General features: G+C 40.6%; 6 protein-coding genes, 1 long non-coding RNA gene and 2 pseudogenes across 13 annotated transcripts; 5 read left to right on the top strand and 4 right to left on the bottom strand.

Moving 5' to 3' along the window:
* Positions 1-46,875: 46,875 nt before the first annotated feature.
* MGARP (mitochondria localized glutamic acid rich protein) lies at positions 46,876-59,519 on the bottom strand. Of its 2 annotated transcripts, none has more exons than XM_082611321.1 (4): positions 59,369-59,519; positions 53,737-53,840; positions 48,991-49,084; positions 46,876-47,651 (listed from the first exon to the last, which is right to left on the bottom strand). In XM_082611321.1, the coding sequence occupies exons 1-4, from the start codon at positions 59,448-59,450 to the stop codon at positions 47,209-47,211; spliced, it is 723 nt and encodes a 240-aa protein (XP_082467447.1). In that variant the 5' UTR covers positions 59,451-59,519; the 3' UTR covers positions 46,876-47,208. The 2 variants fall into 2 exon arrangements, with proteins under 2 accessions (XP_082467447.1, XP_082467448.1); XM_082611322.1 differs by having other exon boundaries at positions 46,876-47,510.
* Positions 59,520-62,493: 2,974 nt separating this feature from the next.
* On the bottom strand, positions 62,494-68,747 carry NDUFC1 (NADH:ubiquinone oxidoreductase subunit C1). Its single transcript, XM_082640787.1, has 4 exons — positions 68,654-68,747; positions 68,011-68,114; positions 66,430-66,509; positions 62,494-65,445 (listed from the first exon to the last, which is right to left on the bottom strand). The coding sequence occupies exons 1-3, from the start codon at positions 68,718-68,720 to the stop codon at positions 66,450-66,452; spliced, it is 231 nt and encodes a 76-aa protein (XP_082496913.1). The 5' UTR covers positions 68,721-68,747; the 3' UTR covers positions 62,494-65,445; positions 66,430-66,449.
* Positions 68,748-74,109: 5,362 nt separating this feature from the next.
* NAA15 (N-alpha-acetyltransferase 15, NatA auxiliary subunit) lies at positions 74,110-151,910 on the top strand. Of its 2 annotated transcripts, none has more exons than XM_082611305.1 (20): positions 74,110-74,456; positions 100,131-100,215; positions 102,710-102,814; positions 105,089-105,246; positions 110,440-110,574; positions 111,807-111,960; positions 115,365-115,484; positions 117,050-117,145; positions 117,303-117,409; positions 119,410-119,482; positions 122,140-122,309; positions 123,994-124,146; positions 124,697-124,825; positions 125,930-126,143; positions 134,356-134,549; positions 138,981-139,089; positions 141,279-141,377; positions 146,749-146,892; positions 148,021-148,118; positions 149,482-151,910. In XM_082611305.1, exons 1-20 carry the CDS (start codon positions 74,403-74,405, stop codon positions 149,680-149,682), a joined length of 2,598 nt encoding a protein of 865 aa, XP_082467431.1. In that variant the 5' UTR covers positions 74,110-74,402; the 3' UTR covers positions 149,683-151,910. The 2 variants fall into 2 exon arrangements, with proteins under 2 accessions (XP_082467431.1, XP_082467430.1); XM_082611304.1 differs by having other exon boundaries at positions 146,746-146,892.
* Positions 151,911-152,047: 137 nt separating this feature from the next.
* Positions 152,048-204,884, bottom strand: LOC309816071 (annotated as a pseudogene). Its single transcript, XR_014296142.1, has 5 exons — positions 204,813-204,884; positions 170,541-170,625; positions 169,259-169,314; positions 167,158-167,337; positions 152,048-152,642 (listed from the first exon to the last, which is right to left on the bottom strand). The product of XR_014296142.1 is annotated as an uncharacterized misc_RNA (transcript).
* On the top strand, positions 180,796-181,179 carry LOC309795319 (non-histone chromosomal protein HMG-17-like; annotated as a pseudogene). The gene has a single exon. The product of its transcript is annotated as a non-histone chromosomal protein HMG-17-like (transcript).
* LOC309798749 lies at positions 199,288-204,722 on the bottom strand. 2 transcript variants are annotated; one of them, XR_014293231.1, is made up of 3 exons: positions 204,456-204,722; positions 203,289-203,493; positions 199,288-200,487 (listed from the first exon to the last, which is right to left on the bottom strand). It is a non-coding gene; the product is annotated as an uncharacterized lncRNA (long non-coding RNA). The 2 variants fall into 2 exon arrangements; XR_014293232.1 differs by having other exon boundaries at positions 203,289-203,474; positions 204,456-204,720.
* RAB33B (RAB33B, member RAS oncogene family) lies at positions 204,814-223,383 on the top strand. Its single transcript, XM_082611323.1, has 2 exons — positions 204,814-205,666; positions 220,579-223,383. Exons 1-2 carry the CDS (start codon positions 205,418-205,420, stop codon positions 221,017-221,019), a joined length of 690 nt encoding a protein of 229 aa, XP_082467449.1. The 5' UTR covers positions 204,814-205,417; the 3' UTR covers positions 221,020-223,383.
* Positions 223,384-235,041: 11,658 nt separating this feature from the next.
* LOC309794894 (MORF4 family-associated protein 1) lies at positions 235,042-237,177 on the top strand. 2 transcript variants are annotated; one of them, XM_082606797.1, is made up of 3 exons: positions 235,042-235,128; positions 235,247-235,681; positions 236,178-237,177. In XM_082606797.1, exon 2 carries the CDS (start codon positions 235,285-235,287, stop codon positions 235,666-235,668), a length of 384 nt encoding a protein of 127 aa, XP_082462923.1. In that variant the 5' UTR covers positions 235,042-235,128; positions 235,247-235,284; the 3' UTR covers positions 235,669-235,681; positions 236,178-237,177. The 2 variants fall into 2 exon arrangements, with proteins under 2 accessions (XP_082462923.1, XP_082462922.1); XM_082606796.1 differs by lacking the exon at positions 235,042-235,128 and having other exon boundaries at positions 235,135-235,681.
* A 32,805-nt stretch (positions 237,178-269,982) lies between these two features.
* BLOC1S4 (biogenesis of lysosomal organelles complex 1 subunit 4) lies at positions 269,983-272,375 on the top strand. The gene has a single exon (XM_082603408.1). The coding sequence runs from the start codon at positions 270,951-270,953 to the stop codon at positions 271,602-271,604; it is 654 nt and encodes a 217-aa protein (XP_082459534.1). The 5' UTR covers positions 269,983-270,950; the 3' UTR covers positions 271,605-272,375.
* Positions 272,376-273,372: the final 997 nt, after the last annotated feature.

Below are 273,372 nucleotides of genomic sequence, written 5' to 3'. Positions count from 1 at the left end.
CCCTATTCTGTGCTCTCCTGTGATTCGAGGTCGGCAAAGGAGCACAGTGCACAATTCAACAAGCCCAAAAGTGGCTTATATTCCACTAGAGAATTCCAGAGCCCACTTACAAAGTCTGCATTTTTATTTGGTTGCCTGAGTGGAGAAAGAAAATTAAAACATACTGTACTATTTTTAATTAATCAACTGCGTGACATGCCTCTAAAATAATTTTCTTAGTTCATTGGCCACATACTCTCTCGTTTCTTCATGTGATGATTTTGCAATATTATTTTTATGGAGAGAATAGAAAGAATTTTCTCCTCTAGCTTATAATATTAAAATTTGGTTTTTTGGGGTTTTTTGCGGTACGCGGGCCTCTCCTGTTGTGGAGCACAGGCTCCGGAAGCGCAGGCTCAGCGGCCATGGCTCACGGGCCCAGCCGCTCTGCAGCATGTGGGATCTTCCTGGACCAGGGCACGAACCCGTGTCCCCCGCATCGGCAGGTGGACTCTCAACCACTGCGCCACCAGGGAAGCCCCTAAAATTTGGTTTTTATTACTGATACTTTAGAGAAGTTTCTATTAGCCTCATATCTTGTTATTGATAATGTCATATAAGTTTTAGGATAGTTTTCAATTTGCAGGAACTTCTATCTCGTTTCTTTCATATAGAAATAAGATTGCAGCTTATTCCAGTTTTCTTATAGAAGTAAGATTGCAGCGTATTCCAGTTTTCTTATGCAGTGACTAATCTTAGATAGTCTTTGACTTGAAAACACTAATTAATTAGTTGCTATTTGAAAACTAGTATATATAGGATGGATAAACAACAAGGTCCTACTGTATAGCACAGGGAACTATATTTCATATCCTTTGATAAACCATAATGGAAAAGAATATATATGTATAACTTAGTCACTTTGCTGTACAGCAGACATTAACACAACATTGTAAATCAAATATACTTCAATAAAAATTATTTAAAAGCCTCTTGGACCTCAAAAAAAAATTAGTTGCTGTTTGATGTTCAGTGAGTAGTGATGATGAGTCTTATATTTTCTCTATGGATGTCACTATTTAAGGTAATATCAGCCATGTATCTACATATTTTGCCAATGTATCCATATAATTCATTCCTCTCTGTCAACTCTGGTATAATCCAAAGCTTCCTCATTACTTATTTTCAAATTTATCTTTTCCTTTGAATGTTTGCTTTGGTATGATCTGAAATTATGATCTTGAATTTCTTTTTTTTTTTTTTTTTTTTTTTGCGGTACACAGGCCTCTCACTGCTGCGGCCTCTCCCGTTCCGGAGCACAGGCTCCGGATGTGCAGGCTCAGCGGCCATGGCTCACGGGCCCAGCCACTCCGCGGCACATGGGATCTTCCCAGCCCGGGGCACGAACCTGTGTCCCCTGCATCGGCAGGCGGACTCTCAACCACTGAACCACCAGGGAAGCCCTTGAATTTCTATTTTTGATGTAACCATCATCTTTATAACTTTTGTCTCGTAGTCCTTTAATTTTTATCTAAATAAAAAATATATATTCAAAAACAGACAAATTCAATACATAAATTTTAAAATGATAAAAAGGTACCCATCATATCTATTCAACTCAGGAATCTAGTTCTTATTTGTTCTCCTGAAATGTTCCAAAATGTCTTTTCAAATTACAGTTAAAATGCACATTCAAACTTTATGAACCTTTTGAATAAATATTTTACAGCCTGTTTGTATATGAGTTTCTCTTCTGAATCTTCAAAAAATATGTTTTATATCTTGTCATTGTACCCAGACTGCAAGCCTTGAACAGTTTTACAGTGGACAGACTGTCTTGTTATACGGAGAGCCTAAAGGGAAATCCAAGTTGGCAGGTGTGTTTAAATGCTCCATAAAAGGATTAGAGATAGTTCATCCGACACAGGAACCTAAAAAGGAAACATGTAACTGTTGCAAAACACTGAAGTAGTCCACAGCTTCAGGTAAGCTGAGGCAGCTTTCCCTGCCTGCAACCCTCTCCCAAGAGAAAAAACAGCCAGCAGGGGCTGGTGCAGAATCCAGGTGTGAGTGAGTAGAGAAGACAGTGATCTTAACCAACTGTGGTTGAAATGTTTTACTTCAACAGATTTTACAAAACACTTGACCATGTGAGTATGTTACTGGGGCCCATAGCAGTCAGTTTAAGTGAGAGGCCCTGAGCTTATGTTGTTAACTTGAGGCCCAGCTGCCCACCTGCCCCAAGGTTCTCTGAATCACTCAGTTCCTTTATAATACAGTCTCCTTTTCAGCTTAGGCTACATCAAGTTGTTTCCCATTTTTTGCAAACCAAAGTATCTCCTACAAGTCTCTATTCCGTTTTTCCCAGATTACTGCACTAGACCTGTAACTAGTATGCTAAATGCTATTCCCAATTCCAATTGGTTTCATGCATCCCTGCCAGATTAATCTCCCTATAGCAGAGTCCTGATGATGTCATTGCTCACAACCTCTGAGTACAGAGTCATCAACTTGGCATTGAAGGTGGTGGGGTTCAGAACACACTGCCCCAAAATACGACACCAAAATCTTCAATATGGTATTGAATATTGTAAGCCGAAGGAGTTTGATTAAATAGCAGAAGCAAGATGGTCACTCTGACTCTCTCCCACCCCTTCTTTCCTGAAACAGGCCATAAAACCCTCCTATGAGCGGTACCCTCTCTGTGTCCCTCGGAAAGGAGCATCCTTATCTCCAATGACAAAGGGACACCAAGAGGAATAATAACCAGAGGCCTTGTTAAGTTTCCCCTTGTTTCTTACAATTACCTTCCATTCCTTACCCGGTCATACTGCTCCACCACTGTCCAGTCCTCATCCCACATTGCCTAAATGCACTCGGGTCTGTTTCTTTGGGTCTTCATTTCTGTATGAAAGCTCTCGTGTACTGTAAAACTTATATTAAATAAATGTGTATACTTTTCCCCTGTTAATCTGTCTTTGTCAGTTTACTTTTCAGACCCAGCCAGGGAGCCTAAGAGGGCAGAGGAAAACTTTTCCCTCCCCTACAGAAGCCTCTGTGCAAGGACCCACGGCGACTCCCAGGCTCAAGTGCCACCGCCTCGCTCGAGGGAGTCCTCGCACCAGCCACAGCGGGCAGCTCAGGATCGCGCCCTGAACTTTCCCACCCCCCTGCCTTCGCTCAGGATGCTCCTCCTACACGAAACTCCTCTCTCGCTCAGGCTGTCAAAGTACAGATCCTTCAGGGTCTGGCTCAAATATCCTCTCCTCCATGAAGTTTTTCCTGAGTTTCCAACAAACCTCCATCCCCCAGACAAAGTGAGATTTTTGCCCCGCTTTGACTCACCATAGCTTTGGGTTCTTACCTCCTGAGTGATGCTATATTTGTCCTCAGTTTATCATCATTGTATACAGCAGCCTTACATCTTACACAGGAGTTAGGCTCCAAAGTCAGCGAGCAAGGACAAAAAATGTTATAGTGCAAAAAATCTCCCAAAATTTCCTAAGGTGCCAATTTAGAGAGCAATTACTGCTCTCCCTAGGTCAACGGCACTCTCCTTCAGCACTACAAAGCTAAAGTCAGCCATGGCTTGGCGAAATGTCCAAGCTGTGAAAGACACAGGAACTGAGCAGGACAGTTCTTTTTTTTTTTGGCTGTGCCACAAGGCTTGTGGGATCTTAGTTCCCCAAGCCAGGCCCACAGCAGTGAAAGCACTGAGGCTTAACCACTGGGCCGCCAGGCAATTCCCAGGACAGCTCTTCATCTCCCATAACACAATCCCTCCAAAGTGGGTGGCAGCTGAGAAGCGTGTGACTCCCCATTTAAATTCTTCTCTTAGTCTCAGTGCATGTGGCTGACTTCCTGTAAACTAAATGCACAGGTGATCGGATTTTGATTTCTGGTTCTACTACTTACTAGATATGTAACCATGGCCAAGTTATTCAATCACTTATTTTCTCTACCCCTCAGTTTACATCTGCAAAAAGGAACAGTAAGAAGGCCCAATTAATAAGCTTGTTGTAAGGGTTAAATTAGTGATAGTTAACCTGTAAAATAATACTATTTACCTTTTAGGCTTTCAATGAAAATTAGATGAGCTTACATATATAAAGCACTTAGAAAAGTGTCTTGGCATATGTTAGTGCTCAATAAGTATTACCTATTTTTAAAAGTTTTAAAAAAATCTTATTGAAGTACAGTTGACTTACAATGTTGTGTTTAATTTCTGCTGTACAACAAAGTGACTCAGTTTTACATATATATATATATATATATATATATATTCTTTTTCACATTCTTTTCCATTATGGTTTATCACAGGATATTGTCTATAGTTCCCTGTGCTCTACAGTAGGACCTTGTTGTTTATCCATCCTCTATATACTAGTTTGTATCTGCTAATCCCAATCTCCCAGTCCTTCCTTCCCCCACTCTCCTCCCCTTTGGCAACCGCAAGTCTGTTCTCTATAAATATTACCTGTTATTATTACTTATCTCTCTGTCTTACTTTCTTCTGCTGCTTGTAAAAGATTAGATGAGAAGCACTTACTATCGCAGAGCAAGTACTCTGTAAGGGTTAGGTATTATTATTATCATTATTATCATTTCACTACTGTGTCCGCCCTATTGCAAGTTTCTTGGGGGCAGGGACATTATCTTTCACAACTTTGTGTCCTTGCAGTGACTCAAAATAGTGCCTGGTGCACATGTCACTCAAAAGATAGTCGAAAATCAGATAATGTTTCCCCCCTCCAAATTCTCGTTACATGGATTTAATTTTTACAAGTTCATAAAGAAATAAACGAAGTGTGTATTCATGAATACCTGAATGGCTCTCCTACCCTCTGAAACGGTCTTTACCATCTTGGGCACAACGCTTCATCACAAGAACTCCCCCAGGGGGCGCTGAAGAACTTCCTGAATAAGGACTTATTCACGTACCAGAGTTGGAATGTGAATTACTTGGGGGTAAATGTTGACTTTGGCTTCTCTGAGTTTTACTGAGGACATTTGTACCATAAAAACTGATCTTTAAAGCTAGTAATTCATGATCTGTGGTTTGAAACCACCTTGGAAATGATTCCAGGACACCAAGAAATATATAATCCTAGATTTGTAACTGATTACAATTTTTTTTCTATCTTAGGTCTCCTGTTTTTTAAATAAAGATAATAATACCAACTGACCTCAAAACCTTGGTGACGAATAATAAACATGATGCTTAGGAAGTTAATGTGACGAGAGGACTAGGGTCTATTAGTTAAAAGACCCATTGTCAATATGTGTTTATGTGTAGCTGATTCACTTTGCTGTACAGCAGAAACTAACACAACATTGTAAATCAACTATATTCCAGTAAAAATTAATTTAAAAATAAAAATAAAAGACTCCATTATCAGAGATAATTCTTTCCATACGTGTACTTATTAGGAAGGTTTTTCCCTTTTTACAGCTCACATCTTTCAAAGGGACCACATGGAGAGAGAGAAGGGGAGACTCTCAGACAGCAGCATCACTGAAATCACCTTTCCAGTGAATGAGATAGATGACAGAGGTGTCAGCCAGATAGAGCTCTGTTGACCCAGGTAGGTGTCAAATACTCCTCTGTCTTAGTTTAACAAATGGGAAAACATTATTCTCCTAGCAACTGGTGTGATCTTTTCTCTTAGGAATGAGACCCACCTCTGTTGGGAAAATTCCATGGTGAGCCTGCTTGGAAGCTGAGACCTAAGTGTGAGGAAGCACTGCCCAGCCTAGAACAAGGAGAGGGATTTGTTGATTGCAGTGGAGAGGGCTTTGGGGAGGCGGAGCTGTTGAGATGACAGAAAGCTGGCTGTGCCCTGTGAGATGCATCCATCCAGCGACCTCACAAACCCTTGGCAAAGTTATTAACCTCACGCAGTACTTGGCAGATAAGGAGTTCAGTGGAAACAGTGAAGAGAGTGCACCTAACGTCCATCTTGGCCTAAGGCAGCAACACAGGGAGCCCTGAGGAAGCAAGCTTCCAGGGATTCACAGAAATCTCAAAGCTGGATCTGGACTCACACAGTCCATAAATTTATGTGGGTGCCAGCACCAACTTTTCCTAAGTCTCTGAAGGGTGGGAAGGCCCCAATCCCATCTGGTTTACATTAGTAGTAATAGTAAGATAAAGGTAGCTTATTTACAAAATTATGCATCTTTAAACAAAATGGAGGGAAAATAAGAAAAAAACATTTTTAAGTACTTTTAAGTCAAACAGTAGAGCATTTTGCCTACAAAGCCAGGCAGACCACTTTTATGAGAGCAGAAATAAATGATAAGAAGGGAACTTCCTTGCTGTGTTAACAATTTTGAGCAAAGTGTGGGAAAATACTTTAAAACAGAGATTGTTTTACTTTATTCTAACACCTATCCAGAAATCAAGGGTCCTCAAACAGAAATTTGAATTTTATCCTTTCTTATCTGAAGATTTAGTTTTTTAGAATAAAGTTAGCTTTTTTCTTATTACAAAAATAACACATGGCTATTTTTAAAGTTTTAAAACACAAGAGGATAAATACACACCTTTTAAAATTATTATTATTTTTTTTTTAAAAACCCAAACTCCTGGGACTTCCCTGGTGGCTCAGTGGTTAAGAATCCACCTGCCAACGCAGGGGACACGGGTTTGATCCCTGGTCGGGGAAGATCCCACATGCTGCGGAGCAACTAAGCCCATGCGCCACAACTACTGAGCCCACGTGCCACAACTACTGAAGCCTGTGCGCCTAGAGCCCGTGCTCCATAACAAAGACAAGTCACCGCAATGAGAAACCCGCGCACCACTACGAAGAATAGCCCCTGCTCGCCGCAGCTAGAGAAAGCCCTTATGCAACAACAAAGACCCAACGATGAAGACCCAATGCAGCCATAAATAAATAAATTTTATTAAAAAAAACAAAACCAAAACCCTAAGTCCCTCATGGTTTTCAGGGAAGTTTTTATTTGTTTATTATTTAGTTATTTGTTTGTTTGGTTTTGGCTGTGTTGGGTCTTTGTTGCTGCGTGTGGGCTTTCTCTAGTTGCGGCGAGTGGGGGCTGCTCTTCGTTGCGGTGCACGGGCTCTAGGTGCACGGGCTTCAGTAGTTGTGGCACACGGGCTCAGTAGTTGTGGCTTGCGGGCTCTAGGTGCACGGGCCTCAGTAGCTGTGGCATACGGGCTTAGTTGCTCCGTGGCATGTGGGATCTTCCTAGACCAGGGCTCAAACCCATGTCCCCTGCATTGGCAGGTGGATTCTTAACCACTGCACCACCAGGGAAGTCCACGCCTTTTTAAAATTATAAAGTAAATTGATCTCCAGCCTCCATGAAATGCAAAGATCATTCTCAGTATGGTAGGAATAGCATATGCTGAGGGTGAGTTAGAGGTGAAGGTTATAGAACTGTCATTGTAGCTTCAGGAAAAAAAAATAAAAGAAGAAAGAACTTTTCACTTTACACATTGAATTAGCTGGACTCCTAGTGGCACAAGACAAAAGCTGACTTGAGCCAGCTTAGCCAAATATTATGCATCTTTAAACAAAATGGAGGGAAAATAAGAAAAAAACATTTTTAAGTACTTTTAAGTCAAACAGTAGAGCATTTTGCCTACAAAGCCAGACAGACCACTTTTATGAGAGCAGAAATAAATGATAAGAAGGGAATGATAAGAATTATTGCATAATTTTGCAATAAGTTTATTGGCTCACATGTCAAACTGTAGGACAGGGAAGGACAACTGTATCAAAACCTCTTACTTTCAGGATGCTCCCTCTCCATCTTTCTTCTCTGCTTCTCTTGCCAGTTTCAGTTCATCCTCTCAAACCAGCTGCTGCATGAGAGATACTGTGGCCTTCAGGCTCACATCTTCACCATGTGCATGGGCCTCATAGATAAGAGAGTGGACCAATTCTTACCAATAACACGAGTGCTATTTCCAGAAGAATAGAAAAGTTTTGGAAGAAAAAACGTTTTCAGTATATCCTTTGCTGCCTTCCCTACCACATACACTAATCCACATACTCTTCTTCCCATACATACAATTCCAAAAATGTCCTTGTATAGCCGCTATGTAGCCACGCATATCCTTGTCCCAGCTCCAGGATTTTTATGTTATGTCAATTCACCATCAGGATGGATGAGGGGGCCTCGTTTCCTTATAACTTACAAATAAACAATAAACCTAAATCTCCTCAATGCACCTAAATATACAATGGGGGGGGGAATAAGATAAACATTCTTTCAAAAGGAATGTTCAAAAGAGGGAAAACTGAGAAAGCAACGCTCAGAGTACAGACCACTTCTTCCTGGACAGGGATAGCAAGTCCGTAGACTTAAAGCATTGAACCTTGGAGGGTGCTTTGTAGAGGGTACCACTAAGGCTCTGTGTGTCTACAAATATCCTAGTTGAATGGGCAGAATTGTAAGTTTATAGATAGGGTACAACTGCTGCTGTTTCCACGTGGTAACTTTCTGAGCCCAAAATTTTGCCAGGGCTGCTTGGACATTATTGAACTCAGTGGCATTTAAATTGAATGGAGAGTAGAAAAAGAAAGATGCAATATATACATATATCAAATCATTATGTAGTACACCTTAAGATTATACAATGTTATATGTCAATTATATTTCAATAAAACTGGAAAAAATAAAATTAAAAATAAATTTTAAAAAAGAAAAGAGGGCTTCCCTGGTGGCGCAGTGGTTGAGAGTCCGCCTGCCAATGCAGGGAACATGGGTTCGTGCCCCGGTCCGGGAGGATCCCACGTGCCGCGGAGCGGCTGGGCCCGTGAGCCGTGGCCGCTGGACCTGCGCGTCCAGAGCCTGTGCTCCGCGGCAGGAGAGGCCACAGCAGTGAGAGGCCCGCATACCGCAAAAAAAAAAAAAAAAGAAAAAAAGAAAAGAAAGGAGAGGGAGGGAGGGAAGAAGGACCTGCAAAAGGAAAGAAGCACTTGCTGTCTTTTACAGTAGGCATTTACACTTTATTATTTTACTGAATGCAGGATTTTAGGCAGATCTGAGTAGAGGGTAAAGAAACTCCTAAAGGGAGAGTAGGATACCCTTCTCTTTACTGAGGGAAATCTTTAGGCAAAATTTTAAAAATCTTTATTTTTATGAAGTAACAAATATAAAAACTCATTGGTAAGTATAAATATTGACAAAGAGAGCAAACCCATGAAATGGCCAGTATCTAAAGATCATCTTAGAAAAAAAGGAGACATGGTAACTTAGTAGCAAAGACAAGCAGATGCACAACCGTACAGGAAATTATTTGGTTCTAGACTGACTTTTCTGGTATTTAGGTGTAAGTTCAGTAGGTTATTTCAAGCCAGCTGAGATAACGGGAGAATATATTTAACCCAGCGATCCCGGCTGCGGAGTAACTAGGGCAGAAGAATCTGATGCGACCTGACTTCTAGGTGTGCCCAGAGTAAAGGACTGGGGTGGGAGCGGGGGGGCAACCACCAAAGTGTCCTCAGCAGACAAGCATGTTCAATAATTTCTTATTTTGCTTCACCATTCTGAGTTCAAAGAATCCATAAAAACCGTAGTCATCTGTACAGAGCAACATGAGGTAGCAAAAATTACAGAGAGATGGCTCAAAAATACAAAAGTTTTAGGAAAGTTAAGTTCATACAACTCAGAAAATATAAAAGTTAAGTTTTTCCAATAAGGGTTAATACCACATTATTCATATACAATTCGCTCCGTTCTGAACGTAAAATTGTAGATGAAATGAAAAATAGAATTAAAAAAATGTGTTTACTGGATCGTTTGAGTTATACTATTCTGAATATTCTAGTTCCATTTGTATTTAATTACTTAAGAAGAATAGAGGAACTCATATCAGTGAAAGAAATGTTGGTCTTTATAGAGAAATGTAAGATCCATAACAGCATCATCAATATAATTAAAATACTATTTCAATATTTACAAAACTAATATAAATTTTTTCCTTAACGTCTGTTTTTAGTCTAGAAAGCAGCTATTGTTCCTCAGATACCAGTCTCTTAGACTTTTCCCTTAGTGGTTTTGAGTTTGGTGTCTATGAGATTCTTAGATAGTGGGGAAATGACTCCCCAAATTTGTATTTCAAAAGTAGTTTAATAATTTTGTTGAAAATGAAAAAAATATTACTTTCACATTGAAACTTTACTTTCTTGTTCTTATATGCATAGGAGGGGGGAAATTATGTAAACATTTTTTTTTTTTAATATCTATTTATTTGCCTGCACGGGATCTTAGTTGCGGAATGCGGGATCTTTTTTTTTTTTTTTTTTTTTTGGTTGCGGCACACCAGGGATCGAACCCCACGCCCTGCATGGGAAGAGCGGAGTCTTAACCCCTGGACCACCAGGGAAGCTCCCTATGTAAATGTTCTGAGTGCAAAGGTTATTTGCTATTCTAGTAACTACGCAACAAACTATTTTAAAAGTTGAGGTAGACTGTACATTTTAAAATAGTTAAATTTTACACTGTTTATTTTACCACAATAAAAACAATTGAAAAAAAGGTAGAATTAGACTTATAGATAAGCAGCGCTTTTTTTTTTTTAAATAAAATTTTATATTTATTTATTTTTGGCTGCATTGGGTCTTCATTGCTGCGCTCGGGCTTTCTCTAGTTGCAGCGAGCAGGGGCTACTCTTTGTTGCGGTGCGCGGGCTTCTCATTGCGGTGGCTTCTCTTGCTGTGGAGCACGGGCTCTAGGTGTGCGAGCTTCAGTAGTTGCAGCACACAGGCTCAGCAGTTGTGGCTCGAGGGCTCTAGAACACAGGCTCAGTAGCTGTGCCGCACAGGCTTAGTTGCTGCGCTGCATGTGTTATCTTCCCGTACCAGGGATCAAACCTGTGTCCCGGATTCTTAACCACTGTGCCCCCAGAGAAGTCCTGGCAGTGCATCTTTTAGACACATTATTAAATTTGCCACTTCACTGATTGGTTGCTTATTTTTTCATGACCAAAAAATAATATGTTCCAGATCTGCACTATTCAATACAGTAGCCACTAGCCACATGCAGCTTTTGAGCACTTTCACTGTGGCTCGTCCAAACTGACATACGCTGTAAGTGTAAAATACTCTGGATTTCAAAGACTTATACCAAAAAAGTAAAATAGCTCAGTAATAGGTTTTTTTACTGATGACATATTGCCTTGATAATATTTTGGATATAATGAATTAAATAAAATATACTAAGACAATTAATTTCACCTGTTTCTTTTTACTTTTTTTATGTGGCTACTAAAACATTGACAATTACACTCATAACTGACACTATATTTTCGATGGTCAGTGCTGCTCTGGACAGACTTTCTTACAGCAGGAAGAGCTTAGTTAACCCTTTTCTGCACATCCTGGGGAGAGGGGGTTAAAAGACAATGTGGGCAATTTTCCCAGGAAACGAAAACCTCCAACCTAAAAATCAAGAAATTATTCCTATGATGGGATACTGGGATATTTGTCTTGAACTGTATGACTCCAAAATCTGTTCCAAAGCCATCATTTTATGAAGTTTTACTTTTTAGGTTTAACCAGAAAAGCTAAATCCTCTGACACTTCTCCCAATAATTTACCCAAAATATTTGAAAAGGAATATTCCAATGTGGACAAAAACAGTATAGTATTTTTCCTTCTAGGATAGAATTTTACAAAATTTACAGAAACACTTTGTTCACAGGTAGCATTTAGATTCAGCACGCTATCTACCTCTTTCAGTCCTCTCAAGCCACCCTCTTCTCTTCAGAGTACCACGCACAAAACCTCAAGCCCCAAGCCTTGCACCAAATCCCTGTTGCTTTCTAGCATGAAAGAGAAATCACATGAATATTCACTTCCTTCCTGACATGTAGTTGCAATTGGGTTTGGTTATGAATCCCCATCAATCAGTTGTCTCTCCATCCTTCCGCTTCGGTTTTCTCCCTCTCCCTCCTCCACGTGCGCCCCTCCTTCCCTCTCCTCTCTCTGGCTCTCTCACATTTCTGGTGAGCGTGGTGTTGGATGCTCTCTGACTTAGTGCCCTCTTCTGTTTAAAACTTTCAGTGCGCATCCAAACAATTTACCTCGTTCTCAAAGAAAACCAGCTCTGGAAGAGCTTGACATTATTGGGAACAAATCTAGTAGGTTTGTGTGCAGGTCGAAAATTTTGTAAACTGAAGCTTCTGAGAAATGCGGGGTCAACAAACAAATTCTAAAGGACTTTGTGAAAATTAGATTTGTCTCACTTTCCTTTTCCCAAACTATGTCTAATACCTTTTAAATTCCCAATATTTCTGATTTAGAGAACATCAACACTCTTTTAAAAGTCAACAAAACTGGCGGCTTCCCTGGTGGCACAGTGGTTGAGAGTCCGCCTGCCGATTCAGGGGACACGGGTTCGTGCCCAGGTCTGGGAAGATCCCACATGCCGTAGAGCGGCTGGGCCCGTAAGCCATGGCCGCTGAGACTGCGCGTCCGGAGCCTGTGCTCCGCAACGGGAGAGGCCACAACAGTGAAAGACCCGCGTACTGCAAAAAAAAAAAAATTAAAAAGTCAACAAAACCAAGTTCGCTTGCTTTCTCATTACACAGGGTATATCTATCTCACTACGCTAATGTTGACGTTTTTTTAAGTTGTTTTAACAGAAGGGAATGTTTGTTTAAATTTGTACCCTGTCCTTGATGACAGTTCCATTGCTTTCTTCTTTAGCTGCTGAAGAGGCAGAGAGGGACAGAGGATAACTTTCTCCATTCTAATCTGATTATAACTGGGTAGGAAGGGGGAAAATGCCAGTTCAGAAGCATTTGGGTGGACCTGGAGATTATACTAAGTGAAGTAAGTCAGACAAAGAAAGACAAATATCATATGATATCACTCATCTGTGGAATCTAATTGGAAAAAAAATGACACAAACGAACTTATTTTTAAAACAGAAACAGACTTACAGATATCGCAAACAAACTTATGGTTCCCAAAGGGGAACCGTCGGGGCGGGCAGTGGGGGAGGGATAAATCAGGAGCTTGGGAGGAACATACACACGCTACTATATATAAGATAGACAGCCAACAAGGACCTACTGTAGAGCACAGGGAACTCTGCTCAATATTCTCTGATAACCTATATGAGAAAAGAATCTGAAAAAGAATGAATATATATACGTATATGTATAACTGAGTCACTTTACTGTACACCTGAAATTAACACAACACTGTAAATCAACTATACTCCAATAAAATTTTTTTAGAAAAAGAAAAAAAAGCAGCATTTGGGACAGAGACACTCATAGAATGGAGAATGAGGGTAGCATCAAGGCCACATTGTGAACGGCCACTCAGGGTTCTTGCCCAGCATGACCCTCAACTTTAGCCCTGTTCCCTGTGACCCAGACTCAAATGGACAAAGCCCAGTCCCAGACTCCCAGATCTGACCTTCTGTACTGTGAGAAGTGAGGGTAAATTAGCCATCACTTTACAAAAGTTTGTAAAGTGTCCTTGACTTGACCCCAATTAAATTATACTGAGACCAGTGGAACACAGGTGTCTTAGTTATTTCTCATGTTCCCCAAACTGATAAGTTCCAGAGATATGATTCTCATGGTGAAGAGATAAATTTGCTTCCTCATGAAATTGTGATTTTTACCAAAATATAAACTTTAAGGACGCCAAAATGAATGTGAACTGGTACCTACTATGTTCATTATTTTCATAGCGTAAAGCTCTGTCCTGGGAGTTTGGGGATCTAGGTTTCCATACTCAGAGTTGCTAACTGGATTTGTGACTTATGACAAGCCACATGTACTCTCTAAGCCTTAGTTTTCTCATCTGTGAAGTGAAAATAATAATATCTACCTTATCTTCCCCAAGGTTTGCTGTTATGAGGATCGACTGAGATAACATATAAAAATGATTGTAAACTATAAAGCCAAAGGTGTTACTAACCAAATGTAAAATTAAACCATCCCTTTTGGATTTGAAAATGAAACCATTTGGGAACCCAATTTCATGTTTGACATAGTAAAAAGGGTTCTCTTTGTTATAAAACCTTAGCAGCAGTGTAACCACTATAACTGTCCCCAAGGGCTTAGAGACAGACACCGTATAAACCATCACGATCGAGATGTATAAGGAGAAAAGTTTCAGCTGCAGTGAAATCGAATGGTCCCCGGATCTGAAGGGTCTATGTAAGATTTTTTTCTAATAATGTTTAAATGTTTAAATTGTGTTAATAAATACATAATAGAAAATCTACCATCTTAACTGTTTTTAAGTGCACAGTTCAGTAGTGTTAAGTATTGATACATTCACATTGCTGTGCACAGACCTCCAGAACTTTTTCAACCAGCAAAACTGAAACTCTGTACCCATTCGACAACTTCCCCTCCCCACCAGCCCCTGACAACCACCGTTCTGCTTTGTGTTTCTGTGCGTGTGACTACTTTATATCCCTCGGGTAAGTGAAATCCTACAGTACTTGTCTTTTTGTGACTGGCTCATCTCACTTGGCATAATGTCCTCGTGGTTCATCCATGTTGTAGCCTGTGACAAGGTTTCCTTCCTTTTTAAGGCTGAATCATATTCCACTCTACGTGTATACCACATTCGGTTTATCCTTTTCACCAGCTGATGGACATTCAGGTTGCTTCCACCTCGTCTATGTAAGGTGTTTGTTATAACAGTAGGGTGCTCCGAATTAGTTCGCTTGTTTAAGATCAAAGGAACCCACACACGGATCACCTTCAACGAACGAGAAGACGTGGTGTAAGCATGTGTGGGAACTTGTGGGGACAAGAAAGGAGGGTCCCTCTGGATACTGCCTCCCCCAGCTGCTTCTGCTTCAGGAGACTGGGTCAAAGGAACTACGGGAACCAGGACTTGTGTTCACAGCAGCAACCTTAGCTAAAATGACTCACCTTCTTTTGGGGATATCTAGCATTTATAGTTACCCAAAGAGAGATTTTATTTGAGCCAGTTTGTCACACTTACGGTGGAGTATGATCCTGGGGCAGCATGCTGGCCACACGGCCGCAGAGGCAGGTCACCTCCTCATGCCTTCGGTCACTGTCTTCAGCTTGTTCTCCAGCCCTGGATGTTGTCTGCTGTGACTAGGGGAGCACGCTTAGCTTCTCCCGAAGCTCACGCCACAGGCAGAATAGCTCAGAGATGAGGCAACTGTTTAAGTCTCTGACTTGGGGATGGAGCTGCCAGTGTTTGAGTTTATGCCTCATAGAACACGTACATACATACATCCAAACTTGAGTTCCATGTCTCCTTCATTCTTCCCCTTAGCACCTTTCATTCATTCATTTCTTCATTCATTCATTCACTCATTTAATTGTACTGTCATTCAACAAAAATGCATCAAGTCCTCGGTGTCTAGTGCCTTCATCTGCCCCTCCCACCCGCCTCTCAGAGGCCCTGATGGTATCCTGTGCAGGCAGTATTCATGCTCTGGACCTATGGAGGCTTCTTCTCCACATCAAAAATTGGAGGCTTGGGTTTCCCTGGTGGCGCAGTGGTTGAGAGTCCGCCTGCCAATGCAGGGGACATGGGTTCGTGCCCCGGTCCGGGAGGATCCCACATGCCGCGGAGCGGCTGGGCCCGTGAGCCATGGCCGCTGGGCCTGCGCGTCCGGAGCCTGTGCCCCGCAACGGAAGAGACCACAACAGTGAGAGGCCCACATACCGCAAAAAAAAAAAAAAAAAAATTGGAGGCTCAATGCTTCAATCCTTCAGATCTCTTCTGTCTTAATTAATTAATTAACATATTAATTAAAGTGACAAAATGTGCGTTAACTGGTGTCAATATGGTATGCATTTCAGGTAAATTATTCACTCTTAAAATAAAGCCCTTCTGAGGACAGCACTTTCACCCAAAGGAACAGGACTTGCTCCATAATTTGTGGGTCTCGGGGCAAAACGAAAATGCAGGGCACCTTGTTCAAAATTAAGAGTTTCAAGACAGGAACAGCAGACCATCAGACCAAGCACAGGGCCCTTCTAACTGTGAGGACCCTGCAGCTGCACGGGTTGCACTCTTATGAGGCCAGCTCAGCAAAGCAGTGATGTCAAGTTGGAATGTGAAGCACCACAGCAGACCATTAGGGAAGATGGTCTGGATGGGTGATTCTCTTGCTATCTTTCAAATTATGCCACGCAGGCCAGTCTCTGTTGAAACCACTTGTAAAGCTATATTTACTGGAGTAGAGAAAAGAGAAAAGCTCTCTGAAGGTCACTAGGATGTCGGAAGAAAAAAGAGTCAAACAATGATAGAGTAATAGGTTAAATAATGTGCCCAAGGTCATATATTCAGTAGTGTTTGAGCCAAGACTACAGAGCCCTTGTTCACTCCTTTCTACCTTCCGCCTGACTCTGGCACTACAGTGTTTACAAGGCTTGGAAACACAGGGAAAACAGCAGATTTATGTGGGTTTGTTCAGATTGACATTTCGACCTATTGCTTTAAATGTACCTGAAAAGGTGTCTGAAGGTTGAAAACAACACATTGAGCATATTTTTTGAAATTGTAACTAGCATACTGTTTAAGAATAAATGTATCTTCATGAATGCAGTTGCACAACATTGTGAATGTACTTAATGCCACTGACTTGTACCCCTAAAAATGGTTAAAATGGTAAATTTTATGTGTATCTAGCACAATAAAAAATAGAATAAATTTATCCTAGACTTCCCAACTTTTCAGACACCCAGTATGTGTACTAACATTGAAAGGCACCCAATATAATTACTGAGTGAAGAATTATCCCATACTGGGGATAGGATGTATCACTTATATATAAGAATACTGAAATGGAGAGTAGAAAGGAGCCTGCAGGGGTTTTGGAGTGAGCATATATATACTTTTTAAATCATTTTTGTAAAAATATTTCTATGGGGGAAGGAAAAAAGAAGAAACAAATATATCAGAAACAGGCCTGACAGTATGGAGTGGGAGAGACAGCCTGAAGTTGCAGGTGTTGGGCTGCCTGACTGGTCACTGTTGAGCAGTATGAGATGTGTTTCTTTATTATGAGCACAGACCCATCCCCTGGGTTCAGAGGCATGCTCTGAAAATAACCTGGGGGACTTCCCTGGTGGTGCAGTAGTTAAGACTCCGTGCTCCCAATGCAGGGGGCCTGGGTTCGATCCCTGGTCCGGGAACTAGATCCCACATGCATGCCACAACTAAAGGCCAGCCTGCCACAACTAAGGAGCCCACATGCTGCAACAAAGACCTGACACAACCAAATAAATAAATAAATATTAAAAAAATAAATAAATTTAAAAAATAAAAATAACCTGGACCCCTGGGTGTAGAATGAACCTGACTGGTTACCTGGTCTAATTTCCCACCTGGATATACAACTTTCTACATCTTCTTTATCTCACCCCTTACTCAACCCCCACCCATCCTGTTACCATAGACCAATGACTGTTAGGAAGTTTTCTTGTATTTAATATGAAAGCTACCTCCTTATAACCAATAGTGATTTATTCTAGTTCTTCTCTCAAGGGCATAATAGAAAACAAAATCAATTCCATCTTCCATGTGCTAGCCCTCTATTTGCCAGCTTCCATGTCCAACCTTCCTCTTCTCTTTCTGGAGAAGTAAGCATCCTCATTCAACTTCCATGTGTTCCTACACTGTTTTAGTTGTTTTCCTATGGACACAGTTTATCTGTTTTTAAATTGTGACATCCTTTTTAAATGTGGTAATACTCTAGGTGTGGACTAAACAAAGTATGATAAACTGTACTTCTATTGTGCAACCCAAGATTATATTAACTTTTTTAGCAGTCGTATCATACTGATGGCTCTCGGTGAGTTTATCATCACCTGAAAGTTGAGGATTGCTATCCAGGTAGTTTGTTTCCCTTCAGAAAAATTACAGTTTTGACTCTAAACGCAACCTTTTTTTTTTTGTGGTACGCGGGCCTCTCACTTTTGTGGCCTCTCCCGTTGCAGAGCACAGGCACCGGACGCGCAGGCTCAGCGGCCATGGCTCATGGGCCCAGCCGCTCCGCGGCATGTGGGATCCTCCCGGACCGGGGCACGAACCCGTGTCCCCTGCATCAGCAGGCGGACTCTCAACCACTGCACCACCAGGGAAGCCCGCAACCTATTTTTTCAGCTTGATGTTTCAGTCTATCAAGCTCATATCTGCAAGAATTTAATGAACTTTGTAGGCTTCTTTCTTATTCCAAAAATTATTAATACGTATTCACTGTGATTTTTTTTGGAAAACCCATATATATAAACAAAAAGAAGAAACTAAAAATTGCTGGTTAATTTATCATGCTGACCTTATTATTCTTAATATTTTGGTATAAAAATAAATATTTATATAAATAAATCCATCTCCACTTCTTTCTATGCGTAACAATATTTCTTCCTAATAGTTGGATTGTATTCACTATTTTATAACCTTGTTTTTTCACCTAATAATATGTTTATGACTCCTTTTCCATGTTAAATATCTTTCCACAGCATATTAAAAGACTGAGTTTCATCATTTATTTATTCAATCTACCTTTATTTATTCAATCACATGAACCTGGATATTTGTTTCTAATTTTTTTCATATTATAAATAGGACTGCAAAGACTCTCCTTGAACTTACATTTTTGTGTATATTCATGATGATTTCTTTAGAGATTATTCCTAGAAGTAGAATTGTGTGAAAGATTAAGCATTTTTTTAAAAAGTTTTGGTACCTGTATTAGTTTGCTCAGGCTACCATAACAAAATACCACAGACTGGGTGGCTTAAGCAACAGAACATTCTGGAGGTCAGAGGTCCATCACCAAGGTGCCAGCAAATGTGGTTTCTGATGAGAGCTCTTCCTGGCTTTTAGATAGCTGCCTTCTCCCTGTGTCTTCACATGGCCTTTACAGTTCTGTTGTCTCTTCCTCTTCTTATAAAGACACCAGATTTATTGGATTGGACCCCACACTTATGACTTCATTTAACCTTAATTACCTCCTTATAGGCCCGTCTCCAAATACAGACACACTTGGGGGGCAGGGGGAAGGTGAGGGCTTCAACAGGAGACACAATTTCCTCCATAGCAATGCTTTTGTCTTTCAGAAAGGTTGTACAAATTTATACTCCCACTTGCAGTGCTTGAGAGTACCTACCCGGCACTCCCACCAGGAGTTTAATGTTTACAAATCTATATTATATTTTGAAAATGGACTTTGCAAACCTCCAGAGTTGGATAAATGTTCATAACTGTACAAACAGGAGGCTCAACTAAGGCACTTAGCTCAGGACACACATTTTGATATTAAATGCTTTTTAGACTCTCAGATACATTTCCTATAACACCTACAAACCTTTGTGCATCTTTGGGCCAAGAGGCACCCGGACCTCATAACTCAACAAATCTTACATGTGCATCTGCATACTTTGCTAAATCCTTGATGGAAGTAGTGCCTTAGTGCCAGGTTTAGAAAAGACGGGAATGAATTGCTGAGAAGGAACTGGAAAGTTTTCTGGTAGATGAATTAGGTGCAATATTGAAAGAATGTGAAGGGAGGGGTCATTTTGAGTCAAGGGATTGAGAAGAATTCTTTGATATTGAGTTCCATAGCCTTAGGGTACTTATTTGATCACAGCTGCTTTTCCAATCTAGTGGCAGTGAGCCTTAAGGAGCCCTTTTTTCACTGGACCAGGGAAATGATGACCCCTTTCTCTGTGTGTATCTCCTAGCCAGACAGAAATAGGCCACATATTCCCAACTTTCAGATAAGAAGAATACATTACACATTTTTGTGTATGTTGAGGTCCTATTCTAGACTGCAGACTCAACTGCTTACAAGAGAGGAGAAAGTGCAGCTGTGCTCTAGTCTCTGCTTTCTCTTCATTTCTAGGTACAGTGATTTCAGACGTCTTTGCCAACAGAGCCCAGGTGGAAATGGCAGAGCAAAAAGTACTTGGAATTTATTGGATCATTTACATTTAAGAAAAGCTTTACTGTTTTTATTTTTTATGCCCATTTTAACAAATTCAAATGCAGAAAAGTGTAAAGCACAAAGTGAAATCATCTAGTCACTTGTTACTGAGACAGCCATTGTCATAATCATAGATGTATAAAAATGATTTTATGTAAACGAGCTTCTACATGTATTCTGTGACCTATTTTGCTCAGCCATAAGCCTGAAATCTTTTCAAGTCAGTAAACATGGGGGATCACCATCATTATTAATGATTGCACAGTATTACCCTGAATATATATATATCATAATTCACGTACCAGTTTCCAATTTGTGAAGCTACTATAAGCAGTGCTGAGATAAACGTCTGTGTGCATATCTTTCACTACTTTTAGAATATTTAAATGAGCCTAATGTCTTTGGGATTAACAACACATTAAAAATTGTAAAGTCATACTTAGCAGAAATTGAAAATATGTACAGCTTCTTTATGCTCTATTTTCATCTATAGAAAGTAATTGTCTCTTTTTAAGTCTTTTGTCATTTACAGACAGTTCTGGGTGTACTCTGATTCTTTTGCAAAAATGTTCCTATAAAAGGGTTTCATCTTCAAGGAATTCATGGAAAAGACTCTGACAAGTACAGGCTTCTGGTAACTGACTATACTGCTGAACTGAATGAATAAGCATTTTCAGAACTCTAATGGAAAACCGATGAATTCATAAAAGTGCTAACAAAAGATCAAGATAAAAAAAATTAATTACATGGGACTGAGTGAACTGATGAGGATCATTATAATTTTTGTGACTTTCTGTTTGAATCATAAAAAAAAGATATACCCTCAGACACACTATTGTTAATGTATTAAAAAGTCAAAGGCAAAGAGAAAATCTTGAAAGCGGCAAAAGAAAAACAAGTCATTATGTATATGGGGGTCCCAGTAAGAAATGATATGACTTATTATCAGAAACAAGAGATTCCAGGAAGTAGTGAGACAAAATATTCAAAGTGATGAAAGTAAAAAATAAAACAAAAAACTGTCAAAAAAAATAAAATAAAACAAAATAAAATTTTAAAAAAGAAAGTAGTTGTCTCTACCCTTCTGTAGAACACAATGACCTTGAAATGCTGTCATTTTGATCACCCACCACCATCCTGTCCCCTTTATCACCTGATATTGTGTTCAGAATTTGGGGCCTATCTTGTTATTTTTGTTATTGTTTTACTTTAATTATTTTAATTGAAAAATTTCAAGCACACAGAAAAGTAAAAAAATAATTCAAAGAACACCTGTATACATCTCACCTAATTTGTTCAATTTTTAATATATTCTCTCTCTACTTTCTGTCTCTCCCTCTCTCTTTCCCTTAGAGATATTTCTCAGCTATGCATTTAAAGGAATATTTATTCTATTTTATTCAAAATTTCTAGATATTACACGGCAAGAAGTTTTTCCAGTTATCTGGTTGTCTGAACTGCCAGAAATGGAAGTCCTGTATTTATCAGTTTGTATTTTGCTTTTTTCACAGAACACTACATATTTTTTCATGGTTCCACAGAAATAATTGGCTGCAAATTTATTCTTTATAGTGATCTGAAAAATAATTTAAAATAATTGAAAATTATCCTTTTAAATCATTGTATTCAACTTTTTCTACATGTGACTTGTGTGGTAATACTGTCCTTCAATATTTTACATGTCTATTTATGCTCTCCCTATATATTTAATTTTATTTTTATAAAAAATGCTGCCCTCTGACCTACATTTTGCTTAATTTAAAAAGAAATCTAGAGTATGTTGAACAGGGAGAAAATAAACAAATGCCAGCTGCACCATGCTGTATTTCTCAGACATGGAAAGAATGCAAGAAGCATCCCAGACAGAGGAACTTGCATATGCAAAAGCCCTCTGAAAGAAAGAAGGCACATTTCCTAGGAATAGAAAGATGGCTACTATATTAGAGCATAACGAACGAAGAGTATGAGATTAGGCTGAAGAGGTGGTTGGGAGTGACCCCCAGGACCTTGAAAATGATGCTAACAATTTAACTGTATCTTTTAAGAGAAATGCTAAGCTACTAGGGGTTTTAATTACACTTGTATTTGAAAAGATGTCTCTGAATGTAGTGGGAAGAACAGTCTGGAAGCCACAAGAGTAGGTACGGGAAGACCAGTAGAGAATACGGCAATAGTCCTAGCAAGAACTAATGGCGTGGAGTGGAGTGCTGGCAGTAGTGATGGAAAGAAGTAAAAGAGGAAGAGAATAGTTAGGAAATGGATCTTGCTAAAGTGATGAGCAAAACATTTTTGAAGGTTCACTTGTCTTCTAACTGATGGAAAGTCAGCTGACAGAAATTTCCCTGCTGTGGAAGCCAAGGAGATTCCATACTTAGATCTCTTTTCAGGGAAGAACATCCTGTTCAGCTGCAAGGAATTATCCACCTCAGCTTTCTGGCTTACGCCACGGTCCTCCTGAGCAGCCCCATCCAATGACTGTGCACGGCAGGGCAGCTAAGTTTGATCATTTCTGCCCAAAGATGAGCTCCTCTAACAGGCAATCTGCTCTGGATGGTTGGCTGACACTTAATCAGATCTGTGTCGGCCTGAGGCTCTCTCTGCCCCATCCTGCTTCCTCCTCGTTTCCTTTTACAAGTGTCAGATCTGCATGATGATCTGAAGGCTCTCTCTGCCCAATCCTGTATCCTTTCCCTTTATCTTTCATAGGTTTTATTCACCAATAAATCTCCTAACTCTGTCTCATTATCTGCTTTCCTTAGGACCTACTGACGCACCTGACAAATAATGAGGTTAGGGATATCTGATTAAGGATATCTGATCAACTATGACACTATCTCCACAAAGGCCATAACTGCTAGGTGGTAATTCACTAACTGTCTGCTAAAGTTTCTTAGAGTGTTAAGCAACCAGACTCGCCCATGCTTCCAAGGAGTCCTGCATTATTTTGGAGTAGCTGTTTGGAGATGCAGAATTCAGAGAAGAGTGCAGAAGAAATGTACAAGCCTAATCTTCTCTTAGACAGAAGGAAAGACTCTAAAAAGAACTAACTTAGGGGCTTCCCTGGTGGCACAGTGGTTAAGAATCTGCCTGCCAATGCAGGGGACATGGGTTCCAGCCCCAGTCGGGGAAGATCCCATGTGCCGCGGAGCAGCTAAGCCCGTGCATCACAGCTACTGAGCCTGCGCTCTAGAGCCTGCAAGCCACAACTACTGAGAATGCATGCCACAACTACTGAAGCCCATGCGCCTAGAGCCTGTGCTGTGCAACAAGAGAAGCCACTGCAGTGAGAAGCCCGCGCACCGCAACCAAGAGTAGCCCCGGCTCGCTGAAGCTAGAGAAAGCCCATGCGCAGCAACAAAGACCCAACGCAGCCAAAAATAAATAAATAAAATAAATAAGTTTTTTAAATAAATAAATAAATAAAAAGAACTAGGCTAGGTTTGATATAGTTCACTGTGAATTGTGTAATCAATTTGTTTACCACCCATGATACTGTTTAACACTACGTATATAACCCAAACTTCGGAAAATGTAATTTTGAACTGCACCGTAAGAACCATAGGGCCAGAATTCACACCTATATAAGAGGGTGAATTTTTCTCTGACAAACTATGTTCCCACTGTTGCTCAACTTGGGGAAAAGCTGGTTCAGGCACAGAAGAAGCTGAGGACCTACAAGAAGTGAGCTGTGACGCAGAGGAGAGAAGGTCTTCCTCTTCTCTCTGAGGCTCAGCAGGGGCTGGCGGATTGCTGTGTCTGGGTTTCGGAGGCAGAGGTGCGAGATTGGAGTGATGAAGCAAGTCTTGGGGTGACAGAGCCAGCTGTCTGAGATCAATTACAGTAGCCAGGCAGGGAGCTGACCTGGCCAGAGACCCCAGGGCAGATCCGGCATTGAGCTGTAGTAGTGAGGTATTTTCTGTGTTGCACTCCTTCCTTGAGCCTCCGGTAAAACCATGACTTAAATTGTGTTATGGAAAATTAGTTAAAAGTTGGGCCCACACTAGGGAGTTCCTTGGTGGCCTAGTGGTTAGGATTCTAGGCTTTCGCTGCCATGGCCCGGGTTCAAGCCCTGGTCAGGTAACTGAGATCCCGTAAGCTGCCTGGCAAAAAAAAAAAAAAAAAAAAAAAAATTGGGGTCAACATTTGGGCAAATCTATGAAAGAAGCGCAATGCTCAGGCTGTGTGCCCCTGTGAACTTCATCCACCACGTGTGTCAGAATTGATGGGACCCAATGAATGATAGCCCTGTTTCCTGCCCAAATGTGGAACCGAGAGAGAAAGAGAGCAAGAGAGCAAAAATATCACCTCTGTTGCCACTATATATAGATTAGGTATATTGGCCAAGTGGCTTACCTAATATCTCACCCTTAAATTGAACTTACCTACCTCCTCATAGCTAGTTCTGGACAGCCACCTGGAAAGGCAGAGCAGACTGTGTACATCCTGTGAGCAGGCAAAACTCAAAGAAAAGAAGGAGGAAGAACTTGACCATGTTCAGCTTCTTCTCCCAAACTCTCCATTCAAATGCCTCACTCCTCCCCTAGGGACCAGGCAGTGAACGGGGCTGAGAAAGGCCAGGAGTGTTAGACATGAAGTCAGAGCAAAGGAGGGTTCCCATTCCCCAAAACAGTATGAAACAGTGAATGTCAAGGCTAATCATTATAAAAATCTTGATGATAACATCATAATTGATGATTTGCTAAAATGAAGGCCAGAGAAATAAGTACATAAAAATTTATGAATTATGATTGCCTTTATTTCATACTCATCGATAGAACACCCAGACACGCAGTGATAATTAAAATCATGTATCTTGGGCTTCCCTGGTGGTGCAGTGGTTGAGAGTCCGCCTGCCGATGCAGGGGACACGGGTTCGTGCCCCGGTCCGGGAGGATCCCACATGCTGCAGAGCGGCTGGGCCCGTGAGCCATGGCCGCTGAGCCTGCATGTCCGGAGCCTGTGCTCCACAGCGGGAGAGGCCACAACAGTCAGAGGCCTGCGTAGCGCAAAAAAAAAAAAAAATCATCTATCTTTAATATTTTGTCAATTTTTGGTCATAGTAAAAGACATAGCTTTAAATAGATTTACACATATTTCCATTTTATTACTCTGAAGGCGTATTTCTCAAGGTTAGAGGATGGAATAGATTATACAATTTGTCCACTTGATTGACAATCTATATTTCTGTGGACATGTGGTATGTGGGCCTCTATTTGAATTCTTGTACTACTTTCCTGACTTAGCCTCAGTAACTTGCAGCCCCTTTGCAGCAAGAAATGCAGGGAGGGAGCCTGTCCTGGTGAGTTTACCATGTGGGAGCGCTTTGGGACTGACAGGGCTGTTAGAGGAGCAGACCTATTTCCAGCCTTTGTGGCAAAACAAACAACATGTGCGACATGGAACTTGGCCAGTCGCATGTGTCAGGACCGAGGGAGTATAAGCATCTCCACACCCTACGATATCCCAGGAGTTCTCATCTAGCAGGCAGGACATGTCAACAGGCATCTCCTAGTGAGGGATGTTATTCCGAGTGAGGTGAATGGAAGTGTTGGGTGATTCTTCCAGCCTCCAGCAGGACCTCAGATAAGCTATGGGGGATGGAGGCCCAGTCTAATCACTTGGAAAGAAAAATGGCAAAGCCTAAGCATCTTACAAGTATCCAAATCCAATGTTAGTAGTCAGGAAAGATTTTACTTCCAGCAGAGGGTCCTGGTGTCTAAAGCAGACACTGCAGGAAAAGTTTCGACACACACACCCTAGGCAAACATAGCAGGTGATTAGGAAGGGTGCAGCTTAGAGGGTAGTACTAGGGTCCCAGAGCTCACCCAGGAAGTGCAGAAGTGGCAGAAATGTAGGGCTGATAACAGTAGAATTAATCTCAGACATGATCTGTGCGTGAAAACGGGCTCTAGATATATTGCCTGCTTTGATCAGGACTGTCTCCAAAACTGAGAAGTCTGTGGTTTTCTCGGTGCTGGACCCGGAAAAGCAAGGGCTGTCAAGCATCAGCAGTTGGCTATAGGGGAGCTTTTTTTTTTTTTTTTGCGGTACGCGGGCCTCTCACTGCTGTGGCCTCTCCCATTGCGAAGCACAGGCTCCAGATGCGCAGGCTCAGCAGCCATGGCTCACGGGCCCAGCCGCTCCGCGGCATGTGGGATCTTCCCGGACCGGGGCACGAACCCAAGTCCCCTGCATCGGCAGGTGGACTCTCAACCACTGCGCCACCAGGGAAGCCCCAAGGGGAGCTATTTTTGACTACACAATCTTTGAGCATCCATTGCATCCAACATGCCAATTACTCATTCCCTCAAAACATTAGTTCTGAGCAGAAACAAATAAATTCTGGTTAATATTTTTAACTTTTTTAAAAAGTATTTATTTGGCTGCATCAGATCTTACTTGCGGCATGCGGGATTTTTTGTTGCGGTGCTTGGGCTTCTCTCTAGTTGTGGCACACAGGCTCCAGAGCACGCGGGCTCAGTAGTTGCAGTGTGCAGGCTCTCTAGTTGTGGCGCATGGGCTCTAGGGTGCGTGGGCTTAGCTGCCCCACGGCATGTGGGATCTTAGTTTCCCGACCAGGGATTGAACCCTCGTGCCACGCATTGGAAGGCTAATTCTTAACCACTGGACCACCAGGGAAGTTCCCTGGTTAATATTTTTAAAATATTCTGGTTGGAGGGATAGAAGTAGGGGACTGATCTGAAGACTTCAGCGATAGTCTTCGTCATGAACTGAAAAGGCAGTACTGGAGAAGGAAGGAAGTGGGATGACTTCCTTCCTTACGAGAAGGAAAAGATGAGGAGAGGAGAAAGATGAGAAAATCACCAAGGCAAAATCATTGGGAGGAAGGGTGGGATAACAGCAGAGCACAGGGAAGGGCTGGCTTGGGCATTTATTGTGGTAGGAATGAAGGCAGAAAACATGGAATGGAGGATGCATAAGATTTATTCAACTCCTACTGTGTGCCAGGACATTCTAAGGAGTTCCATGCATCTTAATTCATGCAGTCCTCACAACAACCCCATGAGGCAGGTATGATTATCATCCTTATCCTACAGAAGAAAAAGAAACTCAGCCACTGAGAGGGTAACTTGCCCCAGGTCCCATAACTAGGAAGTGGCAGACCTGAGATTTGAACTTGGGCAGTTGGGCACCACAGTCTGAACTCTCTTTTTTTTGTGTGTGTGTGGTACGCGGGCCTCTCACTGTTGTGGCCTCTCCCATTGCGGAGCACAGGATCCGGACGCGCAGGCTCAGCGGCCATAGCTCACGGGCCCAGCCGCTCCGCGGCATGTGGGATCTTCTCGGACCGGGGCACGAACCCGTGTCCCCTGCATCAGTAGGCGGACTCTCAACCACTGCGCCACCAAGGAAGCCCTGAACTCTTGATACCATACTAAGTCCCTCCACATGGGGAGGCTGGTAGATTTAATGGCGGGAAGAACTGTGGGGAATGATAAATTATGCCTCCCAGGAAATTTGCTTTATAAAAGACCCCTAATAAACAAAAAGGAAATAACTCTCACATGAAATCCCCAAAGGTAATGCCTCTCACTTAGGAGCATTTGAAGAATCTGAGATGTGTTCTGACTAGCAACAAACACAATATCCTTTTTTCATCCTGGCCACTAGAGGGAAGAGTGGAATGTCAAAAAATTTAGGTATTTTGCAGAGGTTCTCAATGGCTGATAAATGCTGTTAGTTCTTGCCCTAACATTGGTAGTACATAAAACTTCTTTGTATTTTTTACTTGAGAGAGATCATTTTCAAATAAAACTCATTAAGTATTCATAAACATTTTTCTTCACTTTCTGAAAATAAATGTATTATGCTAAGTGAAAGAAAGTAGACACAAGAGACCGCATATTGTATGGTTCCATTTATATTAAATGTCCAGAAAAGGCAAAGCTCTAAACAGAGAGTAGATTAGTATATATTTCCCTGGGTTGGGGCTCAGAGGAACAGGGGTTGACACAAAATGTGTGTGAACCATCTTACTGAGTAATGGAAACGTTTTAAAATGCATGTATTGGGACTTCCCTGGTGGTCCAGTGGTTAAGACTCTGTGCTTCCACTGCAGGGGGCACGGGTTCGATCCCTGGTTGGGGAACTAAGATCCCACGTGCCACGAGGTGCGGCCAAAAATTAAAAAACAACAAAAAAACAAAAACCCCACAAAATGCATATATGGTGATAGTTGCACATGTAAAATAGTAAAATAATTGTATTAAGAATCATTGAATTGTACATTTGAGTGAATTATGTGATATGTAAAATATACCTCAACAAAGGGGTTGAAAAAAAAAGTAACATTTTGTAAATTAAACCCCCTCCAAAACCCTGTGCATTCAAAAAGACTGAAAATATAAGTTTACGTATGCATAGAAATATCTAGGAGGATAGCCACTGTTTAGTGATTAACACTAAGAAATTCTATTGTGGGAGAAAACTGGAAACTTTTTAATACTCTATGTTTTTCTGTATTTTGGGGGGAAATAATTGACTTAAAAATATTTTAAAACATTTTTGAGAGATAAGAAGTTACAATGGGGCTTCCCTGGTGGCACAGTGGTTGGGAATCCGCCTGCCAATGCAGGGGACATGGTTTCAATCCCTGGTCCGGGAAGATCCCCACATGCCACGGAGCAACTAAGCCTGTGCGCCACAACTACTGAGCCTGTGCTCTAGAATCCGTGAGCCACAACTATTGGGCCTACGTGGTACAACTACTGAAGCCCATGTGCCTAGAGCCCGTGCTCCACAGCAAGAGAAGCCACCGCAATGAGAAGCCCGTGCACCGCAAGAAAGAGCAGCCCCCACTCGCCGCAACTAGAGAAAGCCCGTGTGCAGCAATGAAGACCCAACGCAGCCAAAATAATAATAATAATAATAGTAATAATTTTTTAAAAAGTGAACATTAAAAAAAAGAAAAAGGGCTTCCCTGGTGATGCAGTGGTTGAGAGTCCGCCTGCCGATGCAGGGGACTTGGGTTCGTGCCCCGGTCCGGGAGGATCCCACATGCCGCGGAGCGGCTGGGCCCGTGAGCCATGGCCGCTGAGCCTGCGCATCCGGAGCCTGTGCTCTGCAACAGGAGAGGCCACAACAGTGAGAGGCCCGCGTACCGCAAAAAAAAAAAAAAAAAGTTACAATGTATAAAATGTAATGGAATTATAAGTGCCGTTTCCTTTGGATAGTGGATTATGGCTTATATTCCTGTCTTTCTATGTTTATTTTATAATTAAATATGATTATATATTACTTTTACAATAAAAAACAGGAAGAGCTTAATTTAAAATAAAAAAACAGGAAATATTCAAATAGGTTTTTAAAAAGTCACCTTTAGTAAAATGTTTATTGTATTTCATATATAATAGGAGATTCTTTAGCTCAGCAAAGGCTGGTGCTTAGTCACTTAGGTTAAGAGAGGTAACATCGGGGCTTCCCTGGTGGCGCAGTGGTTGAGAGTCTGCCTGCCGATGCAGGGGACACGGGTTCGTGCCCCGGTCTGGGAAGATCCCACATGCCGCGGAGCAAGTGGGCCCGTGAGCCAAAATTACTGAGCCTGCGCGTCTGGAGCCTGTGCTCCGCAACAAGAGAGGCCGCGATAGTGGGAGGCCCGCGCACCGCGATGAAGAGTGGCCCCCGCTCGCCACAACTAGAGAAAGCCCTCGCACAGAAACGAAGACCCAACACAGCCAAAAATAAATAAATAAATAAAGCAAAACTGTCAACAAGTAAAAATAAACACTATTAAAAAAAAAAAAAGAGAGGTAACATCTACTGGCATTTGAGCTTGGATGCTGTCTAGAGAAGCTGGAAGGTATTCCATTCTCATTTTTGTTTGCATCTACAAATTCATATAGGGATGGGAGGGAAAAAATACCTTTGTGAGATTAGAGATTGGGATGTAGATCCTCCCTTTTAAGGTTCACATTTGTTAGCCCATATTTGATGGCAAAGATGGCTGTGGGGAGTCTGGTAGGAGTCAGACACTTAAAATGACAGTGGGAGAGGAAAATCCTTGGGAGGAAATTACTATAGGGAAGGGACAATCTAGCTGATGATCCAAACTCTTCCACAGCATCTGAACCATCCGAGGTAGATGTTGACCTGCCGCACAATGTGAGCTGAGGCAGGAACTTCTCCCTTACTAAATACTACGGAATGCCTTGGGGAAAAAAATGCATGTAACCAGTCAGAAGCACTGTACTGAGAAGGCCACTCCTAAGAGTGACAGTGGAGCAAAGTGCCTGGAAGAAACACTGAATCCCAGCCATACTGGCAGATACCTATATCAGTAGCCATGGAAACAGAAAGCAGGGCACCAGAGCTAATAGACATGTACCTTAGCACATTAAGTCTCTCTAAGACTAGGATTTTTGTCCGTTTTGGTGTCTGTTTAGAACAGTGCCTGACATGTACTCAATAACTGTCAATACTTATGGAAAGATGAATGATTGAAAGAATGAATGTATGAGTGGGCACCCAGCCAGACCCTTGGCTTGTGGTGCTGTCTGGGTTTCAGCACCACAACAGCTGTCCTGGGAGGGAGGCAAGGGCCCTGGAGGGCACGGGCGAAGGGCAGGCGAGGGCTGGAAGTCAGCGATCTATGAGTCAAGGGTGATTTCACGTAACAGGAAAGCTTTTTACAAACTCTTTCTAGAAAGTCAAGAGTGAGGGTGTCCTGTCATCCCACTGGTGCCGAGGAGTGATTTAACTCTCTCCCTGCTCATGTGTGCCCTCGAAAATTGTGACTCCAGTCCAAGAGAGAGACCTTTCAGACAGGGTTCTAGACAGAGGTATGCCAAATTTCAGAAACAGAAATGATCCTTTGCGTGGTCCAGAAACACAGTTGTAACCTTGCTTAGAGTTTTGGGTTTTTTTTTTAAAGCGGAGCGGAGAGAGATGGGAAGAATGTCAGGAAATACTCTTTAAAATAATGATTAAAAAAAAAAACCTATCTCTTAAATGGGTCATATTTAGAATTTAATGGTTAGGTTACAGATGTATGTATTATTCCTCCTGAAAAATGAAAATTTAAATTCAAAACATCTAATAAAATGCCTTATTATATATTTCTCTCTTCTGAACCAAGAAAATGCCTCAGAATGTCATAACTGTCATATGTTCTATTGCCTTAAAATAAAGGGAAACTTGTCGTGATTGAAAAGTAGTACAATGCAGCCCAGATGGGTTAACTGAGACAAAGAGTAGTCAATAAAATATTTGACTACCGGCAAAAAGAGTTGCCTCTAAGTACTGGTGTTCTGATTATATAACACTCACATTAAATTTTTTTTTAAGTGCATGTGAAAGCATGGAAATGCTTTAGGCATGAAGGCAACATTAACTGTGTAAAAGGACCAGGAAGACAATGGTCCTGTCCAAACAGGTGCCCGCTCTGCGATGATCAGGGTTATATTCCTCCAGGTTAGTGTTCCCAGAAGCACTGAGACTCACCCAGCATACACTGGCATCCACCCTAAATAGAACAGTAACAGTGCCCCTACAGGAATCAAACGCAGACCCCAAACATTTTAGACTGAACGGTCACCCTTCGCCTGGAATGCCCGCTGACCCAAGTCTCCACTGGTTCATCTGGCTAACGCTACTCATCCTTCAAAGCTCAGGTGAGAAATCATCTTCGCCAGGAAGCCTTCTGTGACCATGATTCACTTCCCCACCCCTCCTATAGGCTCCCAGAGCTACGTTCACATTTCTGTGTCACAACACATTTTAGAGCCCATTTTGTCTTTCTCCCCAACTAGAATGTAAACTTCTCAGTATCCACGCACCTAGTACAATGCCAGTACCATAGTCGGCAGTTCAATAAATGTCCGTTAGTAAATGTTATTCAGAGTCTTGAAAAGCAGTGAATTGATTTGACCAAATAAAAGAGGTTACACTTAGGAAACTCTATTAACAACAAGCCTTGATCCTGCAAAGTTTTCCACTGGTCATCAAAAGAAGAAAAACTTGACAAGCACTGTGCGGTTTTCTTTCCGTTTCTTCTCTCCAAGACGACACTATGAATTCTCTATGGCTCTCTTCTTATGCTCAGAAAAATCTAAGAATGAGGATAATCACCTTTCTTTCCATTTTCAGTAAGGGTTTTTGCTATATGATGGGGAAAATGAGTGTCAAGAAGTTATAACCGGGCTTCACAGGTGGCGCCTGCCGATGCAGGGGACGCGGGTTCGTGCTCCGGTCCGGGAGGATCCCACATGCAGCGGAGCGGCTGGGGCCGTGAGCCATGGCCGCTGGACCTGCGCGTACGGAGCCTGTGCCCCGCAACGGGAGAGGCCACAGCAGTGGGAGGCCCGCGTACCGCAAAAAAAAAAAAAGGAATTATAACCAAGTATTGCTCTGGAGAATCTGGACCCTTTCTTCCTCTTCCAAGTTCAGGATGGCACATTCCCAATTCCCTGTTGACAACAAAAAATGAGAATCTAGCCTCAAATCTGCAACACCTATGGTGAAGGAGAAGAATTGCTCTTAAATTTCCATTTGACAGTGCAGAGGGGCATAACCACAGGTCTTTGATTAGTCAGCAAATCACAGAAACCTGTAACAGATCCCAGGAAGGAATCATAGGAAAGTATTCAGTCCTATAGCCCGGGCAACCTCAAAGTGAAGTTGGAAACATTTTCCGTATTAATTGTAGGACAATCAAGTGTCAGATTTTAAGGTTATTTTTTTTTTCCGTCCAGTCTCTTTTAACCAATTATAAACAACGGCAAGCATGTACTTTTCTTGGGATATTTTAGATAGGGCCTTATATAAGCAGTATTTGTTCTAAAGTCTGGTAGATCTTTCTTTATCCCCATCCCACATTTTACATTAAAAAAAAATAAAGCAGGAAATCACTTCAATAAAATGCCTGGAAGAAAATCAAAATATTTTCAAACCATTCAGAGGAAAGGAATTTTTTTAAAATTAAAACTTGCCAAAGGGGGAAAAAAATGCGAGTAACATCTAATTCTTAAAATCCCAAAGACGGGGGGAAAAAAAAAAAAACAACTATTATCCCTCTATCTGTGCCACCATAATTAGACACTCCTTTCATTTTGAGTTATTTATCGTTTGTATCTGGGCCTCCACCAGGACTCTCTCTCACCTCCTACATTACAGGAGTCCGAAGGAGGGGAAAAGGCAACTTCTTGTCTGCTTTTTTTTGGCTGTGGAGAACATTTTGGCTGTCACTTGCAGCTCTGCTTCCAAGCCTGAAGTGACTGGGGAAGTGTCTAGCTGGTTTTGTCTTTTCTTAGCGTGGGGAATGCGATAGGGAAATGCCATTTATTCGTGTTTTCTGGGTCTCCTGCAGGGAGGCAGAAAAGGCTTCTCTCTGTGACTTTTACTAAGTCCTAAGATGCTGTAAGTGGGACTCAGTCTCATCATAATTGAATGAATTCTCATCACTGTATTTCTTTTCCATGTTAAAGAAATGTAATATTCATTCTCCTTTAAAATTACAACTGAAGTCAGTGTAGTGGGTGGTTAACTTTGAGTGGAAGGTTTAAAGTACTAGAAGAGTTTGTATTCAATAACCTTATGAATCTATAAGTATTGCCTCTTCTCTCTACCTGTTTTTACATTTCTCTATATTAATTCTCACAGAGTATGAATGGGATTTGTTGCAAGTTACTGTAAACACCTTTGAAGTCCAGGTAGGTAAATATTATAAGTAAATAACAAATATACAACTACATTTCCTTAATCATCATGAACTAACTTTGAGTGAGTGTGTGTCCTGGCAGTGTTCTGTGTGCTGTGGAAGAAGGCTAATGAGATATTTTGTGTCCTCATGTAGACCGTAACCCAGAAACTCGGATAAGGAGTGATATCCTATGATATCACTTACGATAATCCACTGTAAATCAGGCATTACCTTTGTAATGTTTACCCAGTAGTTTGTGCTGCACCAACCACCTTCTCCTAAGTGAACCTTTCTTTGACTAATGGTGTGTATTTTCTTGAACTTTTACAGTTGGGAATCTAGGTTTTGTTCTTGAAGCGGAGCAGAGGTAACTAGAATACTTGGGGTACTGATTCACAAGGCTAGCCTGATTTCTATCATTCTCTACCCAGTAATTACATCTACACAGAAAATGTAGAAGGGAGTCACGTACAGAGAGGAGCATGTTTTCCAGTTTTCTTTGTGACAAGTGTATATCACTGTGTGACACTAGGCTCTAATGAATTGACAAAGATCAACTCAACAAATATACAATGCAATACATGATGATATATGATAAACATATAATGCAAGTTTATTTTCTTTGGGGAATAATACTGAAAAGAAGAACAGAAATAGATTAAAGGAAGAAAATAATTTGTTTTTAAATATACAGAATGTCCTCTGAAAAGGCCAAGAGACAGAAAGGGAATGGAAACTGTGGGAATGATTTTTTTTAAATAAGGGAACAACAGTACCTGATGGAATCATAGACCGAATCAGCAAGAAATGATGAATAATGAAGGCCATTATCTAGTAGGCTAGAGCCTACTGGTGGAAAATGATGGAGCTTGCAGTCAACACCTTTAATTTTATTTCGAAGGGCACTGTGGAATTTTTGAGGCCTAAGACAATAGATGTGGCATTTGAGAGAAGAATTTTTAAGATCAGTAAGAAAAGAGCCCACCTAGAATCAACTAGACTGGTAAATAAGGGTAACCGTTTATAGCAGAAGAGCTACAAGAAGTTCAGAGAAAGTAAATGAGACTTTTCAGTAGGACTCGAGGGCATTGTAGCATTGCAGAGTTTTGTTTGTTTGTTTTTTTCCCAAGCCAGAGAGGCCTGTGGGATCCTAGTTCCCCAACCAGGTATCAAACCCAGGCCCCGGGAAGTGAAAGAGCAGAGTCCTAACCACTGGATCGCCAGGGGATTCCCACATTATAGAGTTTTTAGATCAGATGCAGGGTCTGCCTTTAAGACCAACAGGGGTTTTCAGTCTCCTGGCAGCCATTTATTTCAGAATAGGTCCTTAGGACAGCAAAGATTCTTTCTTCCATCTGGTCTCACAGGTACTGTGATAATCCCAAATTTTTAGTGTCAGAGGAAAACTAGAAGACATTCTAGTTCAATTTTCCCATTTATCGAGCGAGGTCTAGAGAGGATATATGATTTGTTCAAGGCCACACAGTTAGTTTAGTGCCAAAGAAGAGTAAAACCCAGGCTTCTAAGTTCACAACAGTGTTATATGCCAGATGCATCCTCTTTCCATTTCAGAAGGGCCAATTAGCTAATATTCTTCTAGCTTTGAAAAGAAGGATAGAGTGCAATGTTAAGCATAAAACAGTGAGGTTTTTCTGCCTCTTACCTAACATTTTAATTTCAAGATATTTCAAACACACAGAAAAGGATGGAGAATAGTATAATACATACATAGCTACCCACCATCTCACTTTGAAATATCATAACATTTTGCCATTTTTGCTTTACATCTTTTTTAAGAAATAAAGCTGCAAAAATATAAATTTCCCTTATGTAGCTTTCCCTTACCTCATTCCTCTCCCTCCCTCCTCAGAGATAACCACTCTTCTGAAATATATATGCATATATTTATACTTTTATAATATACATAGGCATCTATAAACAATAGAATATTTTTCTTATTTTTAAGTATATGGTATCATACACTACAGACAACTTGTCTTTTCCATTCAACATTATATTTTTGAGATTTATCCATGTTGATATGTGTAGTTTTATTTCTTTCATTTTCACTGCTATATACTATTCACAGTCTTTTTCCCCCCACTGCTTTTCTGCTTATACAAATATAAATGTATAATCCTCCATTTTAAAAATTCATTATTGATTAGAAGTTGAAATAATAGATCTTAAATTTTAATGGCATTTAGTAAAAAATATTAAGAAGCTACTGAAACAAGAGATTTTGAGAACTTCAAGCACCACATTAACAATTTATTCTTTCTTTGGAAAGAAATGTTAAGATTAATATTATATTTGCATACCAGTTACCAAAAATTTAAGTGAACTCTATATATTTTTGCTCTCTTATCAACAGAAAACTGCTTTTCTAAGTTTGTTTACTAAAAATGGCAAAAAGAAAAAGAACCTTTAAAAGTTTACTTGAGGGCCTCCCTGGTGGCGCAGTGGTTGAGAGTCCGCCTGCCGATGAAGGGGACACGGGTTCGTGCCCCGGTCCTGGAAAATCCCACATGTCGCGGAGCGGCTGGGCCCGTGAGCCATGGCCGCTGAGCCTGCGCTCCGCGACGGGAGAGACCACAGCAGTGAGAGGCCCGCGTAATGCAAAAAAAAAAAAAAAGTTTACTTGAGTGAGTCATTATTACATTGGTTAAAATGTTTGCTGTAGAAAATTGTTTCTTTACTTTAAATTATACATTATGTTTGCATAGGAGGTTAATTTTGCTCAATAACTTTGTCATATTTAACCACAATCACCTGACTGATAATGTAAAACACTAAACTGTTTCTTTTTTTTCTTCTGGTCACGCTGAGTGGCTTGCGGGATCTCAGTTCCCTGACCAGGGATTGAACCCAGGCCACAACAGTGAAATCCTAACCACTAGGCCACCAGGGAACTCCTTAAACTTTCTTATTAATGTGGAATATATAATTGATATATAAAGTATATATAATAGATAAAGGTATCCCTCTTTATAACTAAGTTGTTTTCCTAGAAAGATAAATAAGGGACTCAAACAGATGAATATCCATGCAGAATCTCAATTTTCTGGGATACAATTTTACCAACAAACCATAAATTATTTTTCCATTTTCTATTGAGATTCATTTAGGTTTTTTCCTTTTTTTTCACTATTACAGTGTTTCTGTGACCATTCTGGTACATATCACCAAGAGCACATGTGAGGGTTTCCATTTCTAAAAGATATACCTAGAAGTAGAATTGTTGGGTCACAGGGTATGAGTATATTCATCTTTACTAGCTATTGTCAAATTCCTTTTTGAATTGGATCTACCAATAAACATTGAATATACAAACACATCACTTGGTGTTATTAGAGTTTTGAAATTTTTGCAAATCTGATAGGTATGCATTTTTGCATATTATTGTTTTTGTTTGCTTTTCATTGGTTACCAATAAAGCTGAGAATATTTTCATATATGTATTAGCTATTTAGCTTTTTTCATCTATGAATTTTTTAAAATTTATTTATTTATTTATTTATTTTTGGCTGTGTTGGGTCTTTGTTGCTAGCAGCGCATGGTCTTTCTCTTAGTTGTGGTGCACGGGCTTCTCACTGCGGTGGCTTCTCTTGTTGTGGAGCACAGGCTCTAGGCGCACGGGCTTCAGTAGTTGTGGCACACGGGCTTAGTTGCTCCACGGCATGTGGGATCTTCCTAGACCAGGGCTCGAACCTGTGTCCCCTGCATTGGCAGGCGGATTCTTAACCACTGCGCCACCAGGGAAGCCCCCATCTATGAATTCTCATCCTTTGTGAATTTCTACTTAGGCTGTTTCTCTTTTTGTTATTTATTGGTAAAAATTCTTGAAATAGCCTGGATTCTTGTACTCTGCCAGTTTTATATCTTGTGGTTTATCTTTTCACTTTCATCATGGTTATTTTTATTGTGTAGAGGTTTTATACTACTGTAATCAAATTTATCAATCTTTTTCTTCTGTTTTGTAATTTTGAGGTATCCTTCCCTTTTCTGAAGCCAAATATTTCCTTCCAAAAATTTTAGAATTTTTCTTCTCACTTTTAAATTGTTAATCCATTTGGAATTTTTTGCGTGTATATTGTGAGGTAAAGGGCTAATTTTATTTTATTTTTCAATAAGGATACTCAGTAGTCTCTGTACCACTTACTAAAGAGTTCATCATTTCCTCACTGATTTCAAATCGGTCATAATACTCCTTTTCATATACGTGTGGGCTTATTTCTCAGCTGCCTATTCTTTTCCATTGCTATTTGTTTATCATTCAGCTATACCAACTACTCTTTTAATTGCTATAGCTTTATAAGTCTTTATATCTAGTATAGTAAGTCCCCCCCCGAAAACTACCTTCATTTTTTAACCATACATATTTAGCCATATATTTATATTACACTGAAAGCTATGGAAACTTGACTAGACAAAACTCATCCACACAAAGATATTCCACACAGTCCAGATGATGGCCAACTGTTGGTACTGACAAGAATATGAGAACTTCTGCTTCCAATTAATGCCAAGTTATGAGGAAATTGACTTTCAGGGAGAAGCAGAAAATCTTACTGTAACCTAAATAGCCAATAGGTAAAAAAAGAGTTAAGATGATACTGGGAACCCTGCTTCATTACTGCTGCTTTCACAGATAAATCTTTTGAAGTGAGTTATCGTTGGACAAGAAATGTCTTTGCAAGGACTTATATAAGCTCTCAGATCAACTTTATTATATTGACTTGATTTTAATAAGTTTTAAGGAATAATATGAAGATATTGGGTATTTCTATTCAACTTTCCCCAGGAGAGAGACAGTCATTGTTTTATGAAGAGTCATGTTTAAATACTTGGGGAAAAAATCTCTTCAGGAACAGTGAAGCTAAAATAATGTGAGGTGACACATGTAATTGCACTGGAATCTGCCTGCAGCTACAGTTCTCATGTAAATTGATTAATGTGGTGATGCTTGTTCTAGAGCTGAAAAGGCTTCCCAGAGCACTATTGAACCAAAACCCTATGCTTGCCCTCTCTAGACTGTTAACAAAGGTATGAAGGGAAAGGGTCTGGATAGAAAACAGAGCAAGATATCTATAAATGTAATGCTTCTAAAAAAAATTAAAAATAAAATGCAAATGGGATGAAAATTCAATTCAGAATGACAAGTGGATCTGGTACTAAGAGAAGAAAATATAGGCTGATTTCTTTTTGAAAAAAACACATTTATATTTGGGAATTTCTTCAGTTGATTTTCCAAATAATCTGAGAAAATTCTGTATTTATATTAGAACTTGTCTTTTTTTTTTTTTTGCCACAGCGTGTGGCATGTGGGACTTCCTCCACCAGGGATCAAACCATGCCCCCTGCAATGGAAGTGCAGAGGCTTAACCACTGGAACACCAGGGAAGTCCAAAATTATAAGTATTTTAGTGACATTAGCAATCTGAACTTTTCTCAAGATTTACCTCTTGGAATATATTTAGGTTGAATTTTATAAAATTGCTGTTTTGGTAGGTCAAAAATGGCCAAATATCAGCAGTTTCGTAGATGTCAACTCTATACAACAGGCCATAACTCCCTGAGGATCATAATTTCCTTCAACAAACACCTATTGAGGGCCTTAATATGGCCTTTCTTCTCAGACAACCCCCATTCTATTCAGAGATTCTAAAATATAAACAAATAATTGAAAAACAGAACGATAAATGCAATAACAGAGTAAGGTGTAGAATGACACAAAGGAAGGTATGACAGCTTCAGCTCAGTCAGGTGAGGAAAAGCATTGCAGAGCAAATAATGCTTGAGCTGAGTAATTAGAAAGAAGTTGAGCCAGCTGCGGGGGTGGGAGTGTCTTTCCAGATGGAGTGAACTACATGTACAAGATCTCTGAGGCATAAAACAGGATGGCAAGTTCAAGTAATGATTCTGCTAAATCACTGAGGCTGTCGGGTCACAGGAGGTGGCTGGAAGCCACAGGAAAATAGGAGTAAGGACCAAAAATAAATAAATAAATAAGATTGAAGAGAGATTGGACAGTTGTGGTTTGTGGAGGGCCCTGAATGTCGTACCATAAAATAAGAATTTTGACTGTAAAGCAATAACAAATTCAAATGTCCTTAATCAGATATTGGTGGGCTACTGAAGAGTTTTAAACTGGGAGGTAACATGATCCACTAACTATTTTAGAAGGATAACAGTGAATTGAATGGTAGGGAGATTTGCTAAGAGACTGCAGATATGAGGAATTGAACTAAGGTAACAGTTTGGAGACAGAGAGGACTGGGAGGAGTGAGATGTGATGGTGGTAAATTCAAAATCTCAGGTCCAGAATATTTTGCTACTATTTGAGTTCTTTAAAAGAAATGTATTATTTTCCTTATTGAAAGTTCTGTACAGGGCTTCCCTGGTGGCACAGTGATTAAGAATCCGCCTGCTAATGCAGGGGACACGGGTTCGATCCCTGGTCCGGGAAGATCCCACATGTTGCGGAGCAACTAAGCACGTGCACCACAATTACTGAGCCCGCGTGACACAACTACTGAAGGCCGTGCTCCGCAACAAGAGAAGCCACCGCAGTGAGAAGCTTGTGCACCGCAACGAAGAGTAGCCCCCGCTCGCCACAATTAGAGAAAGCCCGTGTGCAGCAACGAAGACCCAACGCAGCCAGAAAGAAAGAAAGGAAGGAAGAAAGAAAGTTCTGTATAAAAATCACTGCACGAGTATTTCAATCAGTTATCATCTAAAGGTGAATTTTAAAAATCAGTTTAATTGGTCATTCTATTTGGTTTCTGATTGAGACATAATAGATATAACCACAGATCACGTAGAATCTTCCACTCCAAAGGAAGATTCTTTCCCTAGTTCTGAATGAAAGCATTTCTGACATGTGAGGAAGAATTCTCATTCTTAAAGGGGGTAAATAATGCCTACAATCTTCCCATCTTCATGCCACTTGATAAAGGAAAATACTAATTTTTTTTCCTTTTTTTTGTGGCCATGCTGCGAGCCTTGTGGGATCTTAGTTCCCCAACCAGGGATTGAACCTGTACCCTTGACACTGAAAGCGTGGAGTCCTAACCACTGGACTGCCAGGGAATTCCCCCCAAATGCTATTATTCTCATCCCATACCCCAGAAATCAATATCCATATGAAATAATCTCAGAAAATAAAGGTTAAGTTTTTATATTAGTTTAATCATTGATTGGGGCAATAAATACTTAAAATTATATATCCATGTGAAAAATTCAAATAATAATGTTTAACTTTCTAAATTCCTCCAACTAATTCTCTAAAAACTTACCCCAAAAGTTAAATAAAATAAATACTTTTTTTTCTAGAAATTTCTTTAGAGGGTTTTTTAACTGAGGGAAAACATTATATGATGTGCTTTATTATAAAGGACAGTGTTGCTTCTGGTCAACAGATGCTATCTGACAGGACAAATACTTGGCACAGAAATTACTAACACATTCAGAAACTAATCTTCCCTGAATCCAGCTTCAACTCTCAAAAGCTGGTGGTGGAATACACTGTACTTCATGATAGAAAATCCATGTTTTGAAAAACTGGACAGAGTAGTTACCTCAGATCCCTTGTTCAAGACTGCTCCAGGGACTTCCCTGGTGGCGCAGTGGTTGAGAGTCCGCCTGCCGATTCAGGGGACACAGGTTCGTGCCCCGGTCTGGGAAGATCCCACATGCTGCGGAGCGGCTGGGCCCGTGAGCCATGGCCGCTGAGCCTGCACGTCCGGAGCCTGTGCTCCACAACGGGAGAGGCCACAACAGTGAGAGACCCATGTAACGCAAAAAAAAAAAAAGACTGCTCCAAACCTTTCTTTCAACAGTTAAAGTAATATGTAAATTTCATGGGCATGTCATTGATTAGAATGTGTGTTGTGTTTCTCTAAACTTATTCTTCCTTTATATCCCTGTCTTCATCAAAGAGAAGTAATCTGCTTGTCTGATTCTGCTGCCAATTTTTATCTTTTGCAATGGGGTTCTCATTCTAGGCCTCACGCTCTATTTCTCCCATTTTGACTTTTTCCCCTAATATTTATTTATTTGTTTGTTTGTTTGTTTGTTTGTTTATGGCTGTGTCGGGTCTTCGTTGCAGCGCACAGGCTCCTCTCTATTTGTGGTGTGCAGGCTCCAGAGTGTGTGCGGGCTCAGTAGCTGTGGCACACAGGCTCTCTAGTTGTGGTGCATGGGCTCAGTAGTTGCGGCGCGCGGGCTTAGTTGCCCCACGGCATGTGGGATCTTAGCTCCCCAACCAGGGATTGAACCCACGTCCCCTACATTGTCAGGCGGATTCTTAACCACTGGACCACCAGGGAAGTCCCTTGACTTTTTTTAACATGTTTTTTATTCTATTAAAATCAGTCAGTGGTCTGATAATTCAATGCTGCTTATAGAATAGTGTTGTTGAGCTTTCATTACACTGGTTGTTAAACTCAAAAACAGTTAATAAAATATAGGTTGCTTTTAGACTTGAAAATGTTGTTTTCAATAAACATTGAATTTTAAAAAGAAAAAAAATCCTCTGGGTACAGTCACACTTGGCATTTAGTAGTTCTAAAAAACAAATTTCAGAAAAGGCAACAGTTGGTCAGGAGGTTAAGCCAGACAAATACTGAATCTGCTGGGCATAGCTAGTTCTTTTTTCATCCCAGTTAAGGAATGTGAAATGCAACACACGAAAGCTGGGCTGCACCAAATTCAAAGTTTTATTTCCTAACTATCTTAACTATACCTCTCTGCTTAAACTGCCCCAACTTCATGGCTTAATACACAACCATCTTCTTTGCTCACAATTTTGAGGATCAGCAGTTTGGTCTGTGTTCAGCTGTGTGGTTCTTATCTGGTCTTGCCTGGGTCACTCTGACAATTGCAGCCATCAGGCATGCCTGGTCTAGGACGGCCTCACTCACAGATTTGGGGCTGGTGCCAGTGGTAGGTGGGGTTTCTCTCTCCACATGGTCTCTCATCTTCACGGACTAGCCCCAGCTTTTCCACTTGATGGTCCCAAGGTTCCAAGAGAGGGAGAACTCTCATGAAGTCACTTGCTCAGCGTTCTACCAAGCAAAGTACAAGGCAAGCCTAAATTCAAGGAGGTGAAAAATAGTCCTCATCTCTTGATGGGAAGAGATACAAAGTCACACTTCACAGTAGTGTGCATACAGGGGAAGAATGTGTGGCTATTTTTTCTCCCAATCTGCTACACTAATAATAGCTCAAAATTCAGCAACAATACAGAAAAAGATTGATCAATTTGATTACATTAAAAACTAAAAATCTCATACTACAAAAACATTATAAGTAAATTAAGAAGATGAATGACAAACTTGGAAAAATATTTATAACTTACAGACAAAAAATTACTATCTCGGGACTTCCCTTGTGGCGCAGTGGTTAAGAATCCGCCTGCCAATGCAGGGAACACGGGTTCGAGCTGTGGTCCGGGAAGATCCCACATGCCGCGGAGCAACTAAGCCCGTGTGCCACAACTACTGAGCCTGCACTCTAGAGCCAGCGAGCCACAACTACTGAAGCCCGTGCGCCTAGAGCCCGTGCTCCGCAACAAGAGAAGCCACTGCAATGAGAAACCCGCACACCGCAATGAAGAGTAGCCCCCGCTCGCCGCAACTAGAGAAAGCCCGTGTGCAACAACGAAGACCCAATGCAGCCAAAAATAAATTTTAAAAAAAAAGTTTACTATCTCTATTATATAAAGAGCTTCTAAAAAATAAAAAAGGAAAGGATTGACAACACTATAGAAAATATACTAGAGATATGAACAGATAGTTTGCATAAAAAGAAATGTACATGGCCCTTAAACAAATGAAAAACTGTCCAATCTCACTCTTAATAAAGGAAATGTAAATTAAGAGTACACTGAGATATCATTTTTTTAATCTATCACATTTGACAATATACTCTAACAGGAAACAGGTACTCACATATATTGCTGTTTTGGGAATGCAAAATGGCATAGCTCTGTCTACTTAAAGGCCTAGATACAGTGACCAACCCAGTAGCAATCGACATCCTTTAATCACCCAGATTATAGTTTAAATCCTTAAATCCTTAAATACTACAGTCACATTAAAAAGCAGCAGGGTTCCTAAAAGAAATAGCTGATTCCAGGTTTGGGGTAGGATATTTACATCTTATCATACCAGAAAGCAAGGAAGCTATCCAAGACTACTAGGTTTGAGGCAGAAAGACTCAGAAAGCACACTTGAACTCTCCCATTTGTCAATGATGGGAAATTTGAGCATTAATAAGGATAATAACTGCAATTGATTAAAGCATAAAATTTATGTTTAAATCGCTGAGTTCATAATGATACTAAAAAATAATGTATTGGTCACTTACGGAGCATGCTAGGGAGCCATCACATAGTTTTGAAACCTGGAAATAAAAAGAGAGATCCAAGTATTTACTCTATCTTTCCTATATGAGCTTTACCTCAATGTAATCAAACAGTTGGTGAAAGAAGTTCCACTTTATAGAAGTAGTCCCGCTAATAAATCATGATAAAATTACAATAGCACCATTTTACAACTCCTAGTGAAATAATGGATCGATGACTTCCAACATCACAAAGAGAAAAACAATTAGTCATTGTGGGTCCCGATGGAAGTGTGAAGACCACCTATGAAGTATTCCTGTCCAAACAATAGGCCTAAATCTGATCGAACCTCTAGAGCTAAATGCCAACTTAGAGGCAGTACAAGGGAGAGGAACACGTTAAAACAAAACCAAAAAATACACATGGTGGCAATAAACAAAACCCAGACTGAAAAAAAGCTACAGATCAAATGACCCAGTTTATTAAAAACAATAAATTGCAAGGAGAAACAAAAGGGGGATGAAGGGGAACCTATAGAAAAATAGACTTAAGGACATATTGACCAATTGCAATTTGTGGACTTCAATTCTGAGCCAAAAAACAAACTGAAGGGAGGAGAAAACCCTTTATGAGGCAGTTAAGGAAATTTGATTCCTGACTAATTAGCAATACTAAATAATTATTATTACTATTATTATTATTATTATTTTACGTACAGGCAGTAGTAGTAGTAGAAGATTAAGTGGGTGGGACTACGAATACAAGATTTGCCAAGAGTTGATAATTGGTAAATCTGGGTGAGGGCACACGAAGATTCCTTACACTGTTCTCTCTACTTTTGTTTGAAATTTTCCACAATATAACATTAAAAAGAAATATGTATATATATATTTCTTTTTTTTAAGATGAGGAAGTTTGTGTTTTTGAATGACTTTGAGTGGACATTAACAATGTGGCTGAATAAGATAGCTAGAATTATGGTGATTCATCCTGTGATTATGAGGAAAGCCTACCAAGGATAAAGCCCAAACATTCTTGATAGTATTGGGTTGGCCAAAAAGTTCGTTCGGTCAATGACCATGTTGTTCAATAAAGTTCTTGGTGAAAATAAAAAATGTGTCTTTTACTTAAAACCAAATGAACTTTTTGGCCAACCCAATAGAACAGAATAATAGAAATAACCTGGTCCTTAACAACTGAGCCACAGAATAAACCAACCTGGCAGCTGCCTGACCTCTGGATAGCTGGTTAGGTAATAACCATCTCTGTTGTTTAATCTATTTTGAGTTGCTTTCTGTTATTTGCAGCAGAAAGCATCCTAACTAAAACAGTGGAGAAGAATGCATTTTTGTGTGTGTGTGTTGAGGTCGTAGAGTGGTACTGGGTAGTGTTTCTGCTCCATCTTACAGAATGTTTAGTGAAACAGCATCCCTTAATTGCAATGATTAAGTCCTTGCAGTTATTATTTCTTGCTAGCTCTCAAATTCCAGAGGCATTAAACCAGCCAGTATGTCATCTTGCACCTATATCCTACCCTAGTTTACCATGAGTGAAAATCTTAGCAACTGCACTGCTAGAGAAGGCCAGGGAATAGTAGTCCTCCACCTACCACCAGTGATGGGGTCCTCATCGCCATCCAGCTGGAGAGTGATACAATTCCAGAACCCTATTCTTAGGGTCTGCTTCCTGGGACCACATCCAGTACAATTATCTTAGGTGGAGTGCCTAGAAACAGAGCTTGAAACAGGAATTTAGAGGCAGGTGATTTATTAAAGGAGTGCTCCCAGGGGAATAGGAAGGAGGCAAGCGGGATAGAACAGGGGGAGAAAGCTAAGCAAGGATGTAATCTCAGCTGGAAACCAGCTTCGACTGGGAAGCTCTGCGTTGTCCCTCAGCGAAGGCTCCACCTTTTGTACCACCACGGTAGTCAGTCACCAACTGTGAGCTGCCTGGGGTGAGGTTGGGGGCGGGGTGTGTGTGTGACACTCAGAGCAGCTAGGATTAAATGTACTGGCCCAGGTAAAGGGATCTAGTCAGAGCATCAGTAGCATCCACTACCACTTCCCAACTTACCTGAGCTGCCAAAATCTTACTAGACCGTGCGTGATCTAGCCCACCCTTGCATAATCATTCTTTCTCTCTGAAATCATCTCCACTGCTCTCCCTCTTTTTCATTCCACTTTAGCCACACACTGGCCACCTTGCAATTTCTCAAATTCTCTAGCATATTCATGATTCAAATCCTTTACCCTTCTCAGTCCCCTCATCTGGGATGATTTTCCGCTGCTCTCCCACCAGCCCCGCCCTGCCATGTCCTCATGACTAGGTCCCTTATACATCCTTCACATTTATACTCACAAGACAGCTTCTCAGTAAGGTCTTCTCTGGCTGCCCTAACCAACACTTATAATCCCTTTACTTTCATTATTTTTCTTTTCAAATACTTATCAGTATCTAACATACTATATAATTGTCTTATTTATCTTGTTTATGATTTATATTTGTTTAGAGTATTTATATATACCCTAGAACATGAGCTGGGAAGGGTAGGAATTTTTATCTTTTTTTTTTTTTTTTTTTTAATCTCAACACTTAAAACAGTGCCTGGTAAATTACAGGTGCTCAGTTAATATTTGTTGACTATGGGAATGAATGAATGAATGAATGACCACTGGCACAAAGTGCCAGGATAAATGCTGCTTGAAGAGAACTAAACTGAAATGGAAAATACTGGCACAGCCTGCCGTGTAATATAGATGGGAGAACGGATACATATATTGCCATATGCAGAGTTCTCCCTAGATTATGTTTTCTTTGATAATATTGCAATGTTCATGTGCTGTTATATGTGGGTATATTAGTATATACTATTTATACAGATAAATATTAGTGAATAAATATAGAAGCACTAAAGATTTTCCAAATTTATTTAAATGAGTTCAAATCAAAACTCAAGAATCTAGATTTACATACATTAAAGAAAGGTAAAATTATAGCAAAATTAAAGTGAATGCAGGTTGTATAGATAGCTCAATTCCTATGATATAAAATTTAAATCCGCAGGTGAAACTCTTTAAGCTCTTTACATGTCATATTCTGATCCCAGAGAGTAGAAAACTATTCAGCATGAAAATCTCAAATCTCTTGATCCTGAAATCTATCAGCAGATACCCCAAATCCTCAAGGCACATTAACATTTTCTAGAAAAGAAGACTTTTTAAAATCTAAGGTTACTGAAACTACAAAAACACCTATCAGACCCTCTGTGGCATTTTTTGCCCAAGTGTCAATCAGCATGAGATTAGCCTTGGGCTGAGGCGGCCTCAGAACAAACACTGGCTTCTTCCTGTAAATCAGCCCCAGCAGAGGATTCTGACTCAACTGGAGAATTTTCTTCTAGTTCAGCATATTCACCACAGCTTTCGTTCTCGGTTGTACCTTTATCACTATCGATGGCAACAGCTTCATCCCGAACTGCGCTGGTAACCTCTGACGTGGTTTCAGTGCTGACCTCTGCGGTTTCTCCCGTCCCCACATCTGTCACCTCTGACCCAGTTTCAGCACCAGCGGCAGTGGTCTCCTCGGCAGCAGCCTCCACATTGTCTGGACAGGGGGAAGCCTCTTTTACGGCTGCAACTGTAGCACTGGGAAGCTCTGCAGCATCCACCACCGGAGCTTCCACTAAAGGTACTTCGGGGGTTTCTGAACTGGCTTCCTCGGCACCCACAAGGTTCTCTTTTTCACCTTTAAAATTTAGTCCATTAAGCAAAGTATTAATTTAAAGAGCATGGGAAGACGGTGAGACACTGTGCAGTCATTTAAAAAAATGAGACAGACCAATAAGTACTGATATGACATGGTCTTCAAGGTAGTCTGTTCAGTGAAAAAAAAGCAAGGAAACGAGCTATGTATACAGTATGGTACTATCTGTGTTAGGACAAAAGGAGGGTAATATAGTCCTAGAGAGTTATATTTGTAGAGACCCTCTCCTGGAGGACACAAAGAAACTGGTGTTATTGGTTGCCTCTGGGGAGGTACGAAGGGTCTGCTCTTCTGAAAACCCTTTTGAATCTGTTGAACTTAAGAAAATAATAATTTCATGTGTATTATTTATTTAAATACAAACCATGAAAATAAACAGGCAATGTGTCATGTGAAATAGCATGGAAAAGTAGCTAACTTACTAGCTGATGACTCTGAGAAGCCACTAGTCCTCCCTCAACCTCAGTTTTGTCATCTGTAAAATGGGGATATTAATAATATCTACCTCATGGAACTATTGGGAGGATTGACTGCAATAATATGTATGAAGAGGGGTTTAAAACCAAGGAAGTGCTATGGAAGTGCTGTATTTTATCACTATTACAATCAGCCATCTCATGATTATATTCAACAATGTTTACTCATGATATTCTGTTTCTTATTGTTCTCATGACTAAAAGGTTAAAACTGGTCCATGAGCAGCTGTTTTCTTTGTCCCTAAATAGTGATCACGGTATTTGATAATAATGGCCTTATAGCTGAGATGGAAAAAAGTATGGTTTAAAGCAAGCAGTTTAAGGCAAGAAATATACATTAGGGTGAAAATGTCAAATTTCTGTTCTTACAAGTTGCCATTTTATCAGTCGGATCAACCGAGGGACTCAATAGACATGACTGAATCTACTAATGTCACTGCACACAGGTGGTCTTAGCCAAAACTGAAACAAAATTAGTTTCATGACTTAAAAAAAATTAACGAGAGAAATGAAAGGTCAAGCTGCTGAGAGAGACAGATACTAAAATTATGCCTGCATGAATGGAAACCTGAGTAGGGGAAAAGTAATATTACCACACAAAGAAGTCAAAGCTGCTGGTCAGCAGTTTAAAAGCACAATGTTTTCATTTACCAAATGCCCTCATCCGAAACCTCTAACAATATTCTTTAGGCTTTGGTTGGACTTTTCCTTTCTGAATGAACTTCTACCCAGAATCATTTTGGATTAAGTTAGTAAAGAAGCCAAAAACAAATACTGTCCATTGCTAGACTAAGATAATGAAAATTAGTGCCTCAAGGAAAAAGAAAAGAGTAAATTCACTTTACCTGGAAGTGGATGTAACTCTGCTTTGGTTTTTTCTTTCAAATTCGTTATATGATCACTGTGTTTGGCTTTCTCTGATGTGATTCTCTTGTAAGTCTGAAAGTAAATGTGTGCTTAAGTTTATTTCTTGAGCTCTAAGATTCATCATGCCAAGTTTAATGCTATCTACAGTTCAAACAGGAGAAACCAATACACACCGTCTACTCTTTTATTTCCCCTCTGGAAATCTTTGTCAATAAGTAGAATGCTTTAAAAAAGGAAAAAGGGCTTCCCTGGTGGCGCAGTGGTTGAGAGTCCGCCTGCCGATGCAGGGGACACGGGTTCGTGCCCTGGTCTGGGAAGATCCCACATGCCGCGGAGCGGCTGGGCCCGTGAACCATGGCCGCTGAGCCTGGGCGTCTGGAGCCTGTGCTCCACAACGGGAGAGGCCACAGCAGTGAGAGGCCCGCGTACCGCAAAAAAAATAAAAATAAAAAATAAAAAAGGAAAGAAACAAATGTTCTAACAGAGGTCAAAGATAACTGAAAACACACAAGGTGGATAGATAAAGACCAAGAAAAAAAAATTATGCTAGAATCAAAATATTCTGACAGGCATTTATCTCAGAGTAATGGAAATTTATATGCACACAAAAACCTGTACACAAATGTTCATGGTAGCTTTATTTGTAATAGCCAAAAACTGGAATCAGTCCAGACGTCCTCCAACCGGTGAATGGTTACACAGACTGTGGTACGTCCATGACATAGGACACTACTCAGCCATAAAAGGGATGAACTATAGATACGGGAAACAATTTGGATAAATCTCCAGGTAAATTATGCTGAGTGAAAAAAGCTAATCTCAAAAGGTTACACACCTTAGGATTCCATTTATGTAACATTACTATTATTATTATTAATTTTTTTTGGTAACGTTCTTGAAATGACAAGAAATACAGAAATAGAGAACAGATTAGTAGTTGTCAGGAAGTGGCAGGAAGGGAGGGGAAAGCAGGCGGGAAGTGAGTACAATTACAAAAGAACAACACATGGGACCCTTGTGTTGATGGGACAGTCTTGTCTCTTGACTGTGGTGGTGAATACATGAATCTACACATGTGATAAAATTGCTTAGGACTAAATACATGCACTTGAGCGTATACACACACACACGCACAAGTGCATGTAAAGCTGGTGGAATCTGAATAAGGTCTATGGATCATATCCATGTCAGTTTCCTGGCTGTGATAGTTTTATAGTTAGCAAAGATGTTGTCACTGGGGGAAATGAGGCAAAAGGTATATGAGCTCTCTCTGTATTAGTTCTTATAACTGCAGGTGAAACTCAATTCTCCCACAATGAAAAGTTTTCCAAAAGTCTTCCAAAATGACCCATTTGTAGACCCCAATGAAGATTCCTTAAGTCAGCTAGGTTTAATCATTAAAAGCAGTAATATGACTGGCCCACAGGTTACTTGAGAAACAAAATTGGTAATAAAGCTATCTTAATCTTAGATACAATGTGCAGGCCTCCTTTCATTTCAAAATCAAGTAGTAATCTCTGGCCTGTATTCATATTAGACAATGATATTTAAAAAATGAAAATCTCACTAGATAATATTGCTTATATTATCTCAGCTTAAAAAACTGTTGGTAGATATTTCTCTCTTAGTGGCAGGTAGGATGACAGATTTTTAAAATTTGCATATTTATATGTAGTATTTTCTAAATTTTAATCATCATAAACCATTAACCTCATTAAAAGTTATCCTATGCAAATTACAAACCATTTTATAGTATGTTAAAATTAGACTGTGAAAATGGAAAACTCCATAAGCTCAGGGGTAGAAATGTTGCAAAAGTAGCCCTTGAACAAACCCCCAGGGTTTGGTGAATTCTGACTTGAATCATCTGGCTTTGAAACACACAGAGCAAACAGGATCAGCAGGAATGACAGTCAACATTTTTGTATAAAAGCAGGGAATATTTTCCTAGTGGGGTGGGAGCTCCTGACTTGTACACTGAGTCAGCACCCTCAGTTCTCAGTACAGTAAAGCTGAACCTGTGCCCAAGTTCATGTCCCTGAAATGGCCATCCCAGCAGCAACATCCCTAGGACATTAGTCTTATTACTCAAGGGGCTAAAACACAATTTAGCTGCTAAAGCAGAATCAGAGATATAAGAATAATTCACAACTCATGTGTAACCCAGAGGATCTAGCTTTTTCAAATCGAACATAATCAAGCACAGAGTAGAAGGAAGGTCTATTAGAAGAGAGAGTCTCAAAATTAGACTTTGAAGTTATTTCCAAATGATATTTTGTATTTATTAAATGTAAGCATCTAAAATCTACCACAACTTTTAGAAACCAGTCTGGCATTTTGTTCTTCCAAGATACCCAGACCCTCAAAAAATGGAAGTGACCTGGGCCTTTCTCAGATTTTCAGAGGCTCTGGTAGTAGATTTTACTTGGAAATGAAAAAGTGCTCTTGCCTAGGGAGCAACTGTGGATTCAATTCAGATAAACCTAATATAGAATTTATTTTAGTGCAGGACAAGGAAGGGAAGGGGAGGACTAGAATATGGGGTTTTGAGTGCCTCAGTTTCTGTATTTCCTCCTGAAAGTAGCCTAAGATTCTTGGGAATGAAGACATTCCAGATTAAAACTACATAATCTTAGAGGTGGAAAGGGACTTAGAGATCATCACCTTGTCCAATTTCCACTCCCACTGTGAGAGAACAAGGCCAGAAAGAGCTCTCAGGCGTAGCCAGTTTCTAATCAGCCTGTTAAGATTGCTTTTGCAAAGGAAGATTTAGCGGACTGCAGAGGTTCATGTCTGGCACTGGTAAACATGATTAGAGGTGTAGTGATGTCCAGATGAAATTCAGTCTTCCAGCTTCCCACATAATCACATGGCCTAGTTTAATCTGTTTTCCAGTGGCCTATATCCAACTATAGTAGCCCTGGGCAGTGAATTCAATATTAAGCAGTAGAAAGATGGTAAAAGCAAAGGAATCTGGGTATGAGTGAAAGCGGGTAGATTAGTGGAAGACAATAATATAAGTGACATATTTGAACTTTCCTGGCTTCTTGAGGCTTTCACATTTTTGAAGAGTAGAATATGTATTTTGGTTTCATTACCTACATAGTCCTATAAACTAACTGCTCCTAGTTAGGACTAAAAATCTCTTTATGAATATTTCTGTAAGGTCAAACCAAAATGTAGTGATTGTGTAGTCTTATGGTTCCTGAAGAATATATACTTATTCTACTTTTATTCATAATAAAGATTAGATTTCAGTTTAGAAAGTTTATGACAAAATGAGGAATGATTCAAATCAATAGGATTATTTATTTATTTATTTATTATTTATTTTTTTTATTTTTTGGCCACACAGTGCAGCTTACGGGATATTAGTTCCCCAACCAGGGATTGCACTGGGCCCACAGCAGTGAAAGCACTGAGTCCTAACCCCTGGACCTCCAGGGAATTCCTAGAATTATCTTATTAACTCACAAATGTTTCTTTTCTTTTTTTTTTTTAGCTCCAAAATCATACTATTAAAAGCTTTGTTTTACAGTGATTACTTGTGGGGACTGGATAAGGAAGACCAGGGAGGAAAACATTATTTTGATTTTATATATGTCTATTTTGAATTTTTAAAAAATATATAGATAAACATTACTTTTAAAAAATAAAAGTAAAGATATAAAGCTAAGGGGCTTCTCTGGTGGCACAGTGGTTGGGAGTCCGCCTGCCGATGCAGGGGACACGGGTTCGTGCCCCGGTCTGGGAGGATCCCACATGCCGCGGAGCGGCTGAGCCCGTGAGCCATGGCCGCTGAGCCTGGGCGTCCGGAGCCTGTGCTCCGCAGCGGGAGAGGCCACAACGGTGAGAGGCCCGCGTACCGCAAAACAAACAAACAAACCAACAAAAGCTAATAAAAAACTATGGAGACTAGGGGGAGAGAGGGAAGAATGAATGGTTGGAGCACAGGGTATTTTTAGGGCAATGAAACTATTCTGTGTGCTACTGTAATGGTGGATACATGTCAGTATATATTTGTTAAAACCCATATAATGTACAACACGGAGTGAACCCTCATGTAAACTACAGCCTTTAGTTAATAATAATGTATCACTATTGACCCATCAGTTGTAACAAATGTATCTCACTAAAGCAAGGTTGTTGATTTGGGAAAGGGGGGGCAGAGGGGTGAGAGGAAGTATATGGGAATTCTCTGTACTTTCTGCTTATTTTTCTGTAAACCTAAAACTGCTCCAAAAAATAAAGTCTATTAATTTTTTTTTGGCCGTGTTGTGCAGCATGGGGAATCTCTGTTCCTTGACCAGGGATGGAACTCGCACCCACTGCAGTAGAAGCGTGGAGTCTTAACCACTGGACCACCAGGGAAGTCCCATAAAGTCTATTAATTTTTAAAAAGTTTCTCTCTCAAAACAGTTCTTGTCAAATGTTAATAATAGTACCTACCTTAAAGAATTGTTGCAATAATTAAATGAGCCATGAGTCTGTCACGTCGTAAACACTCGAATGTCAGCCATTAGTACTGTTAGTATTTATAATAACATTGTTTTTAATGAAAGTCATCCATAGTTAGTGGTATTAAGTATTTTATACTTAAAATTTTTTTTCAGAATCTTGTATATTTAATTAATCCCATGTCTTGATCTTGACATTGCTTTGAGTTTTACCACAGGTTGTAAAATATATGAATTCCTGAGCACCAAGGTTATTAAAACACTTACATAATATCCACCAGCACTGACTGTGACACCTACAAGCAGATAATAGATCATATTTGATCCAGATGATCCAGGGAATTTGTTAGATGACATCCAGCGAAGAGATGCTAGGAAAACAAGTTTAAACACAGTTAGCTCCACCACGGGCAAAACTATTTTAAATGATTACATCCAAAAAAATTTTTTACCCCTCAGTGAACCTAGAATCTATTAACATCAACTGATTTTAGCTTAAAGGAATACAGTATTACAAGGTAGGGTAATAATTCCACTTGACATTTTCTTAATCTAATTTGATAATTACTTATGAAACCTGTCATCCTGATGCTTCACATTATGCTTTTCTTGGAAGGAATGCAGACGTGGGTAAGGAGAAATGACAAAGCTTTAAACAATTTTAATGTCAAACGAGATGCATGTGAGCAAAAGAAATCCATTTATTGTATATTCTACACCACAGGATTCAATGGAAAAGATTATTTTTACAAAAAATGAATTAAATACATTTGTGCTTAAAATTTATATGTTAAATAAAACATTTATGTTGAAACCCAACACATTTCTATAAATCTGTAATGCAAATGTAGACATAGAAAGAAACTTTAATTCTTCTAATATAAAACCTTTAAAGATGGGCAGATAGAAGCTTTTTAAAAATTTTTTTTAATTTATTTTTTAACATCTTTATTGGAGTATAATTGCTTTACAATGGTGTGTTGGTTTCTGCTTTATAACAAAGTGATTCAGCTATACATATACATATATCCCCATATCTCTTCCCTCTTGTGTCTCCCTCCCACCCTCCCTATCCCACCCCTCTAGGTGGTCACAAAGCACCGAGCTGATCTCCCTGTGCTATGCGGCTGCTTCCTACTAGCTATCTATTTTACATTTAGTAGTATATATAAGTCCATGCCACTGTCTACTTCGTCCCAGCTTACCCTTCCCCCTCCCCGTGTCCTCAAGTCCATTCTCTATGTCTGCATCTTTATTCCTGTCTTGCCCCTAGGTTCTTCAGAACCCCCTTTTTTTTTTTTAGATTCCATATATATGTGTTAGCATATGGTATTTGTTTTTCTCTTTCTGACTTACTTCACTCTGTATGACAGTCTCCAGGTCCATCCACCTCACTACAAATAACTCAATTTTGCTTCTTTTTATGGCTGAGTAATATTCCATTGTATATATGTGCCACATCTTCTTTATCCATTCATGTGTCTACGGACACTTAGGTTGCTTCCATGTCCTGGCTATTGTAAATAGAGCTGCAGTGAACATTGTGGTACATGACTCTTTTTGAATTATGGTTTTCTCAGGGTATATGCTCAGTAGTGGGATTGCTGGGTCGTATGGTAGTTCTATTTTTAGTGTTTTAAGGAACCTCCATACTGTTCTCCATAGTGGCTGTATCAATTTACATTCCCACCAGATATAAGCTCTTTTAAGACAAATGTTGCCATAAGGTCATATCTAAAATAAAAGGGCAATTTTGTACAAACTAATAGAAACAGAGTAAGGTACTGTATTATTCTATTTAAATATATTAACTCTATAGTGCTAGAATTTGTATATACCATATGTTATGGAATTGAAATTTTTATAATAGACTCAAAGCTAGAAGAAGCTTAAAGTTCATATAGCTCAAATTCTCTATTTTAAAGATAAAGAGGGACTTCCCTGGTGGTGCAGTGGTTAAGAGTCCACCTGCCAATGCAGGGGACACAGGTTTGATCTCTGCTCTGGGAAGATCCCACACGCCTAGGAGCAACTAAGCCCGTGTGCCACAACTACTGAGCCTGCGCTCTAGAGCCTGTGAGCCACAACTACTGGACCTTCATGCCACAACTACTGAAGGCTGCGCACCTAGAGCCTGTGTCCGCAACAAGAGAAGCCACTGCAACGAGAAGCCCACGCACCGCAACATAGAGTAGCCCCCTGCTCACTGCAACTAGAGAAAGCCAGCGCGCAGCAACGAAGACCCAACGCAGCCAAACATAAATAATAAATAAATAAATAAATTTATATTTTAAAAAAAGATTATAACTGTAGGGACTTCCCTCGCAGTCCAGTGATTAAGGCTCCGAGCTTCCAATGCAGGGGGTGCAGGTTTGGTCCCTGGCTGGGGAACTAGGATCCCACATGCCGGAGGTGCAGCCAAAAAATAAAAATAAATACATAAAACAAAATAATCTTTTAAAAAAAGAGTATAACTGTAAACACAACACACAAGGTCCCTAGCCTCAAAAAAGAGGGAAAGGGGTGGGATGGGGAGGGTGGGAGGGAGGGAGATGCATGAGGGAAGGGATGTGGGAACAGAAGTATATGTATGACTGATTCACTTTGTTATAAAGCAGAAACTAATAAAAAAAATGTTAAAAAAAAAAAGTACATTAACAGGGAGACGCAAGAGGGAAGAGATATGGGGACATATGTATATGTATAACTGATTCACTTTGTTGTAAAGCAGAAAATAACACACCACTGTAAAGCAATTATACTCCAATAAAGATGTTAAAAATAAATAAATAAATAAATAAATAAAAAGAAAAAGGAATGATAAAAAAAAAGAGGGAAAAGATGTACAGGCGAATAATTGTAGACAAATAACTGCAATGCAGTATGACAAATGCTGTAATAGATTAAAGCAGAAGCAACAACAGCATGAAAACGCAGTGAAAGAACTCAGCTAGCTGGCTCAAGGTAACTGCCACAACTGAAAAGACGTGACCTGAGCTTTGAAGGAAAGTAGGAGTTTGTCAGATAAACAAGGGGAGGGAAAATTGCCTTGGAGGAAGAAGGCAGAGCATGTGCAAAAGCATGAGACTTGTATGACTAGGAAAACTCAATGTATTTTGATGTGGCCTGACACAGAGAATAAGGGTGTAGGGACCTGGAAGAAGTTATGATTTGCAGAAAGCAAATCTCAAGACATTTGCACAAACTACGAATCTCTGTAGTAGCAAAATTGGGAAGATTTTGTATATATGTTCTTAGTTTGGATATAAATGATCATCTCTTAGAAAAAACCAATTTTTCCCTACAAATGTGCCCTGAGAGGCTATGGTAAGAGGTTATGTCTTTGACTTCTAGTGGAGCTTTTGTTGGTTTAAAAATACAGCTGTTATTAAATAGGGAATATATAGCTTTCATAGTTGGCAACCAGGCATAAATATCAAAAAGTTGTTTTAGGGCTTCCCTGGTGGCGCAGTGGTTGAGAGTCTGCCTGCCGATGCAGGGGACTCGGGTTCGTGCCCCGGTCCGGGAAGATCCCACATGCCGTAGAGCGGCTGGGCCTGTGAGCCATGGCCGCTGAGCCTGCGCGTCCAGAGCCTGTGCTCCACAACGGGAGAGGCCACAACAGTGATAGGCCCGTGTACCTCAAAAAAAAAAAAAAAAGTTTTTTTAAATAGGAAGAAATAAGAAAATTACAGAGGTTTAAGTAAAGACAAATACAATTATGGCAGAGTTATTTAAAAGAGCAATGAAATGGGAAATAAATATTTGGTAAAGATTAGACAAATTTTAGCATATTCATAAATGTGAAACAGATATTTTAATTTTTGCAGAAGACTGTCTACACGAGAAAATATTTACACTATATTAAGTGAAAAGTTATAGCAAAATAATCTTTACAGGACTATCCCAGATTATGTACATTGTGGAAGCAATGTACATAAGAAAAAAAATGCAGGAAGTGGGGGAAAAAGGTCTGGAACACCACGTACACTAAAAAGTAGATAAATAGTGGAATTCACTAAGTGGTAGGATTACAGGCGACTTCTATTTTGTCTTTCTGAGTTTTTTCGGTGATCTACTGTAAACCTAATTTATTTATTCATTAAAATTTTACATTTTTAAAAGCAAAAACCGGAAAACAAAATTTGATGAGGCATGGTTAAAATTTTATCCTTCAATAAACTGAAACACTTTCATTTTTCATCCAAGTTGGAAGTACCAATACAAGGTTAATGTCCATGACCGAAGCCAAATTTCCAGTCAATAACAGTTCTGAAAATACATAAATGAATCAATACTACAAAAAAGTAATTAGATGAAAATGAGGAAAAGACCAGTACTGCTACAACCAGTATTGCTAACTACCTGTTTAGAATTTTCAAACTTCTTTTCTTTTGCCCTAAGTTGGGGAGGAAATTATTTGAAATATGTGCAGCTACCAAAAAAGGATGTGTATGCTTGTTCGTGAGGACGGCAAGGGTTGCGTTCAGAGAGCTTGAAAGGCCACGGTCAGGGCCTTTTCCATCTCCCCACCCCCAATCACAACAGCCCTGTTATCTTCTGAACTCTCAAAGGAATGGCTTCCCCCTATTTCACCAGCGAAAAGTCTGCTCTGTCTTACTCGGCATAAAGATCAAGGAAAACGAAGACTCCTTATTTCTGTTACTGGAGGCAACTTCTTCTCAGTAGCATTTTAAGAGAAAAATAAAGCTAGTTACACATACCTTCCTTCCCTCCCACCATCACCATCACCACCGCAGGCCTAATCAAAGTGGAAACAAATTGGCCATGGAATTTTCCGCGGGAGTCTTTCTCTTTCTCCCCGACTCCAATGCAAGCCTTAGCAAGTGGGGCAAAGTGATGAGATTTAAGAACTTTCAACGAGGTTGTCTAAGAGCTGGCGCCCCAGTCAGGGACGGAAAAGAGAAGGAAGATGCGCGACGACTAGGAAAGAGCCGGCTGGGGCAGAACTGCCCGCGAGCGCAAACCTGGGCGCAGGGCCGCCGCCGGCTGGCAGGGAAAATGCTCTCCTGCTCACACTTCAGCACCTACGATGGCCCAGGCCCTAGGCTAGGCGCTTTCGTGTGTATCAATTTTTATTTAATAAGCTTCCAGCTCGTACTGCCACTTCCCCTTCAGGAAATTCGCTCCCTTTCCCCGTGCTTTAGAAAATCTACAGGTGATGGATACAGGGGGGACGCAGCCCAACAGCTGGAGGGCTCCACATCTCTCTGCAGCCCCTAAGGAAAGCATTTCGAAGCCCCTTCCTCACCGGGGATGCCACGGCCCAGGCTCGTGGCTGCCGAGTCCTGGACAGGTCTTGAGTCTATTTACTCAAGAGCATTTACCCAACTTCTACGGGGCCGTCACTGCCTTCCGCGCACCCTGCCGGGCCCGAGGACAGGGTCCATCTTCCCACCCATTCCTCTGCTTCCTCGTGAAGTTGGAGAGCGCTTTGGGCCCTGTATTAAGACAAGGAGTAAGCTTTGCCGACTTTCGCCAGGCACTTTTCTAAGCGCTGTTAACTACATATTAACTCATTAAAACTCATTAGTGTCCCCATTTTGCAGATGAGGAAACTGAAGTGAAATCACTTGCCCAAGATCAAGATTTGAACCCAGGAAATCTAGTCCGGATCCAGAAGCCGCGCTGGAAAGGCACCCTACTTCCAAAGTCTCCAAGAATTTCGAGGTGATTTCCCGGCCACCCTCCCCCCTCTTCCCCGCCCCCCACCATCCCCATCCCTATCCCCAATCTCAGGCTTCTGCTGCCGGGGTTGGCTTTGGCCCACGAAGGGCAGGCGGGAAGCGGGGCGCCCGCGCGATCTGTGCGCGAGGCACCTGTCCTCCTCAGGCTTGGACGCCGGGAGAGGCCCCCCGGGCCAGCGCCTGCGACTCACCGTCCTTCCGGAGCGGCGCGGGGCCTGGGGGCGCCCGCAGAGGCAGCGCCAGGGTCTTGGAGACCGCCCTGCGGAGGTACATCGCGCCCGGCTCCCTGCACTCCGCTGCCGCTGTAGCCCCGCGGTGCTGCGGAGCGCGGGGAGCCCTGGCGAGCCCCGCCCCGGGGAGGGGCGCTGACCCCTGCCCGCCCCGCCCCGGCCCCGGCCCCGCGGCCCCGTGGGGGACGTGCACAGGGGTTGGTCGTGCGCACCGTCCTCCCGCAACCCAATCTGCAGGCTCTGTCGCCTTCGCCTGGGCCCGAGAAGCTGATGGTGGCATCTCGGGAAAGGGATGGAGAACCGAGAAGTCGCCGTCATCTGCCTGCCCTGTACTGTTCCAGTCAGTGGGACTCCTCAGAGCAGGCTGGAAACGGCTCGGGACTCGCGTCCGGAATACGACACAGACAGGATTTATCATGCCGTGTGCAAGCTGAACCCGCTTTCTCTCACGCGCTCCGCTAGCTTTCCTAGGAGTGGAAAGGGTAGCTGGAAGTTCCCTGGAGATGGAGGAGAAGGGGTAGCCTCAGCCTCCCATGAGTGCTCTGGGTGATGTTCAGAATCCCAAGAAAACTCCTGGCTAATGGCTGAATTTCTAGGCAATTCACGATTACAATGACTTTTAAATATAAACTCCAAAAATGCTGCATATTCCTCTATGGGATGTGAAGCTAGTATTTCCAAATCAACTAAAAACACTGAATTATTAGTTTCTCCCTCCAGATTTCAATCACTTGCCTCATTGTGGTGACAAGAATCTGTCATGGTTTGAATATGGACACCAATAATTTACGCTTATAACATTTTCTAAGTGATTCATCTTTGGAAGGCACCATTTCCTACTATTATAACCCCTTAAGTATGTTTGGCACTTGACAGTTTATAAAGCACTTTCACATAATTTTCTCCTTTAATTTTTATTTCATCCCTCTGAGGAAGGCGGCAATTACTCGGTTTAGCAAACGACCAGGTGGTGGGGAGGAATTTTCAGGGACCGATGGTTATGATTTTTTTTTTTTAAAGGACATGAACATAGTCCTTCAAGTTCCAAGTTCTCCTGGCATGTTACAGGCAAACTGTTTGCTCATTTGCTAGGTGAATAACTAAACACTCCTCAGAGGTTCTCGTTCTGAACCCAATTCTAATAATATTTAATATATTCTCATTTAAGGAATACAAGCCAATGATCAGAACTAGGTTTTTGATGCTCAGTCACTAGCTATTCCTAGTGATTAAACCTTAAGAGGAAATAGGTAATCTGTGTTAATGAGAGGTCAGATTTTGACTTCCAAGCCCCAAAGAAGGGGCTAGACCCAGACCCTCCACCAAGAAGTTAGGTAGTCCTGAAAGTAACAAAATGCAGATTAGTACACTTGCTACCTTTGCCCAGCATCAAGTACACGTCCTAGAATGAACTGCTAGCAGCTAGTACAGACTGACAAAACAAATCAAATCTGTGGGGAGAGCTCCTAACCGCTTCCAATTTGGTGCAGCCCAATTTAAAATTAAAAGAGAAAACAAATCTATTTACCACTACAGCTCATTCTTTTTTGGTCTACTTAGGGCTGAATTTTGACTTAGTTGCCAGGGAGAGGAAATAGTCAAAGGCAGTAAATGCATTTTCATGAGTATCCACAGGAGTAAAATGTGGATAACTCCTTTATTCATTGTGTTGTTGTCAGCTGTAAAGCACATTAGGTATAAAACACACTCAGCTAGTTGGAGAAGGCAGTGCTAGACTCTGACTTCCAGCCTAAGCCGAAGCTTCAGGCTCCCTTACAATGTTCTGATGCCTCTCAGTGTGCACATGATAGGATCCATTATAGTCCACCATCTCATCATATGGTAAGGTCCAGCGGGGAGTTTATCATGTCCTCTAGGTTGGATGTGGCCATCCCAGCTGGCAAAGGCAAGAACTGTGAGATAAATAGTGCCACTTCTCCAGATCCCTTTTCATCTTAGCTAAAAGCTCATGCCTCTTGGATCAAAGGGAATTTGCCACCTACTCTACTGCTCCTGTAGGATATGTGGCTTTCCATTTTGATGTCAAACTCTTCCCACATTTTGATGAAACACTTCCCAAGAAAGGACATGCCTGTGGGGTGTCAAATTCACTCTGTAGCAAGCTGTTTCTCCAGAACCCTGAGAGAATTTTAACAGTAGGTCTTCGCTATACAAGACTGTTAAGGCTGAGATAGTAGTTTCCCAGCTTCAGTCACATTGTTTATAATGCTGCCCTTGAGCACATCCTTGACATTTTTCTTGGTCTTGTTGGGAAAACAAGAACTTAGGGTTAGAGTTAACTTGGTTTATCTAAGATGATCTCCACCTAACTGTGATTGTTGACAAAGACAATATTAGTTTTGAAAACATATTGTAAGAGAGGGAGCTCACGAAGCTCCCTAACCACTGGCAATATTAGTCATACTTACTCAAGGCTTAAGTTCCATATAATTAAAGGCAATTTTCAAAGACTGAGTGATTTCCTAGGCTCCACAGAAGGCTAGAAACAGCTTTGTTTTTTTTAAAATACTAAATCCCTAAGCTATAACCTGTACTTTCAACAGATCAATACGGATATAAAGTGAAACAATTTAGAAGAGTATCTAGGAAGACAAATTGGAAAGCAATTTGAGAAAGTGCTGATAAGCACGCTTTTTTTTTTTTAACATCTTTATTGGAGTATAATTGCTTTACAATGGTGTGTTAGTTTCTGCTGTATAACAAAGTGAAACAGCTATACGTATACATATGTTCCCATATCTCTTCCCTCTTGCGTCTCCCTCCCACCCTCCCTATCCCACCCCTCTAGGTGGTCACAAAGCACTGAGCTGATCTCCCTGTGCTACGTGGCTGCTTCCCACTAGCTATCTATTTTACATTTCGTATGCATGCTTTTGATGGCCTAAAATATTTCGATAAAATGAAGGAGAAAGGGCAATCAAGATGGTAAATTCTTATTCTTGGAGGTTTCTCAGTACTCTTCCCATCTATTCACTTTCTCTTCTGTAGTAAAATAAACATGACGTTCCCTACCCCTTCCATATTATTTTCCTAAGGCTACCATAACAAATTAATACAGACTTGGATGGCTTAAAACAACAAACTTTATTCTCTCACAGCTCTGGAGGTTAAAAGTCTGAAGTCAAGGTGTGAAACATGTAGGCGAGAACCCTTCCAGCTTCTGACGTTTACTGGTAATCCTTGCTTTCCACATGCATCACTCCAGTCCCTGCCTCCATCATTCCTGTCTTCTCCCTGTGTGTCTGTGTCTTTTCTCCTTAGAAACATACCAGTCACATTGGGCTAAGGGCCCACTCTACTCCAGTATACTCACTTTAACTAATTATATCTGCAAATACCCTATTTCCAAATAAGGTTACATTCTGAGATAATGGGGGCTGGGACTTCAACATATCTTTTGGGGGACCAAAATTTAACCCATAACAACTTCTTATACTTAAAACTGAGCTCCTATAGCTTGTTTTTTTTTCCTATGGCAACTTAAGAAAATAATTTAATGACTATCTCACAGATACTGAATCTGAAAAGGTCTGATTTTGATCTAATAAAAAACTTGACAGCATTTGACATATGGTTTTGTCTGTATCTTCTTTTTTATGGAAATTCTTTTACATTATCGCTAAAGGAACCATCATTTGGCCAAGATCTTCTTAGGAGTTGTGTACCAGAACAATTCTTGTTCAGTCCAGCTAAAACATCTCAGTTTAAGACACTACTGACCGTAGCCTTCTCTTTACAACGTGGGCTGGGGAAGAGAGGGTCTGTGTGCAAAGGAAATAAAGCACATAACGCAGGAAGCAGAGCCAAGAGCAAAAGTCTGGATAACATTTGAATTCCAGGCCCCAATTATTCCTGGGCTCAGGTGCATGCCTGTTATAGCAGTCTGTGAGTCACTCTGTATCCTCATAACCTTTTTTTTTAGTTTAATATAATTTGAGTTAGGTTTCAATATTCAGCTTAGAAAGCACCTTTCACCAGTGCCCCCATGTGGCACAACCCTAGGAGGTGTCACTCAGCGTAACCTGCATCTGTTCTGTCCGATACGGCAGCCCCCAGCCCCATGTGGCTATTTAATGAAAAGGAAATAAAACTAAAAAAAATGCAGTCACATTAATCACATTCCAAATGCTCAACAGCCACATGGGAGTAGTGGCTACTACATTGGCTAGCACAGGCAGAACATTTCCATCATTGCAGAAAGTTCTTTTGGACAGCCCTAGTCTTCATGAATGGCTCCCCCTGGAGTTACAGAGGCACAATCAAGATGCAAGTCCACACAGGGCAGCTTTATTTTCAAGGCCTGACATACAGTAAATCTTGCTTGTTAAAGCTGTATTTTATTTCCAACTAAGGTTATCAGTTTCCAGAATTTCAAATGTCTTAAGAGTTTTCTGTTCCCTTTAGGGATGTGAATTTTAAGTGTCTCTTTTAGGGTAAAGTTCCTTGAACTGGGAGTTGATACCTGACTTCTTGGTCCATTACCATGTGACAGTATTAGTTTCCTACTGCTGCTATAACAAACTTAATGGTTTAAAACAACACAAATTTACTATCTTACATTTTTGTAGGTGATAAATCCAACATGGGTCTCACTGGGCTAAAGTTAAGGTGTCAGCAAGGCTGTGTTCCTTTCTGGAGGCTCCAGCGTAGAATTTCTTTGACTTCTCTGTCCCTTGGCTCTTGGCCCTCTTTCATCTTCAAAGCTAGCAATGGCCGGCTGAATCTTTCTCATATCACACCACTCTGACACATACTGGTGCCTCCCTCTTCCACTTCTAAGGACCCTTGTGATTACATCAGGCCCAACCAGATAATCTAGGATAATCTCTCCATCTCAATGTCAGCTGATTAGTACATTTAATTCCATCTGCAACCTTAATTCCTCTTTGCCTAACCTAACCTAACATATATACAAATTCTGGGGAATAGGACATGGTCATCTTTAAGAGTCCATCAGTCTACTTTCCAGTGATATTGGGCAAATGACTCTTTACCTCTGGTTTCTGCATTTATAAAATTATGGAATTGGTCTATATGACCCCCTAAGGTCCTTTCCAGTTCTACCACCTAGGACTCTGAATTGACAAAAGTTCATAGTTACTGTTTTATCTGGTCTTTCACTGAATTTGGATTAAATACTTATTCTGAGATAATGTAACTCTGAGTTTATGTTCAGAAGTGACTTCCAAAGGTATTGGGCCATGAATCTCCCAGAGTGTTGGCCAGAGCCCAAAACACTAACAAAGCCATTTATAAGGCAATGAAACTTTCTATTTAACAGCAAAATGGAGATACAAATAATACACTTTTAAATGTATAGTATTAATACATTAAGTGTTTAAATTATATGTTAATGAAGTGGCATATAAATAGGTGTTAACTGATTCACAAGAAAGGGTTTTAATGAGGGATAAATGAAGTGTTTTTTGTCTCTGTTAGCTCTCACCAACTCCTTTTTTTGAATAGTCTGTTATTCATTGGATGAAAGTCATATTAGCAAAAAGAGCCAACTGTTGCCATACCGGTGTTAAAAACAGTCACCCAAATGAAAATCATTCAAACTCAAGGAAATGGAGTCAGAAGAAACTCTGGTAAGAAGAAAATAGTATTTGGGTTCTTTTGTATTTTAAATAATAGAGTAGGAGTAGTTCTATCATCCTGATCACTAAATAAATCTTCTGATTAGAAATCAGAAGTTGACAGAAGGACTAAATCCTCAGAAGTGATTTTTTTTTTAATCTATATCCTTAAAAAGTTTTCTTACCAATGTGTTCTTAATTACCACTGACCCTATTATCAGATGGTACTTTCCACATTAAAATACTTCTAGTAATTTACGTTAGAATTGACATTTTATACATTGTCACAATGTACATAAGCTGAAGAATACAGAAGTATTTTTTAATTTAATTATGTGAAACACAAATGCTGACTTGACATATGTTCACATGTAACTCTCTCAGTTTACAGCTCAACAGATTGGTGAATCCAGAGGAACTGCTATAAACACTATATACCTATAATGAAAAAAAAGAAAACTGTAGCATTAACCAGCAAAAGTAATATTAAAATTAGACCATTCTGAACAATGCACCTTAAAGCATCAGGGGAAGTCTAAAAAAACAAATCCACAAAGAATATCAACTCCTCATTTTATCTAAATTTTAGCAAAAAAAAAAAATTTTTTTTTTTTAAATCTTAACTACAGGAGTAGCAAAAGCATCTGGTTTTGATTTAAAAACCTATTTCATTTTTATCTCTTGATTGACTGAAGTAGTGAAATGGGCAAGGTGATAATAATAGAACAAAATGTACATTTGTGATTACTATTTTATTCTCCAGAACATATAAGTTATCTACTTTAATCAACCTAATCCAAGAAAGCTGAGATTTATAAGGATGATTTTCCATTTTACAAAAGGTTTAATATAGGATTCTTTAAAAATATTTTCAGAAATATGGCACACATATACATATAAAATAAACTCACTCTCTTAAATCACAGACCATGCAGTGTATTCTATCTTATTCACAGCTAGGTTTTATCAGGAATTGTCCAACTGCGTGTTAGTTGTAATGACAATCATAATAAAATCGTCATGCAGTAAGAAATTTAACAATTGAATGCCCTGTTCTCATGGAATTTTACACTCAAGTGTGGTATACGACAAACAGGTATTAAGAAATACATACACAAACAATGATAACTTGTCCTAAGTGCTATGAAGGCACTGTGTACAGCACTATTAGATTTAAGAAAATATGATTTTGGTTTCATTCTTAAGCACAACTTCCTTTGAACACAGTCAAAGTGTAATGATTAAAAATCATTATGCTAAGAGATCCTTGAGCCAAGGTATTGAAAATTCATAAATTTGTCACAGACAGGAATATAGGTGCTAAAAAGTATAAATCTAATGAAAAAAGTCAAAACACATTATTTAAAAAGAGGTCAAATTAACTTGCATAGTCTATTCAATCCTAGAAAATCACATACTTACTGTATTGGTATTTCAAAAGTTTATTCCAACCCATTTCTTCTTTTATACTCTAAAACATCTTCATTATGTTGTTTGATGAGCTAGAAGTAGGTAACAGTTAAAATTAGAAATGTAATCTTCCTGGCAACTTAAAGAGGAGAAGGAGCAGATCAACTAATGATATTTATATTTTGCAAGAGAAATAAGGATAGATTAAAAGAATTACAACTATTCTAGTTAGAAATAAAAGGCTAAGGGATACAAAAGTCCAAAAGCTATGAATGATATGTACTTGTTCACCACAATCTGACATACTATAAATTTGAGAAGGCAACCCTTAAAAGTTTAAATCCAACTTCTGCAAATAAATTACTTCACTCAGTGGGTAATTAATGGAATGGAGAGCCTTACCACAGAGGGGCTAAAGCAATAGGACAGAGCAGAACCTGGTTATTAGATGGGGTGGATGTGTACTATACTTCTCACCTCAGAAGTATGATATTGTGAGTGAACGACCAACCCACATCCCCCAACTATATATGTTTTAATTAGATGTCATGGAGGAGAGCCACTTTCTCAGAACCACTGTCTGACAGAATATGCAACTAGAACGATGGCTGATATAGGGTGACATGTTTTGCAAAGATCCAATATCAATCAGAGCACTCAGCAACAAGTTTCTTTTTAGGAAAACTTTAAGAACGTATAAAGTTACATTATAACAAACGTTATTTTGAAAGGATTAGTTACTAAGTTGTAAGTAACTTTCAACATCTCTTCCTCCTTTCCATGTCAAAGAGCTGAACCACTTTAATGAAAAAAAATCCCAAATAAGAGATCTAAGAGTTGGAGGTGGGCGGCAGTGGAGGAAATTCCAAAACAAAACATTTAAATACGAATGTAGCACAGATACTTTTAAAAAATGTATCTATGGAGAGGCAGTATTTCACAGTGGTCTACAGTGTAGCTCTGAAGTCAGGGAGAACTTGGTTTGGCAAATTAATTTCTCCAAGTGTTTCCTACATCCGTAAAAGGTCAACAATAATAGTACTACCACATAGTGTTGAAAAAATTAAACAAGTTTTTACAGGTAAAGCATTTGGCATACTGTAAACAAAGACAAAAAAAGAAAGAAAGAAAAAGGCTGCTACACACTAGGTACAATTTCCAACAATGTATTTATACAAACATTGTTAAAATCTTATATCTTGTAAGTTCAATGGGATTTAATTTGTATAGCTTGTTCATTTACGATCTGTCCCTATGGCATCTGAAAAAAGTGCCTTCATAAAATCCCAACCTGCCTCCATCTTTATTAAGAAATAAACTAAAGAATAATTAATATGTAGTAAAACTGCCATTCGCGACAAAACCAGGCGAAGGATCAATGACAGAAATTTCAGCCTCATTATACTTTCTCGATGCCTCTGAAACCTTAATATTTTTTAGTCCTTGGGATTTCCCTCCTGGAGAAATAGATTATTAGCAGTTACATAAATAACCTATGGAATGGAAGATTTGCTGCGCACCATTCAACCTCACACCGATACTTGTCCTCTCCAGCGTGCTGGAGTAGCACGATTTAAGGGAGTATATACTTACATAGATCCACAAGAAAACGGAGGTGCCCAAGGTCAGTCCAACCTTCAGCCAGTCAGGTCTGCCTTGTGGCGGTTCCCGAATGTAGAACTTTGACCGCGCTGAAGCTGAAAGGGGACAGAAAGGGTCTCTAAATCTATAACTTACCGCCCTGTAGGAATAAACCTGACATTTACATGCGTATTGTCGCTTTTAATTCCCCCTTCTACTTCCTCATTTAAACAGCCACAGAAGTAGAGGTTCAGAGAGGCCTAGTAACTCGCCCTGGGCCACCAGCAGGGGCAGACGAGGGGCGCCTTCAAAGCCTCGTACACGGGCTTTGGCGACCCCTCCGACGTCTCAGGGGTGGGCGGATAGAAGCGCCCCCGGGAGGGTCTCCTTCTCCCGCGTCTGCAGGAGGAGGGACTCAAAGTCCATTCGCTGAGACCCCGAGGGGTCGGACGGCACTGGGAGGAGGGTGGGCGGCGGTAGACGGGGATCCGAGAGTCGCGGGTGGAGGCAGGCGTGGGCTCCGGGAGGCGGGCCGGCGAAGGTCACGGCCGGACAAGCCCGGGGCGCAGCCGCCTCCTGCCCCCGCGGGGCTGGGTCCGCCCTGGGAGCCGCAGGCTGGAAGGTCGGGGCGGCCTGCTCGAGGAGGGACACTTACAGCCGCCCGGGAGCCTGGCCGGGGCCAGCAGCTTGTAGAAAGGACGCAGCAAGGCGGACGGCGCCATCTTGCCGGTTGGGCTCCGCCTCCTCCAGCCCCGCTGCTCCCGGGGGTCGGCATCCGGCCGAGCGCCCCCTGGCGGGCGGAGGCGCGGAACAGCGGGCTCTGCGGCCGTGCCGCGTGGGGGCGCTAACCCCAAGAATTGGAGTTACCGCCTGGTACTCTAGCTCTTCTGGTCTCAGCCCTCAATCTGCACAGTGGGATTACGAAGGAGATGATTACAAGGGGGAAAATAAAAGGTAGTTTAGCCGCGTCTCTGTCCTCAGAGAGTTTATTTCAGACCCCCACCCCAGGGACACTTACAGAGAGAGTTACCAAAATCTTCCTGCGTAAGTCGGGAAACTGCAAGTGAAGGGGGTTGAATAGTAGCATTTTGATCGAATTCGGTGTTTCAGGCACTGTGCCTTAATGCATCATTTGATTTACATGCACTATCATTTCACTTTCACAACGGCCGCAGGACACGCCGTGATTATCATTCTCAATTTATAGATGAAGCTCAAAAGACAAGCTCTTCCTCCAAGGTGACGTATTATATATACCTCATATTTGAAACGACCTCTTAACAGTTCCCAAAGTCTGTTTATACGCACTAGCACAGTAAAGCCCCACAACCCTGTGAGGAAAAGAGAATCCTAGTATTTCAGAAGTACCCCGACCAGTTCAAGACCACACAGCTGGGGAAGTTGGGACTCGGACTTAGCCCACCCAACAGGTTTAGACAGTCCCCTGAGGCCATAAGCTGCAGAGCAGACTCAAAGTGCCAAGTTCAAAGCGCCATTCTTGCTCACCTCTTTTTAGCTATATGATTTTTAGGCAAATTACTTAACCTCTCCATGCCTCAGTTTTATATCTGGAACAAAACACCTACGCTATAGGGTCGTTGGGAAGCTTAGAGCGTGTCTGGTAGTTGTAAACAACTTGCTTTTGGCTATCTCTTTGATACCTATTGTACTGACCAATAGGTTTTATCTTTCACATTTGAACCAGATTTTTTGTGCATTTAATTCTCGATTCAAACTGATGTCTAAAGGCCATGTAAAAATATGTGTATTTTTACATATTTTAATTAGGTTTAATCTTTTAAGCCTAATGTCATTTGGGTTCATTTTAAGGGCAAAATAACTGTTAGCAAATCTCTTTTTCTTTCTATACTTTCCTTAGCAATGATATTGAAAAAAATTGTTAACCAAAAATTATTGACCAAAAAAGTAAAATAATCGTTCTATGTTTTGTGGCTCATTTTTACATACAACTGATGGCTACATAGATTGCTAAACTGTTAGTTACTTTATAGTTTGTAACCTAGTTTGAGCCTCCTGAACTCATGCTCAAGTAAACAAACCATGCAACTAACATGCTGAGTCAGTTGTTGGTTCTCAACTTCTTGGCTTCTTGTCCACTCAGCAACCTGTCAGTAGTATATCCTTTCTACCCCATCCCTTGGAAGCTTGTCCTGACACAGGTTTTGCTAGAATCCAACAAGTTGGAACAGAAGCCACATTTAGTTAGAGCATACAAAACCATTAGGCAAATTACTAAATCTCACTACTGCCATTGGAAAAGGCTGTTTTGTTCTTTTGCCCCCTGTATCCTTTTACCAGTGTATATTTTGGGAAAGTGATGAAGTATAAGCACATTTCTCTCATCATGTTAGAGCTGATGGAATCCTACACTTGGAGTAGGCAGCTGTACATGAAACTCCATCTTGAAAAGAATCCTGATGAAGCAATTTCAGCCAGGAGCTAATAGCTGTGATATTTTGGTAGAAGTTGCTACGTGACATTCATTTAAGCATCCCCAGAAACTGAATGCTAACACCTTATTTATGACCCAGGCAAAGAGTTCCCCCTTTCTAGTTAGCAGCTAGAAAATCAAATTTTTATTTTTTATTTTATTTTTACATATACACGTATCTTCTTTTTCAAATTATTTTCCCATTTAGGTTGTAACAGAATATTTAGATGAGTTCCCTGTGCTATACAGTAGGTCCTTGTTGGTTATCTATTTTATTTTATTTATTTATTTTTTTAAAAATAAATTTTATTTTATTTATTTATTTTTGGCTGCGCTGGATCTTCCTTGCTGCGCGCAGGCTTTCTCTAGCTGCGGCGAGCAGGGGCTACTCTTCTTTGTGGTGCGCGGGCTTCTCATTGCGGTGGCTTCTCTTGTTGCAGAGCACGGACTCCAGGCATGCAGGCTTCAGTAGTTGTGGTTCACGGGCTTAGTTGCGCCGCGGCATGTGAGATCTTCCCCGACCAGGGCTCAAACCCGTGTTCCCTGCATAGGCAGGCAGATTCTTAACCACTGTGCCACCAGGGAAGCCCTGGTTATCTATTTTAAATATAGCAGTGTGTACATGTCAATCCCAAATTTCCAGTCTATCCCTCCCCCTCCCCCTTCCTCCCTGGTAACCGTAGTTAAGTTCGTTCTCTAAATCTGTGAGTCTGTTTCTGTTTTGTAAATAAGTTCATTTGTATAATTTTTTTTAATATTCCACATATAAGGCATATCATATGATATTTGTCTTTCTCTGTCTGACTTATTTCAGTTAGTATGATAATCTCCATGTCCATCCATGTTGCTGGAAAATCAAATTTTTAGTCCCAGATTTTTCCACTGGGAAACCTCTTACTCAACTCACATCTCCCGGGGAAGGGTTAAAGTAAAGCCAGAGTTGAAAACAGTATAAAAGGTAAAAGTGCTTCCTACATGTTTACTGATTTATGAAGCATGAGAACACTATACATCAAATTCAAATCTGCAGAGGGATAGCTGTATCTGCAAGTTTTTATTAAAAAAAAAAAAGCAATCACAAAACGTTAACATTTTGTAAATCTGGGTGGCAAATACATAGATTTCTTTTATGTTTGTTTCTAGAAAATGTAAATATGTAAACATATAGAAGTGTCAATAGAGAACCTCTTACATATATGAAGATGGAGGAATTTCACTCTTTGTACCCCTTTTGTAGAATTAAAGTTTGCAACGTTATTTCTTTATTTATGGTGAATTTATCACAAAAGTGATATGCAAACACATGTTGTAAGATGAATGAAATAACTACCACCACCACCATCATCATCATCACACCTAGCCTTGGATATGTTAACTCCCTGCATAGCTGTCATTCAAAGCATAAGCCATTAAATGGGATCGCTATTTGTCAAATAGTGGTGATCTATCAGAGTAGACATTTTATTGAGTTCAGGCTATCAAATCACTGACTGTGTGGTCCAACTATTTGTAGGTGCATTTTAACTAGGATGTTTGTAACTCACATAAATGTTGAATCAGACTAGTATTCACTGAGTCTTAAAGATTGTTATTTATTTGTCATTAGCCAAAAGGAACATATTTGCCAAACTATATTGCTAGCTCATCTATTCAGTTACTCAGCTTCTGGTAGAAACTACAGTTTGTTTCAAAGACCAGAAATTTTCTTCCCCCAAGGTGAAAACAGAATATTATTTACAGGAGAAATTTAGAAAAACATAGCAAATAATATTGCCAGAAGGACTTTTGGATATGAAGCTAGAGATTTGGAAACCCAAGTTAGTAGCTAAGCCAAAATTATCACCTTAAGTTAGACAATTATTCTACTTTTTAATAGTTCAGATAGTTGAAAGACCTGTTGGGGGGTGGTGAAGTTTGAAGGTTACCACTAAATAACAGCTGTTTTTATGAATTCTAAATTTGTTCTTAGTTTTTTTTTTTAAAGCTAAAGTTAAAAAACTGGCCGTATTTCGAAACTCAAAAATGGTTTCTTGTACATACAATTTTTTTTTAATTAATTTATTTTTGCTGTGTTGGGTCTTCGTTTCTGTGCGAGGGCCCTCTCCAGCTGTGGCACCAGGGAAGCCCCATACAATTTTCTTAATGAAACTTTTAAAGAGACATCACAGAATTTGAAGAAATTCCAGGATCTGACTTCTAAAATCTTACTTATGCCCCAGGCAAAATGAGAGGGCATGCAAGATAGCAGCTAGAAAACCCAAGTATTAGTCGCAGATTTTTCCACTGGGAAACATCTTACTCAACTCACACCTTCCATGGAGGATTAAAGAGCAAGCTGAGGGCTTCCCTGGTGGCGCAGTGGTTGAGAGTCCGCCTGCCGATGCAGGGGACGCGGGTTCGTCCCCCGGTCCGGGAAGATCGCACATGCCGCGGAGCGGCTAGGCCCGTGACCCATAGACGCTGAACCTGCGCGTCCGGAGCCTGTGCTCCGCAACGGGAGAGGCCACAACAGTGAGAGGCCCGCGTACCGCAAAAAAAAAAAAAAAAAAAAAAGAAAAAAAGAGCAAGCCGAAAACAGTAAAACATCTGTGTAACTATGATTAAAAAATCAAAGCTACTGCATATATTGTATAATGATTCATGATGCACAGAATGCTACTACTGATGGAATTCAGGATCTGGAGAGAGATAATCAAAAACAATCAAGGATAAAAATGGCTCATACGATGTGAAAATTTGTAGTCATCAACAGAATGCCACGTTTAAAATAGTTTTACTGTCGAGTTTTAGTGAATGGCTTGAAGCGACTCTATTAGGTATCAGTCTGACCTTGCTTACTGCAGTAGTTCTCTAGTATCCTTGCCAGATACTCTTCGGCTTCCTAAGATTTAAGGATTTCTAGTGACGGGGAGTCACAATATTAAACACTAGCTTGAAGCCAGTTCCAGGGGAGTCAGTGACCTTGAATTCTTCACAACCCAAGGTGATTCATACAGTCCTCAACACTGCATTGCATGAACTCGGCGATGAAATAAAAACACACACTTTAACCTTCAGATGTTTCTTTGGCAGTGCAAACATGGTACTTCGGATCTGGCTGACTACCTTTCCAGGGTCCTCTTAAAGTAATAAAAGTAAATCACTGATGCCCCAGCCAGGCCCATTTACTTGGTTAACTCTTTCACGCTTTTCAGACTCCGGTAAGCCCCATCCTCTCTGGATCTATTTACAAGACCCCACTGGGGTGAAACTTTCATTTCCCCTGCGCCTCTGCTGCTTAATTAGGCACTTGGTCCACGATCAAACACACCGCTTTTTGGACACCGGGATTTTAGCACTTTAGGCTCAAACTATGATTATACAGACTGGAAGAGTCTACCCAATGAATGAAAAGCCAATCTAGCAAGAAGTAGTGGAATCGCTACTTTTGATGCGGAGAGGGTCGGAACCGCAGTTAGCCACTCTTCCCTCGCTTCCCCGGCGCCTCGGAGACAAGAAAACGAAAGGATGGGCGGGGCTTGCCGCGACCCTCACGGCCTGCGCGGACCTGGGCGGGCCTCCAGGTTTCCCAGCAAGCTCCAGGACAGAGGAGGTGGGGAAAGGAGGTCATCGCGCCTGCGTGTTAGGAGGTGTGACCCGGGTGGGAAAGCTCTCCACGTCCGCCATTTTGGCTGCCTCTGTCGGTCTGTTCAGTTACCACGTGAACCGCCGACGGAGACCCGTTGGGGGGGGGCGGAGGCGGCGGCAGTGTTAAGTGAGAAGGGAAAAAAGACTACGAGGGGAAGGGGGTGTCTGGGTTGGGCGACGCGGTGACACCCGAGGCCCGGTGGCGGCGGTGGATCGGGGCAATCAAGGCTGAAGCAGCCAGGGAACGACGGCGGCGGCGGCGGCGGTCGGACAAACAGACTGACCGAGCCCGGCGGTGGCGGGAGCAGCGGGAGGAGCCGGAACGATGCCGGCCGTGAGCCTCCCGCCCAAGGAGAACGCGCTCTTCAAGCGGATCTTGGTAAGTGGGAGGCTCCGGACCAGCAGTGAGGAGGATTTAGCCGGTATACGGGCCTGTCACCCCTAACCTCGGCCCAGGGGCACCCGGCCACCGCCGCCCGGGACCCCGCCTTCGTGCTCCTAGTCAGGCCGAATGCAGTGCCTTGTCCCCTCTCGGGGTTCCCACTTGGGCCCGCGCGCCAGGGGCCACGGGCTTCCTCCTCCCGTCCCCACGCTCCGGAGGCCGTGGTTCCGGAGTAGGCCCCGTTCTCCTGGCTTCGAAGCGGCCGGTTTTCATTCGCCCTGAGCGAAGGGGGCAGAGGCCTGGCCTTCAACGGGGAAGCGGGCGACACGGGCAGGAGCGGTGGCCCGGGTGGTTTGGGAAGCCTGCCGGCAGGCCGGGGTGACACCCTTGGAAGGAACAGGTGGTGCGGATGCGGCACAGCTCATTCATTGCCCAAGCGCGGCTCTCCCTCCATCGTCCGTCCCTCCCTCTTCCTCTCCTCTTGGGAGTCACCTGTCCCCGCCCGGCTCGGGGTCACTGAATGACCTGGGAAGAGGGAAGAAAGAAAGGAGTTCAGAAGAGGAGAGGAAGGCTTCTAAACGACAGCCTCGATGGAGTCAGTAGGAATGCTGGCATCTGCAGCTTCTCGGCCTCTTTACCTCCTTTCAGGAGTAGGGGAGAGACATTTATTTCTTAGCTTCCGAGCGGGAAACATCACCCTCCTTGGGAGGTGGGGCCCATTGCGAGGGGGCGGTCCAGTAGGAAGTGGAAAGTTAAGAGCTTTCAGCGGAGAAGTTCTGGACACAGATTTTCTTGTAGACCGAAGTGTATTAACATTGACGCAAGAAATGAGCAGCAGAGAAAAGAGAATATAAGGACTTGTGAAATGGATCTTTTTGACGCTAGCTCAGGCTCGATAATTCCCTGCATTTCACGTTTGCCGTTTGCATTTTTTTTTAAATAACCGTAAATGCGATGATGTTTGGAGGGACTGTTTACCCTGTAACATCTGCCTTGTAGCTTTGGTGCTATAATTAATACTTTGTAGCACGTTTTTTGTTTGGCATCTAGTGTGTGGGTTGCCGCTTTCGTGCAGACACTTTATGAAAGGATTAACTGCATTTGCCAGACTTAAGACTTCAAATTTGGAGTGTGTGTACGAAAGTGTTAGTTCTTTCCTCTTGTAATTTAAATGTATTTCATTTGTTTGAAAAGTACAACAGCTCTGAGGATCCGTGTTTTCTAGAGAAAGGAAAGTAACCCATGTTGAACTAACTTTGATTTTACAAAAATATCCATATGCCTACAGATTTAGTCAGTTCTTGTGGAAACATACATAGGAAAGTCGCATCCAATACGGTGTTAACTCTTAGTTACCTTGAAGTCCTTATTGCCATTTTTTTTGGTTTCAAGACTAACTGGAGTGTAGGTAGGACTATAGCACCTTTTTTACCACAGCAATTTATTTACTTTTACAACTTTTAAAGGAGTAGTTGTTCTCTCCATTATGATAGCCATTAGCCACATGTGGCTCGTGTACACTTGAAATATGGCTAGTGTGATTGAGGAATTGAATTCTTAATTTTAATTAATTTAATTTAGTCTCAAGATGTCTCAAGATTAAGGAACACCCTGAGATTAAGGCTAACAGCTAGTGTAAGGGTCAGGAATGCAACTTTTTTTCGGTTGCGTTCGGTCTTCGTTGCTGCGCGCAGGTTTTCTCTAGTTGCGGCGCGCGGGCTTCCCATTGCGGTGGCTTCTCTTGTTGCGGAGAACAGGCTCTAGGCGTGCGGGGTTCAGTAGTTGTGGCACGAGGGCTCAGTAGTTGTGGCTCGCGGGCTCTATAGCGCAGACTCAGTAGTTGTGGCGCATGGGGTTAGTTGCTCCGCGGCATGTGGGATCTTCCCGGACCAGGGCTTGAACCTGTGTCCCCTGCATTGGCAGACGGGTTCTTAACCACTGCACCAGCAGGGAAGTCCTGAAACTTTTTTTTTTTTATGGCACTTACACCACACCTGCCTAGTTCTTTGTTAGGTAAAAGGAGTTGTAGTAATTGTTAGGTGGCTACACATATTGTAGGTACCTACAAATATTGTAGGTAAATTATTTCATGTTATTTATTGCTTTTGGAAAAAGTGCTGTTTCTACAGTTAATGATACTTAGGTTGGACTTAGTTGCAGATAAAATTAGGAATTGTTAACAAGTAGATTTCCACATGTGCATAGGAAGGTCAGCTGACTTTAGTTTCTATGTGACAGTAATAGTTTTGCAACCGAGTGAGGACAGCGACCTTGAAATTGGTCTTAATATACTTTTACCTGTACTGCATGTGTTTAGAATATAACAAAGAAAAAATAAAAAATGGAAACAAAAGTTTTACCTGCTCTGAAATCCCCTTTCTTCTGTATACAGTAGGTAATCAAATGTTTGAACTAGAATAAATTTGTTTAAAAGTGAATTAGAGGGACTTTCCTAGAAGTCCAGTGGTTGAGACTTCCAGTGCAGGGGGTGTGGGTTCGATCCCTGGTCAGGGGTGCTAGGATCCCACAGGCCTCGCGGCCAGGAAGCAAAGGCATAAAGCAGAGGCAGTGTTGTAGCACATTCAATAAAGACTTAAAAAAAAAAAAGGTCCACATCAAAAAAACCTTAATAAAAAAAGAAGTGAATTAGAAAATGAAATGCAATTTTGCTATAATGTAAATACACTACATTCTTATGAAACTCACAAAATACTTTTTTAAAAGGTCTGTAAAGAATCTTATGAGAAGAAAAATCCGATAATGTGGCAAATTCACTGATTTGTTTGTTTTCTTTTAGATTTCTATCCTAAATCCTTTCTGGAGTGGATATAGTATGAACGAACACAGAAGTATATGTTTTTATATAAATTGACAAAGGATATATATTTTTAAATGCTTTATTGTGTTAGAAACCTGAAATGTTTAAGACATGATTCTTTTGGGTTAAAAGTAGATTAAAAGACTTGTTTGTGCTGATTATTTCTAGAATAGAGTATTCTGGTAAAAAAAAAAAAGAACGACTACAGTTTAGTTTTCACTTGTAATAGACAACATGATATGTGCAGAGAAGCAGACAAAAGCTAATAGGGAACTGAATTTAACGTTTGATTATGCGAGTATTTCAAAGCCTTGCAGTCTTGGCCATTATTGGGGATTACACAGACTAAGTTATTTGATGGTATAGAGTTGCCATCCCAAGTGTTACTTTGAAGACTGGTTAAAGCAGTTTCCACAGAGGCAGACATGGTGCCCTGTATGATTGGTGGACAGGAGAGCTACTGGCCAACCAGCTTTAACAGAAGGGATCTCTTTGTTTAGTGTGCATTCTAATTTCCTTTAGTATTTCTGCTTCTGATAATGCATTTCTTAGAGAGCATTGATTCAAATATATTTTCTTTGTTCAAAAAAGTGCTTTTGGACATAAAAAGCTAGGTTATAGAAGGGATCATATGCAAAGGACTGTTTGTTCAGAATTTTCTCCCCCAGATAACTGCATGGTTCATTTCTTCTCTTATTTCTTTCAGAATTCTGCTCAGATGTCCTCTAAATGTTATATTGAGGTCTTCCTTGATCAGAAATCCTCTTCAGCGCAACCTTCTTATTTTCTTCCTTGCTTTATTTTTCTCATCACTTATCATCATCTGACATATGTATACAAGTAATTTAGCACATGTCTACCATAATTAAAACGGAGGTTTTATGAGGATAGGGATTTTGTTCTGTTAATTGCTATACCCCCATTAGTTAGAATAACGTACCATAATACGTATTCAAGAAATATTTTTGCATAAAATCAGTGTTAAGACAGTGAGTATAGGGCAGGAGAGAGAAATTGTAATCTTTGGATTTTGTGCTTGCATAAAGACTTTTGGAGAAGGGAGTTAGTTAAGCTGGGCCTTGGCATTGTAGAATACATTGTTATGAAGTAATTGTAGGGTATCAGGCAGAACCTGTATTACCCGGTGAGACCTTGGAAGTTTCATTTATTAATGAATCATGGTATTAGGTTTGTTTACATGGCCTTTTTCCCATCACAAAAGCATAAAAGGAAATTTTTACTGTTTCTTTTTTGGTTGTGTTAGCATTGGAGGAGATATGGTATCTGGATTAAATGAGGCTGTTTGTCATGAGGAGCCTGTTGTATCAGGTAGTAAAGCTCAATCATCTGTAGTTTCATACAGCTCTAAAACTGATTCTGACACAAAGTCAGGGGTGAGGACCAGCGTATATGATATTACGAGACAGGAATATATCATGTTAGAAGGGAGAACATTTGTAATTTAGAGTTGCTTTGTGAGTGTTTTTTAGAAAATTTAAAAATCCAATTGAATTCTTGGAATTTGGGAAAGGTATGCTGGGAAGCTGGTGTGGCAGAGCAAGCCACTTAACTAATCAGTGACCGTAGCCAACCCTCAGCATCCACATCTAAATACAACTTTGCTCTCTATTTGTAGGCAGTAGCCCTATTGAAGAGAGAAACACTTAAGATTCTTAGTGAAAAATGGTTTTAGAAATAATGTCAGTTGCCAGTGCTGATGGTAAAGAAGAACAAGTGAAGAGATTTAAAAGAGTGATGGTTGTTAGTATATATATTAGGATGTGGAGGGGAGGCAATTTTTGCTGTGACTGTATTTTTTTTCCTTAATTAATTAATTTTATTTATTTATTTTTGGCTGCGTTGGGTCTTCATTGCTGCGCGGGGGCTTTCTCTAGTTGCGACGAGCAGGAGCTACTCTCTTCATTGTGGTGCGTGGGCTTCTCTTGTTGCAGAGCACGGGCTCTAGGTGCGCAGGCTTCAGTAGTAGTGGCACGCAGGCTCAGTAGTTGTGGCTTGCAGCCTCTAGAGCGCAGGCTCCGTAGTTGTGGCCCACAGGCTTAGTTGCTCCGTGGCATGTGGGATCTTCCCAGACCAGGGCTCGAACCCGTGTCCCCTGCGTGGGCAGGTGGATTCTTAACCACTGCATCACCAGGGAAGTCCTGTGACTGTATTCCTGACTTATGGGAATTTCCCTGGAATGTCAGCTGTACATTTACACTTAAGCTGTTTTATGATGCACACTGTACAAACTTGTATTGAAGTTGTAACTTTAAAAAAAACTAGTTTAACTTGTTGCATGTGGTTTTTCCGCTTTAGGTAAGATATGAATTGTATTTTCACTACTTAATTTGGAACTAAAATAATTCCATAACATTTTAATTTAATAAAAGCAATCTTTTTGTCTATTTAAAAGTGAAATATAAATTGCAATATAGAAATAAATGATGGAGAGTTTAATGTTTTTGTTACCTGATATTCTCTATTCCACTGAGATTTTCTTTGGTAAGTATAATAGGAACACATTTTCAGTTGAGATCATTTGAAATTTCTACTAAAACCTACTGGGGAAATTATCTTATCTGAAGCCAGTGATTTTTTTTTTTTTGCGGTACGCGGGCCTCTCACTGTTGTGGCCTCTCCCGTTGCGGAGCACAGGCTCCGGACGCGCAGGCTCAGCGGCCATGGCTCATGGGCCTAGCCGCTCTGCGGCATGTGGGATCTTCCCCACCGGGGCACGAACCCGTGTCCCCTGCATCGGCAGGTGGACTGTCAACCACTGCGCCACCAGGGAAGCCCTCAGTGATAATTTTAATCTTAAAGATTGTTTGTTTTTATTATAGAGTAGATTATATGAGCATTCCTCTGTGTAATCTGTAAGAGTTGTTTTATCTGATTGTGTATAAAAGGAGAGATGAAAGTTTGCTTTTAAGAATATAGACCTAAGGGACTTCCCTGGTGGCGCAGTGGTTAAGAGTCCGCCTGCCCATGCAGGAAACACGGTTTTGATCCCTGGTCTGGGAAGATCCCACATGCCGCGGAGCAACTAAGCCTGTGAGCCACACTACTGAGCCTGCGCTCTAGAGCCCGCGAGTCACAACTACTGAGCCCACGTGCCACAACTACTGAAGCCCACGCTCCTAGAGCCCGTGCTCCGCAACAAGAGAAGCCACCACAATGAGAAGCCCGCGCACCACAAAGAAGAGTGGCCCCTGCTCACCACAATTAGAGAAAGCCTGAGCGCAGCCAAAAAAAAAAAGTATGCCCATGTGTTTAAAAAAAAAAGAATATAGACCTAGGGGGAAAAAAAAACCCTCCAGGCTGGTTGTGTACTTCCACACATGGTGGTGGTTCTGATTTAAAAAAAGAAAAATTTCCCCTTATGTTAATGGCTTTCATTTAATATGGTACCCTTTTTTTCCTGAGAGATCTCATTGAAGATTACAAGATCACCTTTGGTTATCAGTGCTTGGGAACTGAGTCAGAAACTTTAAGAAGAAGAGGGAAATGAAGTAAATTGGCATTTATTGATCATCTATTTTGAGCCATATTCTATGCCAGGCTTTTTTTCCACATTAGCTGATATAAACCTTGCATTACTCCTTTGAGGAAATTGTAATAAGTATAGGCAATACTTATGATTACATTGTCTAAAGTATATTTCTAATTGCTTTATATACAGTCAGTTGTGCTATATCAGAACATACGGGTTCCTAAAAGTCAGTGCACTATGCAAAATCAGGTAATAAAACCCACAGGGCTTGTGGGAAAAATGGAGTCGGCACAACACTTAAAAACTTCATTAATGCCAAATTAGGAACCAAGGTAAGAACCTAATAGAAATGATAGCACAGTTTGACATATGTAAAATGGCTAACCAATATGGAAATACTATAATGTAAATACTGCCTTTTACCTTGGAAAAGACCTGAAGGTTTGCTTGTAGAGGTAGGTGTCAGAAGGATTGCAGCTGGTGAGTTACTATGAAGTGATGGAAGGAAAGTTATCTTAAATCTGAGAGAAAGTTGTGACACGTCATAACCCACAAGGTGAACTGAGGGAGTTTAGATGTTTGAGGCGTGTGTCTGTGTTGTGCGTGCCTATGCGGCTCGTTTCAGCTGGGTGCAGTTTTCTGTGTTCATCTAGTATTTCTGGTGGACAAATCCCACAGAAGCAAACTTGAAATTTGAAATTTAGTATGCTCAAAATGTCAAATTATCGGGCTTCCCTGGTGGCGCAGTGGTTGAGAGTCCGCCTGCCGATGCAGGGGACACGGGTTCGTGCCCTGGTCTGGGAAGATCCCACATGCCGCGGAGCGGCTGGGCCCGTGAGCCATGGACACTGAGCCTGCGCGTCCGGAGCCTGTGCTCCGCAACGGGAGAGGCCACAACAGTGAGAGGCCCGCGTACCACAAAGAAAAAAAAAAAAAAAAAAAGTCAAATTATCAATCGTGTGGGAGCAAATATGTGTTTTCAAAACTAGTATTGTAGGGAACTGGCCATACCTGAACTTACTTAGAGGTCACACAGCCTGGGTCTGGGTAGCCCTTCCCTCGCTCTGAAGTGTATCTGTTATTATTATTTTCTTAAATTTTGGTTGCACCAGGTCTTAGTTACAGCAGGTGGGCTCCTTAGTTGCAGCTCCAGGGCTCCTTAGTTGTGGCATGTGGACTCCTTAGTTGTGGCATGCATGTGGGATCTAGTTCCCTGACCAGGGATCCACCCTGGGCCCCCTGCATTGGGAGTGCGGAGTCTTATCCACTGCGCCACCAGGGAAGTCCCCTGAAGTGTGTCTATTCTTGCATCTAGTATCTGAGATAGTGTCACATTCTTTGGCAACTTAGTTGCCGCTGCCATTAAGGAGACTTAAACTTCTTCCAACATTTTCTTTGTTAGAAGAAGCTTTGTACCCAGAGTATCAAAAGTTTCAGCCTAATTCATTCTAAAGATTTTTGTGGGGTAGCTAAGTTACACTTTTAAAGCAGGAAATAAAATATTATACGTTTCTTCAATTTGTATTTTGAAACAAGTTTGATGCTCAATGGGGGAAGCCTGGTGTGGAAAGAAAAATAGATGATGGGTTTTAATCCTGACTTTGCTTTACTTTATCTTTCATGTTTTTTAAACCTTAGTTTGTAAATTTGAATAAAGAGAGAAACAGTACTTTTCTGACCTACCTCACTGGTCTGGTAGTGAGATATGTATAAAAGTCCTTGGTAAATGGTAAAGCATATATATTAGTAAACATCTATTATAGGTGTAGTCTGTTAAGGATGTTAGCTTTTTCATTGAATTGATCTCATCTTGGTTTTATGTTATGCTTTGTATTCTGTTTAATATTATTATTTTGCTTTTGTATAGTTTTTGGTATTTAAGAAGGTTTATATTTTTGTTTTAATCAGTTTTATGTTTTATAAACTTTTATGTTTATACCTTTAAAAATTCCTGGGAATTCCCCAGAGGTCCAGTGGTTAGGATTCAGTGCTTTTACTGCCGTGGGCCCGGGTTTGATCCCTGGTCAGGGAACTAAGATGCTTCAAGCCACGTGGCGCGGCCAAAAAAAATTCCTTTAGTCCTCTTTTTTTCTTACTTAGGGTGTGGAGGGGAGGGAATTTTATGCTGTGATTGTGAATTTTATGCTATTTTATTTGTCATCTATAAAATAAATCCATTTTCTTTTTCTCCCCCCATTTTAAAAAATTATGGTGAAATATGCATAATATAAAATTTACCATCTTAGTCATTTTTTAAGTGTACAGTTCAGTGGCATTAATAAGCACATTCACATCATTGTGCAACCATCAACCCCATCCATCTCCAGAACTTTTTCATCTTCCCAAACTGAAACTCTGCACCCATTAAACAACTCCCCCATCACCACCCCTTCCCCAGCCCCTGGCACCCACCATCTGCTTTCTGTCTCTGTGGGTTTGGCTCCTCTAAGAACTGCATGGGAGTGGGATCATACAGCATGTGTCTTTATGTGATGGGCTTATTTCACTCAGCACAGTATCCTCAAGGTTCATCCATGTTGTAGCAGGTGTCAGAATTTCCTTCTTTTTTAAGGCTGAATAAAGTTCTGTTGTATTTATATACCACTTTTTGTTTATCTATTCATCTGTCAATGGACACTTGGGTTACCTCCACATTTTAGCCATTGGGAATAATGCTGCTATGAACATGGGTGTATGAATCTCTCTTCAAGACCCTGCTTTCAATGCCTTTGGGTATATACCAAGAAGCAGATTGCTGGGTCATATGGTAATTCTTGAGGCATACCATACCGTTTTCCACAGTGGTTCCCTAAAATGCACAAGGGTTCCAGTTTCTCTACATTCTTGCCAACACTACTGTTTTCTGTTTTTGTTTTTGTTTCATAATAGCCATACTAGTGACCATGAAGTAGTATCTCATCGCAATTTTGATTTTCGTTTTCCTAATGATTAGTGATGTTGAGTGTCTTTTCATGTGCTTATTGGCCATCTGTATGCTGTTTTTGGAGAAATGTCTAATTAAGTCCTATCCCATTTTTTAATTGGGTTGTTTGTTGTTGAGTTGTAAGATTTCTCTCTGTTTACGGGCTATCGATGCCTTATCAGATATATGACTTGCAGCTATTTTCTTCCACCTGTGTGTAGTCTTGCCCCCACCCAGGCCTGTTTGTTCGTTTGTTTATTTATTTATTTACTGCACCGCACTGCATGCAGTATCCTGGTCCCCCAGCCAGGGATCGAACCCATGCTCTGTGCATTGGGAGCGTGGAGTCTTAACCACTGGACCAACAGGGAAGTCCCTGTGTGTCATCTTTTGATGCACAAAATTTTTAAATTTTCATGAAGTCTACTTTTTCTTTTTTTTCTTTTGTTTTCTGTGCCTTTGGAGTCACATCTAAGAAATCACTGCCAAATTCAATGTCATGAAGCTTTTTTTTTGGCTTTGTTGGGTCTTCGTTGCTGTGCGCAGGCTTCTCATGGCGGTGGCTTCTCTTGTTGCAGAGCACGGGCTCAAGGCACGCAGGCTTCAGTAGTTATGGGTTACGGGCTCTAGAGCGCAGGCTCAGTAGTTGTGACTCACAGGCTTAGTTGGTCTGTAGCATGTGGGATCTTCCTGGATCAGGGAGCAAACCCGTGTCCCCTGCATTGGCAGTTGGTAAATCCATTTTCTTATGTGTGAGGCAGTGAATGAGCTTATTCTACTTAGTTTTTTTTCTAGTCTCTTTTCCTCTGACTTTTTAAAGTTATTTTTACTTTGTGAGAGCATGCCATTTTATGTACTATTCTACCCTCATCAATACCTTTGTTTTAGATTTAATTCTACAATTAAATATAGTTAATATTAAAGAGCAGACCTTTTTCTGAAGTTTTCCCAGTCATCTCTTGGTTGGATGAAGCTTATTGTCTAGTATAGATTCCTCAACAGTGCTTGTGGAAATCTCTTAAGGTCTTAGATGTTAAAAGTGTTTTCCTAGTGTCTTGATGTTTGAAGGGCAGCTTGGCTGGGTTTAAAATCCTTGATTCACATCTTCTTACATTTCTTGAAAATAATTGCCCCCCTGTTTTGCTTATATGTTGCTGATGCCAACCTGATTTTCTTTGTTGATGACTTGGTCTTTCTTTTCGAAGACTTGAATTTTTCTTATCTGTAAAAATTGAATTGTTTTACTGAGGTATGTCTCTGTGTTGACTATTCTGGATAAATTTTCCCTTGTGGTTTCAGATTGTAGATTGATGTTTTCTTTTGAGTCAAGAATTATAGTTTTGAATATTAGTTCTGGTCAGTTGTTTCATTCTTCAGTGATCTTTGCTTATTGGATCTTTGCATCTCTTTTATATTACGTTTCCTTCGATTCTTTTCTCTGTTACTCATTTGCTTGAGAAGTCTAATTTTCTGTCTTTTTAGATCATACATCTTGTAATTTAGTCTTCATTTCTGTGATGGATTTTGTTTTTTTCTGTTTCTTATGTTCAGTTTGTTCCTATTTTAAAACTTGTTTGCTCTTTAAAATTTTGAATATTTGATTTGAGGTGTTCTTTTATATCTTCATTTGTTATTTATTTCTAATTTGTGATGGAGTGTTAAATCTTTCCTCTGTGTTATCGCTTTGGTTTTGGTGTGTTTTCATCTGCCTCAATTTTTCACTTTTAAAAATTCTATGTAAGTAACTTGGTATGAATGCTGGGTTCTTTTTTCTGTTCAGGTTATTTGTGATGGGTTTTACTGCACCAGCAATATAGACAATTTTATTTTGGGGTGAGGCTGGATGGTTTCTTCAGTCTCTTAGTTCAAGAGTACTCTCTTTGTTGCTACAGTCAAATACAGTTTTAAAAATAAGTCCCCCTCCCACATTGTTCTGTATTGGTTTAATAAGGCCTTGATCTTCAGTGCTACCCTCTCCATCAAACCTTCAAGTGATACTTTCTCCTTCTAAGGTGTCTCCTTCTCCTCCAAAGCTATGCCTTACTAAAACTGCCACCTTTGGTCTTACAGACTTTCTGAGCCTCTACATTTTGACTCCCCAGTAGCCATTGCTCTCATCCATCATGTCTCTCAGTACTTCCTTTTGACCTCTGGCTTGGGTGAACTTGGGTGAATCCTGAATGTTACCCATTCACTCACCACGAGGACCCTGCTGTATTCTTCTTTTGGACAGTTCCCATTGGAACATGTGACTTCTGGTCTTCAGTGTTTATGCAATTACATGTAAATTAGAGTTTTTAGTTGTCTTATCTCTTTGTAATGCTCTGGGTGATTTTATTTGCTTCCTTTCTTGGCCTGTATGGTTTTTTTTTTAAATTAACTTATTTATTTATTTAGGCTAAGTTGGCTCTTTCTTGCTGCACGTGGGCTTTCTCTAGTTGAGGAGAGCGGGGACTACTCTTCGTTGCGGTGCGCGGGCTTCTCATTGCAGTGGCTTCTTGTTGCAGAGCATGGGCTCTAGGCGCGCGGGCTCAGTAGTTGTGGCACAGGGGCTTAGTCGCTCCACGGCATGTGGGATCTTCCCGGACCAGGGCTCAAACCCGTGTCCCCTGCATTGGCAGGTGGATCCTTAACCACTGCACCACCAGGGAAGCCCCAACCTGTTTTTATGAGGATTTGTGTAATGTTTAGAAATTAGGGGGCAGCCATTATCTTGTAAATAATTCATTTCTGGTTTTATGTGTTATGCTTGAAAATAATAGTGCTTGCTTTAAGATAATTTGCAGTTCAGGTTTTATATAATTGAGTAATTGGTTATACTTTTGTTGCTGTGTCCCCATGACCCCTCCATTGTTTTCTTTAAACTCTTTGGGATTATTTATCATTGAAATAATTATGAGGTTCTATTAAATAGCTGACTCTCAATCATATGTATATACCTTGAGTTTTATTGAATTTTGTCCTACCCCTAAGCAATCAGAGTTCATAGCAGAGTTCTACTCATATTAAGCAGGAATCCTGAATTTTCCTTCAATTTCCTTCTCTCAAGTGACATAATTTAATGCTGGGGGAAAAAAAAAGAAAGGTAAGAGAAGTCTGGCACGTTTTATAATGCATTAACAGGATTTTAGTATCCAGAAAGCAGATGGTGATTGTCACATTCAATTCTGTGGCTAGTAAGACCTCATCTGTAATTTTAACTTCTGGACCCAAAACTAGGAGAGATAAAGACCAACAACTCTGTAATGCTGACACACCACAAAAATATTGGTGTAAAATTACCACGGACCTTTCTTGTCTTTTGTTATGAGACTATGTACTTGTTACTTTAAATTTTTGAAGTGCCTTTGTTTTGTGAAATACAGATTTTTAAAAGATTGTTTATTTAGAAAAATAAAAATTAAGCAACCCCCTTTTTTTTCTTTCTTTCTTTTTTTTTTTGCAGTACGTGGGCCTCTCACTGCTGTGGCCCCTCCCGTTGCGGAGCACAGGCTCCCGATGCGCAGGCTCAGTGGCCATAGCTCACGGGCCCAGCCGCTCCGCGGCATGTGGGATCTTCCCGGACCGGGGCATGAACCCGTGTCCCCCTCATTGTCAGGCGGACTCTCAACCACTGCGCCACCAGGGAGGCTCAAGCAACCCCATTTTTAAAATAAATTTACTTATTTATTTTTTGGCTGCGTTGGGTCTTCGTTGCTGCGCGCTGGCTTTCTCTAGTTGCAGCAAGCTGGAGCTACTCTTTCTTGTGGTGTGAGGGCTTCTCATTGCGGTGGCTTCTATTGTTGTGGAACATGGGCTCTAGGCGTGCGGGCTCAGTAGTTGTGGCCCACGGGCTCTAGAGTGCAGGCTCAGTAGTTGTGGCGCACAGGCTTAGTTGCTCCGCGGCATGTGGGATCTTCCTGCACCAGGGATTGAACTCCTGTCCCCTGCATTGGCAGGTGGCTTCTTAACCACTGCGCCACCAGGGAAGTCCCCAACCCCATTTAAATTGTCTAATTTTTTTGAAATTTTACTAGTTTTATAAAACATACAAGTATGGGAACAACACTGTATCGACTTCAGAGGGTGGCACAAAAGGTCAAAGGACTTAAAACTTTCATATAAGGAACAGCTAAAATTACAAAGATGTTTAGCTTGAATAAGAGAAAACTGAAGTCTTAAGAGCTAGAATCACTAAACAGAAATTAGAGGGTGATAGAGTTTGGCTCAGTATAGCTAAAAACATTTCAGTAGAGCGAGCTGGCACCAACAAGAGCTGTGTGGCCACTTGCACCAGATGACGTTTACTATAGAATTAAGACAAACTTATTTTTTAAAATAGTATGAAACTAGGAGGGGGAAAAATCATTCTTAAGATTTGTTTTCATGGTTGTAATAGTTTGCCAGAAATTGTATGATATAAAAGGCTAACATATTGTCTGCAAATGGAAGCTCCAACTAAAAGAATTAAAGGAAAGGGAGGATAAAGGTAGTTTTTCAGCGTTCCTATGTTTTCTTTTCAAAAAACATTAAAAAAATTTAAAGTATAATTACCGACAGTGAAATGCACAGTTTTTGTTTGTTTTTTTTTTTTGCGGTACGCGGGCCTCTCACTGTTGTGGCCTCTCCCGTTGCGGAGCACAGGCTCCAGACGCGCAGGCTCAGCGGCCATGGCTCACAGGCCCAGCTGCTCCGTGGCATGTGGGATCTTCCCAGACCGGGGCACGAACCCGTGTCCCCTGCATCGGCAGGCGGACTCAACCACTGTGCCACCAGGGAAGCCCAATGCACAGGTTTTGAGTGTACTGTTCTATTAGTTGTCTTGAGCATACTGTTCTTTTAATTTTGACAAGTCATAAACCAGTACAGCCTATGCCCCTTTCAAGAACATTTAAGCCATCTCAGAATAGACACCTTGTTCCTCTTGATTGTATATTTTAATTCAGTTTATGCTTTCAGATTTCTCTATAATCAGTCAAACTGTGTTGGGTCTAAATATTTTAAGCCGTAACTGATACCGTAGTGCTTTATTTAAACATTTTATTGAGTGCTTACTCAGGTTCTTTATATACATTTGTATTTAAATCTCACCTTAACCCTGCAAGGTTGTTAATGTCCACATTTTGCAGGTGACACATTTGAGGCTCTAATAAGTTTAATTAAGCCAGTGATGCAAACCTGTCTAAGTGTTTTCTAAGATTTGAACTGTAGGCTCTAGAGCAGCGTTGTCCAATAGAATTTCTTGTGATGATGGGAATGTTCTGCATCTGAATTTCCATATGTTAGCCATTAGTCACATGTGGCTGTTGAACACCTGAGATGTGGGTAGTGTGACTGAGGAGCTTTACTGAAGAATTTTAAATTTTATTTAATATTAGCTAATTAAAACGTTAAATAGCTATAGCTCTGAGTCTAAAGACTGAAGTTGCTCTTTCTCCATACCTGTCTGCTCTACAGAAGTAGGACTACTAAAAGTAGTTCCAGTACACTGGCACTACTAAGTGCTAGCCAGGCTCCTAGTAAGTTAATAAATGTTTCCTGAGTTGATTTTAGCATAGCTAAGGCTCATTTTCTTTTTAACTTTTTAATTGTGAAAATTTCAAACATATGAAAACAAAGATAATAATATAATGAACCTATCTCCTTGGTTTGACAATTACCAACTTTCAGTGCATTCTTTTTCATCTATGACTCCTACCCCCTGGATTATTTTGTCAAATCCCAGGCATCGTTTCAAAATGGCTGACTTTTAAAGCTAAGTTTGGCTTTTATCATTTAGCTTGATTGGAGGCTGCATTCCTTTTAATCAGTTTTGATGGATAAAATGTTTTTTGCATTAGCTGAAGGAAAACAATAGAAAGGTATATTTAATACTAAAGAAAATTATGTAATGTTAATGCCAAATCTAAATTGTATGTATTGGGACTTCCCTGGTGGTCCAGTGGTTAAGTCTCCATTTCCACTGCAGGGGACACGTGTCCAGTCCCTGGTCAGGGAATTGATATCCTGCATGTCACCCGGTGTGGCCAAAACAAAACAACCCCACCCCCCATAAATTGTATGTATTATATTTGAATTTTATTTGTCACTATCTTCTATTGATGTAAATAGCCTAGTTTCTTTATTTGCCATGTCACAGTTCTACTATCAGTTCTGTTTTTAAAATCTTTGTAGTACTGTTGAATCTGTCCTGCTTATGTGCCATCCAATAGCTGACCTGGGGCCTGGACAATGTATCTGTTAGCTCAGTTCTCAAAGTCTGGTGTGCTGTGAATAAGACTGCATGTTTATGAACCCTGGAATTCATAAACAACTTATGGGGTTGCTTTCTCCAGTTCTGCCTCCTCTGTGATCTTCCTGATATTTTGTTTCCCTGGGCCTCTTCTCATCCTCTGTCTAGAAGGCTGGGGTTCTAGTTATTTCGCTGTGCTGTGTACTTTTGTGGTCATGCCCATATTTGGTTAGAGGTTTATCAGTTTTATTGATCTTCTCAAAGAACCAGATTTTGGTTTTACTGATTTCCTTTATTTTTCTCTTTTCTATTTCATTGCTTCTGTTCTTTTTTCTTTTGTTTCTTCTGCTTATGTTGAGTTTAATTTGCTCTTATTTTTCTACTTTCTTAAGGTGGAAGCTGATATGATAATTGGAGACCTTTTAGAATACAGGCTTTTTTCTGACTACTTTTATAATTTTCTCTTTTGTCCTTATTTTTTAGCATTTGGATTGTGATGTGCCTCATTTTTTGTTTGCTTTTTGTTTTGTTGTTTTCTTTTTTTTAGTTGATCCTGCTTGGAGTTTGTTGAGATTCTTGGTTCTTTGGGTTTAGTAGTTTCCATTTCTCTATTGATATTTCCTATTTGTTTTCTGATTATTTCATGTTTTCCTTTCAATCTTAATAGTTACTGTTTTAAAGTCTGTCTGCTACTTCTATCATTTTCTGAATCTGTTTTTGTTAATTAATTTTTTTCTGTAGGTCATGGGTCACAATTTCCTGTTTCTTCACATTTCTAATAATTTTTGTTTTTCTGTCATGTGTATTATAGACACTAGGATATTGAGTATCTGGATCTTGTTGTCCTTTGTAATAGAGTTTTGTTTTGGCAGATGGTTAATTTGCTTGTGCATCAGCTTGTTCTTGTTTTTAAGCTTTAATAAAAGTGGCTCTAGATTATTCTTATTCCCAAGGTGTGGCATTTCTATGTCTCTGATGAATCCTGGAGTGTTTAATGAAGTCTCTAACTGGATGTCTGGAACTCAGATGTCTCCCAGCCATGTATAAGCATCCATAGTTGTTCAGCTAATGCTACTTGGTAGTTGTTCTTGGCCAACTTGAGTAGAATTCTTCAGTGTACCTGATCAATTTAATACTTGACCAAAACTCTTGTACAAATTTCTGAAATTTCATCTCTGAACAGTTCTTTCTAATACCCTGCTCCATAAATTTCAGATCTTCAGGCATTTTCTATCTCAGATATCTGCTTAGGTCAGTAAGACTGACATGTTCTACTCGTGTTCCTCCTCTCTATTATGCAGTCTGGAAAATGCCTAAAGGCAAAAAAAAAAAAAGATTTTCTTGGGATTTACCTTGTTTCCCTTCTGAGAGCACAGTCCTGTGTTGGCTCTTGTCCAATGGCTGAAAATAATTATTTCATATTTACTTAACCAGTTTTATGCTTGGCAGGAGCATGAGCTGGTGTCAGTTATTCCTAGACATTTTAGAAGCAGGAGTCTCAGTGTATGGTGCCAGCATTTAGCACACAGGATTTGAACAGTTCATTCTGTTTGAATTATATCCTGTTTTGCTTTACTGTTTCTGTAGCACACTGTTAATATTTTAAAATTTAGCTGCTAATGAAAGCTAACAGTCTACAATATTCTAATATTTTTGAAACTATTATGTTTAATCTTGAATTAACATATGTTCATGTTACAGGCAAGGTGACAAACAGAATACTATGGCATTCATTCCGTACCAAGGGAACCTCTTATTTATAATTCTGAAATTTCAAGAACTCCCGAAATACAAGAATTTCAGAGATGGGATTGTAGACATGTATTTTTATTTAATTTTATGATTCTCCTGTGGAGAACTTAACATGTCTGCCCACAATGTTGTTTTATAAAGCCTGTTTTAAATGAATTGATGTGAAACCTCTGCTCAAAGTATACTGTATGTAGTATTTGCATCTCTCAACCTAAATAAAAGTAAATTCTCTAAAAATTTACTTTAAGTCTACAGGTTTGATTAAAGCAGCATTAAGTATCTTATGGTTTAAAAAAAAAGAATCTTATCATGGTAGCTTTAGTCTCATGATTCTGTAGAATGAACTTTAGTGATAGTGTTACATGGGACTTTTAAAAACGAGCAAATTATTTTTTTCATTTTGTACATTTACGCCTTTTGAATGGTTCAAAAAAGGACTCCTTATGATTTTATCTTCTGTTATACTTTAAGACTGCTTTTATAAGATTCCATTTTGATTAGACAGAAACCTGTGTTAAAGCCGAATTATACATAGATCTGGCCTTATATGTTTGGAGGAAAGAAATTGTTGAATATGATACACTACTTCCTATTTTTCTTGTAAACCCTATATGCTACTAGAGTTTATCTTTGGTCAACAGCAAAAGTTTCAAGGAAATTTTTTGGGGGTAAAGTAAATTGAATGTTTGCTGTTACTCTTTCCATTAAACTGTGAGAATACTACTCTCATTTGTTATGAGTGACCTGTTGTAGGAGTAGTGCTTTTAGGAAAAAAAGAGATTGAGGGCTGTTTCCTTAAATGCACACTGAATGGTATGCCATTCTCAATTATTTTTATGGGTCACCTTCACAGAAGATAATTGGGTTAGTGGCATTGAGTATAATTTCAGTATGGGCAGCCGCCAAATTTCATTAATTGGGAGCATAATCATTAGGAACTGAAACTTAATTACTTTTCTGAAGTTTGATAAAATAAAAAACTAAGTGCTATAGTATTATCTCATTCAAAGAAAGTGGAGTTCGGTTTTTCATTTTCCTTTGGTAAAGTTAGTTATTTGGGGGAATTAACAAATTGGTTAATCTGTGTGTGTTCATTTTTGTCACCTTATTTTTGGCATTTTTATTGCCTATTTGATTATAGTACTGAGTAAGCAAAGGAACAAAAGGTGAGATAAAAGTTGAATTTGTTGGTTAGAAGATCTGTTAAAAGATGAAAACTCTTGGCTTTAATAATATTTATGTTAATAAAATGTAATAAAATTTCTGTATGTGATGGAAAGAGCTCTTAACTGGGACTCAGAAGACCTAGACTGTTAGGCCCGCCAACACTAACTAGGAATTTTGCTACTAACTAGGTTTGTAATCTCTGGCAACAGATGCACGAGGACCCCATGCGGATATTTGGATGTCTTTCTCTGAATAGTTCCATCACTTTCAGTACCTCAGCCTCCTTGAACTTCAATCTTTGTTTCTTCAACTCTGTGGACTGTTGTGCTCTGCTTCGGATCCTTCTCCCTGTGCTATAATCTGTAAAACAGTGATATTACCAAGTGTATCATGTCCCCCCAACCCATGGTTCACAGTCCTGCACTGCCTGTTGTCCAGTGTCTAGCAACAGTTATTTTATACATTTTGTCCACTTTTGTTGTTTATGTTAGAAGGACAAGTTCAGCCTCACTCCATCATGGCTAAAACTGGAAGTTCCCTTGCTACGTTTTTACAGAAATAAATTTTTAGAAAGCAAATTGAGGGTTTTAAGAACAGTGAACTTAGGGGGCTTCCCTGGTGGCACAGTTGTTAAGAATCCGCCTGCCGAAGCAGGGGACACGGGTTCGAGCCCTGATCTGGGAAGATCCCACTTGCTGCAGAGCAACTAAGCCTGTGCCCCACAACTACTAAGCCTGCACTCTAGAGCCCGCGAGCCACAACTACTGAAGCCTGCATTCCACAACTACTGAAGCCTGCGTGCCTAGAGCCCGTGCTCTGCAACAAGAGAAGCGGCTGCAATGAGAAGCCCGCGCACCGCAAGCTCACTGTAACTAGAGAGAGCCAACGGAGACCCAATGCAGCCAAAAATAATAAATAATAAATAAATAAATTTATTTAAAAAAAAAAAAGAATAGGGTACTTAAACTGTTCTTTGTATGTATGTAGTTCCTGGAAAACAATGACAAGTTAGGAGTGTCACTTTTAATTAGCCTAGTCTTTACATCATATTAACAAATTAAGGAATAAAAACCATATGATCATCTCAGTAGATGCAGAAAAAGCTTTTGACAGAACTCAACACCCATTTATGATAAAAACTCTCCAGAAAGTGGGCATAGAGGGAACCTACCTCAACATAATGAAGGCCATATAGGACAAACTCACGGCAAACATCATACTCAGTGGTGAAAAACTGAAAGCATTTCCACTAATATCAGGAACAAGACAAGGGTGTCCACTCTCACCACTCTTATTCAACATAGTTTTGGAAATCCTAGCCACAGCAATCAGAGAAGAAAAAGAAATAAAAGAAATACAAATTGGAAGAAAAGTAAAACTGTCACTGTTTGCAGATGCCATGATGCTAGATATAGAAAATCCTAAAGATGCCACCAGAAAACTCCTAAAACCAACCAATGAATTTGGTAAGGTTGCAGGATACAAAATTAATGCACAGAAATCTCTTGCATTCCTGTACACTAACAATGAAAAATCAGAAGGAGAAATTAAGGAAACAATCCCATTTACCATAGCAACAGAAAGAATAAAATACCTAGGAATAAACCTACCTAAGGAGGTGAAAGACTTATACTTACAAAACTATACAACACTGATGAAAGAAGTCAAAGATGACATAAACAGAGAAATATACCATGTTCTTGGATTGGAAGAATCAATATTATGAAAATGACTATACCAACCAAAGCACTCTACAGATTCAATGCAATCCCTACCAAACTACCAATGACATCCTTCACAGAATTAGAACAAAAAATTTTACAATTCATATGGAAACACAAAAGATCCCGAATAGCCAAAGCAATCTAGAGAAAGAAAAATGGAACTGGAGGAATCGGGCTCCCCGACTTCAAACTATACTACAAAACTACAGTAATCAAGACAGTGTGGTACTGGCACAAAAACAGAAATATAGATCAGTGGTACAGGATAGAAAGCCCAGAGATAAACCCACACACATATGGTCACATAATTTATGACAGAGGAGGCAAGAACATACAATGGAGAAAAGACAGCCTCTTCAATAAGTGGTGCTGGGAAAACTGGACAGCTACATGTAAAAGAATGAAATTAGAACACTCCCTAACACCATACACAAAAATAAACTCCAAATGAATCAAAGAGCTAAATGTAAGACCAGACATTATAAAACTCTTAGAGGAAAACATAGGAAAAACACTCTTTGACATAAACCACAGCAAGATCTTTTGTGACCCACCTCCTAGAGTAATGGAAATAAAAACAAAAATAAACAGATGGGACCTGATTAAACTTAAAAGCTTTTGCACAGCAAAGGAAACCATAAACAAGACGAAAAGCAACCCTCAGAATGGGAGAAAGTGTTTGCAAATGAAACAACAGACAAAGGATTAATCTCCAAAATATAAAAACAGCTCATGGAGCTCAATATCAAAACAACAATTCAATTAAAAAATGGGCAGAAGACCTAAGTAGACATTTCACCAAAGAAGACATACAGATGGCGAAGACATACAGATGGCCAAGAGGCACATGAAAAGATGCTCAAAATCACTAATTATTAGAGAAGTGCAAATCAAAACTACAATAAGGTATCACCTCACACCAGTCAGAATGGCCATTATCAAAAAATCTAGAAACAATAAATGCTGGAAAGGGTGTGGTGAAAAGGGAACCCTCCTGCATTGTTGGTGGGAATGTAAATTGATAGAACCACTATGGAGAACAGTATGGAGGTTCCTTAAAAAATTAAAAATAGAACTACCATATGACCCAGCAATCCCACTACTGGGCATATACCCTGAGAAAACCGTAATTCAAAAAGAGACATGGGGCTTCCCTGGTGGCGCAGTGGTTGAGAGGCCGCCTGCCGATGCAGGGGACACGGGTTCGTCCCCTCGTCTGGGAAGATCCCACATGCCGCGGAGCGGCTAGGCCCAAGAGCCATGGCCGCTGAGTGCGCGTCCGGAGCCTGTGCTTCGCAACGGGAGAGGCCACAACAGTGAGAGGCCCGCGTACCACAAAAAAAAAAAAAAGAGAGAGAGACATGTACCAAAATGTTCGTTGCAGCTCTATTTACAATAGCCAGGAGATGGAAGCAGCATAAGTGTCCATCATCGGATGAATGGATAAAGAAGATGTGGCCCATATATACAATGGAATATTACTCAGCCATAAAAAGAAATGAAATTGAGTTATTTGTAGTGAGATGGATGGACCTAGAGTCTGTCGTACAGAATGAAGTAAGTCAGAAAGAGAAAAACAAATACCGTATGCTAACACATATATATGGAATCTAAGGAAAAGAATGTCATGAAGAACCTAGGGGTAAGACGGGAATAAAGACACAGACCTACTAGAGAATGGACTTGAGGATATGGGGAGGGGAAGGGTAAGCTGGGACAAAGTGAGAGAGTGGCATGGACATATATGCACTACCAAACATTAAAATAGATAGCTAGTGGGAAGCAGCCACATAGCACAGGGAGATCAGCTGGGTGCTTTGTGACCACCTTAGAGGGGTGGGATAGGGAGGGTGGGAGGGAGGGAGACGCAAGAGGGAAGAGATATGGGAACATATGTATATGTATAACTGATTCACTTTGTTATACAGCAGAAACTAACACACCATTGTAAAGCAATTATACTCCAATAAAGATGTTAAAAAAAAATAGACATGCACCACAGTGTTCATTGCAGCACTATTTACAATAGCCAGGACATGGAACCAACCTAAATGTCCATTGACAGATGAATGGATAAAGATGTGGCACGTGTATACAATGGAATATTACTCAGCCATAAAAAGAATGAAATTGAGTTATTTGTAGTGAGGTGGATGGACCTAGAGTCTGTCGTACAGAGTGAAGTAAGCCAGAAAAAGAAAAACAAATACCGTATGCTAACACATATATATGGAATCTAAAAAAAAAAAAAAAAAAAAAAAAAGTGGTACTGATGAACCTAGCTGCAGGACAGGAATAAAGAGGTAGGCATAGAGAATGGACTTGATGACATGGGGTGGGAGGGGGAAGCTGGGGTGAAGTGAGAGTAGCATGGACAAATATACACTACCGAATGTAAAATAGTTAGCTAGTGGGAAGCAGCAGCATGGCACAGGGAGATGAGCTCAGTGCTTTGCAGTGACCTGGAGAGGTGGGATAGGGAGGGTGGGTGGGAGGGAGGCTCAAAAGGGAGGGGATGTGGGGATATATGTATGCATATGGCTGATTCCCTTTGTTGTACAATAGAAACTAACAGTATTGTGAAGCAATTATACTCCAGTAAAGATCTATTAAAAAATAAAAAAGAATAGTGTGCTTAAACTATTCTTTGTATGTATGTAGTTCCTGGAAAACAGTGACAAGTTAGGAGTGTCACTTTTAATTAGCCTAGTCTTTATGTCATAGCTTCCTTTAATGCTTTTTACTATTATTTTAATTATTATAAGAAAAATTATTTTTAGGCTTTCTGCTAAGTAAGTAGGAACACTAAATTTAGTTGCTTAGTCGTATGTTTCTTTGGCTGCATATGGTTACGTTACTACTTCTGCTTTCCCCTCCCTCCTATCCCCCAGATCACTTTGCCTGTTGATTGTGGGAAGGGCTGAGAGGAAACTATTGCAGAGAAAGTAGGACTGATGGATCTACTAGAGAATGGAAGTGTCAGGGAAGGAAAGCACAGAGGATAATTAGGTTTTTTGCTTCATCATCTGAGTGAGGGTGAGTTGAGGGAAGGACATCTCTTGAGTTTGTGAAGACTTGGTGAATAGATTCTGGGGGAAAAATCAGTTGTGTTTTGGATAGTGTATTAGGTTTGAGATGTGAACAACAAAATAGAGATGGTGAGTACATAGTTGATTATAGGACAGCTCTGTAGTTGGCTGTAGCATTGAGTTTTAAGCAGTTGATTTCATGGTGCTGAATGTAAAATTTTACATTTTTGTTTCTCCACACTTTTCTATGATTTTATTATCATTTGCATTAACTACCCCTCCTAGATTTTGAATGTATTGTTTTAAAAATTGTGAGTAAAATTTGTTTAAACTTATGACAGTGAAATCTGGCATAGAGTACCATATCTTTAAGATGTTTTCTGTAATGAATACAGTGCTTTAAAAATAATTATTTTTATAAAAGCACATGGTGATACTTAAAAGTCAGATAGCACTAAAAGGTTTATGATGAAAAAGAATTTGTCAACTCACGCCCCCGTCCCCATCCCCTCCATACCTTCCCACACCAGAATCAAGCACCCTCAGTCCTTCTAGCCATTTTCTCTGGTATTTGCTTTTCTGTTGCTTAGTAATATAACATTATTTCTTTCTTCTTTTTAAAAATATTTATTTATTTATTTGGCTGCTCCAGGTCTTAGGTTGTGGCACGCAGGATCTTCGTTGCGGCACGCGGGATCTTTAGTTGGGGCATGCGGATTCTTAGTTGTGGCATGTGGGATCTAGTTCCTTGGCCAGGGATCAAACTTGGGCCCCCTGCATTGGGAGCATGGAGTCTTAGCCACTGGACCACCAGGGAAGTCCCTATAACAGTATTTCTTGATACATGACTTTTAGACATTTGTTGACTTCTGTTTATGGAAAATGAGGACTTGGAACTTCATCATTCACACATTTGCTCACTTGTCTTTCTCTCTTTATACTTATATCACAATATTTTGATAAACCAGTATTAAATATTTACATTTTTACATGTATTTTTTATTGTTGAGCCAAATATTACACTAAGACCACCACACTCTCTATATAAGCCTTTATTTCTCTTGGAGTTAATACCTATCTTACTTATTCAGTTGCCTGGTTTTCTATAGACCCATTGCTCCTTTTCCCCAAATGTGCCTGTATTTCTGTCAGGTGTTTATAAATAAAATTTTCCGTTTTTGTCCTTGATAGAAACCTATTCCATGGTGGCCTTTGGCATACTGTTTTATTTTGGAGTGGTTGTTCTTTAGTTCTTTTTTCTGCATTAGATTACTTATTTACTAAGTCCCATGTTATCTTTTTTGTTTGTTTTGTTTCCTTTTAATACCTTCCTAAGGAAGAGTGCAGAGAGATAAAATTTTAACTTTCTGAGAAGCTTTAAACTGTCATTTTACATATATATATATATATATATATATATATATATATGTATATATACTTGATTGACAGTTTAGCTAGGTAAGTAATTCTGAATTTTGAAGGCTGTGTGTAGTTTTATAGCTTTTAGCAATATTCCATTGTTACTTTGGAGTAAAAGTTCAGTGCTATTCTGATTACAGATCTTTTTTATGTGACTTGTTTTTTTCTCTCTGGAAGTTTTTTCTTTTTATTTTTTTGGCTGTGTTGGGTCTTCGTTGCTGCGCATGGGCTTCGTCTAGTTGCGGTGAGTGGGGGCTACTCTTCTTTGTGTTGTGCGGGCTTCTCATTGTGGTGGCTTCTCTTGTTGCGGAGCACGGGCTCTAGGTGCGCAGGCTTCAGTAGTTGTGGCACGTGGGCTCAGCAGTTGTGGCTTGCAGGCTCTAGAGCTCAGGCTCAGTAATTGTGGCACACGGGCTTAGTTGCTCCGTGGCATGTGGGATCTTCCTGGGCCAGGGCTCGAACCCTTGTCCCCTGCATTGGCAGGTGGATTCTTAACCACTGCGCCACCAGGGAAGCCCCTTTCTCTGGAAGTTTTTAAGGACCATTATTTCCAGGCTTTGCATTTTCATTATGGTGTGCCATAGTGTGGGCCTTTTTTCCCCTTTGTTAATTTGCATGCACTTGTTTCTCCCTTGTGGCTTCAGAGACTTGTTTCCTTCAGCAAAAAGAAAATGTTATTTTAAAATATAATTTCTACACCTTTTTTTTTTTCAGTTTTCACATTATTAACATTTGTTGGACCTTTTGGAGTAAGCTAATGATTTTCTTATTTTTTCCAATGTATATTTTGTCCCTTTGTCTTGCTTTTACTTTCTGTATTTGAACCTTCCTTTTTCTTTTTCTTTCTTTCTTTTTTTTTTTTTTTTTAATTTTGGCTGCACAGTGTGGCTTGCGGTATCCAGTTCCCTGAGCAGGGATTGAACCCAGGTCACTGCAGTGAAAGTGCCAAATCCTGACCACTAAGCAACCAGAGAACTCCCTGTATTTATTTTTTTAAACTGCGTTTTATTGAGATTTAGGAGAATATGGAAATAACGTGATCATTTTGTTCTATTTAACAGAATCAAAAATTTAGCACCGAATTTAAAATTGTTTGCATTTCCTGCTAAACTTAAAATTTTCTCTTTTGTTTTGACAGAGATGTTATGAACATAAACAGTACAGAAATGGATTGAAATTCTGTAAACAAATCCTCTCTAACCCCAAATTTGCTGAGCATGGAGGTAAGTGTAAATACTGTACACTTGCTTGTAAGCATAAGTAGGTAAGGCTTTGCTTACTTATCTGGTTTCACTTATTTGGGTTCTGTTAATCCCAGCTGCCTAGACTGTTTTCCAGAGAGAATGGACCTTCTTATCCTTGACTCCTGTGAGATGTTTAATACTAATACTTTGAATTTATTGTCAAGAAAATGATAACACAATCTACTTGAGTTCTGATTTATTCCTATTTCTAATATTAGCACCACAGGAAAGGCAAAAGAACCTAGTAAGACAAATATGCTAATTTAAGTTTAATAAATAAGTTTATTTAAAATGTTACAAGAAAATTTTGCTTGAGAACTTTGGTTGAGCTAGAGAAATTTTATTCCTTACAATAAGCTTATTCAGAAAGTATCCATTTGGGTCTTTGCTCATGAACCAGCACCTTCTTATTTAGCATTGTATCTTAATTAGTTTTTCAAGACAGTCATGTTCAAGACATGATTTTGAAAGTTACATAGCTTTTGCTTGTGTGAGGGTAGAAAATTGGACAGTGAGATGTTTGTAGGATAAACTTGTAAAGAAGCAAAGGAAAAATAAGCTTTCACAGGTCTGATTTGTAGTTAGGAAACATGGCTCTTTGTTAATTAATTTGATAATGTTCTCTTAGTATTGAAGAGGGAGAGAGCAATAGTTCCCTGTTAGCTATCTTTACTCTCGTGTACTTTCACTATAGTAATAAAATTGTTTAAAGATAGAAAGCAGTGAGAATAAAGTATCTAAAATTTTCTTTCTCCATTTCCTTGTTAAAAAATAGTTTTGGGGCTTCCCTAGTGGTGCAGTGGTTGGGAGTCCGCCTGCCGATGCAGGGGACACAGGTTCGTGCCCCGGTCCGGGAGGATCCCACATGCCGCGGAGCGGCTAGGCCCGTGAGCCATGGCCACTGAGCCTGCACATCGGGAGCCTGTTCTCCCCAACAGGAGAGGCCACAGCAGTGAGAGGCCCGCGTACCACAAAAAAAAAAAAAAAAAAAAAGTTTTGCTAGCCAGTTGGATATGAGGTTGTTTTATATTCATTCCAAAAGTATGCATAATGGTAATGTAACTTTAATTGTATAGTCACCATAGAGTTTCAGTACAGCAGAGTACCAACTTTCATTGTGTCTAAAATGCAATTTCCCTTCATATTTTAACATATCTGAAATCAGGTTGCATATGCAGTGTCATAATTTAATTGAAAATACTTTTTAACAGTATGTAAGTTATGATTTGTTCTAAACTTACAACCTGGGTTTTCATTAATTAAGACACTTGAAGTTGTTTCTTGCAAGAATAGATTTTACCTGTTTAACAACAAAGTGTTACTTTCTACAGTACCTTGCTAATTTGGCTACTTGCCAAATATATTTTGTTTGTTTGCTTCCTTTTCCTTTAAATTTATGCATGATTTATGATGATTTTATACACATTTTTTTCCTTCTTTTTTTTTTTGCTTCCATTTCTTTTTTTTTTTTTTTTTTTGCGGTACGCGGGCCTCTCACTGTTGTGGCCTCTCCCATTCCGGAGCACAGGCTCCGGACGCGCAGGCTCAGCGGCCATGGCTCACAGGCCCAGCTGCTCCGCGGCATGCGGGATCTTCCCGGACCGGGGCACGAACCCATGTCCCCTGCATCCGCAGGCAGACTCTCAACCACTGCGCCACCAGGGAAGCCCGCTTACATTTCTTTATCTATGTTTTACTATAAATGTTGACTTTTCCTCAGGATAATATGTTTAATCCTTATCTTTTATTCCTAGTTAATTTTTCTATAAATTTTAAATTGTAGTCCTAAAAGACAAATTAATCATAATGAATATTTTATATTCATTTGTGTTTCATAGAATATACATTGTGAAATTAGAAATATTGTTTTTCCCTTTCTGAAAATAAATATTTTCCTCAACTCTTTTTTAATCTGTGGATTGTGAATGACAGGTGTCTGACATCTTCTTTTACTTGTATATTTAATAGTAATCCCAAAGAATCGTTTTAAAATAAACTTATGAAAACCAGAAATGTAATTTATTTGTATATTTAAATAGTTGAACAGTGAATTTAACCTTTATGTAACTTGGGTTCACAGAGATAGTCTGTTTCAAGATAAAGTTTTTCATACTTTAAAGGAGTAATTTAATAAGGTCATGGAATTCCCCTGAACAGTAGGAAAATCATTTTATCTTGTTAGCATATGGATTACCAGATATTCATGCATTTTTGTATCTTTTTATCAAAAAAAAAAATCTAGGGAGGCCTACAGTATAGAAATATGTAGTTACTTCATTTGTCAATTTAACAAGTATTTTAATTCTGTAAATACCTGGACATTTTCCCAGGAATCTCCTTGAAGTTTTAAATATTCAGGATAATGTTACATTTGTTTTTGAGATTACGGTTACCGTTTCTGTTGTTGTTAGTTATCTTTAAATTCTTTTTCTTTTTTTCTTCCTTTTCTTCTTTTTCTTTTTTTTAAAAATAGAAACCCTGGCTATGAAAGGATTAACATTGAACTGTTTGGGAAAAAAGGAAGAAGCTTATGAATTGGTTCGTAGAGGTTTGAGAAATGACTTGAAGAGTCATGTGTGTATCCTTTTTGTATATTTAAGGGTTGGATTGTGGTGTCTTGAGCTAAGGCAGCAATTTGGGAGTCAGAAGTTTTAGATCTCTCTTACTGTGTAACTCCAGAGGAGATGGTTCCTTCTTCAATTGAATAATAGCAACTGCCTTCATTCAGGAAACATTTTTGTATACCTACCATGTTCTACCATTGTATCTAGTCACAGATAAATGGGACTTGCCTTTTAAAATATCTATGAAAGCTCTTCCCACACTTAAAAAAAAGGTACCTTGCAGATTTCATCATAGCATGAATTTAGAGAAGGATATACAATAAGGAGTATTAGAAGGCAGTATAGTATACTGATTGAGAGCCCAGGGTTTGGAGTATGCTTCACTTTGGTTTGATTCTCAGCTCAGCTTCTTTCTAACTGTGATCTTAGGGCTTAGTTTCCTTATGTGTTAAATGAGAACACTCATACCCACTTCACTGTGGTGGTGTAAAGATTTAACGATGCTTAACATAGTCCCTGATAATGCTGGACTGTGTGAGGTGAATTTTATTTTATTTTATTTTATTAAGGGAAGTGTGAGAGTAAGATCAAGTACAAATGTCTGAGGGAAGATAGAGAAAAAATTGTGGGTTACTGTTTTTTAAATAGTTTTAAACAAATATTTCTTTACCTATTTTGTTGGCTAACACGATGAAGTGCTGAAACACTTAGCAAATTTTCAAGTGTTAGTCTGGAATAATGCAGACTAAAAAAGATACGGATTTTGCTGTCACGGATCTTATAGTCTAGTGAAGGAAGATACTTGGTAGAAGCTTAACACTTCTGAGTATTACATAAAACGTTATAATTTGTTCAACAATTATCACTAATCCAGTAAAGCAGAAGTGAGTGAGTTGAGAGTAACCAGAAACTGAAAAGGTAAGCAAAGGATTAATTAATAAGATCTTGTAGATACCTTTTCGTCATTTTAATGTTGGTGCGGTGTTCTGTTTGTACTTGCCATGCTTTATTTAACTGGGTTCCTCTTGATGAACATGAATTTCTTTAAATTTTTAGCAATGTTAAACTCCTTGAGGATAGATTTTTAGAAGAAGAAGATTCAAGGCAGTTAAAAGGTGTTGCAGTGCTCAAGAGAGTTGATCAAGTCCTGAAATGGGGGTGCGGGGAATAGGAAGGTAGGTAATGGGTGCCAGATTATGAAGGGTATCTAGTCTTTTTTAAACTTTTTTAAAACCATGTTCCAGGCTTTTTAAAACCATGTTCCAACCAACTGAGAAGATTTGTTAACCTTTACTTTGTCATTTGCATTATGAAAATGAAGATTATTTTCCAAATAAAATTTATAGCATTATATATGTATTTTCAGTTATACATGTCACCCTAGAAATTCTGTATTTACTGACTCTGTTAAGGAGTGTAGAAGTTGTTAGATTGAAAAGTTGGAATCTGATCTGAGAAACATTACTCATTTCTGGAAAGGGAAGTAGACTTTTTTTTTTTTGATTGTGTGTGTTTTAGAAAGGTTACTCTGGCAGGTGAGAGTAAAAGCAGAGAGACTGAAGGCAGGAGGATGGGTGACTTGCAGTAATCAAGATCTAAAGTGAAAAAGACCTGTATTAGGGGAGTGGGATTATTTACATATTTTCCCCCTTTGTAGCACAGTTTTACAACCTACTGTAATTTTGCTTACTTATCTGTATCCCTTACTAGACTTTAAGTTCTTTGAATAGGAGACTGTCCATTTTGGCCACCTGCACCCAAAATTTAAGTGGTTGATTTTTAGAAACTTTATACTGCACTAAGGGTCTGTCCCAAGGACCTTGTTAGCTAAGGAAAAGAAAGTACACTTGATTTAAAACAATTACATGTCATGGATATCCATTCCCTCTTTTTCCTTTTAAAAGTAAAGATAATTCTTAATATTTATTGAGCATTTATTTTTGCGCAAGCCAGTGAATACTTTATATGTTATTCCATTTTGTCTCCAAACTGCTGCGCTTTGCTGTATAGCCTTTCTGTTTATTTATATTTTATAATTGAGGAAACATAAGATTAAATTAATTTGTTTAAGGTCACAGAGCTAATAAGGCAGGCTAGACCTGTTTTCTCTGGCTCAAAGAGCTGTGCTTTTTTCCCCCACTGTATCAAACTACCTTCTGTCTTTATATTCTCTCTGTTTTTTAAGCTTGTAATTTTATAAATAGATGTAGTTTTCTGAGTTTCATAGAGAATATTATTGGAACTTTATTTCTTGACCTGGAGGTTGTATCCTTAACTAAATCCTTTAGGTTGGCATGTTTATGGCCTTCTGCAGAGGTCAGACAAGAAATATGATGAAGCCATTAAGTGTTACAGAAATGCGCTAAAATGGGATAAAGACAATCTTCAAATCTTAAGGGACCTTTCTTTACTACAGATTCAAATGCGAGATCTTGAGGGTTACAGGGTAAGTAGAGAATTTTTTTATTCTAAGGAGGAAATATTGTTTAAATATTTAAAACTTTTTTTGAGTACTTTCTGATAACAAGTTTTCCATTAAAAAAAATTTAATTGAATCTTGCTCTCTTCTCCCAGTAGTGATTGTGTTTATGACTAGACTAATCAGATTTAAAAATTATTTTACTGTGAGACAGAGTTGGATTACTGTATAAGATTGAGTTAATCAGTTCAGTGAAAAATTAACATTTATATATATATATTTTGTTTGTTTGTTTATTCTTTTTACCTCCATAGAGACTAATATTCTGTCTTAGTAGCTACATTGTGTGTGCAGCGGGGTGGGGGCTTCCTTCCAGTTTTATTCAAATATAATTGACATACAGCACTGTATAAGTTTAAGGTGTACAGCATAATGATTTTGTTTACATCATGAAATGTTACCACAGTGTTTAGTAAGCATTCATCATCTTATATAGATACAAAGTAATAGAAAAAGGAAAAATTATATTTGTTCCTGGTGCTGAGAACTATTAGGGTTTACTTTTGTAACAGTTTCCACATATAACATACAGAAGTGTTAATTATATTAATCATATTGTACATTACACCCCTAGTACTTAATTTATCTTACAATTGGATGTGTGTGCCTTTGACCACCTTCATTTAATACCCTGTACTCCCCACCGCACTCCCATTCCCACCTCTGGTAACCACAAATCTGATTTCTTTTTCTCTGAGTTTGGTTGGTTGGTTGGAGTTTTAGAAGTTTAATTGCCCTGTGATGCACAGCATAGTGTTCTATATTTTTCTGCATTACAAATGATCACTACTGTAGCTATATTTTAACCCTTAAATCAGTCTATTAAATCAGATTTATTTAGTCCCTCTTTTTTTTTTTTCCATATAGTACCTGTTGAGTTGTCTTCTATAGATCTTACCTCAGTAGTTGGGCACTGTATTAAAAAAAAGTGTTTTTTTCCTTTGTACTATCTTTTTTTTTTGAATTTTATTTAATTTATTTTTTTTATACAGCAGGTTCTTTTTTTTTTTTTTTTTTTTTGGCGGTACGCGGGCCTCTCACTGTTGTGGCCTCTCCCATTGTGGAGCACAGGCTCCGGACGCGCAGGCTCAGCGGCCATGGCTCACGGGCCCAGCCGCTCCACGGCATGTGGGATTTTCCCGGACCGGGGCATGAACCCGTGTCCCCTGCATCGGCAGGCGGACTCTCAACCACTGCGCCACCAGGGAAGTCCAACAGCAGGTTCTTATTAGTCATCAATTTTATACACATCAGTGTCTACATGTCAATCCCAATCGCCCAATTCAGCACACCACCGTCCCCAACCCGCTGCGGCTTTCCCCCCTTGGTGTCCATACATTTGTTCTCTACACCTGTGTCTCAACCTCTGCCCTGCAAACCGGTTCATCTGTACCGTTTTTCTAGGTTCCACATACATGCGTTAATATACGATATTTGTTTCTCTCTTTCTGGCTTACTTCACTCTGTATGACAGTCTCTAGATCCATCCACGTCTCAACAAATGACTCAGCTTCGTTCCTTTTTATGTCTGAGTAATATTCCATTGTATATACGTACCACAACTTCTTTATCCATTTGTCTGTCGATGGGCATTTAGGTTGCTTCCACGACCTGGCTATTGTAAATAGTGCTGCAGTGAACATTGGGGTGCATGTGTCTTTTTGAATTATGGTTTTCTCTGGGTATAGGCCCAGTAGTGGGATTGCTGGATCATATGGTAATTCTACTTTTAGTTTTTTAAGGAACCTCCATACTGTTCTCCATAGTGGCTGTATCAGTTTACATTCCCACCAACAGCACAAGAGGGTTCCCTTTTCTCCACACCCTCTCCAGCATTTGTTGTCTGTAGATTTTCTGATGATGCCCATTCTAACTGGTGTGAGGCGATACCTCATTGTAGTTTTGATTTGCATTTCTCTAATAATTAGTGATGTTGAGCAGCTTTTCATGTGCTTCTTGGCCATCTGTATGTCTTTGGAGAATTGTCTATTTAGGTCTTCTGCCCATTTTTTGATTGGGTTGTTTGTTTCTTTAATATTGAGCTGCATGAGCTCTTTGTATATTTTGGAGATTAATCCTTTGTCCATTGATTCGTTTGCAAATATTTTCTCCCATTCTGAGGGTTGTCTTTCGTCTTGTTTATGGTTTCCTTTGCTTTGCAAAAGCTTTTAAGTTTCATTAGGTCCCATTTGTTTATTTTTGTTTTTATTTCCATTTTTCTAGGAGGTGGATCAAAAAAGATCTTGCTGTGATTTATGTCAAAGGGTGTTCTTCCTATGTTTTCCTCTAAGAGTTTTATAGTGTCTGGTCTTACATTTAGGTCTTGAATCCATTTGGAGTTTATTTTTGTGTATGGTGTTAGGGAGTGTTCTAATTTCATTCTTTTACATGTAGCTGTCCAGTTTTCCCAGCACCATTTATTGAAGAGGCTGTCTTTTCTCCATTGTATATCCTTGCCTCCTTTGTCATAGATTAGTTGACCATAGGTGTGTGGGTTTATCTCTGGGGTTTCTATCTTGTTCCATTGATCTATGTTTCTGGCTTTGTGCCAGTACAATATTGTCTTGATTACTGTAGCTTTGTAGTATAGAATGAAGTCAGGGAGTCTGATTCCTCCAGCTCTGGTTTTTCCCTCAAGACTGCTTTGGCTATTCGGGGTCTTTTGTGTCTCCATATAAACTTTAAGATTTTTTGTTCTAGTTCCATAAAAAATGCCACTGGTAATTTGATAGGGATTGCATTGAATCTGTAGATTGCTTTGGGTAGTATAGTCATTTTCACAATATTGATTCTTCCAATCCAAAAATATGTTATATCTCTCCGTCTGTTGGTATCATCTTTAATTTCTTTCATCAGTGTCTTATAGTTTTCTGCATACAGGTCTTTTGTCTCCCTAGGTAGGTTTAATCCTAGGTATTTTATTCTTTTTGTTGCAATGGTAAATGTGAGTGTTTACTTAATTTCTCTTTCAGATTTATCATCATTAGTGTATAGGAATGCAAGAGATTTCTGTGCATTAATTTTGTATCCTGCAACTTTACCAAATTCATTGATTAGCTCTACTAGTTTTCTGGTGGCATCTTTAGGATTCTCTATGTATAGTATCATGTCATCTCCGAACAGTGGCAGTTTTACTTCTTCTTTTCCAATTTGTATTCCTTTTATTTCTTTTTCTTCTCTGATTGCCGTGGCTAGGACTTCCAAAACTGTGTTGAATAAGAGTGGTGAGAGTGGACATCCTTATCTTGTTGCTGATCTTAGAGGAAATGCTTTCAGTTTTTCACCATTGAGAATGATGTTTGCTGTGGGTTTGTCATATATGCCCTTTATTATGTTGAGGTAGGTTCCCTCTATGCCCACTTTCTGCAGAGTTTTTATCATAAATGGGTGTTGAATCTTGTCAGAAGTTTTTCTGCATCTATTGAGATGATCATATGGTTTTTATTGTTCAATTTGTTAATATGGTGTATCGCATTGATTGATTGGCATATATTGAAGAATCCTTGCATCCCTGGGATAAATCCCACTTGATCGTGGTGTATGATCCTTTTAATGTGTTGTTGGATTCTGTTTGCTAGTATTTTGTTGAGGATTTTTGCATCTGTATTCATCAGTGATATCGGTCTGTAATTCTCTTTTTTTTTTTTAGTATCTTTGTCTAGTTTTGGTATCAGGGTGATGGTTGCCTCATAGAATGAGATTGGGAGTGTTCCTTCCTCTGCAATTTTTTGGAAGAGTTTGAGCAGGATGGGTGTTAGCTCTTCTCTAAATGTTTGATAGAATTCACCTGTGAAGCCATCTGGTCCTGGACTTTTGTTTGTTGGAAGATTTTTTTTTTTTTGCTGTACGTGGGCCTCTCACTGTTGTGGCCTCTCCCGTTGTGGAGCACAGGCTCCGGACGCGCAGGCTCAGTGGCCATGGCTCACAGGCCCAGCCACTCCGCGGCATGTGGGATCTTCCCGGACCAGGGCATGAACCCATGTCCCTTGCATCGGCAGGCGGAGTCTCAACTGCTGCGCCACCAGGGAGGACCTGTCAGAAGATTTTTAATCACAGTTTCAATTTCATTACTTGCGATTGGTCTGTTCATATTTTCTATTTCTTCTGGGTTCAGTCTTGGAAGGATATACCTTTCTAAGAATTTGTCCATTTCTACCAGGTTGTCCATTTTGTTGGCATAGAGTTGCTTGTAGTAGTCTCTTAGGATGCTTTGTATTTCTGCGGTGTCTGTTGTAACATCTCCTTTTCATTTCTAATTTTATTGATTTGAGTCCTGTCCCTCTTTTTCTTGATGAGTCTGGCTAATGGTTTATCAATTTTGTTTATCTTCTCAAAGAACCAGCTTTTAGTTTTATTGATCTTTGCTGTTGTTTTCTTTGTTTCTATTTCATTTATTTCTGCTCTGATCTTTATCATTTCTTTCCTTCTGTTAACTTTGGGTTTTGTTTGTTCTTCTTTCTCTAGTTCCTTTAGGTGTAAGGTTAGATTGTTTATTTGAGATTTTTCTTGTTTCTTGAGGTAGGCTTGTATTGCTATAAACTTCCCTCTTAGAACTGCTTTTGCTGCATCCCATAGGTTTGGGGTTTTTTTTTTAACATCTTTATTGAAGTGTAATTGCTTTACAGTGGTGTGTTAGCTTCTGCTGTATGACAAAGTGATCAGCTATACATATACATATATCCCCATATCTCCTCCCTCTTGAGTCTCCCTCCCACCCTCCCTATCCCACCCCTCTAGGTGGTCACAAAGCACCGAGCTGATCTCCCTGTGCTATGCAGCTGCTTCCCACTAGCTATCTATTTTACATTTGGTAGTGTATGTATGTCCATGCCACTCTCTCACTTCGTCCCAGCTTACCCTTCCCCCTCCCCATGTCCTCTTTTCTTAGAGTAAGTAGATCAGTAAGTAATAAAGGGTACCAGGTCTTAACCTTTTAAAAAATTACAAGATTATCTTGGAAGCTTCATTGTGCTTCTTAAGAAATACATTTTTGCTTCTGTAAAGCTACACAATATGGATGTTTGAAACTATTTTCTGTTATGATTTCTATCCTTGTGTTACAGGTTGCTCTGTGTTATGGGGTAAATGAACATGATCTTTTTAAGAAGCGTTTACTTTCATTGTAAAACTAAGAAGAAGTGTTTTTTTCCCCTCTTAAAGGAAACGAGATATCAATTACTTCAGCTTCGACCTGCACAGAGAGCATCGTGGATTGGTTATGCTATTGCTTACCATTTATTAGAAGATTATGAAATGGCAGCAAAGATTTTAGAGGAATTTAGGAAAACACAACAGGTAACAACCAGAAGTCATACCTAGTAAACTAGGTCTTATTCTTAATATAACTAAAAGAAAGAAGCGTATATAGCCTTACTAACTTTTCTTTTGAAATAGTTTCAAACTTACAGAAAAGTTGCAAGAAGAGTACAAAGAACTCCATATAGAAGTTCACTCACATTAACTAGTTGTTAATATTTGATACATTTACTTACAGTCTCTATATTTACTTAGCTATTTAATTTTTTTCCTGAAACATTTGAGAGTAATTGTAGATACCATGCTCTTTTACTCCTAAGTGCTTCAGTGTGGTATTTCCTAAGAATAAATTTATAGTTGTCAAATGTATAGATACTGCTGTATAGATTATTAAAAAATTAGGAAATTTAACATTGATAGACTGTTATTATCTAATCCACAATGCATATTCAAAATTTACTAATCGATCTGTTTATATCCTTTCTAGGACTTTTTTTTCCATTTCAGGATCCAGTTTAGAATCATAACTTACATTTAGTTGTCATTTCTCTTCAACCTCTTTTAATCTGGAAGTTTCAAAGGCTTTCTTTGTATTTCATGACATTGGTAGTTTTGAAGAGTCATGGCAGTGCTTTCGTAGAGCGTTCATCAATTTAGATTTATTTGATGTTTCCTCATTATTAGATATTATGCATTTTTGGCAGGAAACTACAGAAGTGATTTCAAGCCCTTCTTAGTTCACCACATTGAGTCACGTGGTGTCTGTTCCATTTGATTACTTGGTTAAGGTGGTGTCTGCCAGGTTTCTTCACTATAAACTTGTTATTTTTTTTCTCTTTGTATTTAATAAACAATTTGAGACTTTATGAATAGTCTGTTCCTCATCAAACTTTCACCACTAGTTTTAGCATTCATTGATTATGATCCTTGCCTGAATCAACTGTTCCTATGATAGTTTCAAAATGGTGATTTTTCTGTCTTATTCCTTCTAGATTTATTTGACATTCTGTTCTTAAGTAAGAGCTTTCCTTTCTCTCCTATTTATTTATTATATGTAAGGACTTAATGGATTATTTTATTCAGTGGGTTATAAGTTAATATTGACATTATTTACTTAGTTGCTCCCTAGAAAGATATTTAGAAATTTTAAAAAATGAATTTTGTTCATCATATATTATCCTTTGACTTCTTATATGTATTTGAGTGTGTGAACAATTTTCTAATATGAAAACAAAATTCTTACTGTTAATATTCCTTATATCCATATATAGACATCCCCTGATAAAGTGGATTATGAATATAGTGAACTCCTTTTATATCAGAATCAAGTTCTTCGGGAAGCAGGTCTCTATAGAGAAGCTCTGGAACATCTTTGTACCTATGAAAAGCAGATTTGTGATAAACTTGCTGTAGAAGAAACCAAAGGTAATTTTTTTAAAGAGTGTAATTTATTCTGGTATTTAATTATGACAAAGAGCAAAACTGAAAAATCTAGTTGCTACTGATAGTTGCATATAACACAACTTCTTGATTTGATGTCAAAATCTATTTCTTACTCATGCACTTTGAATAATTTGTAATGTGGGAAAATACACATTCAAACAATGGATATTGTTATAGGAAAAAAAATTGTGAACAATAAATCATTGAATGAAGTGACTCAGTACAATATTTTCTCTTTAAGTATCTTTGATCTGAAAATACTGTAGAGTTTGATTAAGACACTGGAGGCAATTGCTCAATTTTATAAGACAGGATTTTCTTCGAAACTGCTTATTGGCAAAACTGAATGTGTACAACACATTTCTTTATTGTCAGTGATATATATTGATAAATCAGTCTTTACTAAAGTGCTTATGGGACATTCCTAGGGTTCTTTATGGTTTATCTGAATATCTCTCTGAACATAGAACATGAATTGAAACCAGAGATTCGGGTTTATATGTGTGGATTAGGGTAGGAGGATGGGTAGATCCTTAAATAAAGATCTCCAGTTCTGCCGTTTATTAGAGGGTTGAGAAGAAGGAGTCTTTGTAGTTTTAAAAGTTGAGGAACTGATTATGGAAAGTGAAAGAAAAATAACAAGTAATTGAGAATATGAGTACTTCCTAAGAATTGCCATCTGAAATTGAAATATTCCTTTATCTTTGTGAGACCAGGCGACTGAAGTTTGTTGGTTTCAGATTTCTTTGGCTTCCCTTGAAGTTGAACACTAGAAGGTGTGGTATCTGTGTGCAGAGTGGGTGTAGCCACCATTTGTTTGATGAACTTCTCAGCAGAGGATAATGCTGCTGGCAAGAAAAGAATGGAAATCTAAGGCGCCTGGAGCTCATTTGTGAGCTGTAGACCCAAGACAGCCCTCTCGCACTTGAGTTGATCATCCCTTAACAGTCTGTTAGTTATAAAGGAGGAGGCTTCTGCCTTATTGGAAAGATCACGAGGTTGAAAAAACTAGTTTGAGTTCCTTCATTGGCTACTAACTAGCTAAATGATGAGGGGCAAGACTTGAGCCTCAGTTTCTTTACGGAAATATGTGACATTGTTCAAAATACTCTTAAGTACATTGTTTTGTTTTATTATTTTTATAACTTTATTAGGGAGGAAGAATGACAGCTCAAGCTGAGGACTCAGAATTGACCCATGGATTTAGCAATTTGGAAGTTACTGATGACCTTAACAAAAAAACGTTCTGAACATTTGGAAGGAGGGTAGTAAAAGCCCAAACAGATCAAGTAGATTTAAATGAGATTTAAGTAGAGGAATTGAAGATAGCATGCATAAATGATGCATACAAGTAGTTTTGCTGTATAGGAAACACCTATAGGGTAGTGGTGGATGGAATGTGTTATAGGATCAAAAGAAGATTTTTACAGCATTTGCTTATGCTCACTGGATAATGAGACAGAATATGCAGTACAGTAGAGGGTATGTGATCTAGTGGATAAGTTGAAAGGTTGGGCTTAGATAGCAAAATGAATAGTTCATCCACAGTAATGAGAGATGGTAGAGTGTATGGGCAAGTAGGTGTGTCAATGTAGTGGGTATTTGGGGGTTCTCTTCTAGTTGCTTCCATTTTCTCAGTGAAATAGGAAACAGAGCCATCAGTTCGTTCCACAAAATATGTTTTGATATCTCCAGTGAATCAGGTATTGGGGACAGGGTATATAAAAAGAATAGAAGGGAACTAAGAGTAGAATCATCAGTCGTTGGATATTCCAGTAATAAAAGGCATTGATGTTAGTTGGTGGGTAGTCAGGATAATTTAGGAATTTCCTGGCGTGGGTGAGTGGGCATAGTTAGGCAGAAAGTTTCATTGTTAATTCTTATACCATCAGTTCCTTCTACAAGGGAAAGGTGGGTAAAGATTAAGGGAAGGAAATGTGGATGGATGTAGCGTAGGGGAGAAAAGTTGCAGAATATTATTTATGTTTTTAATGAAGTAGGCTTTTGGTTAGTGTAGAGCTGACCGTTAACTTTGGTGCTGTTGACATTTTGGGACCAAGGTGTTGGAGGTGGAAGTCTCCTGTATGTTGCATAATGTTTAGCAGCATTGGTAGCTTCTACCTGTCAGATACCGTAGCACCTGCTTCCCTTACCGTGACGCCAAAAATGTCTCCAGATATTGCTAGATGTCTCATGGATGGCAAAAATGCACCTGGCTGAGAACCACTGAGGGTGTAAACATTAAAAATATGGGCTCATTTAGCTAAATTGCTTGGGTTCAAATCCTGACTCTTAACAGTTAACTATCTGAAAGACCCTTGACAAGTTTACTTATGTTCTCTGCTTTAAAATGACACCAATAATAGTAACCTATCTCATAGAGCTTTGAGAATTGAATTAAGTAATGCAAGTGAAACATTTAAAAGTCACTTTCACTCTCAGTAAGTGTTCATTTTTATTATCTGATAATAGAAAGGGTGCAAGGGTGAAGTCCTGGTTTGAAAATAATACCTTTAGTAAATGGGAGCCCATTAAGGTAGGGAAAAGGATTCCTGAGCAGTGCTTGAGGCTTGTGTGAGTTTGGAGCTCATATATTTCTAGCGAAACCAGTGCCTCAGTCCATTCATCTGCTGACTTCTTTTATGCGAAGGTGTACAGCAAGCAAGCAGTTGGGATGACCCAGGCCTTAAAATTGGTAAATGAGGGAGCCTAGGTTTTGAGATTAGTTTTCATATTTGGGGCTGCTAATGTCATTCAGGGATGAGATTGGTCATGCAACCCAGAGAGGACAGCAGTGAGCCTACAGGTTGCTGAAAGGCGTGAAGAAAAGGGAACGGTTTTCCTCTAGGGTTGGAGGGTTGGATTAGTGAGACAAGAAGAAGAAAGTCAAAATAGTTAAGCTTAAAGCAAGATGCATATTTGGTAGTTGGAAGAGAGAAAAAACAGTAGTAGGAAGAGAGACAATGTGGCCATGCTTATGGGCTGCTAGAGCACAGTTGTTTCCTAGTTGATTAGGGCATCATAAGGTTAGGGTATTGGATTGGGGCATTAATCTGGATTTTGAAATTGTCCATACGTTGTCAGGAATACTTGAGTAGTAGATGATGGCTTGGTGACTGTGTTCAGTGACCTTGAGAGAGTAGCCTGGAGTTAGAAAAATACCTGAATAAATTGAGGATGTGAAGAGGATGACATTTCTACACATGAACTTTCAGAAAGGAGGGACAATAAAGTAACATGGTAAATAGTCTTGTTGAAAGGAATTGAGAACTCAGGAGGATACCAAATCTACCCACTTCCCAATATTGAAGAGGTTTTAAGAGAAAGTTTGAGGAAAACTTAAAGTTACAATCAGAAGATACTTAATTTAATTTGTTTTTTATCAGGGGAACTTCTCTTGCAATTATGTCGTTTGGAAGATGCAGCTGATGTTTACAGAGGATTACAAGAGAGAAATCCTGAAAACTGGGCCTATTACAAAGGCTTGGAAAAGGCACTCAAGCCAGGTAGCATTGGTTAAAACTTACTAAGTTTTAATTGCTTCTTTTGTTAATATATATTGTGTTAACTCAGTGAAAATCGTAACTAGAAGAACTGGTTAAGAATTGGTTCAGGGACTTCCTTGCTGGTCCAGTGGGTAAGGCTCTGCGTTCCCAATGCAGGGGGCCCAGGTTCAATCCCTTTTCGGGGAACTAGATCCTACATGCATGCCACAGCTAAGAAGTCTGCATGCCACAACTAAACATGCCTCAACGAAGATCCCGTGTGCCTCAACTAAGACCTGGCACAGCCTAAATAAAGAAATAAATATTTTAAAAAGAGAAAGGTTAACAGGAGAAAAACTAGTTAAAAAAAAGAATTGGTTCAAAATCTGAATATAGAAGTACGTTTGTGAACTTCCGTTTAATATGGTAGACTAAGCGTTTTCTGAAACCTCTCTCCTACTACAAGTTCAAAGAAAGTTGTGAAAAGAATTTTAGAAACAAGTTTGAAAAATCTACAAATGCACAGCAGCATCAGAAACATGAAAGGGAAATGTAGAAATGGATATGTCTCCCCAAAGGAAAGACTTCTGTGATAACCTGTGGCTATAGCAGAGTGGCCTGGCAGGAGCAAGTGAATGTTGCCAAGCTGAAAGGGAAGCACTGTTTCCTATGTGGGAGGAAGGACTCAAATAAACTTGGTCCAGAGACACTCTTCTCCCCAACCATTCTCTCCCATGAATAGGACCTACTTGTGAGGACAAACCTAGAAACGTGTCATCTACAAAAAGGCAGAGTCTTTAGCCAGGATGATCTAATTTGAAGCGAAGTTTCCCACAAGACTGATAGTGAACTGTTCCTGGTACATTGATAAATGTGAGAGAAACCTTGTACAAAGAATGTCATCCTCTGTAGTAACACCAGCATTGGAAAGGTAATCATCAGTGCCAGCCATAGGGAGAGTAGAGATCATAGAGAAGCCTAAGATGAAGAGAGGCAATGAAATATGCATAGTTAAGAGAAAGTGCCTGTTAGGAATCTGGGAAATGAAAAACCTACTTCTTGATGTGGCATGAAAATCTTAATAGATTAAATATAAGGGGCCACAGCTGAGGAAAATTAGTGAAGTGAAAGATTGAACAAGGAAAGTTCTTACCTGAGAGTAAAAGAAAATATAAAAGAAATATGGAGAAATGGAAGATAGAGGATAAATCCAGAAGCTCCAAGATAAATCAAAGGAGAGGAGTTAGAGGAGAGGCTGAAGAGAACATTGGAGAAGCCGTAGGTGGAAACATAATAACTGAGCCTTTCTTGGAACTACAGTAGAGCAGGCAGATTTTGAAAGGCCACCTAAAGCAGAGCAGGATAAGGAAAACTGTATTTTATATGATTATAGGTTAAAATATGAAAATATTAGAAGTATTCTAAAATGATTGTTGATATATTTAGGTGGTTAGATTATGAATAATTTTTCCCATGTTCAAATTTTCTGTTTAATATGGTAATTTTTATATATTTTCAGAAATTTGTAATTTTCTAGAAAAATATGTTCTAATTACATATGAAAAAAATTTTTTTGGGGTTTGCAGCTAATATGTTAGAACGACTAAAAATGTATGAGGAGGCCTGGACTAAGTATCCCAGGGGATTGGTGCCAAGAAGACTGCCATTAAACTTTTTATCTGGTAAGTGAGAATAATTGTGAAGGAATGAAAATGGTGTGGTGATATACAGTATCTTTCCTTGGTTTTAAATATATGAGTATGCATGTTAAGATTTTAATGTATGCATTTTTAGAGTTGTCTGGGTACATGTAAGTCAACAGGATTTTTTTCTTCCAAGGTGAGAAGTTTAAAGAATGTTTGGATAAGTTCCTAAGGATGAACTTCAGCAAGGGTTGTCCACCAGTCTTCAATACTTTGAGGTCGCTATACAAAGATAAAGAAAAGGTAAAGCAAAATACAATGGTTCTGTTTGGTTTTGTGTTTTGACTATCATTTCTTTGCTCAGTATTTGGAATAATTGGTTCTTGGCTACCTGTGCACATAATATACACAGTGTGAATCTGCTAAGAGTCTTCCTAGCTTGCAGTTTAAATGCTTCTGTGCCTCTTATTTCCTTTTCATCCTCTGCTCTCTTTAGTTGAATAAATTACTGCTTATTTGTTCTGTCTTTTGTTTCTGATGTGTACTTTTTAGTGAGTCGGTACAGGGATGAAAAGTTGGTAAGGTATTGATTTCTTCAATATTTTCTCTAATTCCTGCTCATGGGGAAAGTCAGAAGTGATTTTTTTTTTTTTTTTTTGAACTAAGTTGAAGCTTAGTAATCTTTCTCCTTTTTATTTGGTAGAAAAAAATTCTGTCAGAAGAGTTTGTTTGCTGTCCCAGTAAGTCAGCTTACTCTTTCAGCTACGTATTACAGTATTCAAAACGCTGGTTAAAGGGTGTTTTAATCTTTTTTTCTTTGGCCGCACTGCATGGCATGGGATATCTTGGTTCCCCAACCAGGGATCGAACCCGTGCCCCCTGCAGTGGAAACGTGGATTCTTAACCACTGGACCACCAGGGAAGTCCCAAGGGTGTTTTAATCTTAATTTAGATTATTTTGTTTATAAGTACAGTGGCATCAGACATGTTGGCTGGGTTTAAAAAAAAACACCTTAAAGGTGGGACAGATTAAACGTGCCAAACATTTAAACCTAAAGCATATAAAGGGCACTTATTCTGCGAGTCTTTTGTTGAAAGGTCCAAGATATGGGCTTTATTGATGACTTTCACCTTTTTCCCCTTGATTAAATCACATTGATAGAAAATGGTATTTTACTTCTAGTTTTGGTACAGTGAGAACGTGATGCTTGTGAAGCAATCTTGATTGTAGAATCAAGATTGTTATGAGTTTTCCCTTTTTGGTTGTCTTTTTAAACCTAAATTGGTAAAAAATGTCTAATTTATCTGTGAGTCTTTCCATGGTATTTGACTTAATAGAAGCAGTTCTTTCTTTTTGTTCTCATTTCTTAAGTTTACATAATATTGAATTAAATTCTGCAATGATGATAATGAATGCAACTAATTCAAACAGGTTTGGGAAAACAAACCCCTTAGTAAGCATGTAGCTCACCTTGTGGAAGAAGAACATGGGTGCACCAGAATAACCTAGCTGTGGCCATTCAGTCCTCACAGTTTTCTGAGGTGATGGAGAGAGCTGGTGTTAACCTGTCGAATCAGTTAAGTTGAGGTCATTTAAGAGAGCTTCTGTAGTAACAAATTCATTATAGATGGATTAAGCAAAGAAGGGAATTAATAAACTAAAAGTATTCACAGATCTCTTACGAAGCCAGGAGTAAGTAGTACAGTCATGACTCAGGAGAGACCAGAACTGGGACAGCCACTCACTCTCCTGGATCTCAGAAACCCACCCCATGGTGCCATGCTTCTCTTTTACTGATGCTTTCCCCATGGTGATGAAATTGAGAGTGGATGCTGTCATATGCTTGTGGAATTTCTCTTTTTTGCACAGTATTTAATTCTTGATTCCTGAAGTGCAGATGTTAACTGTGAGTGTTATTTATGTGAATTGAGGTAAAAATGAACCAAGATAAAAAATCATCCCTAACATTACCTCTTTCTGTCCAGCCTTTTCCTGATTTCTAATTCAGCTTGATGCTTTATTTTATAGCAGGGAAAGGAGTTGCCAGTAAGTTTTTTGGAAAGTTTTGCCTTAAAACACACCTTCATAAATGTATGGTTTTAAATTTATCCATAGGTTAAGAGATTTATAAAAAGGTTTGTGTGTGTGTGTGTGTATGAGAAGGGAGAGAGAGAGAGATAGGTGGAGGGGGGAATCGGAATGTTTATTTAGCCCTCTAGTAGTAAATAACACATTTTGCACAAGCATAGTAACTATATATTTATTTTTTTTATTAAAGTGTGCTTGTGTGTTTGTACTCTAGGTGGCAATCATAGAAGAATTAGTAGTAGGTTATGAAACATCTTTAAAAAGCTGCCGGTTATTTAACCCCAGTGGTAAGTGCTCAAGTTTTATGTTTTAAAAAAAATCTTGAAAATCTTAATATGTTGCGAAATTCTTGATCAGAAGGTCAGTATTGTTCATTATTTAGTCAGTAAGCATAGTATATTTAAACTTTTTTTCCCTTTAAGATGAAGGTGCATTAATGTACACATTGTGTGAAATGTACATTGGTAAGAAGATAATAACAGTAGCTTATTGAAGAAAATTTTATGTAAAATTTAAAACACCTGCAAAACTAGATGTAATAGTATGATGACACTCCATTTACCCGCCACTCAACTTCAGTAGTTTTTACCTCATGGCCAAACTTATTTCATCTGTATTCTTACCTACTTCCCTTACTCCCGTGTTATTCTAAAACAGATCCCAAACATCACATCATTTCATCCATGAATATTTCAGTATTCTAAAGATTATAACCATAACAGCATCACCATACTTGAACATTAATACTTTCTTAATATCAAAGAAAAAAGTCCATGCTTACATTTCCAGGTATCTTGGAAATAGCATTTTTTTCTCTTTGTTTTTGAAGTTTGTTTGAATGAAGATCCAGGTGAAATCTATACTTTGAGTTTGTTTGATATGTCTCTTAACCCTTTTTTATAAATCTGTAGGTTTTCCCTCTATCTTCTCTTCTTCCTGCAATTTATTTATTAAAGAAGTTAGTTTTTTTCCTTGAGTTTTTCTGTAGTATAGATTTTGCTGAATATACCCATATGGTGTTGCTTAACATGTTATTTCTCTGTCCTCTGGATTTGTTATAAATTGGTAGTTGGATGCAGAGCTGTGCTGTCTAGTATGGTAGCCATTAGCCAAATGGGGCTATTAAAATTTTTTTAATTAAATAAAAAATTTAATTAGTTGCACTAGCCACATTTCAAGTGCTGCTCAATAGCTAGTGCAAATCTAATGCCTACCCTATTAGACAGGGCAGATCCAGAACATTTCCATCATTACAGAAACTTCTAATGGGAAGGTCTGACTGCAGGTTTGATGGGATTTGATTTGATTTTTTTTTTCCTTTTTGTTTTAAAGACAAAGGGATGAGCAAGATTATTTCAAGATGGTGGTGTGTTCTTTGATCAGGAGGCATGAAGTATTTGTTTCATATGTTAAGAACTGTTAAGAATTACAAGCTAGTGATATTCTGCTATTCATTTTTTATTATCTTAAAAAGAGATACTATCTGTCTTCTGCTTATGCAGTATTTCAGTTTGTATAGAAAAAGCAAGATAAATGCTGCTTTTTCTCCCCTGCCTAGCCTACTTTTTTGTTCTTTACCAGTTTTCAAAATAATGAATTGGTTTAGTAGCATTCTTCAAAGATGGCCAATACATGTTTTAAAGGTATTATTATGAATTCATGACTTTAAACATATTTGCAGTTTCAAATGGTTCAAACCTTCACATACTAGGATAGTAGTTGATAGCTTCCTTGCAGTTGGGTATGACAAAATATTCTAGCTCATCTTGTATACTGCCCACAGCAGACATGTAATCAGTTGTTTTTCCCAAGGAGCCCTGTTTCCTACAGTGGGAAAGCCCAGTATGGGACCTGGGGTGCTTATTGCTATTGAGTTGATCACTGTTTCTAGGTCTCAGATGAATTTAAATAGTACTTTTTAGAAGGCGTTACCATGGTTTCATTGGTTAATCATCATGATGTTCCTTTGATTATCAGCATTTTCCTACATATTTTACAAATGTGGAAGAGGTTCAATGACATGCCCAAGAATATGCAGCACTTTAGTTGCAGATCTATCAGAACGGGAGTTGGTGAGTTCCACTCCTATTGTTTGTCCACTGAGCCATCCTACTTCTACTAGGATAAAAATAAGCACTCTGTTGCTTTCTTTGAAAGCAAATGACAGTTCTTAGATTTTAGAAATTTGTCTTAAAAAATCATTTTTTAATGTGTGGGTTGTATATTTAACTTACACACTTTCTTGTGAGTATATAAAAAATAAAATTATGAACTAAAATACAGAATAAGTATTTTTACTCATCTCATTTTTTGGGTATAATTTTTATTTAACCTAAATTATGCATTGTTGCATATTCAGAATAATATTAAAATATATTAAGAATCTTATAATCACCAAAATTCAAAATAACCACATCACAAGTATATTTATGTATAGTTTGGTACATTAGCTAGAAACCCAATTAAGCAGTCATGCCTTTCTTTTTTCTTTTTCTGTTTTTACCGTCACATTAATGGAAATTTTCTCTTTATTTTTTTTTTTAACCCTCATACATAACATCCTGATCAGTATACTCATAGTTCTAGTACAACTTGTCGTGTCCTCTCCCCCCTTCCCCTCCCCTTCCCCTCCCTCCCCTCAGTTTTCTTTTTAGGTAATTTCTTATAGCTTTGATCTCATTCATCTGCCATGTTAACTATATGAAGTTATTACTATGCGAGGCATTGTGCTAGGAGCTATAATGATAGAGAGCAGAAACCGTGGTCCCTTCCAAAGATTTTATAGGGTTAGAGCTAGTTGCATAACTAGATGCATAAATCACGAGGTTTGAGCTGCTTCCCTTGTTAATAAAGATAGAGCCACTTTGCGGTGGCTAGTCTGTTACTAATATCTCTAATGACTAAGCTTCCTTTCTTTCCTCCCCCGCCCCCCCACTTTTCAAAGACGATGGGAAGGAAGAACCGCCGACCACGTTACTTTGGGTCCAGTACTACTTGGCACAGCACTATGACAGGACTGGGCAGCCGTCTGTTGCTCTGGGGTACATAAATACCGCTATTGAAAGTACACCTACGTTGATAGAACTCTTTCTTGTGAAAGCTAAAATCTATAAGGTAAAAATCTTTTCTCCTCTTTTCTTACGAGGCAGTGAGACACAAATTAAGAAAACACATGCTATAGAGTCTGAATGCGGTAAGAGAAATGGCATATTTGATAGCTCACAAAACATGGAGCAACAAGTATAGTACACTTCTCAGTCTGATTACTTTGAGACTTTGTCATAGTCATGCTCATTTGCTCACCCATCTATATCTGTTTATGTACAAACACAAGTATACATATATACATATGGTCATTCATATATATGGTTGTTCATACACATATCTGGTTATTTTCTTGGTTTTAAGTAGCAAGGCTATAGATCATAAAAAATAATTACATTTGCTGTGAAATGTTTGTTTCTATTAACATTTCAGTAAGATCATATATATCAGTATCTGGTAATCTTAAAATGAAACTGAAGATGTCTACTATGAATTCTACGTATTACCTCTTTGCCTCTTCAACTCCTGGGTCTTGCTTGAGAAAAATCATCTTAAAATAAAGTTGCCGGGCTTCCCTGGTGGCGCAGTGGTTGAGAGTCTGCCTGCCGATGCAGGGGACACGGGTTCACGCCCTGGTCCGGGAAGATCCCACATGCCGCGGAGCGGCTGGGCCTGTGAGCCATTGCTGCTGAGCCTGCGTGTCCGGAGCCTGTGCTACGCAACGGGAGAGGCCACAACAGTGAGAGGCCCGCATACCACACACACAAAAAAACAAAAGTTGCCGCTTTACTATCTTAATACAAATACAATTTAGTAATAAAAGCTCTTGGGGAAAAGATTGTAAACCAATAATTCATTTACCAAAAAATTATGAAAGTAAGTAATTTTTTTAAATTAATTAATTAATTTATTTTTGGCTGCGTTGGGTCTTCGTTGCTGTGCGTGGGCTTTCTGTATTTGCGGCAAGTGGGGGCGACTCTTCGTTGCAGTGCACAGGCTTCTCATTGTGGTGGCTTAGGCGCGCGGGCTCAGTAGTTGTGGCTCGCGGGCTCTAGAGCGCAGGCTTGGTAGTTGTGGTGCACGGGCTTAGTTGCTCTGCGGCATGTGGGATCTTCCCAGACCAGGGCTTGAACCCGTGTCCCCTGCATTGGCAGGTGGATTCTTAACCACTGCATCACCAGGAAGTCCCCCAAGTAATGTTTTAAAAGCACTTTTTTAGAGCCAAGTAAGGCTCATTAGTTTTGTGATCTTGCCAAATGGACTAGTTAGACGAAGTAGAATGAGGATCATTGTGGAATGTCCACCAGTGGTCCTAATTGTAATGTTTCCATGGTTCTTTTGGAGTAGAAATTTAACCATCCTTTTGCCTTTTATGACCTTTACATTAAATTATGTTGTTCTGGCTTAAAGATTTTGATTATTATTTATTCTCTGATTCAATGATTATTTTTGAGTATTCACTATGTGCCAGGCACTGTTGTAGTGTGTGCTCAATGAGGTTATAACAGTAGACAAAATTTTTAAAACAAATCTTTACTATCAGAGAGCTTATATTCTACATTGCCAGAAAGGTATTAGAACTTATATTTCTGTAGAATGTATGCATCTACATTGATTAGGGTTGTAAGAGACAGAGATTACTGTTTCTTTCATTTGTGTTTTCGTTATTTATGAACAGGAAACTAATTACTTGCATAGTAAAATTAGCATACTCTGACTGGTTTATTTTGCTTTTGTACCCTGTTTTTATTAGCATGCTGGGAATATTAAAGAAGCTGCGAGGTGGATGGATGAGGCCCAGGCCTTGGACACGGCAGACAGATTTATCAACTCCAAGTGTGCAAAATACATGCTAAAAGCCAATCTGATAAAAGAGGCCGAAGAAATGTGCTCAAAGTTTACAAGGGTTTGTACAGCTAGTTTTCTTGCTTGTAAATAAATAGTTCATACTTGTATACCTTGTTTGTTTTTCAAAGTTTATGTCTGATATTTTTAATATCAAGACAGGATTTTAATTAAATTGCCTTAGAAAAAACTGAAATCAATATTAGTATAAAACATCATTTTTTAAATATGGTTGTACAGTGGGTTTTTAAACTGATTTATATTGATGTATGTTCAGTTGAGATTTTTAAGGGTGAAGAGAACTAATACTTATTGAACATATGCAGTGTGTTACTGTTCTGTTTCTTATGTTACTTTCCATCCCCAATTATGTAGACCTTTTGATTAATCATTTACAAGGGTATATGAGTATATTTTTTTAGTGATTAGAAATACAATTCTAATTTCTTTCACGTATTAACTATTCCCTCTTACCCTGAGAATGGTTTAAAAAATTAGAAAATTATTTTGAAAGAACTCAAATCAATTGACCATCTTTCCTTCTTAAATCCTATGGTGGAATAATGTATTTGATAAGAAATTGTCTTTGAGTATGTGTGCTTTTCATATAGGAAGGAACATCAGCGGTTGAGAATTTAAATGAAATGCAATGCATGTGGTTCCAGACAGAATGTGCCCAGGCTTATAAGGCAATGAATAAATTTGGTGAAGCACTTAAGAAATGTCATGAGATTGAGAGAGTAAGTACCACATACATAAAAGTTTCTCATTTCATTTTGTTACACATTGAAAGTTTTGAGGAAATCCTATAGTTTTTTCTTTTCTCTCACCTTATAATGTATAGTAAGTGATTTCTAAAAACCAGTGTTCATATTTTTCAAGTTTTATAATGGAAATAATATAGACTATATTAAGCAGACTTCCCCATTGTCTACTCTTCCTGCCAGAATTCATGTAAGAAACTTAAGGGAAAGTTTGTATCTTGGCTGCGTTTTCATTGATTTCTGAATGTTTCTGCTTCATTAATACATAACGAAGCTCATTAAGCTATCCCAGAAACCTGTTTGTTGTGGGGTTGATTGGTGGTGCCTTATGCCCTGATAAATATTATTTATAAGCTTTGAAGCCTTTTCACAATCCTTCTGTAACCTATGTAATTCCTCATGTTCTGATAAATCTATCCTTTTCTAAGTCCTTTTCACTTCTGAGTCATTTCTATCACTAGTAGTTGGCTTTCATTTTTTATGATTTTCATATATAAAAATATATAATTTCATGCTTGTTCTGTTATTAAGTCGAGAACCCCAGAGCTTAGTTGAAATGTGTTAGCTTCTGGTTGCTTGACTTACTCACTGATTGATTTCTCTCCCACATACCAGCATTTCATTGCATAGGATTCAGATTTGTATTCTCAGAAAAATTACCAAATACTGCAGTATTAAAATCCTTTGCAAATTGTTCTAAATATAAAGACTGAATGTTTAACATGTAAATCTACTGTACTATTATGTATGCTAATAAATTCTGTTGGATTTGTCCTGATAGCTTTATTTAAGTATGATTAAGGAAGGAATAAATATATATATTTTAAAGCATTGTGTTTCCTTTTATTCAACAAGTAATTCAGTGCCTAATGTATGCCATTATACTAGGCTAGGTGATGGCCAATTATATTTGCTTATTTGATATGCAAAGTATTTAAATTGAATTATTGTCATTTTTAATATTTTTAAATTTTACTGATTTTTTTCATGCCTAGGAAACAAGTAATTCCAAGGCTTTCATTTTTGTAGTTTCTTTGCTATTGCTATACTTCACTGTAATAAAAAAGATAATTTTGTTAGCATTTTATAGAAATCACTGATGACCAGTTTGACTTTCATACATACTGTATGAGGAAGATTACCCTTAGATCATATGTGGACTTATTAAAACTAGAAGATGTACTTCGACAGCATCCATTTTACTTCAAGGCAGCAAGAATTGCTATAGAGATCTATTTGAAGCTTCACGACAACCCCCTTACAGATGAGAATAAAGAACATGAAGCTGATACAGGTATAATAATCAAAGAGTTCTTATTGTTTCTGTGGTGTGTATGTGTGTACTTACGTTTTTGTGTAACGTAGATTTTTCCTGAGATTTTTTTGCTGTGTTGGGTCTTTGTTGCTGCACGCAGGCTTTCTCTAGTTACGGCGGGTAGGGGATACTCTTCATTGAGGTGCGCGGGCTTCTCATTGCAGTGGCTTCTCTTATTGCAGAGCACGGGCTCTAGGCTCGTGGGCTTCATAGTTGTGGCTTGCGGGCTCTAGAGCGCAGGCTCAGTAGTTGTGGTGCACATGTGGGATCTTAGTTGCTCCGTGGCATGTGGGATCTTCCCGGACCAGGGCTTGAACCCGTGTCCCCTGCATTGGCAGGCGGATTCTTAACCACTTAGCCACCAGGGAAGTCCCTTTCCTGAGCTTTTTATTAAGCACCTTGTGGGACGATGTTATACATGCTTTAGAAAATGGTAATGACCATTTTGTGAACTTTTCTAAGCAACAAAAGAAAAATACCGTTTACTTTAGTCTTTCAAAAGTTAAGCAAGAATTTAATTTGTAACTGATCATTAGCTTTTAAGGAGTTGAGTTTCATGAACTTTACATTTAATATCTGGTTTACCCTTTACCCAATACTATAAATTGTTAAGTACAATACTATACTAATTTTATAGTAGTGTTGGAACTCCACATTAGTGTTGGCTGTTAGTATATCGAGTTATTTCTCCTTTTAGTAATAACTTATAATGAACCTACTAAAAGGTAAATATTGCTTGAACATTAAAACCCAGCTTAGAATTAAGCCAGTAAAATTGCTCAATGATTTACCATTTGACCAGTTTTAACATGCCATTTTTATAGCAAAATGTCAGGATGTGTAGGGAGAAATCTTCCTTAGTTAATTATTTGGGAAAGGATCTCAGCATAAAAGTGACCTAGGAATGTAGAAAGATAAAAATTTATTGTTCATCCAAATATTTTGTGACATTTTCATGGCAAAAATTTTACAGGAGTTGGGACATAAAAACTGTGTCAGATTTTTTTTCTTCAGTCCTGAGTTTATGCCTCTCCTTAGGTTATGGTTGGTTACTTTCTATACTTCCCCCTTCTAAAGACCTTTGGATTTTCTGTTAATTTGTTATTAAATTATATTTCCTGTTGCCTAAGAACAATTTAGAACTTTCTAAGGTCACATATAGAAACCCTTGTACAGATTTCACTTGAATCTCTATCTGTCGTTGCTTCTTCAACTGGCAAAAAGATGCCATTGAGAATCTGCAGGACAATTTATAATTGAAGCTGAGAGCAGTGATCCTCTGGCTTCTTTTGTTTACCTTCCTTTTTTAAAATAAATAAATAAACTTATTTATTTATTTATGGCTGCGTTGGGTCTTGGTTGCTGCGTGCTGGCTTTCTCTAGTTGCGGTGAGTGGGGGCTACTCTTCCTTGCAGTGCGCAGGCTTCTCATTGTGGTGGCTTCTCTTGTTGTGGAGCACGGGCGCTAGGCACATGAGCTTCAGTAGTTGTGGCATGCGGGCTCAATAGTTGTGGCTTGCAGGCTCCAGAGCGCAGGCTTAGTAGTTGTGGTGCTTGGGCTTAGTTGCTCCGCGGCACGTGGGATCTTATCGGACCAGTGCTCGAACCCGCGGATTCTTAACCACTGCGCCACCAGGGAAGTCCCTGTTTACCTTCCTGTTCACTCTTGCTGCCTTCCACCTCTTCTTCAAATTATGCAAATAATGCACAATTAACTCTTAACATACAAAGTTGAAACAACTTAGAAAAATAACTAGCAAATGTGAAAATCCCCTTTCCCTTTTCTCCTACCCACAGGCTGTCATCTTTCAAAGGGCTATCCCTATGAAATGTTCAATTTCCTTTGTGCACAATTACCATTTTCAGAGCTTTATGTGCATACATGCTCTACACACACCTTTCAGGGTAGTTCTTGTGGTGGTTTTGTTCGTTTTATTTTTGTAGCCCATAAATGGGATGATATGATTCATAGTGTTCTGAAATGTACACTTTTTCCCCTTCATTTTATAGTATTGTTCCATGTCTGGGCACAGCTAATATCATCATCAGTCATTTTAATGGTTATGTGGGAATCCATGTGGGTCCCCCCCAACCCCTTAGAGTGTTACAGTAAATGTCCTGTAGGTCATCATTATGCACATATTTTATTATGGGTTGTTAGAAGTGGAAATTGCTAGGTCAAAGAGTATGAGAAGTGTATAAAATTGCTTTCCATAAAAGGTTTTTATTGCCACCAACAGTGTACTGATATTTTACTTTATTGCTAACACTGAAAATTGTCCATCCTTTTACATTTTTGTTACTTTGGGAAGAACATCTAATTTATAATTCCTAGATTTTTTTTTTTTTTTTTTGCGGTACACGGGCCTCTCACTGTTGTGGCCTCTCCCCGTTGTAGAGCACAGTCTCCGGACGCTCAGGCCCAGCGGCCATGGCTCACGGGCCCAGCCGCTCCGCGGCATGTGGGATCCTCCCAGACCGGGGCACGAACCCGTGTCCCCTGCATCGGCAGGCGGACTCTCAACCACTGCGCCACCAGGGAAGCCCTATAATTCCTAGATTTTTAAGACTGGAACACCTGCGTATGTTTTCATGTGGCCTTTAGGTTTCTTATGTGAATTGCCTGTTCATATCTTTTGCGCATTTTATTTTGGAACTTCTTGGTTCGAAGGAGTTCTGTACATACTCAGGACTGTAATCCTTGTTTATGTGTTGCACATATTTTCTTCCTGTCACTTAGGTCTTACCTTTATTTACAGTGGGTGCCTTTCTTTATGTAAAAGCTTTAATTTTTCTGAAATCAAAGTTTTTTAGTCTTTTATGGTTTCTGGGTCTTGCTTAGAAAGGCTTTTCTCCTTCAAAATGTAAAATATATTTATAAATATCTTCTATGTTTTCTTATATTATTAGCTTTGTTATTTTTACATTTGGCTGTTTAATCATCTGGAGATAATTTTTATATGTGATGTGAGGTGGAGGGTAGCTTTTTTTATCCCCACATAAAAGACTGCTGACTCCTAAATAGTACTTATTGAATAGGTTGTCCATATTCCCCACTCTTTTAAAATGCCACTTTTATCCTGAAGTAAGCTCTGAAAAAATACTTTGGTGGGTTGTGGGCATGGTGTCTTGTTCTCACATATATTAAAACTTAATGTAAAGACACAGTAAAACTGTGTTGTATTGACATCAGTACACGGGTTTCTCTTCTTATCCATTTTTCTTTTTTTTTTTTTGCGGGACGAGGGCCTCTCACTGCTGTGGCCTCTCCCACTGTGGAGCACAGGCTCCGGATGCGCAGGCTCAGCGGCCGTGGCTCACAGGCCCAGCCGCTCTGCTGCATGTGGGATCTTCCCGGACCGAGGCACAAACCCGTGTCCCCTGCATCGGCAGGCGGACTCTCAACCACTGCGCCACCAGGGAATACCCCCATTTTTCTCTTCTTAATCAACACTATATCTTTCGATTTTTCTTCGTTTTACATGTTAATTTTTGCTTATGTAAGAACTGTAGAGTTAATTGATCTTCCAGAAAGTTTCTTTTGGAGTTTTAATTTGAATTGCATTTAACATATAGATTACTGTTTAGGGATCAGGAGATCTTAAACAACCTTGAGTCTTCGCATACTAGAATGCATGTATCTCCTATTTATTTTTTAATGTAATTGTTGTGTTATAACTTTAGCAAATTTACTCTTAGCATTATCCTTACATGTCCCCCTTTCCCATTACAGTATTCCAAATGAATATTGTTATAGTTTTTGTATGTTGGTATCCTTATTGAACGTTGATATTAGGTTTAGTAGATTTTTCAGTTGATTTAAAAAACTTTTCTATGTAGGCCGTTATATTAATCTGTAAGCAGTTTAAGTATTTTTTTTATTAGTCTCTGCTTTACAACAAAGTGAATCAGTCAAGCAGTTTAAGTATTTATACCTCTTTTTTTTCCCCATGCCTTATTGCATTGGTTAGTGTTGCTGAAATAGTGCTGATTAATAGGAACAATAGTTTGCTTGCTGCCATTTTTTTCTTTAGACACAGTGCTTCTAATGGTTCACCAAAAAGCTTGATATTTATAGCAAAGATCTGGTAGGTACCCTTTATTTGCTTGAGAAGTTATCTTTTGCTTCTCATGTTTTTACCCTTTCAGTAACTTAAGAGTCTTCATATGGCCAGATTTCTTTTTTTTTTTTGCATTCTTATGTGTATGTTAGTTTGGCTGGGTAGAGTAGTCTAGATTCAGATGGTATTTTCTGTGTATACACATATACATGCATATGTGCACATATACACAAACACAGATTTTTTTTAAAAAGATAATGCAATATTCTAGCGTAGTAGAATTTTCCTTTGGCTCCTCCTAAGCTAAAATTTTGAGTCTCTATTAAGTTCACACAAGTACTAGCTAATTTATATAAACTTGAGACAATGCCTATCCAGATAATTAGTGCTAAATTAAGTGAAACAGGATTTGGACTCTTAATGTCTATATTAATTTCCTATGTGGATTCCTTTCTCTGTCTTGGTATGGCAATTATTGTGAACTGACTTGAGTCCTCTCAAGGCAGTGAGAGGTATTACAGAATAGGGTCACAAAGTAGCCTGTGGGCCAAATCCATACTGCAGTTTGTTTTGGTACATGAAGTTTTATTGGGACCTAGCCAAGCCCATTCATTTACATACTATCTGTTGCTCTTTTTGTGCTATGACAGCTGAGTTTAGTTGCAACAGAGACCTGTGGCTTGCAAAGCGAAAAATATTTAGTATCTCGCCTGTTGAAGAAAAAGTTTGCTGACCCCTGGTGTAGCATAGTGGAAAGAGAGAGCTTAAGACTGGAGGCAAAGTGAAGTGGATTTACATCCTTGCTCTGCCTTTTACTATCACTCTGAGCCATTATTTTTCTTCTGAAAGCTCAGTTTTCTGATACATAAAATAATATTATGAGGTTGTCGAGATTGTTAAATAAAATAATGTGTGTATTGTGTCTAGTCTTGCAGTAAAGGATGCAAGTGGTAGCAATTATTTCACAAATCATTAAAAGGCCAGAATTTATGTGGCCACTCACACAGTCTTGTGTTTCTAGGATGTAATTTTTAGTTCTTGTTTGAAATTTTCTTTTCTAGTAGTAAGGAATTCTTTACCGGGAAAAAGAGAAACAGGTATATATTTGTTTTTATCTATTGCTGCATAATAAATTACCCCCAAATTTACCATCTTGAACCAACCATTTCCATAGGTCAGGAATTCAGAAGCATCTAGGTGGTTCGGGCTCAGGGTCTCTTAGGAAGTTGTAGTTAAGATATTGGCTAGAGCTGTAGTCATCTGAAGGCTTGGCTGGGGCTGGAGGATCCATTTCCCAGATGGCTTACTCGCATGGCTCTTGGCAGGAGGCCTTAATTCCTTAGTCTCTCCAGAGGGTGTCTTGAGTTCCTCAAGACATGGTAGCTGGCCACGCTAGAGAGCAAGGAGGAAGCCATAACACCTTTAATGTTCTCTTCTCTTGACATAACACACTGCCACTTCCTTTACATTTTAATTGGTCAAGTGGGTCACCAGGTACAACCTATACTTGAGTGGGAAGGAGAAATCAAAGAATTTGTGGACATATTTTTAACTGCCATGTTCTGCATTCTGGACACAAATTATTTACATTCTTAATGCAAAATATACTTGCCCCTCTCAAGGCCTCCATAAGTCTCATCCCATTACAGCATTAGCTCAAAGTCCAGATTGTTATCTTGTGAATGAGGTGCAGATGTTGATGAGGTTTTCTGAATGTGGTTCTTTAGTGTAGCTCTTCAAGTAGAGTTCTTGATAGGAAATCCTGTGAACCAGTATAAAGTGGTGAGAGAGAGGCTAGGCGCCCACTGTAGACACAAAGGGGTGGTGAGGGGGGAACAGGAGGCACATTGGAGTTACTGGTTCATGTCAATTCTCAAGTCCAGTTGGGTGCAGGTTAGCAGTTCTTTGATGAGGACTCGAGACCTAGGAATAATTCTTTATGGATCTTGGCTCTGCCCTCTGGGTTCTTGGTTCTACCTTCTGAATCCTTCTTTTTTCTTGAAAGTTAGCATTTGTCTGCAGCTAAGTAGTTTCTTAATCCGCTTCCAAAATTTGGTGGTGGAGTGTCTGAAGACCTCTTTTCATTTTATACTGTGTTCCTTTCAGTCCAAGTTTCCATGTTTCTACTGTTATAATTCTCTTTTAAACTTCATGGATCTTTTGTGAATCTCATTGAAATCCACATGCACAAGTATCTTTGTCTACTTTGAGATTTTGCTGAGAGGACAAAACTTCTAAGTTTCTTAGAAGGTCTGTTGTGTGATTCAGAGGATCTGTGGATCACACCCTTAAAATTTTTAAGAGAACCTTTGTTTGACTAGTAACTGAGGCACCATTTTTCTGAATTCTGAGTCTTAACAAAAGATTTTAAAGCCAAATTCTCTGCTCTCCCTTTTGACATGTTTTCCTGGCAGTGCCCTGCGTTTGATCTTTGCTCAGCAGCCATTTCTGGAGAGGTTGAGAATTTTCAAAACGCTCAAGTCCCTGCTCCTTCCTTTAGTTTCTTTCTCTTGCATTTTTGCTAGAAGCGGCAAGAAGAATCAGGTGCCATCTTCAAACCTCTTCTCTCCCCCACCCCCATGTTTTGGGGCCTAGAAATCCACCTAACGGGATCATCCAGTTCACTTGATGCATTTTATAAGTGTTGCTAAGCTGTCTGCCTCTATGTGATTATAAGTGTTCCTCACTTCACTTTAGCCCTCACTTGCAGCCTCTTCAAAATCTAGGTATCTATTAATAGTCTAAGGCTCTTAAGCTTACATTAATTCTCTTTTCCAAGTCTTCTCACCTTTGGCCACTCTCTGGTCCCAGAGCCACTCCCCACATTTTAGGGTTTTATTGCAGCAGCATCGCACTTCCAGGGACCAAAATATGTTGGTTGTCTATCGCTACATAACAAATTGCTTAGCAGATTTAAACAACAAACATTTATTTCCCAGAGGTACTGGGGGCCAGGAATTCAAAAGTCACTTAGCTGTATGATTGGAAAGACTTAGGGTCTCTCAGGAGGTTGAAGTCAAGATGTCAGCCAAGGCACCTGAAGGATTGGAGAATCTGCTTCCAAGATGGCACGGCTAGAGGACTGTTCTTGGCCACACGGGTCTTTACATAAGGTGGTTTGGGTTTCTTCACAACATGACAGCTGGCTTCCTCTGAGTGATCCAAGGGAAAGCAAGGAGGAATCCACAGTGCTTTTGTGTCCTAATCTTGGATGTCATGCACTTTCATTTCTAGTACATTCTATTAGTGAGAAGTGAGTCACTAAGTATAGCCCACATTTAAGGGAAAGGGAAATAGACTCCACTTTTTGAAGGGAAGAATTTGTGGGCATATTTAAAAATCACCACAGTGGTGGTATATTTTAGATTGAATTTTTTCATTTCTCATTATTAACAAGTATTTTCCAATTAAATACTGATTGTACATGTAGCTTTCAGATTTATTGCTTTAAGTCTAAACAGTACAGATTTTCTACTTTTATGGCGTGTTTATCAGTGATTTCCAGTCTTTCTTTGAAACATTCTATAGTTGTACCTCAAGGGATATTGTTAATTTTTAATGTCAAATTTTAAATTTACTGTGTAGTTATTCATTATTCCTTCAACAAATATTTGAGTGTTTTCTCTGTGTTTTGGTATGCTGCTAGGCCCTGACAATACAAAGATTACGAGTAAAACAAGGTCTCTTCCACCAAGGAACTCACGGTCTAAAAGAGAAATAGATGTATAAACAAAGTATTATGACAAGCAGAATATGTGAGGCACAGTGGCAGCACTGTTTGACGGGATTAGAGAAGGCATAACTAAGAAGGCATGGGACAGTGCCATAGAGTTATGAACCAGCTTGTCACATTCCTAGAATTGCAAGTGGTTTACTGTTGCTGGAGGAGCTCATGTGCTTTTGAGGTTTGCTATGGTTGCCACAATAGGGTTCCACCGGGTTTCATAAATTTTTTGAGGAGGTTAGTGTTCTTTAGCAAATGTGGCACTATTAAAAGGTACACATAGGCATATGAACATGTGTAACATGAAAGATTTTTGGTAGGAGTTTATATGGGAATATTACATAGTAATTGATCATTTCTAATCTGATTAACACATTGATAATTTTATTAACACTTGCTGCTTACAGCAAACATGTCTGACAAAGAGCTAAAGAAGCTACGTAATAAACAAAGAAGAGCTCAAAAGAAAGCCCAGATAGAGGAAGAGAAAAAAAATGCAGAAAAAGAAAAGCAGCAGAGAAATCAGAAAAAGAAGAAGGACGATGATGATGAGGAAATTGGAGGTCCAAAAGAAGAACTTATTCCCGAGAAGCTGGCCAAGGTACTTAAGAATAGTGTTTGGCACAATTGAGTGAAATTTCATGACCACCTATTGTCATTTTATACGGTCTTATTCAGCCAATTTGGTTATAGATTTTAGAGTAAAAAAATCACTTTAATTTTTAGCTTGCTTTCCCTTCCTTCCTTCCTTCCTTCCTTTCTTTCTTCCTTCCTCCCTTCCTTTCTTTTCTTCTCTCTCTCTTTTTTTCTGATTGTATCTCACATTTAAAACTTGAAATAATGATTCTGATCCAGAGTAATCTAGTATGGTATATTGGAAAGTTTTGGCTTTTGAGTCATTCTGATCTGGGACCACATATTAGCTCTTACACTTCATTGTGTATCTTGGACATTTTGTCTAACCTCTCTGATGGTTTTCTCAAATATAAAATGGGACTCGGAAAAATCCCTACTAGGCAGAAATGTTAGGACTAGAGAAAATATGTGTGTAAAGAATGTAGTGTCTGTTGTAAGTGGTAACATTGAACTTTTTATATCTAGCCTAAATTGAGCTTGTTAAAAAGTGAATTCTGTATGTCTCTTTCTCACTCATGTTGTCAGTTTACAGTATTTCTTTATTGTATTTACTATTTGTACCTAATATCTTAAAAGTCCTCAAATATTTTCCCCAAGCCAAAATCTTATCTGCCATTTTTAACTATTAAGCTGAAATCAAGGCATTCGTTGTCCTATGAATCATTTTCATCAGTAACATACATATGCACTTTTCTTCTGGCCCTTGACACCCTCCTACTCCACGTGCAGATAATTGCATGATTTACTACGTTAAAGCAATAACATAAGCATATTGCCCTAGAGTTCAGTTTAGCCTTACTAGTAACTAAAAATTCAAAATCATTGATTGCTTTATAACTAAGGAAAATTATAATACCTAATGAATAGAGTTGGAAAATATTTTTAGAATTATATCAGAGCAGATGGACAGTAATATCTCATGGCAATATTAACTATTTAAGAACCATAGATAAAGGTAGCTTGGATTTCACAAAGTTATATTTACAAATAATTGTGTGCTTTTAAGAGCAAAGATACTACCCTTTTATTGTTGTTGGGAGCTTACTGGAAGAATATACAGGGATGTGAAGAGCACCGAAAATTGACCTTTTAGGCCCCATGGAAAACTACAGAGTTACTCGGGGATAATACCAACTTTAGGGGCTTTTCGTCTTTATGCTTCAGCATTTTTTCTTGCTACCACTTTTACCACCATCACTGACTGCCGGCCACTGTCATTCTTTCCACTTGATTTCTCTGTGTCCCACAACTTTACTTAATGACTTTTTTTCTTGTAGCTCTTTATGTCTCGCATTATAGTTCTTAAAGAGGGGATCTGTTTGGATTTAGTCAGTGTCTAATAAGGAGTACCCCACAGAGCAGAATTCTTGTACCAGGTCTCCTTATACACGATTTCATTTTCTTTGTGTTTCACCTATAATGGCTGCTTTGGGGCCAGATGTCAAGTTGTAGTCTAAACATTTGTAGCTAGAGGGTTGTAGTCTCACAACAAAATTATGCCTACAGAAAGTGCTCTGACTGCTTTATTTGAAAGGAGCCTAGTGGAAGGCACCCAGCTTCATGGACTGCTCTTCAGTGTATGCTGTTCTTACGTGTTAGGCACATAACACCTTTCTCTTCCAAGGATAACTGCCTCCAAGATGCCCCCACCTGATAGCATCCACACTCACCCATATTGCAGTGCGGTGGCAAGGCCAGATTACACCAAGCCCTCATAATCAGGAGGGACGCTGTAGGCTATTTAAAAAACTGCCTGCCAATTCTGGGTCTATAATCTGCAGTTGCCTTTTGTGGGGAGGGGGGTTATATCTCATCATTCTTCCAGGTAGTAAATGATAAATTCAGTTCACCAGTTCAGGCTAATTTAAATAAAATAAAAGCATTGTTAAATTAACAGTTATTCCAGTGAAGAAGGAGAGAAGGAAAATAGGAAGAGGTTTAGTTAGTGAGTTTAATATTGAATTAACTGAGTATAAACCTGAAAGCTTGGTGGAATCTGTATTGCTTGTTTATCCAGGTTATCATGAGGCAGTAGTTGGTAGTTGGTATTTATGAGTTTTCTCCTGTACCGTCCATCCTGTGTTCCTCCATGCCTTTGGCTGGCATTCATCTCAACTGGATTTTTTTCCTTCTATGCACACACACGTTCCTTATAAGGGTAATAAGTCTTTAGCACTCTGTCTGTATAGTGTTTATTTTTAAACTTCAGTTTTAAGCTAGTGTATGGTGTTAGACTTTGTGTCGCTGTGCTGCGAGTATAGGGAGATACACTCCTATACAACATATTTTGACACTCTGATTAGAGTTCAGGCCAGTTTATAAATTTTAAAATTGCACATTAAAAAATGCCCTTGCAAATGTCTTAAATGGCCCATCAACACAGGGCAGTCCCTTTCTATATCTATTTAACTTAGGTAAATTCAAATCTTGGCTGGATGTAATTTTTTTTCAAGACAGAGACAGAAAAGAGTATGCATGATGCTGGCAATTCCATCCAGTACTTCTCTCAGTGGACATAGGACCCCACCTGAGTTTGAGGTGGGGGAGGTATGACTGCCGTCTCAGTTCTTGCGCTTCTCAGAGTGTGACTATCTTGCTACAATGATTGCGATTTTGGTACTTAAATGTGTGGTTTTCATACATATAATGCAAACTAGTGATATTATATATTCATATCTATATCTATGTGTCTGTCTCAACAACTTCAGGGATTTTCAAGGGTAGTTTTAACTTTTTTTTTTTTAATCTTGAAACACTGATTGTAGAGCATCATCCCGATTTATGTGCTTTTCTTTATATCACCCTCTACTGCACTGTATATATGTAAATGTAGAAATGCAGTTAGCTCTATTTTGGTTATGTACCTATATTTTATTGTTTAGATTTAGCTTGACAAAATCTTCCCTGTGCGAGGCACACAGGAGCATGCGGGGGCAAGAGACCCACATCTCCTTTGGGGGCGTATGTTTTCATTTATGAGAACTGCACACAATTCATTCCTCTCTTTTTCCTTTCCAAATCAGATACTTGATTTCAGTCAGTGTAATGCTTGTCAAATGCTTGATTCCACTTCCCAATGTCCTTTATTGCTTCTATTTTATAATAATAACAGCCATATCTCCCTGGAGTAAATTATCCTGGTCAATGCAGTGATCCTCCTTTCAGTCTGTACCTCTTGAGGAATGAAAAGCTTGATGTACCTGGGGGGCAGTTTCAGTTTCCAGTTCTCTGCCTTTCCCTGGTAACTATTTTCTCCCCTGTATACCACAGATTCTAACTGAGTAGAGCATAGAGTCATGGGAATAAGAAGCAGAATATTTACAAACGTGAGAAAGGCATACTTACGTTTTCTCCTCTGTCTCTTGATATCTACAGCTATTAGAGTGATGCTGTCATGTATTGGTTTCTGGCATATATCCTTAAGAATAATGGCTAGTGCTTTGCATACTAGTACAAGGTAAATCCTATAGACACCGTTTGTGGCTTGACTTGGTTTTGTTTGTTTGTTTTATTTTGTTTTTAATGCTATTAAATAATTTCCTTGGCCAGAAAATGTGTTGGTGAAACCACAATTTACTGTACCGGCAGAAGCATGTTGGACAGATACGGCATATCCGAATTCCACTGAGGGTAAATTGTTATTGCCTCTGTGGTGAGAGAAGTGAATATAGGACCCAGATGTTCAGTGCCCTTCTGATAAATATAGTGTTGTTACCTACCTCCACCCCAGTCTACAGAGAATAGTCTTGTCTCAGTACTCAGTCTAGGAATAGAGTAGCACAATTAGCTAGTAAGTATTATACTTGCCCGGTAATATCACAGATATGTAGTTAGTGCATTTATATAATTAATGAAGAGTGGTAGAGACAGACTTCTATAAATATAAATCTTTTCCAATGACATCTCACCAATAGTACAGCATTTGAATAAATGTAGATTTCTGTAGAATTTGTAGTGGAACAAAGCAACACAGTGGATATTGTACTATTTTTTGATAGCTTGGTTATACTCAGCATTCACTCATTCTTCAGTGTTCTCTACAGTTTTTAGCCCTTTTCATCCTATTTCACATCCCTTCTCTGTCTTTTTTTTTTTTTCCCTTGGCTATCTTACCTGTTTCTTATACTGTCTTTCTTTTCCTGGTTTTGGTTCTATTTAGTCTTCTTTACTTGTTGGATAGTTTCTATCCAGAGATAATGTATAATCTCAACAGTTAAAAACCAGTGAGGGGTTCAAAATCCTCTTCCTTTAGATTATGGGTGGGTGAAATATGACAGTGTATTTCTGGGTGACTGGTAAGTGATTTTTAGCAAAAAAGTGTTTTTGATAGAAAGAGTAAATTCACATCCCCCCAAAATCTTGCTTCCATTTGTATAATATCTTTTATTTTTGTTAGGTTGAAACTCCATTGGAAGAAGCTATTAAATTTTTAACTCCGTTGAAGAACTTGGTGAAGAACAAGATAGAAACTCATCTTTTTGCCTTTGAGATTTACTTTAGGAAAGGTAGGCAATTAGGGTACAGTAGCCCTGATAAGATCGATCACAGAATTTCTTAGCTACAGTCACCCAGTTCTGATAGCCTCACCACTGTAGGGTGTTTTGGCAAATGCCAGTGCGGCTTCCTGACAGAAATGCCTCCTGTTTACAACATGCTGTGGGGAAGTATGATGATGTGATTATCTCTTCTAGGACATTAGCATCAAAAATAGATGTACAATAGATAACCAGGATTAAGGTGAAATATAGGCATTATCATGTTCATATGTGGAAAAATTTAGTAAATACATAATACACATAGATCTTAGAATAGTGTCTGATACACAGTAAGCATTAAATAAATGTCAGCTATTAGCCATTGTTATAAATAGAAGATGTGATGTTTGAGGTATATCTTGAAGAATGTACCATACTTCTAAAAGAAAAGATGCACAGAAGGGAAGAGTATCCATGAAGAAAACACAAGTGTGTGTAAGTAATGTTGAGGTTGTCTGTATTGCCTGAGCCACATAAAGGATAAATGGAGGATCTTGGTTACGAGATTTAGAATTCTTATAGACTACACGTAGTAGATACTAAGAAGATTTTACGGTATTGAATTGATGTAATCCAAGTGGTTCATTGAAAAAAAGTTTATCACTGAGGTGATACATATTGAAGGAAAGAGAAACTGGTTAGTAACATCTGACAGAAAGTTACTGCTCCAAACAGTGTAACTGTCCTACTAAACAAGATAGAATAAAATGGTACCTCTATAGAGTACCCATGCTGGGACTTCCCTGGTGGTCTAGTGGGTAAGGCTCCGTGCTCCCAGTGCAGGGGGCCTGGGTTCCATCCCTGGTCAGGGAACTAGATCCCACATGCATGCCACAACTAAGAAGTCCGCATGCTGCAATGAAGGTCTGGTGTGCTGTAACTAAGACCCAGTGCAGCCAAAATAAATAAATATTAAAAAATAAATAAAATAAAATTTAAAAATCATGTTTATCAAATGCCAGGAAAAGGTTGCTATATAATGTTTCAAAATAAGATTCAGAACTAGCTGTAGTTTGATTTTAATCTTTATTAAGATATTTATGAGTATGTAAAATAGAAAAGTAGCCGGGAAGAAAATAGATCAAAAGATGAGATTATCTCTTGATGGAATTTGAGTGATTAAAATATTTTTTTATATTTTCTATTTTCCACAATGATTTTGTTATAATCTGGAAAATTAGTTTAATAAATAGTCAAGTAATTTTAAAACTTTTAACAGTTAACACAACTCTCTTTTAAACAAATATTCTTGCATGGAACCCCAGAGTATAAAATACAAAAGCTGTTCTGCTTTAAGTGGTGAAAGGCAATCTAAATTCCATTCAGTTGGCTTCTTTGCTGTGTACTAACCTCTGAATCACTCTCCAGCGTTGCAACAGTGTGAAATGGGCAGTGACAAAGGACATAGCAGTATTTTTAGCTTTCTGAGTGTAGGGGGTAAGGGAAAAGGAATTGTCAGAAGTCAGGGTTTTGAATTTTGATATTTGGAGAATGATACCAAACTAGGGAAGTCTTAACAAAGAGGTGGTTATGGATGAGACTTGGAAGTGTGGTGAGTATTCGGGTGCAATTTTCCATTCATCAGGTGGAAACACTACTGAAGCTTGGAAAGCATGGGGGATGGGGTAGGAGGAGATAGCATTGAGAAAGATTAGAAAATGACTAAGGACATAACCTTGTTGAATACTATACCTTTTGAGGGGGAAGAGAAGCCAGGGATTGACAGGGGAGGAACAGTCAGGTAGAAGGGAAACCATTTCACGTGTCACAAAACACAAGAAAGGCATAAACAATATTAGTTTCAAGCGTAAACAATGAAGTTTTCTAAGTAATGGGGAAAATTCGTTTATTTGACTACAAAAAAGAGGTTAGGGAATGAAATGGTTTCAAAATTTTCTTGTTTATATGGCATTAGTTCAAGTAATGTTGAATGCTATCTAAATTTTTTATACTTAATAAAACCTTTTTTTCTTAAAGAATGTTGTGTGGAAAATAATAGCTAATGTTGCTAATCTGAGGAAATCATTTGCTTTAGTCATATGTTTCAGTTCAGATGTGATTGACTCTAAATGAGTTTTTCTATTTGTAAGAAATTAGTCCTCCAAAGGAGGGTATCTCTTTTTATCAAATGATCAAAATATATCTTTTTCTTTTTATAGAAAAGTTTCTTTTGATGCTACAATCAGTAAAGAGGGCATTTGCTATTGATTCTAGTCATCCCTGGCTTCATGAATGTATGATTCGACTCTTTAGTACTGGTATGTTTTTGTTTTCCATTACTTAAGTATTTGACTGCAGTAGTTGATAGTGACTGTATAAGTGATTTGTACAAGTTTATCATAAACTCAATCATTTTAAGGCTGCTGTGTATTAAATTAGCTGAGGGGGGAAAAAGCGTTCTTTTCTTTGTGTTAAAGGTCTTTATTTTCAGGCTAGAAATGTTACCTGATTTTGACATAGAATCATTCAGTCCAGATATTTGAGAATCACCTTTATTTCTGTTTCTAAAAAGTTAATAAGTTGAATTTTTGAATCATATTTCATTATGTAAAACTTCTTAGTAAATTGTTCTAAAATTAAAGTAGCTCTTTGAGATTGACCAGTTATCTCGTTTATCTCTGTCTTTAGCACAGTTATTTGAGTCATAAAATCTTTGTCACTAAATACAGGTTAAAAAGAACTTTGAAACAGTTGTTGCACTTTTCAAATGTTTAGACAGTAGGATCCGTACATTAGTTTTAATGCGAAGTAAAGCTACAGAATTTTAGAGGACAAAAGGTGGAATTTTATGCTAATTATCTCTCCTTTTATAGTTGAGAAATCTGGGACCCTAAAAGACTAAATTACTTATTCAAGATAACATCAATAATTAGTAATGAAGCAGGGATGAGAGCCCAGGTCTTCATATTGTTCTTTCTACTACAAGAGCTTTAAGTTTAGAATAAAGGACTCCTGTAGTCAAGTAGTGTTGTTTTTGTTTTTCTTTTTTTTTTTTTTTTTTTTGCTGTACGCGGGCCTCTCACTGCTGTGGCCTCTCCCGTTGCGGAGCACAGGCTCCGGACACACAGGCTCCGCGGCCATGGCTCGCGGGCCCAGCCGCTCCGCGGCATGTGGGATCTTCCGGGATCGGGGCACGAACCCGTGTCCCCTGCATCGGCAGGCGGACTCTCAACCACTGCGCCACCAGGGAAGCCCTGTTTTTCTTTTTAAGTGACTGGATAAGGAGAAATTGAATCTTTAATATAACAGTCTGCAGAATTTGGAAATACTATTAAATTAGCTATCTCATTGCTGAATACTTAGCCCCATGTGAACCCATACATCATATAAAAATAACGAGATTAAACCAAGCATCCCAGTCATTCTTTTGAAAAATGCTAAATTGTCCCAATTAAGGACATTGTTTTGACTTCTAAGAAAAAGTAAAGCCTTACTTAAATCATATTTATGCTTGTCAAAAAAATGATTTCTGTTACAGAAACTGAATCATAGAAAAATTTTCCTCAATTTTTAAAAATTCTGAAGTAATAAATAATGTAACCACATTATAGAAAATAGAAGAAATAATTGCTGTATTTAGAGAAAATAAGGGAGTTTCTTTTCAGTCTTTTTTTTTATTTAAAAATAACTTTTAAGGCTAGAAACAAGTCTTAATTCATTCTGTTAGAATGGAGTGCATTTAAACTATTTTCAATATATACATACTTTGTTTTTATATAGTCCTTTCCTGAAAGGTAATAAAATAATACATATAAATTTTATGGAGTTAGAGACTTTCCTTTGAAACACAAATTAAAAGTGGCATATTTAGATGTATTTGCTTGTAATGAGTGTGTGGATTGATGAACGTAATGACCATTTTCTTGCAACAGTTGTTTCAGAAAATTAAAATGCTTATGGACTTCAGAGGAATGAAGGCAGAATGGTCCTGACATTCAAAGTTAGAATGACTGAGTGGAGTTGATGTTAGCTGTGCCCATTGCTCCAGGCGTTCAGCTGACATCACTGTCAGGAAGAGATTTACAAAGTCATCCTTATTTTCACTAGATTTAGTCATCTTCGTTACTATAACCCACAGTGTTCCTTTGACTAATATATTTGGTTCTTGAGAAAAAGATTTAATTTTGAAGTAACTTTTCAGGAACACATTTGTCATGTTAAGTTATATTGTAGTAACTTCTTTACAAAGAAATCCTCACAAGTAACACCTTTCCAGAGAGTATGGAGGTAAAAGCAATGCCTCCACACTTGTTTTATCAGTTGTAGAGACTTCTCTAAGTGAATGTTCATCTTAGCATGGTTATGGGCACCTTCCAAATCTCCAGAATGCTATTATACTACCAATGTAAATAATAACTGCTACACGGAGTCACTTACTATATAGGGTGTTCCCTCCCCCGTTTTTAATTAGGAGGATGATATTACCACTTTGAAATTTTTCACTTTTTTTTTTTAAGTTGTAGAATTTAAAGCAATTTTAATTATATTTCTGGTCAGTTCTAAGTAAAAGATAGGAACTTAGGTATTCAGTTGTTTTAGTATTGCCTTATATGTTTATATTCCCTTAAATGCTTTTAAAATTAGTATTATTTGATCACTTTGATCTACCGTGAATCTTACATCATTTTCCTCTCTCATTTGTACAAACTCATTTCTTCCTTTTCCCTGCAGATTATTTTTCTTCCATACTTACGTATTCCCCCCACCCCCCAAAAAAAAACACCTTGCTTAATTAATGCTCTCATTTATTTATTTTGTCATTTTGAGTAGTAAACCACTTAGTAGGTTGTGCTATAACCTAGTAGTGAGTAGTCATTATCTCACACAAAATATGAACATATTCTACGCAATTAGCAAAAAATGCTGGCTAGCCTGGGAACCCAGGGAAACTCCTTTTGCTAAGAATCAGCCCCTTCCTCAGTGTGACTTTTAACTATTAATGATTACTAGGTTTATTTAATCTGCTAATAAGCTAATAGCATGAACCAAACATGATTTTAATTTTAGGATATCTGAGGACTCAAATCATAAGCCTCTTAGAAAAGGTTTTATTCCCCTACCCGCAGTTATTACTTTTTTTGATTCATTCACAGGACTTATTATTGTATCATGGAAGATAATTAGCTAGTCTGAGATTTTTTACTTTCTTGAGACCTCAGTATTTTTTGGTTAGTTTTTATCAATTTCAAAGGATTTTTAGATTGACTCCCCGCCCTTCATTAGTCTTCAGCCATAAAAGCTTATCTAATAAATCTTCCGCATTTGAGGCTGCCCCTTTTCTTAAAGGTACAGATGGAACTTCCTTATATAGAATTCCATAGGACATTCTAAATTTTACTACAGGGACTTCTCTGGTGGTCCAGTGGTTAAGATGCTGAGCTCCCAGTGCAGGGGGCCTGGGTTCGGTCCCTGGTCAGGGAACTAGATCCTGCATGCTGCGACTAAAAGATCCCACACGCGGCAACAAAAAGATTCCACATGCCACAACTAAGACCCAGCACAGCCAGCCAGCCAGCCAGCCAGCCAGCCAGCCAGCTAGCTAGCTAAATAAATAAATAAATAAATATCTCACCTCATTGGTGTATAATGTTAAAAAAAAATTTTTTTTGCTACAGTAGAATTGATTGATTGGTTGGTTGATTGATTGTAATTGATATCTTTCTGGAAATTACAGTTCTGATCTACATGATTTAGGGGAGAAAATTGAGTTGGCCAGAAACAATTTGTGAACTAATAAGGAAATGTCTTTGGAAACATTCCTTTTGTCTGTTAAACAAAGAATTGCTTTATTAATACAAACTATTAATGCCCCCCAAAAGGAAACAGCTATTAGTCGATGTTGGGAGTTATTAAATATTTCCTCTTTGATACATCCCAAGAGATACATATTTATGTATTTTTTTAAATTGTATGAGGGTTTTTTTGTTTTTTTTTTAAAGCAGTTTTGATTTTTCTGGGGAGATGTTTAATCTGAGGAAAACAAGTTAATGAAAAACATGAAAAGTGTAGTTTCCAACTATAATGTAAACTATACAATTACTTCCCTATCTGCATATAAAGTATCCTGAAAGCATTTCAAGCAAACCAATAAGGCCCATGGAAATAACATATTTTATAGATGACCCCTGTTTGTTGACATAATGTTCATTGTAATTGGCTATAACCTATTTTAACAATTTTTCTGCTGGTTCTTTCTGTACTCCTGTGCCAGTTCCTCTCCGAAAGACGGATATTGATAAATTGCCAAATCCAAGTTGCAAATACAGCCATAATGGAGGTTAAGCTAAATTATTTAATTAGTAGCTCATGTATTTGAACTACGCAGTTCTGTAGACTGATAGAAGAAATGCTGTTCAACCAACAAAGGACATATATCAATCAATTATTCAGTTACTAATTATGTGTAGAATATTTCACTTGGATGTTTGCTATTCAAGAGTTCAGTGTTCTTTAAACTTAGGGTAATGATCCATTAGTGAGACAATGAAAGAAGTTTAGTGGGTCATTTTCAGCATTTGAAAACCTAAAATAGAAATAGAGTGGAAGATCCAACCATGTCTTGCACAAATTAAGGGTCAGTGTTCTGTGAAACTTTCATTTCCCATAATAAGGTATGTATATAGGATACATGTTCATCAGAGTACAGATACTTAGTTGTAGTCAGAGCTTGAAAGCCACCAACAGTAGTTCCTAATCGTAAGGGAAAATCTGTTTATCTTTTCTTCAATCTGTGACAAAAATAGTACCTACAGTATATGGAATACCTATTACATCATTAGCTATTTTGTTCGTATCTTTTCCTTACTGTGATCCTTCTGGGTTAGATATCACCTCAGTTTCACAGATCAAGAAAGAGGTTCAGAGAGGTTATGATTTGTCCAAGCCTAGATTCATACCCAGGTCTGTCTGGCTCAAAGCTCCAGACTGTCTCTCTATACCAAAATAATAATGAAACAAAACTAAACTAGGATTCAACCCAGAGAGGTTGGGGGCCAGTTTTTCCATCTCTGAATGCCAAAGCCTGGGAATATGATGAATACAGTGTATTCATTACAGGAAAATACTTTGGTGGTCCTTTGGAATTCATTATACAGTGATAGCTCAATTCACATAACCACTGAAAATAAAGGTCAATGACCACTTTTTAAAATAAATTTGTAATGGCTTACTTGGGTATAGAAGAAGATGGAGAGGGTGAGGAAAATTCTGTTGTCTTCTGCACTACATATTTGCTGTGACACTACTTGCCAGGTAGGTGCCATCAAGCCCCTATTATATAAACTCCCTTTAAAGTTGAGGGGGGCAGCTGCGAGGGGCTTAGAAGGCTGTGGTACTTCGTCTTTCAGCATCTATATTGTTTTCAATATAGAATTCTTTTCTGGAAACGAATCATCTGTCAATGAAATGTCTTTGATAGCCTTTAGAAAATCATTAGACTATTCTGCTGATACACATTCTTTAAATTTATATAGATTAGCTCTTTAAATGTTGACTTATCAGTAGGTTTATCTAGTCTTTGTATATAATTGCTTTGTTTCATTGGCCTCATCAGGTAGATAATTCTTTAATTCCTACAAACTTTATCAGTATCTAACTGCTAATAGCGTTTGTTTTAAATTTGTTCAGCAGTGTGTGAAAGTAAAGATTTACCTGATACGGTTAGAACAGTATTAAAACAAGAAATGAATCGTCTTTTTGGAGCAACGAATCCAAAGAATTTTAACGAAACTTTTCTGAAAAGGAATTCTGATTCATTGCCACACAGATTATCAGGTAATCACTTTATTTTGTCCTTATCTTAGACTCTAAAACAACTTCAGTTTTTATTATGATGGATCAATGACAAGGTTACACATTTTTTGCAGGGAAGAGGCAAATGCGTACATGTCACATTTTATCCCCATGAAAACAGGCAGCTTAAATATGCCTCATAAATTTTTTAATTTCTTAGATAAAATTTTTACTATGAATCAAGGCCAGTAGTTTCTCCTGGTTCTGCATCGGCATTACAAAGAAGCAAGTATAAACTGAATTTAGCTATCTGTTACATACAGTGAGGGAGGATCTTTCTGTTTATTTTCTTTCTGTCATCAACATGCTCTTAAAATTCACTTGGATACAACCCATCGCCTTTCATTTCTCATGCTTTATAAGGTATCAGACTTGACAGTGCTACACACCTGAAACCATCTCACGGGCAAGGGTCATTTGGCAAGGGTCTGTGCTAATGTGCCAAAGTCTGGACTTGATGGGACTGCATGGGTAGTGCTTTAGTAGTGCGCTTTTAAATACCTGGCTAAGAAGCCCGGCAGCTTTGTATTTGCCTTTGTGGAATTCTGAATTCAGTTTTTTTGGTTCGTGCTATCAAGGTTGGGTATCTCCCACACCCCTACCCCTCAAACACACACACACACACACACACACACACACACACACTCTGAAGTATTCTCCTCAATGCCAAATTATGCTCATTTTAGAAAGAAGAAAACTACCCATGGTCCCACCACACAAAGACAACTATTATTAGAATATTTGTATTTCTTCATAGTCTCTCTTACCTTAATCATTCTCCTAGTTTGGGCACTTAGACTGTTTCTGGTCTACTCTCTCAGAATTTTTTTTTTAATAACAATATTTCAAATGGTTATTCCCATTTTTCTAATTAAGTGCCACACTCTGTGTGCACATGTACCTTCCTTTTTTTTTTTTTTGTTTGGCCACACCGCACGGCATGTGGGATCTTAGTTCCCCAACCAGGGATTAAACCCGCGCCCCCTGCAGTGGAAGCGCAGAATCTTAACTACAGGACGCCTACCTTGCATTTTATAGTTGAATGGATAGAAGATAAAATGCTGGTTTTATCTTGAAATAAAACAAGTTTCCTTTTTCCTTCTCATTTAGCTGCCAAAATGGTATATTATTTAGATCCATCTAGTCAGAAGCGAGCTATAGAGTTGGCAACAACACTTGATGAATCCCTCACTAACAGAAACCTCCAGGTAAAGACTTTTTCATAATCTCTCTGTAAGAGTACCGGACTACTTTTTGTTTCTCTTTTCACCAAGAGAATAATTTTCACCAAATAGTTTTTTTGTTATTTATGCATACTGTTTTCCAAACTATTATGAATCCATCTCAGAAACTGAGCTTCTCTTAAATTTATTTAAGATTGTATATGTGTGCACACACATACAGCAGGCTACTTGGCATACAGTAACTAGATTCACATCTACTTGAATAATAAGAATAATCATTTTGAATAATATTTTTAAGAAATTTGTTTTGGTAAAGTTTTACACACTAATTTAGTTAATTAATTTTGGATCTCAGTTCGTATCTATACATTTCTGAGCAAGCAGTGGTTTTAGTGACGATTCTGATGTATTTAAGATGTATTTACCAGGGATTAAATTAAAATGCTCATTTTACAGCTTGCAGTGTACATGTGATTGAGTAGAGTAAAAGATAATATGGGTGTGTTGCAAAATACAGATTCTACTTTTGGCTGAAAACAAAGAACAGCTACTTTGTGTGATAATTGGCCAGATAAAAAAGCACTTGCTGAAAGACAGTTTAATATACTCCTTTAATAGCAAATGAAGTAAATATGTTTAAGAAAGAAAGTTTTTACTTCTCGGATGCTAAGTAACACGTCATTTAGATTCGAACCTTTCTAGGCTGTCAAAGTTTGTGGGGTACTATATATATCCAGAAACTGTGTGGTATTTTCCAAGTGAAAAGGTAAAGGAAGAAAACATGAGAATGCAAGTCAACATGAATCATTTAAAAATATAAGCAGACCTACGTAAGGGTTTGGTTGAAAGAATTATCAGTTTTCATGAACAAATTTTTCTTGCATGTATACCCTTTGTGTTTCTGAGACTCTCTTCCCTGCTTCGTCATTGGACATACCTTACGGTTCTCTTTAATTTGAATACAGGGTTGAAAAACAATGTTTGATTTTGCCAACTGGCTCTAAGCTTCTGAAAAGTTTAAAGTAATTGACAGTGGCATGTAAATGTCAACATTTATACACAGAGCCAGGTAGGCTGAGGCAAGGTTGCCAGCGGTTACTTGCTGAGAGTGAGTGTCTTTAGATGTAGCACCCCACACACCTTGCTTGTCCCACCTTAGTCCTGGCCCTGTTTAAACATCCATCCTTTTGTATAAACCCTGCAGTTCTGAAGAAACTAATTCTAATGGAAGGCAGAGCGGGAGTAAATGCTTTTGTGTATCTTAAATATGTACGTTCACCTCTTATTTTGGAAATCTTTTGATAATGAAATGTCTCATAAGTTCACAGTAAAATCTCTCTCTCTTTCTTTTTGACAAGTTATAACATGACCTTTTTTCTTTCTTTAGACATGTATGGAGGTATTAGAAGCCTTGTGTGATGGTAGCCTAGGAGACTGTAAAGAAGCTGCTGAAGTTTACAGAGCAAATTGTCATAAGCTTTTCCCTTATGCTTTGGCTTTCATGCCTCCTGGATATGAAGAGGATATGAAGATCACAGTTAACGGAGATAGTTCTGCAGAAACTGAAGAACTGGCCAATGAAATTTGAACATCATTAAACAAGCAAATGGAATGACTTTGGACCATATCTAGTGTATAATATTTTTGTCACGCACCTGCTGCATTGCTCTAACTTACACACAATGAGAAGAGTAAATGTTCTTGCCTTCAAATAGTGTTTTACGTTTTTTATCCTGCTGAAAAGTATATATAAAATATCTAACATATTACAGGATATAGGTTCAGTTTCTTAAAAAATTAAAAGCTGCTAAAATTGAGGGGTTAAAAAAAGATACCTTATCCTATTCCTACCTACCCACCCATGTTTTTAAACTAATTTATATAAAATCTGGAGGCTGTTACAGCTAACAAAGCAGGTGTGTGGCAGAAATATTACTTTAAATCTGTCTTGTGAGATTTTACTATATCTCAGACAGCAGAAATGCTGTTGTAGCACTGGATTCTTTCACTGAGCACAAAGAGGTGTTGGGGCTTTAGCATCTGACTGATTTTGTTACAAGGTTGATTCTGACCATAGGAAGTATGCAGTGTGAATCGCCATTTACAGAGAAGCCTGCAACAGATGCTTGATGTTGTAGAAGCTGGGACATAGAGATACCAAGCAGAATTATAAGAAACCTAGAGGGTGTTCAATACACTTGTTGTGTTTCCAAAATTCACTGTACATGATCAGTTTGGTGTTCTTGTACCACAGTTTTTAACTGGAGGAACCAGTTGGAACAATCTCAATTCTAACTAAAACTTGAAGAACTAAAATAACAATGCAAACCTTTCAGCATTGTTTTGGCCAAACTTGTTAAAACTGTAATGCAAGAACCAAATGCACTGTGATGTGGCACCAACTAATTAGCAAGCATGAACTTTTTCACCCAAGAGTGAAAAAAGAAAATCTACCATGGCTTGGAGTTAAAGAGCAGAACTCCTGACTACCATTCTATGACCGATCAAGAGACTAACAGTTAAAAACCTCCGCAGGCCTTGTTCACGATATGCAGAAAAAAAAGTGCTGCAGTTTAGATACCTCTGGAATTTTTCCACAGTGTCACAGGTTTGTAATACTTGAAGCCCTACATTTCTAAGAATATATTTCTTGCTCAGTTGTTTCAGGCAAGCCCAAGACTTTGTAATTTTTAAAGGGCCCAAGATTTTTTTTTTTCAATAACAGACCAGCTTCTTTTTCCTGCAGTTACAGATGTAATTTCCTTTTTGTTGTCAAACATAAGGTACCAAATATGATGCAATAAATTGTTTTGAAAAACAGTTGTGTGAATATTTCAACTAATATGTGTTGGGCTTCTGTGAAAATACACAGGTGGAAACAGAGGTGCAAGCCTGAGGCAGTGTAATGTGCTGTAAGGCTAGTGCAGAGGGGAGCTTTTTAGATTGGGCTTAGTGTTGGTGTCAAAAAACTTACATAATGCAAGTGTAGTGCTGTTCCTGCATTAAGATTTCATTGAGGGCTAGGATGGCAGCAGGTACTATGAATATAATTAGTAATTTGAAAGGAAAACTGAGAACTGCTATTTTGATTGAGAAAATGAGCCTTAAAATGTTAAACCTGTACACTGAGAACATGGCCAGAGGCTTAACTCTCTCGTTGCATTTGCAAGATCTCAGCAAATAAGGAGATTAAGTAAAATGAATCGATTGTATATATAACTGACCTTTTGTGGTACTTTTTAGTTTATAGAAAGTATATTCTAAAGGGAATTTTCAGGAGACCTGATCCTTTTACTGATCGAACAGGTGTGCTAAACTCAACATTTCATAGTACATGACCTGCATTCCACATCCCAGTCTAACGATTTAGTGATGTAAAGACAAGTACAGACTGAACTCCAGTGCTTTGTTATGTTTTATTAACTGGCCCTGTCTCAGGAACATCTTAACAGATGGCAAAACAAAACAAAACCTTTTTCAGCTTCTCCTGTGAGTGGCAACTGAAGTTCTTGTTGTTGGTGGAGGGAGAACACTAGTGCTCCCTCTACCACCAACGAGGTCTTGGGAGGAGGCACCAGCCATGTGATAGGGGATGTATGTGTGACTTATGTTTAAACGCTACTGTATATGGAAATGAAATTCATATATTTGTCCTGACAATGTTCAAATGATGTAGATTGTCCTAGAATGAATATTCATAAGTACTAAGAACTCTTGATGCAGATGCCACCCACGAGGAGCTAAATTCCTAACCTGTATATTGTATTCCAACCCAATTTTACTGGAACTATTAAATAAATATTTTATTTTCTTTCAGGTTTACTTGATAGTGGATACATTGTCTGGTGTCAGAGGACATTGACAAGGGTTCATTTTATGTCCAGACATCACCCCTAAAACATTGTACTGTATGTACCCTCTTGCTCTGGGTAGTATCAACTGGATCATCTCACATTTGCCTCATTCACTCTATTCCAAATGATACTGTGGGGAAAACAGGGTTAGAAAAAAAAAAAGTGGGAAGAAAATGCAGTGATGTTGTAATCTAAACAAGTGCCTTATGTCTATTGCTAAGAACTGGTGTTACCAACCCTTTTGAGAAGAAAGGGTCCCTTGACCTGTATTAACATAGGAGAAGTAAAGTTCTTTTTGTTTTTCTTTATATTTACTACTCTTGTCATTTCTCATTTAAAAACTAAAATCTGACTAGGTTAGTTTTTCTCAGCTTTAACTAGATCGTTGAGTCATAACATTTTCAACATTTTTCTGTATCTATTTATTATGCACAAGAATAAAGTGACCTGATAGCATGACTGAAAGTAGTCCCGATATTAGTGAGTAGCTTTTCTGTGGGTTGCATCAAGCCCTTGTGTTTCACAGTGTTGTTTGTACTCCGTGGTATATTGCTGTTAGAGGTGTGAAACGAAAGCTGCGATTGAAAGAAGAGGCCAGAAAAGTGTGGTCTAGATTCAGGTAGGTTGTGATAAATTCAGGGAATTCTGCCTTCTACACCATTTCTAGGAATATTTCAGTTGCCGTGTGTAGCATCTGTTTGGAAAAAGTTGAAAAGTGAAGTGTTGGCTTTTCTTACCAGATGCGTATATACTTGTCTTAGTAACTACCAGCCTTAAATTTTGACGTTACTCTTAACTAAGAATTCAAAGGAAGACATCTTTCAGATGGAAGGTAGTCTTCCTCTTCTAACTCGTGCTCCACCTCTTGCGGTTACAGGCAAGGTTTCTTTATACCATTCTGCTGTCATCTGAACTTTGCTGGGTCCACTGCCAAACGTACATTAAAAACAGTCCCATGAAGTGGCTCTGCTGCCCTGTGGGGGGCTGAAACCTTAAGTTTTGTTCCAATTTTGATGGTTGGAAACCTCACAACTTGTAGCAATAAAGCATTTTTGGAAAATGTTATTAATATATATTAATAATATAAAGGTTATTAAAAGTGTTGAGCTGCACTTGCAGCTTTCAGTGTGCATTCTGCAAGGCGTACGTTGGTAGCGTGCAGGACGCTCTGCAGAAGGGTGCCATCACTCCGATAACCAGAGGATTACCTGTTGTGTACACTCTAGGTTAACCACGTTGCTGCCTCCTTCAGGACGCGCCCCTCTTAGGGTGACGTAAAAATGGGCAGGAGGGAAGGGAGGCTGTGTGTGGTAGGAGGAAGGGTCTAAGGGTTCCAGCCTCTTGGTTTATCCAGTTGGCCTCTGAAGCGATGCCATCCTGGGATTATAGCCAGAAGAAAGAAAAATTGGTACTATTTAAATTAGAATTTACTGAACTGTCAACTATAGATAAACTTGGAATTTTAATCCTCAGTGCTCTTTGTAGGGTTCTGTGTGCCAAAAGCAGAATACAGATTTTGTTTCAAGGCTTCTTGTAGCAAAAGTAAAGTTGATACTTGGCAATCTACCAAGACTGTAATATAGTTCTTACATTTTTTATATGCATTTTTTGGTGTCTATTTTAAGGGTCTGTATTATTTCATACAAGTGGTACAGTTCTTCCTAACTGAAAAAAAAATTGACGGTGATGAAAAAATGATGGGAAATTTCCTGTGATATAAAGATTTCTGCTGTCACTAAATCCTCAACTGGACCTCAATAAGTACACATTTTTAGAAACAACAGGAGGGAAGAGATTTTTGGAATATATTCTGGATCCCATGGCTTGCTTTCAGCTAATAATTAAATTTGCCTTCTATATTTAGTTGCCTGTGCATTGTCTAACAACCAAGAAGCCTGTCTCCATATCATTCTACCTGTCTCCATACCATTCTATGGCTATCTTTCCAATCTACCATAGTTTCCTAGTACTGAGCTTTGATAAACCTGCCACTTGTTTGCTTTGATCCGCAAGTTTATCAAATCCCTTGTCTAATGCCTGATGCCTTATCACAACTGGTCTAGATACTGGGTTTTCTAAAGTGTTCTAAAACTCTGGTGTTTCTTAATTAATAGTGAATAACTAAGCTAACCACCTCTCATCTTTTGAACTATTTGACTTCGAGTAGTCTTACTGTTGGCTGATGCATTCCATATCTCATAGCATTGTTCATTGACCTGCTAGGATGCTTTAACTTTAGAGAAATATCTAATTGCAATGTGAAGTTAAATGATTAATGCTTTGGTTCAGACTCATGAAAATCCATTTCTAATGTGATGTATGAAATCTTAAGGATTTACACTGGGTACATTTTAGTATAAAGGTACAGTGATTAGGACAGTACATAGTAGATATTCAAATCCTTGTTAAATTTGCTGTGAATATTAATATTTCCCTATAGATTGTAGAAAATAGCAATAAAGTACTGTTAACTTTCAGGTCACCTGCAAAGGCTCATAGATTTTTTATCTATTGGTTTAGAGTATTCCCATTTATCTTCCCCTTGTCCCTCTCTGTTGGTCTTCAGGAATTTTCCCAAAATACCACAGATCCGTTATTTATCTTGAATGAATGTCTCGCATCTAATTTTTGTTTTTTTCCTATAGTTTGTCAGAGGAACAGTTGTGACTGGCCTTGTAGGAAGCAGGTGACCGGAGCGCCATCCTCTGCTTTCTCAGCTGCCTGTTCATTGTGGCCTGAGTGGGCAGTGAATCTACTCATCCTTCATGTCTTTAGCAACCAGCCACCCAGGTAACAGTCATGTCCAGTGGAATTAAGTTACTGCGAAGATTGCCACTCAGTAGTTTTTCTTTCATCTTTCAAACAGTATAAGGGAACTGGTAACACACCACTTACCTGTAAGGCTTTATTTTCTGCAGCCTAGCATCTTGCCTTTTAATCGTTACAAGTAAGGAGACACTAGGTGGGGATCTGCACTGGTTATTTCTAGACACTTGACCTATATAGCCAGTGTTCATCACAACCAAAGCTGTGGTCCACAATTGATCTTCTCTACTTAGGATTGGCAGTTGAATCTTTTTAAGTCATAAACTTAATTCTGGTTGTATATTAGAATCCCAGGAGGACTATTTAAAAGCCACAAACCTCGGGCTTCCCTGGTGGCGCAGGGGTTGAGAGTCCGCCTGCCGATGCAGGGGACACGGGTTCGTGCCCCGGTCCGGGAAGATCCCACATGCCGCGGAGCTGCTGGGCCCGTGAGCCATGGCCGCTGAGCCTGCGCGTCCAGAGCCTGTGCTCCGCAGCGGGAGAGGCCACAACAGTGAGAGGCCCGCATACCGCAAACAAAACAAAACAAAACAAAAAAAACCACAAACCTCAGTGCCGAGGCCCACCTGCAAAGTTCTGATTTAAATTATCTGGAGCCAGGCCTGGATATTGGTCTTATCTTGTCTTTTCCTTCCCTTCCTGTCTCCCTTCCTCCCATCCTCCTTCTCGCCCTCTCTCCCTTTCTTCTTTCCTTACCTCTTTCTTTCAAGACTACCCCAGTGATTCTAAGGTATACTGTCTTTTTTGAGGAAGAAGTTTAAAATATTTTATAGCATTTGGTTTTTTCCTCAAGTCAAAGGGCAAGCAACTATGTAAGTGCATTAACTTTCCCCGTCTTAGATTAAAGGGAAGAATTTGTATTTGAACTTTCTGTCAAAAGGTCTGTCAGGTTATTTTCAAAGTCCATGCTTTTTCCCTGCTTAAATCATGCTGCTGGGACTTCCCTGGCAGTGCAGTGGTTAAGACTCCACGCTCCCAATGCAGGGGACACAGGTTCGATCCCTGGTTGGGGAACAAAGATCCCTCATGCTGCTGCTCTACTACATGAGATGCTTGTATTCAAAGAAAAAAATCACCTCTACATAGTTTTGTTAGATGTCATGGTAACTTGGCTCCATTGAAGCAATAATTGCCATCGATGCTTGAGTTTTTGAATGGATGAGCACCAAAGCAAAGCACGGAGCCTGCAGGCTTTTTTTTTTTAATCTTATTTATTATCATTTATTTTTGGCTGCATTGGGTCTTCATTGCTGCGCACAGGCTTTCTCTAGTTGCGGTGAACAGGGGTTACTCTTCATTCGGGTGTGCGTGTTTCTCATTGCAGTGGCTTCTCGTTGCAGAGCACGGGCTCTAGGCACACGGGTTTCAGTAGTTGTGGCACGTAGGCTCAGTAGTTGTGGCTTGCGGACTCTAGAGCGCAGGCTCAGTAGTTGTGGCGCTTGGGCTTAGTTGCTCCGTGGCATGTGGGATCTTCCCAGAGCAGGGCTCGAACCTGTGTCCCCTGAATTGGCAGGCGAATTCTTAACCACTGCGCCACCAGGGAAGCCCCCACAGGCTTTTAAATAAGGATAGGTGGTAGGTATTAATCCCTGAAAATTCATATACTCCTAATATACATACCTAATCTCAAATCAAATACATATGGGTTTTTTTCTCCCTAAAGGACTGCATTTTCTATAAATGAGTGAATTGCTATTACAAATCTCAGATGTGAAAGGAACCCTGATTCCAGGACAGATGGAATTCAGACCAAAATTTGGCTTGTTGGTATAGAACCTGGAAAGGAGATTTACATGCTACAGAATTATGTATCAAATTACAACCTAGTTTATGAGATGACATTCTGGATAGATCTCCCAAATTTATCCAGTCTAGTATTTTTCTTTAACAAAATAGGGATTGTTTTATAGACCAACCCTCAAGTCTATCTAGTTTGTTCTTGACTGGTTAAAGATTTTGATAAATGAAAGTGGTTGATACTGTTCGTTGCCATTTTTGAGTTTATAGACATGGATGATTTTCCTTCACCTTTGCAAACTGGGAGGTCAAATTGTTTTAATCTCTTCACATGGAAGGCTTACTTTATACTTTAGTTACTTTTCTCTGATCCTTGTGAATAAATGTCAAATTTCTAGCATAAACACTTTGTGGCTTGGTCCAACAATACTATGATGTAGTTAAAACAAGCTTTTAGATCAGACAGAGCTAAGTGTTGTTTTTTTAAAAATTTATTTATTTATTTATTTATTTATTTATATTTGGCTGTGTTGGGTCTTCGTTGCTGTGCACAGGCTTTCTCTAGTTGCAGCGAGCGGGGGCTACTCTTCGCTGCGGTGCACGGGCTTCTCATTGCGGTGGCTTCTCGTTGCGGAACACGGGCTCTAGGCAGGTGGGCTCAGTAGTTGTGGCTCGCGGGCTCTAGAGCACAGGCTCAGTAGTTGTGGCGCACAGGTTTAGTTGCTCTGTGGCATGTGGGATCTTCCCGGACCAGGGCTGGAACCCGTGTCTCCTGCACTGGTGGGCGGATGCTTAACCACTGTGCCACCAGGGAAGTCCCAGACAGAACTAAGTTTAAATCCTGGCTCAGGTACCTTAGGCAAGATACTAAGAATTTCTACTTCATATAGTTGTTGGAAGGATTAAGTAACATACTGTATATAAAGCGATTACCACAAAGCCTGACAAATACTAAGCATTCATTATAAATATTAGTATTTGCAAAAAATGTTGTTTACTTGTCAGTGTTCTACTTGATTATCTTTGTTTCTCTCTTGTAGTACATTGGGCCAGCATACTCAGGAAATAGTTTATAATCTTTTCCTAGATACTAACAGCTCAAGTTTTGCTTTTTTTTCCCCACTGGTGTTTTACTTTACATATACTAGCACTTTCCATATTTTGCCTTTTCACACAGTAGAGAAAATGACCTCCATAATTTTGACATTCATAAAAACTTTAGTGAACTTGGCAGATTTCTTGATGCTGCTGTTTAAAATTATTTAGAAGATATGAAATAAGGCCAGTCCCAGTGTCCTTCCTTCCATCCATTCAGTAGTTAGTGAATGCCTACCAGCTCCAGGAACTATGTTTCATACTGGGGATATATGACATAGTCCTTGCTCTCACAGTTTTCTTAGGCTAGTGAAGGAGACAAGCAAATCAAGAAATGATTGCAGCAGCAATATATAAACCCCTCAGAGTCAGTACTGATTTCTGTTTGTATGGACTAGGAAAAGCTTAACAGAGAATGTTCCTTGAGTTTGGAAAGATAAAGATGAATTTCCTATACAGACAAAAGATAGAATGTGCCTAAAGGTACAGATACATGAAATAAGATAATGTATTCAGGAACTGTATGTAAAATATCCTGACAGAATCTGGGAAATGAGGCTGCTGCTCAGATTAAAGAGAGACTTAGATGACTTACTAAACTGGATTTGGCTTTGTGTAAGCAAAGGTCAGTTATTGAAGAATTAGGGAAAGATGATAAGTATGTGAAAGAATTCTGCTAGCACTGTGATGGTGGGAATGGGGAACAATATTGGAGGCACAACAGCTAATCAGAAGACTCAAGCTGAGCTAGTGGATAGTAGCTGTAAGAACTCACTGAGTTCTTACTATGTGCCAGGCAATGCAGTAAGCATTTTGTACCCATGTAGCTATTACTCACTGAGTTCTTACTATGTGCTAGGCAGTGTAGTAAGCGTTTTGTACCCATTAGCTCATTTAATCCTTGAAAAAACCATGATGAGGTGGGTATCGTTCCCACTTAACCGAAAACCTGAGGATCATAATTTTCCTATGGTCACATAGCTTGTAAGTGATTAAAAGTCCTTGTTCAAGCCCAGGTATGTCTAACAAAGTGCTTGCTTCTGATCAATATAACATCTGGTAAGAAGCAGTAAAGACAACAACAGTTCATTATGAAGAGAGCCAAGGATACAAGAGATGGGAAGAAGGTAGGACCGCAATCAGCTGGCTATGTTGGAGGGAAGAGAGCGGTGCATGGAGAAGTAAAAGCTAGCAGTGATGCCCAGGGTTTTGGCATGCAGCACTGTCCTTAACAGTATCATTAAACACAGTCAAGTATTCGGAAGAAGAAATTGAGGGGAAAGGAGGTCTTTTCAGACATGAATTTTAGGCATGTTTCCCATAAGATGTGTAGTAGGCAGCTAGGTATATAGGTCTGAAACTCAGAAGGGAGATGACTTAAAAGAGTGAGCTGTGACAGAGTGAGGTAAGTCAGAAAGAGAAAAACAAATACTGTATGCTAACACATACATATGGAATCTAAAAATAAAAAATGGTTCTGAAGAACCGAGGGGCAGAACAGGAATAAAGACGCAGACATAGAGAATGGACTTGAGGACATGGGGAGGGGGAAGGGTAAGCTGGGACGAAGTGAGAGGGTGTCATGGACTTATATATACACTACCAAATGTAAAATAGCTAGTGGGAAGCAGTCACATAGCACAGGGAGATCAGCTTGGTGCTTTGTGACCACCTAGAGGGGTGGGATAGGGAGGGTGGGAGGGAGACGCAAGAGGGAGGAGACATGGGGATATATGTGTATCTATAGCTGATTCACTTTGTTATAAAGCAGAAACTAACACACCATTGTAAAGCAATTATTCTTCAATAAACATGTTAAAGAAAAACGTAGGAATAAACCTACCTAAGGAGACAAAAGACCTGTATGCAGAAAACTATGACACTGATGAAAGAAATTAATGATGATACAGACAGATGGAGAGATATACCATGTTCTTGGATTGGAAGAATCAACATTGTGAAAATGACTATACTACGCAAAGCAATCTACAGATTCAGTGCTATCCCTATCAAACTACCAATGGCATTTTTCACAGAACTAGAACAAAAAATTTCACAATTTGTATGGAGACACAAAAGATCCCGAATAGCCAAAGCAATCTTGAGAAAGAAAAATGGAGCTGGAGGAATCAGGCTCCTGGACTTCAGACTATACTACAAAGCTACAGTAATCAAGACAATATGGTACTGGCATAAAAACAGAAATGGAGATCAGTGGAACAGGATAGAAAGCCCAGAGATAAACCCACACACATATGGTCACCTTATTTTTGATAAAGGAGGCAAGAATATACAATGGGGAAAAAGCCTCTTCAGTAAGTGGTGCTGGGAAAACTGGACAGCTACATGTAGAAGAATAAAATTAGAACACTCCCTAACACTGTACACAAAAATAAACTCCAAATGGATTAAAGACCTAAATGTAAGACCAGACACTATAAAACTCTTAGAGGAAAACATAGGCAGAACACTCTTATGACATAAATCGCAGCCAGATTCTTTTTGACCCACGTCCTAGAAAAATGGAAATAAACAAATGGGACCTAATGAAACTTAAAAGCTTTTGCACATTAAAGGAAACCATAAACAAGACGAAAAGACAACCCTCAGAATGGGAGAACATAGTTGCAAATGAAGCAACTGGCAAAGGATTAACTTCCAAAATTTACAAGCAGCTCATGCAACTCAATATCACAAAAACAGCCAAATCCAAAAATGGGCAGAAGACCTAAATAGACATTTCTCCAAAGGAGATACACAGATTGCCAACAAACACATGAAAGAATGCTCAACATCAGTAATCATTAGAGAAATGCAAATCAAAACTACAGTGAGGTATCACCTCACACCAGTCAGAATGGCCATCATCAAAAAAATCTACAAACAATAAATGCTGGAGAGGGTGTGGAGAAAAGGGAACCCTCTTGCACTGTTGGTGGGAATGTAAATTGATACAGCCACCATGGAGAACAGTATGGAGGTTCCTTAAAAAACTAACAATAGAACAACCATATGACCCAGCAATCCCACTACTGGGCATATACCCTGAGAAAACCATAACTCAAAGAGAGTCATGTACCACAATGTTCATTGCAACTCTATTTACAATAACCAGGACATGGAAGCAACCTAAGTGTCCACTGACAGATGAATGGATAAAGAAGATGTTGCAAATATATACAATGGAATATTACTCAGCCATAAAAAGAAAGGAAATTGAGTTATTTATAGTGAGGTGGATGGACCTAGAGACTGTCATACAGAGTGAAGTAAATCAGAAAGAGAAAAACAAATACCATATGCTAACACAAATATATGGAATCTAAAAAAAGAAAAAAAATGGTCAGAAGAACCTAGGGGCAAGACGGGAATAAAGACACAGACCTACTAGAGAATGGACTTGAGGATGCGGGGAGGGGGAGGGGTAAGCTGGGACAAAGCGAAAGAGAGGCATGGACATATATACACTACCAAACGTAAAATAGCTAGTGGGAAGCAGCCGCATAGCACAGGGAGATCAGCTCGGTGCTTAGTGACCACCTAGAGGGGTGGGATACGGAGAGTGGGAGGGAGGGAGATGCAAGAGGGAAGGGATATGGGGATATATGTATATATAACTGATTCACTTTGTTATAAAGCAGAAGCTAACACACCATTGTAAAGCAATTATACTCTAATAAAGATGTTAAAAAAAAAAAGATGACTTACAAATACTGAGAGAAAAGGGGGTAGAGAAAGAGAAGCTAGCCAAAGAGACCAAGAAGTAGTAGTCAGAAAGCTAGGAGAAGTAGAAGATAATAGTGCTGAAGAGTCAAAATGTTTTAAGGATTGGGGTCAAAAGGTTCAAAATCAAGATGTGATCATTCACATCCATCTAGTCGGTAACATTTTAGAAGTCTGAATGTCAGTGCTGGCAGAGATGTTGAAAAACAGCACAGGAACCCTCAGGTGTACTGTCTTTGAGAGTATAAATTGGTATAATCATTATGAGGGCAGTTGGCAATATTTATTTACTAAAATCAAACGTGTGGGGCTTCCCTGGTGGCGCAGTAGTTGAGAGTCCACCTGCCGATGCAGGGGACACGGGTTCATGCCCCGGTCCGGGAGGATCCCACATGCTGTGGAGTGGCTGGGCCCGTGAGCCATGGCCGCTGAGCCTGCGCGTCCGGAGCCTGTGCTCCGCAACGGGAGAGGCCGCAACAGTGAGAGGCCCACGTACCGCAAAAAAAAAAAAAAAAAAAAAAAAAAGTGTGTAAACCAGCAATTCCTCTAGGATATCTATATATATCTATATATACCTGTGTATATATTCATATATGTGTGTCTGTGTGTGTGTGTGTGTGTGTATATATATATATACACACACATACACAGACACACATATGTATATGCCCTGTAAACATTCCCACACATTTGCCAGAGAGACGTGCAAGAATGTTCATCACAGTATTGTTTATAATAATGAAATTTGGAAATAAAATGTAACATAAATAAATTTTACTATATTCATTTAATGAAATGCCGTACAGTTAATACAAATAAGCTAGCATTAAGTGAATCAAGGATTGCTCTTTAAAACAGTAGTGATCAAAAAAGTTAAATGGCATTGTATTATATTTCTTATATGTAAATTTTTTAAGTGAGATAAGACTAAGTATGGTTTATGAATATATTCACATAAAGTAAAAGTTTAAACATAGGTTTGGGAATTATAAACTGTCCAGAACTGCTGTCCAGAATTCAGGACAGTGGTTCTCTTGAAAGGAGGGAGAGCCACATAGAGGGGATCTAGTTTTTATTTCTTAAAAAACATGTTTGAGATAAATATGGCAAAATGTTAACATTAGGTGTTTTTGTTGATTTTGGGTCTATGTGGGATACTTTGTACAAAGTTAAAAAAAAATTTTTTTTATTCCCCATTGAAAAAGTGTGTGGACAAAAATAGACTAATACTAAGATAATACTGTAACTCACTCAGAAAGTAGGGAAAAGGTCAACAATTGAAAAAATGCTTCTTTGGTTTCTATACTCTCCCAGAAGGTTAAGGGTACTTTTACTGATTTATCAAGAGTGATGAGAAAAGTAGGTGGGAGGGTTACCAGGATGTGTGACATAATTTTTCAGGAAGAAAGGAGGCTCAAATAATATCTAAAACGTTATTGCCCTTTGTAATTTCCAAAGTGTTTATATGTAGGTACTATTATCTTTCCTTTACAGATGGAGGTATGTTACATGACTTGCTAAAAGGTGCCCAGCTAGTAGTAGAGGGCTGGGTCAAATGACCCGTGTACATCTTTCCCTGTGTTCCTTCTTGCATTATCAGCTGGGTGTTCAAGTTCACAAAACTAGATGTTAGAGCAGGAACTTGAACCCAGGTTTTCGTTTCAAGGCAAACTAAACTACGCTATGTTCCTGGACCACATACATTTGCTTAAAGAGCTATTACTGAAGTTAAATTCCTTGTGCTGTTTAGAACTGCCTTAGAAGAAAGAATTGTTGAAATTTTAAAAACATGGGTATTTTCTAAACTATGCATTTTTACACAGTATTTGTTTACCCTTTTTGATATATATGACACTGCTTTATGTTTCAAACTTATCTTTTTTTCCCCATAACCTCCTGTTATGCTGGTGTTTGGATTTCCTTTTACAATGGGGAAGTGGATTTTTAAGATGGTGAAGATAGGTGTCATAAGGTCACTTACCAGTTCTGTGAATTGGAAACTACCGTGCTTTATCCCTTAAGTGAAATGCAGTGTTTTGCAAAAGAGACCACTCCAGTGGCTAAGATGCCCATGGTAATGTGGCCAAGAGCTGTATGTTATAGACGTATTGATTATTAGAGATTGCCAGGCTGTCTTGCTAAAGTATTATAATTAAAAACCAAGATAACAGGGTCTATTCTGTACCTTACCTTTCACCCCAACTACAATATTATACTTCAGGCCAAAGAGTGACTCTTCCTGAGTGCAGTGGGGGGAAACATTACCATTAGTGAAAACTATCATAAACTCACAAATACTAGTGTTTATTAGATCTTGCAGTTAGGAAGTCCTTCATAAACTTAGCAGAATTGGTTTCCACAGAGTAGTGGGAATTGAAGCCAGGGAAATGAGGTGAGCAGTGCATGGAGGTGAGGACATAGAGGCTTCAGGAGAATGCCGCTTTTTCAAAAACCTTTGAATGAGATGGAAAGGGAAGACGGAGGGCAGAAACAAAAAGAAGATAAAGGGGTAAAAAGAAGGGTCATGATAGTTGAGAGATTTGAGCATGATTATAATTAGAAGGAAAGGAACTTGTAGAGGAGGGAGAAAATTGATGGAGTTAGGTCCCAAAGGAGGTAGGCCTTGAAAAAGACACCCTTTCTTGGAAACAAAAAGGAAGTAAGAGAATGGTGTAAGCAAATTTATAGCTGTGAGAGAAGAGGTTTATACTAGATGGTCTCAGTATTTTTTGTGAAGTGGAAAGTATGCTATTTGTGAAGTAAGAGTGGGTAAAAGGTTAGTTTTGGGAGGGATTTGAAGAGAGAATGGATGTAGTTTGGAATATTCAGCTGACTGAAGAAAAAAGCATTAATGAACAGTGTTAACCACTGAATTGAGTTTGGAAATCATGAAAGTATAGTGGTTTTTATGATTGCTTCTAGTACCTTGGCTGAATGGCTTATAGAACCAGGCATATTACAGGACTGACCCAGAATTGTGAGCTGGATGACGGATGGAGGAGAAAGACGAGGATGAGGGAAGGAGGTTGAGCCGCTGGTGCCTGGCAGAATATGGCACTGTTCTAGACGTGTGTTGGAAGAGAGACACCAGGGAAGGAAAGACGTGGAGGGGGATTGAAAGCACTGGTGAGAGAAGAGGCCATATGACCAATTAAGAGATCCAGGCCAGATATGGAAAGACATGGGACCAAGGATAAACTGGAAGAAAAGGCAGCATCACAGGAATGAAGGTCTTGATGCGATTTTGGGTCAGGCATACTGAGGATGCTGTCTGTGGCTGGAAGGATGAGGGTATTGAAATCACTCAGAACTACTCCATAACAAAGCAGGGAGTGTGGCAGTGGCCCTGGAACTGTGATGCTTGGGTGTTTAACAGACCGTCCACACGAATATTGAAATTGCCTAGGAAATGATGAAATGAATTGGGGTTTAAAGGAATAAAATGATCCATGTATAATGTTACTGTGGAGAATGATCTGGAGATAAATGGCTGTTAGGGACAAAGCAAGGTAAAGGGTGACAAAATCGGATGGAATAAACCTCAAAGGAATGAAAGTTTTTACAGGAGAGTGAAGTGCTTTAGACGAGGCTACAGGACAAAAAAGGGTAACACCAATTCTGAGCCTCGTGGTACATGCAGTTTGAGGAAACTGCAAAGCAAGTAGTATCTTTGAGAAAGGAGTCGAGGACATTCATCAGAAAAGCTGTAAATGTATCGGTGAGTTTGTTTATAGTGGAATAGGTGGCCAAGGCCCACACTGGAAAGGGCTAACGGAGGATTTCTGTAGGAAAAGTAGAGATGAGGGGTCAAGAGGGCGTGCTGTCAGGTACACAGCATTTTGGAGCTGGAGACAAGAAGTGAGGGAAGCTGATCGGTGGGTGAGGAGTCTGCCGTCTGAGTAGGGACCAGGAATGAAAAACTTGGATGGAGCTATAGTTTCTCAGCTTTCTGTCTAGTTGCTTTTTTTTTTTTTTTTTTTTTTAGTACGCGGGCCTCTCACTGTTGTGGCCTCTCCCATTGCGGAGCACAGGCTCCGGACGCGCAGGCTCAGCGGCCATGGCTCATGGGCCCAGCCGTTCCGCGGCATGTGGGATCTTCCCAGACTGGGGCACGAACCCGTGTCCCCTGCATCGGCAGGTGGACTCTCAACCACTGCCCCACCAGGGAAGCCCTGTCCAGTTGCTTTGACCCTGGTTAACCTAGGGTCCCAGCAGTGTTGAGCCTTTTCTCTGTAGGAGTGTTTCTAGATCCATGGTGAGGTGGTTATTGCTGGATCCTTGTGGGGGCTACTGTGCAGAAGGCTGCACGTGGTAGTATTTGGCCTGGTCTCTGCTTGACTTCCTTATGGTTTAAAACAAGTAGCCGTGGATTTGCCACACTCTGGCAGGCATGCAGCAGACATCCCAGAGGACAGAACCCAAGGACTTTCTCTATGGACTGCACCCTCTTTAGTATAAGGGTCATTATCTGTGCTTTACATCAGATGTAATCCCTTTTTTCCTGCTTTTGAGAAAGATTTCACTCACCAGTCTTTTGGAGGGAGTAGGATATAGTGGAAAAAGCATGGACTCATATAATGTCTTACTGAAGACTATCTGCCAGGCACTGTGCTAGGTTCTGGGAATTCAGTGATGAATATGACATGATTCTTGCCTGTAAGATCCTTACAGCTTAGTAGAAGGAGAAACAAAGATAAATATATTCAATGACAAATGAGGGGTGCCTTGATAGATGCATAGGTGAAAAAGAGTGGGGACCCAAGGGAGCAACAGTGAGTCCTGCCAGCCTGAGGTGGAGTGAGAAGGCAGGGAGTACCCTTCTCAGTTTTCTCTGCTCATCTTCCTTCCATTCTGTGTGCACGTCTGTTTTCATCATTAGTTTTCTTCATTCATTAGTATCATCGTATCTTGCTTAAACTAATCTATTCTCCATACTGCAGCCAGAATATTATTTCTAAATTACAAATCTAATTCCTTGGCTTAGAATCCTTCAACAGCTTCCTGTTGCTTCTAGAATAAAATAGTTTACAGGCCACTGCAGTCTCATCTTCCTGACCTCTCTAAACCTCAGTATTTCATCACTTTTCTTCTCTTACTCATTGCTGTCATTTTAGATAATCTTCTTCCCACCTGTGGTCCCTAAACCCCCAACTGCCCCCTGGTGCTCTTTTGAGCTAACACAGTTTCTGTTTGGGCACACCTCAGAGCTACTGCAGGTCCACTTCCAGACCACCGCAATAAAGTATCACAATAGGGCCTCCCTGGTGGCTCAGTGGTTGAGAGTCCGCCTGCCGATGCAGGGGATACGGGTCCGTGCCCCGGTCTGGGAGGATCCCATATGCCGCGGAGCGGCTGGGCCCATGAGCCATGGCCGCTGGGCCTGCGCGTCCGGAGCCTGTGCTCCACGACGGGAGAGGCCACAACGGTGAGAGGCCCGCGTACCGCAAAAAAAAAAAAAAAGTATCACAATAAAGCAAGTCACACACATTTTTTGGCTTCCCAGTGCATATAATAGTTATGTTTACATTATACTGAAGTCTATTAAGTGTACAATAAATAGCATTATGTCTAAAAAAACAATATATATCTTAACTTTAAAATACTTTATTGCGGGGACTTCCCTGGTGGCGCAGTGGTTAAGACTCTGCACTCTCAATGTAGGGTGTCCGGGTTCAATCCCTGGTCAGGGAACTAGGTCCCACATGCATGCCGCAACTAAAAGTTCGCATGCTGCAGCTAAGGAGCCCTCGAGCCTCAACTAAGACCCAGCGCAACCAAATAAATAAATAAATATTAAAAAAAAAAAAAAAACTTTATTGCGGGCTTCCCTGGTGGTGCAGTGGTTGAGAGTCCGCCTGCCGAGGTAGGGGATATGGGTTCGTGTCCCGGTCCGGGAGGATCCCACATGCCACGGAGCGGCTGGGCCCGTGAGCCATGGCCGCTGAGCCTGCGTGTCCGGAGCCTGTGCTCCGCAACGGGAGAGGCCACAACAGTGAGAGGCCCGCGTACTGCAAAAAAAAAAAAAACAAATAAAATACTTTATTGCTAAAATATGCTAACCATTATCTGAGCCTTCATCAAGTCATAATCTTTTTGCAATAGTAACGTCAAAGATCACGCATCACAGATCAGCATAACAAATATAATAATAATGAAAAAGTTTGAAATATTGGGAGAATTGCCAAAATGTGACACAGACATGAAGTGAGCAAATGCTGTCGAAAAAATGGTGCCGACAGACTAGCTCGCTAGATGCAGGGTTGCCACAAGCCTTCAATTTGTAAACATAATTTCTGCAGACAGCAATAAAGCAAAGCGAGGTGAAACAGGGTATGCCTGTACTTCTGCCCACTGCATTGTACTGAAATGCCTAGTTGTTTGTTTCCCTAACTAGACTAATCTCCTCAGGGCAAGAATCAAGTTGTTTGTTTTGCTTGGGGGGGGGGCGGTGTGTCACACAGAAGAGCCTTGAGCATGAAGGAGTCAGAGAATACGCGGTCACCTGCCTTGTACTTACACGGTGGCAGTATAACCACACTATGGCAGTCACAGTCACACCCTTAGGAAGGTAATTTAATTGGTTGGGGCCTTCTGTATGTTCCTTGAGTAGCTACATAAAAGAGAAATTGAACACTGTCAAGAATATTTCAACAATATACTCAGTATTCAACAACTAGATGGCAATGTTGTTTCTACCTCTAAGTGGAGAAGTTGATTAAAGTTAAATTTTCTCTGTCAATGAATGGTCTGTTTTTACATTATTGCATGAGGTAGTAACAGGACTGTTTATTCCATTATCTACTTATATTCTGAATTTAAATATTCATTAGGATTTATTCCCTAATAAAGTTGAGCAATTTCAGGCTACAGAAATAAAATATCATGGACCATTATACTTCATCATTTAACTGTAATAGTTTATACCTAATCATATAAGTGCTTTTGTCTTTTTCATCATGATTATCTTATCTGGTTCAGAAATTAAAACACACACAGATCTCATTAAAATGTTACACTAATCTTTTACTCAGATTTGACATAAAATGGTATAAAGGGGCTTCCCTGGTGGTGCAATCGTTGAGAGTCCGCCTGCCGATGCAGGGGACGCGGGTTCGTGCCCCGGTCCGGGAAGATCCCACATGCCGCGGAGCGGCTGGGCCTGTGAGCCATGGTCGCTGAGCCTGTGCGTCCGGAGCCTGTGCTCTGCAACTGGAGCGGCCACAACAGTGAGAGGCCCACGTACCGCAAAAAAAAAAAAAAAAAAATGGTATAAAGATGAGGTTGGTGGTCCTCAAATGGAAGTGTGTCTTTTAAAAACAGTTTTATTGAGGTATAGTTTACATACAGTAAACAGTAAACTCCTCATATTTAAAATGTACAACTGACACATGTACACACCCATGAAATCATCACCACAAAGTAATAAACATATATCCATTACCCCAGAAGGTTTTCTCAGGGCCTTCTGTCATCCTTCCCTGCTACCCTTCTCAGCCCCCAGCCTCAGCTTTCTTTATCTATAAATTAGTTTGCATTTTCTAGACTTTTATATAAAAGAGATCATCATACAGTATTTACTTTTTTAATCTGGTTTCTTTCACTCAGCATAATTATTTTGTGAATCATCTGTGTTGTTGCATGTATCAATGGTTAATTCCTTTTTAGTGTTGAGTAATATCCCCCTAGAGATGCTTTGGAAAAAACAACTTTGAGCTTTCTCCTGTTAGAAGAAGAAATTATCATGAAGCCTTGGGACTTCTATTTTTTTAAACATTTAAATGAACCTTTCTGACTAAAAGAGTCTGACATGAATCTACATTAATATTGTGTCTTTTGTGCTCTTTCATTGTTGCTCATGAAAATCTCAGGGTTAGCTTTACTAATTGTGTGGCCAAGAGGACCACACGGGCAGCTTACTGAAAATATTACCTTTGAAAGAAAAAAGAAAGGGCCACTTGCATTGTTGTACAGTGTCTTTCCCAGGTGTCATCGCATCATAATTAAAAAACTGGAACTCTGCTGTCCATTAATCTATGAACAAACAAGTTAACAACTAGGTTATTCACAGTTCTGCAAACATTCCTAATGCTTTCCCATGCCAAGTCTTTTTTCATACTTCTCACTCTTGCTGAAATGTTCTTTCCTCAATTACCAACTGAGCAAATTCTGCCCATTCTTTAAGGTTTTTCTCAGCTGAGTTGAATTTCTTCCTTCTCTGATCTTTCATAGCACATTCCATCTTTCTTTTATTCATCTTTATATGTAGTATTAAACTTTTTTGAGTATCTATCTTATTTTTATACTATTACAAACTCTTTAAGGGCAGAAATCATGTTTATTCATCTTTAAATCCCTCAAAATGTAGACTAAATGCCTGGTACCTAGTTGGTACTCAGTAAATTGTTGCATGAGTGAATATATCTACCAATAAGCTGGAAAGTCGTAAGTAGTTCCATTATTAGCCTGCTTGAGAATACTGCTAATATTCCAAAGGGAGCATCCATTGAACACTTAAAATACATTTGGAGCCATGTGAGCTTTATACAACATTCCTCACCAACATTAAAAATAGTGAATTGTTGCCATGATACTATATTCCACCATGTTCCAGGCTTGTGGTCTAAGCGTTAGAATGGGCACTTTTGATACGGCAGGGACATCTAAGATGAAAAAAGAAATTCATCCAACATAAGATGATTCTTCATAGTTGCATACAACACCTGTTATTGACAGCAAGCATAGTCTAGCTTCCTCTTACCTTTGCAGTCTGATTTTCCACAACTGCCCTGGTCAAAACTCCCAGCCAAACTGACTCACACACCAAGCTTTAAAACTGAAGCTTTTCCTTGTTCCATTCTTCCAGCATGGAATTCGCCATGCAATTGCTATGCCTTTCCAAGCACAGCATATTTCCCACTTTCTCTGTGATGCATCCCTGACCATTTTAACCCACAGTGATGCTCCCCTCCTGGAAATTCAGCTTTACTGTCCTTTCTGCTCATATCAGAACATCTGATATTTGTGTCAGCTCAAACTTATTTAGTTCTTGATTATTTGACATTTTTATTTATAGAGATCTTTTCCCCCAAACTGGATTGGGACCTGGGACCATGGATTTTACTTTGTTATGTCCCTCACTACCCCAGCCGTAAAGCCGTGCACAAAGGAAATGCTCACTGGGTATTTACTAAGTGGATGAATTTTATCTCACCTGGAAATGCAATAATTGTGAAGACATTATATATGCCCCTAACTTGATTAGCAAAAGTTGGACGATTTTCATCATCAAAATCAACCTGCAAAAGACAGACCAAAAAAAAAAATTATTTCCATATGACCTGTAGTGGTTATGAGTTTGCATATGACCAGCTAGTGGATTGCTTAAGTAGTGGCATATAATGGTAGACAGCAGGGTTGGGCCTGATTGGCAGCTAAACACAGGTTTAGGAACTCTGTTTTAAAAGTTTATCCACTGGTAATAAAGCTCTGAGAGATCAGTTTATGTAAACCGCTGAATAAATTAGACTGCGAGCTTAAATGTATTAACTTACCATGAGAAAGGTCATCATACAGGATGACCAATCCACTTTAAACCAGTCATAGGTTAAAAGATGGCCCAGTGAGCCAGAAGAAGAAACCAGAAGGTGCTCAAAAGAGATTGCTTGTCATTTCAACTTGCACTTGGGGCTATAGGAACCTTACTGCTGGAGCTTAGCACCTGTGAAGTCTAACAGTTCATGTGAGGTTAGGAATTAGGTAAATTATAAAAGAAAAAGCTAATGCTTTTTAGCATTTGCCAAAAAACCAAGCATACCATGGACCGAGATTAAATCAGTAGTGTAGGTACTGCTCTAAACCAGGCATTTAATTGATAAGACCCCATTACTACTTGCAGTTACTGTATGCCATGAGCTGTGGATTATATAACCTAGAGGAAACCCAGCACTTGCTAAGTAGTAGTATCAGCAGCATACATGGTGTTTCTGTATATTCTGCAAGGTAGAGGTGTCACTTATTTTTCTCGTTTTGAATGTCGTAGTTGTGAGAGAAATTCAGAGGCCATGGGTTAGGTCCAGTGAAAATTTTCAAGCAATACATGGTCATAGGATCTTTTCAAAATAAGCACTTTCACTATTGTTTTCAAATCCTTTTAGACAACCCTAATTCTTCTGTTATGCAATAGCCATTGCTTAGAAATGGTCAAATTTGATAACTGAGTTAAAACTTCAAGGGCCAGATGTACTACATGCCAGGGCTCTGAAAGATTAATCCAGTATGATTACGGAAGAACTCACAATTCTATTTTGAAGAACCGTAGGAACAGAGGGAGATTCAACAAAGTCCTTAAGGACAAGTAGACTTTCTGGACAGTTCTGAGAGTCCTTCTAAAGTTGCTATTATAAGTTTACAGTGGCATCAGTTAATCGATCTCTAGGAGTTCTGAGGCAGCCATCTATTGTTCTGTGTGTCTGCTACTCTCTCCTCGTGGGAAAACTGTTCCTTCCTTGATTCTGTCATCTAGTTCTAATGGAGGCTACTGACTCAAGTACCTTGTCTAGTTATAAGTGATTGGTCCATGAGTGAACACCTGATCTAAGCTAGGTCAGAGCCCTCCCTTGGGATTTTCTGAACTATAATAAGAGGAAAAAGTAACTTTCTAGGAACCATAGGATATGATGCTTGAGACTATTTCTTGTCATGTGGAGAAAACCAGTATATTGAGAGAAGCAGAAAAGACAGAGTGAATCCCAGCAGCAGGAGTCTCTAGTTCCAGCTGTCTTGGAGCCCCAGTTGTACTCTTGACCTTCCTGTGGTTTGCTTACATGAGCTACTCTGGTAGCTCCATTAAACTCTCCTTTTCTCTAAACTATTTTGAATTGATTTTCATCACAACCAACCAAAAGAGTTCTAGCCCAGACAAGTACTCAGAAGCCTGGGTATAGGGATGAAAAGTAAATGCTTATATTGTTCCCAGGCTGCATCTGAGCCAGGTAAACAAAGGTACAAGGTAGTGAGGATGTTTGTGAAAAGCTGGATCATGAAAAGCTGAGCCATGCATCCAGGCTGATTAAGAAATGAAGTGGCAGGACAGGACTTTGTAAGAAAATGTGCTAAAGGAATGGAGATACTGAAATTTAGGATTTAAGAGGTAGAGCCATTCCTGGCGACAAACCTAAGTGCAGTCACGGAATAGATCAAGTGTAGTGTGTTAAAGGTCATCAGATTGAGAGCGTTCAAGGAAATACAAGATAGGGCTGTCCAAATGGACAAGCAAATGATCCCAGATGACAGTGGGACTCACATGGAGATAAAGACCATAAACTAGAGAAAAGAATAACTAGGAAGTTAGTAGATGGCAGTAAACAGCAGGAGTAGAGAGGTAGATGGTTGAAAAATATAATTCTGAAAGAAGAGGCTTCTGCATGAGGGTGAGACAAATTAACAATCTCCGCCCCAGATGGTAGTAGAGTCGTTTCCTAAAGGGAAACCAGGTTTCTGCTTAAGGCCAGGAGGTGGAAGGAGTATTTTGTTATAAGGATGAGACTATAGGTGAGTTTGTTTTGAATAGGCAGGCGTTCCAGAGGACACAGGGTAGAGGACAGAGCCAGAAGAGGAAGGGTTTGGGAGGATTGCAGAGCGGAATGGGAGAGGATAGCATCCTGGAGAGCCTTGTATTTGACGAAGTGCTGAGTGTGATTGGGAAAGTGAGAAGTAACTGGCCTTGTGTGTCTCAGGAAATTCTTATGAAAAGATGTTTCAGAATGGGCCCGAGCAAAGGCTTACGAGGCATCAGAATTCTGAGGGAGGGGACTGACATCTAGGTCTAGGGGTGCATTTTTTCCTACTCTATGTCAGTAGAGACATATGGTACTAACAGCCTTTATGCAAGGTTCTTTTTTTTTTTTTTTTTGCGGTACACGGACCTCTCTTGTGGCCTCTCCTGATGCGGAGCACAGGCTCCGGACGCGCAGGCTCAGCGGCCATGGCTCATGGGCCCAGCCGCTCCACGGCATGTGGGATCTTCCCGGACCGGGGCACGAACCCGTGTCCCCTGCATCGGCAGGCGGACTCTCAACCACTGCGCTACCAGGGACGCCCCAAGTTTCTTTGATTTACTCAAATATGTTGAGTATCTCTTATGTGCCAGGCACTGTGCTAGATCCTGGGGTTGGGGTTACAATGGCAAGAGAAAGGAACAGCCTCTTTCCGCAGGAAACATAAAATACAGTGTGAGCTGTAGGCCTATTGGATGATCTGAATGCTTGTGTTCCCCCAAAATGCTTATGTTGAAATCCTAGCCCCCCAGGTGATGGTGCGAGGAAGTGAGACATTTGGGAGGTGACTGGGTCATGAGTGAGGGGAGAGCACTTGTGAATGGGATTGGTGCCCTTATAAAAGAGGCCCCAGAGAGAGCTTGCTTACCCCTTCCACCATGTGAGGACACAGTGGGAAGTCTGCAGCCCGAAAGAGGGTCCTCACCTGACCATGCTGGCACCCTGATATTAGACTTTCAGCCTCCAGAATTGTTAGACATAAATTTCTGTTGTTTTTGAGTTACCCAGTCTTTGATGTTTTGTTATAGCAGCCTGAACCGACAAGACACCAGTAAATAGACAGTTATAATGTTTTATATCATGATGGGGAAGTACAGGGTGTGATAGGAATATGGACGGTAGGGGTGGGACACGTAACCCAGATTAGGAATATCAAGGACTGCTTCATGGAGGAAGTGCTGAATAAGCTGAGACCTAAATTGTGGGTGTAAATTATGAGGAGGGGACAAAGAGCAAGGGAAGACAAAGTGAGGGCACTTTAGGCAAGAACAGCACGAGCAATGTCCCAGAGGCAGAGACATTGAAAGAAGCCTGTTTCCTATCTTATAGGGTCGTTGTGAGATCTAGCTCTTAGAATAGTGTCTGGCACAAAGTAGGTATCCCATAAATATCAGAACTTATTACTACGGGACTTCTCTGGCTGTCCAGTGGGTAAGACTCCACGCTTCCACTGCAGGGGACATAGGTTCCATCCCTGGTCAGGGAACTAAAGTCCCACATGCCATGCGGCATAGCCAAAAAATAAAAAGAAATTATTACTAAGTCTGGAGCATAGAATTAAGGGTGAGGGTGAAGAGAGATGAGAAATAAGGCTACCCAAGTACGCAGAAGCCAAACTCTTAAGTCCTGGACCAGGCATTTAGACTTAATCCAGGAGTCACTGGCAAACCACTCACAGATTGTCAGTAGTGAAGTAAATTCCATGCATTTTAGAAAGATGGGCTGAGACTAGCAGCAGGGAGACAAGGCAGAAGACTGTTGTAATCACGGTCTGAACTAGATGGGGACAATGATGATGGGAAAATGTGGATGGATTTCAAGATATTTAGAAGGTAGATGTATTAGTTTCCTAGGACTACCATAACAAATTACTACAAACTTCGGGAATAAAACAACAGAAATTCATTCTTTCACACTTTTGGAGGCCAGAAGTCTGAAATCACGGCGTCCACAGGGTTGGCAATCCTTGTTGTTCCTGTAGCAGCATAGCTCCAGAACCTCCCTCCATCTTCACAGGGGTCTTCCCATGGCCCCCTCCCCCGTGCCTGCATCTCAGATCTGCCTCTCCCTCTTCCTCTCCTTTCTCTCATAAGAACACCAGACATTGGATTTGGGGCCCATCCGAAATCCAGGAGGCTCTCATCTCAAGATCCTTAACCTGCAAAGATCCTGTTTCCAAATAAGGGTCACATTCAAAGGCGCCAGGAGTTAGGACCTGGGTATATCTTTCGGGGGGTAGGGGTGGGGCAACAGTTTGACCCAATATAGTAGAATTAATGGGACCCTACTGATTGGCTGGGTGGGGGTGAGGGGCTTTGAAGGAGAAGAGAAACCAAGGGTAGCTTCCACAAACAACTGGTGGATGATGGTGCCATTCACTAAAATAAGTAACACCGAAGGAGAGACAAGTTAGGAGAGGGAAGATGACATCTCTATTTTGAGGTGCTTGTGGAAATCCAAGTGGGGATCAAGTAGGCAGTAGGTCATATAAATTGTGAGCCTAGTAGATGGAGATGAGGGCTGGGCATACAGATTTGGGTGGTAACAGAAACTATGGGCATAGGTAAGATTGCCAAGGGAGAATCTGTAAAATAAGGAGAACCCTGATCAGAACTCAGATACACAAAATTTTAGGGAGGGACAGGAAGAGTAGCAGTCAGGGAAGTAGGAGAAAACATTAAGAGAATAATGTCTTGGAAAACCTCAGGGAAGAGAACTATTAAAGCAGGAGTGAGCTGTTTCTAAGGAGTTTGAGAAACCAGAATGAATGGAGAGGTGAGGAATGCAAAGAGGGTAAAGAAATATTTCAAGAAGTTTGGCTGTGAAGAGCAGGAGAAATTGGCAGGTGATATAAGATGCAGACAGAGGATTTTCTTTTGATTTTTATTTAAGATGGGAGAGACTTGTGCCTGCTAGAAAGAGAATTCTGCAGGCGGGAGAGGTGAATGTAAAGGCTAAGTCAAGGTCATTGAGGAGGCAGCATAGGTGAGACATTAACCTCAGACAAGAAGAAAAACATCTCTTGTACTTAAAGGAGGAAGAAGGGAAAGGATGGCTATAGAAGGAGGCAAGTTTGCTGACTTGATGGCAGGAAGCTAAAAGTTTTTTTATTCATTCCACAAATATATTTTTTTAACAAATATTTTTGAACGCCTGGCACATACCAGGCACTGTTCTAGATGCTAGTGATACAAAGAGAATAAAACAAAGTCTCCATCTCCACAGAACTTACATTTCAAGTGAGAAGATGGAGAAATATATATGTATGTATGTATTTTTCAATGCCAAGGTAGTTGGTAGACGTTACGAGAAAAAATAAAGAAGCTTAAGGAGAGAGTTTTGGAAGGGTATCTGTTTAAATGGGGTGCCTAGGTTCAGCCTCTCTGAGGTAGGCAATGAAAAGGCAAGGCATTAAAGATCTAGGAGGGGCATTCCAGGCAGAGAGAACAACAGATATACACGTCCTGAGGCAGGAATATGGTTGGCAGCAGCAAAGAATAATAGCAAGGAGGCCCCCTGAAACTAATATAATATTGTAAGTCAATTCTACTTCAATTGTTTTTAAAAAAGTAAGGAGGCCAGTGCAGCTGCAGCAGAGCAAGATAGGAGAGAGGTATGAGAATGGTAGGCAGGGTTCCGGTCACAGAGGTTTAGTAGTCTTTGGTGAAGACTTTAGGTTTTTAGTCTAAGAGTGATGGGGACCTCTTGGAAGGTTTTGAATAGAGAAATGACATAATTTGTGAACAAATAATTTGGCTGCATGTGCAGAATAGATGGTAGGGAGCAAGAAAGGAAGTAGGGAGTCCAGTTAGGAAGTTACTGCACCAGTCAGATGGTGGCTTGGACAGGCATGATAGCTGTGGAGGGGTTAAAAAAAAAAAAAAAGTCGAATTGAGCATCTATCCTGAAAGTGATGCCCACAGGACTTACTGACAGACTGAAGCTGAGATGTGAAAGAAAAAAAGTAGAGTCTCAAACACCTCAGACTGGCTGAGGTAGAACTGATTCCTTCTAAGAAACCCTAGCCCAGGTGTATGAAGAACGTTTGGATGAGATAAGTATATAACACAGGGAGAAGGGAGGGAAGTGTGTTATCTGCTAGATGCCTGTATGTCATTTTCATGTGTCATCTCATTGAATCCTCTCCACCACCTTTGGTGATATTATTATCCTTAATTTTAGAGGTAAGAAAAAATTGTAGTTTAAGTTAAATTTAATAATTTACACAAGCCAAAGCTTATACATGAATTTTAACTCAAGACTATCTAACAACTAAGTTCTTTTTGCTAGCTTAGAAAAATAACACTTTTACAGCACTAGTACAAATGAAAAGATTTAATTTATTTTGAAGCAAACTTGTACTTAAGAAAAGTCAGCTTTAACTAGATGATAGTTCAAAGGTATGTATTCATTTTGGGAACAATTCTGAAAGACTTTTTAGGTTCTCAAGGGCTACAGAGGCTAATCGCACTAGTTATTTCCCATTTCTAATTTCACTTTCAAAAGATTTATCCCTAGTACAATTTTTGCATTTATTAGCACTTATGCCATTGGTTTTTGATGTATGAAGATAGATCCAGAGCTAGAGACTATTCTCCCTAAGAATTTGGGCAAGGGCTAGAAGAGAGAGGGGAAGAAGTACATGAACAACTGCATATAGTGATAGTAACTCTTCAGCTCTGGTAAATGAAAACTTAAGGGGAGAACATAGCATGCGGAAAACTGGAGCAGGGAACCCAGGGAAGCCTACCCATGGTCCCAAGTCTCTAAGATTCCTTAGGATCTGGACACTGGAACAATTCAAAGTAAGTCTGTTTCCATCTGGACAAAATTCTTAAAAGGAGCTGGGGGTAAAACTACTTTGTTTCTTTATATTTCTCTCCATAAATGTTTATACTCTCTTTTCAACCTGGAGGAACATAACACTGGGCATATTTAAGAGTTTTCACCAAAAGCACTGAAGGAAGAGGCAGTGGGATATAATTGAAAGGGCAAGGGCAATTCAGAGACTAAGATGGCGCCGTAGCGGAGGTTCAGGAAAGGGTTGTGGACCTCAGAATGCCTGCTCTACCCTGAGTGCACAACCTCGGGTAGGTCATTTTCTGTGAGCCTCAGGATCCTCATTTGTTAAATAGGGATAAATGAGAGTAAAAATAGGAACTACGTCATATGTTCCTATGAGAATAAAATGAGACAGTCTATATAAAGTACTTAGCGAAAGGGCTCAACAAGAGTTTGTTACTATTAATAAGTTTCACTAACAGTGTGACTCTAGACAAATGGATTAAACGTTTTTGCATCTTCTCAGCCATAAAATGATGGCTAGAACTAGGTGATACTGCAGATTTCTTTACAACTTTATAGTTATGATGTTATGTGTGTTGTTTCTTAAGGTGATAGAAAAGAAATGATATCTTTCAGTGGTAGCCACCAGGTGGCAGTAGTGAAGAGTTTAACTGCCATCCCATTTTGGGGGAAACTTCCTAATTTTTTCAGTATACAAATTCAAAAAATCAACAAAAAACTTTAATCATTTGTAATCCTTATTCCCAAGGAACTACCATTAAAATTTTCATGTATAACCTTCCATCCAGGTTATTTCTTCACATATATATATATATGTATATATATATATATATATATATATATATAAATTATTATTTTTCAATTTTATAAGAAATTAGGATAACAGATGTATTGTTTTGTAATCAGTTTTTTTAACACAAAAATATATGGTGAACACCTTCCATAGCAATTAATGTAGTTCTACACCGTCATTCTTAAAAGCTCCATGGTATTCCACAGGTATTTGTTTAATTGAACCATCCTCTACTTAGCAAACACTGACTGGAAAAATTTCCAGAAGTGGAATGCCTGGGCTATGCACCTTCTTTTTTTAAGGCTTTGATACATACCACAAATTTGTCTTTGCCTATATTTTTTGCTTTTGTGTCTGGTAGAGCAAGGTCCCTTATCAGTGCCTTCCTTCAGAATTTAATTGACTATCTAAAGCCTTTATTCTTCCTGATGAAATTTTAAATCTTTTAATCAAATTTTGCCCCTCTGTCTCCCCTAAAAAGTTTGCTGGGATTTTGATTGATACTGTGTTAAATTTATAGGTTAATTTGGGGGGAAGTTTCATCATTACAATAAATTTCATCATTACAGCAATATGGTACACTTCACTATTCATTCAATTCTGTCAGTAAAATTTCCATATTATTTAGTTTACTTCTGGATATTTTATATTTTTTTGTTGCTGTTAATAAATATTATCTTTTAAAATATTCTTCTGACAGCTTTTGCTGGTACATAGGAACACTATTAATTTTAGGATTATTGATTTTGTAATTGGCCATGATACTGAACTCACTTAATGGGTCTAATATTCTTATCTATCCATTCATTCATTCTGTAAATATTCAGGCACTATTCTGGGTCCTGGAAATAAGCAGTAAAAAAAAAATCTGTTCTCAAGATCTTTACATTCTACTGAGAAGAAATACTAAACAAATAAATATATGACAGGTGGTGATAAGTGCTAAGAAGGTGGGGGAAGCATAGTAAAAGGATGGAAAGGGACCACAAAAAATACTACTTCAGTTAACATGTTCAAATAAGGCCCCTCTGATAAGTTGAAGTTTGAGGAGAGACCTAAAATGATGTTGTTTTTCTTGGGTTTCCCCAGTAAGTATATATATATCATTATACACTTCCCACCCACAGCAGGATTTCCATGCTCCTGGAAGATTGCCTGTCCAGTGGTAGCAACACCAAAGATTTAGTCTATAAAGGACGCTTTGAGGGTTTTCAGTGTTCTGGATTTAAAGAATGGCTCCACAAGTCCTTCCAGCCACAACACAACCAAGTGAATCAGCTGTATGTATACATATATCCCCATATCCCCTCCCTCTTGCGTCTCCCTCCCACCCTCCCTCTCCCGCCCCTCTAGGTGGTCACAAAGCACCGAGCTGATCTCCCTGTGCTACGCGATGCTTCCCACTAGCTACCTATTTTACATTTGGTAGTGTATATATGTCCATGCCACTCTCTCACTTCGTCCCAGCTTACCCTTCCCCCTCCCCGTGTCCTCAAGTCCATTCTCTACGTCTGCGTCTTTATTCCTGTCCTGCCTCTAGGTTCATCGGAACCATTTTTTTAGATTCCATATATATGTGTTAGCATACGGTGTTTGTTTTTCTCTTTCTGACTTATTTCACTCTGTATGACAGACTCTAGGTCCATCCACCTCATTACAAAGAACTCAATTTCATTCTTTCACGGCTGAGTAATATTCCATTCTATATATGTGCCACATCTTCTTCATCCATTCCTCTGTCGATGGACGCTTAGGTTGCTTCCATGTCCTGGCTATTGTAAATAGAGCTGCAGTGAACATTGTGGTGCATGACTCTTTTTGAACTCATCATATAGATTCTTAACCCCATAATGCTTTGCTCTAATCTAGCCTACCTTCACACTTCTCTTAATCTATCCTGACTCTTTCATTGTGCTGTTATGAGTCAAATCCCCTGTTGCCCTTAACAACTCTTCTAACCTTTCCCTTTATCTTCTTACTCCAACCAAAAACCTGGCCGTCTCCTTGTTTCCTTGCAATACTCTCAAGTTGTAGGTGTTTTGTCTTGTTTTGTTTTAAATCCTTCGAGTCCTGCTTGCTCTCCATTGCCAAATCCAAACCTTTCCCCTTCCTTCCAAAATCCTAGTTCCCTTGAGATGCATACCATTACATTACTGCCTGAACCTACCCAGGCTGATTGCCTGCTAAAACCAAAATATCAACATTCTCAATAGAATTTAAACATACACAGAGTTTCAAAACAGAACAGTTGGAGCAGTGTGAAGAAGAGGTGAGAGCGACCCCTGGACTGGCCAAAGCCACGCCACTGCGTCCCCGTGTCCAGCGCCCATGTCCCGCCACCGTCGCCACCATGCTCAAGAGAAAGGCTGAAGGGGATGCTAAAGGAGATAAAACCAAGGTGAAGGATGAACCACAGAGAAGATCTGCAAGGTAATCTGCTAAACCTGCTCCTCCAAAGCCAGAGCCCAAGCCTAAAAAGGCCCCTGCAAAGAAGGGAGAGAAGGTACCCAAAGGGAAAAAGGGGAGAGCTGCTACAGACAAGGATGGGAATAACCCTGCAGAAAACGGAGGTGCCAAAACAGACCAGGCACAGAAAGCTGAGGGTGCAGGAGATGCCAAGTGAAGTGTGTGCCTTCTTGATAACTGTGTGCTTCTGCTGACTGAACAGTTTGAAATACTGTTTTCTATCAAGTCTTCTAAAAATGCAGAATTTTGTTTTACTTTTTTTTTTAAGCTATGTTGTTAGCATACAGAAAATTTCATTATTGTTTTTTTGGGGAAGAGCACATGTCACTAATAGATTGTCTCTGAAGCTGGATTGACATGGGATAAAGAACACCTTTCCCGTCTGGTTTTGAGAGACTTCCTCTTGGTTCCCAGGAAGGAGGGGTTCCTTGATGTTGACACACAGTAGCCACTTTGGCACAAACACCTCGTGGTGTGGAAAAACTAGATTTAGTTTTTACGTCCTCTTCTCCCTCACCACCTTCAGCCTAGACTTGAGTCCCTTAAACCCAGAGACCTGTTGGAACCTGACACCTCAAAATTGGTTACCAGTATGTCAGGCAATCTGGACTTTCCAGTGTGACCACTGAGATGGCATCCCTCAAAAGAGCAGCGGTTCCCTTTTTAGGTTGTGGACCTTCAGATTGATATTTCTGCCATTTTCATTTCCATTTCCTGAAAGTCAGGGTCAGCTTGTGAAAAGTTGTAAAACAACATGCTAAATGTGAAATGTCAACCCTCACTCTAAACTTTCCCTGTTCAGAGCATCACAGGAAGACTTCATTGGGTTTTATAGTGGCTTTCAGATTTTGGTAGTCCACTGAAAAAGGGAGTTTGAAAGTTGTTGTATACTGTTAACGATTGTCTGCCCATGTCCTGCCTGAAATACCATGATTGCTTATGAAAAGTATCTTTAATAAAGCTGGATACAGTTAAAAAAAAACAAACAAAACAGAACAGTCAAAATATCCAGGATACAATCAAAATTACTAAGCATACAAAGAACCAGGAAAAATCTCAATTCACATGGGAAAAAGAGATGTCAATGCTGAGAGAACACAGATAGTGGAGTTATCTGACAAAGGCTTTGAAGCAGCTATTGGTTGAGAGACAATTCTCCATGGATCTCTTGTATTTCTGTATGTCTTTTGGGCAAGGGCATTAACAGCTTTTTTCCTGTACTATCTTTTCAGGGATTTTTGTATAGCAAACATCCTTGGAAGACAGAGATAATGTCTTCCTCTGGGGCCAAGGGCAGATTTGTTTGCTGTCTAGAATAAAAAAGATAATGTCTCTCTCCAGGGCACAGTTGGATAGGTTTGCTAGTCCCTCATTACAAATTGGAGTTTCCCATAAAGTTCCTCTCCTATAATGAAACTCACTGCATGTGCAGGTATCACCTGGTCCTCCTGGCATTACTTGGTGGGACCTGGGGCTCAGGAAACTGGCATAAATACTGATATTCTACTTCCTGCTACTGCTCTAGGTAATAAATTGTCCTTTGTCTCTGACCCAGGAGACTCACAACTTCTGCCACTATCCATTAAACTGTGGCAGCCTAACTTGTTAACTTGCAAGTAAGGTAAAATCCCAGGCCCTTCAAAGTTCTCAACGCTATTATAAAAATTCTCTTAACAAGCAATCAAAAGCACTTTTTAAAATTAGTTTCTGCTTTATAACAAAGTGAATCAGTTATACATATACATCTGTTCCCATATCCCTTCCCTCTTGTGTCTCCCTCCCTCCCACCCTCCCTATCCCACCCCTCCAGGCGGTCACAAAGCACTGAGCTGATCTCCCTGTGCTATGTGGCTGCTTCCCACTAGCTATCTACCTTACGTTTGGTAGTGTATATATGTCCATGCTTCTCTCTCGCTTTGTCACAGCTTACCCTTCCCCCTCCCCATATCCTCAAAAGCACTTTTGAAACCAATGGAAAAATATAAAGTATCAGCAAAGAAATAGAAAATATAAAGAAGAAACATATGTTTAGTTTGGAATTGAAAAATATAGTAGCCAAAATTATAAAAATTCATTGGATGGTCTCAGTAGCAGAGCAGATGACAGAGAAAAGTATCAGTGAAATTGAAAACAGATCAATACAAATTATCCAACCTGAACAACAGAGAAAAAAATTGGATAAACAATGAATAGAATCTCAGGGACTTGCGGGATAATAACAAAAGGTGTTGAAAATTTTTTGAATAAATAATGAATGAAAAGTCTCAAGTTTGGCAAAAGACACAAACCTACAGATTCAAGAAGCTCAACAAAGTCCAAAAATAATGAACATAAAGAAGTCTGTGCCCAGACACATCATCATCAAAATGCTGAAAAATAAAGACAAAGAAAAAATCTTGAAAGCAGCCAGAGAAATGCAATATATTACCTACAGAATAACAATAATTTGAGTTACCATGCAGTCTGGGAGGAAGGGACACAACATTTTTAAAGTGCTGAAGGAAAAAAATGGTCAACACGTAATAGTATATGCAGTAAAAATATCTTTCAGAAATTAAGGTGAAATAATGGCATTCTCAGATGAAGAAAAAATAAAAGAACTCACTGCCAGCAGGTCTGTTCTAAAAGAATTGCTAAAAGAAATTCTTTAGACAGAAGAGAAATGATACTAGAAGGAAACTGGAACGTCAGGAATGAAGAAAGAGCGCCAGAAATGGTAAATACCTGTATAAATATGGTAGACTATTCTCCTCTTGAATTCTTAAAATGTTTGACGTTAAAGGCAAAAATTACAACATTGTCTGGGGGGTTTTGACACATGTAGATGTAACTGATGACAACTAGAACATAAAGGGGAGAGGATAAATGGGCCTATGTTGTGGTAAGGGTTCTATATTTCACTCGAAATGGGGGAAAAATTGATTCTAAGCAGATTTAAAAAGTTTAAATATTTGCATTCCTTGAACCTTGTTTTTGCCTCTAGGACTTTGCAGTTGCTTTTCCCTTTGCCTGAAAAGCCATTTCCCCATATATACTGTCAGCCCTCCCTATCTGAGGGTTCTGCAACCATGGAGTCAACCAATCTCAGATGGAAAGTATTTGGGAAAAAATTTCCAGAAATTTCCAAAAAGCAAAACTTGAATTTGTCATGTGCTAGCAACTATTTACATAGGATTTACATTGTATTAGGTATTATACATAATCTGGAGATGATTTAAAGTATATGGGAGGATGTGTGTAGGTTATATGCAAATACTACCCCATTTTATAAAAGGTCTCTGAGCATTTATGGATTTTGGTATCCTCAGGAGTCCTGGAACCAATTCCCAGAGGAACTGAGTGTTTTATACATGGCATCTAGCTAGGTTTTTCTTTTTATTTCAATTTCTATGTTTTAACTGGTAGTTTTAATACATATATATTTATTTTGATTTTTGATGTAATTGAACTTATTTCAACATCGTTTTTGTTTATGTTTACCTTGCTTTTTCTGAGCCACTTTTTCACCCTTTTGGAGGTATTTTTTTAAAAATTAACTTTTGTTCAGAGTTTTAAAATTCCATTTTCTCCCTTTATTTGGAATTCGTACTATATTTGTACTTCCTAGAAGTTTTCTTGTACCTCTAACTTAACAAAATGTAAACAGTATATTAACCCGTCTTCTAAACAAAATGACTACTCCTCCTCTCAATGCCTACATGCTAGTGTTATTCAAGGTATTAGTTCTGTACATTTTTTTAAACCTCACAAATCAGACATTTTTTTAGACAATGTTTAGTTGACAAGTTTGTTTACCTTTTGATTCACTCACCATTCTATCTTGCACCTCAGACCATTCTTCTAAGATAATTTCTTTTTAAATTTTTTTAAAAAGCTCTCACAAATCACTTACTTTATGCCAGGTTTTGTTATAAGTTCTATTTTATTTTTTTAATTTGGATTATGATATTATTATGTTTTTCTATATTTATTTATTTATTTATTTGGTCGCACTGGGTCTTAGTTGCGGCAGACGGGCTCCTTAATTGTGGCCTGGGAACTCTTAGTTGCAGCATGCATGTGGGATCTAGTTCCCTGACCAGGGATCAAACCCAGGCCCCCTGCATTGGGCGCGTGGTGTCTTATCCACTGGGCCACCAGGGAAGTCCCTGAGTTCTATTTTCTACTAATTCATCTAATCCTCATAACAATTCCATGAGGTATATACTATATTGTCAACATTTTATTTGATTTATTTATTTATTTTTAACATCTTTATTGGAGTATAATTGCTTTACAATGGTGTGTTAGTTTCTGCTTTACAGCAAAGTGAATCAGCTCTACATATTATTGTCAACATTTTACAAACGAGAAAACTGAAGCACTGAGATGTTAACTCACTTGTCTAATATCCCACAACTAGCAAATGGCAGAACAGGGATTCAAACCAAGCAGACTTTATTCTTAACCTGTTTGAAATACTGCTTCTCATATATCATTTAGGAGTTCCTTTAATGCAGGTCTCTGAGGTGAACTCCCAGTTCTCATTTAACTTAAATGTTTCTTTTTTACTCTTGTTCTTGAACAATACTTTGGGTGAGTACACAATTCTAGCTCACTTTCAGCTCTTGAAAGATATTATTCCATTAACTTTTGGCTTCTATTGATGCTGACGAGAAATCCATTATCATTTTAATTGTTATTTTGCCAGTGATCTGTCCTTTCTCTTTGGCTGCTTTTATGATCTTTTCCTGTGAGTTCTTCAGTTTTTTTACTATGTGTCATTATGCATTTCTTTTTATTTACCCTGCTTTGGTTATGTTGTGATTCTTTTTTTTTTTTTAAGATACTTTTTCTAGTTCTTTTTCAAATATTTATTTATTTATTTTTGGCTGCATTGGGTCTTCGTTGCTGCACGGGGACTTTCTCTAGTTGCGGCACTTCGTTGTGGAGCACAGGCTTCAGGCGTGTGGCCTTCAGTAGTTGTGGCTCACGGGCTCAGTATTTGTGGTGCATGGGCTTAGTTGCTCAGTGGCATGTGGGATCTTCCCGGACCAGGGATCTAACCCGTGTCCTCTGCATTGGCAGGTGGATTCTTAACGACTGCGCTGCCAGGGAAGTCCAGTTATGTTGTGATTCTTAAAACTCCAGGTACCTGTTTTTCATCCTTTCTGCAAAAGTCATAGTACTATTTCTTTAAATATTGCATCTCATTTAGAACATTTGTAACCAGTGGGAGGTAAAGGGCAGGGACTGACTAACTGACAAGAGGCATGAGGGAACTTTCTGGGGTGATGGATATGTTCTATTTTTTGATAGGAGTTTTTGTTATACCCATATATGCACTTGTAAAAACTCACTGAATGATGCATTTAAGACTTGTGCATTTTACTGTATGTAAATTTTACCTAGGTGGGAAAAAAGAACTATAAAACAGTATTGAACACTAGTTAATGGAAATGCCTTGAAATCTTTAGAGGTGAGGTCTACAACTTACTCTAAAAAGCATCAAAAAAAAAGAGAATGCATTGATGGATGGGTAAAAGAATGGACAGATAAGTGATATAGCAAATATAACAAAATGTTAATTCTAGAATTTAGTTGGTGGATAAGAGTGTTCACTCCACAATTCTTTCAACTTTTCTGTATGTTTAAAATGTTTATAAAATGTTGGGGGAGAAGATTGCTTCTCCTTTATTCTATTCTGTCCTTCTGGGATTACAATTAGTTATATGACAGGCTCTCTCATCCTAGTGTCCATCTCTTAATTATCTTACATATTTTTAGTTCCTTGTCTCTCTGTAGTATACCCTAGATAATTTCTTCAGATAAATCTTCTCATTTATTAACTTTCTTTTCATTTGCATCTCATTTTTTCTTTAATCTTTGCACTGAGTTTTGTCATTACAACAATTACATTTCTCATGTGTAGAAAGTCTACCCTCTCCCACCTGCCTCCCCCCCTGCCTATTCATTAGGCCTTGCTCATCTTTTGTCATTACATCCTTTACTTTTTTTTTTAACATTTGGAGTATAGTTATTCTATACTCTATCAGCTCCACTACTATGGTCCTTGGAGTTAGGTATCTGTTGAATATTATTTCTGCAGATACTCACTCACAGAAGTTTGGCTTCTTGGTGCTTGTAGTTCTTTGACTGTGAGCTCATTGCTTGACCTTAATCTTGGGAGTCCTCTTGACCTAAATTGGGGATGTTTTCTTCCAGAAAAGTTTTGCTTCTGTTTCTGCTCATAGCCAGAGAGCAACACAGACTTAAAATTAATTCAGCTCCCATAGAGAGTCTTGTTTCAGTGAGGGAGTCCCATGCATGGATTTCCACTTGGCAACTGGTCCAGGGCTGTGTATCAAGATTGCGGCTGTTGATAGGACTTATCCTGATATGTCCTCCTATCTGCTTGCTGATCAGCCTGGGCTAAGGGTTTGTGCGTGGGTGGTGGTGGTAGGGATTCCTTAGGACTTTCTCAACTTCTTGAGGATCAGTGATGCCTTATAGAGCATATCTCACATAGATTACACCCGTTCAGCCAGAGGAGGACCCCTCAAAGAGCTCTGGAAGAAAATATTTGATATTCTTTATTTGTAAAGGAAGTATCCTATTCCTAATTTACCAAAGATTTTTAAATTTAAAATGGATGTTAAATTTTATATCAAATGCCTTTTCGGTATCTGTAGAGATGATGACAGATAAGATTTTTCTCCTTTAAGCAAGTTATTAAGAATTGTTTTATCTCCTAGATTCATTGCTTGTTCTAAAACGGGAACTGTGCTCTTTAAATATTTTTCCTTTGCCAGCTGGCACAATGTTATGTTATGTCAGTAGAAGGTGCTGGAAAGAATTTTCCTTCTTAGTTCTTGCTTGCTTTCTTGCCTGACACTTGAAATACACATAGCTTCTCTCGCACCCCCCATCCTGCAGTGCTTTGCCTTTGCCTGGCTGCTGCACTACAGATAGCTTCTTAGTGCCTGGCTCCTACAGTGCAAGTGGCTTCCCCAGCACCAGGCTCCTGCATTCTGGGCAATTTCCCCAGCACCCAGCAGCTTCCCCAGATCCACCTTCAGACTTTTGGAGCAGAGTGGCTCCCACAAGACACCGACCCATGAACAGCTTTCTCTGGTACCCTAGAGGGTAAATTTTCAGTAAATTCCAGAAGGTGGATTTCTAGCATCCTTCACTGGCACACAACCAAAGCAAATTCCCTGCCAGTCAATAAGCCATGGTCTTGCCCTCTCTAACAAGGTCTAGATCTCAGCCTGCAGCTGGGGGCAGGGCCGGGGGTACCTTGGGGAATCTATCTCAGCCTTAGGGGTAGTAATTACTTTTTTTTTTTTTTTTTTGCGGCACGCGGGCCTCTCACTGTTGTGGCCTCTCCCGTTGCGGAGCACAGGCTCCGGACGCGCAGGCTCAGCGGCCATGGCTCACGGGCGCAGCCACTCCGTGGCATGTGGGATCTTCCTGGACCGGGGCACGAACCCGTGTCCCCTGCATCGGCAGGCTGACTCTCAACCACTGCGCCACCAGGGAAGCCCAGTAATTACTTCTTATATCTGATATTCCTATACTTAGAGTTCTCTTCACTTTCTACTAGCTAAGCCCTTGTTACCCTAATCCCATCATAGTTAATAATTCTCTATATTAAACTTTGCATGGTCGGATTACTGTGGTTTCTATTTTCTGATTGACCTTGGCTGATACTTTCAGTCGTTTCTAAATTTACTGAGAATTTTTAAAACTATCTCCCAGTTTTTGGTCTATGTTGGTGAATGTTCCATAGGCATTTTGAAATAAATGTGCACTCTGCCACTGTTTGATGTAGCGTTCTGTGAATATCAAGTAGGTCAAGTTGGTTGATAAAATTGAGTCCTCTATATCATTGCTGATTTTTAAAATCTACTTGTCTATCAAAAATTGAGAGGGGAATGTCAAAATCTCAGTTATAATTGTGGATTTTTCTATTTCTCTTTTCTGTTGTCAGTTTTCAATTCATGTAGTCTGAAGCTTAGTAACTACATCTTGATGAACTGACCCTTTTATTATTATGAAACGTCCCTCTTTATCCCTTGTCTTGAAGACAGGCCAAATTCCTTTTCCTAAAGTCTACTTTGTCTGACAATAATATAGGTATTCCAGGTTTATTCTGTTTGCACATCTTTTCTCATCATTTTACTTTGAACTTATCTGTGTCTTTGTGGTGATGATGCCTTTTTTTGTAAACAGTACATAATTAGGCCTTGCTTTTTTAGAGAGGTATGTCTTTTTAATTGCAGGGTTTAGACCTTTTACAATGTATTTAATTATTGATATAGTTGATATCTGTTTTCTATTTGTTCAATCTACATTTTTAATTTTTCACCTTTCCTTGGCTCCTTTTTGACTAATTTGTAGTATATTCCACTTTAATTCCTCTATTGGCTGCCTTCGCTATGCTTCTTTCATTATTTTCATTGTTGTTCTAAGTTTTACAATATGCAACTTTAATTTATCATAGTCTACTTTTATTTGTCATATTACCACACATATACTGTAATATATATACTTCTGTTTTTCCCTCTCATTCTTTGTGATATTGTGGGCATACATTTTCTTTCTGTATGTTATAATCCCCACAGTACACTCCTATTATTTTTGCTTTAAACAGTCAACTATGAAAGAAATTTTAAACTGAGAAAGGAGTCTTTTTTTATTTATCCAGATATTTACCATTTCTGGTGTTTTTCATCCCTTTGTGTAGTTCTGTGTTTCCACCTGGTATCATCTTCCGTCAGCCTCAAGAACTTCCTTTAATATTTTACATAGCACAGGTCTGTTGTGACACATTCTCTTGGCTTTTGTTTGAAAATGGCCTTATTTTGCCTTCAGGTCTTTGTTTTTGTTTTTGTTTTTGTTTTTTTGTGGTACGCGGGCCTATCACTGTTGTGGCCTCTCCTGTTGCAGAGCACAGGCTCTGGACGTGCAGGCTCAGCAGCCATGGCTCACGGGCCCTGCCACTCTGCGGCATGTGGGATCTTCCCGGTCTGGGGCACGAACCCTTGTCCCCTGCATCGGCAGGCGGACTCTCAACCACTGCGCCACCAGGGAAGCCCTTGCCTTCAGTTTTGAAAGATAAGTTTGCTCCATAGAAAATTATAGGTTGGGGCTTCCCTGGTGGCACAGTGGTTAGGAGTCTGCCTGCCAGTGCAGGGGACACGGGTCTGAGTCCTGCTCCGGGAAGATCCCACATGCCGTGGGGCAGCTAAGCCCGTGCGCCACAACTACTGAGCCTGAGCTCTAGAGCCTGCGAACCACAACTAATGAGCCCATGTGCCACAACTACTGAAGCCCACATGCCTAAGAGAAGCCACCGCAGTGAGAGGCCCACACACCACAACTAAGAGTAGCCCCCACTCACTGCAACTAGAGAAAGCCCGCACACAGCAACAAAGACCAAACGCAGCCAAAAAATAAATAAATTTATTTTTTTTAAAAAAAGAAAATTATAGGTTGACTTTAAAATTTTTTATTTATTTGGCTGCACCAGGGCTTAGTTGTGGCATGCAGGATCTTCGTTGCCATGTGCTGGATCTTTAGTTGTGGCATGCAGGATCTAGTTCCCTGACCAGGGATCGAACCTGGGCCCCCTGCATTGGGAGCATGGAGTCTTAATCACTGGACCACCAAGGAAGTCCCTAGGTTGACTTTTTTTCTTTCAGCACTTCAGAGATACTGTCTTCTGTTTTTCCTGTTTCTGATAGAAAATTAGTGATAATTCTTAACTTTCTTCTTATGTATTTATTGTTCTTTTCTCTGCTTTTAAGATTTTCTCTTCTCACTGGCTTCCAGCAATTGTCATAATGTGCTTTGATGTTTTCCTTCTGTTTATCCTACTTGGGGTTAATAGAGCTTCTTAGATCTATATTATAGTTTTAATCTAATTTGGAAATATTGAGGCTTCCCTGGTGGCACAGTGGTTAAGAATCCACTTGCCAATGCAGGCAACATGGTTTCAAGCCCTGGTCCGGGAAGATTCCCACATGCCACGGACCAACTAAGCCCGTGCACCACAACTACTGAGCCTGTGCTCTAGAGCCCGTGAGCCACAACTACTGAGCCCATGTGCCACAACTACTGAAGCCAGCATGCCTAGAGTCCATGTTCGGCAGCAAGAGAAGCCACCGCAATGAGAAGCCTGCACACTGCAATGAAAAGTAGCCCCCACTCGTCACAACTAGAGAAAGTCTGAGTGCATCAACAAAGACCCAACGCAGGGCTTCCCTGGTGGTGCAGTGGTTAAGAGTCCGCCTGCCAGTGCAGGGGACATGGGTTCATGCCCCAGTCCAGGAGGATCCCACATGCCACGGAGCGGCTAGGCCCGTGAGCCACAACTACTGAGCCTGCGCATCTGGAGCCTGTGCTCCGCAACGGGAGAGGCCGCAACAGTGAGAGGCCCGCGGACCACAATGAAGAGTGGCCCCCGCTTGCCACAACTGGAGAAAGCCCAGGCACAGAAACGAAGACCCAACACAGCCATAAATAAATGAATTTTAAAAAAGACCAAACACAGCCAAAAATAAATAAATAAATTTATTTTAAAAATAAATTGGGAGATATTTTGGCCATTATTTTTTCAAATACTGCCCTCTCTCAGTGGTATTCCAATTACATGTATATTAGAGCACTTCATATTTATTGTTCCCCAGGAAACTGAAACTATTCTCTTTTTTTCTGTGTGCTATAATTTGAATAGCTTCTATTGCTGCTTTCAAGTTCAGCAATTTTTTTAAAAATAGGTCTTTATTGTAATATAATTGCTTCACCAAACCATGTTACTTTCTGTTGCACAGCAAAGGAAATCAGCCATATGCATACACATATCCCCATATCCCTTCCCTCTATGTCATCGCAAAGCACAGAGCTGATCTCCCTGTGCTATGCTGCTGCTTCCCACCAGTCAACTATTTTACATTCAGTAGTGTATGTATGCTGATGCTACTCTCACTTTGCCCCAGCTTCGCTCTTTCACCCCATGTCATCAAGTCCACTCTCTATGTCTACCTCTTTATTCCTGCCCTGCAACTAGGTTCATTAGTACCTTTTTTTTTTTTTTAGATTCCATATATATGCATTAGCATACAGTATCTGTTTTTCTCTTTCTGACTTACTTCACTTGGTATGACAGACTCTAGGTCCATCCACCTCACCACAAATAACTCAGTTTCATTTCTTTTTATGGCTGAGTAATATTCCATTGTATATATGTGCCACATCTTCTTTATCCATTCATCTGTCGATGGACACTTAGGTTGCTTCCATGTCCTGGCTATTGTAAACAGAGCTGCAATGAACATTGTGGTACATGACTCTTTTATTATTTTTTAAATTTATTTTATTTTATTTATTTTTGGCTGCATTGGGTCTTTGTTGCTGCACATGGGCTTTCTCTAGTTGCAGTGAGTGGGGGCTACTCTTCGTTGTGGTGTGTGGACTTCTCATTGCAGTGGCTTCTGTTGTTGCAGAGCATGGGTTCTAGGCATGCAGGCTTCAGTAGTTGTGGGTAACGGGCTCTAGAGCACAGGCTCAGTAGTTGTGGCACATGGGCTTAGCTGTTCTGTGGCATGTGGGATCTTCACGGACCAGGGCTCGAACCCATGTCCCCTGCACTGGCAGGCGGATTCTTAAACACTGCACCACCAGGGAAGTCCCTACATGTCTCTTTTTGAATTATGGTTTTCTCAGGGTATGCACCCAATAGTGGGATTGCTGGGTCATATGATAGTTCTATTTTTAGTTTACGGAACCTCCCATTTACCATAGCAATAAAAAGAATAAAATACCTAGGAATAACCTGCCTAAGGAGGCAAAAGACTTAAAAACTAAAACTGGGGCTTCCCTGGCGGCGCAGTGGTTGAGAGTCCACCTGCTGATGCAGGGGACACGGGTTCGTGCCCCAGTCTGGGAAGATCCCACATGCCGTGGAGCAGCTGGGCCCGAGCCATGGCCACTGAGCCTGTGCATCTGGAGTCTGTGCTCCGCAATGGGAGAGGCCACAACAGTGAGAGGCCCGCATACAGCAAAAAAACAAACAAACAAAAAAACTAAAACTGTTTTCCATAGTGGTTGTATCAATTTACATTCCCACCAACGGTGTAGGAGGGTTCCCTTTTCACCACATGCTTTCCAGCATTTATTATTTCTAGCTTTTTTGATAATGGCCATTCTAATCGGAGTGAGGTGATACCTCACTGTAGTTTTGATTTGCATTTCTCTAATAATTAGTGATGTTGAGCATCTTTTCATGTGCCTCTTGGCCATCTGTATGTCTTCCTTGGTGAAATGTTTATTTAGGTCTTCCACCCATTTTTTAACTGGATTGTTCATTTCTTTGATATTGAGCTCCATGACCTGTTTGTATATTTTGGAGATTAATCCTTTGTCTGTTGTTTCATTTGCAAATATTTTCCCCCATTCTGAGGGTTGTCTTTTTGTCTTGTTTATGGTTTCCTTTGCTGTGCAAAAGCTTTAAAGTTTAATTAAGTCCCATTTGTTTATTTTTGTTTTTATTTCTGTTACTCTAGAAGGTGGGTCAAAAAAGATCTTGCTGTGGTTTATGTCAAGGAGTGTTTTTCCTATGTTTTCCTCTAAAAGTTTTATAGTATCTGGTCTTACATTTAAGTCTTTAATCATTTTGGAGTTTATTTTTGTGTATGGCGTTAGGAAGTGTTATTTCATTCTTTTACGTGTAGTTGTCCAGTTTTCCCAGCACCACTTATTGAAGAGGCTGACTTTTCTACATTGTATGTTCTTGCCTCCTTTGTTGTAAATTAGGTGCCCATATGTGCGTGGGTTTATCTCTGGGCTTTCTGTCCTGTACCACTGATCTATATTTCTGTTTTTGTGCCAGTACCACACTGTCTTGATAACTGTAGCTTTGTGGTATAGTTTGAAGTAAGGGAGCCTGATTCCCCCAACTCAGTTTTTCCTTCTCAAGATTGCTTTGGTTATTCGGGATCTTTTGTGTTTCCATACGAATTGTAAATTTTTTTGTTCTAATTCTGTGAAGAATGCCATTAGTAGTTTGATAGGTATTGCACTGAATCTGTAGATTGCTTTGGGTAGTACAGTCATTTCCACAATATTGCTTCTTCCAATCCAAGAACATAGTATATTTCTCCATTTGTTTATGTCATCTTTGATTTCTTTCATCAGTGTTTTATAGTTTTCTGAGTACAAGTCTTTTGCCTCCTTAGGCAGGTTATTCCTAGGTATTTTATTCTTTTTATTGCTATGGTAAATGGGAGTGTTTCCTTAATTTCTCTGATTTTTCGTTGTTGGTGTATAGAAATGCCAGAGATTTCTGTGCATTAATTTTGTATCCTGAAACCTTGCCAAATTCATTGATTAGTTCTAGTAGTTTTCTGGTGGCATCTTTAGGATTTTCTACGTATACTATCATGTCATCGGCAAACAGTGACAGTTTTACTTCTTTTCCAATTTGTATTCCTTTTATTTCTTTTTCTTCTCTGATTGGACCACTCTTTCTTCTCTGATTGGACCACTCTGTGGCTAGGACTTCCAAAACTATGTTGAATAAGAGTGGTGAGAGTGGACATTCTTGTCTTATTCCTGATCTTAGTGGAAATGCTTCCAGTTTTTCACCATTGAGAATGATGTTTGCTGTGTGTCTGTCATATATGGCCTTTATTATGTTGAGGTAGGTCCCCTGTATGCCCATTTTCTGGAGACTTTTTATTATAAATCGGTGTTGAATTTTGTCAAAAGCTTTTTCTGCATCTATTGAGATGATCGTATGGGTTTTATTCCTTAATTTGTTAATGTGGTGTATCATATTGAAGAATCCTTGCATACCTGGGATAAATCCCACTTGATCATGGTGTATGACACTTTTAATGTGCCGTTGGATTCTGTTTGCTAGAATTTTGTTCAGGATTTTTGCATCTATGTTCATCAGTGATATTGGTCTATAATTTTCTTTTTTTGTGATATCTTTTTCTGGTTTTGGTATCAGGGTGATGGTGGCTTCGTAGAATGAATTTGGGAGTGTTTCACCCTCTGCAATTTTTGGAAGGGTTTGGGAAGGATTGATGTTAGCTCTTCTCTAAATGTTTGATAGAATTCTCCTGTGAAGCCATCTGGTCCTGGCCATTAGTTTGTTGGAAGATTTTAAATTATGGTTTCAATTTCATTACTTGTGATAGGTCTGTTTATATTTTCTAATTCTTCCTGGTTCGGTCTTGGAAAATTGTACCTTTCCAAGAATTTGTCCATTTCTTCATGGTTGTCCATTTTATTGGCACATAGTTGTAGCAGTCTCTTATAATTCTTTGTATTTCTGCAGTATCAGTTGTGATTTCTCCTTTTTCATTTCTATTGATTTGCGTCCTCTCCCTTTTTTTCTTGATGAGTCTGGCTAAAGGTTTATCAATTTTGTTTATCTTCTCAAAGAACCAGCTTTCAGTTTTATTGATCTTTGCTATTGTTTTCTTCATTTCTATTTCATTTATTTCTGCTCTGATCTTTATGATTTCTTTCCTTCTACTGACTTTGGGTTTTCTTTTTTCTTCTTTCTCTAGTTGTTTTAAGTGTAGTGTTAGATTGTTTATTTGAGATTGTTTTTGTTTCTTGAGGTGAGATTGAATTGCTATAAACTACCCTCTTAGAACTGCTTTTGCTGTATCCCATAGGTTCTGGGTTGTTGTGTTTTTGTTGTCATTTGTTTCTATGTATTTTTTTTTATTTCTTCTTGGATTTCTTCAGTGATCTCTTGGTTATTTAGTAGCACACTGGTTAGCCTCCATGTATTTGTTTTTTTTAGTTTTTTTTTTCCTGTAATTGATTTCTAATCTCATAGCATTGTGGTCAGAAAAGATGCTTGATACGATTTCAATTTCCTTAAATTTTCTGAGGCTTGATTTGTGACCCAAGATGTGATCTATTCTGGAGAATGTTCCATGTGTACTTGAGATGAAAGTGTATTCTGCCACTTTTGGGTGGAATGTTCTATAAATATCAATTAAATCTATCTGCTCGGGGGCTTCCCTGGTGGCGCAGTGGTTGGGAGCCCGCCTGCCGATGCAGGGGACACGGGTTCGTGCCCCGGTCCGGGAGGACCCCACATGCCGCGGAGCGGCTGGGCCCGTGGGCCATGGACGCTGGGCCTGCGCGTCCGGAGCCTGTGCCCCGCAGCGGGAGAGGCCACAACAGTGAGAGGCCCGTGTACCACAAAAAAAAAAAAAAAAAAAAAAAATCTATCTGCTCTATTGTGTCACTTAAAGCTTGTGTTTCCTTATTTATTTTCTGTTTGGATGATCTGTGCATTGGTGTAAGTGGCATGTTAAAGTCCCCTACTATTATTGTGTTGCTGTTGTTAGCAACACATGGTTTTCATGGTTGTTAGCATTTGCCTTATGTATTGAGGTGTTCCTATGTTGGGTGCATAAACATTTATAATTGTTATATCTTCTGGTTGGATTGATCCTTTGATCATTATGTAGTGTCCCTCCTTATCTCTTGTAACAGTCTTTAAGGTCTATTTTATCTGATACGAGTATTGCTACTCCAGCTTTCTTTTGATTTCCATTTGCATGAAATATCTTTTTCCATACCTTCACTTTCAGTCTGTATGTGTCCCTAGGTCTGAAGTGGGTCTCTTGTAGACAACATACATATGGGTCTTGTTTTTGTATCCACTCAGCCAGTCTGTGGCTTTTGGTTGGGGCATTTAATCCATTTACATTCAAGTTCATTATCGATATGTATGTTCCTATTACCATTTTCTTAATTGTTTTGGGTTTGTTTTTGTGGGTCTTTTTCTTCTCTCGTGTTCCCTGCCTAGAGAAGTTTCTTTAGCATTTGTTGTAAAGCTGGTTTAGGGGTGCTGAATTCTCTTACCTTTTGCTTGTCTGAAAAGCTTTTGACTTCTCCATCGAATCTGAATGAGATCCTTGCTGGGTAGAGCAATCTTAGTTATAGGTTTTTCTCTTCCATCACTTTAAGTATATCCTGACACTCCCTTCTGGCCTGCAGTTTCCACTAAAAAATGAGCTGATAACCTTATGGGGATTCCTTTGTATGTTATTTTTTGTTTTTCCCTTGCTGCTTTTAATATTTTTTCTTTGAATTTAATTTTTGTTAGTTTAATATGTGTCTTGGTGTGTTTTTCCTAGGGTTTATCCTGTATAGGACTTTCTGTGTTTCCTGGACTTGGGTGACTATTTCTTTTCCCATGTTTGGGAAGTTTTCCACTATAATCTCTTCAAGTATTTTCTCAGACCCTTTCTTTGTCTCTTCTTCTTCTGGGACCCTTATAATTCGAATGTTGGTGCGTTTAGTGTTGTCCCAGAGCCCTCTGAGATTGTCTTCTTTTCATTCTTTTTTCTTTATTCTGCTCCTTGGCACTTATTTCCACCATTTTGTCTTCCAGCTCATTTATTCATTCTTCTGCCTCAGTTATTGTTATTGATTCCTCCTAGTGTATTTTTCATTTCAGTTATTGTGTTGTTCATCTGTTTGTTCTTCTAGATCTTTGTTAAACATTTCTTGTATTTTCTCAATCCGTGCTTCCATTCTATTTCTGAGATTCTGGATCATCTTTACTATCATTACTCTGAATTCTTTTTCAGGTAGGTTGCCTATTTCCTCTTCATTTGGTCTTGTAGGTTTTTACCTTGCTCCTTCATCTGTGACATATTTTTTTGCCATCTCATTTTTTTTTTTTTATGAGTGGGATTATGTTCCTGTTTTACTGGTTGTTTGGCCTGAGGCTTCCAACACTGGAGTTTGTAGGCTGTTGGGTAGAGCTGGGTCTTGGTGCTGAGATGAGGACCTCTGTGAGACCTCACTATAATGAATATTCCTTGGGGTCTTAGGTTCTGTTAGTCCAGTGGTTTGGACTCAGAGCTCCCACCCCAGGAGCTTCCACTGACCCTGGGCTTGTGAACCAAGATCCCACAAGCTGCCTGGGGTGGCAAAAAAAAAAAAAAAAAAAAAAGAGAGAGAACAATAACAAAATAAAAAAGGAAAACCAACAGATATGTTAGAAAGAATGTAAAAATAAAAATATAGATGAATCAATAACCAGAAGATACATCAGTACCACAGTAGTATAAAAGAGGAGGAAGGAAAAAAAAAAGGGGACAGGGGAAAGGCCTTGGCTGTGGAGGGCAGGGCCTAAGCAAGGGTGAGGTTTGGGCAGTGGGCGGAGCCAATGCTCAGGGCCCACAGAGCTGGAAAAGGCCCTGGGGGCTGTAGGGGGTGGGGCTTAGGCTCAAGGAAAAGAAGTGGCCCAGGCATGCCCCACTCACCTGATCTCGACGGCAGGGGACCTCACCTGGGAGCCCAGCAGGCTTCCTGGGCTCGAGTGGGCGGGGCAAATGCCCTCCACACCTGCTCCTCCGGTCTGGGGTCTGGGAGGACCCCTCCCACCTGCTTCTCCTGATCTCCCCGGTCTCCCTCCTATGCCCCAGGACCAATGCGGCTCGGGGGGAAGGGGGGCCTTGGAGGGCAGGGGACTAGCCTGGGAGCTCAGCAGGTTCCCGGGGCCTGAGTGGGCGGGGCAAACACCCTCCACTCCTCTCCTGCTCCTCCTACAGAGCCCCTCACACCTGCCTCTCCTGATCTCCCTGGCCTCCCTTCTATGCCCCCAGGACCTACGCAGCCTGGAGGGGGCTTTGGATTGCAGGGGACCAGACTGGGAGCTCAGCAGGCTCCCTGGGCCCCAGTGGGCAGGGCAATCACCCTCCGCTCCTCTCCTGCTCTTCCTGGAGGGTCCCTCCCACCTGCCTCTCCTGATCTCCCCAGCCTCAGGGGTGCCGATCTTGTCTGGCTTCCACTTCTCCTCTCCCCTCAGCCCCACTATGTCCTATCAGTTCACTCTGGGGTTCCTCCCGTCTCCTTGGGCATCAGAGTCCCCCAAAAGTGGCTGGCAGGTGCCCTAGTTGTGGGGAGATGCTAACTCCAAGTCTTCCCACACCGCCATCTTGACTCATTCTCCCACCAATTTTCTAGTGTCTAATTTGCTGTTAAGCTTCTACAGTGATTTTTTAAAATTTTCAGATGCTGTATTTTTCATCTCCAGAAGTTGTATTTCATTCATTTACATATCTTCCATTTTTATCATAATGTTCACATTTACTTGTCAGCCCTTTTTAAATGTCCTATTGCTAATTCTGTGATCTCTGTCATCTCTGGTCTGTTAACTGATTTTTCTCCCAGTTATGGATCAAATTTTTCTGAAGTTTCACATATCTAGTAATTTTTTATTGTATATTGGTCATTGTGACATTATATTGCTGCCTGTCTTGATTTTGTGTGTGTGTGTTTAAGTATTGAGTCTTGTTTTGGCAGGAAGTTAAGTTATTGTGGATCAGCTTTATTATTTCAAGGCTTGTTTTTAAATGTTGCTAGGTTAAACCTAGAGTAGCTTTTAATCTAGGGCTAGGGTAGCCCTATTACTAAAGGCATAAGCCTTCAGGTGTCTCTACTGAATTCCTCAGATGTTCAATGAGGTCTTTACTCCAGCTGGTAACTCTGAAGTTGTTCAGTCCGTTGTGAGCTCTGGGAATTTTTCAATTTCCAGCTCCCAGGTAATTGTTCTTTCCTTGGTAGTTGATCTTTGCTTGGCCTTGTGGAGTATTACTCTACACATGCTCAGATTAGCAGTCAGCCAAAGACTCAAGATTTCTGTAAATCTTCTTGGAGTAAATTCCTTCTTCTCTGGTATTCTGTCAAGCAAATTCCACAAATTGCATCTTTTTGCTAACCACCATACCCTTAGTGACATGTACAGGGCCTGCCTGTTATGTGGTAGGTGCTCAATAAAATATTTTTATGAATACATGGACTTATACATAGTATTCACTCATATTTAAAATTCCCTTTGTATCTGAATATATCTCCTTTTAAATTTCTAACATCATCTCTCCTGTTTAAAAATCTTTGCTATTTTTATTTTGCCATATTTATTTTATTGATCATTTCAAACAACCAGCTCTTTCCTTTTTTGATCTGTATTTCTGGATTCTAATTCATTGCTTTATTAATTATTTTACCTACTTTTCCTTAAAACTTTTTGTGTTTTTCTCATTTAAGGTAAGAGGCAATATAGTGTAGTGGTTAAAAGATTGGGTTTGATTATTGACTTTATCACTTATTAGCTGAATAAACTTCAGAAAGACACTTAACCTCTCTGAGCTTTGGTTCTTTATCTGTAAAAGAGGGAGAATATTACTTGCTTCATGGGTATATTGTGAAGATTAAATGAGTAAATTTTTTCAGAACACAACATTGTCTGACATAAGTGATAGGTAGACCATTTGGTATATTTTTATTCATTCTATATTGGTTAATATTAAAATATTGATCTGTGATTTTCCTTTATATACTACTTCAGCTGAATCCTTATGTTTCAATTTTATTGTTCTCATTGTCATTAATTTCTAAATACTTTGTAAATCAGCAACTGTGATTTTCTCCTTGAATGAGAATTATATAAGATATTTTCCTCTTAGCTTCCATGTACAGTAGATGGATTTTCTTTCATCCTTTTACTTAAAAAAAAAAAAAAGCTTATGTTTTCATTGCTCCGGTATCAGAGTATAACTTAAATTGAGATTCTTCTGTGCATTTATTTTTTATTTTTTATTTTTTTTGCGGTACGCAGGCCTCTCACTGTTGTGGCCTCTCCCGTTGCAGAGCACAGGCTCCGGACGCGCAGGCTCAGCAGCCATGGCTCACGGGCCCAGCTGCTCCGCGGCATGTGGGATCTTCCCGGAGCAGGGCACGAACCCGTGTCCCCTGCATCGGCAGGCGGACTCTCAACCACTGCGCCACCAGGGAAGCCCTGCATTTATTTTAAAAATAAATTTTTATAAACATGCACATTAAAAAAGTACCTTCTCTACCTGCAAGTTAGAAAGTTTAATATTTAAATCTCCTACTTTAGATCCTCTTCAAAATTACTGTCTGTAGCCTGCCTTTGATATGTCAAATACTGGGAATGCTATATAATCAAACATTCTAAAGGTGAGGAGGGAGAAGGAGAAAGAGAATGAGGAAGGAAACCACAGAGGCCACTGTGACTGCACTTTGCACATATATCAAATATTTGTAAGAAAGGAAACCACAGAGGCCACTGTGACTGTACTTTGCACATATATCAAATATTTGTAAGTCTTGCTTACTCATAATTTGAGTTTATTATCTAGAATGCCACTACCAGAGGCACACTCATCTTTACTGTCCACTACAAGAAGGCCTTCCATCCTAGCTCCTAGTCTGCCTCCACACTTGAACACATCTATAATTTTTGAAGTTTCTCCCCTGCCCCAATCACTAGCACAGTGCTATATACAGAATACATAGTTAACTTTCATAAATCCTCAATGACCCTACTTATGAAGATATGACTTGAAGAATTCTGAAACTCAGTAAACTTACCTATAAAATGTTGATGGTAATTTGCTGTTTAGGTACTAAAATTAAAGTCCTTGTTATTTATAATGTAGTATCTCTCATAAGATATTTGGGGTTACCATTAACCAGTGATATGGTAACCTGGTGGAGGCCAACAAGACCAAAGCTGTTCTTCTCTGGGGAACTCGAGTTCTGTCTTTAAGGGAGAGATGATTCCTGCTGTCAAATGGGATGGACAGGAAACCAGAATTGTCAGAAGAGCCCTTTTATAGGCCAGTGATTCTCAATGAAAGGGGGGAGGGGACATAATTTTACCCCCCAGGGGCATTTGGCATGTTTAGAGATGGTTTGGGTTGTTACAACTAGGGGTGGAATACTGCTGGCAGGTTGTGGGTAGAAGCCAAGTATGCTACTAAACATCTTACAATGCACAGCACAGCTGCTGCCCACAACAAAGAATTACGTGTCTGGCTTACAGAAAAAGACAAATACTGTATGATATCACTTATATGTGGAATCTAAAAATTAATACAAATGAATGTATATCCAAAACAGAAAGAGACTCACAGATATAGAAAACAAACCTGTGGATACCAAAAGGGAGAGGGAGAAATTAGAGGTATGGATTAACAAAGTACTGTGTATAAAATAGATAAGCAAGAGGGATATATTATATAGCACAGGGAATTATAGCCATCACCTTGTAATAACCTATAATGGAGTTCAATCTGCAAAAATACTGAATCACTATGCTATACACTTGCAACTAACATAATAATGTAAATCAACAATACTTCAATTAAAAAAAAAAGAATTATCTGGCTCAAAATGTTAGTAGTGCCAAGGTTGAGAAACGCTTATATAGGCAAGCAAGTGAACTCTCTTGTCCTCTGTGCTCAGGCCAGAACTTAAAGAGTGATGTTGTCTAGGAGCTAGTCCTTGGTAAGACCAGTTAAAAAATGGCCTTTGCTACAGGGAGGTGGCATCTCTGTAGTAAACAAAAGTTGAACTGAGTAGTTATATTTTGTACATAAGATTACCCTTATTTTATGTTTTTAATATCCATTCAGTTTTTTCTATTAGAAAAATACTTTTAAATACCCATCTTACCCTAAACTATGTATAATATTCCAGTTGTACTGTTAAAGGATCCAAATTCAGTCTCTCCTCAGCTTTGAAGTAGAGTATTAAGGAAAGAAAGGGTTAACATGCTTATACTTTGAGGCCAAGCAGTAGTGGCAGCAAGCAGTGAAAAACTCCAAGAACAAAGTGAATTCTCAGAAAACAGGGCTGTATAATCTATCCACTCTTCCCAACAGTAGACTCTCCTTCAAGCATCAAACCTGGAGGTTCTGGAGTTATTCAATTAAGAAGAGTGACATACACTTTAGTCACATATGTAGCCTCTCAAACTGCAGATTGAAAATATAAAACTCTTCATAACAATGTCAAGTGTCTACAATGATTTTTCCAACTAAGTGGTGCTGAACTGTGTATAACTGGCAAAGGGTTCAAATTGACAATGCTTACACAAGAAATTTCTCGCTCATTTATTCATCATTTGCTGAGTAACAATGAGCTCTCAGTCAGTAGTCAAGAGTTGACAATCTAGTTGGAAGGCACAGCACATAACCATGAAACTTAAACAGCAAACACAGTATTCCAAAGCCCAATGAGCAATACCCCAAAAAGCATATTAGATTTAGAATAAATCAAGAACATTCTGAGCTGAAGTAAGCAGGAAAAGCTTCACAGAGATGAGACTTTTGAGCTAGGATGTGAAATATGAAAAGGATCGGATAAATAGACAAGAAAAAGAATTTCTAATGCAGTTTAGCACGAGCTAAACCAAAAAAGCCAGAATACAACAAAGAGAGAGCAAGGGTCTTGGGATGCAGAGACATTGATGCTTTTATTCACCATCCTTAGAAATTACCTGATTATCCAGCTTGAAATGCTTCAACTGCTTTTTGTTATTAAATCTTCAGATGCTATCCTTTAAATGGGATAGGTAGAATAGGTCAGATGAATATATTCCAAGGCCCTCTAATAGCTTCTGGGATGATTACTCTTCACGGAAATAATGTCACAGGTAAACAATGAGGATTTTCCAGGCCATGTTCTGGTTTTGTAACAGGAAACTGAATAAATATAATTGGCAAACACATTCAACCAGCTGTCTAAACTTTTGCCCCTTGGCTAACATAAGTTGGTATATCAGTAACTGTACAAAGTTTTTCTATCGCAGTGGAAATTACTGTATATTAAAGACTTTTGCAAATTCCTGGCAACTCGGCATGCTCAGGTTCTACCACAAGTTCTCTCTGACCACATTTTCATTTTATCTATTGAAATAAGCAGCTTAGGGGCTTCCCTCGGGGCACAGTGGTTAAGAATCTGCCTGCCAATTCAGGGGACACGGGTTCGAGCCCTGGTCCGGCAAGATCCCACATGCCGCAGAGCAACTAAGCCCGTGCGCCACAGCTACTGAGCCTGCGCTCTAGAGCCCGGGAGCCACAACTACTGAGCCCACATGCCACAACTACTGAAACCCGCGCGCCTAAAGCCCGTGCTCTGCAACAGGAGAAGCCATCGCAATGAGAAGCCCGCGTACGGCAACGAAGACCCAACAACGAAGACCCAATGCAGCCAAAAATAAATAAATAAATAAATTTAAGAAATAAGCAGTCTATCTCCTTCCCTAGTACTTTCAGTGCTCTACTGTTGCCCTCATTCTATTTAAGGCATGCCTGTCCTCCTCTCCACAGTCCCTGAATTTCTAAACGGCATAACTATGTGCTCAAACAGAAAAAACAAAACACCCCCAAACCCCAGTCTTGGCATTGCAAAACACCACTTCTCACAAAAAGCGATATGGTTGCACATTTTGGACCTTTTCTATGACTTAACTTATGGTACGTTTCCTCAGAAGAGTCTCAGTGATCCAGAGACTTCTTTAATGCTGGGTGGTCTCACCTATTACCATTTTCCTCGGATATATGGATCTAGAGAACTTCTGTGTGCGCTCTGTAATATTTAATGGCTCCGCTACCGTCACCCAGGCACGAAGACACAACTAGGGCACAGTGGGTTTTACTCTCACCAGAGAGGCCGTCTAGTACCAGCTCCCGGGTTCAACGCCGCCGAAGGGTCCACCTGCTCTACCTCTTGGGCCGGTGCCCCGCGCCTAACGAAAGCCTCCGCGCGGAGGCGGCGGGCGGCCTCCAACTCCCGCCTGCTCACTGACACCATGCTCCTGCCAAGACTCAAGCTCCGCGCGGCCCGGCGCTCGCTTCTAACGGCTTCCCGCGCCCGGCGGGCCTCCGGCGGAGCCTCGCACCCCCCAGCCCTCCACCTCCCCAGCCCCTGTCACTGTCCCAACGCCCGCGGTCCCGAGAGCCCGAACGAGGTAGGGAGAGTAGCCCGCCCACAGCTGCAAGCCAAGGGAACCCGCCTCCACCTCCAGCTCCGGGGAAGCCCCACCGATACGTCGGTGAGAGCGCCGAACGTGACGCCGAAGCTTCCGGAGACCTTACACGTCCTCAGCAGGCACACGCCCCCGCCGAAACGGCTCTTCGGCCCTCTCGCGAGAGAGTGCCTGGTGGCACCTCCTTCCCTTCAGCAGTCTTTCTCTCCCCGCCCCCAGAGTGCTCGCGCGGCTTCCTCCGGGGGGCGGGAGCCTTGGACGTGGCGGGGCCGGGCCAGCCAGGGTGCCGGGCTTGGGGCGCTCTGCTCGGCCTCTCGGCAGCTGGCCTTCCGCGCCACCGTCAAGCCCCCGACAGGCCCCGTCCCTTCCCAGGTAGACGGCGCAGGCCTGAGTGACGCCGGGGTAGAGCCGCGGGCCGGGCGGTAGGGTCGGCGAGGCTGGTCTAGGGGGACGCCACACCTGCGCGGGGCGGGGTGGGACGGGAAGGTGCGCACGCGCGCTGGCGGCCCGGAGGGCGGTGGCTCCCGGGACGTTGAGCTACGGAGCCCGCGGACTGGGCGAGCTCGCTGACGGTGGCGTAATCTCCCAGCCTCTCTGCGTCTCCTTTCCTCCGCCTCGGTTTGGGGCGGGGCAGGAGAATGGCTTCGGAGATGGAGTCGTCGCTCGAGGCGAGCTTCTCATCCAGCGGTGCGATGTCAGGGGCCTCAGGGTTTCTGCCTCCGGCTCGCTCCCGCATCTTCAAGATCATCGTGATTGGCGACTCCAATGTGGGCAAGACATGCCTGACCTACCGCTTCTGCGCCGGCCGCTTCCCCGACCGCACCGAGGCTACTATCGGGGTGGATTTCCGAGAACGAGCGGTGGAGATTGATGGGGAGCGTATCAAGGTGAGCGGATGGTGAGTGGATGGCAGACTGTCAAGGAGGAAGGTTGTCCCAGGGATGACAAGGGTCCCAACCGCTCCGTGGGTTAATTGCTGGCCCGGTGCGGGGCGTGCGCTCCATCTTTTCAAACGCTGGTGTGGAGATGGGAGTTGGGGATTGGAAGGATTTGTATATAGCAAACTTCTAAGGCAGTGCTTCTCCAACTTTGATGTGCATGAGATTTGCCTGGGGATTTTTTTTTTTAAGTAAATACAAATTCTAATTCGGTCATGTCTCAGGTGATGCAGATGCAGCTAGTCTGTGGACCATACATTGAGTAGCCAGAGTGTAGGGTGTATCCACTGACTCATGGGCTGTGTCTCACGTGCTGGGAGTTAGTGAAGTAAGACCGAAGGAAAGACAGTGAAATTTCTCAAGCATGGGAATTTCATTTAGGAAATACTATTTGTTAAACATTCATTTTAGCACTGCCCTAGGTACTGTGGAAGTAAAGCCCCTTTGCCTTTGAGGAAGTACTTAGATCTTTTGCATACAGCTTTGTTACAGTAGTTTTGGTATGACACTGAGTTGTTGAGAAGAATCTTTTCCTGCAGAAACATTCTGTAATTTGTACTTGGTTCCTACTTGGGTTGCCAGAGCACATTCTCAGTGCCACCCGCTTTCAAGTCTTCTTCTTATTGGTTCCCGAGACTGGAGACACAGTAACAATGGAGAAGCTGGTAAGCCCAAGACCAAGCCTGGGGTTCTGAGGGGTTGCAATGGGGACATTGGAGAATAAGGATCAGTGACAGGGCTGAGGCCTCCTGATGATGTAATCCTTAGACACACTTCTTGAGTCTGAGCCACCACTAACCCCTCAGCTACCTGCTGATACCGTCGCTTAAAACACGTGGGCCCGAGGACCTGCTCTGCCTTCCTTATACTGCATTTATTTTTTCACTTTAAATTAGGATGTTCATCTTTACCTTAGTCCCCCATGGGGAAAAAATAGCCTCACTTCATTCCCATCCTCACATCCTTGAGGCACAAACAATTTATTTTTTAGTTGCCTAACCACTGCCTCACCTTCCCACCCCCAAAGGGGTTTTACTGCTAATGATAGTAAAGGAGAAATAGGGTTGAAAAGACATCAGTCTTCTGTAGGCCCTTTTGCTTTTTAATCTTCACTTTAATTTTTCATTGTCCCATTCAAGCTGTGAGTGCTGGTCCTTTGGGTGCACCGTGTTAGTGAGTTAAGAAAGATTTGTATACATTGCAAAGAAAGAGTAGAATAAGAGGCTCTTTTCCATCAGAATTAAGTTAGGCCAAGGAACCTTTCGGGGAGGAAAGTAGTGGGACTTCTTTCTGAGGTTTGAGAGGGAGTTTGTTTATTAGAAGAAGGAGTTCTGAGAAAAAGTGCATGGGCTTTGGCGCCCAACTGACCTGGCTCAAATCTGAACCTATGAAAGGGCTGTGTGTCCTTAGTAGATGATCAGCTTTGCCCAAAACTGTCCCAATTTTAAAACTGAAGTCCCACATTCCCAGGAACCCCCTCAATCTCAGGCAAACCGGGGTGGTTGGTTACTCCAGTCGTTAGGCAGTTTCCTTAATCTTTTGGAGACTATTTTCTCATCTGAAAAATTGGGATAATAGTACCACATCAGGCTAATACGAGGGATAGATGAGAACATATATAAGGCACCTGGCTCCATAGTTGGTAATCTTAAGAAGATTCTTCCTCCCTGGTGGTTTAACATCACTTTTTCTCTTTGGCACCATCAATTCTGCAGCTGCACAACCAGAGAGTGAAACAGAGATAGAGTAGGGCATAGGCACACAGCTGAAGGGAAGAGAAATTCCCCTCACATGGAAGCAGGATAATAACAAAATAGAGGGGATGGAGGCAGGGGAGGAGTTGGGGTTCAGTGGCCCTTTATCTGCCTCCGGGTTGCCATTTATACTTTAAGATCACAGATGAATCAGGTGCAAATTTAAGAGATACTTACAGCATATTAAATATAAAATATGTCCAGTGCGTAACATCGAAGGCTTGGCTACTGGGATTAGTGCTGGCAGTGATAAGTAAACCAGAACCACAGATGTGATGAAGCTGGGAGCACAGAATTGATCCTTCTGGTTGAGAGGAGCAAGGAGAAAACATTTTTCTCTGGGATTGTTCTTCCTGAGCTTTAGCTTAACCTGATACGTTGATAGGGTCCCTTAGTTGGTATCCTAGTTGATAGGGACACTGAGTTTCTTTCTTTCTTTCTTTCTTTCTTCCTTTTCTTTTCTTTTCTTTCTCCCTTCCCTCCCCTCCCCTCCCCTCCCCGCCCCGCTTACGGGGCTCCCTGACCAGGGGTTGAACCCGGGCCACAGCAGTGAAAGCACCGAGTCCTTCCTAACCACTGGACCGCCAGGGAACGCCCTCTTTTTATTCTTCCTAAGGCCTTATCCATTGACTTGTATCTCCAACTGTAAGACTTGAGAGAGATTTTTATTGAGGTTGAAAAGATTACAGAAATGTTCAGAGATTTCTGTAGTAGAAAAAGACATGGCTATTTTGGAAAAAATTTTTAAGGTTTTTTTTGGTGTCTTAAAAAAGAAAAAAACAAACCCTGAAGTGATATAGAAGAGCTTTATTCCATGTGTTGCTGCTACTTCTTTTTTGCTAACCTATAATATATCTTAAGTGCTGCTGAAATGTTCATATTATTTCTTTGGAAAATTATAAGCTTAACCTGAAATGACATTTCTTCTAATTTTTCATCTTAAAGTGAAAGCCGGAAAGCTCTATGTTACTTTACTAATAAAATGATATTCTAGGCATTATTTTTATTTGTTTGATAAAAGTGAGATATTGTGTTAAATGTTTTGTGGCCTGGAAATTTTTCAGAGAGCATGTCTTACAGCAGTGGTATTTCAGAATCACTTAAAATGTTTTACGAAATGTAATTAACTCTATATTCGTTAGTCTGTCCTAAGTACTATATATGTATAATTGAAAGAGTAAAATCTTGTTTGTAGAATTTTGGAAGTTAAATAAAAAATTATAAAATTAATTCCTGAAATAAAAATACATTTGATTTTTAAATTGAGACTCTAATCCTTATGCTCCTTCCTTGTATGTGTATCCTCATAGCCATACTCCTTTAGTATCAGCGTGTGACGATGGCAGACACCAACAGAATCATTAAAGCCTAGTGTTGGATTTAATCTCTTTTTCAACTAGGGATCATCAGTTCCTATTTGAACTTTGAGATAGCTTACTTATTATTTGTAGTGATATGAAACTTTCCCATGTTAATATTAACTAAAGGAAAACAACCAGGACTTCTTGCCCTATTGGTCAGTCAAACATTTAATGAGTAATTGTTGGAAAGAAGACATTTTGTTAGGCAAAAAGAATTATGATTCAGTGCAGGAATCAGCAAACCATGCTTGAGGGCTAAATACGGTCTGCTGCCTGTTTTTTTAATTTGTTTTTCTGTTAGTTTTTTTAAGTTGAAATATGGTTGACGTACAATATTATGTTAGTTTCAGGTGTACTACATAGTGATGTGATATTTGCATACATTATGAAATGATCACCACAATAAGTCCAGTAACTATCTATGCACCGCTGCCTGTTTTTATATGGCCTGCAAGCTAAGAATGATTTTTACATTAAAAAAATATTTTTATTTATTTGGCTGCAGCAGGTCTTAGTTGCAGCACGTGGGATCTTCTAGTTGCGGCATGCGGGAGGATCTTTTAGTTGCGGCCTCAGAACTCTCAGTTGTGGCATTCGGGATCTAGTTCCCTGACCAGGGATCGAACCCAGGCCCCCTGCATTGGGAGCACGGAGTCTTAGCCACTGGACCACCAGGGAAGTCCCGATATTTACATTTTTTAAATGGTAGGGGGGAAAAAAATCGAAGGAATAAGATTTCATGACAAGTGAAAATTTTATGAAACTTAAATTTCAGTGTCCCTACATAAAGTTGTATTGAAACACAGCTAGGCTCATTTGTTTACATATTGTGCTTGCTTTTGCACAACAATGGCAGAGTTGAGCAGTGGTTGTGATAGAGACTGTTAGGCCTGCAAAGCCTAAGATACACAGAAAAAGTTTGCTGACCCTGATATACTTCGTAGATGATTTGCTGTCCTAGATAGGGTTAAGATTTATATACCTAAAAAGATGACTAGCAGAACCAGGCAGTAGGTGAGTGCCAAGTTATCGGTTTGGATGTTGGTGGAAGGATCGTTCTCACTTGGAGATTTTGATGGGGAACGTCAGCAGGATGCTCCTGCAGGATTAAAGATTCCCGTGAGAAAGTGGCAAGTGAGAAGACTGCGAAGGTTTTGGTAGCAACGTTTCTGAAGAGTTCGGAAAACAGGATGTAGCTTGATTTTGTATGTGTGGCAAAAAGTCCAAGTGTTCTAGGAAGATAAATGTGGCAGCGATTGAGGATGAATCCTGAGAGAGACTCGATCTGCCCCGTGCCCTGTTTTACTATCTACATCCTCTCCTTTAGAAGTCTCTTGACTTCGCCTGTCACTTCTATGAGGATAACTTCCAAATCTTTGTTTGGCCCAGACCTCTCTCCTCATCTGTCATTCTGCGTTTCCTATTGTTTTGTAGACATGGCTATTTGGATAATCCCTCCCTCCCCTCAAAATTCCGACGTGAGTTCATCGTCCCTGTCAAATCTGCCTCTCCTGGGCTTCCCTGGTGGCGCAGTAGTTGGAAGTCCACCTGCTGATGCAGGGGACACGGGTTCGTGCCCCGGTCCGGGAAGATCCCACATGCCGCAGAGCGGCTGGGCCCGTGAACCATGGCCGCTGAGCCTGTGCGTCCGGAGCCTGTGCTCCGCAACGGGAGAGGCCACAACAGTGGGAGGCCCGCGTACCACAAAAAAAAAAAAAAAAAAAAAAAACAAAACTGCCTCTCCTGTTTCTCCTCGACGTGACCTAGGTGGTCCTGATGTTACCCTCATCCCAGAGGCCTCGCCTCTCTCCTTTGCTCCCTAAATCCACTTAGTTTTCTACCTGGATGATTTCTCTCATTCACCCTTCCTTCGGAATCCTAGTTCATCTTTTCTAGGCTCTGCTCTGTTGCAGCAGCTCAACTTCACCCAACCCCAATCCTCAATCTGTTTTGAACATTGTTGCCAAAATGCCAGCTGAGTGTATCACTTTGGGGAGAGTAATCTCCCCTGCCTCAGATGCTCTGAGTAATTCTCCATTATTTTGTAAAGTTCCAACTTTTTAAATTAACACAAGGCCTTCCTTCTCTTGCTCCAGACTTCTTTTCTAACTTAACATTTTTTCCCCATTAATTTCCTTCAAGTAGCCAATTATTTCCTGATCCCTATGTTTTCCTCTTACATTTCCCACTGTTTGCCTGGAATATCCCCCCTTCCCATATTTCACCACATGTAATTCTTCCTTATTCAACTCAGTGTGTCTGTATTTGGAATCTCCCTGCCTCTCATTCTCAATTCTATTTCTTCCTTCTATCAGCTTCCTTTAGCACCTTACCTGCGCCTTTAAACTCTCTCTCTTTCCTCATTGTGCTACATATGCATCCACCTCTTTTTTTTGTTTGTTTGTTTTGTTTTGCAGTACGCGGGCCTCTCACTGTTGCAGCCTCTCCCATTGCGGAGCACAGGCTCCGGACGCGCAGGCTCAGCGGCCATGGCTCACGGGCCCAGCCGCTCCTTGGCATGTGGGATCTTCCCAGACCAGGGCACAAACCCGTGCCCCCTGCATCAGCAGGTGGACTCTCAACCACTGCGCCACCAGGGAAGCCCCATCCACCTCTTTTATCAGGTCTTACGCAGTCTTGCTCAGGACAGGGCGCGTGTCTGATAACCCCGTAGACGTCTTCCAGTGTCTGGCTCAGTTTCTAAACTATGCAGGACTTGGATAAGTGCTGCCTACTTGGTGGCAGCAGATCAGTTGGTAGGCTGCTCTGGAAATCCAACTCGGCGTGATAAGGGAAGCTAATGAAAGAAAGAGGCGGTAAGAGAGGCATTTTGATGATAAAGCCAAAAGGCTTCAGTAACTGGCTTTTGGTGATGAGAAGGAAGAGGACTCAGATGGCTGAGGGTGTGGGTCTGGTTGACTGGAGGTAGGTATGCCTTTAGTAGAGGTGAGAAGTACAATATAGAATATTGAATTTTGAGAGGCTCCGTAAAAAGTTTTTTCATAGTCATTTCTTTGTTGAGATGGTATACTCAAATGGAAATGTCACATTCGCAGCTAGAAGTGTGGAATTGGAGGAGATAATCATGAATATGAAGTTGAAGCTGGAGAGCATAGATAGATGAGAACAAAATGCCCGATTTAGTTAATATGCATAGGGAGTGGAGCTTTGTTTCATAGCGTGATGAAGATGATATGCAATGAATGCTGAAGCCAAATATAAATCAGATTATTTACGCTTCTCCATTGTTCTGTCTTGATCTTTATTAAAAGTAATCTAATGTTTATAAGTCAAAGCATATTTTATAGGACATCATCTCATACCTTACCTTACTAGAATTAAATTGATAATTCATCTTAAAACGTGGTGATGGTGGTTAGGGAGATACCAAATTGGTCCTCTTGATTTGATTTGCATTGGAATTCAGAGAATGAGAGTATTAACAGTTGGGGTACCCTAAAAAGAATCTTAATTTGTGACTCCTTAGCTCAGAAAACTTTAGGATATTTGGGTCTAGTCTGACAGAGATTCTGTATTGCAGTGGTTTGGTGAGGCCTGTATGGTACAAGCAATATACATTTTCACAGACCCAAGCCATTCTACTACCTGAAGGATCCCTGGAACCAGGCCGGAGTCCCATTCTTCTTCCAGCCTGATTTCAGAAGCCTGTGATTCTTGTACCTCGTCTTTGAAGGTGGCAACATTGGTGTGTGTACTCAGGTGGTGAGATGTGATAGAATTATTTACTTTCCAGGAATCTTTAATCAGTAATCAAGATCTTTTGCTTTAGAGTCTGTGTCAGGACTCTGTACTCAAAGTAACAAAGCAAAATGAAATTTTTTTGTTTCACATAACTGGAAACCCAGAAGTGAAGTTCTCTTTCTGCCAGTCCCAACACCAGTCCTGAAATGGAGACTCCATGGTTCTGATTGGGGACTGTGACACATGCCCATCCCTAAACTGTGGTGGTGATGTGGAGGTGGCGGTGCTGGAATTTACAACCCAGGGCTCCCAGCTCTTGCTTCCTTTCTCTCCCTGCTTACTCTCTTCCTATCCCTTTCATTAGGCTATAATTAAATTCTTCCTTTCAAGTATTCCTTTCAAATAGTCACACAAAATTTGTTACTTCTCTTTGTTAGGGAAGCTAAAAACCCCTAAAATTTAAAATAAATTTAAAAATTTGCCATTTGGATCTATACATCAGATGTACATATTTCTACTCTGTATACCCAAAGCAGAAAGAGTTCTCTTGAAATGTTACTTACACTCCTTATGATGTTGATTTACATCATCAAGTTGTTAATAGAAGCTTTTATGTAACTACCAGATGATCTTTTATATAGGCTGCTTAGAAGCAAAAAATAATAAAAACGTGTTCTTTGAAAGAACAGGGGAAGAGGAAATTTGATAGCTGATCAAACAAAGAAAGGTCATCTGGGCTAATACTTTATCCTTTTCAGTCAAGCAGAAAAAGCATTAAATCAATTTAGCCAGGTCATTTCTCATTTTGGTCAAAAAACTACTAAAAAGAGCTTTCATGAACAGTAAGAATCTGCTCTTTCGGACTTCCCTGGTGGCGCAGTGGTTAAGAATCTGCCTGCCAATGCAGGGGACACGGGTTCGAGCCCTGGTCTGGGAAGATCCCACATGCCGTGGAGCAACTAAGCCCCCGAGCCACACCTACTGAGACTGTGTGCCACAACTACTGAAGCCCGCATGCCTAGAGCCCGTGCTCCGCAACAAGAGAAGTCGCCGCAGTGAGAAGCCTGCACACTGCAACGAAGAGTAGCTGCCGCTCACCGCAACTAGAGAAAGCTTGCGCACAGCAACGAAGACCCAATGCAGCCAAAAATAAATAAATAAATTTATTTTTTTAAAAAAAGAAAATAAGAGGAAAACCTACAGAATGGGAGCAAATATTTACAAATCATATACCTGACAAGGGTCTATTGTCCAGAATCTATATGTGTACGTGCACACGCACACACACGCACTTTACCAATAATAAAAAGACAAATAATTAAAACTGGGCAAAGCATTGAATAGACATTTAAAAAAAAAAGAATCTGCCCATAGTATTTAGCAATTAGGTTGTCATTTTTGTTGGAACTTGATATTGGAATTTAAAGTAGAGATTCATGAAATATTATTAACGTATATTTTATGTTATCTTTATAATGTTTAAAATGGGAGTAATATCTTGTAGAAGCACCTATGAGCCATTTTCTTTCTTAAGATATTAAGTTTAAATTGGGAAAAATTGCTTGGAAAATACTTCCTAACTTAACATTTCCTGGGACAAAAGCATGTCACTTCCTTAGGTTCCAGAGTGTCGTTTTTCTTTTTAAGCATTGTGAACCACTCCACTCATAGCTAAAGCTCAAGATTTTTCTAGGTTATCGTGAGATTTGTTCCCCACTGGGTATCTATATGTGTCTCTCTCTTTCAGTCAAAGTTTTCTCTAGCCTTCTGTGGCTGACAGTTTTTATTAGTTGTCCTGTCCTTTGCCGGGTCTCTCACTGCTCCTTCTAAAGCCTGCTTGCCCTCACCTCAGTGTCCTGTGCAGACCTGAAGGGCAGCAGGCAGCATAACAGTGTGTCTGTGTCCTATGCCTTCACTGGTTCTAGCAATTTGGTGAGTGAAATTTTGAAGCTTCCTTTTAGATACACTCGGCCCTCCATATCCATGGGGAGATATTTGAGGAAAAAAAATTCCGGAAAGTTCCAGAAAGCAAACCTTGAATTTGCCCATTGCTGGCAAGTATTTACATAGCATTTGCTTTGCATTAGGTATTATAAGTAATTTAGAGATGACTTAGAGTATACGGATGTGTGTAGGTTAAATGCCAGCACTACACCATTTTATATAAAGGACTTGAGCATCCGTGGATTTTGGTATTTGGGGGGTGCTGGAACCAATCCCCCATGGATACTGAGAGACAGCTGTACTTCTTTGTAAGTGCCTCACACTTAACATAGTATTTTCTTTTATGGTTCTCCAATAAAGTGTGCAGAGTTATTATTTACGACTTCTTGTTTCCTGGAAGTCTTGATATGATTAGAATGTTTTGAGCTGGACTGATGGGAAGAGGGGTTTCATTGAGTCAATCCTAGCCTAAAACAAGCAAGTGGTTTTCTTAGGGATAAACATCCTAATCATCACCACTTACATTTATTGAGGACTTCTGCGGTTCTTTGAGGCAGGTCTAAATTCTGCATAATTTTTTTTTAAAACTTTAGTTTGTTAAAATAAATAGAACAAATGTATGTTTGTTGTGGAAAACAGAAAAGTAGAAATAAAGGGGGAAATTGCCTTAAAGACAACCATTGTTAATGTTTTGGTATATTTCCTTTTTGTGTGCTTTTTATTATTATTTTAACTTAAAAATATACTCTGCTTAAAACATAAATCATTCTTCATTGATGAAATGATTTTTTAAAATTAATTTTTATTGACGTATGGTTGATTTACAATGTTGTGTTAGTTTCTGCTGTACAGCAAAGCGAATCTATTATACATGTATCCACTCTTTTTTAGATTCTACTCCCATATAGGTCATTCCAGAGCACTGAGTAGAGTTCCCTGTGCTATACAGTAGGTTCTTATTAGTTATATTTTATATATAGTAGTGTGTCTGTTTCAGTCCATATCTCCCAATTTATCCCTCCCCCCTGCCCCCCGCTTTCCTCCTTAGTAACCAAAGGTTGTTTTCTATAATACATCTGTCATCTGTGACTCTATTTCTGTTTTGTATATAGGTTCATTTTGTATCCATCGATGAAATGATTTTTGAATACCTGAGCTGCAAGAATGTTACTAAAAGGGAAAAGATCAGTTCCAATTTCTTTGGACAGCTTTTATGTAGGTCATCCAAATTATTCCCAAAATCTCCTTCTGAATGTTAAAGATACAGTTTGAAGCGGGTTTTGTTTTTTCATTCTAAAAAACTGAGATATTTAAGATTTGAAAATACACAATTCAGTGGTTTTTAGTATATTCACAAGCCTGTGTAACATCATCACTGTCTAACTCCAGAACGTTTCATCACCCCAGAAGGAAACCCTATACCCATGATCAATCACTCCCCATTCCTCCAGTTCCCTCAGACCCTGGCAACCACTAATCTACTTACTGTCTTGAGGGACTTGCCTTATAGTGGACATTTCATATACATGGAATCTTACAATGTATGGCCTTTTGTGTCTTGGCTTCTTTCGCTCAGCATAATGTTTTCAAGATTCATCCATGTTGTAGCATGTGTCAGTACTTCGTTCCTTATTATGGCTGAATAATGTTCCATTATATGGACATACATTTTATTTATCCATTCATAAGTTGGTGGATATTTGGGTTGTTTCCACCTTTTAACTATTATGAATAATGCTGCCATGAACATTTGTGTGCAAGTTTTTGTGTGAACATACCTTTTCGGTTCTCTTGGATATACACCTAGGAGTGGAATTGCTGGGTCATATGGCAACTGTCTCTCTCTCTCTCTTTTTTTTTCCCTGATTTGTTGAAGTGAAATTCAAATAGCATCAAAGTAACTATTTTAAAGTGAGCCATTCAGTGCATTCATAACGTTGTACAACCACCACCTTTATCTAGTTTCAAAATATTGCCGTCACTCCAAGTAAGATCCCTCACCCATTAAAGTTTCTCCCCATTCCCCAGCCTCTGGCAACTACCAGTCTATATTCTGTCTTTATGGGTTTGTCTATTTTGGATATTTCATATAAGTGGAGCCATAGAAATGTGACCTTTTGTATCTGGTTTCTTCTTAACACATTTTAGAGGCTCATCCATGTTGTAGCATGTGTCAGTACTTCATTCCCTTTTTTTTTTTAAGGTCTTTATTGAATTTGTTACAATATTGCTTCTGTTTTACGTTTTTTGGTTTTTTGGTCACAAGGCATGTGGGATCTTAGCTCCCCAACCAGGGATCAAACCCGCACCCCCTGCATTGGAAGGCGAAGTCTCAGCCACTGGACCGCCAGGGAAGTCCCTTCATTCCTTTTTATGGCTAAATAAAATTCTGTTTAACTTTCTGAGGAACTGCCAAACTTTTCCAAAGTGGCTGCACTTACATCCCCATCAGCAACGTATGAGAGTTCCACTTTTCCACATTTCTGCAAACACTTGTTATCCATTTGCATTTGTTTGATGGCTAATGATGTTGAGCAGCTTTTCATGTACTTACTGAACATTTGTATGTTTTCTTTGGAGAAACATCTATTCACATCCTTTGCCGATTTTTTAATTGGGTTATGTGTCTTTTTATTATTGAGTTGTAAGAGGTCTTAAATATTTTGAATACTAGACCCCTAACACATGTATTATTTACAGATATTTTCTCCCATTCTTTGAGTTGTCTTTTCACTTTCATGATAATGTTCTTTGAAGCACAAACATTTTTAATTTAGATGAAGTCCAGTTTATCTATTTTTTTGTTGTTGTTGGTTCTGCTTTAGGTGTCATAGCTAAGAAACCGTTGCCTAATCCAAGGTCACAAATATTTACCCCTATGTTTTCTTCTAAGATTGTTATGGTTTTAAATTTAGATCTTTCATCCATTTTGAATAAATTTTTGTATGTGGTGTGAGGTAGGGGGTCCAACTTCATTTTTTGCATATTGTCCCAGCACCATTCATTGAAATGTCTGTGCTTTCCCTCACTGAATTGTCCTGGCACTCTTGTAGAAAATCAATTGACCATAGATAATATGGATTTATTTCTGGACTCTAAGTTCTGTTCCACTGATCTGTATTTCTAATCTTACGCTGATAGTACACAGTGTAGCTTTGTAATAAATTCTGACATCTATAGCTTGAAACAGCTTTAGTTGTATGCTGTTTTTATTCTTAACATGTTAATTGGGATTAAAAAAAAGTATTTTTCTTAAAAAGGAAAGTTGTATTTTTAAAAAATTATAATTTACTTTATTCTTTGCATAGTTAGTGTAGCTAGTCTATGAATGCTTATTTTATAGGGTCTGAAACTAAATTTTACTTTTACTGTTGAGGAAGCAAAGGCCTAGTGGTGTAAGTAACCTACGGGTGGATGCACAGTAGGTATTTAATAAATTTTTGTTGAGTTAAATAATTTAGTCTTAGATGTTATTAGTTCTTAGTTTGCTGACAACTGTTTGCTTCTACCTCTGATTTATATGATACTGAGTCTTTATGGCCCATCTGTCAACTGTGTTGCTTACATCACAAAGTGGGTATTTTTTAACAAAGTACTTTGTGAAGTGGTCTCTAGGAGCGCATCAAGGCAGAACCTGTACTTTCCTGAGTAAATGTGACTGTAAGCGGTAAAGGTTTTAAACAGTGTACATAGCAAATAATTTTAGGATAGCACTCAGCTACATGTAAGAGAAATTCAACTATGGTGATTTAACCGTGTAAGGTTTTATTTTTCTCATGTAATAAGGAGACCAGGGGCAGCAGTCTGTATGATAGTACGCTGTCAGCTGTATTCTATTTATGCTAGACTTCTGCTCTGTCATTCTTGTGTGTGGCTTTCTTCTTCATGCTTATAAAATGGCTGCTGAGCCTCCCAGCATGATATTCCATTCCAGGCAGAACGGGTGTGGCGAGAGAAGTGCAAAAGGCATGTGCCAAATGCTGTCATTTTTTTAAAAAATCACAAATCAGTTTATTTTTCTAGAAACCCCCACTGAAAAAACTATTTACAAATTATTAGCCAGAACTGTGTCACTTGTCCTCCTAGTTCCTAGGGAGCCTGAGAAATCAAGTTTCTACGGGCATATCTTGTTTTACTACACTTGCAGATGGTGCATTTTTTACAAATTGAAGTTTTGTGGCAACCCTGACTTGTCAGATGATGGTGAGCATTCTTTAGCAATAAATCATTTTTAAATTAAGGTGTGTACTCTGTTTTTTTTAGATAAATACCATTACACACTTAATAAACTACCATATAGTGTAAACATAACTTTTATATGCAGTGGGAAACCAAAAAATTCATGTGACTTGATTTATTGTGATATTTGCTTTATTTCAATGGTCTGGAACCAAACCTGCAATATCTCCAGGATATGCCTGTATAGTATTTTATATTTCCACCTGGAACAAAGTTAGATTTATGTTAATTTGGAAGAAAGGGAGAATATTTCAAAGATGGAGAAATTTGGACTAAAAAGAGCTACCACCAAAAAAGATGAAAAAAATCAGAACTGCTAAAAACCAAGGTAGCATGAGAGAGTGGTGATCAATATCTCCATCTCTAATCACAGTTTTAAATATATTTATTCATTCATTACATCTTAATTGAGCACGTACCATATGCCTCCGTGTTCTCAGTGCTTCCTGTCTTACATCCTACTTACTCTGGGTGTCATCTACAGTCTCCCCTCAATTTCCCTCTCCTTCGGTATTGCTCTAGAGAAATCACCAGTTTAGGCTATCTAAGCAAATCTGCCTCTAGTCTTTTCCATTGTGACCAGTACCCTCATCATTTAACTTTTTTTAGGAACCAAACAAAGGCAGGATAAATTCAGTGTTTTAAGCGAATCATAACACATGACTTGTATTTAGCTTTATTTATTTACCTATTAATAAATTAAGTTATTTTTTTTTTGGCTGCGTTGGGTCTTCGTTGTTGCACGCGGGCTTTCTCTAGTTGCGGCGAGTGCGGGCTACTCTTCGTTGCGGTGCACGGGCTTCTCATTGCGGTGGCTTCTCTCGTTGCAGAGCACGAGCTCTAGGCACGCGGGCTTCAGTAGTTGTGGCTCCTGGGCTCTAGAGTTCAGGCTCAGTAGTTGTGGCACACGGGCTTAGTTGCTCCGCGGCATGTGGAATCTTCCCGGACAGGGGCTGGAACCCGTGTCCCCTGCATTGGCAGGTGGATTCATTTTTTTTTTTTTTTCGGTACGCAGGCCTCTCACTGTTGTGGCCTCTCTCATTGCGGAGCACAGGCTCCGGACGCACAGGCTCAGCGGCCATGGCTCACGGGTCCAGCCGCTCCTTGGCATGTGGGATCTTCCCGGACCGGGGCACGAACCCGTGTCCCCTGCATCGGCAGGCGGACTCTCAACCACTGCGCCACCAGGGAAGTCCGGCAGGTGGATTCTTAACCACTTCACCACCAGGGAAGTCCTGTATTTAGTTTCAGATATCATTTTCCCCAACTCCCCCATATTTCCATTAGGAGATATTGGAATATTTTTATTGATAGAGATGTTTAGGATAGATAAGTGATTTCATATATATTTTTTTTCAAAGGGGCCTGGATTTTATGGGATGTGTATATATAGAGAGAAAGATATAGATAGATAGATAGATTTGGGGGCTAGATCTCATGACTTTTCACATCTATCCTAAGTCTACTATTTTAAATTAGATGAGTGAAATGTAGGGAAGGGCATATTGTAACCAAATTTGCAGGAATTAGATACTTTACATGTTTGTTAAAACCTGGTATCTGTTTCTCTTAGCGTTTTAAAATCAATTTTTGAGGTATAATTTTTCTAAACAAACTTGATTTACTGAAATTAAAGTGCTAAATTGAAGTCTTTGTTCTGACACTTGCATTAATGGTGAGGTAACTAGACTAGTATCATGACATTTGGATCACTTAAATAACACTGAAAAGGCATCATGGAAGGGAGCAAAGTAATATAAGTGAAGAAGTAGGAAAGACCATGCAAAGGTGGTTAAAATTTTCTGTATGTATAATTGGAATGCAACTTTCAGTTTTCCTCTTTTTTTCCCCCCACTTTCAGATCCAGTTATGGGACACAGCAGGACAAGAACGATTCAGAAAGAGCATGGTCCAGCACTACTACAGAAATGTACATGCTGTTGTCTTCGTGTATGATATGACCAACATGGCGAGTTTTCATAGCCTGCCGTCTTGGATAGAAGAATGCAAACAGCATTTGCTAGCCAACGATATACCACGGATTCTTGTTGGAAATAAATGTGACTTGAGGAGTGCCATTCAGGTACCCACAGACTTGGCACAAAAATTTGCTGACACGCACAGTATGCCTTTGTTTGAAACCTCTGCTAAAAACCCCAATGATAATGACCATGTGGAAGCTATATTTATGACCTTGGCTCATAAGCTGAAGAGTCATAAACCGTTAATGCTTAGTCAACCCCCTGATAACGGAATTACCCTGAAGCCTGAACCAAAGCCTGCAGTGACGTGCTGGTGCTAAATCACAGTCTTTATTGTACAATCTAATTTTGACTAAAGGAATACTTTTGAAGTATGACAGTGATAAGTCATAGAATTTAATCTCAAATATAATGGAGCATCCTGACACTTTACTGTTTATCATTGTCATGCTTATTTTTGTATTTTGTATCTACTTCATCAAGTTTGTCACTGCGACAACACAAGGAAAAAGTTAGTTTTCAGAGGTTGAAGTGAAGCAGAGTTAGGAAGAATCAGAACATCTTTCCATTGAGAGCCCCATGAGGAGGCTTCAAATAAGAGTATGATGGGACTTTAAGAGTCAGTGATTGTTTAATCCTGTGTTCCCGGTATTGAAAAAATATATTAAGGGTTTAGTATACTTACTCGTATGTACTTTGAATGGGAAGTGTTCTTAATAGGATAAAAACTGGTATTTGCCTCTCCCTAGAGTTCTTTCTTTGTATTATTAATGTACTTAAATACATTATTATTGGTACATTTTAGAGCCAAGACTTTAGTTCCAGTGGAAGGAGAGAGCCTGGAATGTTTTCTGGTTCTCAGTCCATAAAGAATGACCTTTCCAACAGTTCTAGATGCTTGATATTTCAAATCACTATCAATCAGGTCTACAAAAAAAAAAAATCATTGTTATTTTTAAAAGAGTAATTTGAATTGTTTTCTGACTAAATTCTACACAATATGCAAAAGTAAATCAGATAGTAAGGTGCTTTATACTTTATTTTGATACCTTTAAACATTGAAAAACTAATTGAAAGATTTGAGGAGGTGTAATTTGGGGGAAAATAGCTAAACATGGTTCCTGGCTAGACCTATTCCTGGCTTTTTGTCAAGCTGTGTGTCAGACATAGTATCTCTTGCTCTCGCCCAGCCCCCAATCAATTTAATGCCTAAAGGCTGAATAAGCAAATCATCTTCCATTTGGATTGTAACTCTGAGGGCATACCTGTAATTGCTATGAGTCTACATTTTATTTCTGTAATAGTACATTACAGTACTTCTGTTGTTTAAATCTTTAAATTTTTATGGTCACAACAAACTACTCCTCCTCAGTATAAAAAATAAATTAGATATTGAAAAATATCTAGTCTATCCCTTGGTGGTAGAAAGAATATTTCAAAAAGTTTTTTTACCCTAACTACTTTTATTTTGAATTTAAGACTTTGCACATAGGAAATAGTAAGCTTGCATGTGAAGCTATTACATGAATGGAATGTAAGCCATGAACTTTATCTGAAGTGTGCACATTTACTAATTCTGAAAGATTGCTGAACTTAATAATTTTAGAGGAAATTAAGCCAAAAGATGATTATACTTAAAATATTTTCAGAATGTGGGAAACCAATTAAATATGTGATGTAAACTAGTTTAGGATTTTTTTGTGTAATCATGATGGTGGTCCTAGCTGGTTAATTTACTTATGAAAACAAGATAATTCTATTAAATGAACTAATGGAAAGTAATAATTACAGGAAATAATTATTCTGTTTTAAACATTAGAGCTTAAGGAAAAACAAATAGGCTTTGTTTGCTTTTAAGAAGATTAATCCATTTTTCTTATCATGGTAGAATTAAAAATGGTTTGACTTGTCTAAATTAGTGTTGATTTTCACCTATTTTTATAGTAAAACAGTGACAGCTGTTATAATTGTCATGGGCGTAACAGTTTTTTAAAGAAGGGAATCTGTTTATTGCTTATCAAAACATTCTCTAAAGTGGGGGAAGAAAGTTTACAGACTTTCCAAGCACATTTTCTTTTTAAGTGCTGTTATTACTCATGTTTTTAAAAAGGTAATTTAACTTTATTTCTTTTTGTAAGAAGTTAGTAGTAAGTATCCTTTAAAGTTCTGTAAAAGGACTTATTTTTTCACTTTAATATTTATTAATTTTAAAATATTTGTATCCCATTTGTAGTGATTTATTGTTTTAATTTTTTCTACATATGTTTTTACGTTTAAAAAGAACATACTTATCAGTTGAATGGGGTAAAGCTTTTAGATATTTTCCAAAATATTTATAAAACACGGACTATTGAGAAATCACTTACAAAATGGCGGCTATCAGACAACTAATTATTAATTTTTAAAGCACAAATCACACATTTTGTAACTCCTGTATGAATTTATTTTAACTGTGACCTTTAGTTGAAAACCTCAGATATGTTTTGGAAAAGTCATAATTTGAGAACACCAAAGGAAACGAATCCAGATTCTAATGAAGTTAGCTATTAATGACAATGCTTTATTGACAGTATATTGCTAATACATTTCCTCATGAAATCTAAACTAGAGTTAAATAATTTTGTTATGGAATAGCGTCACTGTAACTTTGCCCTCGTGAAGTTCAATAAACCAGCTTTGGCATAAAGAAATTGTGGTTTATTTTCTTTGTTTGGTTACTAGGTTGAGCATAAAATAAAACAAAAAAAAATCTCTTGTTTTCCTCTGGTTTCCAGGTCGTATGTAATACATTAGAATCAAACAGACAAAAACTAACCCATTTGGAAATACATTCAAGGTTAAAGAACTTTTCAGGAAAAAACCCTAAGTATTAAAATTAGCTGATAGGATAGCTTTTTTATTTGTAAGGCTGAGTAATCCAACTTGTTTAAGAACAAACACTTCAGTGCAAATAGCACATATCACAAGAGTGGTTGGCATCTGTATATTTAAAGGTAGAAGAATTTAGCAGGATGAATAACTATAAAAAGTGAGAGGGCTTCCCTGGTGGCGCAGTGGTTGAGAGTCCGCCTGCCGATGTAGGGGACACGGGTTCGTGCCCCAGTCCGGGAAGATCCCACATGCTGCGGAGCGGCCCGTGAGCTGTGGCCGCTGAGCCTGTGTGTCCGGAGCCTGTGCTCCGCGACGGGAGAGGCCACAGCAGTGAGAGACCCGTGTACCGCAAAAAAAAAAAAAGAGAAGAGAAGGGAGTAGGTGACAAGTGTAAGGCACAATTTCTGCATTCAGATTTCTGATTTAGTTAGACTCTTTCGGAGAATGCTTTGTTTTGTTTTTAGAGACTTTTTTTTTTGGCTGCTTTGGGTCTTTGTTGCTGTGCGCGGGCGTTCTCTAGTTGCGGCGAGCGGGGGCTACTCTTCATTGCGATACGCAGGCTTCTCACTGGGGTGACTTCTTTTGTTGCGGAGCACGGGCTCTAGGCTCGTAGGCTTCAGTAGTTGCAGCACACAGGCTCAGTAGTTGTGGCTCGCAGGCTCTAGAGCGCAGGCTCAGTATTTGTGGCACACGGGCTTAGTTGCTCCGTGGCATGTGGGATCTTCCTGGACCAGGGCTTGAACCCATGTCCCCTGCATTGGATTGGGGTTAGGGACTCTGAAGTTCGTGCTGCTTTCCCTGGTCAGTTTATTTCATATATGTTACTCTTCTTTTCAAACACAAAATTACATTATTCATGAAAGACTGCTTTTTAAATAATAAGACAATAGGTTGGTCAAATCTTTTGGGGGGCAAACTTGCTAGAGCCTGTGTGGCAAATACTAATTCACTTCATTTGTTGGAATAACCTGATTTATCAAACATTTGTGTTAGGCAGTGAGCTACGTAGATGAATGACTGTCCTTGAAGAACTTACAACATAATATATAAACAAATAGGAATTCTGCAGTGTACTGTGGTAAATGTAACTAAAGAGGCAAATACAAAGGATGATGAGCACAGAGACTGGCGTGATCGTGTGGCTTCGATGCAGAGGAGGGAGTGTGCAGTGAGATGAAGGGGTGGTCAGAACACTGGGTGATGAAGCCAGCAAGGCAGGTTGTGACTGAACCGCCAAGTCGCCATATACAGTGGAATTAGGACTGACTTAGGTGCAGGTATCAGGAACTCAGGTCACATTCGTCTACAAGGGGGGATTTATTGTCAGGAGTCTGACTTGTCTGACGTTAGACTCCAGGACAAGGATGCAACTAGACCCAAAGAAGAGCTGGGATTGAAGACTCGGTCTCCTACCTCTGGGCTCAGCTTTGCTGCCCACCTTCATTCTCTCTCTGTCTTATAATTGGATTTCTCCACTCTTCTGGTTCACTTGGCAGAAAACATGGCCAGTAACTGCTTCTGAGCTTTTGCATGCTGCAGGCATCCAAAGAGAAATTGACTGAGTGTCAGTCCCAAGTCAAAATGTCTAGGGTGGCCTGGCTAGAGTCAGGTGCCCGGCCCAAGATCAATAGACAAGAAAAGATCAATTACGGAATTTCCACATTTGGAGGAGAAGGAATTTTGGGGAAGGGAAAGAAAAATGAGAATAGCCACACAAAAACATTTGAGCTTTACTATTTAGGCAATGGGTAACTAATGAAAGCATTTAAGCAAGGTAGTGAGTGAGACCATCAGATTTATGCCTAAAATTCCAGTGGTGAGGGGAAGGCTATGTGGGAATGGAGCCATGGTGGCCAGTTTACTGTTACAGCCTAGAAGAAAGAACTTTCAGTGGGAAGTTGACAGAAGAATATACCATACAGCACTTTTCTTCTGTCTGGCTTATTTCACCTAGTATGATGCCCTCCAGATTCATCCATGTTTTCACAGATGGCAGGATTTCCATCTTTTTAAGACAATAGGGACTTCCCTGGTGGTGCAGTGGATAAGACTCCAAGCTCCCAATGCAGGGGGGCCCGGGTTTGATCCCTGGTCAGGGATCTAGATCCCACATGCATGCCGAAACGAAGAGTTTGCGTGCCACCACTAAGGAGCCCGCCTGCCACAACTAAGTGCAGCAAAATAATGAATAAATATTTTAAAATGAATGAATATAAAAAAACAGTAATATTCCTCTGTGTGTGCATGCACACACATGTGTATCACATTTTCTTTATCCATTTATTTGTCATTGGGCACTTAGGTTGTTTCCATACCTTGGCTATTGTGAATAAAGGCTGCAATGAATATGGTAGTACAGATATCTCTTTGAGATAATGATTTTGTTTCCTTTGTACACCCAGAAGTGGGGTTGTTGGATCATATGATAATTCTATGTTTAATTTCTTGAGGTATCTCCATACTGTTTTCCATGGTAGCTGTACCAGTTTACATTCCCAGCAAGAGTGTACAAGTGTTCCCTTTTCTCCACATCCTTGCCAGCATTTGCTGTCTCTTGCCTTTTTGATAATAGCAATCCTAACAGGTGTGAGGAGATATCTCACTGTGGTTTTGATTTGCATTTCCCTGATGATTAGTGACGTTGAGCACCTTTTCATGCACCTGTTGGCCATTGGTATTTCTTCTTTGGAAAAATGTCTATTCAGGCCCTTTTCCTATTTTTAAATTATTTATTTATTTACTCTTGCTATTGAGTTGCATGAATTCCCTGTATATTTTGGATATTAACTCCTTATTGGATATGTGGTTTGCAACTTTTCTGTGATTCCATAGGTTGCCTTTTAATTTTGTTGATGGTTTCCTTTGCTGTGCAGATGCTTTTTAGTTTCATGTGGTCCCACTTATTTATTTTTGCTTTTGTTGCCTTTGCTTTTGGTGTCATGTAATCATTTTCTTAAAGAAGGTCCACCATGTGAAAAAGATGTCAAGTCTCCCAAAACCCGGATATTCACCTGAAATGAATATATTCATTCTGTGGGATACTTGAGATCCACAAGTGGTTTATTAGTGTTCCCAGCATTTATTTCTGCCAGTCTCTGTGCCATCGCATCTGCTCTAGGTTTGGCTTATTGACAGAGAACATCCAGTTTCTCAAGGCAGCAATTCATAAACTTCTTATGCAAATGTAAGATTAGTAAATGTTGTCTGCTTTGTGGAATCTATTATCTCATTATATATCCACAGACGCTGTATAGCACGCATTTAAAAATTCTGAAAACTCTGGGAGCTTAATCACAAATGGTCATGTGTGTCATAAACTAAACAAGGAGGCACTCCCTAAGCCTTTGTCCTTCTTCCTCTTCTCTTCTGGCTGAACACCCTTTCCCTTTATGATCTCATCTTCAGAAGGCACTTGATTCCAGAACGCACTTCCAGGGCCTTGACTTTGCCCCCGAATTCCTGTGGGCCATCTTCCTTTGTAGGTACCAGTGACACACCCAACTAAACAATATCCAAATTCATAATCCTCCTCCCTAAACTTACTTTGTTTCCTGTGTTTCTTCAAAACCTCCAGGCTCTATTTGAGGCTTCCTTTCCTTCACCTCCCATATCTAGTCTTCCACCAGGATCTACTGTTTCCACTGCTTCTGGTCCTTGCATTTGCCCTCTTCTTTCCAAGAGGCCGCAGACACTGCACATAGACTCGGAGGTCCGGCTATGTGGGGACTGAATCCCAGATGTTCTAACAGAGTTGAAACCTCTCAAGGCTTCACTGTCCTCTCATTTTTAAAGGGGGCTGACGATAACTCATGGGGTTATCGTGAGAATTAAATGAATTACTATATGTGTAGTATCTAGTGTTGTGTAACAAATTTCTCCAAAGCTTAGTAGATAAAACCACACTTGTGTTATCTCACTGTTGCAGTGGGTCAGCAGTGGAGGTGCTGTCCAGCAAGGCAGTTCTGGCTTGGGTCTCTCATGAGGCTGCAGTCATCTAACAGCTGGGGTTGGAACAGCTGGCACTCCTCCGGATCTCCTGCTGTCTGGTATCTGCACATGGTGGCCTCAGGGTAGCCAGACTTCTCCTACGATGGTTGGAGGTGCCCAGAGCCCAAGATACACCTACAGAAGCCCCAGTGTCTTTTCTCACTTAGCTTATAAGTCCTGCTCTATTGGTCTTGAATGGTGATCACAAAAACCTGCTGGGGTTGAAGAGCAAGAGACAAACTCCAGCTGTGCGTGGAGGCCTGTTAAAACATTTGCGGACCTTTTTTAAAACCATCACAGAGAGTGACCATGAAAATGTTTTGTACCATTCAGATGACTCACTGCTTATCTCATGGCAGAGTCGTTAAAAGATTTGAACTGAAAGATGTGCTACACATTTTTCTTTCACAAAAAGATATGATTCAAATTATTGACCATTTCTATAATGACAAGTGTCTAGAATATATTTCATGCTAAGGAATATGCTAACTTAATAGTTATTTTTAGGAAAACAAACACACTTTATCTCTTCCTGGTGGGTGTTGGAAATGTTTCCATGTGGTACGCTATTCTTTCTAAAGTCTGTGTCACCTATAAAAATTCTCCTGTCTGAAGAAATAGAAAACATGAACAGACCAATCACAAGTAATGAAATTGAAACTGTGATTAAAAATCTTCCAACAAACAAAAGTCCAGGACCAGATGGCCTCACGGGTGAATTCTATCAAGCATTTAGGGAAGAGCTAACACCCATCCTTCTCAAACTCTTCCCAAAAATTGCAAAGGAAGGAACACTCCCAAACTCATTCTATGAGGCCGCCATCACCCTGATACCAAAACCGGACAAAGATACTACAAAAAAAGAGAATTACAGACCAATATCACTGATGAATATAGATTCAAAAATCCTCAACAAAATACTAGCAAACAGAATCCAACAACACATTAAAAGGATCATACACCACGATCAAGTGGGATTTATCCCAGGGATGCAAGGATTCTTCAATATATGCAAATCAATCAATGTGATACACCATATTAACAAATTGAAGAAGAAAAACCATATGATCATCTCAATAGATGCAGAAAAAGCTTTTGACAAAATTCAACACGCATTTGTGATAAAAACTCTCTAGAAAGTGGGCATAGAGGGAACCTGCCTCAAAATAATAAAGGCCATATACGACAAACCCACAGCAAACATCATTCTCAATGGTGAAAAACTGAAAACATTTCCTCTAAGATCAGGAACAAGACAAGGATGTCCACTCTCACTGCTCTTATTCAACACAGTTTTGGAAGTCCTAGCCACGGCAATCAGAGAAGAAAAAGAAATAAAAGGAATACAAATTGGAATAGAAGAAGTAAAACTGCCACTGTTTGCAGATGACATGATGCTATACATAGAGAATCCTAAAGATGCCACCAGAAAACTACTAGAGCTAATCAATGAATTTGGTAAAGTTGCAGGATACAAAATTAACGCACAGAAATCTCTTGCATTCCTATACACTAACAAAAAAAGATCAGAAAGAGAAATTAAGGAAACAATCCCATTCACCATTGCAGCAAAAAGAATAAAATACCTAGGAATAAACCTACTAAGGAGGTAAAAGACCTGTACTCAGAAAACTATAAGACACTGATGAAAGAAATCAAAGATGACAGAAACAGATGGAGAGATATACCATGTTCTTGGATTGGAAGAATCAATATTGTGAAAATGACTATACAACCCAAAGCAATCTACAGATTCAGTGCAATCCCTATCAAATTACCAGTGGCATTTTTTACAGAACTAGAACAAATATCTTAAAATTTGTGCGGGGACACAAAAGACCCCGAATAGCCAAAGCAGTCTTGAGAAATAAAAACAGACCTGGAGGAATCAGACTCCCTGACTTCAGACTATACTACAAAGCTACAGTAATCAAGACAATATGGTACTGGCACAAAATCAGAAATATTGATCAATGGAACAGGATAGGAAGCTCAGAGATAAACCCACACACCTATGGTCAACTAATCTATGACAAAGGCGACAAGGATATACAATGGAGAAAAGACAGCCTCTTCAATAAGTGGTGCTGGGAAAATTGGACAGCTACATGTAAAAGAATGAAATTAGGGCTTCCCTGGTGGCGCAGTGGTTGAGAGTCCGCCTGCCGATGCAGGGGACACGGGTTCGTGCCCCGATCCCGGAGGATCCCACATGCCGCGGAGCGGCTGGGCCCGCGAGCCATGGCCGCGGAGCCTGTGTGTCCGGAGCCTGTGCTCCGCAACGGGAGAGGCCACAGTAGTGAGAGGCCCGCGTACAGCAAAAAAAAAAAAAAAAAAAAAAAAAAAAGAATGAAATTAGGACACTCCCTAACACCATACACAAAAATAAAATGGATTCAAGACCTAAATGTAAGACCAGACACTATAAAACTCTTAGAGGAAAACATAGGAAGAACACTCTTTGACATAAATCACAGCAAGATCTCTTTTGATCCACCTTCTAGAGTAATGGAAATAAAAACAAAAATAAACAAATGGGACCTAATGAAACTTAAAATCTTTTGCAAAACAAAGGAAAACATAAACAAGACAAGAAGGCAACCCTCAGAATGGGAGAAAATATTTGCAAACGAATCAATGGACAAAGGATTAATCTCCAAAATATATAAACAGCTCATTCAGCTCAATATTAAAAAAACAAACAACCCAATCCAAAAATGGGCAGCAGACCTAAATAGACATTTCTCCAAAGAAGACATACAGATGGCCAAGAAGCACATGAAAAGGACTCAACATCACTAATTATTAGAGAAATGCAAATGAAAACTACAATGTGGTATCACCTCACACCAGTTAGAATGGGCATCATCAGAAACTCTACAAACAACAAATGCTGGAGATGGTGTGGAGAAAAGGGAACCCTCTTGCACTGTTGGTGGGAATGTAAACTGATACAGCCAACATGGAGAACAGTATGGAGGTTCCTAAAAAAACTAAAAATACAATTACCATATGACCCAGCAATCCCACTACTGGGCATATACCCAGAGAAAACCATAATTCAAAAGACACATGCACCCCAGTGTTCATTGCAGCACTATTTACAATAGCCAGGTCATGGAAGCAACCTAGATGCCCATCAACAGATGAATGGATAAAGATGTTGTGGTACATATATACAATGGAATATTACTTGGCCATAAAAAGGATCGAAATTGGTCATTTTTAGAGACATGGATGGATCTAGAGACTGTCATACAGAGTGAAGTAAGTCAGAAAGAGAAAAACAAATATATATTAACGCATATATGTGGAACCTAGAAAAATGGTACAGATGAACCAGTTTGCAGGGCAGAAATAGAGACGCAGATGTAGAGAACAAACATATGGACACCAAGGGGGGAAAGTGGCGGGGTGGTGGTGGTGGTGTGATGAATTGGGAGATTGGGATTGACATGTATACACTAATATGTATAAAATAGATAACTAATAAGAAAAAAATTATGTCTTTAATTAAACTGAAGTATAATTCTGACCAAAAAAAAGAGACCATTATCCTCTAGCACAGGTTTCTAAATGACAGACATCTGTAATGTTCCCAAAATTATCTGTAAAACCCTTTGTTTCTTCATAAATCACATGCGTGTAGAAGTTTCAAAATGTCATGATGAAAAAGTAAAACAGTTTTTAAAAGTTAAAAAAAATTTCTCCTGTCTGAGCATTTTGAAGGTTAGAATTTTTCATTCTGTTTAAAATTCTTCCAAATTAAAACTTACACTAGACTTTGGATCCATTTGTTAAAATGCAGCAGTTAGTTTGCAAGAACGAATTGGGGAGATGGATTTCTAGCAAATGATTTCCAGTAAAAAACCTTTGCATATCTGGTGGGTGGAATTGAGAACTCAGCATCAGGGTTTAATAAGGCTGGTGGATGATCTTCTTCTTCTATTTGGACCCAAGGATCTTTGTGAGGTTTGTTTTTTTTCTTCTTAACTTTGGTAGTCATTAAATGCAAGTATCAACATAAACTGGATTTATAAGTAGACCTTTGCCTTGCTCTATCATGAGGTGTTAAACCAAGGTTTTCAAAATAATGAAGCATATTTAATCCCAACACTTTCACTGAAAAATATTATCAGCTAACTAGGCCTATGTGTGTGTGAGAGAGAGAATAAAAGACTTTTTAGGACTATGTGAAAAGAAATAATTATTTAAAACTATTAAAACTATTTACTTCATCTCATCCCTTAAATTTCTATTTTGTGTATGTTAATCTACTTAGTGTTACCAGTACAGATTATGACTATAGTTTTAGATGAACCAATGAACATGTACTGGAAGTGTTACTGCACCAAACTTGGGTCCACTCACCTGTGTGCAGTAAAGCCAAGCTACTGACACCAGCTTGTGGTGAAGGAAAGTGCAGCGTTTATTGCAGACGCCAAGGAAGGAGTCCAGGGCAGCTAGTGTTTAAAAGACCTGAACTCCCCGAAGCCTTTCAGGGAAAGGTTTTTAATGACAGGGTAAGGGAGAGGGGTTGTGGGCTGTGTGGTCAGCTCGTGGACATTCTTCTGACTGGTTGATGGTGAGGTAATTGGGAGTCAACATCATCAACCTTCTGGTTCCAACCGGTCTGGGGTCTACAGTGCTTCTTCTGGGGTCAGCTAACTTCTTGCACCTGGTGGAGGTTTCAGGATCTGCAAAACAGCTCAAAGAACATGGCTCAGAATATTATCTATAGCCCTTGAGGAGGAACTAAAGGTCCTTGACTTTGTTGAATGGCTAAAGTATTATTATTTTGTCTGGCTTGACTGTTTTCCTTTTTTCTGCATTTTCTCACTTCTCTTATTAAATTTATTCTTTGACTAAAGTTTTTATACAAACAAAAGGCAGGTGGAGGACATGGGCGGGGATCTATTTTGGGAAGGCCTCATAGGGTCCTGCTCGGTCACAGGAGTGCTGGTCACACACTTTTTCTGATAAGGGAATCTGGTCTGAAGAGTTTGAAGACCACTGAGGTACACACTTCCATCAGCGTCTGTGAAGTGGCCTGAGCCGATGGCATGCGTATCCTCTTCAGCTTCGTGGCTTTGTGGCTATGTGTCTCTTTGCCACGTGGGAAGAGGCAGAGGCAGGATCTTGGGGGTTCATGCTAGGCATCCTCCCCTCGATTCATCCCCCCACTAGGATATTACAATGGGAAGGAGGAGGAACTACTTTCAGTAATTCCGCTGATGGTAGTCTTGATTACATATAATAATCTCCACATCTTCGCAGTCAGTATCTAGTCTTTGAATGTCATTTGTCTTCCACAGTTACCCTCTTTCCCAAAGTGTTCGCCATTTGAAAATCTCTCATATCCTTAAGTGATTCCTCTTGATTCGTTAATGATTTGGCTCCAAGGGCTTTCAAGAGGAAAAATATTCCTGATGTGATGTTTGAGTCATGCTTGGTGAAATGAGCAATTCATGCCCAGCACGATGCTAGAGCAATACCACGTTAAGACTTTGGTAAGAACATGTGTCTTCTGGGAATTTTGTTACATGAAAGTAAAAATGAAGTCACTCTTTTAACTCCTTTGCTAAGCTTAAAAAAAAAAAAAGCCACCTTTCTTAATTTCAATGAACTTAAAATACCGAAGTCCTCATCTTTTTCTCTTGTATCTGATGGCAAGAAGCTTGGGTTCCACCAGCTGAACCTGGACAAGACCCCTACAAGCCATGTTATAACTCCCCCGGCCTCAGTTTCTCCATCTGCAAAATGGGGCCAATAATGGGTCTATAATAATACCTGCTCCCTTTTATGCCTTAACACAGTTATTATTAAAGTGATTTATGCTAATAAAACCCTCTTAGAAGTGTGATACTTCTTTCTTTTTCCATTGACGAAATCGTTTCTAATACAAACTTCTCTGCTTTCTATTGTATTTTGTCTTGTGGGAACCATCATCCCTGCATTTCCCACAGCCAGAATCTTTTTTGGCCATAACAATTGAATTCAGATCCGCTACTCCCGATGTCGGATATCCTCCACTGCAGAAACAAGACAAACAAAAATCCCTCAGACTCTTCCAAACTGGTTGTGTCAGTTTGGAGTTTCTGACCAGCGCAGAAGGCCTTGCTCAGGTTACATCTCGTTACTGTCTTAAAGGCTGTTTCCCTCGGAGGTTACCCATTAACACTGGGTTGCACAGGCAGGACACTCTCACCCTTGCTTCCCCTGGGGTCTCAGGACTTCTTACTTCAGCCCAGTTTTTGGAACTTGGGCAACAGCAGCTTCCTCTGGAAGGGGGAGGTCCCGGGCTTAAGTGGGTTTCTATTTTGGAGGCCCTTCTCTGGGTCACCCTCTCCTATGTCCTGCCCCTACCAAGCTCTCTTTACCCTTTAGGCGGCTGCTACAGAGCCCAGGACGAAGGAGCTTTCTGAAGCCCCATGAAAAATTTTGAGACCTAACAAAAAAAAAAGGGGGGGGGGATTGACCCCAAAATATGAAAATAAAACAAAATTAGGAATCATTTAATTTGGACTTCCCTGGTGGCGCAGTGGTTAAGAATCCGCCTGCCAATGCAGGGGACACAGGTTCGAGCCCTGGTCCGGGGAGATCCCACATGTCGCGGCGCAACTAGGCCTGTGAGCCACAACTACTGAGCCTGCACTCTAGAGCCCATGAGCCACAACTACTGAGACCTGCGCACCCAGAGTCCATGCTCTGCAACGAGAAGCCACCGCAATGAGAAGCCCGCGCAACCGCAACAGTAACCCCCGCTCGCCTCAACTAGAGAAAGACCTGCACGCAGCAATGGAAACCCAACGCAGCCAAAAATGAAATAAAAATAATTTTTTTTTAAAAAAAAGTGAAAAGAAAATAAGCCAGTAAGACATTAGGGAGGGGTCCAGTCGTGGTAGTAAACAGGATGGGGCTATCAGCGATGGACCAGGATGTCACAGACTTTGAGTACACTATTACGTAGGGCTGTCCCCGTTTACTGTAGGAAGACAGCGTTGACATCTTCAAAAGATGGAAACCCTTTAAGAGCTACCCTTTAGGAGGAGGGAGCACCAGAAGGGCTCACCTCCAAAGCCAGGGTGGCGGACAGGATCAGCACGAGGGTGAAGCGGGAGGGGCAATATGAGAGGGCGCGCGTACGCGCGTGGGGTAGCCGTTAGGCGTACCAAAAGGGTAAAAGGGGAGGGGGGGATAAGGGAGCTCGTGCGTGCGCGTCCGCGCGTGCGTGGGTAGCGGAGGCGAGCAGCACGGGGTGAAGGGGGAGGAGGATAAGGGAGCTCGTGCATTCACGTCCGCGGGCGCGTGGGTAGCGGAGGGGCGCAGCATGGAAGAGAAGAAGGAGGGGAGGAAAAGGGAGAGCGTGCGCGCGCGCGTGGGTGTGGGTGTGTGCGCGCGCGGCCGTGGTAGAGCGGATTGCGTCGCCCTCTATTGACGTGCGCGCGCCCGCACCTAGTTCTACCAGCGGCGTGACCGTAAAGTGGCACGGCCGTGTCGTGAAAGGGGCCGCAACACGCAGGGCGCTGGTTGACGGCCGCGACTCCATTTTGTCCTCCGGTTCTTTGCTCGTAAGTCGCTTGTTTCCGTGGCTTCTGTGAGGCGAAAAGTTTAAAAGGGGTAAAAGTTTTAAAGAATATTCTGGAAGTGTGTTGGTAAGCATAGCGAGTCTCCATTTTCTCTCTGCAGCCGACTTGCATCCTGCGGTTCCGGAATAGCGGGGAAAGATGCGGCCCTTGGACATCGTGGAGCTGGCAGAGCCGGAGGAGGTGGAGGTGCTGGAGCCCGAGGAGGACTTCGAGCAGTTCCTGCTCCCGGTCATCAACGAGATGCGCGAGGACATCGCGGCGCTCACCCGCGAGCACGGGAGAGCCTACCTGCGGAACCGGAGCAAGCTGTGGGAGATGGACAATATGCTCATCCAGATCAAGACGCAGGTGGAGGCCTCGGAGGAGAGCGCGCTCAACCATCTGCAGAATGCGGACGACGGAGTCGAGGGCAGAGGGACCAAACGGTGCGAGAAGGCTGAGGAGAAGGCCAAGGAGATCGCGAAGATGGCAGAGATGCTGGTGGAGCTGGTCCGGCGGATAGAGAAGAGCGAGTCGTCCTGAAGGAGGGTCGGCGGTAAGGCGGGGACCGGCGGGAGCCGCACGGGGGTCCCAGGCGTTGCCCGACGCTTGGGTCAGCTTCGGGGACATTTATTTACTAATGATCCACGGGGATTGGGAGTTGGGAGAAGAGAATAAAAGCGTGCTCAATTTTCATTTTAGGAGGTGTTAGTAGGTACCGTTTATTTTTGTTACGCCTCTGGTAATTTGGGGGAACAGATTGGTTGGTTGGTTGGTTGGTTTTGACTTGTATGTGTTTGGTTGAAACCAAAGGTCACGATCGATAGGATAACTGTAGGGTAATAAACAACAAAATCACAATACAGGCCATTGAGCAAAGGGGGGTAGAAATACAGAATTATCAGAGGGAAGGCCATTATTGGGCGATTCCAGATTTTGCTGGAAGACTGGAAGGGGTCAGATGGCATCCAGAAGAGGTGGTGTCCTGCGAGGCTGAATTTGTGAGGGTTTTCTCACTTCCTAATGATGAGTTTCTCCCAATTGCACTTTAGGTTTACAGCCAGTGGATTCTGGTCAACTGATGGAGATTGGCTGACACCCTGGAGAAGCTGAAACCAGAGAGCCTTTTGTTTTCTCTTTTTTTCTCTGTCTACACTCTGTCCTCACACTACGTTTCTGCTATGGTCTGTGGTTAATGACCTCAGTATGAGTTTTGACTGTTAAATGTTTTTGTTTGGGGAGGTAACTTTGGTTTGGAAAATGCTCTCACAAGAATTAGGGCCTAGATTGTAAGCTCTCGCAGCAGTCACATTTGTTCCTGGGCTTTCGTTATTTCTAAATTTTTGAGGTGCTTTGCTCTTTCTTGTGTGACCTGATAGCTCCCTGGAACTTTGGGTCTGTGTGTAACAGATGAGACTCAGTTGGAGTTCTCCAGCTCTGAAGGTGTTGAAGGAACTGCATTATTTCTAGAAGACGACTCCATGCAGCGATTGCTAACGAAGCTGAAGAAGGGACCAGACTTCAATTGGGAATGAGAATGGGGCTGATCTGGCTAGGACTGATGAATCAGAAGAAGGGCTGCGGGATGGTATTGTGTTTGGGGACTTTAATTTCTATGTGAGACCAAAGGAGGAGAGATGTATTTTGTTCAAATTTTAAGTTTTATGCGGCACGCTGATGTAACTTGTCTGGTCAGATTGTTTGGACAACCTAACTCAGCTTTATGTGACATGGAACCTAGACTAGGAGACGAGATAGGCCTTGGTATTCTGTGTAATCGATGTAATATCCTGATGCATTTCAGGGGATTCTGGACATAAAATGGAAGCGATACTTGCAAAGGCCCTTGAGGGTCTGGGGAAGAAAAGCAAGGGCTGTCTGTTTTGGACCCTAAACTGGACAGGGACTAGGTGTCTTCAAGATTCATAAGTTGTCTAGCTGTAAGTTCATTTCAGTAGCAGACCTGACAAGTATTTGAGGTCAAAACCCTACCGTGTGTTTAAAAACAATTTTACCATGTTAATAAAAGTATTCATTTGCTTGAAAAGACAAGGCTTAAAAGGTTATTGACTGAGAAATATTGTTCTTTAAAAATGAAATTTTTCTCCTTGAATGTTATCTTTGCTAAATGGGGGGGTGAATTTCCTACGGTTTTGGAGGCTCTCAGTAAGCCTTGATAGGGAAGGTTCATCTCTGCTTGCTGCTATGGAAACTGGCTGAGGACAGAGCATGCAGTTGTTCCTCCTATCAGCAGTGGGTTGGTTCCAGGACCCCCTCCTTCCCACAGATACCAAAATCCAGGGCTGCTCAAGTTCGTTATGTCAGATGACATAGTACAGTCGGCCCTCCAGTCCTCTGTATCTACAATTCTGCATCCTGCAGAACTTAACCTGTATGCTAATTTTCACCTTAAAGTCTGCTTCCTGGGAATCCAGCTGATAGCAAGTGTGAAACAATAGTAACCATGTGTCACAAGCTAGATACCATGTCTTAGAGCACTGAGGGGGGGAAGGCAAGGAAAGCATTTCAGAGCAAGTAACTGGTGAACTTGGCCTTGAAGGATGGGTACAGCTTCCAAGGAGGAGGAGAGAATGAGGGACATCCCACACATAGGGAACAGTAGGAGAAAAAGCCAGTAGTGGGGAGGCGTGGATATGATGAATAAAGAACCAGGAAAAACAACCACCAAAAAAGCTACATTTGCCAAAACTAGGACCTGTGCTAAGTAGACTGCACTTTGTTCTTATTTCACTAGTTTTCCAGTAATTCTTTTTTTCTGTCTCAGGATACCACATTTCATTTGGTAATTTATTTTTAAAAGATGTAATACAAATGGCACAGAATTCAAAAGAAAAAAAGTGATCCCCTCCTCTCCCTAGCATCCCAGTTCCCCTTTAGGAAGACAACCATTCACCAGTGTCTTGTATATCCTTGCAAATATTGTGTGTGTTTGCACATGTACATATATAACTCTCTCCAACCTTTTTTGTACATAAGTAGAAACACACCTGTGGATGTTCTTTTTGTTTTCCCACTTAAAACTAGTTTGCAAGTTAACCCTAGCCAAACATCCAGACCTGCATTCTTTTTTTATTGGCTGCATGTCCTTCATTGTACTATAAGTATTCAGAGGTGATTCTTACACACCCAAAAGTTTGAGAACTATCATCCTAGATTATTTTCACTCCTTAATTTCTCTTTCTTGCAATTTCAGTAACAATTGCAATGCAGCCAACAATGCCCAATTTCCCCAGCTTCTGAAATCAGTCTTGGCTTGCTAGCAGTTGGAGGAGCGATTGAATCTTGTGTTTTCTAAGCAAAGGATGTGGTAAGGCTCCATTCTGAGAGGCAGTCTTACAGGGCTGTATAATATTAAATTGAGTCTAGCTAGAGTTGCCAGAATTTTTATTACAGATCCGTATGTCCCTCAAGGGCCCCAGGCTCTCTCCGTGTCCTGGCTGTTCAGAGGTAGGTCATGGACAGCTGTGCAGAAAGGCCTGTTGCGGTTCTTGGACAGGTTCCTGACACAGCAGAGGCCCCATGAAGCTGAGATCTATCTTTGCTCCGATGTGACAAGTGTCCTCTTGTATCAAAGCGCTATTACAGAAAGAAGCATGGGGGCTCTGGGAGCGTGGAGGTCTGGAGAGGCATTCAGGAAGAGAGAAACGATATATTATGTAACAACCTCTGATGCGACACGGACGGAGGCAAAGTGTTCAGAATGCTCAAAATCTCGTCCCCCACTTGATCAGAATCAGGCCCGGGAGATCACAAAGCAGTGCTAAAGAGGCTTCTGCATCTGGTTTCATCAGCTGAGATGACCCCTGGGAAGAAAGCCAATTTAACTCTAGTGGACACTACAGTAGGACTGGCAACAGCCAAGGACACATTCACCTCTGGGGCCGGGGGCGTGGGGAGCATTAGTGAAAGTCTGACTCCAGGCGAAGGGAGGTGAGTCTAAAGTGTTTTTAACCTTGCCAAAGATAAAACCTCGGGAGTCCAGGGGGCTGGGAAACAGGAGACCTGGCTTTCAGTCAGCCTGCTGCTCTCTGTGTGATCTTGGGCAGGTACTGGCTTGTCTCTGAGGTTCATTTCCAACGCTGGCATTCTGTATGACTTCTAGATAAAGCTCATCTGCGGTAAAAATGCCGTAGGTATCATGAGTGCTGTTCACCAAATAAATTCCAGTTCCTCATCCTTCACACGTTTAGTCAGATTGTACTCCCTAGCCCCCCGGTGGTGGTGGTGGGGTGTGTGTGTGTGTGTGTGTGTGTGTGTGTGTGTGTGTGTGTGTGTGAGTCATTCTAGCTGTGAATTGTGAGGGAAAGTAACATACAGTCACATCCAAGCCACAGCCTCTAACGTGAGACCCTCCAAGGTTCCCTTCTGGCACAGGGACCAACAACCTTCAAGATGGTGGTTGATCATCAGCCTGTGTTCCTTGCCAACTAATGATGAACAGGTAGCACCAACAAGGAAAAACCTTCGTTGTTTTAAGTCACTGAGATCTGGGTATTTTTTGTTAGGATGACACAACCTAGGCTGAGATGACATACTTTCATCCTTTTCCTATCCTGTGTTTTGATGAAAGGCTTGTCCTCTCTGAGGCCTATATCCTCACTTTTCATCACATGTCCCACTAGCTCAGGGCATTGTCTGAAAAATGATCTTTCTTACTCATTCATTCGTAGCTGTTTGCTCTCCTCTGCCCTCTTTTTTTTTTTTTTTTTTTTTTGTGGCCGTGCCGCATGGCAAGTGGGATCTTAGTTCCCCGACCAGGGATCAAACCCGAGCCTCTTGCATTGGAAGTGCGGAGGACCACCAGGGAAGCCCCTACTCTGCCCTCTAATGACTCCAAGGCAAAAGAAAGCCCAAATTCACCCTCCCCCTTCCAGGCAGCAGATAAACACAAGATTCCACCATCTTCCAGAGATAAGTGGGGATTTGTTATCTGCTTAACACCGTAGCCAGATAACTATAAATGCAAACAGGGCTTGCTTCAGTCGCTGCCCAAAGTAAGACCCTCACCTGGTCATTTCTATTTTCCCCTTCTCTGATCCCCGTAATGCTCTGTAGGAATATCCCTATTCCTCCTTCCTTCAAACTCTCTGTGATTCACAAATCCTCCCATTCTGTTATTCCCAAACTCACCTGTATTTCTTGCCTCTTCAAAGAACGTTTCTTTACCACCTGTAACAGTTGAGACTGGACTCCCCCAAGCCGTGGACTTCCCTGCAGCCTCGCTGGTGATGGTCCCTAGCAACACCCAAATGATCAAGGGCTGCATTTTTTTTAACATCTCTTTATTGGAGTATAATTGCTTTACAGTGTTGTGTTAGTTTCTGCTTTATAACAAAGTGAATCAGCTATATGCATACGTATATCCCCATATATCTTCCCTCTTGCGTCTCCCTCCCACCCTCCCTACCCCACCCCTCTAGGTGGTCACAAAGCACCGAGCTGATCTCCCTGTGCTATGTGGCTGCTTCCCACTAGCTATCAGCTTTACATTTGGTCGTGTGTATGTCAGTGCTACTCTCTCACTTCGTCCCAGCTTACCCTTCTCCCTCCCCGTGTCCTCAAGTCCATTCTCTGCCCCTAGTTTCTTCAGAACCACTTTTTTTTTTTTTTAGGTTCCATATATATGTGTTAGCATACGGTATTTGTTTTTCTCTTTCTGACTTACTTCACTCTGTATGACAGACTCTAGGTCCATCCACCTCACTACAAATAACTCAATTTCGTTTCGTTTTATGGCTGAGTAATATTCCATTGTATATATGTACCACATCTTCTTTATCCATTCATCTGTTGATGGACACTTAGGTTGCTTCCATGTCCTGGCTATTGTAAATAGAGCTGCAATGAACATTGTGGTACATGACTCTTCTTGAATTATCGTTTTCTCAGAGTATATGCCCAGTAGTGAGATTGCTGGGTCGTATGGTAGTTCTATTTTTAGTTTTATAAGGAACCTCCATACTGTTCTCCATAGTAACTGTATCAATTTACGTTCCCACCAACAGTGCAAGAGGGTTCCCTTTTCTCCACACCCTCTCCAGCATTTATTGTTTGTAGATTTTTTGATGATGGCCATTCTGACAGGTGTGAGGTGATTCCTCATTGTAGTTTTGATTTGCATTTCTCTAATGATTAGTGATGTTGAGCATCCTTTCATGTGTTTATTGGCAATCTGTATATCTTCTTTGGAGAAATGTCTACTTAGGTGTTCCGCCCATTTTTGGATCGGGTTGTTTGTTTTTTTGATATTGAGTTGCATGAGCTGCTTGTATATTTTGGAGATGAATCCTTTCTCAGTTGCTTTGTTTGCAAATATTTTCTCCTATTCTGAGTGTTGTCTTTTCATCTTGTTTATGGTCTCCTTTGCTGTGCAAAAGCTTTTAAGTTTCATTAGGTCCCATTTGTTTATTTTTGTAAGGCCTGCATTTTTGACAGAGAGGAGTGGAGGGGGAAAAAAGGGAAACAGGAGTAAGAGGTTGGGGTTGTGTTGAGGGTGTTATTGCAGCCATGACCGTGCACAGTAAGTGGATGCTGGGGAAGTGCAGGGCAGGGGAGCTGCAGGAGAAAGCCGTTCAAGGGAGCTGAGGGCCCAGTGAGGTTTTAAAAAGGGTGCCAGGCTTCCCTGGTGGCACAGTGGTTAAGAGTCCGCCTGCCAGTGCAGGGGACACAGGTTTGTGCCCCGGTCCGGGAGGATCCCACATGCCGCGGAGCAGCTGGGCCCATGAGCCATGGCCGCTGAGCCTGCGCATCCGGAGCCTGTGCTCCGCAATGGGAAAGGCCTTGACAGTGAGAGGCCCGCGCACCACGATGAAGAGTGGCCCCCGCTCACCGCAACTGGAGAAAGCCCACGCACAGAAACGAAGACCCAACACAGCCAAAAATAAATAAATAAATTTAAAAAGGGTGCCAGGGGCTACCCTGGTGGTGCAGTGGTTAAGAATCCACCTGCCAATGCAGGGGATACGGGTTCGAGCCCTGGTCTGGGAAGAACCCACATGCCGCGGAGCAACTAAGTCTGTGCACCACAACTACTGAACCTGCGCTCTAGAGCCCGCGAGCCACAACTACTGAGCCCACGTGCCACAACTACTGAAGCCCGTGCACCTGGAGCCCATGCTCCACAACAAGAGAAGCCACTGCAATGAGAAGCCCATGCACTACAACGAAGAGTGGCCCCGGCTCGCCGCAACTAGAGAAAGCCCGCATGCAGCAACGAAGACCCAACGCAGCCATAAATAAATAAATAAATAAATAAATAAATAAATAAATAAACTTATTTAAAAAATAAAAAGGGTGGTAGCGACTGTAGTGAAAGCGATGGAAGGATGGGGTCAGAAAAGAGGAGGGCTGAGCAGATTGGGGGCAGTAACAAGCCCTAAGTCACCCTTGGGAATGAGTGGCCAAGGGGCATGGAGTTGCTTATTGGATATGAAGAGGCCAAAGACCTGGGGGTCCAGGTGTGGAATGGTGGCCGTGTGAGCGTGAAACTCACCTAGGATGATGGCGGCAGGATATGGGGTGGGGAAGAGGGCCAGGAGCCAGGTGGGAAAGCCTGAAATGAATGAGGGGAATCCAGTGGGTTGGGGGAGGGGGGTGGAGGATGACAAAGGAAGAGGGCATTCAGATGAACAGCAAGCGCTCCAAAGGCATGTCCCATTAGACAAGAGGGAGGACAAGGGTAGTGTAGCCACTGCCAGGGGAGGAGGCTGGCCCCAACTCCTGAGCATACGTGAGGAACGCAGGGAAGTGAGCAGCTTTCCCTCCACAGGCCTGAGTAGAAAGTTGGCCTAATTCTCTGTGGACAGTCCAGCAAGCAGCAAGGTGGGGTGGAGGGCGGGAAGCCAGGCACATGCTAGCAATGGCTCACTAGCTCCTACAGGCCCAGGAGAGGGTTTGGGGGTGGAGAGCATTATGGAAACTTGTCATAAGATTTAGCACCCTAGGCTGACTCTTACTTGCTTCATCCATGGGAGAAACAGGAGTGACAGGCAGTGTAAGTTTAGTCCTGAACTTAGTCTCTGAAGGAGGATGGGCATGGCCTTGGCGTGCCCGTGATTGAGCCAAAGAAGCAGCAGCTGAAGGTCGTCCCTCAACTATGCTGCTTGAGTAGCTTCTTTGAAGGAGGTCAAAGAGGCCACCATGACTGGTCATTTGGGGTTGAAAATGGCAAGGGTGTCTGCACCCCAACCTGAAACAGTTATAAGAGACGGCTCCAGAAGAAACCGTCCTCCAGATGAGATGAAACTGAGGCCCCAAGATCTTTTTCAAGCATCTCCTTTAAAGGTTCTTTCCCAGACAGTGAATGCCAGCCAATCAGCAAAGACCAGATGATAACTGTCACCTTCCTATCAAAGCCACTTGTTCACATGGACACCACTGAGCTGAAAGAACCAGGAAGGACAGGGCACAGAGACCACTGAACGAAAAACCAGAGTCTTCATGAGATTTTTGTCTGTGATTACCTGTGCATCGGAACTGACTGAAAGTAAACAGACAGGAGGCATCGTAGGGTATTGAAGAAATTACATTGCCAAAGGAATTCCAGGCCAGGTGTGGCAAATCCTGCGGTTGTCCAATGTCTGGAGGAACTCCTGAGTCTGGCGCTTGCAGCAGCAGGAAGCAGGCTTCCAAAGCTGCGTTTCCAGGACTTCCTTGGTGGTGCAGTGGTTAGGAATCCGCCTGCCAATGCAGAGGACACGGGTTCAACCCCTGGCCCAGAAAGGTCCCACATGCCACGGAGCAACTAAGCCCGTGCGCCACAACTACTGAGCCCACGTGCTGCAACTACTGAACCCTGCGCACCTAGAGCCCGTGCTCCGCAACAGGAGAAGCCACCACAATGAGAGGCCCGCGCACCACAATGAGAGGCCCATGCACCGCAATGAAGAGTAACTTCCCACTGGTTGCAATTAGAGAAAGCCCACGCACAGCAACAAAGACCCAACACAGCCCCAAAAAATAAATAAATAAAAAAGTCTTCTAAAAACAACAAAAAAAAGCTGTGTTACCCCCAAAAGGGTGCACGTCCCAGGGCATATTTCATACATGGCCTGGGAAGATGAGAGACAAGGAAGAGCCTCCCTTAGATGAAGTATGGGAAGCAAAAGCCTTCTGAGGTTCTTAGTCTAGTTACGTTATAAAGTTGAGAGTGGCCCTGTGTGCTGGAACGCTTAAACAGGTCAGCTGCCATCACCCCATTTTTTCACACAGTGCCCAGGAGAGGCTTCCAACAGGTCGCTCTGAGGCCAAGCTTATTTGGCAGAGAGGGAGTCTGTGAAGTCCCAGGCATTTAGGTCTGCGTGGGTGGGGCTAGGACAAGGTGGTGGTTAGGGGTGGACAAGTGGATGAGGCTCAGGGCCCGGTCCGCCCACCCCCAACTTTAATCAGAGCAGTCCAGTATTTATCTGTTTCTAGGTAGTAGCTGTGTGGCCTTGGGCCACAGCACGTTCCTGTGTGCCAGATACCACTCTAAGTTCTTGAGGTGTATTGGTCATTTAATCCTCACACAATCTAGGAGGTAGACAGATACTATCCCTGCTTTATAGATGAGCTCAGGTAATTTGCTCAAGATCACAGAGTAAGTGACAAAGCCAGGACACACACTGGGCAACTTGAGTCCGAGCCCAAGTCCTTAATCTCTACCTGTTTGTCTCCCAACTGACATGGGGGTGCTCACACCCTCTCATTTTCTCTTTTCCTTCTATTTATCTCCCATGTTGGCCTCTGCACTTCCCCTCTGGCCCTCTCCAGTTCATTCTCCACAGAGCAGCTGAGTGATCATGAAGTACACATCTTACCATGTCAGTCCCCTGCTTAAAAACCTCAGTGGCCCCCATTTCTCTTGGGATAAAGGCCAAGGTCCTTACCCTGCTCCCTTCTCATATCGGGCCACTCTCCTGTTTGTTCTCTGCTGTCAGCCACTCCGTTCTAGTTCAGGCCCTCAGGGGCTCTGTGCCCTGTCCCGCCCTGGGGTCTTTGCACACGCTGTTCCTCTGCTTGGACAGCTCCACACCATCCTTCCCCTACCCCTACCCCTGTCCTAGGTGACTCCTGTTCATCCTTCAGAACGTAAATGTCTCTTCATGGAGAAACCTCACCTACTACTGTCTGAGAACATCAAGCCCCCAGGGGATATCCTCTCACAGTTTGTCATGACTTTTTACGATAAACAGCATTTATCATGATCTATGATGATTTACTTGTGGGATTATTTGATTAATATTTGCCTTTATGCTAGACTGTGAGCTCCTTGGGTTAAGGAGCTTCTTTGTCTTAACAGTGTACTTCAAGCACATTGTCTGGTTTATATTAGATGCTCAATAAATATTTGGAGAATGAAAAAAAAAAAGGAAGAGCCTCCTTGAGTAGTTCCGCTTAGAGGGCAAAAGCAGGAGGTGCTGCATGGGCTGAGCTGGGGCTTTGCCCTCCCGCCTGTGGACTTTAAGGGCTCCTGTCAGCTAGAGGTGCTGTGTGCCCCCCATTCTTCCCTTTTCTGAATGCAAGTTGTATACAGATGTTTTGTACCAACTCCTAGGCAGGTGGTTTCCCCTAAAGGGAGCGATCCAAGAGAGACAGAGAAAGCACAGGTGAAAGCTGCAGTCTTTTTTTTTTTTTAATTGCACCAAGCGGCTTGTGGGATCTTAGTTCCCCAACCAGGGATTGAACCCACGCCCTGGGCAGTGAGAGCGCAGCGTCTAACCACTGGACCGCCAGGGAATTCCTGAAAAGCTGCAGTCTTTTGACAACTGGATATTACAAGTGAAATATACCATCACTTCTTCTGTACTCCTTCAGCAAGTCGGGCCCACGCTCCAAGGAAGGGGAATCAAGTTCCCCCTCCTGGGACTTCCCTGGCAGTCCACTGGTTAGGACTGGACGCTTCCACTGCAGGGGGTGTGGTTTCGATCCCTGGTCAGGGAACTAAGATCCCGCATGCTGCATGGCGCAACCAAAAAAGAAAAAGTTCCACCTCTGGACAAGGGAAGTAGCAAAGAATTTGCGGACATATTTTTAAAACCACCACTGATATTATCATTACATTCCAATGAAATGTTTTTGAAACATCACAGATTTAAAAGAATCTAAAGATAAATTATCAGCATTACTAGTAGAGGTTAGCAAGTTTTCTAGAAACAAAATCAATATCTAAAAGTCAGTAGTGTTTCTATTCACCAGAGGAAGTATATTTTCTTTTTTTTTCTTTTTCTTTTTCTTTTTTTTTTTGGCTGCACCGCGCAGGGATCTTAGTTCCCCTACCAGGGATTTAACCCGGGCCCTTGGCAGTGAAGCCTTAGAGTTCTAACCACTGGACCGCCAGGGAATTCCCCAAAGAAATATATTTTCTAAAAGGTATCACTTGTAATACCCAAAAAGATTTTTTTATTTTTTCATTGAGGTATAGTTGATGTATAATACTGCGTTTGTTTCAGGTGTATAGCAAAGTGATTCAGTTATATATATATTTTTCAGATTCTTTTTCATTATAGGTTATTAAAACATATTAAATAGAGTTCCCTGTGCTATACGGTAAATCCTTGTTGCTTATCTATTTTATATAATATATAGTGGTGTGTATCTGTTAATCCCATACTCCTAATTTATCACCCAACCCCGCTTTTCCCCTTTGGTAACCATAAGTTGGTTTTCTATGTCTGTGGGTCTATTTCTGTTTTGTAAATAAATTCACTTCTATTATTTTTTACATTCCACATGTAAGTGATATCATTTGGTATTTGTCTTTCTCTGTCTGACTTACTTCTGAGTAAGTCTGGCTGAGTAGTATTCCATTGTACATATGTACCACATCTTCTCTATCCATTCTTCTGTCGATGGACGTTTAGGTTGCTTCCTCATCTTGGCTATTGTAAATAGTGCTGCTATGAACATTGGGGTGCATATACCTTTTTTGTATTAGAGTTTTTCTCCTTATATATGCCCAGGAATGGGATTGCTGGGTCATATGGTAACTCTATTTTTAGTTTTTTAAGGAACCTCCATACTGTTCTCCATAGTGGCTATACCAATTTACATTCCCACTAACAGTGTAGGAGGGGTCCTTTTTCTCCACACCCTCTCCAGCATTTATTATTTGTAGACTTTTTGATGATGGCCATCCTGACTGGTGTGAAGTGATACCTCATTGTAGTTTTGATTTGCATTTCTCAAATAATTAGCAATGTTGAACATCTTTTCATGTGTGTGTTGGCCATCTGTATGCCTTCTTCAGAGAAATGTCTGTCTATGTCTTCTACCCATTTTTTGATTGGGTTGTTTGGTTTTTTGATGTTGAGCTCTATGAGCTGTTTGTATATTTTGGAAATTAATACCTTGACGGTTGCTTCATTTGCAAATATTTTCTCCCATTCTGTAGGTTGTCTTTTAGTTTTGCTTATGGTTTCCTTTGCTGTGCAAAAGGTTCTAAGTTTGATAAGGTCCCATTTGTTTATTCAAAAAAAATTTTTAATGGTGGATTATTTTCCTATGGATACCATAATTTCCACAAACTAGGTGGCTTAAAATAATAGAAATTGATTGTCTCACAGTTCTGCAAGGTAGAAGTCAGAAATAAAGGTGTTGGCAGGACAATGTTCCCTCTGAAGCCTCTAGGAGAGAATCTTTTCTTGCCTCTTCCAGCTTCTGGTGATTGTTGGCAGTCCTTGGCCTTCCCTGACTTGTGGCTACATCAGTCCAATCTTTGTCTCTGTTGTCACACGACCAGCTTCCCTGTGTTTCTGCATCTTTGCTTGGCCTTCATGTAAGGACACCCATCATGGATTTAAGGCCACCCTAATCCAGTATGATCTCATCTTAACTAATTACATCTGCAAAGGCCTATTTTCAATAAGGTCACATTCTGAGGGTCAGAATGGACATGTATTTGGGGAAAGATCACTATTCAATCCAATACAAATGGTAACTATGAAATTTTAACAAAATGGATGTAAAATCTTTATGCACAAAATTATAAAATTCTATTAAAACACAATGAGGAACAACTAAGTAGACTGAATTAGTATTGTACTTCTTCTCGAAAATGGTCCAATGAATCAATTCAATCCCCAAAAAATCTCATCAGGTGAGTCTGTTTGATCATTTGGGTCAAAATTTAAAAATTGATTCAAATTTTAGATGAACAAGCAAAAGTCAGGACATTTCTGAAGAAGATCCAGGAAGGGAATCTGCCATACTTAACCAGATATCAATACTTACTATAAAGCTAATTTAGTAATTGTCAGTGTGATCATAGCCCAGAGATAAAGACCAATGGAACAAATACAGGCACAAGCAAAAATAGAGACTTGACACATGACAGATGTTACAATGCAGACCAGAGGGAATGGATAAAATATTCAGTAAACAGGGCTAGGCTAACTAGCTATACATGTGGAGAAAATTGCAATTAGATTCCTGCCTCAAACCTCATTTCCAGATGGATTATCCATAAATAAGAAAAACCAAACACTAAATATTTTAAAAGAAAATATAAAGGAACATTTTTATGACTTCAGGGTAGAGAAGGATTTCTTAAAATAAGACCCAAAGAAAGCATAAAAGGAAAGCTTTATATTTTGTCTTCATAAAAGTTAAAACATTAACTTCTACAAGAATGTTTAGAGCAGCATTATTCATAATAGCCAAAAGATGGAAACAACCCAAATGGCCATCAATGGGTGAATGGATAAACAAATTGTGGTACATCCATGAAATATTATTCAGCCATAAGAAGGAATGAAGTACTGATACATGTGATAACTTGGATGAAACTCGAAAATATTATCTTAACTGAAAGAAGACAGACACAAAAGGCCACATATTGTATTATTCCTTTTATATGAAATGACCAAAGTAGACTGAATTGTGTCCCCTAAAATTTATATGTTTATACATAAATCTGTTGCACTTCTTTACACTAACAATGAAATATCAGAAAGGGAAAGTAAAAAAAAAAACCCCTTTTAAAATTGCATCAAAAAAGTAAAATACTTAGGAATAAACCTGACCAAAGAGGGGAAAGATGCTGAGAACTTGATAAAGGATTGATCAACATTGATAAAGGAAATTGAAGATGATTGAAAGAAATGGAAAGATATCCCATGCTCTTGGATTGGAAGATTTAATATTGTTAAAATAGCCATACTACCCAAAACAATTTACAGATTTAATGTGATCCCTATCAAATTACCCATGACATATTTCACAGAACTAGAACAAATAATCCTAAAATTTATATGGAAACACAAAACACCCAGCAATAGTGAGGAGAAAGAACAAAGCTGGAGGTATAACCCTCCCAGACTTCAGACAATACTACAAAGCTACAGTAATCAAAACAGCATGGCATTGGCACCAGAACAGACATGTGGCTCAATGGAACAGAATAGAGAGACCAGAAATAAACCCACACACCTACAGTCAATTAATCTTAGACAAAGGTGGCAAGAATATACAATGGAGAAAAGACAGTCTCTTCAGCAAGTGGTGTTGAGAAAGCTGAATAGCCACATGTAAATCAATTAAGTTAGCACACTCCCTCACACCATACACAAAAGTAAACTCAAAATGGCTTAAAGGCTTAAATATGAGACATGACACCATATAAATCCTAGAAGACAACATAGGAAAAACATTCTCTGACATAAATCATAGCAATGTTTTCTTAGGTCAGTCTCCCAAGGCAATGGAAATAAAAGCAAAAATAAACAAATGGGACCTTATCAAACTTAAAAGCTTATGCACAGCAAAGGAAACCATACACAAAACAAAAACAACTTACAGACTGGGAGAAAATATTTGCAAACACTGTGACTGACAAGGGGCTAATTTCCAAAATATACAAACAGCTTATACAACTCAATATCAAAACAAACAAACAAAAAAACCCAAATGAAAAATGGACAGAAGGAAGACCTAAATAGACATTTCTCCAAAGAAGACATACAGATGGCCAACAGGCACATGAAAAAATGCTTAACATCACTAATTATTAGAGAAATGCAAATCAAAACTACAATGAGGTTATCACCTCACACTGGTCAGAATGGCATCATTAAAAAGTCTACAAATAAAAAATGCTGAAGAGGCTGTGGAGAAAAAGGGACCTTCCTACACTGTTAGTGGGAATGTAAATTGGTTCAGCCACTATGGAAAATGGTATGGAGGTTTCTTAAAAAACAAAAAATAGAGCTACCATATGATCCAGCAATCCCACTCCTAGGCATATATCCAGAGAAAACTCTAATTCAAAAAATACATTCACCCCAATGTTCATAGCAGCACTATTTACAATAGCCAAGACATGGAAACAACCTAAATATCCATCAACAGAGGAATGGATAAAGAAGATGTGACATATATATATATATATATATATATATATACACACATATATACACAATGGAATATTACTCAGCCATAAAAAGAATGAAATAATGCCATTTGCAGCAACATGGAAGGACCTAGAGATTATCATACTGAGTGAAGTAAGTCAGAGAAAGACAAATATCATGTGATATCACTTATATGTGGAATCTAAAAAAATGATACAAATGAACATATTTACGAAACAGGGACTTCCCTGGTAGTCCAGTGGTTAAGACTCAGTGCTTCCACCTCAAGGGGCACAGGTTCGATCCCTGGAGGGGGAACTAAGATCCCACATGCCACATGGAATGGCCAAAAAAAAAAAAAAAAAAACAGAAACAAACTCACAGACATAGAAAACCAATTTATGGTTACCTGAGGGGAAAAGGAGGGAGGGATAAATTAGGAGTTTGGGATTAACAAGTACAAACTGTTTTATATAAAATAGAAAAACAACAAGGTCCTACTGTATAGCACAGGGAAATATATTCAATATCTTGTAATAAACTATAATGGAAAAGAATCTGAAAAATAAATAAATAAAATTCATATGTTGAAACTGTAATCCCAAATGTGAGTAAGACTTTGTCTAACATTTGGGCTGTTATAACAAAATACCACAGACTGGGTAGCTTATAAACAGCAGAAGTTTATTTCTCACAGTTCATAGATTTGAAAGAATCTAAAGCTAAATCTTCAGCATTAGTAGCAGAGTTTATCTAGGGTTCTAGAAATAAAATTGGCTCAAAGTCCAAGATCAAGGTGACAGCATGACCAAGTTCTGCTGAGAGCTCTCTTCCTAGTTTATAGCCAATGTCTTCTCACTGAGTCCTCACATGGTGGAAAGGGCTAGAGAGTTCTGAAGGGTCTCATTGATAATAGCATTAATCCCATTTATGGGGACTCCACACTGCCACCTTTTTTTTTTTCGGTACGCGGGCCTCTCACCGTTGTGGCCTCTCCCATTGCGGAGCACAGGCTCCGGACGCGCAGGCTCAGCGGCCATGGCTCACGGGCCCAGCCGCTCCGCGGCATGTGGGATCTTCCCGGGCCGGGGCACGAACCCGTGTCCCCTGCATCTGCAGGCGGACTCTCAACCACTGCACCACCAGGGGAGCCCCACCCTACCAACTTTAACAATATAATAGCCAGTTATTTTACGAGCAAAACTGAGTTTATTGAGGAATAGTCAGAGGAATTGCATTTGGCGTACCATAGGCAAATCCAGAGAACAAGGAAGAGGAACTTGCTTTTATAGGGAAAGAGGGATATTTGGGAGGGGCTATAATAACTAAAGAGTCCAGCGGAGGAGCTGGGAGTCCAATCCAAAGTATGGAGGCTTCTCATTGGTTGGGCTGCTATAGTCTCTGGTTGGCTGGGCTGTCATCTGGTGGAGAGAGGTTTTCTTCCTGCTGGATAGTAAAGTAGGCAACACCTTCCTGTCTGAGATGTAGGCTTAGGTCTCTTCCTGTTTGGAGTTGTTGACACTACATGGCCTGTCCTGACTCCAATTTCAGCTGAGGGTTCTTTAATTAATTCCACAACCCTCATTACCTCCCAAAGGCCCACCTCCTAACACCATCACGTTGGAAGTTAAGATTTCAACATATGAATTTTGAGGAAGACACAAACACTCAGACCATAGTAGCCTTTAAAGAGGTAACTGAGGTTAAATGAGGTTGTAAGGGTGGGATCCTAATCAAACATGACTGGTGTCCTCATAAGAAGAAGAAGAGATACCAAGGATGCTCATGCACAGAGAAAGGCCATGTGAGGACACAGGGAGAAGATGGCCATCTACAAGCCAAGGAGAGAGGACCCAGAGAACCAACCTGTCCTCACCTTGATCTTGGACTGCCAGCTGCCAGAACTGTGAGAACATAAATTTCTGCCATTTAAACCGTCCATTCTGTACTATTCCATTGTGGCAGCCCCAGCAGACTAATACATACAATATATCCAGAATAGGTAAATCCATAGTGACAGAAAATAAATTAGTGATTTCCAGGGGATGAGGGAAAGGGGAGTGTGGAGTGATTACTTAATGGGTAATGGGTGTTTTTCTGGGGTGATGAAAAAGCTTTAAAACTAGAGAGCTGTTGGTGACACAACATTGTGGATACATTAAACGTCACTGAATTCTACACTTTAAAGTCATTAATTTCATGTTACATGAATTTCACCTCAATTTTTTTAAAGCTAAAGCATTAAAATTCACAGACACAGGGACTTTACTGGTGGCGCAGTGGTTAAGGATCCTCCTGCCAATGCAGGGGACACGGGTTCGAGCCCTGGTCCGCTGCAATGAGAGGCCCGCACACCGCAACGAAGAGTAGCCCCTGCTTGCGGCAGCTAGAGAAAGCCCATGTGTAGCAACAAAGACCCAATGCAGCCAAAAATTAATTAATTAATTTTTTAAAAATTCACAGACACAGAAAGCAGAATGGTGGCTGCCAGTGATTGGGGGAGGTGAATGGGGAGTTATTGGTTGATAGGTACAGAGTTTCAATTTGGAAAGATGAAAAGTTCTGGAGATTGATGGTAGTAATGGTTGCACAACAATGTGAATATACTTAATGCCACTGAACTGCACACTTTTAAATGGTTAAAATGGTAGATTTTATGGTATCCATACTTTACCATAATTGTTTTTTAATGTTAAACTACAATCTTGTGTTTATCAAAGAAACCTTCATCAAAGTGAAAAGTTGAACCACATACTCTCTACTATCTTCTCAACTTTTCTGTAAAACAGAGTGTTCTAAAAAATAAAGTCTATTTTGAAAAAATAGTCAAGTCTCAATTGGGAGAAGATACTTGCAACACACATCTTAGCAAAAAAAGAGAGAGGGACTTCCCTGGTGATGCAGTGGATAAGATCCCACACTCCCAATGCAGGGGGTCCGGGTTTAATACCTGGTCAGGGAACTAGATCCCCCATGCAAGCCTCAACTGAGAGTTCACACGCCACAACTAAGGAGCCTGTATCAATCCCTGGTCAGGGAACTAGATCCCACGTGCAAGCCTCAACTGAGAGTTCACACGCCACAACTAAGGAGCCTGTATCAATCCCTGGTCAGGGAACTAGATCCCACATGCAAGCCTCAACTGAGAGTTCACACGCCACAACTAAGAAGCCTGCCTGCCACAACGAGGACCTGGCGCAAATAAATAAATAAATAAATAAATAAATAAATAAATAACGAGAGAGAGAGAGAGAAAGCGAGACACAGAGAGAGAGTCCAAAATGAATGAAAAGAGAGGTCAGAGGGGAATTCCCTGGTGGTCCAGTGGTTAGGACTAGGCACTTCCATTGCTGTGGGCCTGAGTTCAATCTCTGGTTGGGGAACTATGATCCCACAGGCCACTCAGTGCAGCCAACAAAAAAAAAAAAGAAGAAGAAAGAAAAAAGAGAGAGAGGTCAGAGGAGAATAAGGCATGGGGGTGGGTCTTTATTCACTTTCCCCCATCTGTAGGCTCATGATCAACTTTCTTCTAACTTTCTATAAATGTTCTGCAGACTAAACTTCAAGCCCCACTTCCAACCAGACCCCTCCTGCACTAGTTTTCTATTGCTACTGTAACAAACTACTACAAATTTAGCAGTTCAAAACAACAAAGTTTATTATCACACTTCTGAAAGTCAGCTTAGCAGGTTTCTCTGCTTTGGGTCTGACAAGGTCAAAAGCAAAGTGTTAGCTGACTGGCATCTTATCAGGAGGCTCTGGGAAGATTCTGCTTCCAGGCTCATTCAAGGTGTTGGCAGAATCTAGTTCCTAGAGGGTGTAGGACTGAGGTCCCCATGTCTTTGCTGGCTGTCGGCTGGGGGTCACCCTCAGTTCCTAGAGGCCTCTCTCTTGTCCTTTTTAAGCTCTCAGATTTTCAATAATGGGCATTTTGGGACTTCCCTGCTGGCGCAGTGGTTAAGAATCTGCCTACAAATGCAGGGGACACGGGTTCGATCCCTAGTCCTGGAAGATCCCACATGCCACGGAGCAATTAAGCCTGTGTGCCGCAACTACTGAGCCTGTGCTCTAGAACCCGAGAGCCACATCTACTGAGCCCACGTGCCACAGCTACTGAAGCCTGCGCACCTAGAGCCGGTACTCCACAACAAGAGAAGCCACCGCAATGAGAAGCCCACGCACCACAACGAAGAGTAGCCCCGGCTTACCACACCTAGAGAAAGCCCGTGCACAGCAGCAAAGACCCAACACAGCCAAAAAAAAAAAAAAAAAAAAAAGACACATGCACCCCAATGTTCACTGCAGCACTATTTACAATAGCCAGGTCATGGAGGCAACCTAAATGCCCTTTGGCAGACGAATGGATAAAGAAGATGTGGTACATATATACAATGGAATATTACTCAGCTATAAAAACGAACGAAATTGGGTCATTTGTAGAGACGTGGATGGATCTATAAACTGTCATGCCAAGTAAAGTAAGTCAGCAAGAGAAAAACAAATATTGTATATTAACGCATATATGTGGAACCTAGAAAAATGGTACAGATGAACCGGTTTCCAGGGTGGAAATAGAGACACAGATGTAGAGAACGAACGTATGGACACCAAGGGGGGGAAGTGGCAGGGGGTGGTGGTGGTGGTGGGATGAATTGGGAGATTGGGATTGACATGTATACACTAATATGTATAAAATGGATAACTAATAAGAACCTGGTGTATAAAAAAATTAAATAAAACAAAATTTCAAAAAAAAAAAGAGTTGTGAGTTCAGTTTTATTTGGGGACCTTACTGAGGACTATAGCCTGGGAAACAGTCTCTCAGATGGCTCTTGAGGATCTGCTCCAAAGAGGCAACAGAGGAGCCAGGCTATATACGAATTTTTTTTGCTGGAAAAAAACCATGTTTCAAATATCAAAAGATTACCGCTAATCACAAAGAAAGAGACATCTCAAGTTAATGACTTCAGTGCTTTTCTGTGCATGGAAAGATGCAAGAATCTGAGGTGAATGAAATTTTTCCTTAGATACCTATCTGAACTATCTCGGGGCTGGTATGTCCAAAGCACAAAATCCTTTCTATTTTTCCATCCCGAATTCCTCTCAGGGCACACCACAGTGAGGTGAGGGGGCAACCACAGTGGCTAATGGCTTGATCCTTGTATTAACAGAACTGGAATGGCAGACAACATTTTTTTTGTTTACATGATCCACTGGAAAACTGAGGCCCAAGTCCACAGCACTTGTGCAAGCAGCGCCCTCCCACCACACACACAATCTTTTTTTTTTTTTAAAATACTCTTCTGTAATGTGATTATTTATTTATTTATGTATTTATTTATTTATGGCTGTGTTGGGTCTTCGTTTCCGTGCGAGGGCTTTCTCTAGTTGTGGCAAGTGGGGGCCACTCCTCATCGCGGTGCGCAGGCCTCTCACTGTCACGGCCTCTCTTGTTGTGGAGCACAGGCTCCAGACGCACAGGCTCAGTCGTTGTGGCTCACGGGCCTAGTTGCTCCGCGGCATGTGGGATCTTCCCGCACTGGGGCACGAACTCGTGTCCCCTGCATCGGCAGGCGGACTCTCAACCACTGCGCCACCAGGGAAGCCCCCAATCTTTTTTTTTAGTGGATCATAAATTTTATTTCAAAATGTAAACGTCGCTAAACACGCATATACGTTAAAACAATACAATTTACAATTTAGTTAATATTTTTTCTTTTTGCACAGGACATCATTACAATTTAGAATCTATGCCTTACAAAATACATACAAAGTTTTATCCGAGCAAGCCAAGGCCAGACTGGGAACTGTACAACTGTAATACTTCACTGTAGCGATCCAGGATAGATGAACCATGGCCTTCTGAAGCATGGTGTGGTGCTGGTTAAAAAACAACAACAGGGGCCTCCCTGGTGGCGCAGTGGTTGAGAGTCCGCCTGCCGATGCAGGGGATACGGGTTCGTGCCCCGGTCTGGGAGGATCCCATATGCCGCGGAGCGGCTGGGCCCGTGAGCCATGGCCGCTGGGCCTGCGCGTCCGGAGCCTGTGCTCCGCAACGGGGGAGGCCACGGCAGTGAGAGGCCCGCATACCGCAAAAAAAAAAACAAAACAAAACAAAACAAAAAAACAACAACAACAACAAAAAAGTTCCTACAGAAAAGGAAAACGTGTGCTGGATGCAAATGGTCTTGGACCCTTGGATTCTACCTTGGGATTTTGGCAAACAATTCCAGAGAAGCTCCATCAATGGCTTTGAGAGGAGGAGGGGCCCTTTGTGCAGAGTCCCGGGGCGGCCAAGACCCCGCGTGCACCCAGCCCACGCACACAGCCATCCCCGGCCCCCCAGGAGCCACAGCGGCCCGCGCCCGATAACCTCCATCTGCTCAGGACAGCGACGCCTTCAGCCCTCAGGGTCCTGGGCACTTGGCGCAAGGGACTCCCCAAGGTGAGGCGAGGCGAGGGAGCAAAGCCTCCCACCCACACACCCAGACAGGCACCCGGACCCAGGAATGGACGCCTGCCCCCGGGTGTCTGAGCCACACTGGGAAGTGGCCCCTGGAGGGCAGGCTAGGGAGGGAAGGGTACGGCCTGGGACAGGTGCCCCAGGGCTGAGTGGGAGAGACGGCCTCCACCCAGATCTGGGGTTGCCCGGCAGGCATTCAGCTTGGTTCCCAAACGAGCACATGCCACGTCACTAGGAAGACGGCCCGAGCCCTGGGAGAAAGCTGCTCGTGCGGCCCCGCCGGCCCCCAGGCGTCCTGTGTCCCCGACAGGGAATGCGTGGGCACACGATCTTTAGGGTTACCGTGTCTAGGGGCCACGGGGCGAGAACACGAACTTATCACTCATCCCTGACACACAGGGTGGTTAGAGCCCTCCTCGCAGACATTAGTTTGGTAACGAGATTTCGCTTTAATAAACTCTCCCTGAGGACCCGCTCCGTGCCAGGTGGCTAGGGCTGAGGCGCCAAATCAACCTTTGCTTTGGGGAGTTCAGTGAGGTGGGGAAGGCAGGCAGCCGGGAGCTTCGCAGCCCTTGGTCACAGTGTCTGGTGTAACTCAGTACTTCTGGTGTGGAAAAATCACTATCACAACTCAAGAGTTAAAATCCATGCCCTCAAGACCCAAGGGAAAAGCCGTGACCGGGAAACGGGAAGAGCGGTGACAACAGCACAACCGCCCTCTCCCGCGGGCACGCGCCAGCTCAGTGTTTCCAGCCGGGGCGTGGCCGTAAAAGGGTCCCGGCGTGTCGTGAAAGGGGTTGCAAAGCAACAGAGCGCCGGTCCACGGGGCGGGGGCCATTTTGGGTGTGGCTTTCGCGGCTTTCAGGCGAAAAGCAAAGCTTTATCAAAAACAAACAAAACTCAAAAACCTGTTGCCCGCTACAGCGGCGCTTCGGGGAGCTCAGCCCCGCGCCCAGCGCTCGCGGTCGGCCGGCTGCCTTCCCGGGGGCGGTGAGCGGGCCTCGAGGCCGCGGGACGGTGGCGGCGCGAGGCGCCCCGTGGACGCGGAGCGGGAACGTGCGCCCGACGACGCCTGGGAAAGGTTCCAAGGCTCCGCGCTCCACGCCTCCCGGCCGCCAGCCGGGGAGTCGCCGTCCGCGAGCGCGAGGACGTGCGCGCGCATCTGAAGGCGCGCCGGCTGCGGGAGAGGGAGGTGGGTGTTTCGGAGGCCCGCGCCCGGGACCCCGCCCGCAGTGCGGCGCCGCGGCGGAAGAGAGGGTGGTGAGGCTGTGCGAGGAGGTGGAGGAGGCGGAGGAGGTGGAGGAGGCGGAGGCGGAGGCGGTGGAGGCCGCGCTGACGGCGAGGAGGGCCGCGGAGCTGCAACGGCGGATGCACGGGAGCGGGTGTGACTGACGACGCGGGGGCGGGTGGGCCCCGGCCCGCGGTGGGGAGGGGAACCCGGCTCGCTCGGCATCGCAGCCTCCGCGCTGGGCGGCGGGGGCGGAACAAGGATAATACCCCGCTCAGCTTCTCGCTTAGATATCGTTTTATTTTTTTAACGTTGGCAATTAGAAGAAAATGATTTGATACGTTGTTGTGAACCGTAAAGACCCTTTTTTTAAAAAATAAATTTTATTTTATTTTATTTGTTTATTATTTTTGGCTGCGTTGGGTCTTCGCCGCTGTACGCAGGCTACCAGTTGCGGCGAGCGGGGGCCACCCTTCTTTGGCGTGCGTGGGCTTCTCACTGCGGTGTCTTCCCCCGCTGCGGAGCTCGGGCTCCAGGCTCGCGGGCCCTAGAGCGCAGGCTCAGCAGTTGTGGCACACGGGCCCAGTTGCTCCGTGGCATGTGGGATCTTCCCGGACCAGGGCATGAACCTGTGTTCCCTGCATTGGCAGGCGGACTCCCAACCACTGCGCCACCAGGGAAGTCCCAAGACCCTTTCTAGTAAAATATTTGCACAGTGTGGACCAGCTCAGTCGCTGGGGTGAAAACCCCGGCCGTAGGGCCAAAAAAAGAAGAGGGGGCGCCTTAGAGACCGGCTGCGATGCGCCTGCACCGTCTCAGATGACCTTAGGGCAAGTGGTCGCATTTTGCACGGGTGGTCGCGGTTGCTTGTTTGCCTCCTCGGTATGAGAGTCTTAGAATTTACGTCGTGTTGATGAACTTACCCCGCTCGTACTCTCGATTATCAGCTAATGGACTCCGTTCAGCTGGTAAGGAGGATGATTGCTTGGAGAGGCTGAAACCAAGAGTCTTTCGTTTTCTCTCCCTACGTTTCTTTCTGCGTTTTCGCCCTGTTAGACACTAAATCTCCAGTACTAGTATGGTAGATGGTTTCAGTATTATATTGTCATATGTGGATTTTGACTGTTAGGTGCATTCAGCTTGGAAAAGACAACTTTTAAGTAAATGCCGTTACGTAAAGGAACAGGAACAGGGCCTTGATTGTAAACTGCTGTGTGGTCCTATTTTTGATACTGTGATTTTATTGTATTTTTAAAGTTTGAAAGTATACTGTTGTGCTTTGCTGTTTTTTAATGCTTCCTGGAATTTGGGACCCAAGAAACAGACTTGAAGTCAGAGTTCTGCAAGAAAGAATGGGGCTTCGCTGGTGGCGCAGTGGTTGAGAGTCAGCCTGCCGATGCAGGGGACACGGGTTCGTGCCCCGGTCCGGGAGGATCCCACATGCCGTGGAGCGGCTGGGCTCTTGAGCCATGGCCGCTGAGCCTGCGCTTCCGGAGCCTGTGCTCCGCAACGGGAGAGGCCACAATAGTGAGAGGCCCGCGTACCGCAAAAAGAAAAAAAAAGAAAGAAAGAAGACACTACTACTTGGCTGCAGCTGCCGAAGCAAGAATCCAAACCCCAATCAAGGGTGTGGATGCCGCTACTTTGGATAAGATTGAGAAGGCCCAGAGGGCTGCTGGGCACGCCGAGTGGTGGTGTGTGAATTTTGGGATTTTGCAGTCCAGCACATCAGCGGAGGGGAGCTGTGTTGTTTTGGTTTTCTTTGTTTGTTTGGTTTTTCAGAATTATAATTTTTCTGTGGCATGTTAACTGGTGTACATCTTGTAACCTGTCTGGTGAGTAACCTGAAATGGGGGATGAGTTCTAGATACTACATGTGTTTGCTGACTTTGGGCTAAAATTATTTCATATGGTATAATTATGGTTTGAGGGGCTAGATGCATGTGACCTCTGCAGAAGCCTGGCAGGGTTGGGGAGGAAAGCATGGAGCTGGCCACGGTAGGCCCCAAACTGATAGTAGGAGGCATCTTCCAGGTTTAGATGATGTCCAGGCTAGGTCATCAGAGCAGACCTCACAGGGATTGAGGTCAGAGCTCTAGCTTGTTATGATGAAGTTCATTGGCTCGGAAAAACAAATGCTGAAAGCCAGTTTTTAGAGTCTTTGTGCAAATGACCAAAGCCATTGAGTTGGTCAAGAAAAGTTGAGATATATAAACTTTTTTCAGAATGAAAGTGTCTCCTTGATTGTTGTCATTGTCAAAAGGAGGTCAGATACTTCTGATTTGGGAAATGTGTTCAAATTGAGTGCCCGCAGGTCCTGGGGAACATCAGGGAACAAAGTGCTTGTATACTTGGATCTCATATTCATAAGAAACTTAGAACAGTGCCTGACTGTAGTAAGGCAGGGGGAGAAATAACACCGATAGTGGTAAGTTCTGTAGAAAAAGCAAGAAGGGGGCTCTGGAAGATAGGGTGCTGGGGACGCACTGCTATCTTATAGAGGATGGTCAGGTGACATCTCTGATATAGTGACATCTGGGCAAAGATGGGTGTGTGGAATATACACAGGATTATCTAGGGAAAGAACACTCCAGGCAGGCGGGACAAGCAGGGCAGAGAGGCAAGGAACAGCCTGAGCCCCGAGTGGTGTGGGACAAAGCAGTAGACAGTGGGTCAGAAGGAGCAGTTTGAGGGTTTAACCAGAGGAGTGACAGGATCTGACCACATGCGCAGAGGCTGTCTGGCTGCCTTGTTGAAAATTGATCACTGTGAGTAGAGCAAGGATGAGAGTGAGGGAAGCAGCCAACGGAGAGCTGGAGCACTTGGGGGTGGACTGGTCGCTGCGGGCACGGGCACGTGTGTGGACTGCGTCCTGAAGGCGGTGCAGATGGGATATGCTGAGGGCCTGGGTGTGGATGTGTGAGGATTCGACCATGGTTCTGGGCCTCATGGCCTGAGCGCCTGTTTAGGGCGGTCATGTCATTTGTCAAACCGAGGCAGTTTTTAAAGTGAAAGGTGTTGGGAACTCCCTGTCAGGCCAGTGGTTAGGGCTCCGAGCTTTCACTGCAGAAAGCACGGGTTTGATCCCTGGTTGGGGAACTAAGACCCCACAGGCCGCGAGGCACGGTGAAAAATGGGGAAAAAAGAAAAGAAAACAAAAGAGAGTGAAGGGTGGCCCTAGTAGTAATTAGTGTGGGATCATAAGTGTAAACCAGGACAGCTGAAGGCATCGAAGAGGTTTGGATACCCCGTGTTTATGCTGTGGTGGGAGCACTGAGAGAGTCACCTGAGCATCGGGGAGTCTGAGGGGAAAAGCTTTCAGACCCAAGGACTCTTGGTCTGGGCCTGGAAGCATGGGCACAACTGCCCAGGCCCAGGGACTAAGGGTACAGTACTGACCCTGGGATCCATAGGCAGGTAGAAGCGTGGCATGGTGGGGAGGGCTTTGGGGTGTTGTGAGAGAACAGGGAGGCAATGAGGGACATAGGAAACGTGGTTGTGGAGGTCTTCATACAGCTTTGAAGAGTTTAAACTTGATTCTGTGTGTGTCCATGCTTCTCCACCTGGGGTCTTGTGTTCTGGGCTGTACCTAGATGCGCTGTAGGGAACCTGTTGCCAAGGAATATATTGATGCATTCTGAATAGTCAACTTACTTGAATGTTTGACAGAAAAAGTATTTTTTTAATTTTTAAAATGACACACCACTGGCTAAAGAAGTTTCCCACTTGGAGCTACTTCTTGCCCTGTCCTGAGCCTCTGGAGCAATGCTGATATTCACACTTAAAGCGCATCTGAACCCCTGGGGTCTTGTTAAAATGCAGATTCTAATCCTATAGTTAAGGACCTGACTTAGGCATTTCTCACAATCTCCCAAGTAATGGCATTGCTGCTGGTTCAGGTACCACGCTTCGGGTAGCAAGGCCTTCTGAAGTTAAGGGTAGTTTGCTGAAAACTTTTGAGAAGCAGAGTAATGGAGACCCATGGAAAGGTTTGAGCAGGTCAACAACAATTTCCTCTTTGTGGTTTAGAAGATGCAGATATGGTCGCGGAAAATGGACAGGGCAGGGGTGAGCAGTGAAGGTGGAGGTGTTACTGCTGTAATTGCACAGAAGGGAAATGAGGGCCTGACCCACCTCCCTGCCCTAACTGCCTTTGCCTGCTTGTGATGTCTGTCAGAATTGGAACTGCAGCCACCAGTTTCAGATCCATCCCGCCCCCGAAGTCTGTCATTCTTTCTCAGTGAAAGGATGATTGTGTCTGGTGCCATGGGTTACCCAGTGAATAATACCCGGGACCATTGTGAATGCAGCCAAACACGGCTGGGGGTGCCAGAGTTGAGGACCGAGGGTCTGCACGTCCCCTCTCTAGGAGCCCTACCCTCCATGGTCCCTGTCCTGGCCAGACAGTGGATGACGGTGCAGCAGTGTCAAGTGGAAAAGGGCAGCGGGTGGAAATATGGGGAATTCTTTGTGAGTCCCTATCTTTGATATGGTGTCTGTTGAGGCAAACATGCTTTTAATTCAAAGAAATACATTTCCTTTCTTTAATAAGTGGTAATTGGGATTGTTACCTTTGCTTTCAGCAAACTCATGAAGGGGGAAATCAGTCTTAGGATATGAGTGGCATGGGATAGGTCAAATTCGAAGATCACTCAAGGGGCCAAAAGTGAAAACAGCATTGATCCTGTTTCTGCTGTTACCCCCCGAGCTGAGTTCCTATACCTGCTGGCCAATAACAGGATATTGGGTGTGTGAAATGAGAAGCAAAAGTCTGTATTAACAAGAGTCTACTTGGGATCAGGCACTTAACATACCTTACCTCATTTTCACACATTTCAGGGGTCATTTTATTATCCTTGTTTTTCGGGTGGGGAAGCTTGGGCTGAAAAAACTCTCAGGAACTTGCCCGGGAGCTCGCCGGAGCTATTTCCATAACATCAGCTGGTACCTGGCGCACCTCTGCCTCTTGTCTCAGCAACCTGGTCTTCAGCAGTTTTCTAAACAGCAGTCCACGATGCTGAGCGCTCTGTAGAGGGATGCAGCAGTGAGCATAGGTTGGCCTCGAGGATGTTTGGAATAGGCCATGATGGACCCCGTCTAGGCTGAGGAGAAGTGTGAGGAATCCCTGGGGCTCAGTGGGATTAGGGAGCCCAAATACAGGCGTCCCTCCTTCTACTGAGGTCCCACGTTCCAGGTGTCTGCTGAGTCTCCAGCAGACACTCACCAGCTCGTTTCATAGAGTGCATTTGCTTATGTATTTGTTCAGTTATTCATTCAGCAAATATTTTGCTGGCGATGTACTAGGTCCACGGGACACCGCCAAACAGTTGGTTCCCTAGTGAGTCACTGACCCGTTCATTCGCACACTGGAATATATATGGAAGAGCTAATATGTGCTAGACGTTGTAGCCCCAACTCTTCCACAGCTGCCGCCTTCAAAGGGCTTGTACCATAGTGGGTGAGACGGCCAGTTTAACAGACCCTGCCACAGTGAGTGAGAAGTGCTGAGACTGAGGAAGTGGAGGGGGTGGGGAACAGGAAGGCAGCATTTAACCCAGCCAGGGCGTGGGGAAGGCTCTAGATGATGGAAGCTGCATGGAGAGGTGGGCAGGGGAGAGGAGGTGTGTGGAAGGTTCCAATCTGACTGGCCCCCATCTCTCAGTACAGAACTGCTGAGGCCTCTGCATCTGGGTGTTTCGTCAGCTAAGTTAGTCCCTTGGACAAAGGCATTTTGGGTCTTGGGCACCATGATGGTGAACTGGTGACAACCAGGTGCATGAAATTTGCACCTTGGGACCCAAGGGCAGTATCTGCTGTCTGAGCCCAGTAGGAGGGAAGATGCTCAGGGGAAGAGCTCCTGACTCAGCTGACGGTACAGCAGACAGTGGATGGTGCAGAAGGCATGGGTTGGGGTCGGAGAGCCAGTTCCACTCTTGGCTCTGCCACTTGCTTATTAATGTGTCACTTTGGACAAGTGACGATCTCTTTCTGAGCCAAAAAAAAATGATTGTTTTGCACTTTGTCTTTGAGCTTTCTTGGGGAGTTGGCATTCCATTTGTTCGAGATTCCTGTAAAGTAACCAGCCACCTCGTGGACAATTTTAGCCCTGCCCCTTGAGGCGGAGCTTGGAGAACAGGTGTCTCAGGCCCTTTCATAGTCTCTCGGGAATTTATTTTTATGGTCCAGCTACACTGGGACTTCCAAATAGGTTCTGTGTTTGGACTTAGAGTTTCGTTAGGTGACAGAAGATGCCTGGGTTCCAGGGAGACCCTGAGACATTCTCTCCAACTGGAAAAAGGCTACTGGACAAATGCCGCCCTATGGTCATCTGGTAATACCCATGACATCATTCTTGGTTAGTTAAAGGCATCCTGAACTTGGGGTGGGCTGCACATTCTTACCATTTATTCAGTGTCCTGTACGTCACACCCATTTCACCCACGTTCTTTACCTCCCACAGCCATAGTTGCATAAATACTCAGAGAAGAATGGATGAAGAGTTCCTTAATGTGGCCCCTTAAATCATCCCTGTCTGATGTCCCAAGTCTTCTTACCTGCCTGAGCAGTCAGTCACGCAGGGAGAGGCTTTGTGGTGGTCACCTGCTCTAGTGGTGGATTTGTCCATCTCTCATTGTAGGTCTGTCAATGTTTTGGGTTTTTTTTTTTTTAGTTTTTATATTTATTTTTTTGGCTGCGTCGGGTCTTCATTGCTGCACGCTGGCTTTCTCTAGTTGCGGCAAGCAGGAGCTACCCATTGTGGTGGCTTCTCATTGCAGAGCATAGGGTCTAGGCGCGTGAACTTCAGTAGTTGTGGTGCACGGGCTTAGTTGCTCCGTGGCATGTGGGATCTTCCTGGACCAGGGCTCGAGCCCGTGTCCCCTGCACTGGTAGGCGGATTCTTAACCACTGTGCCATCAGAGAAGTGCAAGGTCTGTCAGGTTTTTGTTTGTTTGTTTGTTTTTAAAGACACTTCTATTTTTTTTTTTAATTTATTTTTGGCTGCCTTGGGTCTTCGTTGCTGCACACGGGCTTTCTCTAGTTGCAGCGAGCGAGGTCTACTTTTCATTGCTGTGCGCGAGTTTCTCATTGCAGTGGCTTCTCTTGTTGCAGAGCACGGGCTCTAGGCGCATGGGCTTCAGTAGTTGTGGCCGCACGGGCTCAGCAGTTGTGGCTCGCAGGCTCTAGAGCGCAGGCTCGGTAGTTGTGAGCACATTTATCCACAAAAAGATATATAGGAGATGGGACTTCCTTGGTGGCACAGTGGTTAAGAATCCGCCTGCCAATGCAGGGGACACGGGTTCAAGCACAGGTTAAGCCCTTGTGCCACAACTACTGAGCCTGCGCTCTTGAGCCAAAACTACTGAGCCCACGTGCCACAACTACTGAAGCCCACGCCCATAGAGCCCATGCTCTGCAACAAGAGAAGCCACCGCAATGAGAAGCCTACGCACCACAACAAAAAGTGGCCCCCACTCGCCGCAACTAGAGAAAGCCCTCATGCAGCACCAAAGATCCAGTGCAGGCAAAAATATAAATAAATAAATTTATTTATTTTTAAAAAGATATAGAAGAATATTCATAGGAGCTTTTTATAATAGTCCTAAAGCTAAAACAACATAAATGTTTATCAGCCAGAGAATAAATAAATAAAACAAATAAATTGTAGTATATTCCTTCAATGGTAGATTAATTGTCTGTTGCTGCATAACAGATTACCCCCAAATTTAGCAGCTGAAAACAAGAGATATTTATTATCTCACATAGTTTCAGCTTAGGACATTTAATTAGGCTGCAGTTATCGCTGGGCTTGAATGGGGTTGGAGGATCCACTTCCTGTTGTTACTGGAAGGAGGCTGTTTTTTGCTGGCTGTTGGTAAAAGGCCTCAGTTCCTTGCTATGTAGTTTCTCAATAGATGTCCACAAGAAGTCAGAGCAAGCAGTTGGAGAGAAAGAGATGAGACAGGCTGGGACCTGGGACCCTTTGCTGCTGTGTGCACACCTGGGCAGACATCTCCTCCAACAACAAAATACAAAGAAAAGTAACTGCGTGTCCTGCCAGTGCAGGGGACATGGGTTTGAGCCCTGGTCCGGGAAGATCCCACATGCTGTGGAGCAACTAAGCCTGTGTGCCACAACTACTGAAGCCCACACGCCTGGAGCCCATGCTCTGCAACAAGAGAAGCCACCGCAGTGAGAAACCCAAGCACCACAGTGAAGAGTAGCCCCCACTCGCCGCAACTAGAGGAAGCCCACGCACAGAAATGAAGACCCAGCACAGCCCCAAAAATTAATTAATTAATTAATTAAAAAAGAAAACTGCATGCATGTGCAGTTGGGGCAAATTATGGACAACAAGATACAAAAAGACCGAAAACCCAACTGCCAATTCTGAAGAGCCGGGAGCAAAAGCAGGGTACTGAGCATGCCCCCTGCACTCAACCCCACCTAAGGGGTGGGCAAACCTCCTAAGCCACCCCTCCAGCTGACCCCAGGACACACCTCTACCCTCACCCCATATAAGGAAGCAGCTCGCCCCCTGCTGCACCCCCGGGGAGCGAGCAAGGGAACTTGTTACTTGTTCTCTCTCCCTACTGCTGCAGCAGGAAACTTAACGAAGCCTTGCCTGAATTTCTTATCTGGCCTCTTAATCAATTTCTATAGATCAAGGAGGCCAAGAACCCTGGTGAGTAACAATAACACAACTCCTCTTACGACCTAATCCCTAAGTCACACACCACCACTTCTGCGTTTTTCTATTTATTATGAACAAGTCACTATGTCCAGTACACACTCAACAGGAAGGAATACGCAAGAGTGTGAACAACAAGAGATGGAGATCATTGGGGCTCATCTTGAAGGCTGGCTACCACAGTCTGCTCTCTGGCCACTAACGATTCATGTCCCTCCAACATGCAAGCCACACCCCCACCCAAAGGCCCCAAAAGTTACATCCTATTGTAGCAGCATCTCCAAGTCCAAATTTTGCTCTGTAGGTCAGATGTGGATGAGCCGTCATGATCGTAGTTTCTTAAATCCAGCACCTAGACTACAGTTCTACTTGATCTATAGAACTTTAAAACTAAAAAGACAAGTTATATGCCCCTGACACATCCAATATACAGTTGTGGGACAGGCATAGGATAACCGTTATAAACATTCCTATTCAAATAAGGGGCGAAATGGGAGGCACAAAGGAGTCACTGGGGCACAGTAATTCTGCAGTTCAGTCTCAAAGTATGAATAACTCTCCATGGCTCTCAGCTCTATCATCTGGGCTCTTGGTTCCGCCCTTTGAATCATACTTCCTTTTTCATGATAGGTAGTATGTATTTACAGATGAGTAATTTCCTCAGCCTGCTTCATGCTCTAGAAACTTGGGGTGTCCAAAGGCGTTTCATTTTGTACCATCTCTGTCCCTTCTAGCTGCAGTGTTTCTTCTAATATGGTCTTAAAATACTTCATAGGTTTCCTGTGAATCTCATTGGGGTTCACTCTATTAGACAAAAGTCCCAAAGACCCTATTGTTTGAGAGGCTCTGAGAGGCACATCTTTAATCTCTTTAAAGAGTTGTTATTCTGGGGTTTCCCTGGTGGCGCAGTGGTTGAGAATCCGCCTGCCAATGCAGGGGACACAGGTTCGATCCCTGGTCGATCCCGGGAAGATCCCACATGCTGTGGAGCAACTAAGCCTGTGAGCCACAACTACTGAGCCTGCTTGCTGCAACTACTGAAGCCCGTGTGCCCAGAGCCCATGCTCCACAACAAGAGAAGCCACCAAAGTAAGCTGCTCACCGCAACTAAGAGTAGCCCCCGCTCGCTGCAACTAGAGAAAGCCCGCGTGCAGCAATGAAGACCCAACACAGCCAAAAATAAATAAATAAAATTAAATTAAAAAAAAAGAGTTGTTCTTATTGAATGGTACTTTGAGCTGCCATCTTTGATTTTTCTGAGTTTTTTTAAAAATATTTTACAACATTTGCCTCTCTGTTTTCTAAGTTTTCCCCATTCAACCCATAATGATTGAGCAACTGGAAAATGGGAGGAAATTTTTTAGACAAAGATGATGTTTTCTTATTTAACAATAAATTGGGCAATCAAAGGGGAGGGGGTTTGATGAATTACAATTACATTTTTTTTTTTTTTTTTTGCAGTACGCGGGCCTCTCACTGTTGTGGCCTCTCCCGTTGCGGAGCACAGGCTCCGGACGCGCAGGCTCAGCGGCCATGGCTCACGGGCCCAGCCGCTCCGCGGCATGTGGGATCTTCCTGGACCAGGGCACGAACCCGCGTCCCCTGCATTGGCAGGCGGACTCTCAACCACTGCGCCACCAGGGAAGCCCTACAATTACTTTTAGGGCAGGACAAGAAAAAAATTTTAAATACAGTTCTCTTTCTGCCTATGTGGGCCACTATCCCTCTTTAGTGTGCATTGTGCATCTACATTATACAGTAACAAGATTCCCTTAGAAGACGCAGGAGTGCCTGCTTGCCAAAAAAAAAAAAAAAAAAGCAATTTTCTCCTGGCATTAGCGAGGGAACTCCTTAGGAGAAAACATTCCTTTCTCAATCCTGTGAGGCAGGGGTCCCCAACCCCACCTGTCCTTGGCCTGCTAGGAACCGGGATGCACAGCAGGAGATGAGCAGCAGGCCAGTGAGCGAAGTGTCACCTGCCACTCCCCGCTGCTCCCCGCCGCTCCCCGTCGCTCGTGTTACCACCTGAACCATCCCACACCCCCGTCCGTCTCCCATGAAACCGGTCCCTGGTGCCCAAAAGGTTGCGGAACGCTGCCGTTAGGGGTCATGATGACCCACTGCTTGCCTTGCACGTGCAGATCTGGGCTATGTAAAACGTCAGTATGTTACTTTGATGTATAATCCTTTGTCTCAAAACCATATAATTGTGATTTGACCTCTAAAAGGTGGAACAGTTCTCAGAGCTTTCTGAAAGACTGTCTCCCAGGTTATAATCCGCAGGTTGGCTCGAATAAAATTTTCCATTTCTTTCTTTGATTGACTGTTGATTAAGAGGTATTTTACAGTCACAACTCCTTGTTTTTTTCTGGCAGTACCCTGGATTTGATCTTTACTATAAAGCTATTTTTGGTTTTGTTTCTTTTTTTAAAAGATTATTTTGATGTGGCCCATTTTTTTTTTTTTTTTTTTTTTTTGTGGTACGCGGGCCTCTCACTGTTGTGGCCTCTCCCGTTGCGGAGCACAGGCTCCGGACGCGCAGGCTCAGTGGCCATGGCTCACGGGCCCAGCTGCTCCACGGCATGTGGGATGTTCCCATACCGGGGCACGAACCCGTGTCCCCTGCATCGGCAGGCGGACTCTCAACCACCGTGCCACCAGGGAAGCCCGATGTGGCCCATTTTTAAAGTCCCGTCACAATATTGCCTCTGTTCCACGCCTTCGCTTTTTTTTTTTTTTTTTTTTTTTGCGGTACGCAGGCCTCTCACTGTTGTGGCCTCTTCCGCTGAGGAGCACAGGCTCCGGACGCACAGGCTCAGCGGCCATGGCTCACGGGCCCAGCTGCTCCACGGCATGTGGGATGTTCCCATACCGGGGCATGAACCCGAGTCCCCTGCATCGGCAGGCGGACTCTCAACCACTGTGCCACCAGGGAAGCCCCTGGCTTTTTTTTTTTTTTTTTTTTTTTTTGACCACAAGGCATGTGGGATCCCAGCTCCCCAACCAGGGATTGAACCTGCACCCCCTTCATTGGAAGGTGAAGTCTTAACCACTGGACCGCCAGGGAAGTCCCTAATATTGTTTCTTTATTTTAGCCATCTGGAGAGGCTGAGAACTTTCAAAGTCATCAAGAATATCAAAGTTTGGGAATTCCCTGGCGGTCCAGTGGTTAGGACTTTGCCTTTCCATTGCAGGGGGCACAGGTTTGATCCCTGGTCGGGGAACTAAGATTCCACGAGTCGCGCGGCCAAAAAAAAAAAAAAAAAAAATCAACGTTTAACAAACCTTCCTTTTGCTTATCTCACTTCTCTTTCATTTAACTATAAACAGCAAGAAGAAACTAGGGACAGTAGCCGGGAGACCGTCATGGTTCCTGGACATGTTCTATATCTTGACCTGGTTGGAGGTTATGTGGTTGTATGGATATGTAAAAAATAATCAGTGTGTACACTTAAGATACACAAACTTTATTGTATTCCTGTTACACGTTCTTATTTATTTTTGGCTGCATTGGGTCTTCGTTGCTGCGCGTGGGCTTTCTCTAGTTGCAGCGAGCAGGGACTGCTCTTTGTTGCGGTGCACAGGCTTCTCATTGCGGTGGCTTCTCTTGTTGTGGAGCACGGGCTCTAGGCGCGCGGACTTAAGTAGTTGTGGTATGTGTGATCAGCAGTTGTGGCTCGCGGGCTCTAGAGCAGGCTCAGCAGTTGTGGCGCACGGGCTTAATTGCTCTGCATCATGTTGGATCTTCGCGGACCAGGGCTCAATCCCGTGTCCCCTGCATTGGCAGGCGAATTCTTAACCACTGCGCCACCAGGCAAGTCCCAACACGTTGGGTTTTTTTTTTTTTTTCCCCAACACGCTCATGGTTTTTTCCGACACGCTCTGAGCGTGAGCACCTGTGCGCGGACAGCGCCGCGCGCGTGCATGAGCTTTCCGAGGCTGGAAGCAGAGATGGGTGCGCGTGCACATGCGCGGTCCAGAGGAGGCCAGTAGCAAGGGCGGGTGTGCGTGCGTGTACGTGCTCGCGCAGAGGCCGGAAGTAGTTCTGCGTGCGCAGAGGCCGGAAGCGGGGTTGGCGTTCCGGGTCAGTTGCGAGCCATGGAAAGTTTCGCGGAGGACTGCAGGCTGCCGTGCGAGGGGCCGGCCGAGGAGGCCGAGCCCCAGGTGGCGGCCTGGAGCGGGGACAGCGGTAACGTGTCCCAGAGCCACAGCAGCGCATCGGTGCCGTGGGAGGATGAGGGCCCGGAGTCGGGCGCGCCCAGCCGGGACCTGCCGCTGCTGCGCCGCGCCGCCGCGGGCTACGCCGCCTGCCTGCTTCCTGGCGCGGGGCCGCGGCCCGAGGTCGAGGAGCTGGACGCGAGCCTGGAGGACCTCCTCACCAGGGTGGACGAGTTTGTGGGCATGCTGGACATGCTGCGCGGCGACTCCTCCCACGTGGTCAGCGAGGGCGTGCCTTGCATTTACGCGAAGGCCACCGAGATGCGGAGAGTGTACAGCAAGATCGACCGGCTGGAGGCCTTCGTCAGGATGATCGGCGCCAGTGTAGCCAGTCTGGAGGAGCAGGTCTCCAGGGCGGAGGCCGAGCTGGGGACGTTCCCCAGTACGTTTAGGAAACTCCTGCGCACAATTAACGTGCCCTCCTTCTTTAACAAGGCGCCCTCCAGCAGGTCCCAGGGGACCAGCTACGAACCCCCCGTCGTGTTTCGAACCGAAGACCACTTTCCTTGTTGCAGCGAAAGACCTCAGGTCTGAGTCCGCGGGACAACGCTGCGAGAGGACGGGTCTGAAATTCTCTCGAGTAGTAATCAAATCAGTTGAAAATCCTGTTACTAGATATACGTGATGTTGGAGTATGGAATTGTAAAGTTTATTTTTTGCACACTTGATTTCTCAGTATATTCATCATTTCACGAAGGATGTGTGATTTTCTACGTCTTCCAGTTCAAACTTGAAACTTCAAAGCTGCTTGGTGGGGGGCATCGGGGAAGCAAAATGAATGAACTTACCTGGGCACTGTGGCAGAACTGTTATTTTTATGGATTTTACAGCTCAACTAACAGTATTACCTTTTCAAGATTTGTATATTTGTATACCGTTAGGAAAACTGAGCCTTTGAAGCCTTGTTAATTCGATCCTAATAGTGATTCAGTTTTCAATAGCTTACTTCTAGGATGGTAAATTATTTAAAATTATATTAAACTTTCCGTATAGTGGATTGCAAACCGAAGGAAACTATACAATTTCTGAGAAAACGTATTGATTTATTGCAACTCATTCTGAAGTTTTTTTTTGAAAGTATGACCTCACAGTTTGTCCATAGCAAACGTGTCTATATATGATTCCCAACGTTTGGTTTATAATTAATATTAATAAAAAATTTAAATTTTATTGGAAAGGGTTTCCATCTGAAAAGGACTGTACGTATTTTCCTTTTTGCTTGTTTGAAAATAGACACGTTGAGTATCTGATTTTAGGAGTGGGATAAAGATAGTTCACAGCATTAAATATTTATTTCTCCTCAAAGTGAATAGTTAAATTATTTGTGTGGTAATATGACTGGTATTAGGATTTTGTTCTTTCACCGTGACGACGTGGAATGTTAAAGATCCCTTGCAGGTACAACAGGCTTTGATCTTGATTTTAATCTGTTTTATAAGGTGGTTCTCCTAGGTAGTAGAACTCAAGCATAGAGCTTAGGTTGCTTTTGTGTCATTTATCATAGATCTTTGAGGTTTGTAAAGTAGGTATATTCTCAGCTGTGTATTGTGAAAAATCTGATTGTGTAATCTCCGACCTTAGCTTTCATGGACCTTCTGTGTCACACATTTATATATATATATTTTAAATTTATTTTATTTGTTTTTGGCTGCATTGAGTCTTCGTTGCTTCGCGCAAGCTTTCTCTAGTTTCGGCGAGCGGAGGCTACTCTTCATTGTGGTGCGCAGGCTTCTCATTGTGGTGGCTTCTCTTTTTGCAGAGCACGGGCTCTAGGTGCGTGAGGTCAGTAGCTGTGGCTTTAGAGAGCAGGCTCAGTAGTTGTGGCGCACAGGCTTAGTTGCTCCGCGGCATGTGGGATCTTCCCAGACCAGGGCTCAAACCCTGCATTGGCAGGCAGATTCTTAACCACTGCACCACCAGGGAAGTCCCACACATTTACATTTTTTATTCAGGTTGTTCACTGATTACAAACTAAAGAACTCCTGAATTTAGAAGTGGAAAGAACAGGTAACCTACATTAAGTATTTGGCGACTGCTGGGTACCTACTGTAAGTAATTAGTATATGTCTATTGCATATTCACTGAATATGAAAATAGTTTCCTTACATAACGTGTATTACTAAAATGTTTTTTTAATTTGTGGTTAATATTTAAAAAGTAGTTAGGGGGCTTCCCTGGTAGCACAGTGGATTAGAATCCGCCTGCCAATGCAGGGGACACGGGTTCGATCCCTGGTCTGGGAAGATCCCACATGCCGCGGAGCAACTAAGCCATGTGCCACAACTACTGAGCCTGCGCTCTA

This window comes from Mesoplodon mirus (genome assembly GCF_964341445.2).
Source record: "Mesoplodon mirus genome assembly, chromosome: 2".
In the NCBI taxonomy this organism is placed as follows: Eukaryota; Metazoa; Chordata; class Mammalia; order Artiodactyla; family Ziphiidae; genus Mesoplodon; species Mesoplodon mirus.
Note: the sequence above shows the minus strand (reverse complement) of the source record. Positions and strands in the feature narration are given on the sequence as shown.

What these genes read in the sequence shown, in the direction of transcription:
- MGARP (XM_082611321.1), bottom strand. Translation starts at nt 59,450, where the DNA reads ATGTACCTCCGCAGGGCGGTCTCCAAGACCCTGGCGCTGCCTCTGCGG. An exon ending in CGCGCCGCTCCGGAAGGACG is followed by an intron (nt 53,841 to 59,368) that starts GTGAGTCGCAGG and finishes TTGTTTTCCTAG; the next exon opens with CATCTCTTCGCTGGATGTCA. An exon ending in TCAGTGCTGGTGGATATTAT is followed by an intron (nt 49,085 to 53,736) that starts GTAAGTGTTTTA and finishes ATTTACTTTCAG; the next exon opens with ACTTACAAGAGAATCACATC.
- NDUFC1 (XM_082640787.1), bottom strand. Translation starts at nt 68,720, where the DNA reads ATGGCGCCGTCCGCCTTGCTGCGTCCTTTCTACAAGCTGCTGGCCCCG. An exon ending in GGCCAGGCTCCCGGGCGGCT is followed by an intron (nt 68,115 to 68,653) that starts GTAAGTGTCCCT and finishes GTCCCCTTTCAG; the next exon opens with CTTCAGCGCGGTCAAAGTTC. An exon ending in CCGTTTTCTTGTGGATCTAT is followed by an intron (nt 66,510 to 68,010) that starts GTAAGTATATAC and finishes ACCTACTTCTAG; the next exon opens with CTCATCAAACAACATAATGA.
- NAA15 (XM_082611304.1), top strand. Translation starts at nt 74,403, where the DNA reads ATGCCGGCCGTGAGCCTCCCGCCCAAGGAGAACGCGCTCTTCAAGCGG. An exon ending in TGAAAGCTAAAATCTATAAG is followed by an intron (nt 122,310 to 123,993) that starts GTAAAAATCTTT and finishes TGTTTTTATTAG; the next exon opens with CATGCTGGGAATATTAAAGA. An exon ending in AATGTCATGAGATTGAGAGA is followed by an intron (nt 124,826 to 125,929) that starts GTAAGTACCACA and finishes TAATTTTGTTAG; the next exon opens with CATTTTATAGAAATCACTGA.
- RAB33B (XM_082611323.1), top strand. Translation starts at nt 205,418, where the DNA reads ATGGCTTCGGAGATGGAGTCGTCGCTCGAGGCGAGCTTCTCATCCAGC. An exon ending in TTGATGGGGAGCGTATCAAG is followed by an intron (nt 205,667 to 220,578) that starts GTGAGCGGATGG and finishes CCCCACTTTCAG; the next exon opens with ATCCAGTTATGGGACACAGC.
- LOC309794894 (XM_082606797.1), top strand. Translation starts at nt 235,285, where the DNA reads ATGCGGCCCTTGGACATCGTGGAGCTGGCAGAGCCGGAGGAGGTGGAG.
- BLOC1S4 (XM_082603408.1), top strand. Translation starts at nt 270,951, where the DNA reads ATGGAAAGTTTCGCGGAGGACTGCAGGCTGCCGTGCGAGGGGCCGGCC.